At 48.8% G+C, this 251,283-nt stretch overlaps 12 protein-coding genes across 21 annotated transcripts; 4 read left to right on the plus strand and 8 right to left on the minus strand.

Moving 5' to 3' along the window:
- Nucleotides 1-10,237: 10,237 nt before the first annotated feature.
- On the minus strand, nucleotides 10,238-19,848 carry MIIP (migration and invasion inhibitory protein). Of its 6 annotated transcripts, XM_055000980.1 has the most exons (11): nucleotides 19,796-19,848; nucleotides 18,607-18,738; nucleotides 17,862-18,029; nucleotides 16,835-17,296; nucleotides 16,499-16,601; nucleotides 15,921-16,032; nucleotides 14,568-14,632; nucleotides 13,682-13,811; nucleotides 13,308-13,404; nucleotides 11,844-11,951; nucleotides 10,238-10,669 (listed from the first exon to the last, which is right to left on the minus strand). In XM_055000980.1, the coding sequence occupies exons 3-11, from the start codon at nucleotides 18,018-18,020 to the stop codon at nucleotides 10,523-10,525; spliced, it is 1,383 nt and encodes a 460-aa protein (XP_054856955.1). In that variant the 5' UTR covers nucleotides 18,021-18,029; nucleotides 18,607-18,738; nucleotides 19,796-19,848; the 3' UTR covers nucleotides 10,238-10,522. The 6 variants fall into 6 exon arrangements, with proteins under 6 accessions (XP_054856955.1, XP_054856957.1, XP_054856958.1 ...); XM_055000982.1 differs by lacking the exon at nucleotides 19,796-19,848 and having other exon boundaries at nucleotides 16,499-16,598; nucleotides 18,607-19,520; XM_055000983.1 differs by lacking the exon at nucleotides 19,796-19,848 and having other exon boundaries at nucleotides 10,238-10,663; nucleotides 18,607-19,520.
- Nucleotides 19,849-22,703: 2,855 nt separating this feature from the next.
- MFN2 (mitofusin 2) lies at nucleotides 22,704-42,841 on the minus strand. 2 transcript variants are annotated; one of them, XM_055001303.1, is made up of 19 exons: nucleotides 42,729-42,841; nucleotides 41,289-41,399; nucleotides 39,563-39,741; nucleotides 38,843-38,978; nucleotides 37,689-37,851; nucleotides 37,053-37,177; nucleotides 36,392-36,500; nucleotides 35,830-35,937; nucleotides 35,512-35,665; nucleotides 34,679-34,746; nucleotides 34,117-34,238; nucleotides 33,276-33,402; nucleotides 31,912-32,016; nucleotides 30,581-30,683; nucleotides 29,675-29,895; nucleotides 28,068-28,223; nucleotides 27,517-27,713; nucleotides 26,186-26,320; nucleotides 22,704-25,712 (listed from the first exon to the last, which is right to left on the minus strand). In XM_055001303.1, exons 3-19 carry the CDS (start codon nucleotides 39,735-39,737, stop codon nucleotides 25,643-25,645), a joined length of 2,274 nt encoding a protein of 757 aa, XP_054857278.1. In that variant the 5' UTR covers nucleotides 39,738-39,741; nucleotides 41,289-41,399; nucleotides 42,729-42,841; the 3' UTR covers nucleotides 22,704-25,642. The 2 variants fall into 2 exon arrangements, with proteins under 2 accessions (XP_054857278.1, XP_054857279.1); XM_055001304.1 differs by lacking the exon at nucleotides 28,068-28,223.
- A 1,065-nt stretch (nucleotides 42,842-43,906) lies between these two features.
- On the minus strand, nucleotides 43,907-65,159 carry PLOD1 (procollagen-lysine,2-oxoglutarate 5-dioxygenase 1). The gene is made up of 19 exons (XM_055001965.1): nucleotides 65,020-65,159; nucleotides 61,081-61,172; nucleotides 60,112-60,248; nucleotides 59,260-59,423; nucleotides 57,832-57,944; nucleotides 57,246-57,309; nucleotides 55,707-55,804; nucleotides 54,689-54,790; nucleotides 54,079-54,210; nucleotides 53,699-53,820; nucleotides 52,008-52,112; nucleotides 50,994-51,119; nucleotides 49,374-49,515; nucleotides 49,055-49,168; nucleotides 48,608-48,673; nucleotides 48,327-48,431; nucleotides 47,269-47,415; nucleotides 46,305-46,430; nucleotides 43,907-45,581 (listed from the first exon to the last, which is right to left on the minus strand). Exons 1-19 carry the CDS (start codon nucleotides 65,096-65,098, stop codon nucleotides 45,426-45,428), a joined length of 2,190 nt encoding a protein of 729 aa, XP_054857940.1. The 5' UTR covers nucleotides 65,099-65,159; the 3' UTR covers nucleotides 43,907-45,425.
- A 2,008-nt stretch (nucleotides 65,160-67,167) lies between these two features.
- On the plus strand, nucleotides 67,168-73,983 carry KIAA2013 (KIAA2013 ortholog). Its single transcript, XM_055001478.1, has 2 exons — nucleotides 67,168-68,508; nucleotides 70,709-73,983. Exons 1-2 carry the CDS (start codon nucleotides 67,467-67,469, stop codon nucleotides 71,566-71,568), a joined length of 1,902 nt encoding a protein of 633 aa, XP_054857453.1. The 5' UTR covers nucleotides 67,168-67,466; the 3' UTR covers nucleotides 71,569-73,983.
- Nucleotides 73,984-103,656: 29,673 nt separating this feature from the next.
- Nucleotides 103,657-105,316, plus strand: LOC129344432 (C-type natriuretic peptide 1-like). Its single transcript, XM_055001056.1, has 2 exons — nucleotides 103,657-103,749; nucleotides 105,020-105,316. Exons 1-2 carry the CDS (start codon nucleotides 103,657-103,659, stop codon nucleotides 105,314-105,316), a joined length of 390 nt encoding a protein of 129 aa, XP_054857031.1.
- Nucleotides 105,317-124,486: 19,170 nt separating this feature from the next.
- LOC129344849 (natriuretic peptides A-like) lies at nucleotides 124,487-126,400 on the plus strand. The gene is made up of 2 exons (XM_055001754.1): nucleotides 124,487-124,606; nucleotides 126,083-126,400. Exons 1-2 carry the CDS (start codon nucleotides 124,487-124,489, stop codon nucleotides 126,398-126,400), a joined length of 438 nt encoding a protein of 145 aa, XP_054857729.1.
- Nucleotides 126,401-136,982: 10,582 nt separating this feature from the next.
- On the minus strand, nucleotides 136,983-160,177 carry CLCN6 (chloride voltage-gated channel 6). The gene is made up of 23 exons (XM_055002056.1): nucleotides 160,091-160,177; nucleotides 155,706-155,765; nucleotides 155,103-155,168; nucleotides 154,421-154,486; nucleotides 154,002-154,068; nucleotides 153,657-153,763; nucleotides 153,192-153,318; nucleotides 152,979-153,046; nucleotides 151,878-151,936; nucleotides 151,549-151,681; nucleotides 150,835-150,948; nucleotides 150,493-150,659; nucleotides 149,887-150,013; nucleotides 149,196-149,322; nucleotides 148,268-148,421; nucleotides 148,021-148,180; nucleotides 146,651-146,757; nucleotides 146,353-146,539; nucleotides 145,685-145,842; nucleotides 145,332-145,488; nucleotides 140,810-140,917; nucleotides 140,577-140,702; nucleotides 136,983-137,804 (listed from the first exon to the last, which is right to left on the minus strand). Exons 1-23 carry the CDS (start codon nucleotides 160,175-160,177, stop codon nucleotides 137,724-137,726), a joined length of 2,613 nt encoding a protein of 870 aa, XP_054858031.1. The 3' UTR covers nucleotides 136,983-137,723.
- A 2,000-nt stretch (nucleotides 160,178-162,177) lies between these two features.
- Nucleotides 162,178-172,049, minus strand: LOC129344689 (C-type lectin domain family 2 member D-like). The gene is made up of 7 exons (XM_055001522.1): nucleotides 171,749-172,049; nucleotides 167,967-168,104; nucleotides 166,618-166,680; nucleotides 166,130-166,231; nucleotides 165,344-165,516; nucleotides 164,376-164,482; nucleotides 162,178-162,450 (listed from the first exon to the last, which is right to left on the minus strand). The coding sequence occupies exons 2-7, from the start codon at nucleotides 168,079-168,081 to the stop codon at nucleotides 162,309-162,311; spliced, it is 702 nt and encodes a 233-aa protein (XP_054857497.1). The 5' UTR covers nucleotides 168,082-168,104; nucleotides 171,749-172,049; the 3' UTR covers nucleotides 162,178-162,308.
- A 603-nt stretch (nucleotides 172,050-172,652) lies between these two features.
- On the plus strand, nucleotides 172,653-192,964 carry MTHFR (methylenetetrahydrofolate reductase). 4 transcript variants are annotated; one of them, XM_055002006.1, is made up of 13 exons: nucleotides 172,653-172,803; nucleotides 175,859-175,999; nucleotides 178,051-178,320; nucleotides 179,368-179,606; nucleotides 180,562-180,672; nucleotides 182,843-183,036; nucleotides 183,849-184,099; nucleotides 184,932-185,066; nucleotides 185,691-185,871; nucleotides 186,273-186,455; nucleotides 189,867-189,968; nucleotides 191,297-191,416; nucleotides 192,172-192,964. In XM_055002006.1, the coding sequence occupies exons 2-13, from the start codon at nucleotides 175,974-175,976 to the stop codon at nucleotides 192,367-192,369; spliced, it is 2,010 nt and encodes a 669-aa protein (XP_054857981.1). In that variant the 5' UTR covers nucleotides 172,653-172,803; nucleotides 175,859-175,973; the 3' UTR covers nucleotides 192,370-192,964. The 4 variants fall into 4 exon arrangements, with proteins under 4 accessions (XP_054857981.1, XP_054857982.1, XP_054857980.1 ...); XM_055002005.1 differs by lacking the exon at nucleotides 172,653-172,803 and adding an exon at nucleotides 176,817-177,026 and having other exon boundaries at nucleotides 175,983-175,999; XM_055002007.1 differs by lacking the exon at nucleotides 175,859-175,999.
- A 2,391-nt stretch (nucleotides 192,965-195,355) lies between these two features.
- Nucleotides 195,356-219,068, minus strand: C17H1orf167 (chromosome 17 C1orf167 homolog). The gene is made up of 20 exons (XM_055001755.1): nucleotides 218,974-219,068; nucleotides 215,030-215,205; nucleotides 210,616-212,450; nucleotides 209,469-209,512; nucleotides 208,976-209,192; nucleotides 208,363-208,529; nucleotides 207,639-207,736; nucleotides 206,565-206,751; nucleotides 204,930-205,111; nucleotides 203,965-204,133; nucleotides 203,081-203,294; nucleotides 202,282-202,445; nucleotides 201,969-202,101; nucleotides 200,922-201,022; nucleotides 198,256-198,517; nucleotides 197,573-197,681; nucleotides 196,541-196,766; nucleotides 196,231-196,366; nucleotides 195,767-195,877; nucleotides 195,356-195,524 (listed from the first exon to the last, which is right to left on the minus strand). Exons 2-20 carry the CDS (start codon nucleotides 215,106-215,108, stop codon nucleotides 195,411-195,413), a joined length of 4,548 nt encoding a protein of 1,515 aa, XP_054857730.1. The 5' UTR covers nucleotides 215,109-215,205; nucleotides 218,974-219,068; the 3' UTR covers nucleotides 195,356-195,410.
- Nucleotides 219,069-221,191: 2,123 nt separating this feature from the next.
- AGTRAP (angiotensin II receptor associated protein) lies at nucleotides 221,192-233,101 on the minus strand. Its single transcript, XM_055001996.1, has 5 exons — nucleotides 232,973-233,101; nucleotides 225,539-225,573; nucleotides 224,902-225,013; nucleotides 223,090-223,288; nucleotides 221,192-222,036 (listed from the first exon to the last, which is right to left on the minus strand). The coding sequence occupies exons 1-5, from the start codon at nucleotides 232,997-232,999 to the stop codon at nucleotides 221,924-221,926; spliced, it is 486 nt and encodes a 161-aa protein (XP_054857971.1). The 5' UTR covers nucleotides 233,000-233,101; the 3' UTR covers nucleotides 221,192-221,923.
- Nucleotides 233,102-236,926: 3,825 nt separating this feature from the next.
- Nucleotides 236,927-241,107, minus strand: DRAXIN (dorsal inhibitory axon guidance protein). The gene is made up of 5 exons (XM_055002086.1): nucleotides 240,681-241,107; nucleotides 239,679-239,975; nucleotides 238,725-238,808; nucleotides 237,436-237,525; nucleotides 236,927-237,039 (listed from the first exon to the last, which is right to left on the minus strand). Exons 1-5 carry the CDS (start codon nucleotides 241,105-241,107, stop codon nucleotides 236,927-236,929), a joined length of 1,011 nt encoding a protein of 336 aa, XP_054858061.1.
- Nucleotides 241,108-251,283: the final 10,176 nt, after the last annotated feature.

Consider the following 251,283-nt stretch of genomic DNA (forward strand, 5'->3'; position numbering starts at 1 on the left):
GTTTTTTGGTGTCTTAGTTAATGTGGGCAACAGCTGTTGGGAGAAGTAACCTGAACGGCAGAGTACCTTTGGGAAATTTTTCCTTAACAATTTACATGGACCCTCAACCGATTTGAAGAACTTTCTAAATCAGAGACAAAAATCTGGAAAGTCACCAGCTTTGTTCCAGCAGACTTTTGCCATGGGCAGACCACAAATTTAGTTCTACAGGGAGTGGAACTCACCGCCTTTCATGACAGCGAGTGTAACAGTGATGATGAAGAGCGCCAGGACTATTGTCTCTCAGCCCCAAAGCTCAGCGGGTGACCTTTGACCCATCCCTCCCTTAGCCTAACCTACCTCACTGGGTTGTTGTAAAGATTAAAGGGAGAAGAGGAGAAACACTTATTCCTCCCCCAAGCTCCTTCAGTGAAGGCGGGGAATAAAAATGCAGCGGTTACGCACACAACAAAACGGAGGCATTTGTCACATAGGGCTATTCACACGTGGCTTATACGTTGCCACATTGACTTCAAATGCTTTTGGGGGCAGGAAATCGACGCTCTTTTCAGCTGCCTGTCTTTTCTCATTCACTCTGGCCCAAATGACTCAATCCTTAGTATCCTTTTGAGGCTACTGAAACTAGGAATGCTGATTCAGAAAAATCAGTTTGCTAGAAATGAGTGCTGAGCCTAGAAAAGAGATGGGTGGTGGGGCTCCTTTTAAAACTCTGGCTAGCTGCTACAGGAATTTGCTAGCCCAACTGGCACCAAAAAAAAAAAAGCACCTATTGCTTTTCTCATAAAATGATGAAGGCGGAGGGATTTTTCCCACCCTTATTGTTTCAGAAACCAACCAACCACATCTGAGAAACAGGGCCGCTAACTCTGCAGCTATCTAATCGCTTTTACAAGAAAACAGTTAAAAGGAGGGAATTTAAAATTATACACAAGATAAGGACAAGCCTTTGGGGGTTAGTGATTGTCAAGCTGCCTGAGGGTTCAAATGTATTTAAATATCTGTATGCTTTAAAACACCATCACCTAAAGGGACAAAAAACCAAACAGAAGAAAGACTCCCAGAAAATAGCTCTGTTTGACCTCAGTCCTTAAACATGTGGTGTCTAGGACCCTGATCTCAAAGTCAAATTCTTCTAGGAAGGAAGCTGTTCCCGTAACCCTGGGATCACCACCAAAAGGAAGCCCTGCTTTTTTGCCAAGTTGCCTGAACTTTGTGCAATGACAGAACACAGACCGGGGCTCCTGGCAGCAGGCGTAGGCGTGGGAGTGATGGATTGGGACCACAGTTGCAGCCTTGACCAGTGCAGCAGCTTGTGAAGGTGACAGTTCTGGGGAAAAGTATATTCACTTTGCAGTTCACTGCATGCCTAATTGTAAGGGAAGTGGAGGTGTTTGGCAGCTTCAAATGGGAGAGTTGGAGCAGCAAAGATCACAGGTGGGAAAACAAAGCTAAAAGGTTAAAATGGAGTAGACTTTAACAGGAAGGACCAAAGCTCACAACAAATGGATTTGTGGGTTCAAATCCTACTCTGCCATGGAAGCTGGCTGGGTGACTTCGGGCCCATCACCCTCTTTCAGGGATGGGGGGAGGATAAACGGAAGACTTATGTTATAAGCAGCTTTGGGTCCCACTGGGGGAGAAAAGTGGGGCATAAACATGTCAATAAATAAATCTCAACAAGCAAGCAGAATAGTAAAGAGTCCAGTAGCACCTTTAAGACTAAGCAACTTTATTGTGGCATAAGCTTTCAAGAAACACAGCTCTCTTCATCACATGCATCATGCATCTGACGAAGAGAGCTGTGGTTCTCGAAAGCTTATGCTACAATAAAGTTGGCTCATCTTAAAGGTGCTACTGAACACTTTACTGTTTTGCAACTACAGACTAACACAGCGAACTCCTCTGGATCTAGGAAGAAGAGCTCATCTCCCACCTCCACAGTGCTGGAGGGTCTGCTCAGGTTCAGCTGGGCTGTCGAAACCACAGATGTAGATGGGTGTCTGCCACACCCATCAGCAACATCACCATGGCCCTGATCCCAGGCGAGCACTTACTGCCAGCTCAACAGGGGCCGCCTGGCTCAGTTTGGCTCCTGGCTACCAGTGGGTCTTCCCCAGTAAGTAAGTAAGCAGTAGCAGGTTGCTGAAGGGAAGACAGAGACACCCCCCCCCGCCCCGCCCCGCGGCTTCAAATATTAAAAGGGGAGAAAGGATTAGCTTCATCCCACACATTGAACCAGCCTAGAAATCACATCCTTGGCCGTTTCCAGATGGCTTACCTGCACCCAGTACGTCGCGCCACGTTGCGGGGAAAATGCGAAATATCGCGTTTTCTCACGCAAGTTTTGCGCGACGTCGCGTGGAGAAACAATGGCTGCACCGGTATGCAGAAGAAAAGAAAAACCAGGTGCAAAGTGGAAAAATTTGTTCAGGTTTTGTGACACTTGAAATACTTCCTAGAAGATCCCCCGACTAAACTTTTAAGCGAAACGCGTAGGGATCTACAAAACTTGAAAAATATTTTTCCGCTGGCACCTGGTTTTTCTTTTCTTCTATTCCGCAGCAGCACAACCTTCTGGTTCCAGATGTGTGGGTGCGAATGGGGTTACTCCGCTGGGCGCATGCTCAGAAGCCGCACCTGGGTGCTGAAAGCAGGACCCCGGACGGAGGGAGCAGGTCCCAAATTAAAGTCATGCCCCGGGAGAGGCTCCTGTGCTTTTCACAGCTGCGTTCAGGCATTCGTCAGGCGCCGGGCTTTCCTTCCCGTTGCGTCTCCCTCTTGTCTTGAGGAAAGCTTGACACCAAATCCCGTCTCATGCAGCTCTTGAAGGCAAAAGGCGGGGGGAGAGGTGGGAAGCACTTGCTCAAAGAGGCCTCTCCCCCAGGTAAGAGCGAGCGGGGCGCCCCAGCCCAGCCGCCCACCGCACGAGACGGGAGGTCACCGGCACCCCGCAGCGCCCAGAAGGGGGCCGGTGAGGAGCCTCGCTGGGAACCCCCCGAAGACGCTGTCAAGGACGCCTCGAGAGGGGCCAGCCAGGCGGGGCAGGGGGGGAGGCGGCCGCCCCGCCCCGCCCTTCCCAGGTGAGCTTCCAAGAGCAGAGGCAGAACAGAGTCCGACCCGAGGCCCAGCGAGGCCGGAGTCAACGGGAACGGCGGCCCTGCCCTGCCCGGCCTTCACAGGAGAGGCTGCCCAGCGAGGGCGCTTGAGCGCGCAGCCCTCGAAAAGAAACCGGGAAGGGGAATCCGAGCTCGCTCGCAAGGGGCCCGGAAGGTTTTTCCTTTAGACAAGTTTTAAGAGCGAGATTCGGGGTCAGTTGCGCCGGGAAGACCGACTCGGTTGCCAGGGAGACGCTCCTTCGAGCGTCTTCAGAAGGGAGCCCCGACTCTCCGCAGCGCATTCCCTGGCAAGCGAGTTGGTCTTTCCGGCGCGGCGGGACTCGAGTCTTGCTCTCCACCTGCAGAGCAAGGCCAGCCACGCGCCGAGAGGCCTGCCTTTGGCCGCAGGCTGTTCGCCGAAGCCCGCCACTCCTCCCCGCAACCACGGGCGCCCCCGCCCGGCGCCTCCGCGCCCGCGCCCGCGCCCAGGGCGCAAAAGCCGCCGCGGTGCCAAAGGCAGGCGCGCGCGCTACGCCTGCACCTCACCTGGAGGGGCGCCGCCGCGACCCCCTGCAGAAGGCCCAGCGAGAGCAGCAGGAGCGGCGGAGGGCTGCGGCCCCCCATGGCCTACAGCCTCCTCTCCCCGGCCGCCTGCTCCGACCGCGCGGGGAAGGAGGGCTGCGCGCCCCTCTCTCCACGGCGCACGGCAGAGCCGAGCCGAGGCGGAGTGCGGCTGGCGGAGGGCTGCCCGGCGGAGAAACTCTACGCTGGGCAAGGGAGGTCGAGAAGACTCGGCCCCCTCCCGGCCGCGGCCAGCCCCGCAACCGCAGCGCTCCACCCCAAGAGCCGGTGGCGTTCTGAAACCCCAAATACTAAGAACAGAAAAGCTCAGCCTGCCCTGTGGGAAGCGCTTGCTGGAAGCCTCTGAAGTGGCTTCCCCGCCGCATTCCCGTTACCCCCCCTTTCTTTCTATTCTCTGCCTGCGAAAGAGGTCTCGTCGCCCCAACCCCCCCCCCCCGTGTCTTTAAGAGCCGTTTAGGCTGCAGTCGCCAACTGGACGCTGGACTACAAGTCAGGGTTAACTTTCAGCCGAGTTAGTTGGCCATCTGTGCAATGCAGTTGTTTCACAGCTGTCCTTCTCTGCTTAGGTGGGCACACAGCACTGTGATACCTTTAGAAGTGACAAAATAGTAAAGAGTCTAGTAGCACCTTTAAGACTAACCAACTTTATTGTAGCATAAGTTTTCGAGAACCACAGCTCTCTTCGTCAGATGCAACTTTATTGTAGCATAAGCTTTCCAGAACCAAAGCTCTCTTCATCAGACACATCTGACAATGCATCTGACGAATAGAGCTGTGATTCTCGAAAGCTTATGCTGCTATAAAGTTGGTTAGTCTTAAAGATGCTACTGGACTCTTTACTATTTTGCAGCTACAGACTCACACAGCTAACTCTTCTGGATTTAGAAGTGACAGTGATCTTTTCCTTTTTGGAAGCAGGCAAGACTCCACCCCAAGTTCTCTCTCTGAAAGCTTTGGTGCGTCAGATCAAATGCCCATCCAGGCCAACAGCACCCTGATGTTTCTAACTGCTGCTGGCGAGATGCCCTTTGCTTGTCCCACATCAGCTATTCCAAGGCGCACTGCCCCAGAACATGGAGGTTTCATGTTGTAGGGAAAAAATTAAACAGGCATCTTGCGGCACTTTAACAATGGTCAGGTTTTTATTCTAGCAGAAGCTTTTGTGGAAAAAGCTCTAGTTTATGAAAGCTTATGTGAGAATAAAAATGTCTTTAAGGTACCACAAGATTCCTGTTTAGTTTTGCAACAACAGGCGCACTCAGTTATCATGCCATGGAGGGGTCATACTGTGGAGGGGCCTTGACTCAGTATCGACTCACTTGCAGACTCAGTATCGAATCACCTGCTAAAAATACCAAAATGAATGCAGCTAATACTGGAACTGCATTCAGTTCCAATTTAACATAGTCATTAGTTAATGGACTGCAGATGATCCTATACCTTAACACAGCTAGCGAAGTTGTGCGCACCTCTTAAAGAAAACATTTACAGGCAGGATTGTAAACTACACAGGTGCGTGTAGTAGAACACAGCCCTACATTTTGTGACAGCAAACACTGCTTTCTGCAATTGGAATACATGAGTGCAATTTGCATGTATTTTGCATCATATACTTGGGCTTCTCTAGTGCTGAGGAGCTATGCAGAACGTCCTCCCAGACTTCACCCCCACCCTGTTTCTGAGATTCCACAGGCAGGGCTTTTTTCTGGGAAAAGAGGTGGTGGAACTCAGTGGGTTGCCAGCACAGGGGGCAACTCTTGGCGGGAGGTGGTGCCTCTGGTACCACGTGCGTGTGCAATGTGCACGCACGCTTCCAGAACCAATGACGTCACTTTGGGTCAGCTGGAACAAGGAGGGAGTTTTAAATCGCCCTCAGCAAAAATGATCACATGGCTGGTGGCCCTGCCCCATGATCTCCAGACAGAGGGGAGTTTAGATTGCCCTCCGTGCCGCTCAGCAGTGCGGTGGGCAATCTAAACTCCCCTCTGTCTGGAGATCAGGGGGCGGGGCCACCGGCCAGGTGTTCATTTTCAAGAGGTTCCGGAACTCCGTTCCACCACTTTCCACCAAAGCCCTGTCCACAGGTAACAACCACCTGCTTTCCACCTTTTTTCTGTCAGGGCTTCAAGACAGGGATGTTTGCTTGCTGCATTTCCAGGGGCATGGATTGCAGGTATCTCTAAAACAGACTGGGAAACTGTACCCCCAAGCATGCATGCACCACAGAGCCAAAATGGGGTGGGGGCTGGCCCTCTGGGGGAGAACCCCAGCCTCCCTTCATGGATTTCCTCTACTTTTTTAAGAGAAGCAGATCTGTAGCGTCTTCATTGTTTCATTACAAGTAAGGTGGAAACTCTTTGGGATAGTATCCCACCCACCTGGTAACTTAGAAGAAAGCAGTTCCAGGAAAGGTAGTTGTGTTAGTCTTTCACAACAAACATGAGGAGTCTTGGGGCATTTGCCACCTGCTGTACCCACAGTGGTTAAGTAGTTGGGCTGTGAGCCAGCACTCTGCTGGTTCGAATCCCACCGTTGCTATGAGCTCAGCAAGTGGCCTTGGGGAAGCCACGCTTCTCAGCCAAGCTCCCCAGCTGTATTGTGGGGTTATAACAACACTGACTTTATTCGCTGCTCTGAGTGGGGCACTCATCTATCCAGAAGAGCAGTATATAAGCACAGTTGTTATTATTACTATTATTATTTCTAGAAGTCAGCAAGCCACTGAGTTAAGCATGAGGCCTTTACATTTTTTCATGCATTGAATAAAGCCTAAACATTTCAGACTGCCTGTCTTCAGACCAGGTCTAGCTGATACCTGTTCAATCTTACCACCCCCTCTCCCCAGTTTATCCTTAAGCCCTCGCCCTCCTGAACGTTTCTGGCTGCAGGCCTGATGTCCAGTAAATGAAAACCGCAAATGAAAAAGAAACATTGCTCTTTGTTTCAAAGCAAGACCGAAAAAAGCATCAAAAAGAAAAACCAACCGTGAAAAGAATGATTGGGTTGCGATATTTGCTGTGCGTTGAAAGCGGCCGGGTCATTGTTGAAAAATGACTACCTTGAGAGAGTTGACAAAACCCCAGATATCCCAAACTGGCTTCTCTCTCCCCCACCCTCCCAACTGGGCAGAGGGTTTGCCTTATCTAAGGGCAGAGGGTTTGCCTTATCTAAAGCGGCTTCTGAATCAGTTTCCGTTTGCACTCGCAAAGGGTTATCAGCATTCTGAGCTGGCGGTGGCTCTCGTCACTAGTCTGGTTTGCTTATTCTCTGCGGATCACCACATCTGAAGTACTGCACGTCCCATGGAGGCCTCCAAATCATTTTTTAAAAAAACTGGTTACTTCTGCACATCCATGCAGCGGTACTGAATGCGCAAGAGGAAGGGTTGCTAATCAGAAGAGGGGATACTGAGCTAACTGGAGTGGCTGTGAATGGCGCATAGCATGCAGAATAGCCCAAGTTAAACCTGCCAAAGATTTCACCCAACTTTTTATTATTAACCAATTTTATTTTATTGTAGCATAAGCTTTCGAGAATCAAGTTCTCTTCATCAGATGCCTGATCCGAACTGATGAAGAGAACTTGATTCTCGAAAGCTTATGCTACAATAAAATAAAATTGGTTAGTCTTAAAGGTGCTACTGGACTCTTTTTGATTTTGCTACTACAGACTAACACGGCTAACTCCTCTGGATCTTTTTATTATTGTTTGCTTTGGAAAAGGTCTCTGCCATAGTTTCCTAGGATTTTGGATACTTTGGTTTCGTGGGTACAACGGAGGGCTGCAGCAGACCACAGCCTGTTGGCCTGATTGCTGTGCAAGAGGTTCCCTGGAGAATTTTTTGGCTTGCAAGGTGCTGCTTGCGTGTAACCTCTGTTGCAGTTGTTTTGAGTGAACAAAGCACCTGCTCTCTGGTGGTGGCCAGGTGTGTTCTGTCTTGTATCTTTGGGTAGGCAAACAAATGAGTTCTGCTCCGGGCAGAGGAACGTTCTTCTAACCAAAACTTCAGGCTTTCTGGTTATGATACTGTTGATTTTATCTTGACCACTCTCTCCTTTGTCACCTCTCTCGATATGAGAACACTGAAAACACCCTGAATGACCCTGACTGGGATACAGAAAAAGAGCATTTTCTTTAACTTTTATCCATTTTAAAGCTATGGGAGAGACAGTGTGGGGTAGTGGTTAGAATGTTGGACAGAAGAAATTGGCATTCAAATTCCCCAGTCATGAAGACTTACCTTGAGTCTCTCTCAGTGTAAACTCACAGCGTAGTTGTGAGGATAAAAGTGTAGATGTTCTTATTGTACTTAATTCATCCTACCGTACTCTAATAATCCCATTTTCCTTAAAAAGAAATCATAGTTTGATTTGCCCCCCGCTTCCTTTAGCTTATGGCTTCAGTTTTAGACAAGCAGCCATCTCCCCACCACCTCCAATAACACAGATGTCAGTATACTGGCCTGCCTTAAAGGCTTGTTGTAAAAACGTTTGGGTTTCCAGACCCATGTGTGGCATGGGGCAAAACAAATGCTGATAATTACCCGTGCAGCAGACTTTCCTTTTTAAAAGACCGAACGATCGATCGCTGCCCTCCACCTACAGGGGAAGCATTCTCTTCCCTCCTTCTTCTCCGTTGTACCTTTGCATAGGTGTGAGTGTGTGTCAATCACTCACTACTCTTCTACGGGTTCATGCCCCCCACAAATAAACTGGTGCAATTCCTTTTCCCTGCAGAAATCCCATTGGCCAGGATCACAACCTGAACACAGCCAGCAGCCCGTTTGTTTGGGCTGGACTGAGACGGATGGAGCAGCAGCACCAAAGGGTGTGTTTTAATATTCTCAGGGGCATTTTGAGGCAGGGGGTCCATTTGCATGTGGCTGTTAGCTGCAGTTCAGCCCAAGCCTTGGCACCAGGGAAGGTGAGAAACCGAGCCAAATGCAAGCTCCTTCACTGCTGTGCTTTGTAACTTTATTGGCACCTAGATCCGGTTGCTGTGGCGCAGCGGACAAAAGGCCCAGGCCCCGTTCTCCAAGCTAAGCCCTCAGCCACTGGCTCTTTGGCGGGCCCATGGCTGCAGTCCTCTCTGGCTCTCCGACCATGGCTTGGCCCAACTAACGTAGATTGGCAGCGGCAGCAGCAGTTTAGCCAAGAGGCTCCTGGATCACGGCACCGAGCACCGCCTCGGTGGCCTCTCTACTCTTCTCCCATGTCGTCCACCACCGGCAGATTGTCGTATGACTCAGAGTCCAAGCTGAGTGGAAGAGAAATTTCAGAGTCGTGGGGGTTAGCAGACAAGAAACTCTGGGACTGTGGGGTCAAGCCAGACCTCTTGAGGCTGCCGGGACAGTCCTCCGGCATGCAGGTGCTGCAGTCTTGCAAGGCACAGGGCCTCTCTTCCCAAAACTCGCTGTCCTCGAGGCCGAGTGTGACGTTAACAGCCCAAGCCACCACGTGCCGGATGCGGGCCTGCTTGTGCAGATTGCACATGCAGATCCAGGGCTGCCAGCTGCTCCAATGGACAAGCTTGTCCCCTGCAGAGAATAACACACTTGGCAGGGAGCCACGGCCCCAGATCCTAACCTCCTTAGGGGGCAAGAGGAGGGGGGGACTGCACCCCAGGGGCCCAGAGAAGGGGACTGTCCCCCAACTGCTGGGTTCACACCACCATCATGCAGGCGGTCTCTTGAATCAGCCAGTGGTTGAGATGAACATGCCTGGAGGACACCGAGAACTGGCCCTGAGCCAAGACCATTGAGCACAGCTGGGGCTCCTTGGGCGGGCTCTCCAGGATCTTGGGCATCGACGGGGGCCTGGACAGCTGCAGGCCCCTTCCTGAGACTCAAGACCCTCCCCAAAAGCATCACTAGCGGAGTTGAACAAGGTGGGGCAGTAGGTGTACCCCCAATCGGAGGACAGGTCATGGTGACTTAACAAAGCTGGAGGCTTCAGCAGCGGATTGGGTAGAGAATAAACTTAAGCACCGGAAGTGCATCCTCCCTCTTTAGAGGCAGTCTACCTGCAACTGGCCTGTTCTGGGTCCTCTTGCCCTCAAAGAGCGATGCCCCTTTCTTCCCCTGCTGTGAGGGCACACGCCTCATGCAGCAACTGAGTCGGTCCCAGCAGCAGATAAAGGGGAGGGGGGACTTTACCGACATCTATTCGTAAACTGGCAGATCCGACGCGGCCCGAGAGCCAGAGTCTGGAACTCAGTAGCAGCCACATGACCAGCGGTTGCCTCATCTGCTCTGGGACAGAGACCTGTAACTCGGAATCCTGCTGGAGCAACGGAGCTTGCTGCCACGGCAACCTCCCAAGGAAGCAACCAATCAGAAGCGGGCATTCTGGGCAACATTCTCAGCATCCTTTGAAACATCGCTAAGGCCAGGCGCTCCAGTAGTTTGGTGACAGGAGCAGTTATTTCTGAGCATGCCAAGGACTTCAGGGAAAGACTTGACTCCCTTTTAAGATCAAAACTTCCTCAAACATTTGCCTTGGTTCTGCGGAACTTCCTCCCACAGGAAACCCACTGGCATTCAATGTTTAGCCTTCCGGAAGTAAGTAAAACCATTTTTATTGAAAAGTAACAGTTTTAAACTCTCTCCCTGTTCAAGTACCATTTGGAAAAAAAGAACTTTGAAAATTGTTTTAAATTCCCTGGTCTTTGAGGAACAAAGTGTTATTTTTATTTAAAACCCCGTAATTAGTTGAAATGTGTTTTGCGGCAGGAGCCTCTGTGGGCTGTTGAGCTTGCAGGTGGAGAAGAAGCCCCAGTCCTTAACACCAGGCTCCTTGAACGCCCCATTGGTGGTGGTGGTGGTGGTGGAAGGAAGAGGAATCACTTCAACTGGAAGGCACCGTGTAGCTGGGCAACTTCCGGTGACGCCACAGACGAGAGACGTTGCTGAGCTCAAATGCGGTCAGATGGGACAGGTTGAGGAGTTCGTCAGTCCTGGTTCCGCCAGATACTCTAGACACAGAATTCTGGAACTCAGATCAAATATTTGGGTTTAAAAAATGGGTATCATGACCTTGGAGGCAGGGATAGGGTGTACTATACAGGCAATGTAGTGCAGTGGTTATGGTAGGAGACTAGAACTGAGGTAACCCCCAAGTTCAAATTCCAACTCAGTGAATAATTATAACAGTGTGCTTATATACTTGCTCTTCTAGACAGATTAGTGCCCTACCCAGAGCAGTGAACAATGTCAGTGTTGTTGTTATCCCCACATTACAGGAGGTGATGTGGGGCTGAGAAAACTGGCTCACCCAAGGCCACCTGCTGAGCCATGGCAGAAGTGGGATTCAAACTAGCAGCGTGCTGATTCACAGCCCAGCCACTTAGCCACTATGCTACAGCAGCTTTTGGGTGGCTTTGGGCCAGCCTCCTTCTCTCTCTCTCTCTCTCTGCTTTTCCTGGAGTGTGTGTGTACGTAAAGTGCCGTCAAGTCACAACTGACTTATGACGACCCCGGCAAGGGGCTGCCGTTGCCTTCCTCCGCAGCCTTCCTCAGTCGCCTCCCATTCAAGTACTGACCCTGCTTAGCTTCTGATATCTGATGAGATCGGGCAGTGCCATGCCGCCTTCCCCCCAAGCTTTACCTTGTATGACATATCAAATAATTTTTTTTAAAAGTTGCCTTATGTACTATCTGTTGCTTTAAATACACGCTCCTATGTGCAACCGGTGCTTCATATGGTCTAATGTCAGTCCTAGAATTGCTTATGCTCTGTTTCAGCATTTCTTCAACTCTGTATTGGATTCTTGCTAATGCTGTGTCTTTGTAAACTTGCATTTATTTGCCCTATAGCATTGTTTATGGAAATGTCTTTGATATTTACTGTACTAATTTCACACTGTGTAATCTGCCTTGAGTCTCAGCAAGAATGGCAAACTATAAATGACATAAATAATGAAATAAAATAAAAACGTAGCATAAAGATGCAATAAACAATATTGCAATTTAATTGGCACCAAATCTGCCATCTTTTAGGTGCCTGTAAACCCAGCTTGCCCCAACTAACATGCCCCCCAATCAATTTAAAAATCTTCCTTGAAGCAATCCTAGAAACAGTTAAGGAAAACTCAATTTCCGCTACTTGTATAATATCAGGCACATCTGCTTAAGCCCCCCAACCTGCATCACGGATTCTGTGTTCTTACCCCATCCGAATGGCCAGAAGGCTTGGCAGCCAGGGCGCCTTGGAGGTCGAGGCTGCTCAATGCGGGGCTGAAGGCTTGGATGGGGTTCTCCCAGCCGGCCAGGCAGTGCTGTTGGAACAGAAGGGATGGCCTGAGGCAGAGGACGAACCCCCCAAACTGAGGAATCCCTAGAGCTTGCTCAAGCGAACCAAGGTGGATTCACGGAGCCCAGCATCCTGGCTCCAGCAGTGGGCAGCCATTGACTTCTGGGGAACACACAAGCCGGGCCATGAAGATCTCAGCTCCTCCTCCATTGTGGGCCCATCTCGTGAGGTACACTCTCTCTAAACATGGGGGTTCCATTCAGCTGTGATGACTAAGAGCCACTGTGGGCTCCTCTCTCCTCTTCCACCAGCTTTTAAAATCCATTGACTTCTGGGGAACACACAAGCCGGGCCATGAAGATCTCAGCTCCTCCTCCATTGTGGGCCCATCTCGTGAGGTACGCTCTCTCTAAACATGGGGGTTCCATTCAGCTGTGACGACTAAGAGCCACTGTGGGCTCCTCTCTCCTCTTCCACCAGCTTTTAAAATCCACTTTGAAAGTCATGTAAGCCATCCATACATCTTGGGGCAATGAGTTCCACAAGTTTATATGCATGCTGCATACAGGAGGATTTCCTTTTGCCTGTCCTCAGTCTACTCTATTGGGTGCCTCAGAATTGGAGCATGATGGGAAAGCGAGAAAAACATTCGCTCTATCCTGCTCCTCCATGGCCTGCATGATTTTATAAACTATCACTTACCTCCGTTTACATTCTTTTTCCTAAACTAAACAGCCCAAACTGTTTAGCTTTTCCTTAATAGGGAAGGTGTTCCGAACTCTTAATGGTTTTGGACGCCCCCACTTCTGAACCGTTTCCTGTCCTACAGTATCTGTTTGGGAAGGGTACAGAGTCCTCTCTTCCCCTTCAGCTTCTCTCTCTGACCGGCATTCTGGCCTCTGCGCCCAACTCTTTTTGCCAGCAGCTGCCCCTGCCCTTCGGCTCGTGTGAATTTTTCCCTTTAACCAATTTGTCCATGCAGAGCCCTCTCGAACAGAGATTTATCAACAGTCTGTTGCTGACAACCTCCCCTGAGTAGTCGTAACATTCCTGTGATATCACAGCGGCTCACATGGCAGTCGAGCCCCCCTTAGCAGCGAGAGCCAGTTATGAGCATAGATTAGAAATCCCAAGATGATAAAGGCAACAAACCTCAGGACTGGGGCTAAATTGTCCCCCACCCCGTCCTCACATTTTTGTGCGTGTGTGTAACCAATTGCAATTTCCTTTACTGTTCTCTGTAATGTGACCTTATTTGGGTTTGGTGCTGGCCCCAAATGCCAAAGAGGGGGCAGATTTCCAGGGGAAGTCATGGAGGAAATCTCCACGCACCATCCCTTCAGATCAGCTTCTGCCAAAACTTAAGCCAGGAGAAACTCACGGAGGGCAATGCCAGGTCATCTGCTGGCTCGTAGCTTTTCCTGCGATGGATTTTGTGCTTGTAAGCGGGCAGCAGGGTGGACCGCGGGATGCTGACCCTACAAAAAAACAAAACATCCAAGAGTGGCAACCACATTTATGGATGAAGGACTGATGTGTGAAAAGAGGCACTTTTCGATTACATAAGCCAAGAGCGGTTCTTCATTCTGGTGCAGTCTTCTCGATAGTGATTTCCAACACACAAGAGCAACAAAAGGAGTGCTTCAGCATGGTTTTGTGCAGCCCAAGACTGATCCTGTTTGCCCCCTTGGGCACCGCCAGAAACAAACCCTTTCAATTTTGTGCGCTTTGCACGCTTACCAAATTTGGACTCACCTGACAAAGGCTGGTTCCACCAGAGTTTCCGGAGGCCGCCGAGTCCTCGGGGTTTTGCAGACGGGACAGGCAGACGCTGAATCCACCGGCACAGTAAAAAGGCGCTTGTTTAGGCGGTAGCAGAAGATGCCTGCAAGACACACCCAAAACTGCTGCAGGCCAGGTTGGGCGCGCTTCGCACTTCTCCTGGTCTGCTGCGGTCAGAATCTGGTATGATACTGGGGCACAGATTTCCATGTCTTGGGGCCTGAAGGCTTCTGAGTGAAGCTCAAAACCAGAGACCTCTCCCTAGCCTGAGGAAGACAGACCAGAACTTATTTATTTATTTACATTTATATTCCGCCCTCCCCGCACCGGCAGGCTCAGGGCGGATCACATTTGTGTACATTAAAAGTACAACCACGGTTTAAAAACATAATAGATACAGTATAAATATTTTAAAAACCAGCACAAAGCAGTTCATTAATCCATTTCCAACCCTCACTGAAAGAAGGAGGAAATTTCTTTTTTGGAGGTGGATCTTCAATAGGGAGGGCCCCGTTTTACCCTATTTTGGCCAGCGGGGGCCCTACCCAGCATCAAACCAACACCTGGCAGAACAATTCTGCCTTACAGGCCCAGTGGAATGATAGCAAATCCGTCCGGGCCCTGGTATCATTAGACAGAGTGTTCCACCGGGTTGAAGCCAGAACCGAAAAGGCCCTGGCAGCAGGATAGCTACACTGGCAGAGGCCTCTCCCAGCCCCCGGGGAGAAACAATGTCTCATGGCACATAGGCTGTGTCCTTTTGGCACCGAGGGATAGAGACTGAGCCCTCTGGTTCATGCACACATGGAACTCTTTGTGGGCCACAGAGAAAGGATGGGAAGAGGGAGCCTGACCGTACACTGATGAGAAGTGGATTCTCTCTCCGATTCTTGCTCAAGAACCGAGGAGCCCAGAGCCTCTGACCTGTTGGGAAACAAACGGGCAGAGGATCACTCTGAGTCCTGCGGTACTGCTGATGTAAGCGGGTGCTTTCCGTCAGACTCTTGGAAACAAGAACGTGCCAGATCTCCGCTCCCCAAGGAACCAGAGATCAGGGCTGAACATTACGGGGGAAGGAACCAGAGCTGGCCTGCAGAGCAAGAGGAGGGTCAATGCCCAGCATCTCTAGTTAAAGGATCTCGAGAAAAGACCTCTCTCTACCATGGAGAGCCAAGAGACAACGATCCTGAACTAGACAGACCAAAAGTTAACTCCTCGGAAAGCAGCTTTGGATCCCAAACAAAGACAGATGATGCAAGGTAGCAATAATTTTTTTTTAAAAAAAAATTCATTTTGAAAATGCAGAATAAATTGAGAAATAGGCACATTTATATAATATATGCATACGTGAACCCTGCATCTCTGGCCCTCACAAAGGAGATATCAGCCCCTTATCCTAGAGAACCAACTCAATGCAGACCCGTACCCTTAAAACGAAGAACGTCACTGAAGCCAACATGCCCTCCTCTTTCCCATTTATTTCTTTTAAAGTGGCCAAGTTACCCTGAGCCGCAGCTTCCAACATTATCCACAGGGACAAATAAACAAACAAACCAACTCACAACATGGGAACATAAAAGAAAATATACCAAGTCTTAACACGACAAAATAACTCAGTTTTTTAAAACAAAACCAGGAACAGCCAGAGGAAAGAAATTTAAACCATATTAGCTAGATACTGGAAGTATAAAAAAATGCAGTTGTCAAGAGAGAGAAGAGTTCAGTTATGGGCCTACCCCAAAACAAAGATAAGAATGGGGAATTTTACTGGGGATTTCTGGTCTACAGCCTCAACAAATAGAATTAACTCTTTCCCCCCACTCTAGTTGAAACTGGACAACAATTTAAGATGTAGTGTATGCTTCCTTTATATATATGCTTCCTTTAGAATATATTTTGATGTCTTTAAGTTCTTTTTTTGCAGTGTGATAAATTTTAAAGGAATTAGAAGAAAACTTACAAAACTTTGATACACACAAATCAAAATGTTGGTGGAAGCCACCAAGTTTTCACAGTTTAGGAAATTGTGGCACCACCACCGAGAAGACCCCGTCTCTAGTGACAGCTCACTTCACTTCTGAGGATGGGGGTGTGGCTTACTGTACTAGGCCTCCCTCTGGATATCTTAACTTCCAGGAGTTTAGTTTCTCCTTCTGGTCTGGCTACACGAGCTATACACACGGGGCCTTTTGCCTTCGTGCCTCAATCTCACCGTAAGCATCCATCGTAGATGCAAGCATCTTTGTTCACCCGCCGGAAGTCTTGCAGCTCAGAAAAATACTGCTCTGGTTTCTCTGACACTGAAGAGTCCATGTCTAGCAACCCTGGAAAGAGAAGGAAAGGGGTGTCCGAGAGAGCTCAGACCACAAAAATGCCGCTGCCAGGTCAAACCAAAGGTCTACATGCTCCTGTTTCGCCCAGGAGCCAATATGCAGTCATCCTGGCTTGGAACAGGTTCCATTTAGCTATCATGTAGCATCTTCTGGATTCTGGGTTTTCCTGCATTCTGGTATGTCTTGCCTTAGACGTTTTTCAGGTTGCATTGCTTGCCAGTTCTGTAATCCTAGCCCTACTGCATTGTTTATTGGATGTCTTATGCTCTCTGATGGAATTTTTTAAAATATTTTTTTATCTGCTGTGAGTCTCTGGGAGAAAGGCAGGCTATAGTTGATGCAAGCAAGCAAATAAATATCCCCCCAAGACCACTGCAGGATGTAGAAATCAAATTGCATTAGCTCACAGGAGGTGCCCTGGAACCCCTTCTGCTCCAAAAAGGTAAAGCAGCCACACCTGCAATCCAATCATATCCCAGGAAAGGACGAACCGACCATTCGTCTGCAGGGGGAGAGTATTCTTCAGGGTCTGACACAAACGTCACGCGCCCGGCCTCCTTCTGAAAGAGAAAATGCCACCCCATTTGCTAAAGGGCAGGGCCCTCTTCCAAACAAGAGCTCGCAAGTTCTATGCCAAGGGGACTGTGTGTGTCTGCAGAAATCAGTAACTTTGGGGTTGAGGTGAGAAGGGAGAGCATGCTGCAGCAACAAGATCGGGAAGATTCGGTTTAAGGGCTGACAGCTGCCAGCTCTTAAGACAAAGCAGGCAAAGGAGAAAACTGCAAACACCCACCTTCGTTTTCTCTTTGGCTTCTTTGCACTGCGGCGTGAGCAGGATCGATCTGGGAGTCTGCGGCATCCGAGCCGATGCTCTTGGCCCACAGCTGTCTTTGGCTTGCACCTGGTCTGGCTCCGCTCCAGCCCCCCGCCTGTCCCTCTCTGGGGGCCTCTGCATGTAAGCAGGATGCCTTTCAGCTTCTGTTTGGCTCACTGGAATGGATTTCCTGTCTGGGTCTCTGGAAGTGTTTTTTTCAGCGGCTCGGGCAGATTCTCCCACCATCACTCCCTCCTCAGCGCCCTGGGAGTCTGGAGGCAAAGATGCTTGGTGTACTTTTTCTTCCTCCTCTTCCTTGTGGGATGTGGTGGGTTTTGAGGGGGGCCCAAGGCCAGGCCTTGCCACGTGGGGACTTGCCTCCCTTGACACCCTGATCACAACGCTGGTTAAGTTTTCCGGAGCCTGGCCTTGGTTCCCTTTCTGGGATAGGAACAGAAGAAAAAGTATTTCCCAAATATGTATCAGCCTCCTACACTCCCGAAAGAGCCAGTGTGGGGGCAACGTCTAGACTGTTAGACTAGCACTGGGGAGATCCTAGTTCAAATCTCAGCTCTGCTGTGAAGCTTCGGGGTCATTCCTGGGCTGTTCTCTGATTGCACTGGGTAAGTTGCGGCTATAAGCAGCGGGGGATAACTATGCAGCTGCCCTGAGCTCCTTGGAAAAAGAGGAGGATAAAAATGTAATGGACAGGCACAGCCTTTCACCTAGAAAAACAAACTGCAGATTGTCTCCTGGTGTAGAGGATAGACTGTCGGGTTAGGATCTGGGAGACCCGGGTTCAAATCCCCACTCTGCCCTGGAAGCTCTGAGTCACCTTGGGCCAGTCACATACTCTCAGCCTAACCTACCTTATAGGGCTGTTGTGAGGATAAAATACACAAGAATAATGTACGCCATTTCTCCTAGTGGGGAGAAAAGTGGGGTAGAAATGAAGTAAATAACTAACTTAATGAACGTAACCCTGCACAGTTGTCCCTCTGCATACCCCTGTTTGGGGAACTGGGTCATGTCTGCTCTTTCTTTTTGATTGCAGAGGCGGAGGGAGAGATTTGCCAGGGAGACGTTTCCTGAATTCCTCTTGATTTGCCTTTAGTCTCTGCAGGAGATCTTGATTCTTAAGACGCAGTTTCTCCAGCTGTTCCATCTTCTGTCCCTGCTTGGAGAGAGAACAAGACAGGAGGCTGCAAGCAGAGCCCAAAACCCTCTCTTGATTTCCAAAACAACAGATCTGTCTAGGGGACTCATCTTCGGATACGGGACTGGGGTGTGCGTGCGCACACATTTCAGCAGGTGAAATACACTCTGTGCATGTTCAGAGGTGTCTCTCTGTGACTTCACAGATACTAGAGTTGAGCTTTAAGCTAAAATATCAGTCCTTCGTGTTCTTTCTAAAGCTGACGTCACTGAACTTCCAGCTTTAAATTGAACGCTGTTTCTTTTTTATGGACATAGAGGGGATTTTGCTAAGCACCTCCATGGTGAAAACTTTGAAATTTGAGTGGGACCAGGTTTACTGGGTGGGGGACTGTGCTGTCTTCAATCAGAAGGGGTGGGCAAAGAGAATCATGCTTGTTCAGAAGCAAGACGTGGTGCGTTTCCTCAGAACTAGAAACAGCATAAAAAACGTACCCAAGAACACCTCCTCCAGTTGCAGCCCTCCAATGTCAATAAAAGATGGGAGCTAGAGAATATCTTTACTGTGGCCCATACCGTTAACAGCGGGCATTCACCTCTTTGCAGCTGCTTAGCTGTTCCTCCTTCCTCTTTGCACCAGCTGTCAAGGGATTAATCCAGACTTCCGTGGGTGTGCTTTGTGCTGTTGGTTGCCATAGGACCTGAAGGAAACAGCTTTTGCCAGGAACCTCCAAAGAGTACAAACAACTTTACAGTTCATTGCTGATTCGATACAGAAACATCCAGAGAATGCAGTGGGGGAGGGAGAAAACCAGCCCCTAGGTGGTGGCTGTGCATTTATATACTAAATAACATTAGGAGACCATGACTTAAACTGGCTAACTGCAAGACTAACCAAGTGAAGTTTTTACACCGCAACCCTACGGAAAGTTACGCCAGTCTAAGTCCATTGACTTCAATGGGCTTAGACTGGAGTAACTCGCCATATGATGGATGATCGCAGTTAGTTTACTAATCAGAAGCAGGGCTTCACTGCAATTCAGGATCCAACCCCAACCTCTGTTTGCAAATCTTAGACACGCCCCCCCCGCCCCCCCCCAAGAAAGGATAAAAGAGCGCTCCTGAGTAGTGCAAAGTGCCTTTCTCTGCTGAACCAGCTCCGGAAATTCCTTGCCAGGGTCTAGAAGGCAACTAAGCCACTGGCTGAAGGGCAGGGGGGGGGACAAATTCTGATTTGAGGGGCTGAGATTTGTATCTTCTGACGCTATTGTGATCCACTGATCCACAGATATCCTGTTACCTCTCCAGCTAACAAGGCTGTGCTTGGGGGGGGGCAACACCCCCCACCCCAGCAGCTCCTGAATCAAGGTTCAATAGGCAACCCTCGCTCCAGCCCCATAGATCCTTAGCCCCATGGAGTCTCCTCGCACCTCGGGGCAGCCAGAGGCGCCCCCCTGCAAGAACTTCCCTGCTTCAAGGCCCAGGGAACCCTGAGCTGCCCCCAACTGGATAGACCCCCCCTTCCCTCCTCAGCCCCAGAGATGCTTTTCCCTTGCCCAGCAGCCCCACATGGTGCACCAGACTTCACTTTGCACAGAAACTTTCTTTGCAGCCCCCCGACCCCTTTTGCAGCCCCAGGACCCAATGGTGAGACCTCCCGAGCCCCTTGCCAGCCTCCACCCCGCAGCTCAGGCTCAGCCAAGCCCCCTTCTCTGGGCCAAACAACAACCAGCTTTTATCTCCCCCCCTCCAGCCCCCAGCCCGCACCGCCCCCGCCTTCCTCACTCATTCACTTTCTTGTCGGTTTCTTTTACTATGTAGCAACCGGAGAGCTTCCGAACGCGCCCTGATTGGCCAGCCCGGCCCCTTTTACCCGGCATGCAATGCACCAACTGCCCGCCCCCACGTTCCCTTTTAAAGGGACCTCCCCGCCGCCCATCTGTCCATTCGCTGCTCCGCCTGGGCACGGGGCTGGGGGCGCCTGGTAGGGCGCATGCCAGCCCTTGCTCCCCTAAGGGCGTTGCAACTTTCCTGAGCCACACACGTGCACACTAGGGTTGCCAACCTCCAGGTGCGTCCTGGAGAGCTCCCGGAATTACTGCTTTGGAAGGCGGGCTCTGTAGCAATTATATCCTCCCTAAACCCAGGTAGCCCCCCAAAATCTCCAGGAATTTCCCAACCCTAGCACCGCCCCCCCCACAAGGGTTGCCAGCTCCAGGCTGGGAAAGACCTGGAGATTTGGGGAGGGGGCTGGAGCTCAGCAGATTATAATGCTATATAGCCCACCCTGTAAAGCATATATTTTCTCCACGGGAACGGATCTCTATGGCCTGGAGCACAGTTGCATTTGCGGGAGACCGCCAAGCCTCACCCGGAGGTTGGGAACCATACAAAATGCAGAAAGTACAGTGGCAATTATAGCAGACAGGTCAGCGTGCAGGCCCACAGAATGCATAATGTTATATGGTAAAAAGCATGAAGAAAAGCACAAATCCAGTCCAAAATACTCTGCATTGGATTTCTGCTGGTTATAAATCTTTGCAAATTTGCCTGCATAGACCCCGTTACACTGTTTATTGAAATGCCCTTGATACTGACTGCACTGACACTGCGTCATCAGCCTTGAGTCTGTGAGAAAGGTGGGCTAGAAATAACTTAAGTAAATAAAACGATCCGGTCCAAGCACGTGTGAATCATGGTTGTTGTGGGTTTTCCGGGCTGTATTGCCGTGGTCTCTCTGTGACACTGAGAGATCTCTGTCTTTTGGTGCTACACCTCTGACGATGCCAGCCACAGCTGCTGGCGAAACGTCAGGAACTACAATGCCAAGACCACGGCTATACAGCCCGGAAAACCCACAACCACCATCGTTCTCCGGCCGTGAAAGCCTTCGACAATACACGTGTGAATCGCTGCCAACGGTCAACGAACCGGCAAAACGCAATGGATCAAACCAGCCATTGTCAGTGCCCATTCAGCGCAAGTCCAATAGTACCAAACCTCCACTCTGGCTCAGCAGCTGGAGTTTCCCTTCAACGCTTTTCAACTGCAAGAGATTTGCAGTTGGGCCCAATTTAAAAAAGGTATTAGCCTACTTTTGTAGATGGAGTCCTTCCTCTGGAGCAACTTGGGGACTTGCAACCTTCACCTATTCTACAGATTTCTGCTGAAGTATTCCTCTAAACCCCAGAACATATTCTAGCCTTTGGAGTGCCCACTGCAACCGCACGCAAAGCATACACCCACCAGATCTTCCACTGCTCAATGCATTTCACAATGGCCGCTGGAAACAGTGGCACTCCAACATCAGTGGTTTGAGCACATTGCTGGAGCATGAAAAGGAGGGAGGGAGGGAGGCAGGGAGGAGTGGCCGGGATTGCAAGTGGTGGGCAACTGGTTTGTGTGTAGGATTTCCTGAGGAAGTGATGGACAGCCCCTCTAAATGCAACAGCAAATCATAAACTCAACTAGCAAAGTATTGTTAGTGGCTGCTCTTTCCAAGATCTTGCTCCCAGATGCCTTTTGGACCCAAAAGGAGATGTCTGCATGGATGTAAGCCGCCCCCCCCACAAATAAATATGCTGCAAGAAGGGACCTTCTGAATCTCAAAAACTTCTACCCTGAAAGTCTTGCTGGTCTCTAAGGTGCCCCTGGACTCAGATTCTGCTGCTCTAATGCAGACCAACATGGATACCCCCCTGAAACTCTTTAAAGATATGCTGTTGTAAGAATCAAGCGCAAAAAAAGTGGCTGTACCTGTCATAAGTTGTCAATAAATAAGGGACACCACCCACGGGATATCAAACATTAATTTCATATATTAATGAACAATTCCAAATATTTGACAAAATATTCAAAGTGCAAAGTGCTCAAAACTATTTCAGCATATTCATACAAAATTCATCTCTTAGAACAATTCCCTTCAACACCATTTACAAATAACCCCGTAGCCTTTACCGGGACGCATGAATGATTTCTTTCCCTTAGAGTCTATGATTGATGATGTGAAGCTCCTGAAGAAGCAGGCGCGAAATCTGCTCGCAGCCGGCCTCAGATTGGGAACATTCCATCGGAGTACGTCTCAGTATCACAACCTTACCTCAAGGGAGAGACCTTTTTGGCATCACATACTCCATGGGAATTACACCTTTCCATCATGAGAAGAAATTGTGAATATTTATTGTAAAGGGATGTAAAGGAAGAACAAGAGAAGCATTTGGACTTTAAAGAGTTTGGTGGGAATCGTCGTCCTACGGGTTATTTGTAAATGGTGTTGAAGGGAATTGTTCTAAGAGATGAATTTTGTATGAATATGCTGAAATAGTTTTGAGCACTTTGCACGTTGAATATTTTGTCTAATATTTGGAATTGTTCATTAATATATGAAATTAATGTTTGGTATCCTGTGGGTTGTAAGAATCAAAGCAGTACCCTGCTGGATCAGGACCGAAGGTCTATCCAATCCCTGTTCCATACCCCGTAACAAAGGTGACGCTTTCTCTAGATTTTGTCACCTGGCTGCAAGACTCAAATGGCATGGCTGTGTCTCACCGTGGAGATTCCGTGTTGCTTTCACAGCCAAACTGCTTTAAATAACTCTCCCTGCATGGAACAGAGCGCAGCAGAGAGCTTTCAGACCATCCACCAGACAAAGGATCTTCCCCCAAGAAAGCAAGACACAAGAAATCGGGGTATTTCATTTTTTATTTTTGCTATTGTGTCTGATATTAATTATGGGGCCATGGCAATAAAATTAATTCATGCAATAAAAGAGCCCAAACCCACCAAACTGGCCGCCTTTACATACAGCAGAGAGAAAACACCCTGTTGAGAGGATTTTGAAAAGCCCCATAAATTCAGCCAAAGGGGGAAACAAATATTGTGTAGAAATCAACTTAGCAGCAGTAAAAATTTTTTTAAAAAATAAAGTGCATTTGGCTAAAGGACTGTTTTCAAGAAAATATGAGCTCTGTTCAGTAGTTTGTGGCTGATTTGCTATCAGAATACAGCTCTTGGGCCCCAGCAGCTGAAAATGCTGAAATGCTACCTGGCAAAAGAATTCAGCCAAGTTGGGTTTATGGGGAAACCAACGGCGTAGCAACTCTTAAGTGGAGATTCCGGTGGGGGATCAAAAGAGGGCAATCTTGAACGCAGGGGTTCTCTCTCCTTAGTGGCCTCTGCTATCTAAGGGGGCCTTTTCAAAAAGTTCTACAAAGAAGTGACACACAAGCGACATGTGTATTATCCCATCCAGCAGTCGCAGAAAGGAGGTTGGCTACAGTGAACCAACTGAGTACCTGCAACTGGGGCAAGTGTCCCACTATTACCTACATGCAGGTTGCTTCCAGGACGAAAACAGCTCCCAACATAGATTTTTGGAGCATGTCAACCGGCCCTACCAAGTATTACTTAACCCTGTACATTCAACAGATGTAGGATCAAAAAAGCTGACCCCACACACTGCAGAGACTCACCCAACGTGGCCCCAGTGGTTTCCATTCCTGTAATCCAACGTTCCTGGTTACAGGGACAGATCCAGCACTGGGTGCCATGGCATGTTTGAGCAAACATGTATAAGAGGTATGGTGAGGGGAGACAGCGCACTCGCTTGCAAGCGGGGTGGGGCCAAGGTACTTGTTCCTACGTCTCTGCTACATGCACGAAGTCTGCACAAAGATCGGCCGGGTGTTCAGGACTTTTGTCTCCTGCAAGTTAATACAGGAGGAAGAAGATACGGGAAGTCGGAATGCCCATTCCCAACTTATCACCCTGCCCTGCTCTCTTGTCTCCCTTTGCATTATACGGCCTTCTGGGGCCACGCTAAGGAACCCATCAAAATATTTTCTTTCAACAACTCACCTAAGGGCAGTTTCACTTTTTGCAAATTAAAAAAAAAATACAGAAACTGCAAAGGGACCCAAATCCGCTAGTTTGTCACTTCCTACAACCAGGATGGCGCTGCTCTGTGCCTGCTTTTGGGTGCATATGTGTATCGGGGGGTCTTCTTCATACGGCTGCATTCTGGGACCTTCTCTCTGGGCATTTCCCATCCCTCACTCCCACACACTACTATGAACAGCTCAGAGGCTTTTAGGCCCAGGGGACACTCGATATCTAATTCAGCAGTATTTGCAACAGCTCTGCGAACTCCAATGATGAAGAACAGCTGAATTGAAAAACTTTGCTCAAGGGAAAGGGAAGGTGCTGAAGAGCAGGACAGAAAGAGGGAGAAAGGGAGAGCGTTCACCTATCTCGTTCAGTACATTTGTCGATGCAAACCTCTCTCTCTTTTAAGGAAGTAAAAATCAATTCCATTACATACTAGGGCATCCTGCATACATCCAAGGATTCACACCACCCCGCAGCCAGGAAGCACCTTACCCCGCTCACCAAACCAGGCAAACTCAGTTTTGGCTAGGGGCACAACTGGCACGGTGCCTGGATGCACACAGATCTAGAACCCGGGTCAGATGCTGGCAGGGCTAACTGTAGATCTTACAGAACGCCAGGCGAGGTGCCTCTTGGTAGCCCACTCTTCTGCCACGGCCTCTCCCTCCTCCTGCCTGGTCATCCGCTCCTCGTTTAGACAAAGGCTGAAAGCAGGCGGTGGCTGCAGCTGTTGGCTCACACAGCAAGCCAGCCGGGACGGCCACAGAGACTGGCAGCACTCACTGCCAAGAAGAGCTGGCAAAGAAGTGGAAGTCGGGATTAGTCCTTCTAGCTGCTACCATTACTTTTTTCTATGCCCAGACACAGTTGAAGGGGTATGAGAAGGCAATGGCTTGCGGGCAAGAGGGCAAAATCCTACCTCGGCTACATGGCCCCCGATTGCATCAGTGGATGCTGCTCTATCGAGGTGCAGTGGAGTCTTCCTGGGGCTTTGGAGCCTTGGCAGCTGCCACGCCAGGCCGTTTCTCCAACATCAACCCTCAAAACACCACAAACCACCTCCAGCGGTTGGTTATTTCAGCGCGGAGAGGAAGCGTTTGTGGGAGTGTCGTCTCAGAATGGCGTGGCCTGCCAGAAATGGTTCACCTCCTGTTCAAAGCGGGCGCCATCCAGCCAAAATGAAACCACATTTATCGCTCTTGGATTTCAACAGGCTTAAAAGCAGGCTGAAATCCTTTCCATGGAGACCAACACGACTTAAAGGCGTTCCGCTTTGGCTGGATCGTGTCTTTATCACGCAGAACGAAGGACTGATTTACGAACTAAAAGAAATTCATTTTTTTGAGGTCTGGGGGAAGAGGGAGAAGTCCAGAATAAATTTCAATCCAAACACACGGGAAGGGATTTGGACAGGATCTGGTTCTCTCGGCACATTTCACCGGCAACTTGAACAGAAACAGAGAAGGGACCTCCTGACTAACCGGGTAATGCATCAACACAGACATTTCTCCTGCTAAATTCTGAGCTTAAGATCCCTAACCAGGAAGTGACAGGATTCTAAAACAAAGACGAGAAAAGATCATCATGCGGAAGGGAAGTGGAATTCTCTCAGTCCCGTGGCAGAAATGGAGACTGCCCAGCGACTAGCTGCTGCGCGTGCCCACGGGGGCTCTCATCGCCAAGAACGGTTATCACCAGCGAGTGGAACACGGGGTGAGGAACGGCTGCCCCCCTCTTCTCCGTTTATCTGCTCTGTTGCAAATATTGGTGGATGAACATATTCAGCTCGCTGTCCAACCACCCAGCTTTATTCCTGCACAGAGGAAAGAAAAAAGAAGAGTAACGTTAGCTTTTGGCTAGCAGCCATGCACCAAACCCCACCACTGCCCCAGGCATCCCCCACCCAGCCCTGGCCTATGGCAGGAAGGGAATAAGAAACTGGAGAGGAGACGGCAATCTCCTAAAAGCAGCAACAAAAATCATAAAGGGAAAACAAGAGATTAAAACTGGCAGCAGCAGCAGCATCAGAGGAGGGGGGCACTAAACTGTTCAGTGCCAGGCGGCAAGCTGTGGAGAGGGAATTCTAAAGTCAAGGTGCCACCGCAGACGAGGCCCCATGTCTGACCCCCACACTACCTGCCCCCAAAGCAGAGGGCACACAAGGCATGTCCAGTTCTTAAACATTTAAAAAAGAAAAGCAGGATTAAAAAATGAAGAATCTAGCCAGTCTCTTTTAATACCAAGAGAGGAAATGCACCCCACATAACCAGCCAAGAAATTCTAGACCTGAGCAGTTTGGCTTTGCTCTGCAGGGAGTCCAAGACCTCGATTTTCTGATTCAGGGCAGCGATTTCCTTCTCTAGATCGTCCCTCGTGACATCAACCTGCTGGCAGAGCTGAACAAAGGTGCCAGCCAGCTCCCTAGAGAGTTTCAGCAGGAGAAACAAGTTATTAATAATTCCCAAAGTTAATAATAATTTCAAAACCTCAAAACGCAACACAGAACTGCTTCTGAAACCTAGAACGCTGGCTATTTTCTCCACGCTACAAATTCCCAAAGAGCAAGAGAGACCAACCCCCTCCCAAGCGGTAGCCTGCAGCTGGCAGACCGTGGGTTAAAAACAGCCCAGAAAGGATCAGCAGCTGGCCCAGGAACTACACCCAAGGTCTCTGAACAACCAAAAGTGGATTTTTCATCTCCAAAAAGCCCAGTTGCTTCTTGCAGCAATTATCCAAGGACCTTTTGAGTGGCCAGTCACACGCACCTTTGACTCAAGCTCTGCCTCCTCACACAGTTTACAGGCAACAGCCATGACACCTGTACTGGCTTGAAACTAGAGACGGGCACGAACCCAAATATAAACCCAAAAAACCCAGAACCAGCCCGATTCGTGGTTCGTGGAAGCTCATTTCCACAAACTGGTCTACTGGTTCGTATTAAAGGGGGAGTTTAAATGGCCATTTCCCCAGGGAAATGACCATATAAACTTTTCTTGTCACTGCAAGCGGCAGGTCCCTTGAAACTATCAGCTGGCAGGCGGCAGGGCCCTTTAAAAGGCGCAAACTCCAGCCCCCACCCCCACAGCCCCAACCTTACCTTGCCCAGCCACCCTGTGGGCCCGTGACCTCCTCCCCCTCCTCCCGCAAGGGGCAGGAAGGCCGTTTTTGGCCTCTTCCGCCACTGCGTGGGCCTGCAGAGCAGCGAAGGAGGCCAAAAATGACCTTCTTGCCCTTCAAATGGCCACAGCCAAATGGCGGCCATTTGAGGGGTGGGAAGGCTGTTTTCAGCCTCCTCCACCCCATGCGGGCCCACAGGGACCTGCCTGCCAGCTGATAATTTAAAGGGACTTGCCCCTTGTAAGGCAGGAAACAGCCCTTTGAACTGTCAAATGCTCTCTTTCCTGCTGCTGCTAAGCGGCCGGAAAGGGGCATTTAAACCCCACGAACTGGTTCGTGAACTTGCCCCAGTTCGTGCCAATTCATGGTTCCTGGTTCGTGAAACCCCACGAACCTCATGGTTCGGTTGTTTTGTGGTTCGTGCCCAAGTCTACTTGAAACCACCCAGCAGGGCGACATTTTCATCCTCACCAGCTCAGCATAGGAGCAAAGCTACTCACTGCTGGACCTGATGGCTGCAATTGGAGCCCGTGTAGCTGACGATGAGTTGCAGCTTCTCGCTGGCGTACTCCACAAACTGGCGCTTGAAGGCCCTCTCCTTCGCTCTTGCGGTCCAGGTGAGCCGCTCGTAGACATACAGGAGGCCATAGAGGCCCAGGGAAAGAGCGATCAGCCGCCATCCCACTGCCTTCCAGACCTGCAAGAAGGGCAACGCCGGAGAGAAGGGAGAAAAAACTGAGCACAGAAGGTGACACGATGCCCAATCAACAAAAGCAAAAACGGTTGGCACTTGAGGCCTACAAAACACGCACACACAGATGAGATAGTGCGGTGTCACGGAATGTTCACAAATGCTCTGAACTTTCAGATGCTTGTGGCCCACAAAAGCCCTCCCCCTCCCCCACTGTGTGAGTTGCTGCAACACCATGGAAGGTTCATGAATACAGATTCAAGCATCCCACGCGGAGCAGCTTTCCAGAAACCCGCCTGCAGGGTGGGGGCAGCAGCACATGAGCCAGCCCTTCCTCTTCAGCTTCTCTTCCAGACCTACCACTCCGCCAACCACAAGGATGCCCATCGAAGTTCTGGAAGTCAGCGATGCCAACCCAGTCACCATGGAGACCATGAGTTCTTCCTGGGTCAAGGATCCCTGAGGCAGGGGAGGCAGGCTGGGGTTTGCGGGGGTCAAAGGCAAAGGGCGCTGAACCTAAGTAGAGCGGAGGAGGGGAAGGTGCAATAAAAAAGAAAGAACGATTCACACCCTGGAAGTTACGGACTGGCTATTTGCATACCCTAAATCCTGCTTTAGGCCAAGATCAGTTCTCAAAGCAATGAAAACTGATACGAGAGCACCTAGCAACCAAAAACATTAGCCCTCACACACATGCATGTGCGAATGCAGAGAAAAGAATTAAGACACGTGGACCAGGTGAGGAAGAGAGCAGTGGCAGAAAGGGGGCACCTGGGGAGAGTCCTTGTTGCCAGCATCATGCAGAGTAACAATTTCACCGTTTCAGATAACCAAGCCCGGGAGGAGGGCAGGCTGTACTGGATTTCTCCCAGTTTTAAATCTATGCAAATTTGCATTTATAGATTGAATTACATTGTTTACTGAAATGTCTTTGAAATTGACTGCACTGACTCACACGGTGAAATCTGCCCTACCTCTCAGTGAAAAAGGCAGACTATAAATAAGGTAAACAATATAAATAACAAAACCACCAGCCTGCTGCCAAGGGCAAGGGTCTGCAGCCAGCTTCCCAGCTCTCAGCCAGCAGAAGCAGGCATCACGCAAAGATCCACATCAGGCGACTGATCTGCGCCATTGCTAATAAGCCCACAAAGGCCTCCAAGTTGCCTCATCTGTTGAATGCAGCTTGGATTTTGGCTCGTAAGGTATCTAGGGTTAGTTCTGATTTGAAGATGCAATTCTGGGTTGGCTCTTCTTCTGGGGAGAATTCCAAATCCTGCAAACCCCTTATCTTGTCCTCAATTCAGAAGGACATAGGCTAACCTCTCACCCACTTTCTTCTGGGCATAATACTTTCAATAGCGCCAATGCGTCTCGATCTAGCAACCTTGATACCCTCTGATAACTGAATTCTGCTGGTAAGAAGGGATGTTTTATTTTCTCTGTGTCCTTTCCTCCAGTTCCTTCTCTGCCTTAAGGAAAGTAGGCCATAGGTGGCCAAAACCAGCTTGCTGCATCAAATCAGTTTTCTACAAAAGGCTCTCTGGTACTGATTTCTTTTGGAATCTTATAGAATAATATAACATATGCATAATATTTTATAAGTGCAGCTCTAAAAGCAGTATATCAGTTCTTACACAGTTTCAAGTCTTCTTGTTTCAAGTGTCATATTCTTACAGGTTGCATTACAAGTACTACATTGGCTCCTGAGCATAGGAAGAAAGTGCAAGGCATATATGTGTTGTATAAAAGCAATATATAAAATCCTTTTCTTCAATTCTATATCCATCAGCAGCAGGGAAACTTTAAGCAGCAGCCACAATGGAGTTCGCTGAGCCATTATCCTGCACCTCAGAAAGTATCCTGCAGCTTAGAAATTCCTTACAACCTTCCAGACTGAGTACTGTTCGCAAAGATCTCATTCATGCCTACCAGAAAATCAAAAAGGCAAAGCGAGATGACCCCACCTGGTCGCTGTAACCCATCAAGGCCCGGCGGCTGCTCTTGGGTCCCAGGAACCTGTTGACGAGCATCGTCCACCCGAGAGAAAAATGGAACTCGATGTCTTCTTGGAAGTCAGCACAAAGCTTGTCGCAGTTGAGATCGTAGCTCAGCGCAAAGCGCTGCCGGGGAATCAACATGTCTACCTGTCCCCGCATTGAGGCTGGTAGGAGGGGCTTTAAGCCATCTTGCCGGAAGGGAAAGCAAACAACAGGTTAGAACATGCCGGCTTGGCTTCTTGGTTAGTGCTGATAGGGACACGGCTGTGTGCAGAGGCACAGGGGCAAAAGAAATACATCTCCACCCACAAGAGCTTTCACTGTAAATTTCAACAACAGGGCAGAAATAGCAGAGAGAACCAAAAACGAACAGTCGTGTTCAAAGCACGTCACATACTTTCTTACAACGACCCTGAAAGGCAGGACTGTGCAGTCCTCCCCCAGCTGAGGCTCAGAGATAGCGGCTAATCTAAGAACACCCACCAGAACCATGGCTCAGGCTCCCGGCCAGATACATCACAGAAGAACACTGGCCTATTGTCAACAGACCGTTGAGCCCTTCTTGGTTGTGCAGAACATGTCTGAAGCAGCAAAGCCTTGCTTTTGTTCAAAAATGAGAGCTGCGGGTGGCACAGCATGACCAGATGCAACCCTGGGTCTCTGCAATCGCATTTTGCTAACCAACGTGCAATCAGAACATTATGGAGAATTCTAGATTTTTTTTTTAAAAAGTAACATCTAGTTTGGCCTTTCGTGGGTTATGCGAAAAACCTCCCTCCAAGTCCATGGAAAGCCACTACCAGAACTTGACGGTCAGACTCGGTTATAAGGCAGCTCCATGCGCTCCCATGGCCTCTGCTTGCGAGTGCTCACCTATCATTTCTTGCTGCGTGGTGTGCAACGATGTCGTGATAGAGGCGGAGCATCGTTCCGACATCTTCCGACCCAGGCCTTCCTCAATGTGCCGGTGAAGTTCCTGGAAGGCAAGAGACAGCCACATGCAAAAAGGTGCCACACGGACTCCAGCGGTATGAAGAGGCCGCGTTAAGCAAATTGCTGCGATGGAGAAATCAACCCAAATTAAAAGCAGTCCAAAGATTTGAGTTAAACAAATCACGTTCCTTTCTCTTGCCAATAATCATTTTGCTGACATGAAGCCAACCTGCTCCTTCTCCAGGGTCATTTTGGAGGGAAGTTCCAGGCACTGAATGCCGTTTTTACCGTGGCGGTCAGAATTTCAGGGGCCGGACTACTGGGAATGAAGCAATTCGTACATCTTAAATGCTGCTAAGGATACATCCCTTGTGCAGTGAACTCTATGAATACTTGGCAGCAGGGCTTTTTTTCAGCGGAAATGCGGTAGAACAGAGTTCTGGAACCTCTTAAAAATGGACTGGGCTGGTGGCCCCGCCCCCTGATCTCCAGACAGAGGGGAGTTTAGATCGCCCTCCGTGCCGCTGCCATGTGACCATTTTTGCCGAGGGTGATTTAAAAACTCCCCCCTTGTTCCAGCTGACCCAAAATGACATCATTGGTCCTGGGAGCACGCACACACTTTGCACGTGCACATGTGGTACCAGGGGCACCACCTCCTGCCAAGAGTTGCCCCTTGTACTGGCAACCCACTGAATTCCACCACCTCTTTTCCCAGAAAAAAAGCCCTGCTTGGCAGGAAGGACCCTGCCCTCATGTTTTCCTTGTATTATGCATTTCTCAACTCAATGCTTACGTTGAAAAGTTCCGCAAAATACAAGCAGATCTCAAGATTGTTTTTTTCTTGGGTTAATACTTGAACCTGGCAGCCCCCCCCCCTTGTAGGAGTAGAGGATTAAGAAAAAGGTGAAAGTTTGGTAGATTTTTTTTAAAGGTAATCTTAAAAATAGAGGCATTTAGAAATGTCCTTGTAATGTGACAGGCAACATATTTCTTTTGCAGTAAGAGTTTGTGGACAAGTTTTGATTTTTGCTACACTATCTTATTTCGTTTTTATTGACAAGTCTGTTATATTTTTAACTTCTTGCTATCTTCAGGCTACACAGCTCGATTGCTATTATACAAAACACTAAATATCTATGTAAAAATACAAATCTCAGCTGCTAAATGAGAAACACAAATAATGAGTTTGCTGGAAGCTTAAGTGCTAAGAAGATGCTGAAACCCCTATAGAGGGACATTGGATTTCTGGAGCAATCTCTCTTACTCACGTTCTTGTACACTTTTATAACCACTGGAGAGGGATGGAAATCCAGTTGGAAATCATCCACCAACACATAGAGGCGGCGGATCTCCTCGGCCATCGCATTTGACACCTGCAAGTGCAACCATGCATTAGACGGATTGTGGCAAGATTTCATATCATTTGTGCAAGTGTCAACATTTTGCTTTGCTAGAATTTGTGAGCGCTCAACGAAGCTGATGGCCAGATGACACAGAAGGAAAGCACTTCATCACACAGTGCATCGTTAACGTGTGGAACTCACTGCCACAGGATGCAGTGATGATGGTCACCAGCAGAGAGGGCTTTGCAAAGGGATTATATAAACTTGTGGGAGAAGACAGGGCCATTGTGCCTATTAGCCACTATGGCTAAGTGGAGCTTCCATGGTCAAGGGCAGCATACCCTTGAATACCAGCGGGAGAGAAGATGCTGGACTAAACCGTTCTATGGTTTGACCCAGCAATATTCTTGCTATACTCTGCAGAAAGAAGAGCCAAACGGCTGCCAATTCAGTTCTTGCGCATCTTGGTTTAATCCACATCAATTATTCTGTGTCCCACGGGGAAGAGGATGGCTGCCTGCCCATCGCCCTCCTCAGAGCGGAGGCTTTAGGATAGAAAGTAGAGGAGGGGAGAGGTCCGTTAACAGATCCTGGCCCTGGTGACTAAAGGGAGCCTCCACATTCAGAGGCAGTCTACCTCAGAATACCAGTACTAAGAGGGGAAGGTTTTGGCCTCTACATGCTGCCGTTTGCCCTTGAGGGCGACTGGCCGGCTGCTGCGTGAGACGGGATACTGGACTAGATGCATCCAGCAGGGCTCCTCTTACGTCCCTCCACCAGCCACGGCGTTCTCAGTCAAACAGGGGGACAGACAAACAGGCAGGAACAACAGTGAAGACAAGCAGTGGGCTTTTGAGGGTTGAAGGAAGGAACTTTGCCTCTTGAAAGCTCATTTCCTAGAAGTCTAGCTGCTCTTCAAGGTGCTACTGGACCCAAGTCTTGCTCGTCTACTGCAGACCAACTCGGCTGCCCACCTGAAACTCTCTCTCTCTCGAGAGGGTTCTCTGCCCCGAGAACCTTCCCGTCAGAACCAGTGTGGCTCAGTGGTTAGAGTGACGGACTTTGGTTCAAATCCTGCCTTAGCTACAAAGCTCACAGGGTGACCTTGGGGCAGGAACCGTTTCTCAGCCCCATCCACTTCACTGGATTGTTGGGAGGGCAAAAGGCGCCGAACCAGGCGAGCCACCCTGAGCTCTCCAAAGGAAGAGCGGGGCAAGATAAGCCAACAGCGACACGCCGCCGGTTCCAGAACGGAGTGCTGCTGCTTTCTGAGGGGCCGCTGGCCTCACCTGCCTCTCCGCTTCTTCCGTGATCTGTTTTATCTTCAGTTTGTAGTCCTGTGTGAGCAGCTCCAACTGCTTGTCGATGAACCCTAAGCGCTCTTGCCGATCCTCTCGCATCTCCATGCAGTAAACTCTGGCGGGGAGGAGGACAAGGCATCGGTTGGGGAACACGGGCGGGGGGGGGGGGGGGGAAGCACATCCTACCTGCAGGCAGCAGGACGACCGGGTGCCTCTGGCTGCACCAGACAGATCAGGTTGCAAGAAATAGCAAAAGAGACGCGACAGGGAACCTCCTAATGGTTCTGACAGGCCAAAAGAGGACTGCCAAACAGTGACCAGCAACGCTACACTCCTTGCACACCTAAGCACACAGGATGAAATGTGGCACAGCCCTAAAAATCAACCCCATCAGTGCAGAAAAGATTTGGGAGCAAAATCATTTCATTTCGCCTGAGGTCAGCACAAGCATCCAAAAGCTTATTACCAACCCATCCTCTTTGTCTACATCACAATCCGTGGTGGTGGTGTAGTAAATCATATCAAAGTAGGATGTGGGAGACCCAGGTTCGAATCCCCAGTCTGCCATGGCAGCTTCCTGGGTGATCTTGGGCCAGTCCCACACGCTCAGCCTAACCTACCCCACAGGGTTGTTGTAAGGATAAAATGGAGGAGAGAAGAGCAACGCAGGCCACTTTAGTTTCCCATTGCGAGAAAGGTGAGATGTAAATATAATAAAATGAAAATTCTGGGCTCCAGCGTTTTGCATTTTCCTCCACATCTTCTCTAGGAAATCCTAAGCATTCCTCAAGCGTGGCCATCTTCGGGCAAGACATCCACAACCACTCACCTCTGCTCCTGGGCAGCCGTGTGCACGCAGTCCATGATGTGGCGCACTTCCTCCGCGATCTGCTTGGCCCGGACCGTGTGCTGCTCGAATTTTGTTTTCACGGCTGACTGTGAGATGCACTCCTGGGTGAGTGAAGGCAAGAAAAGGGCAGGGCTGTGAAGGCGGCGGAAAGCAGGCAAACATCTCTCCTTTTTTCCCCTTTCCATCCTTTGGTTCAGAAGATCCACCCTCAACCCCAGGAAATCTCTGATTTTTGAGGTTTCACAAAGCATCACTCACCCACTTTCAGGTCTTAAGGGACAGGATCCTTTCTTCTTTAAAAGAAATGTTTAGGATGCTACACCTCACCTCTTATGTTTATCTTGCAAACATCCACAGCATATCAATGCCACAGTCTTCCTTCGTTGCTTAATTTTATTGCAAGGCCTATTAATTTTTTTTAAAGGCCAATTGCAAACATTTCAACAAACATATTATTTTCTCTACGTATTGATGGACCCGCCAAACGAGTCAGCTGGACGGATACGCTTTTGGAGCAGCTTATAAAGCCAACAGCACTCACCTCAAATCTTCTCTCAAAGTTCTGGAATTCAAACATTCTCACTTGGAAGCCTTCTGCCAGGGCACCCCCTAGGAAGAAGAGCAATAGAAATCTCACATACGCCCAGGCTCCAGGTCTCCCCACCACACATACTCTTTATGAAGCCAGATTCCAAAAATTCTGTCACCTGGGAAAAGGCTATACAGATAGGGACAGCACAAAAGAGCAAGAGTCCAGTAGCACCTATAAGACTAACAAAATTTGTGATACAGTATGATCTTCTGTGAGTCACAGCTCAGTTCTTTAGGTATGAGTCACAGCTCACTTCTTCAGGTATCTGAAGACTCTTGCTCTTTTCTACTGCTACAGACAAACACAGCTATCCAGCTTGATCTATCTCCAAGAAAGGGACAGGTTTGATTTTGAATGGCTGCAGTTGCCAGAGGCAGGAACCAGGCACCTTAAGCATATTCCTATGGAGAAAAGTAAACTGGGACCTTCATTCCGGGCACTAGGTGGTCCCGGACAGACTTACAGCAAACTCGAAGGGGCGAGGGAGAAGCAATTTGTTGGGTACATGGATATACTGGTGAGGCAGCCTGGCCAGGTGCCAAACTCAACCCCCAAAGAGATTGAAGATAGGGGGGAATCAGGGATTCACGGGAGGCCAAGTGGTGTCCCGAACTCCAGAGCAAGGGGTGGAGCTACGGTAGCCCATATAGGAAGGTTCAGTGGAGAACAGGCCAGTGGTAATCCAGGGCCGTGGCTGAAGACCGGGCTTCAGAAATGCCAGGGAGGAAGCAACCCCTGTCCCTTTCTCTACTCAAAGGGAGCAACAGACAGGCCTCCCTCACCCCCTTCGGGCATCCCCTGAGCTTTCTGGATCCTGGCGCTCAACACCTCCTTTGCCGAGACAAAGAAGATGCGGTCTCCGGCCTGCGGGCGATCCACCACTCCAAGCTCGTCCACCAGAAAACTGGTGCAGCGCTCCATGTGCTGCCGACGTACCTAAATAGGAGAAAGAACCCCATGCTGATGTGCGGAATCCCGGCTGTTGGGCACGAGAACATCTGTTCCCTGCCTCCCCCTCCCCTGCATTCTATCACAGCTCAGAAAGCAGGCTTGCTTCCATCTAAGGAAGAAGGGCAGTTGATCTCTGCAGAAGCACGCACCTCTTCCATATACTCTGGTTCGGAGGCAGACGCATCCCATCTATTATTCAAGATGAAGATGTTCGGCCGAGACAGGCGGGCATTCACTTTGTGGAAGAACTGCTTCTCCTGCGTGCAAGGACCAAAAACTAGCACGTCAAGGGTGCAAAAGGCGTCAAAGCAGGTCGCAAAGCCAAACCCTATGCCGCATTCCCCAAGTTCCCCCTCCCATTTGTGCTCTGGCACCATCAACAATTTGCTTTCTGTGCATGCAAAAAACCACTCTGCAAATACTGAAAGTTTAAAAACTCCCATCATTTGGCTGTTCTACAGGGGATTTTTCCAAAATGTGGCCAGACTATTCCTATCACCAGGTAGATTCTCTGTGCCAAATCTTGGATGGACAAAACGTCGGGGTTTTACAAGGAAAAGAAGTCTCAGGAAACAGTAAGAGTTATTATTACTACAGCAAATGAAAGCACTGCAAAAAAAATTTACCTCCCAACAGTCTTTTTTATACTTATTGAATTTATTGCTCTGCAAGAGTAACCCAATCGATAGGAGGAGAGAAAACAGGTTGTACCGTTTGCATCAGTGTGGACTCTGAGTTGGCCACCAAGACAAACACATCAGCATCTAAGCAAAACTTGTCAATCCAGCTGTCCAATTCAGTGGTGACATCAATTCCCGGGCTAAATACAAATAGAGGAATAGCAAAAGCCAGTGTTCTTCAAGCAACCAATAGTTCTTCCCTCTAACATTTCTTTTATGAATGAATAGCCCCTTTCAAACTACAACCCCTCCCAAATGTCTCCTAAATTGAAGCCCCTCTCTCAAGGACAGCAACAGCTGTAACCAAAATCATTTTAGGGGATTAATACTTTGCACGAACAATCTGATAATTCGATCTACCCCAGAAGGAAACAAACAACATAGCACCTAACAATAAAGCTTAGCAACTGTGGTGGGGGAAGCACCGATCTAAAAGAGAGAACAGTTTTACAAAGCAACCAGCAGTCCAAGCAATTATCTAAACCTCCTACGGAGCTGACTTAGCTGGCTGCAATTAGCAGGCTGGAGAATCCAGCTTAGAAATTAATTCCTGTTAAATTGCCTGGCCAGACACACCAAGACAGAAAACACAGCCAAGGTCAGCGATGCCCTGCGTACCGCCTACGCAGCCAGACTTGTTTCTGGATGGCTCCCCAGCCAAAGTGCAGTGGGAGAAGGGTGTGGCCTCTCACCTGTCCATCAGAACCAGGTCATCTTTCAAGAGCGGGCACTTGGAATTGGGCCACATGACGCTCACGAGGCTTCCAGCATTCAGGAGTTCATCTTGGTGGAGGGCGTGGGCCAACTGGTTGACCGTCTAGGGAAAATATTTGTTAAAGTGGTAAATTTTGCAGCAGCTGGAAGCATCAATCGCTACCAGCAATTGGCTCATGGCTGCTGAGAGAGAGCCAGCAAGGCAGCCCTGCCACATGGCAGCAGCACATTTGTTCTAAGCAAGCGGCAGCATGAGTTCCTCTGAACGTGGGCCAGAGAGAATCTCGGTATGGGGGCGGCGGTGCAGGGGCTCTCGGCAGCCCTGCATGGATTTACACCAAAATTATTATTATTTATTTACTATAGATTGTGCCTGCAGACCAAGTTGTAACTATCCAGGGTGCACCCTACCAAGCATAGATGGGGTGCCCCCTGCTAACTGAACACCCATTATCAAGTTTCACCCACCCCACACAATGTGGGAGGTGGGAGGTGGCATGTCTTGGGCTAGAGTACGGGCAAGGAAATGATTAAAGAAATATCCAAAGAAAGCAGGCTCAACTTTAGGGAAACCGAGGAAGGGGTGTCTCCGAGCCCCAAAGGCAAACACTCACCTTGACACTCTTCTTCTCCTCGGAGCCCTCTGTGAGCAGGAAGGCGTCGTGGCCGTCCGTCCCCTCCACACGTAGGAAGCAGTTTGTGGTGTGCCCGATGCCTGAGGGGAGGACCTTATCCCACAGCATGGCATTTATCACGGTACTTTTCCCATTGCTTGTTCTGCAACGGATAGAAAATAATTTGCGAAGTGATAGAGGAAGAAGCCAGTTTTGCTATTCCCCTCAATCAGAACTCTAATCATTTGGCAACGCTGGGGAGAAGGGAGAGCCCTTTTTGCCCAAAGGGGGGGACACGGAACCAGCCCTGCCTACGTCTTGCTGAATATTGTTTCCCAATGCACCACTCACAGCTATGGGAAGAGCTACTGCAAGGCTTATTTGTTTTCATTCATTTCATTGTGTTATATATCTGTTTTATTATATGTATTTATATGTTGTTAATCTGCTCTGAACTCGCTTGTGGGGAGAGCGGAACTATAAATAAAATAAAATAATACATTTTGTCACTGGGGACCCACGGCGGAGTACAGTAAAAACTTTCAGTATATCAATGAGCAGACTGCAAGACATGATAACATTTGAATCGAATGGCAAAGATTCCTAGCAAGACAGAATAATGCAGTTGGGCCGAGATTGCAGAATGGGGAAGAAAAGATTGGTCAGTGCCCCAACTCCTTCCCTCTACAGAGGCTAAAGGACCGGTTTTACGAAAGCCAAGCTTGCCTCTGCCACCAATTCACTCAACTGCCTTAAGCAAGCTGCCAGTCCCTGTCACCATATATAAAAAAGGCAATCATAATAGCGGCCTACCCAACAGGGCTGTTGTTAATAGTGATGCAACATGCGAAGTGTTTTGATTGCTGAAAGTACTACAGTTAGATCCTATATAGGATAGGATTTGAACTCAGGCCTCCCTAACCCAAGTCCAAAGCTCCACCTGCTACACGAGAGAGGTTGGCTTTTCCAGCTGAAAATGAACTAGGAGGCTGACTAAATCGGGTGGGTGTTTGCCGGCAGGCGCAGCAACTGCTGGCTGCATTTCTGGGTCAAAGGCACACGGCAGCTGCTGCCCACCACAGACTTCTCTCCCTTCCTCCCCCAGTGCCAAATTCCTTCTCAAGCGGAATGAGCAAGCCGCCCGCCTTACTCACCGGCCAAAGAAGGCCACCTTCATGTGCCGCCGGGCCAGCACCTCACTGATCCCGCTGACCTTGGACAGGTAGCCTTTGACCTCCAGCACCTGCTCTTCTGTGGTGACGGGGTCCAGCTCCACATTCTTGTGCGTTTCTGAAATTGCAAAAGGAAGCCATGGCTGAGCAAAGCACAGGCCTTGGCGTACAGGCTCCATCCAATTAGAATCACAGGGTTGGAAGGGACCTCTAGGGTCAGCTAGTCCCACCCCCTGCACAATGCAAAAAATTCACCAATACCTTCCCTCCCCTACACACCCCCAGTGGCCCTTGCTCCATGCCTAGAAGATGGCAAAACTCCATCAGGATCCCTACCCAAACTGACCTGGGGAAAACTGCTACCTGACCCCCAAGGTGGCGACTGGCCAGTAACAAGATCTCCTCAGGCAGTGGGCCCTGGGAAGGCCCTTCTCTGCTCAGTGAGGTGCTGCCGGTCAGAGAAGTCCGCTGGGCCTGATTAAGGGGAAGTGGCAGCCTTGAGGGGAAGGGAAGGGTCTCAGCACCCCCATACCTGCTTTGCACGCAAAGGGGCCTGGGAATAATCCTTGGGCATCTCCAGCAATCCCAGGGGGCTGGTCCTGGACACGGCTGTTCTCTGAACAAGGCCCGAGAGACCCAGAACAGTAAATACTGAGCTAAAAGGAACAACGGAAGCGGGGTGGGAGGACTCCTGTTCCATACCCTCCAGAAACGTAGCGCTTTCCTGGACGTAGGCACCCAGCTGTTCAAAAATGCCATTGATCTTCTTCTTGGCGGTGACGAAGTGCTTGAGTGGGGAGGCGGTCACGTCTGCCATGTGTCTCTTGTCCTTCTTGCCGGTGATGATGGACTTTGGGCGGGAGAACAAGAGGGACATTGCGCTGGAGGGCAGGGAAGAAAAAGACAGACAGCTAAAGAAAGGATTTGGTATGAGCAAAATGCAAGGCTGGCCTGACCTGGGAAATGGCGTCCTCCATAAACCGGTCTAATTCTTCTTTTCCCTGCTAGCACAGGCTATTAATAGCTATTAACCAGGGTAGCTAAATCGAACCTCCCCAAGCAAGCACAGTCTACCCTTTATGCCAGGGGCAAACAACAGAGAAGAACAGTGATTTTCATTCCTGCCTCTGCGCTTCCCAGTCTGGAAGCAGGATGCTGGAATGGATCCAGAGGGGAAGGTAGGGATGAAACTAGATACTCCAGTTGTACTACTATTAATTTAAACTGCTCCATAATTCATGTGGTGCTTAGTGCTCAGTAGCAAGGGGAGAGAGGACGGATCAAGGAGTCAGGAATCTTAAAGGGGGGGGGGCAGATGGAATTCCAACATTCTCATTGGAATCCCCACATTCTGTTCCCACACCAGCTCAGCATTAAAGAGCTGGATTTCCAAAAAAGGATATGCAAGCTTTATATGAGCAATCACCCCACAACACACAGCGGATGCTCTACCACTCTCACAAGACAACACCTTAACCTGGAATTCAGCTACCCTGATCCATAGCCACAAAGACCAATGATGTCAGCAACTGGCTAGCTTAGGGCTGGAAGAAAAACAGAGCAAGTCGCTTTGGCCAATTCCTTTGACTTTAGCACAGCCTGAGAACGAAATGTGTTGAGTCTGGTGAGATTAGTTGGGATAGATAATTTTAAAATAAATACATTTTAATTAGACACAGATTATTTCATGTAACTGTTCCCATCAAAAAAAGATCCAGAGGAGTTAGCCGCGTTAGTCTGTAGTGGCAAGACTTTATTAAGACTTTATTGTAGCATAAGCTGTCAAGAACCACAGCTCTCTTCATCAGATGCATCTGACGAAGAGAGCTGTGGTTCTTGAAAGCTTATGCCACAGTAAAGTTGCTTAGTCTTAAAGGTGCTACTGGACTTTTTACTATTTTGCATCAAAAAAGAAAGGCAGCATTGCTTAGAGGCAGAGCTCATGTTTCACGTTTCACAAGGGAGCCAGCATTAAAGAAAAAAATCAGAACAGAGCTTATTCCGGCAGCTAGAACTCCGCTGCTGGTGTTTAGGGACCTGCAATCTGGACTCTTCCTTTGTCACCTCTTAAACCCATTAACTTAGAGGTCTCGGTGCCGCAAGAGGCAAGGATGGCCAGCTGCTTAGCTGGCGCTAAAGAGGGATTAGACAGGTTCACAGAGGTAAGTTCTATCAGTGGCTATTCAACAAGATAACTGAAGAGAAATTTCATTTTTACGTAGCTGTTGTCTGGATACAACAAAGGGGGGTGGGCAACAAAGGAAGGCAGCTGGAAAGTACCAAGAGGCTGCTGGAAAAAATTAGGACTATAAGGAGCGTTATTCTGATTCTGCAAAGCAAATGGCAAACAGATCTCTCATCAGTCAACCACAGGACTAAATTAGCAGTCCCCCGCCCCCATCACACTCTGATTAGCCACCCCACTAACTTTTAAGATGCAGGTTGAATTTTCAGAAGCCGAGCATGGTTATCCTGTCCTTTCCCAAGACGTGGAAACAGCACAACAGCTGCTGTACAAGGGCTGAATCCAGTTGTTTTCCTGCAACCACAAACAGTGAAAAACATAACACATTTCAGGCGGGTAGCTGTGTTGGTGTGCAGTAGAAGACCGAGATTTGGGTCCAGCAGCACCTTAAAGACCAACTAGATTTCCAGGGCATGAGCTTTCGAGAGTCAGAGCTCCATTCTGAAGACACATTTAGAAGTGGAAGTAGGTTGGGGTTTTTCCAGACAGGAGCACTGCAACACCAGAATGCTGAAATTGAGTTATTTGCAAATTGGGAACAATGGACCCTGAGACTCCTGTCTTGAGCCCTGCTTTGTTCTGTGCCCACACAACAGTGAGAGTCTCTCTACACAACATCTTACACGGGATGCTCAAGTGTAGGCAGATGCAATGTTCTCCGGGAAGTGTAGTTTAAAGAGCCAGCGGAGATTGTTCCTTAGAGGGTTTGTCAATTTCAACTTTGCCTCCCCAAAGGCTCTTTCAGTTTCACTTCTCCAGTCTAAAACTGTGTGGGATGGCAACCATAGGGCAGTGAGGAAGGGAAATGGGCTGGAGCTGCCTTTCAGAGCCGGGCTTGGACCTGGAGAGGTTATAATGGGCTGAAGTTTACCTTCTGGCATTTCACAGCACACAGCTCCAGTGTATATCAAAACCTTTGCCCTGCCGCCGGCTCTGTCTTTTTAAACTACCCTTCCTGGCTACTATTCCATCTCCTGACACCTGTTCTTCAAGGGTCAGATGTCTTGTGTAGAGACACTCTCAGTCCAACTTGCTCACCTCCCAGGACAAAGCACCCCCCCCTTTCAGGTGCCCCTAGCCTTGGCACATCATGCGCTGACTCACCTGCTTCCTTACACAGTGGTTGCTCATGATGGAAGCAAAGGCAGGTTCTTCACCACCACCCTCCATGCACCTTGCACAGCACACAAACCATCCAAAGCAACTTCCCCCCACGTAAACTCTGTTATCAATGCTCCGCATTTCTCGCGCACATGCTACCCCGCCCTTCCCACAGCCGGGCCCAGCTCGACTTTGTTCCAAGCTCCACCAGCCTCTCGGAACCCTCCGGGCCCTTCCAAGTGGCGCGCGCGACCAATGGAGCAAGCACAAGTTCTGGATAACTCTCTGAAACCACGTTCCTGAACACGCTTCGCACCTACCTGGAGCAGGCTGCCAGGTGCAGGTGCCCAGGGCTGGGGCGTGGCAGGCAACCTGATCCCCACCTGCCACGTGCTTTGCACACGTGCAAGAGCTGCCCTCCAAAACACACCGCCTTGCACGCCTGCTGGAAACTGACACGCCTCGCTCCCCGCTCTCATTACAAAAGGGATCAAGTTCACACGTGCCTGTAGCAACACGCACCTGAGGGGCCGGCTGTATCGTGTGTAACCGCTGGCACGCGTTGCCTTCCCTGCTTGCCCCCCAAAGCGCTTCTCCCCTTTCACCTTCACCTTCTTTCTTTCTGCGCTGCAGCAAGTGAGAACCAAGCCCTGGGCGCCGTCAACAGAGAGCGCCGGGCAGTGATGTCACGCCGTCCGCGACAGCCACGCCCCATTTCTTCATGGGAGTTGTAGTTCCTTCTGGCCTCCCAGTGCTGATGACTGCCAACCGCCAGGTGGCGCTTGCATTCTTCCAGGAATTAATTGCAGCTGGTCTCGGGGCTACAGAAATGGGCTCCCCTGGAGGAAATAGCGGCTTCGGGGAGGGACGCCGTGGCATTGCATCCTTGCCCATCTACATTCCCTCCTCTCTTCCCAGGCACGCCCCCCCCCCAAATCTCCAGGAGTTTCCTACACAAGAGCTGGTAACTCTGGCTAGGCGCAAAGCTTCTTGGGCATCTTCACTCCCTGAAAAGATTGGGAGGGGGGATCCTGGGAGCAAGCAAGAGAAATGTACTCTGCACATGCCCAGAGGTGGAAAAGCTTTAACCTACATGTCAAGCCCCCAAACCCTTGAACAATGTCTCCTACCAAACTAGATGAAAGAGCCTCAGGAGGAATTCTTGTCGGATAATCAGCATAAAGCAAAGGATACAGAATCTTTGATCTGTGCACCAAAGGACCAGTGTGTGCCGAGCTATATACTTTGTGGAAAATGGGAAGGCAACACCTGGAGAGGGGGGCCAACACTGAAAAGAACAGCGAAATAAGTGTATCCTGATACCAACTGCCCAAAGGAAGAATGAACAGAACCAGGGGAAGTCCTACTAAACATCCCAGCAACTCCAAGTGTCTCACCACCAGAAACGCCTGATAGGGTTTCCAGTGTCCAGGTAGTGGCTGGAGATGTCCCAGAATCACGACTGATCTCCAGACAGCAGAGATCCGTTCCCCTGGCGAAAATGGCTGCTTTGGAGGGTGGACTCTGCAGCATTATAGATCTCATTGAGGCCACTCTCCAGGCTCTACTCCGTAATCCCCAGGAATGTTCCAACCTGAAGCTGGCAACTTATGTGAACTGACAGATCATACAAATTCATCCGTAGGAAACTGCCAGCGCACAGGCAAAGAAACAAACAGCCATCAGACATTTGGTCATTTTTGTAAAAGTTTTAATGTAAAAATCTCCAGTCAAAAATCTGTACATCTAGACCTCCTGATTTTTTAAAAATCTAAAAGAAGGGTTGATTCTATTGAATAAATAGGTGCAGCTCTCGGAAAGCTTCTCACCAGCACTGGATTTGAGCAGCCTTGGACCTTGCACCAAAGTGAGGGAAACAGATGAGCATGAAACTGGAGTGCAAGACTTTGTTCCTGGTATAATTGCAATTGGTCCAGCCAAAACCTTCTCCCTCTGCCTAAGTGCTAGCAAGGCCATGTAATTGGGGGGGAGGGGGAGGTTGCTGTCAAGTATTCTTTTTACTTGCATGAGTTAAAAGAAGGGAGATGGCACCCTGCGGAAACAGGGGCACTTGGCACATGCTCAAAGGCACTCTATCCTTACATTGATATTTGCAAAAGCTGTGTTCTGTCAGAAGCGAAACGCCTGTGGCTTATAATCACAAGTGTTTTGGTCTGCGGTCCGTTTTAATGTAAAGAATAAAACCCACTTCTCTTCCTTTCAAAGAGCGGGCACTCTTCACAACCTCAGAAGCATTCCAGATGCCAGAATTTCTGGGGCTGGTTCAACACCTGACGGGTGGTGCTTCGGCCACCGCCCAGCTCCAAGGTTTTAGGGAAGACAGGCTCAGAAGTGGCTCAAGGCAATTTGCCACCTCTGGGGCCCTCCCCCTGCCATGCCAGGTCAAGGGGGGGTCCTGCAGCACAGCAAGTAGGGCTGCAAAATGCCTGGGCCTGGTGTCTCCCCTGCAGAAAGTGGGGCAATGCCAGTTGAAAAGACGGTCTCTTGTCCTGCTGCAGAGAGGTGTGTGGAATGCTTCCAGCTTTGGGAATTATTTCTGAACGACAGGAGTCACTTGTGCATTTGCTTTGGCGTAACTGACTGGAGGGGATCCCCTTCTTTGGCTACAAAGAATTCACAAGCACATTTTACCATGTATTTAGCACCAACGCAGCATGGGGCTGAAGGGTCTTGCAGTCCTTCACAGCTCTCTAACATGCTGTCGCTTCAAGCTTTGTTTCATCCAACAGAAATGTTTTGTGTGTGCGCGCGCGTGTGTGTGTTTTTTTTCAGATTGGAGGAAAAAGCAGAGAAGGAGGAGGTGGCCCAGCCATCTTCAAAACAATGACCGAGTTTCCAATCCAAGATGTTCCCTCCCTATGGCAAAGCAGAAATCCAAATTAAAGGATACTAACAAGAAACAGAAACTCTGGCTGACAAGCTAGGTGGTCCTACCCTTAGGTGAGGGAAGACTGCCTGCTCAGCAGCATATTTTGAGTTGCCATTAAATGTCAAATATTTCGTTTATGACAATATGTTTACTGCTGTAGGAGGCACCAGCTGGATTCCCTGCTACGGGCGGTGTGTGTGAAAGAGAGATTATGTCAGAGATCTATATCCAAGCAAATCCGCTCAGTGAATTTTGGGAGGGTTTTTGTTTTTGGTGCAAAAGCTGGTAAGAAAAGGTATTTCTCTTGCTCCCCTTGGGAAGGTGTACGTCTATGGATCGAGAAAAGACACGGCGATGTAACGAGTCCCTTTGGTGGTGGGGAGGCCTTCGTGGTAATGGGTCAGGCGACCCGGGTGCATAAGAGTCCAGCCTTTGCGAGGCGCTCTGACGGAACAGTTGTACCGCAGGAAACGACAGCCTCCGCCCTGTGGGGTAAGGGAAACAAGAGCCAGTCTTGCATATATCAACAGGAGCCTGCTTTTTATGGTGAAACAGTAAAGGGTGTGGTACCGGTTCAAGGTTTGTATCTGTATGTATTAACAACAACCCCCGGGGCAATTTTCAGGAAATTCACAGAGGAGCCTGTCAGAATTTAAAGTTCAGGGTCTCCAGGGACCTAACAGTGCAATCCTAAGCAAAGTTACTCCAGTCTAAGCCCATTGATTTCAATGGGCTTAGACTGGAGCAGGGCTTTTTTTCAGCAGGAACGCGGTGGAACGGAGTTCCGGAACCTCTTGAAAATGGTCACATGGCCGGTGGCCCCGCCCCCTGATCTCCAGACAGGGGGGAGTTGAGATTGCCCTCCGCGCAGGGCAATCTCAACTCCCCTCTGTCTGGAGATCAGGGGGCGGGGCCACCGGCCATGTGACCATTTTCTCCGCGGGCAACCCACTGAGTTCCACCACCTCTTTTCCCAGAAAAAAAGCCCTGGACTGGAGTAACTCTGTTTAGGATTGCACTATTAATCTGCCTGCAGCCAAATAATCAAGTACTTTTTCCAGAAGGGCTGGAGGGAGGCATAGTAGAGCCACCATGTCTATCTATATCTCCCCCAAACCTACAGCAAGACTACTTCCTCCTTCCGAGTCACGTTGCTCTCCGCCTTGCCAGAAGTCTCTCCTGGCAGAAAGATCTTTGCAAGGACTTACTTCATAATCAATCCCTACATGGTTCAGGGCAATGTTGATGGTGAAAGTGGATGCATCGTGGTGTGGCATCAGCGATGGTTGCTCGTCAGGTTTATACCGCACAACGAAGGCCAGCTCAAACTGGGTCTGCAGGGGAAGAGAGAACACCATAAACACTGTGTGTGTTATGTGCTGTCAAGTCACCTCCGACCTATGGCGACCCTATGAAGGAAAGATCTCCAAAACGTCCCATCATTAACAGACTTGCTCAGATCCTGCAAACTGGAGGACGTGGCTTCCTTGGTTGAGTCCAGCCATCTCGTTTTAGGTCTTCCTCTTTACCTGCTGCCTTCTACCTTTCCTAGCATTATTGACTTTTCCAGAGAATCTTGTCTTCTCATGATGTGACCAAAGTATGATAGCCTCGGTTTTGTCATTTTAGCTTCTAGGGAGAATTCAGGCTTGATTTGATCCTAGAACCCACTTATTTGTCTTTTTGGCTGTCCATGGTATCCACAAAACTCTCCTCCAGCACCACATTTCAAATGAATCAATTTTCTTCCTGTCAGCTTTCATAAACATTCCTGGTTTCTTAATTTAAAAGTACCAATAGTCCATTTTATACAACTAACTTCAGGAAAAGTTGGTTACTTTTCCCTGAATACACTCAAAAATCCTATGCGGTAAATCCCCAAAAGACCTTTGAAACATAGCTCCTCTCTGATGTATTAATTAACCAAATCTTACCTATTTTAAATACTTTAATAGTTCAAATTCTGTATGATGTTATCACATTCTTGCCCACTGATTTAATTATGCCATTCATGGAACACAACTTGCTACTGTTATTGTTTGTTTAATTCTTTATTGTTTTTTAATTCTTGAAATACTGTTCTGTGTTTTTACATCCTGTGATACTGTTGTTGTTGTTGTTGTCATTTATAAATATTGATAATAAAATAAATAGTTTAAAAATGGGGCTTACTTTTGTGTAGTACCCAGGGTACAGCTTCTCTGTGATGGGTGCAATGTAGTCCAGGAGAAATTTGTACCACTCACGCTCAAAGTTGATCTGGTTCATGTGGATGTCAATAGTCGGCACGTTCTCGTACCCCCCCAGGATCCTGCTGTCCTGAAACATTATTATGCAAAAAGTGACTGTCATCCGGGAAGTGGAAAACTGAACAAAAGCCTAGTTTCAAAATCTGTGCCTATACATTTGAATTATGCCAGAACTTCCAGACGCTGCTATGCTTGGACGTTGTGGCTCGATCAGAGTAGAAGGTAATGACCCAACCACTATCAAACCCTACCCACTCCATCTCAGTGGTCTGGGCTGAAGCGTAATTAAACAGTTCGCTGCCCAGTTAAACTTGTAGAACTCACTGCTACTAAAACAGATTACGTTAAAAGAGTGATGGTCAAATTCATGAAGGACAGATCCGTCAGTGATGGCTAAATGGAGCATCAATGACCAGAGGCAGCAGCCGGGACGGCACAGGTGGAGGAGGGCTTTGTGCCCTGCCTGCAAGCCTTCCAGAAGCACCAAGATGGGCACTGTGGAAAACAGGATACTGGACTAGATAGGTTTTGGATCTGGTCCAGCAGAACTTCTGTTCTTATGTTATGTTAACTGTGGTCACTCATAACTAGGGCCTTATTGTTTAACTCTGGTGGTCTCCAAAGAAGAGCTTTGGCATAACTGCCACTTCCCATCGCTAACCTCACTGGTCAAAGAAGTATTGTTCATGATAAAATGGTCGCATGGTCCTTCAGCTCTCATCACACTATCAGCAGTAAATGAGATTTCCTTGGGATGATAACATTTCCTCACCCCAGCCTTGTAAACTGTCACCTGGGGTGAGTCAAACTCCTCCCCAGGTGACCAGGCAAAGAATGTTGTATAAAAGCGGGCAGGGGGGGGACGTGCTACCCTTCTTCAGAACTCTGGCATGCCCCAATGAAAGTCTGCAGTCAGTGAAGTAGCAGAAACATGAAAGAGTGCTAGTATCCTTTGTGGTCTTATCCGCAGGCCTGCCTTACCGTATTATCTCCCTTGGACCACTGGCCAAAGTTCTCCATCTCTTCTACCAGTTCATCGCAAGCGGTGTCAGTGAGCAGAGGAAACCAGTATACATCTGGACAGGGCTAACAAGACAGAGAAGCTGTGGACGCTCAGCCAGTAAAGAGAGGAAGGCAAAGGGAAGAAAATAAGGGCAATTGCCTCCCCTACACTGAGAGGCCCTCAGGGACTGGCCTCCCCGTCACTATATCCCACTAGACCCCAAGTAAACCATACCTAAAATGAAGCTGGGGCTACGTACCGTTTCTATCCCCTTGCCTTTTAAGGCTGCGGTGTAGTTTTCGTGGATGTATTTTTCCTTCCAGTCCTGAGAAAATGAAAAGTTACAAACGCTGTCTTTTCTACCACGGTGATCACCAAGTCTGATCCAACCTCACTGGCTTCAGGTTCGTTTAAGTGATGGTTTTGAACTTTTAAAGCTCTAATTGGTCTGGGGTACCTTAAAGATCACCCTCTCCAAATGACCCCACAGGTACACTGAGACTGTGTAGAGTCTGCTGTATCTACTGACAGAGGCGCAACAGGTGCGGCTGTGATAGGACTGGCATCTCTCTTTGTCTCTGATTAGTTCTGCAGGTCCCCATCTCTGCTTCTTTCCGAGCTGGCCCGTTTAGTTTGCAGAATTTTGGCACTCCTGCTGAACTCGTACGCCTTCGGGGCATCTATGCTGCCATCTGATTTCTCTCACCTCTGGGTTGCTAAAAATCTGCCAAAGGTCATTGTGGAGATGGGTAGTCTGATAATTCTCCAAGGAGAGGATGTGCCCAAAGTGCTGCTGATTCGTCACAAACAGGAAGATGCCCTGCAAAACACAAAGGATAATAATCTAGCGACAGCAAATCAGCGCCCTTTGCAACGAGTGCTGCCGGTAGCGGATCCCCCGAGGGCAGACAAAAGGGATCATTCAGGGCCTCCGTGCTGAAGAGGGAGGATACCACAGAAACAACACAGGGTGCAGCATCTGCCTCCTCGTGCTGCCAGGAAGGGCTTCTTCCTGGCGTGCCCACCTGCTCCCGGATGTTGTGGCAGAAAGCCATGTCCGCATCTAATTTCCCACTGTGGAAAAGGTCAGGTTGAGCGATCTGCGATCTAAGGACACTGCCTTTTATCAGGTAGATGCTAGAGATGTACGGGACATTCCAGAGCCCACTGAGAAAGAGAAAGGAAAGGAGAATTAGGACCAGCGGAGGAAAAATCTTTTACTGGATTATTTTCTTTTAGGAAATGTATTATCATGCTTTTTTCGTTTTGTGCATGCAAAGCGGCACAAAACCATCAAACAAAAAGAGCAGTCAACACCTCGGCTGTCAGCGCCAACAAAACCCCGGAAAAGATTATGATGGCAAGAGAACAGGCTACAGGACTATAAATCCGTTAAAAGGCCTCTGGGATGACACCTTAAACTTCTGGAAGGGAGGGGGCAAAGGTTTTTCACATCACTTACTCCCTCTATTTCTTTTAGCCAGATGGACCAGCGATTGGCCTGAGGACCTTATGCGCGTAGATCAATACCTTGTTTTCCCCCCTTTCCCTGTAACTTAACAGCCTCCAGACCATACGTCAAGTATTTTATAAGTAGTTTATAACTTCATGGATAAATATGGCCAGATCACATGTACATTTTTTTATCTTGCCTGACAGCAAGATCTTTAGTTTCTGTTGTTCAGAAATATTCTGTAGACGTTCAGTCCGGGGAGTAATATATTGATTGCGGAGTAAATTGTAACGGGGGCAGCTAAAAAGGATATGGGCAGCTGAATCGACTTGATCCGTACAATGAATACAATAGTGCATCTCAGGGGAATTCTGCTAAAATGACCCTTCATCTCAGGGGAAGGTAAAAACAAAACAATCATTTTTAAAAAGTTTAAAATGCCAGCTAGTTGGAAGCTGCCTGATAATGATTCAAACCATTGGTCCCTATCAAGGTCAATACTGTCTAATCAAGACTGACAGCACCTCCCCAGAGTCTCAGACGGAGGCCTTTCATATCACCTACCACTTGATCCTCTTAACTGGGAATGCTGGAGATTAAACCTGAAACCTTCTGCATGCCAAACAGGGTCTTCTCCACTAAGCCACAGCCCCTCCCGAGCATGTGCTCTCCGTGCCAGTCTCAAATAGGGTACAAGTAGTACAGCTCCCAAGAGCCCTTGGTGCTTAACAGTGGGGTGGAGAGTGATGAGATGCGTGGCTAGGACAGGGCTGGCACCACGGTCAGCATGGCCGGGCACCCCTGGCAGAAGGACAGTTCTGGCCACAGACGCTAGGATTATCACCTGTCTCACAACTGGCTCTTGGAACATCGCAGCGGCTCCTACTTGCTCTCTGCAGCACAGCTGCAATTGAAAAGGATATCGGGAGCTGCAAATGGCGTGGGAGGGGGGCAGTGAACAGCAGTAGGGTGAAGGAAACTACAATTGAACCCTAAGCCCGAGAGGCAAGCTGACGCTGGGATAAAGCCAGTGCCTGTCCACAATAGCCCATCGCCTGAATCCTGCCCTGGCGAGCAACAAAGGGTGATGAAAAAGCATCCTGCAGCTAAAGAAAAGGGTGTCACCCCCACCTCTTTTGAAAAATGGCACCTGTAGCTGCACGGCATCTTTTGCATTTCTCTTGACACTCACACTCTTCGTCCCTGAACAATATCTATGTAGTCCTCTGAGCGGGCGTAGTATCCGTCAGCACTCAAGGCCCCCCAGAAATTGGACCACAGCTTTCCCAGGCGGTTGACAAGCGGGGCAATCACAAACCTGGCAGGGACAGGGGAGTGGGGAGCACAAAGAAGAGAAGAAGCGGGATTCAGTGACCGAGTGGGAACAAATCCTGAGGAGGAAAATTTAGTTACCAAGAGGGAGCGTTGGCACAAGCAATGACGGGGCATTTCCCAGGGTTGTGAAAAAACAAAACGAAACACTTCTTCCAAAATTCTATGCCAAGAAAAGCACAATTCCATAATGTGTATAGATTATACAAATCATGCATATGTTTGCATCATTTCCCCTCACTTTATTATCTTCTGGAGAGTTACGGAAGCAGGCAGGGCTCTCACTACTGGGTGTTTTATTTAGCCCATGCCTTCTGCAGTTTTCTCAGATAACGCCACACTTTTTCAAACATAACTTTGCAACCATGAAGACAAGAAACGTGGTACATTTTCCCTCTTTTAATTACGATCTGAGATCTTTGGGACGTTGCAATTTGTGTGGAGTACACGTAGCTAAATTATACCCAGCCCTTCATGTCCTCTACCCGGATCAGATGTCATGTTCCTAATCTGAGACATCCAACCAGGGCCGATTCCAGACGACTAACCTGAAGGCGCTGCATGCCGCTATGTTCCGGATCGCGACGGGGAAAACGCGATATTTCGCGTTTTCCCTGTCGCGATCCGGAACATGGCGGCATGCAGCGCCTTCAGGTTAGTCGTCTGGAATCGGCCCAGATGTGTTTTTGCTCAGTTGGGGAAACTAACGTGCAACCATCAGTACATGTTGGTTTCTCCAGAGAGGCAAATAGCGGCTCCCAGGGCTGATTCAGGCCTGCAGAATGGTGCAGGGGAGGTGTGGATTCGGCCCAGGTCTTCTCTTAGGCCTTGCCAAACCCACCGGAGGAAGGAGAAGCCACCCCAAGGAACTCACTTGTTCTGTTCCATCAGGATCCGCAGCGTGTCCGGGTTCTTCACCACCGTTTCGGCATCAAGGCTGAAGTAATATTCACAAACAGGATCCTGTCTGCACAGATCTCTAGAGAAGGACAAAACATAAACGGGTCAAGACACAGCTCACTCACTCACATGTCCATGGCATAGCAAATATCTGCAAGAGTCTGTTTGGGTGGCTTTTAGCCTGAGAGGAACACAATTTTTGCCATTTTTCAGAGCCTTGGAGATGGTCGGCGCAGACTAGAAAAGAAGTCGGGTGTAGCCAAGTGGCTAAGAGACTGAGCTGTAGAGCAGGGAGTCCCTGGTTCAAATCTTACCTCCGCCAAGGGCTTAGTAGGTGGCCTTAGACACATGGCACTGTTTTAGTTCCAGCAATGCAGCAATAACAACACAGTTTACCCTGCATAAAGCTTACAACCAGATAACATACGTAAAGCGCTTTGGGCATTCTAACAACATGCTCTCTCTCCTTCTCTATCACTCAAAGAATTGTTACAGGCACGATCAATGGGGGCTTCTGAATACCCCAGGGATTTTAAGAGATTTTTAAAAATTATCCTGTCATGTCTCTAATCCCCTTCTTGTTCAAAAGATCTCAATATGGCAAACGTGGTAGATAGCCTTTTATTAATTTTTCGAATGGCCTGGGCAAGGTAGCTTGTCTTTGAACATCACTTACAGTCAGTCACTTACTTTTGGACCCAGGGAAGATTTGATCCAGGCTCTCTCATCCTGACTTGAGTCTCTCTTTTGAACAGCAGACAGGCAGATACTATTCTTTATAAAACAATTTTGAACTTCAAAGAAAGTCTGCTGTGAGACAATAAAGCATGGGGGGGGTGCGGTACTTTATAAGGAAACACGTTTTCAGAGCCCTCGAAGTGCACAGATGTTACTATACAATTCTTAGGCTTCACTGTCATTCCACAAGGTTATCCCATACCTAACCTTATCGGAAGGGGTCTTAACAATGAGTCAGACCATTCGTCTACCATAACTGGTGTTAAATCCAGAAGAGTTAGCCGTCTTAGTTTGTAGCAGCAAAATAGGAAAGAGTCCAGCAGCACCTTTAAGACTAACCAGCTTTATGGTAGCATAAGCTTTCAAGAACCACAGCTCTCTTTGTCAGATGCATCTGACGAAGAGAGCTGTGGTTCCCGAAAGCTTATGCTACAATAAAGTTTGTTAGTCTTAAAGGTGCTGCTGGACTCTTTCCTATTTTACATAACTGGTATTGCCTCTTCTGATTAGCCAAAGCTCTCCAGGGTCTCATCCTGAGAGAGGCCTTTCCCTGCACTTCTACTTGAGGATCTAAACAGATGATATGGCAGGAGGTCCATGAATGAAACGTCTGTGATTTAAAAACTTTTGGGTGCACAGATGCCCAGTTTGGACGGAAGCTTTCCCTCTGTGCCAAACAGTGTGGCGTGAGGCTTAATCACACTGTCCCTGCAAACTGCAGTCCCAATCCAAATCAAGGCCCTGCCCTGCACCCTGGAGATTTTTTTAAGTGGCCAAGTCAGGGACTTTCTGAGTGCAAAACAGGCGCCCTAATACAAGCAAAAGCTATCCTCAAAGTTTGTTGATACGGCTTTCCAGATTTTGCTCCTCTCTTGACCGCACGCACCTTAGACCAGTTTCAGTTTCTAGAGAAGGCCAGGTGCTTACATGCCAATATTCCGAGCGTCAGCATTCTCCACGCGATCCTCCGGTCCAATCACTTTGACGGAGCGATATTCTTCTCCGTGCTCATCCACAAAATTGTCCACCTGGGAGAGGTGATGCTCTTCCTAAACACAAAGCAGAAGGATGCCCGTTACACCAGAGCCATAATCACGCTTTCTTGCTGGCTTTACAGATGTCAAGAAAAGGCTACAACCGGCTTCCGCTCCAGGTTTTGCCTCTTCAGGCAGCCCACCACGAAAGCTCGCAGAGTGCCAAAGCTCAGCAAGTCAGGCCCGCATTGTGAGTGCCTGCAGTGCAGAAAGGAGTAGCGCAGACTTCTGGGAAAGGAGCGGCCTCCCCTCCCTAAGGACGACATTACTCACGTGGTTGTGAATAAACAGCTGTATGCGTTTCTGTGGGTAGTGCAGCTTCTGAAGCCTTTGGAAGAAGGAGGCAAGGAACGGGGTGGGCTGCTCAACGAAGATGCCAATCAGAACCACTGGCAGCGCCTCCTCCTGCATTGGGAGCAAAAAGTAACCTGGACCCTGAGAACTTCAGTTCTGCAAGGCGTTTAAAAGATCTCTGGCCAATTCCCCCATCTCCACAAAACTACCAGTCCTAGGGTTCTTTAGGAGGAGGCAATAGAGAAATGGGGGAGCTCAGAGCCAGTCTAGACCACAAAGGCAAGCATGTCTTTAATAACATAACATTCAATTTATATACCGCCCTTCAGGATGACTTAACAGCCACTCAGAGTGGTTTACAAAGTATGTTATTATTATCCTCACAACAATCACCCTGTGAGGTGGGTGGGGCTGAGAGAGCTCTGAGAGAGCTGTGACTCACCCAAGGTCACCCAGCTGGCTTCAAGTGGAGGAGTGAGGAATCAAACCTGGCTCTCCAGATTAGAGTCCTGCTGCTCTTAACCACAACACCAATGGCTGTGGACCTTCAACTGCCTGCCTACAACCCTGATTTCGTGTTGGCTCTTACTTTGAGGCCAGAGAGACTCTTCAAGCCTTCGCTGCAAACCGTGCATCCCGTCTCAAAGGTCCATATCTGTGGGATGTAGTTTCCGATGTAATTTAACTGCAACTTTGAAGAGACACAGAGAGAGAGAATGCTTGAATTCATGAAGGTAAACAGAAAACTCACCCTGTATCTAAGATTACACCAACAAACATACTTTTCTCTCCTTCTTAGGAAAGAGGAACTTAAAGACGCCAGAATGAAAAGGAGGGATACACCTGATCCGTGGCACACACTGCTCTGAGTGTCACAGGTTAATTTACTGGGAGGGGGGAGCAGAGGATATTGAGATGGCCCTCTCTTGTTATTATTATTTTATTATTTATTTATTAGACTTTCTGTCCGCTCTCCCCACAAGGGGGCTCAGAGCGCAGCACAACATGACAGTAAACATAAAGATAAAAACAATGTCATGTAATGTCTCGAGCAACAGTAGTTGGGCCCATGCCAGTTCTCTAGGATCTCTGTGTGTTCTGTGCTCAAGCATGGAATTAAGTAGCAGGTCAAACAAAGCAATGCAGTTTTCTAGCCAACACCGCTGCACTGGCGTGCTGGAATACGAAAGGGAACATCTAGTGAAGCTGCCTTATACCGACCCAAACCGTTGATCCATCTAGCTAAGCACTGCCTGGCCTGTCTCGTAGTACCTCTCCAGACTCTTGGGCAGAGATCTTTTTCCAAGACCCCCGTCGCCCGGGGCTGAATCTGAGACTTTCTACTCTGTTACTCCACTGAGCAACACGAAGCTTCCCCAAAGATCCAGCAGCTAAGCAGTGGAATTGTAACCCCTTGAACCCCAGCTATGCTATGAGAGTGGAAATGAACTATGCAAAACAAGTACATTTCATTTACATGGCCACATAAAAGACTGATTTGAATAATTTATTCCGGGCCCAGAATTCAGATATCTTCAGTGCATAAAGTACTCATCTCTGCCTTGGATTCTGCATCCAGGAAACTTCTCCTTCGAGACCTCATTTACCTTGGTAGGGCCATCGCCATGAATCACAACCGGGAGGGTGTCGAACGCCAGGTTTCGGGCTCTCACTCGGCCATTTTCGAACTTTAGGACCACCTCATCTTTTTTTTAAAAAGGGGGGAAGGGAGGAATCAAATTCATTGCCAACAAGGGTTGCTAGAACATGTGGCTTTGAAAAGAAAGGTTTAAGTACACAGAGGATGTTCATATTTCAAAACACAGAATCTATGTTTGGAAACGGTCTACCTCTCTTAGCCAAGCTAGCAAAATAGATCTTCTGCATTTAGAGGCAATGTACCCCAGAGTACTAAATGCTGGGGACAACTACAGGGTGAAGGTCACAGCCTTCACGCTCTCACTTTCCAAGGGAATCTGTTTGACACAGAGGCTGGTCTAGATAGATCCCTGTATGATCCAGCAAGTAGCTCTTATCCAGTGAGGGGAACAAAGAACGGATAATCTCAACCAGGGCCAGAATTTGGAGGGCCTTGGGCAAAACAACTCGGCTCTGCAATGTCTCATGGGCTTTGGGGGAAATCTGTCATTTTGGGCTGGGAAGAACACGCAAAGGGAAGGAGCCAATTTCAACTCTCTCATCCCATGCATGGAAGTTATACATCTAATCAAATTTCCTCCATATGGTTACCTTGCAAGGCTGCTTCAGGGTGTCAAGGAAAAGGTGCTGAGCAACCCAGGGGCTTGTCTAACCAAGCTCCAGGGAGCTGCTCCACCTAAAAAGCCAAAGGCTCTTTTCTTCTCTGATCCCAATCTTCTGATCACACTAATCTCTGATACTGACCTTGTTCCCATCATATTATATTCGTGAGCCTCCCTTGATACATCTGGCTGGCCAGTCAGAAGACGGAACACAGAATGAGATGTATCACTGGTTTGTCCCCATGTCCAGAGCCCTTTTGGATCTGAGCGCACTCTACGTTGCCTCTAAGCAACCACAAGGATGGAAGCTGGCAAGCAGGCACTTCCCTGTGTGGGCTGCAGACATCTCTTTTCCATCACCCAACCCCACGATGACCTCATTCCACAAAGCACCCAGGGCTTCCCGGTTCCCTTCCCCTGACTGCTACCATTCAGAGACCTGCCAAAGCCTTAGGCACAGATCTTGGTTACAGCTTGCATCTATGCCACTCCCTTCTTCCACACCCAGAGCTGGGTCCCTTCATTGAACCTGTGTTGAGATCAGAGAGGCAAGGCAGGAAAGCAGTGGAGTGGTGCAGCCTGTACTTTGCAAACGGAAGCCAGGCATGTTAGGGTGCTGAGACCCTGGGGCAAGACTGCAAAGGATTCTGGATCTGGCCTAGACTCTCCCATCTCTAGAAAGGGGGTCCAGAATGTATCAGCTTAGGCGCATCTTAAATAGCTGCTTCAAGGACTCTGGGCATGGAGCAGGGGGCCACTGGGGGCGTGTGGGGGGAGGCAGTAGTGAATGTCCTGTATTGTGCAGGGGGTTGGACTAGATGACCCTGGAGGACCCTTCCAACTCTATGATTCTACATGGATGTCGCTCCATTTCCAACTTCTTACCTAGAGCACCATTCAGGTTTTGGAAGATCCGACACCTATGATCTAAAGAGATATTGAGGTTTCCCTGGTAGGAAAAAGAAATAGAATCAGGATTGGAAAGGGACCCAAAAGGCTATCAGTTCTGACCATTTGCCAGCTGCAGAATTATTTACACTGGGAATGTACAGAAGGCAGAAAGCAGACTGTGGGCCACTGGTCAATTTCTGGCGGCTAATTTTCCATATTCATTCATTCTCATGTTCTTATTTCTTCTTTTTACCAGCTAATAATTTTCTGCATGCCCTGAAGAGTATACAGAAACCCGTACCAGGTATGTGGGTTACCCTCTCAGGCTGCCCTACTGATCATCAGGTTTGGTATGAATATTATGACCACATCAGCTTATAGTCAGGCGTTTGGACTTTTCCCATCCCTGTTGAGAGATCTTAAGTGTTTGCTTTCTAATTCAAAGCACGCTGATAGACCATGGGGATTCTCACAACTAAAGACACAGACCATGCAAGCTGGAAATCACTCGGTCACACATTCTCACTGGCTTGAGCTACCAAGGGCACATGGATCACAGCTCTCACTTCATTGTACTCACCCGCTTTTCTGGATCCAAGAAGACATTTGTATAAAAAAGCTGATCGCTGTCACTGTCAAGGCCCTGCCAATCCGCTACAAGCTTGCTGAGATAAGGAGCATAGCCAATGAACCCTGTAGGAAGAGGGAGAAGGGAGGCTGTGACTAGGGTTGTTCAGGGGCTCCGGCCATGGACACTAGAGTGTGGGTCAAAGTGTGGGACACCCTGCTTTGGTCCACTTTGAGGGCTGGTAGGAGGTGGGAATCAACCCTGAATACCCAGCGGGATGGGTATTCCTGGGGTCTCCCACACCCTCATGAGGCTGTCCCGTGTTTGCAGGATGCCCTTATGAGAGGGGGCATGCTACTAGGCTGAAGAGGCAACGTGGAGGGCAGTTCCCGAGGGCAGAGCCCTTGGCTAGGACATGCCTTAAAAGCTGTTTTGAAAAGCAGGGGGTGGCTGAGGAAGGAGGAAGAGACTGAGAGTGAGGAGAATGGCAGTGACTTTGTAATCAGCCTTCCTCCAATTGTATGAAGTTATCAGAAGCAGCCACCATGGTTTGCCGATCTGTGCGGCCAAGTACAGGTATGGACTGGAGTCCCTTGCCCAGCCTGCTACAAACCCCCATGCTTCTCCCAACACAAGGCCCCACAGTGGCATCTGTGCTGGTGACTGCTGCGCCCCAGCCGACAGAGACCACAGAGACCACGTGAGATTTTCTACCACTGTCAACTTCATTTAAAAGAATAAGAAAAATCAGGGGAGAAAAGCTAACGTCTGGCGCTGGCCATCTGCAGCAGGTGCAGAAATTATCAAGATTCTTTATCAGGCAAAAGAGAACAGTAATTTCCTTTTTTTAAAAAAAAAGTTATCAGGCCTCTCCTAAAAGGATCAAAAACATTTGGCTGCATAAACAGCTTTAGCATGCTTTGTGTTTCACTATATAAAGAGTTCTATCTAACTGCAAATTTTATGCGTTTCTATAGATCCGGGAAAATATGTTTATTCAGCAGTTTTGCATACCGGTAGAGTTGTGGCTACCGACTGAAGAACTGAATGTAAGTTCTTTATGGAGGACAAGGTGTCCTCTGCAGAATTGGCAAGGCTCTGCTTCCTTTATTTCAAAAAGAACATGGTTCTAGACCTCACCGGGAAGGAAATCCTAAAAATCCATTGGCATTTTCTGCCATAAAGTGCCAAAACCAGAAGAGATCAGGATGAGGCATCCACAATCCCAGCACCCAAACGTGCTCCTAGCTCATTTCTTTCTTCCCAACGTTACCCTTTTACCCATATCAGAGCTTAACAGTGTCAAGCAAAGCAGAGTTATGTACTTCTAAGCCCATTACATTCAGAGGACTGAGAAAAGCGTAACTCTGTTTAGGACGGCAGTGTAAGTCACCACCTTTCTTTCCAAGCCTCCGTGCCCAAGACGGCCCCCCTTCTCACCTCCAGATCCCAGGAAACGCTTCCCGTCTCGGACCTGAGGGTATTTGGCTTCCAGTCGCCGGTCAGGGTAGATGAGAGTTTCTGATGAGAAGACAACTTTGGACTTAGCCTGCTTGAATTTCTTCAACAGCTCTGTGGGGCCCGATGCAAAGATAACATCATAACTACAATGGGGAAAAGAGAAGGAGGGAAGAGGAATTGATTTGGGTAGAAAAAGAACAAGAAATCACCCCAATTAGCTGAAGGAGGAAGAGGGTGGTTTGTCCTAACACTGTAAGACTTTTCCCCCCTTCCCTAGGATGGGCCACAACAAGGTACAGGATCTTGGGTGGGAAGGGGCTCACGTCTCAATGACAAACACAGCCCCTTGGGAGAGAATGCCTGAGTCCGAATGCATCAGAATTCAGGACCTATTTGTGACATCAGGCAAAACACCTGCCAAAGCACACACTGTGTGAGTAACATGCAAAAAATGAATTAATTCCCTAATTCATAAAATAATTCATTAATTGCCTCAAGCGTTTTTCATTCATTATGATTTATTTGTAACGCACCTAAAAAGGTACATTGACATTGAAAAGCTGGAGCAAGCCCTGGTTGAGAGGGAAACCTTGGCTAGCACTAACTGCAGTTTGCACCAGGGCAGGCTTAACTGAGGCTAAAGACAGCAAAAGGTGGGAAAAGATAATCTGCTCCAGAAAAGGGAAACCGGATAGGGAAGGAGCTCATATTCCAGAGGTCTTGATTTGCAAACTGGGGTGTGCCAGAGTGACGTGTGCACCTGGAGATTCACACACACCTACACGCGATCTCTGGGTTATGGCTCCACAACTCGACCTCCAGTCCCCTCACCTTTCTGTGAAGAGAATGACCAAGTCCTCTTGGACAGCATAGCCTTCCAAGGCCGATTTCAAGAGGCGGATCTTCTGCCCGCCTCCTGCCGTCTTCTTGTCCTCTCCCCCGTGCCACTCTTCATTTAGCCCGAGGACCTAGACAGTTAAGCAGCATTGTAAGGAAGCTGCACTCCCCATCCTTCTTACTTTTTATGTATTTAAAACAAATTTGGTTTCAGTCAAAGACTACAGTCACTATTGTAGAGAATGAAAATCACCGTTGTCAGAGTGGCTGCACAGCCTTCTACAGATTTAAAAAACAGAAGTTAAAAATGCATCTTGAAGAATGCAATCCTATGCACACTTACCTGGGTGTAAGTGCCATCAATCATAATAACAACATTCAATTTATATACTGCTCTTCAGGACAACTCTTTTTAAAAACTTTTTATTTTGCGTTTTTATGTAACTTTTCCCAAAACTTAAAAAAAACACCAAGATACAACAAAAGCATAATACAGAGCATAAGCAATACTTGGAAGAGACGGGTATCTTAATACTTTAATAATAATCTATAATTAACACTAATAACAATGCACTGAGTATAAATAGTTACGTTATAGCAAGGAAGCCCTTCAGGACAACTTAACACCTACTCAGAGCGGTTTACACAGTATGTCATTATTATCCCAACAATCACCTTGTGAGGTGGGTGGAGCTGAGAGAGCTCTGAAAGAGCTGCGACTGACTCAAGGTCACCCAGTTGGCTTCAAGCGGAGGAGTGGGGAATCAAACCTGGCTCTCCAGATTAGAGTCCTGCTGCTCTTAACCACTACAGCAAATTAATGACTTTCTTCTGAACAGACACGTACAGGATTGTGTTGCTAACCATGCCACCCTATTATTTTCTAATCTGGGAAATGTGTTTGGGCAAGATTCATTTCTGTACAATATGCAACACCGCATCCGGACAGCCTGTTGGCATCACCTGGATCTTGTAATTGAAGAACTGAGCTGATCTCTGGAACCGCCTGAATCCTTCCGTCTCCTTGGTGGCCACAGTAAGAACCAATAAATTATCTGTGTGGAAGAGGAAGAACAAGGAGAATTAAAAGGCATGCCTGGTGCTATCGAGACACTTTAATATCACTCAGCGAAAGAGGCCTGCTAGATTCTTTTAAATCCCTCCTTCCTGCCAAAAGCTATGGGTGGGATACCCCCTTCTCTCATCTTCCAGTTGAGTCTCAACGATAACACAGCAAGGGAGACTAGACTGAGAAGAGCTCTTGCTCCAAAGTCCATCTCGTGAATATTGTGGCTCAGCAAAGAACGTGAACCTGTATCTCACCCTAGTCCAATATTCTAAGCATAACAGGACACTGGATTGATTACGACTCTCCTCTGGCTGACACCAGAAGATCCTAACGCTCCCATTGCTCTCAACACCATTCCTTGTTCAGCAGCTTGGAGAAAGCAAGCAAAGAGAAACTACCCTCTCTCAAGACGTTAGAAGGAATACTTTCACAGGTCACATGAAACTGCCTTATACTGAATCAGACCGTTTGTCCATCAAGGTCAGATTGGCCGCACTGGGCACTGAACCAGAGACCTTCTGCGTGCCAAACAGATGCTCTAACACGAAGCCCTGCCTCCAAGGACATTGCTGTTCAAGATGGATATTAAGAAGTATTTCTTCATATACCGTATACTTATGCCATGGAATTCTTGGCCGAAGAACATTGCAATGGCCACCGCTGTAAGGATTGGTCTACCCCAGGCTAACAACTGCATCAGCTGGGAATAGAACCTCCATGTTCAGCAGTAGAATACCTCTGTTTATCAGATGCAGGTGACAAAACACCACCACAGCTTCCAGTTCAAGATGCTGGCTGTCACCTTCAATGCTCTTCCTAACTTGGGCCTGTCTCTCTGTAGGATCACCTCCCACTTTCCGGTTCTGCGTGTTGACCGTGATCCTTCACATTAGTTGCTTTTGATGATACCCTCCGTTTGGAGTGTATGTACATCTTTGGCGTGATCCCAGACCTCTTCAGTGGTAGCCCCAACCTGGAATGGGTTGCCTTGAAGGGGAATGGAGAACACTGTCTCTCTCACCATTCTTCCAAGAACCAGCAGCTGGCTTCTGGTCCACATGACAGGTTAGCTTCTGCAGTTATAGCTACTGATGTTGCATGTTTCAGATCATACATTTTTAGGATTACTGAAGAAGAGGTAGCAAAATCAAAAAGAGTCCAGTAGCACCTTTAAGACTAACCAATTTTATTGTAGCATAAGCTTTCAAGTCCTCTGCATCTATGAAGAAGAGGTATTTCAGAGAATTCTACAATACCGCTATGCAATAGGGCCATTAAGTCTGAAAATGAACCACCCTTTGTACATTTCCAGTTAGCAACAAACCACGTTATTGTTCGAAGTCCAACATTACACAATCTGCTTTAAGGACCTGATGAAGTGGAACATAAATCTAATTTTTAAAAAACCAATAGGTAGTTTATTTAACCCTGCCTTTGTCCACAGAGTCAAGGTAGCTTGAGGACAGACATTGGTCTGGCTTTCAGGTTTCTTCCGTGCCTCCAGGGTGGTGTTGGCCATTTCCTGTGCTACTGAACACACACAAGCCTCCTTCACAAACCATACGGCTCCTGAGTGCACAAATACATCAGTCCTTGTAGGTCCAGAAAATATATCCAGAAGTAACGGCAAACCATCTGGTGCATCAATCAGTGAGACCGGACATGCCGAGTTGGATGCAAGAAAAATGCTGCCGTGCTATATTTTGGGAACTGTATATTCATACATGTGTATGTGTGCACATCCCCATACTTTTTCATCTCTGTAGATGCTGCCTTCCTGCCCGGCTTGATGGGTCTCCAGAAGCAACTGATTTAGTTTAATTATTTAAAATCTTATATACCTGCCTTTCACCTGGGAGTCCCAGGACCCAAGGTAGGTAAAAACTATGTAAAAACTATTTGATAAAAACAAATATTCAAGCAACATATGAAAAAAAAAACTAAAAACAATGGAAGTCCTGACCAACCAGCAGGAAATTCCTCCATTGCCCCCCAAAGCTCTCCAAAACAGCTCTGTCCTGCCAGAAAGCCGGGAGGGTAGGAGCTTTTCCGGGAGGCTGTTCTCGAGCCATGGGGCGTGACTGGCTGATATGGAAATATGTTGGACTAGCTGGACTTTTGATCTGATCCAACAGCCCCCCCCCCCCCGGTTCTCACATCTTTCAGGAGAGATTTCAGCCTCCCGTTTCTCTCCCTCTGCAGCAAGAGAAAGCAGTAAATATTAAGGTAACTTATACAGGTTTATAAGTGGAGGAAGAGCCTAGGCCGGATTAAATTCTGGACCAACCATTGATGCATCACGCAGTGTAACTCTCTGACGTCTGCTAAGCCAGCTGGCAACTCCAGCGGGAGATCAGGGGCCTCTCGAATGGACAGATGGAGGAGTCATATTTCGGAGGCAAGGGGAAGAAAAGAGATCCACTGTGCAGCCTTCCAAAGTTGCTGGAATGTGGAAAAGCTACCAGGCACACCCTGTGCAAAGTCCCTTGTCTTGTTAATTTTTTTAAAAAGTCTTCAAATTCCTGAGTTATGGGAAAAGACACTTGTCAGATGGGAAATGGGAGGGGGCTTTGTACACATATACTCTGAATAAATCTCACTTTATTAAAATACATATAAAATATTCTGATATGGCCTACTTTTTGGTAGTGCCAATTTTTTTTAAAAGGCAAGCCAACATCTCTTCTGAGCGTACGTGCCGCGCGTGATTGCGGCTGGGGGCAGGAAAAGGTGCCCCAGCCTCTGGATTCCTTCTTCTGCACTCGGACTGAGAGCTCCCCCCTAAGAAAGGCCATGAAACTGGAGACTGGCCGCTTCCCCTATTAGACATGTGTGAACAGATTACTTTTAAAGACTGCGGCAAGAATGAAAACTTTTCTGCAGCATGACTGAATTGCAATTTAATTATCTTTTGTTGCTAAATGGCGTCGCTGCAGCCCAGCTGGCAAAACTTCATACACCAAATACTTTAAAAAATATTTTAACAGTTTTAGGAGCAGGCTGTTCTGTGCTCCTTCGCATCACTGATATATTCATGCAGAGAGCGCCTCTGGGGACCCAGCCCCCACACCAAATATTTGCCACTGGAGTGTATTGGCTATGGGAGGCCTGGGTTACAATTTCCACTCAATCACATAAGGATAACTTGGCTGATTAACTCGCTCTCCGCCTTGCAGGGTTGTTAGGAGAAATAAAAAGGGGGTAGAATAATTTACGCCACCCTGAAGTCCTTGAAAGAAGGACAAAGAAATAGGACATTTGCATAAAAGAGAGGTGGAAGGATAAATTTCTACGCCATTTAGAACGATATTCCTATCCGGACTTACTTGCTAGGATGGGTAAAGTTTGGGATTGTAATGTGGGTCAGAGTTTTGTGCTCTACCAAAAATACTTTTAAAATTCTCTCATTCCACTTGGCAACACACATTAAAACATGGCACATAAGGAAAGTTACAAGGGGGTGTGTGAGAGGCAGAGGTAGGGGGAACGCGTCCTCCTGCAGGCCTCCTTCCACTTGTATCACTCTAATGAGGATTAATCCGAAATGTAACCAGGGAGGCTGATTTGCATTAAGAAATCTTAACAACATATCCCGGCACTTCAACTCAAAGGTGCCACCTGGAAAGTGAGTTCCAAAGAACGTTCTTTTAAGTACGTCTGCAACGCTCGCCAGCATCTGCAATGGTCCACAATAACTAGTGAAAAGGTACGATCTTGTCAATGTCTAACCAGGTGGATCTATCTAGGCGTGCAGGGGAGAGGAAGGAGAGAATTCCACTCCCTGAGTTATCAGCCCTGTCTGAATTGCTTTTTCTGGCCAGCCCCAGTCTTACCGTGCTGTTGTTTGGAGGCACAACTTCCCTTGCTTATGAAGAGCAACAGAAGTGGAAGAACCAGGCGGCTGAGGGACATCTTAGGAAGGGCTCCTTGCAACGGATCTTGCACACACAAAAATTTAAGCTTTTGGGAGAAGCGGATGGGATGCAACTCAGCTTTCCACAAGTCCCTCCCAGTCGTCCCAGAGCTGCTATGCCACGCAATAAGCACGCCTCTTGCGGGGGGGGGGGGGGAGGGCTCCTCCTCTTTCCAGACATCCCACCCAGCATTGAGATCCAGAGATCATCCCAAATGCAGGGCGATGGAAGAAGGGAGGAGAAAATAAGAGCCACAGGAGCAGACAAGACAAGCCTCAAAATACAGATGTAAACTGCAGGACCCAAACCACTGGTGTCTTAAAGGGTCTCATTTTGACTCTGGTAGATTTACTCTGGAGCAGACAAGTCAAGGTTTGTGGTGTGTCCATATCCAAAATCTTCTGTGTACTTAGGGTAATTATGCCAGAATTACTGCCTCTGTTCTCAGGTTTTCTCCACAGGACTGCCAAGAAATGAAAGAATCTACAGTTGTTTGCTTTTTAACCAATTCATCATTTCAACTGAAATAAGAACTTTATCTACAATCAAAACTTCACTTTTTGGAGATGTTGAAAGGGTTGTGTACTAATTCACAATTTAAACACAGAGACGTCACTGCCATTGTCATAACAACCCACATCTTGCAGACCCTAATTACAGAAACACACACAAACAAAAAAAATCCTCCAAAATAAACAAGTAAGGCTATCTTGATTGATTGATTGATAGTCCGCCTTTCTCACTGAGACTCAAGGCGGATTACACAGTGCGAAATTAGTACAATCCGTATCAAGTACATTTCCATACAGTATCAAGGACATTTCCGTAAACAATGCCATAGGGTAAATAGACACAAGTTTAAAAAACATAGTATTAGAAGAATCCAATACAAAGTAGATAAAAATACTGAAACAGAACATTTTACTTGATATTTATATTACCTAATGGGGTCTTTGTAATCCTGTATACACAATAAATAAATACAACTAGTACTTTAGTACTAGTACTTTAGCCCCACAACCGTGGGTAGGAAAGCACTTTGCAGATGCTCAGAGGAGCCCAAGAAGGCCAGATTCCGTGCAAAAACCCACAACTCCCTGTAGCTGCTCCATGCATGAGTTCTTGTTCTGTCTGCACTCTGCACATGCTCGGGGGGGGGGATTTTTATCGCAGCCCCTTTTCTAAACTTGGTTCTGCGCAAGAAAGAAGGTACTCTGCGTAAGCTCAAACAGAATCCTTCAAAAAACCTTCCTCTGATGAAGTTAGCAGAGATGGCTAAACTTACAGCTCTGATCAGAGATAAAACATTGTCTACCTTTAATTAGAAACCCCGTATTGACTTTCTGCATGAGATGAGAAAAAACAAACTGATGATTTGTGGATTTGATTTGTAAGAAGATAAATTTGGGGAGGGCAGGGCAGGGCAGTATTGATAAAGTAAGTATAATGTTTGTAAAGATATGACAGGTGTGGTTGAGAAAAACGAAATATGTATTATTTTTCCTTGGGTTTTTTTCCTTTAATTTTTGTTCTTCTCTTTTCTCTCTCTCCTTTTATATTCTTTTTTCTTTATTTTCTCGTTTCTCTGCCCTTTTTATTAGGATTTTAATCTTACCAATAAAATAAAAAGTATTCTTCAAAACAACACCTTCCTCTGCAGATGCTCAGAGGAGCCCAAGAAGGCCACATTCCGTGCAAACCCCCACAACTCCCTGTAGCTGCTCCATGCATGAGTTCTTCTCGTTCTGTCTGCACTCTGCACATGCTCGGGGAAGGGGCATTTTTATCGCAGCCCCTTTTCCAAAGTTGGTTCTGCGCAAGGAAAAAAGGCACTCTGCGTATGCTCAGACAACAGAATCCTTCCCAAAGCGTTCTTCTGCCCTCGTGGAACCCCTTCCTCACCGCTGCCGAGCGCCGCGATCCTAAGCAGAGCCGAGCCAGTCTCCGCCCGTCGGTTTCCAGGGGCGTAGGCCGGCCTAAGTCTGCGTGGGACCGCGCCGCTCGGCACTCTGCACATGCTCGCCAGCCCGCCGCCCTCGGCGCCCTGAGCTCTTCTGCCCTCCCCGCCTCCGCGCCCGGAAACCGAAAGGCGGCCTCCCTCCCCGCGCCGCTCTCCGCCCAGCCCGCCGGGTCGCCGCCTCCGCCGCTCCTCCTCCGTTGTGGCGCAGGAGAGCTCCGCTGCCCGGAAGGCCGAGGCTGCCGCGCCTTCTTTCCGCCTCACCGGCCCGCGCGATGGCGTGAGGCGGCGCGAGGCGAAGGGCGCGACTAGGCCGCGCCGAGCCGGGGACTCGAGTAGCCGCCGTGGCCGGGGTCGGTGAGGGGACGGCCGGGCAGGCGGCGCAGCGGGCCCGCCCGCCTCCTCCTCGATGTGGCTGCAGCAGCGGCTGAAGGGGCTGCCGGGCCTGCTCTCGAGCAGCTGGGCCCGGCGCCTGCTGGCGCTGCTGGTCTTCCTGCTGGTGGCCTGCTGGTACCTCGGCGGGGCCTGGCTGCGCCTCCTGCCCTGGCGGCACGGGCGGCCCGCGGGCGGCGCGGCCGGGCTGTGCCTGCAGGCCGAGACGCAGGCCTGGCAGGCCTTGGCTGAGAGGGGCGACGCCAGGCTGCTGCCGCTGCAGGCCGGGCCGGGAGGCGATGGCGACCAGGGCGCCCTGCTGGGCCTGGTGGGCAACGGGCACCTGCTGCTGGACGTGGCCGCCAACCGCCTCTGGGTGGCCCCGGCCGCGGGCAGAGGCCTGGCAGCCGCCTCCCCAGTTTACGCCACCGAATACCCGGCCTTGGCGCAGCTGCGGGCCCCGGCCACCACCCTGGCCGAAGCCGGGGCAGCCGTGGTCATGCTGAGGGATGGAGTTATCCACAGGGCCCGCTGCGTCCACCCTGGTCCGGCGGGCTCTGACGGGGCGGCCCAGGAGTGCGTGGCCATCCGGGAGGAGGTGCTGACCCACCGGGGGCGGCCGCACCTCTACCTGCAGCGGGTGGCCATCACCAACCCCACCGAGCGCCAGGTGGCCTTTGAGGTGTCCGGCCCACCGTTGAAGGCATCCTCCTTGACCCTCGGCAGCGGCGGTGCCGGTTCCGGCAGCAAGTTTGTCACCACCTTGGAGAAGGCCGGTGACCGGCAGTTCCTGCTGTCCTCGGGCCGCGTGCTGCAACCAGACGGTGCCAAGGTGGTGCTGGTCGTGGTGGCGGCCAAGAAGCTGGTGAGCCGGGTGCAGGTGGCGCCCCGATCGCAGTTCGACGAGACCTTGGTGTCAGTGGTGCAGACCTCGGAGCCCATCGAGGCCTCCCGGCTGGAGGAGACCTTCAGCAAGCTGCGGGAGGCGACCAGGAGGGAGATGTTGGAGGTGCTGAGGATGAGGGTGGAAGACCTGTTGCAGGAGCACCGGAAAGCCTGGGCCGACTTATTCATCTCAGGTGAGGGGCGCACCCACTTGGCCTCAACTCAACACTGCCAGATCCATCGCTTCCCCTGGATTCATGACTTGGCTTGATTGGAGTTGGTTCATGAATGACATTTCTATCCCCCTCTTCTTCCATTGTGGAGCACAAGGTGGCCTACACGGCAGTCCCAAGAGGTCCCTTAGCCTTGCATGGCTTAGCTTCAGGCAGGTCGCTAAAATAAACAGAATTCCTGAGATTTGAGTTCGATGATATCTTAAGACACCAGCAAGATTTTCAGGGTATAAGCTTTCGAGAGTCAGATCTCCCTTTTTCAGACACCAGATCCCTCTGAAGAAGGGAGCTTTGGCTCTCAAAAGTTTATCCCTTAAAAATCTTGTTGGTCTCTGAGGTGCCACTGGACTCCCATCTGCTACACAACTTCAGACTCACGTGGCTACCTACCTGAAACTGTCTTCATGGGAGAAATCCTGGGGCATAAGCTTTAGTGCACTGAAAGCCCACTTCCTCAGGTGCTCTGAGTGAATCCTTGCTTGTGAATGTCATTTTACTTGGAAGGGGGCTGCAACTTGGCTGTAACTTCTGCTTCCCGTAGGGTAGCCCACACATGTTTGGGGGTAAGCTAGAGCTGCAGTGTTTAGACTGGGAAGACCCAGGTTCCTATGACCACTCTTGCTGAGTGACTTTGGGCAGTGATTCTTTCTTGGCCCAACCTGCTGCATAGGAAGGTAACATGGAGGAGGGAGAACCCTATGTGTTCCTTGGAGGGAAGTGCAAGATAAAACTGTAATCAATAGAGGCATATAAACCATAAGAGCCTGTCTATGTTTGTGCAAAAGCAACATTAGTTATTCCTGGTGGAGTTTTGCAGGAGGTATTGTACTTGCTACTGTTTACATACAGGAATCCAGAAAGCTTGTGTTGAGTAAAAGGACTTTGGCATATCCCAGAGTGGTTTGCTTTCCAATCCTCTTTGCTGTGGTGGGTGAAGGCCTTCTGGAAAGAAATTGAGTCGAGTTGCCTCTATTTCTGTAACTTTCATACATTTGTGCTATTCAGTTTTGGTCTTGTATGGAAGAGGTATTCCTACCGCTTTGCAATGACAATGGAAACTGATGCATACGATATGTGAGGTCCATTAGTTCACCCTGTTTCCACAGTGACCTGACAGGTGTATTGAGGAGGCTGAGGAGGGGGATATAAATGCAGGATCTCTTCCCTCTTGTGCCTGTTTTCCAGCCTCTTGGACTGCTTTTGTATGTTTCAGTTAGATTTGGACTGTATGCATTTGTAGTGCAGACCTAAACATATAAAGTTGGCTTGAACAGGGCTCAGTTCTCTTTTTATTTCTCGTTCCACGTTTCATTTCCTACAGCTCATCTGCATACCGAGGTTCAAAGAAGCATAGATCACAGGGTTTAGTTTTTCGGCAATTCAGAAAACCATGACTTTGCATTTTTCCAATTGAGCCTTGCATAATCTATCCAGGACCTGCTCTGTCAAGGGCAAGAGGGGGTTGATCCCCCTCCCCCCCACACACATGTAATCGTCTCCAGAATATTCCATTGGATTAAACATTTTGTGGAGGAAACCAGGCACACTCTTTCTGCCCCTAGGTGGGCTTTTATAGACATTTTGGAGCAAATACATTTTCCCCACCCTGTTTGGTTAGCCTCAGGTTTGACAACCACAAAGGTGCAGCCTCGTAAAACAAATACCTGAAAAGTGTTTCTTCTGTTAAAACCCTCCTGCTGCCGCTTATTCGCTGTTCCTGTGCCCCTCTCCCCAATTTTAGCTAGGAGCACTTCACGTCAGTGCAAATTTGGTGCCAAGCGTACAGAGTGTTTGGGGTGGGGTGAGGGAGGTCCTTAGGTTTTGCTGCATGACCTTTGCAAAGTGCTCTGCCTCGACTGAATTTCCCTCACAAGGTTTTTGAAAAAGGAAGAAAGGCTATTTAGCATTCTACAGGTTCTACAGGTTCAAAACCCTTGGTATATATTTTCAGTAATGCTTACAACAGACCTTCCAGATCAACCAGTTTCATTGCCCATCCACACCCCCCCTCCATGTTGCCACTGTAGCAGTCTATGGAATTCATTCATTGCTGAGTTGAGATTTGCATGATGTTAGATAAAAATGTAATATATCCTGTGGTGAGCTTTTGGCTGACAGAAGAAAGCAGGAAAGAAACCTAAATAACTTCTTTGTGTTGCAGGGGTAGAAATGAGGAAGATCACTGACGCTCACACCCCATCCAGCAAGACTGTCAACATGACACTCTATTACGTCCTCTCTACCATGCCAGCTCCCTTTCTGGATCCTCTCATTAGCAGCGAGGAAAGGGAAAAAATGGAAGCTACACTGAACTATGCCGACCACTGCTTCAGTGGCCATGCCACGATGCATGCAGAGACCCTGTGGCCGGCGCACTTGGTGAGCGTGCCTCAGGTCCTGCAGCTCTCAGATTTGTGGAAGCTGACCCTCCAGAAACGAGGGTGCAAAGGTCTTCTGGCGGCCGGTGCCCACGGCCTCATGCAGGGAATGGTGCTTAGCTTTGGAGGGCTGCAGTTCACCGAGAACCACCTCCAGTTTCAAGCTGACCCCGATGTGCTTCACAACAGCTACTCTTTGCGTGGGATTCATTACAACAAGGACCTGATTAACTTGGCTGTGCTGCTGGATGCAGAAGGGAAACCCTTCCTGCATGTCTCTGTGAAGTTCCAGGAGAAGCCGGTCCAGCTGTACGCTTGCGAGGGGGGCTGCTCGAACGAGCCTGTGGAACTCACTTCGGAGCTGCGTGGCCACACATTCCCCGTCATGGTGACGCAGCCCATCACGCCGCTGCTCTACATCTCGACAGACTTGGTTCACCTGCAGGATCTGAGACACACACTGCACCTGAAAGCCATCCTGGCCCATGAAGAGCACATGGCAAAGCAGTATCCAGGCTTGCCCTTCCTCTTCTGGTTCAGCGTGGCCTCCCTCATCACTCTCTTCCACTTGTTCCTCTTCAAGCTCATTTACAATGAGTACTGCGGACCAGGGGCTAAGCCGCTATTCCGCAGCAAGGTGTAAAGCCAGCCATGCCTGGGGGGGAGATGCCTGACCCTTTGCCAGCAGAGTCATTCTCTTGGATTTCTGAACCTCGGCTCCCCGGCCGGAAAGTAGGGGGCCTGAGTAGCAGCTTGAATGTCCTGTGGACAAGCTCTGGGTGTGCACATGTATGAAGGAGTAACAGTCCACATTCAATTTTCTTTTAAAATTTTGCTCTGGTACAAAATAATTTTTGAGGGTGGGGCGCACTTTTAGCACAGTTTCTATTGTTGGGGACCACAGTTGCCTCTGGAATGAGTGATTGCAGAAAGCAGAACGCCATGGTATGTTCAGGGATTGCAGGAGGGGATCTATTGAAATAAGCCGTACGCTAGTGCGAAGATTACAGAATGAATCTAAAGGAGGGGCGGGGGGTTGCTCTTTACACATTGACCGTTGAGGGGACTCGGGCTTTTTGCTGCCTCTCATGGTGGTTGGAAATATTGTGATAGATTATTATTAGGATCTTCTAGGTGTAGAGTTCACAGGGCCAAGGAAATGTTGAGGCAAAGGAGGCCAAGGAATGGCCTTTCTTCTTTCTGCAGCCCATTCTAGGCCTGAAGGAAAGCTGATGGCTCGGGGCTGTTCGTCCTCCCACTCCTTCCCATGGCAGCATCAAGTGTTGAATTGTGATAGTGGTTACTAAACTCACAAGACAGAGAAGTCAACCGGGGACAGAAAGGCCTTGACTTCAGATTTTCCTCTCTCTCTTTGCTGCCAGAGTGAGGGGGGGGGGGAGTTAGCAGCTGAAATGAAAGGAAACTACAGCCTAGTTATGTTTGGGGTTACAAGTTGGCAAGCCCAGAAAACATGGGGTGTGGAGGTGCTGGGCCAGTGGACATTAGCAGTTGTTTGCAAGTTGAACGTTCTCTGTTGGCTCTGAATATTGGACTTTAGTGTAAAATGTGGGGAAGGAAGATGGCAGATCTGGTCCCCATCAGAGCAAAGGTGTTCTTTCCAGCTATCACTTTGTGTTGCATAAAAAAAAAATTAGAGAGAATTGGCTAGAAATCCCCCTTGCAGAATGTGCATACTACTGGAACCTTGGAACTCACTGAGCTTCTTTTTATTGATTTCTTCCTCTGTGTGTGTTGTGTGTGTGTGTGTTTTTGAAAGATTTAAAGTTCCCATGCCCCGCCCCCTTTGCACCATGCCCTCATTAAACTGTTAAAAAGCAGTTGGTATAACTAGCTGCTGCTATTCCTTCTATATAGAAAATGCATGGCTGCTGTTAAAATCAATGCTCTGGCTCCTTGTTCCTGGAAATGTCTGGAAAATTCCAATGTGTGCCGTCATAACATTATGTTAACTGCCCAGGCAAATAGTGACCAGTGAAGGACAGCTGGGGAGAGCCAGTTATCTTCACGATGCTGTTGCTGCATCATTGTCCATTAAGGCTTACTGAACATTTCCAGGGAAAGGGGAAGAAGAGGATCGGGGGTCCCGGCCTTTGGCAGCAGCCGTATTTTCTCTATATATTGTAGATGCACACCCACTTGCCTTCCTCTACAGAACTATCAGCTTTTATCCAAGGAGAGCATGTGACACTGAGAAAAGACAATTAGAGGTGCTTACCGAGCGCTGAAGTGGTGAGGAGCTGCTGTGTAGGTGCACATATCATTAAAAGATAGCTTAGTAAAAAGACTCCACTTCAGGCGGAAGTGATGTCCTATGGAGTGTCTTTTAACTGCAAGTGAGATGAACAGTGGGATAAAAACCTAGTGCTGATAGCTGAAATGGATGTCTGAGGCAGTGTCACAGCAGCTGGAAGAACAAAGATCTTTCCCCAGCAGCCTGCCCTTTGTGCCTTGTGGAGGAGGGAATGAGAATTGGTGGGACTTCTTCACCATCTCTCTTTTTAACCCCTCTCCCCAAGTGTGTTGGCTTCCATAAGATGTGCTCCCTTTAATAGAGAAGACTTGAAAATTACATTTTCTTTTCCTCTGCTTAATTTCATAGGAAAATAAGCCACCTTCTGTTTTGGTCCCCAGACTTACCTGAATGAGACAGTTCTACTCCCCCCACCCATTCTAATCGAATGTTGTCTCATTTTCTGTGTGTATTTTAATTTATTGTTGGTGGATTTGAGATGTTGAATCATTGCAACTTTGAAAGTGAATAACAGCCAATTAAGAATGTATATATTTATCTCTCGTGCATTAATCCAGCGCTGCAAACGGGTTTCCCGGCCTTTTGTGAACATAGCATACAAAATAGTCAACGTTAATTGAAGGAGGTGATCTATCGGGTTTTCTTGCTCCAAGTGTGTTGCAATGTCCTATTTCAGACTTCCTGATGATTTGAATATGATTGTTTGTTTGATTTTACAAATACCAAAGGTTTTTGTTTTTTAAGGAAATAAATACCATTCAAATATACACTTAGTGGTTTCAGTCATGTGGTACGTTGGTTTGTTTGTTGCTCTTGGGTAGCCCACATCTCTCGCACTGTGCTTCAGTTACCCTAACTGTACAAGGGATCGTCGTAATGAGCTACCAAATATATTATTGAGGTTAAGCAGCCTGGATGACTGAGACTTGGTATCGTGCATGCAGACCCCTTTTAAAATTCTGCCTTCTCAGTGGCTTAGCACAGGTAGGAGAAGGGCCTTGCCACTGCTCTCCATGACTTGCGACCAGCTAACTTTCTTCGCAAATTGCATCTCCTGCCATTAGGACAAGACGAAAGGGCGAGGTAGTCCACCACTCGGTTTCTCCTCCCTGCCCACTCTGAAGGGAGAGTTAATTCTGAATGGTGCATTTTCAAGGGACCAAAAGTACTGTTTCCTGAGCCAATCACACAGACCCTCCCCAGGTTTCCCCTTGCCCATCAGGGGATGTTGGAGCGTCTGGTTGCAGCTCATGCTGCGAGAGGCACCAGCATGCAGACCTGACAGGCTTCCCCTTCACAAAGGCATTTGGAAACTAAAAAGAGGAGGATCCATCTGTGCATTTCCCTACTGAACAAGCTTGGACCCCCAAAGACCCACCTCTGTGGGGCTGGATTGGCAGCAAGGTGCACACTCAGCTACTCCACCCCTCTGTTCCAAAGTGCCACTTTTGAAAAATCTGTATCTTGCCTTTCTTCAGCAGCTGACTGGAGAGAAATAATACAAGATGAATACCACCAAGTAAACAGCCATTAAAACCCATCCCACAGCCCACCCAAATGTAGCTTAAAACTCTAGAACCTTAAAAGCACCATAATATAATAAGAGGATCAGTAACATCAATCAAAGAGTCCAGTAGCACCTTTAAGACTAACCAACTTTATTGTAGCATAAGCTTTCGAGAACCACAGCTCTCTTCGTCAGATGCATGGAAGGTATGAAGAAACATTTCTTCTTGCCCTCCATGCATCTGACGAAGAGAACTGTGATTCTCGAAAGCTTATGCTACAATAAAGTTGGTTAGTCTTAAAGGTGCTACTGGACTCTTTGCAATCTTGCTACTGCAGACTAACTCCTCTGGATCTAAGAGTTCAGTGTTACCCATGTTGGTTTGTTAGACCCAAAATAAATGAGACTCTTCTGGGACCTTAATAATCAAAAGTCCCATTTAAATAAGATAATTTTACAATTCAACTTGCATTATTTGATATTTCTCTTTTTTATCTCCTATAAATCACACTGGATTAAGGAATCTGGAGGAAAAATATCAACCTACCTGATCTCAACAAATGCTGCTCTCCTCCAACGCGTGAGTCGTCGGTACATCGCAGAGCCCCCAGAGCGGGTGGCTCTGCAAGCCTCAGAAATCAAAGTGCTTCTGAGCGGGTTTCTCTGGCCTCTACCAGTGTTGCTCTTTACTGTCTCCTGAGCTGAGAAGGGTTCCGTGGCAGGGGCAGACAGCCATCATTTCTTTACTCCCACCTCTTCTCTCAGAGGGAGAAATCCCACCGGACCCAAGCGTGTAAGGCAGCCTTGATTCCGAAACGTGGAAGCTCTCAAATGGCCTCCTCGACTTGCAAGTAGGTACTGGAAGGGAGAAAGGGACTGGCAGCTGAGTTATCCTGATTTTTTTCTGGAGGAGGTTGGGATGGAGGCTTTCAGGAAGAAACCAATCTAAACAGTTTAGGAAGTGCACAGGTGGGAAAAGATTCTAGATCCAGGAAGCCGAGAGTATAAAATGTTGGAGAGAGACACACTAGGGGAAAGGAGCGACGACAGAAATGGGTCCACCTAGATGATAAAAGAAGCAGCCGTTCAGCCATCCGAAACTAACCCCCATTTGACTGAAAGTGACTCTCATTTCTATAGAAACATTTTTCTTTAGTTTTTAACTTGCTCTTCCCAAGGAACCTGATCTTTGTTATCCAGGAGAAGCAAATTTAACATTACCCAGACTTGGTCACGACGCATGCAAAATTTAATATCCTAAGCTGTACTTGGAGTGTTCAGGGACATTTTTAATAAAAAAAAAATCACCCTTGAAATTCAGTTTCTCACTAGGTTTGCTGAATTACTAAGAAGTTGCACCAAGGGGCTAGATAGACTTATTAGCAATGAGTAGTTTTTGTTTTTATATCCTAAATTTGTTTTTTCCACATTCGCTTCCTGTCCAATAAATATTATGCGGGATAATGTAGGAACATTAAAAAAAGATTAGGAGGAAAGAATGGAGAGAAAATGAAAACTCTATTCAAAGTGAAAATAATTTGGTATTTGAGATGCTCTTTATGTGTAGCTTTAAAGTACATTCTCAGCTTGCACCAAAAAATTCTGCAGTTGAAAACTGAATACCTTGCAGAAAGAAAAATCACTGATAAATCCCCCCATACCAAAACGATTGTGCCTTAAACATTTAGTTTAAAATGGCTTCTGATTTCCCGTTCACGTCAACTAAGCATTTTCTGTGCCAGAACTGATTTATATCATTCTTTACCAGATTTGCAACCTCCATCTTACAGCTGAGTGCTTTTAAGAGTAGGAGAAGATAAACTAATTTAACTGGATAATATATTTAATCACCAGATACAGTGAATTCTCAGGCAATATTGTATGGAATACTCGTGTCATTAAGCAATGTACCCCCCACCATCAAGATACCGGCATCTCTGTTAATAAAGGTCACAAATAAGGAAATGCTGGATTATGACATCGATATGTTCAAGTACAGGAAGGGGCATAAAACCACTGTGAAGTGTGATTTGTGCTTTGAATCTTCAAAAATCTTGATCTATGCAACACTTCATAATTGCATAAAGAGGTTTCTCTAAAATTCACCAAAGCAGACTGGCAAAGTGAACTCCTCAATATCTTTCTGTTTATGGCATTCAAATTCTCCATCACCAGGATATAGCTTTCCTTATGACAATGGTCAACCATTCATCCCATTTTTAGCTCCTGTATTCATTTCGTAAGTCGTTTAATTTGGTCTACGCTGCAAAATTTAAACTATTTTCAAATATCTTTAGCTGTTCAAGAAACTCCAACAAAGAGGCAGCAAACTCATCTCTTTCTTTGTGGGGAGGCCATGCCAGATTAAACCAGTTTTTAGCCAGTACTGGACTTGCCCTTCAAAAGGGCCAGTGTTTAGCAATGGAGGAAAAATACAGCACAGCAAAAGACTAGCGTAATCTTTGAGAAACCTCTTTCCATTGCCGTGAACACAGACTGGTAATAAAAAGGAATCTCTATTTAAAAGACAGGGTTAATCAGCTGTTAGGGAAATTGCTTCCATCTGTCCCTCAATCAGCCACAGTAAACATACTGTAACATTCAAGAAGGGCTCAATGACGCAAAACCTGGAATAAAAATAAAAACTAATAAAATTCCACCTGCAAGATGCACCTGCCCCTCTCCAAACCAATGCTGTTGGGTTTTTTTTTGCTGTCTATATTAATGCAATACAAAGGAGACCATGTGAACAAACAGGAATTGTTACATTTCACATCTGCCTGGCATACGGAGAGTCTGGAAAGCTGGGCAGAAGTGAAAGGAAGAACCAGTGTGTAGGGGAGCAGCCACAGGTGAAAAATACTGGCACGGACTCAGCCCCTGAAAAGGAATGATGATCATTCCTGAGAGCCAGTGTTGTGCAGTGAACATGGTGTTGTGCAGTGTTGTGCCGAAATCGGGAAGACTGTTAGGCTAGCTTGAGAGAGAAAGATGGGCCCAAGGTCACCGATCTCACAGCACTGTTCTCAGGAACCAGGGGGTTTTTTTGCAGAGGGGGAGGACCTATGCGTGTCACCCGGACTTCCTTGGAGGAGGGGGTAAAAATACGGACACAACCGAACTTTTAAAAAAAATGAACATGATAGATGAGTTAATTCTATGATGCTTTTGAAGATCATAAGAGGAGTTTTGTGTATCCTGCACATTGCTCATCATAAACTTTCTTCTCGATGAAGGATTCTGTGAAACCCTGGAAGATTGCATGCTACTAGCCAACTTAAATTGATCCAAGAGAGAGAGAGCGAGGTCGTACTTCCTCTCCTTTGTGGCTAAACATAGCCACGCGGGGTCTCCTCAACACCTACCTTCTCTGTGAAGGCTCAATCTTTTCGCCCCCTCCACTGCTGACCAATTCTCCTCTCCTTCCAGATGTTCTCCTCACTCAATGTGCTGTGCCAGCAAGACGGTGAGACGGGTTTTGGCTGCCTGCGTGATCTCCCTGCTTGCCCTGGTGGGGAACGTCTCTCTTGATTTAAACAGCACCCTGGACTCGTGGAGGAACATTGAGAGGTCCCTGGTGGGCTTGTCTTCATGCCAGACTCTTCTGATGCTCCACCTCGTTGGTTTCCTTCAGGAGGGGAAGCATCCTTGCTGCTGGGGCGAGAAGGCTGGTGAAAGGAAGGGTCAAGAGAACTCCTGGTTGCCAGAGTGGGTGCTGGAGCAGTTTGTTGTTCTCTGCGAAGAGGCCAAAGAGAGAGTCCAGAGCGTTAACGAGCAGTGCAAAGAAGGTTCGGAGTGCAAGGTTTTTATCAACAAGGTAAGAGAGAAGCTAAACAGCACTCAAGCCCCAGAGAAAGTTCTCGTGCATTCCAGGATTATTTCAGAACTCCTGGAGATGTTGGCTAGCCCAGAAGAAGACCTCAAGGCGACAAAGTCGAACCCCAGTTGGGCAGATGTGGCATCTCTCAGGCTTATCCTGAGAATCAAGGGGGCCATCCTGGGTTCTCAAGAAACTTTCCCACTGTCTAAAGATTTCCAAGCGCTGTGGAATCAGATGTCCCCCATCCTCACCTACTATATTTTCACGTCAGAGAATGTTCAGGAATGTTGGGCGGAGAATCCAAACCTCTCCAGCTCTTCCACCCATCTTGAAGGAACGCCCATCTTCACCCCTTCCTTGGGCTTCTCATCCTTCCCGCCTCACAGAAGTTTGCTGAAGGCACTCGAGTCCCTCCAGACCTGCGTGTTGGAACGAAGTCGGAAGACACTCAGCAAGAAATCCAGAGATGTCCTTTCCTTGGTCAGCCTCCAAGTCAGCCTTGTGCTAGTCGCTGGCCTCATCTACCCCGTTTTCTTGGTGTCCTTTAAGGAGATGGTGGACTGGATCCAGAATTATGCCCGCAGCCTCCAGAAACGGACAGAGGATTTGAAACGGGAGAGGCGCTTGGCAGAGGAGCTCCTACACCAGATGCTGCCCAAGTCCGTGGCCAAGCAACTGAGGAAGAACAAGCAGGTGGAGGCAGAGAATTATGACCAGGTGACTCCCTCTGCAAGGGACAGGACGCAGTCGCATCCCCCTGTTTCCAGCATTGGCTCTGCTGAAGCCCACCCCAAACAGGCACCCTAAAACAAGGCCTTTCTCCAAACAGCAACAATGAAAAAGTGAAATTACTATTGATGTCAGATAGCTGATAGAAATAGACCCAGAAGGGGCTGGTAAAGCGGATGGGGGCCCGTGAACCCCCGTGCCTCCCCAGTGCCATTGTGTGCCAACCGCAGTTAGAAACGGCAGCTCCCACCCTGTCCCTCAAGCCAAATGCATTCATACCAGAGTGGCCCGGATTCAGTCCACACACATCCCTCGTCATTATCGGGCATTGGGAGGGGGAACCCCCACCCCCACCCCATGGCAGAATATTTTGCGCTGGACTGGATTGATAGGCACTGTTACCTAAACAAGCCCCTTAATTGGGCAATTAGATATCCCCTGAAACCCAAAGCATCAAAGCCTCGTTTTAACCGAAGGGGGCTGGGGTGGGGGCTCTTACAGAAAACCATCTGGATATAATTATCACAAGCACGGAGAATCTGGAAACCTAAAGAGAGAGAGAGCGTGCGCACACTGAAGGATGGGGCTTCAGTTAGAGGCAGAAACACCATTTTGTATCCAAGTGAGGGTGTGCGTGCCTTATTGCAAAAATTATCCCTTGACTGGGGCTGTCTTCTTCCATGCTCCAAAAACGAGCCCACGCGGCATTGTTACTGAAGTATATTATTAGCGTATACTTATTATATTCCAGCCACCACAAAATCCTCCCATGATCTCAGAACAACTCCCTGCTTTGGGCCAAATCAGAATGGCTGAGGGTGGGGCAGTCTGAGCTCCGTGGGGGTGGAATGACTTGCTTGCATTAGCTGATCGCCAATATATACAAAATCAGTCGGGCCAATAATCAGTTCTGGGTCATCATTACGCTGAAACAGGTCTGAGCCTATGGCTCTTTCCCCAAGGGCCGGGGAGAACCAATAGAGCCAATAAGGCGGGCTGCCTGCAAGAGGCCCAGATCCTGGGGATCAGGCCCAAGAGCAGAGAGGTGGCCAAGGAAAGGGCAGTGGGTGAATTTCGACTGATGGATGTGGAGTGGGTGGTTAGATGAGTTAAGCCCCTTTGCCCCCCTCCCCACAAGAATCAGAACTCTGTGTGAGCAAGAAGGAGATCCAGTTATGGATGCCCCCCCTCCCCGCCCCCCGGCATGTCTCATCCAATGAAAGGCTCAAGATCATTGGCTTGGCTTAATAGCTTTTCTTCTCCTGGTTTTAGAATTTTGTTTGATACTTTATTTGGAAAATTTCTATGCCACCTGTCCAGGGAACCTGCCCGTGGAGGCTTACGAAAGAGAACATAATTTTTAAACATCGTATTCACTGATATTGCGTAAACTGCCTTGAGTCTCAGTGAGAAAGGCAGACTATAAATAACATAAATCAAAAATCAAAAAAGGCATTAAAACTCAGCCAAGCATAAAATGGTGTAAAATTTGTTCAGCTTAAAATGGGGTTTAAATATTTCTCAGGCTAAAACCAGACTATTAAATGATTTTTTTAAAACCCATTAATTAAAAACTTGGGTAAACAGAAATGTTTGGGGTTGGCTGCTTAAAGAAAGTAACAAAGATGCTAGGCAGGCCTCAAACGGAAGGGCATTCCGCAGGACTATTTTATTTCTCATATGTGGTTGCATTTTAATTGGTTTCACTATCACAAGCCATTTTGAAGGTTCTTGTAATCAAAAATTGGGGGCATAAATAATAACCTGCCAATCGTGGCAGTGCGAGGAGAGGGGAGCCAATGGGCCTGTCTGAATGGCTGGCATCTCCGCCTGGTAGGTGACCATCTTCTTCTCCGATGTGGTGGGCTTTACAAGTATCGCCGCCTCCTGCACACCATTGCAAGTTGTCGAGATGCTCAACAACCTATACGTCTGCTTTGACACCAGGATCGAGTCGTATGATGTTTATAAGGTGAGCAACATTCCTCACAGGCTGGCTGGTTGCTTGTGAAAGAGCACAGGGGGAATCAGTTTGGGCCAAGGACAACACCTGAATCTTAAAGAGCAAGCAAAATTACCAAGAGGGCAAAACACCAACGCGTTGGGGACGGGAGGGGGGTCGTTTAGAAGAAAGAGAGCTAAAATCTGAAGGGGAGATATAACAGAGGTTTATAAAATTATCCATGGAGTGGAAAAAGTGGGGAAAGAACTTTGCATTCCTCTCCCCAAATACTAGAACTCGGGGACACACAATTAATCTAACTGCAGGACAAACAAAAGATGATGCACCGTGCATAACTTGTGGAACTCACAGCCACAGGATGTAGTGATGGCCACTCACTTGGGGGATTAGACAAATTAATGGAACAGGAGGTGTCCATCAATGGATCCTTTCTGTGATAGCTGGATGGAACTTCCAGGTTCAGAGGCAGTATACCCCTGAATATCACTGGCAAGTGGGCAACAGGAGGGAAACTTCAACCTAACTTTGGAGGCCTTTAGCTGGCCACTGTGGGAAGCAGGATGCTGGAATAGGACCCACATTGGGCTGATCGAGCAGGCCTCCTTTTATTACAATCTAAAACTTTCTATTCTAGCTTTTTTAAAAGCAAACATCCTCGGGTAAACACTGAGTATTGGGTATTGTTTTCTTATAGAGGAGGGTATTTTTGTAATATTTTGGTTCCTCTCTGGAGAAAGAAAAGACTGATAATTCAGAACTCCACAATTCGGTGAGGAATTTTGGACCGGTAGAATTTTAGAAGCAGTCCTTGATCCGACATGCATCCCTTTTCCCAGGTGGAAACAATTGGAGATGCCTACATGGTCGTCAGCGGCTTGCCTGAGAGGAATGGGACAAAGCATGCGGACGAGATTGCCAAAATGTCGCTGGATTTGGTGGCTGCCGTCCGGCAGGTTGTGATACCCCACATGCCGACCGTCAAGCTGCAGCTACGGGCAGGGATTCACACAGGTGGGCAAAGGGCAGGAACGTGATGGGGAAGAGGCATGGCGAGATGGCCGTGGGGGAGTGGAGGCAGGCGTTGAGTAGACCTGACCTTGCGAGTTATCTTCATACCATCAAGCGATGGCTCAGCCATACCATCCAGTTCCACAAGTTCTGCCACTTCTCTGACATGCACTCTTCACAGGTCCTTGTGTAGCTGGAGTCGTTGGACACAAAATGCCTCGGTATTGCCTCTTTGGAGACACTGTGAACACGGCCTCGCGGATGGAGTCCACCAGTTTGCGTGAGTGCCTCCAGGGTCCACCCCCCTCAAGGCCACATGTGCTGGGGGGCTGAGGAAATAAGACAGCGAAACATACAAACCCTTCTGCTCCCTCCCATTTGATTCTAGGCTTGCTAGAACAGTGCCCCTGAGCATGGACAAAGCACCTTTCCCTTATTTGAATTTAACCTGCTGCCTACACATTTGAGGTTGGTAGGAAGGTGTTGGCCACTCTTAGTCAAAGATCCAGAGGAGTTAGCCGTGTTAGTCTGTAGTAGCAAAATCGAAAAGAGTCCAGTAGCACCTTGAAGACTAACCAACTTTACTGTAGCATAAGCTTTCGAGAATCGCAGTTCTCTTTGTCAGATACGTGTCTGACAAAGAGGACGCATCTGATGAAGAGAGCTGTGATTCTCGAAAGCTTATGCTACAGTAAAGTTGGTTAGTCTTAAAGGTGCTACTGGACTCTTTTCGATTTGACTCTTAGTCAAGGGTGCAGGAGTGTCTTGAGCGGCAGGCAGGATGGCTGAAGTTCAGTGGACTGGTGGCATGGAGGGAGTACCTGATTGCCTTCTCTTGGTTGCCTCAACTGAGGGAAGGTGGCCAATTTGGCAGTCTTTATAACCATCGGTGTCTCCCAAACACAAGGATTCTAGGTTGGGACGTGAATCTCCCAGCCTGCTGCTCCTTCCTTGGACCACCAACCCTGGAAGTCTGTGCCTGATTGGCAGGTTCTTCTTTCAAACCTTGTGAAGCTTAACCACCGGATTTTGGGGATGGAAAGGTGACCTTGCCAAGAGGCTCAAGCTCCCACACTTCTGGGATTAGTTAACTGGAACTGTGCATTGACTGAATAATCCCGTAACCCATTTCCAGCTCAGAAGATACACATCAGTTCAGCCACGTACCTCGCTCTCTTTGAAGATGATACCTACGACATAGAACTGAGAGGGGAGATTGAAGTGAAGGTTGTTGTTATTATTACTAATACTACTGTTACTATTATTATTATTATTGCCATTATAATTTTATATAGCACTGTCAGTGTGTGAGGCACAGCACAGAACATACCGGTGTTTCCTAGCCTTTTTTCCATGGAGGAATGCCTAAATTAATTTTTGAAATCCCAAGGGATCCCTATGAAAATGTTCACTAGCCAGAAAAACTTGATGGCAGGCAGTGCAATTTATTTCTAAAGGGCTGCTCTATATCAGCTTACATTGTAAGAAAAAAGTGAAGCTTTTCCTGTCTTTTTTGATTATCCAATCTTTTTTTTCAAGTATCAAAGTATCAAATCAAAATAAAGCTTGCTTCAACATCAAAATACAGTCCACATCCAAAGTCAATATAAGGTTGACTTTCAGTGTGATATTTGGGCTTGTTTGTTTTTGCACAAAGGTTGAATTCTTGGCTGAATATGGATATTTGGAATTTTTTGTGGTATTTCAAAATTCTTATTTAATTCCACGATATCTTGTGGAACCCCTGACTGTGTCCTGTGAAACCACAGGGTTCCCCTAAACCCTGGTTGGGAAACTCTGGAATAGACACAAAACATTGGAACTTCTTGCCTCAAGAAACTTTCATTTGAAATTTGACAAGAAAGGAATAGAGGTGGGGGCGGAGAGGCAGATGACAGGTGGGGAGGCATTTTATAGTTTGCTGTACCATCGAAAGGGTTCAGATTAAAGCTGCCAGTTTAATTGATTAGTTGATCAAATTGATCAACAGTTTAATGGATTTAATTGATCAAATAATGAATCAGCCGATTCTCTGAAAAGGCGTTACTTGCATTTTGATAGACTGAATGTTTACATTGTACTTGTAATTCACCTTCAGTTCCAGTGAGAAAGGTGGACTGTAAATGGAAATAAATAAATAAATGGGCAAAAGAATTTTAGTGTCATAAAAGCGGCAAATGGCAAGGGCCAACCTAAAAGACTGTCTGGAGCAATCTTAGAAGAGGACTCCACTTGACCTCCCTTGGGGAATGCCTCTTCTAAGACAATGCCTGCCAAGATGTAGAGGCTATCATTTAACCGCCAAGGAAGTCTTCTTTTTTGCTTCACAATTACTTCCACCTTTGCGAGTCTGAATCGATAAATCGATCTGCTATCGCTTGCAATATTAATCAAACTGAAACTCCTTTCATGATGAGTCAGTCATGGGGGAAAGTCACATATTTAAAATCACAGCCCTAAAGAATTAGATTTTCCCTCTTCTCTGATGGTTATGAAATCCACTGCTATCACTGCTATGTGGAGTTCACTAGGACAGAACTGCTGTGCTTTTAGTGACCACAGCACAGGCAGAGATTCAACCTGTGCAGCTTGGGTCATCACAGCATCTCCATCCTGGAAAAAGGTGAACATCTGCCTGTCGGGCAACCATTCATAACACTGGAGGGCCCCCACATACCAAAGATGACAACTATTGTGGATACCCCTACACATCACTTTGGTAATGTTGGCAGTACTGCAAATATCCTCTCTGCTTCTCTGCCAGGGCAAAGGAAAAATGAACACCTACTGGCTGCTCGGGAACAAGAACTACAGTGTCCAAAACGACAGCCTGGTTTGCCACTGGAATCCAGGGATGCCCCGGAAAAAGACGACGGGGAGCAGCACCTTCTCCAGCCAGCAAGTATGTCTGGGAAAGCTCTAGAGGGTTGGTTAAGAGGAGGGCTTAGAGGTGGGTTACTAAGGGGCAATGGTTCTTTGTGACAATGAATGCACTTTTGGAAAGGAAATAGATTTATTTAAGTAATCTATAGAAGTTTATAGAGAACCTCTCGATGGGTGAACTTCAGTTCAGGCACTGCATAACTGGCAAGAACAAGGGGTCCATCCATTGTCGTTTCCTGGAGTTCCCAACAGCAGTATAAGGCCATAAGTATATTCTCTATTCTGTATTTTTTACTTTCTTTCCTGTGAATTATCAGAGGGATTTAATAAATCTATTTTACTTCAACACTTACGTGCTTATTGTCTTCAAATCCAAATGAACCACTGCCTCTTGGCGTCACAGGAGGGTAGTGTGTTGACATTGTCTTCCGTGAATCTTTCAACAGCTGCAAGATCTTTGATAGCCAGTGAGTGAAATAACTAGATCAGCGAAAACTGCGCCACTAGCAGATCTGTGTAGGATCCAATCCACCGACTCCCTTCAGCTAAGTTCTTCCATACTGGAAGAACCTGCAGGCAGACTTCATTGGATTCAACCCCTTATGTCTTTAAAAATTACCCAAAGGGGGATATTTACCTGGACATCATAGTCTGTAGTATTTGCCAGTTCCTCTCTAAAGCTGACACCACACAAGATCAGATTGCTGCTATTTGGAAACATTCCGTGTCTGCCTGCACCTGTTTTGAATCCTATTCTGTTTGGCAGTCCACCACAGGCACTCTGGGAACACCAGTCAGCAAGGAAACTGCCGTTGCTACTGACAAGCAAATAGGCTCCACTGGCCACTTTGGAGCGAGGCCTTCCTTAATTGGCAGTGCCACCAGTGATCGGGACCAGCAGAGGGGCTCTGGGCCTGACTTCCGAGACAGACTCAAGACGAGTGATCTCTTTGCTTCTGGACCCCCAAGTCCTCAACTGGGGAAGAAAGGCCCCGACTTACTGGATCATCAACATCATCATTCAGACAGTGGGCGGCCATCACTGGACAAGCTGGGGCTCCTACCGGGATCGGTGGACATTGCGTGATCTGTCTGTCTGTCTGTCTGTCTTCCTTCCTTCTGTGTCTGTCAAGGATTTTAGCTTCTGGTTCGTTCCAAAAAAGTTTCCCGCTTTCTATAAATGTGGGAAGTTGGACTCAAGGGAAACAGCCTTTCCCCACTCAAGACGTACTAGAAACCACTGAGTTTCATTAAACGTTACAGAGAAAACAAGGATTTGGAACAGGTTAGATCAAGACGGGTAGCCAACCGTGTTAGTCTTTCTGTAGCAGTAGAAAAGAGCAAGAGTCCAGTAGCACTTATAAAACTAACAACATTTGGGGTAGGGTAGGAGCTTTCGTGAGTCACAGCTCACTCCGTCGGGTAAACTGGACCTATAAGTTAGTGTTATAGGTGCTACTGGACTCTTGCTCTTTTCTGCTTGGAATGGGTTAGAAAGCCACTTACACACAGTGACCACTAGATGTCAGTAGATGAATTTACATTCTTGCCAAGGGACTATTTGAAAGTTAGCTGGAATGTCACTCCCCGTTTCCTTTTGCTAGCAAGAACGTGCTTAAGCGGACTGGAGAAGGGGAAATGATCTCCCGGAGCATGGCTCAGTCGTGTTATTGGAGTCCTTTGCTTCTGGGCCTTCTCCATCAGTTGAGAGCTAGGAAAAGTTGCCTGCCTTCTTTCCTGGCAGGGTTTCCGCACCTTTCACAGCTGCACAGCAGGCGGAGAATCAGTCAGATCTTTCTCACCTCTGCATCTCCCTGCCAGGGAAAACTGCAGTCGTTAAAGTTTTGGCCCACCGAAGGCCCAGGAGTCCTTGTAGGGAAAAAACGGGCCCCTGCTTTTTTGCTTGTGAAATATTTTAATGGTTGGGCAAGACGGAAAGGAAATAATATGGAAATGTTCTTGTGATGATACAAAAAAAGGGATAATGGAGCAAACCCCGCTTTGTTTGCATCATAATTTGTGAGCAGCATCCTAGTACACGAGGGGGGGGGGGTCCTGCTTTTTAAAATGACTGCTCAAAAGTGTACAAAACTGCGTTGCAAAAGTCGTGTGCATTTGTTTTCGCCTTGCTTTCCAGAGGCAGTTCTTGCTCTCCCGCCCTCATCTGCTGAGCAGGAAAAACAATGATAAGAAGTGCTTTCCATGACCTTGCTATGGTGGGTTGTTTTGTGTGTGTGTGTGGGGGGGGGTGGATTTTCTTTTGTATTTCTTTTGTGTTTTAGCCCTGCCGAGCTTGCCTGCCTGACTCCCAACGCTTAACACATTCCTGCAAACAAGATCAAAACTGGATCGACATTCTTGTGCTGCCACCTACGAAGTGTAGTTCGATCCAGAAAGTTCCAAACATGCACCAACATGCTCAGTGCTGCTCTGGGAGGTCCAAAAGCGGACGATACGTTGGAAGTGCATCCGCTGTGACAACAAGCTTGCCTGTAAAGATCCTGTGGAAAACGCCACCCAAGCAAGCCAAAGAATTGTGCGTAGGTGCCAACAACTCCCAACTGTCTGCCATGCAGAATGGCGCCACTGCACAGCGGCGGAACAAATCAAAATAGTTGCTGGTCTTGAACGGCAAATGGCTCATGGCCTGCAGGGCGCTTGAGACAAAATGGGCATTGCAAACAAAGGGAGTTTAGGTTACAAACACTTAATTTGCAAAATGCAGCTCATCCCTGAAAAGAAGAGCCCCCCCCCCCATTTAGGAGGGGGGGGAGAGACCTGGAAAAAATTAGGACAGTTGATCTGCTGTGCTCCTTCACAATTAAAACTTTCCTTGCAATCAACATTTCCTTGTGTGTCACTCTGAAAATGAACCAAGTGAACCAGGGCCTCATCCCGCTGCTCACCCCGATCAAGTGGTCTGGGTGAAAGTCCCATGCCCACAATTTCTTCCTCACCCCATTTGTGCCCCCAGGTTAACAGGGAGCACGCGATACCCCTTGGAGGTAGGCCTGCAGCTGCTAGGACCGCTAGTCACGGACTCCTCCCACAGGCGTCTCTTTCAGGGTGGCTCACGGGGCTACGGGGTGGATACTGGGACAGGGTTGCCAGCTCTGGGTTGGGAAATTCCTGGAGGGTAGAGCTTGAGGAGGGCGGAGTTTGGGGAGGGACTCCATGAGGGCATCATGCCATGGAGTCCATTTGCCGAAGTAGCCATTTTCTTCAGGGGAACTGGTCTCTGTCATCTGGAAATTAGTTGTAATTCTGGGAGATGCCTCGATGGGGGAGGCCCCTCTTTTCTGAGGAAGGCGCAGAGAAACCTAATAACACAGAAACCCGACAATGACCATCGCTTTCTTTGTGTGAAATGCATCTCTCCCACTCAGAGAAACAACGCTCAGGACAGCGAACAAACGACAATCACTGAAATGACAGACGCATTGTCCGCAGTGAAAATTTAGAAACAACAACTTTTAGAAAGCCATCGGAGAAAAAACAATAAAAAGTTGAGCAACAGTGAGCATCCATAAAGTCAACAGCATAAATTAAGTTCTAGAAATGCAGATTCACACGTAGAAATCACCAAGACTCTGCATCATCTGTTTATTTGGTACATAGCTCTCCTCCATTTTATCCTCACAACAATCCAGTGAGGTAGGTTAGGCTAAAAAGAGAGTGATGGGGCCCAAGGTCACCCAGCAAGCTTCATGTCTGAGTGAAGACTTGAACCTGGGTCTCCCAGATCCCAGTTGGCCGCGAATCAGTGGAGTAGTGGTTAAGAGCGCGGGACTCTAATCTGGAGAGCCGGGTTTGATTCCCCACTCCTCCACTTGAAGCCAGCTGGGTGACCTTGGGTCAGTCACAGCTCTTTCAGAGCTCTCTCAGCCCCACCCACCTCACAGGGTGTTTTGTTGTTGTGGGGATAATGATAACATACTTGTAAACTGCTCTAAGTGGGCATTAAGTTGTCCTGAATGGTGATATATAAATCAAATGTTGTTATTATTACTGGTTTCAATCCCACTACTGCCATGAGCTTAGTAGGTGGCCTTGGGTAAGTCACTCCTCCCAGCCCGGCTCCCCAGCTGTACAGTGGGGATAACAACAACCCTGACTTTGTTCACCGCTTTGAGTGTGGCACTATTCTGTCTAGAGGGGCAGTATATAAGCACAATTATTGTTATACAGAGCTGCTGCAGTTAAGTGGTTGGGTTGCGAATCAGCACTCTGCTGGTTCGACTCCAACTCCTGCCATGAGCTCAGCAGGGGGCCTTGGAGAAGCCCCTCCTCTCAGCCTAGCTGAATTCTGGGGATATAAGAACACTTGTTCACCGATTTGGGTGAGGCACTCATCTGTCTAGAAGAGTGGTATATAAGCACAGTTGTTGTTGTTGTTATTAACCTCTATGCTATGCTGATTCTTATGTTGTAGCATTATCTTTTTCTCATAAGCAGGTGCGTGTTGCGTCTCCACCAATTTCCACTTCAATTGTGCTTCGTGTAGCTGATGTCCAGCCGAGCCGTGCCAGGGGAGGGCTCTGTTCCCTGCCTCCAGGGGCTCCTGCCATCCATTAGCTAGCTGGACAGGAATTTAGGCTTGTTTGGACACAAACGTCTCCTGCTCTTATGCCCAATAAGGTCCCAAATGAGCCAAGGCCGGAGGGGAGGGCTGGAGAACATGTCACCACTTTTTCACGTCAGGTGACAACGCAGCAAGGCTGGGGGTGAGGAAGTGGCCCATGCTGCTGATCATCTGGCTCTCTGTGCGGATCTAGGCACGTCCACCAAGCTGGTGTTAACACTGGACATGCTCAAGGATGGAGAGGAAGAGAAATAAGGCATGAAATGGTCCAGGGCACGGGTGGGCGGGCAGGAGAGGCTGTGTGCAGGGAATTTAGCAGCTCCGTTGCTTCACCTTTTCAAGCGCCCACCCTCTCGGGACTGGCAGGAACAGTTAACACAGCCTTCTCAGGATCCATTTTCCTATAGAAGCTGGCAGGTATTCCAGGCACTTGTGGAGCATACGTAAGACCTCTTCACACCTGGGAGAACTGCAGCAGGTCTCTGGTACCCACGAAGCTGCCTTACCTCAGGTTGGACCCATGGTCTGTCTACCTGAGCATGGTCTTCGGTGCCAATCAGAAGAAGGTCCTCCCCAAGTCCGACAATCCAAATCTCTTTAACGGGAGATGCTGAGGAGGGATCTATGCTGTAGCAAAGTGGTTAAGTGGTTGGGTTGTGAATCAGCCCTCTGCTGGCTCAAATCCCACTACTGCCATGAGCTCGGCCGGTGGCCTTGGGGAAGCCACTCCTCTCAGCCCCGTATTGTGGGGATAATAATAATACTGACCTTGTTCACAGCTTTGAGCAGGGCACTGATCTGTCTAGAAGAGCAGTACATAATCACAATTATAGCATAGTGAGTGGTTGGGCTGCGAATCAGCACTCTGCTGGTTCGAATCCCACGACTGCCACGAACTCAGGTAACGGCCTTGGGGCAGCCCCTCCTCTCAGCCCCAGCTCCCCAGCTGTATTGTGGGGATAATAATGATGCTGACCTTGTTCACCGTTGTGAGTGGGGCACTCATTTGTCTAGAAGAGCGGTATATAAGCGCAGTTATTACTCATAGTTATTTTTATTATAACCGAAGACTTTCCACTTTCCCTAAAATTGCTCCAGCGAGCTCCCTCTGATTTGTAGAGGTCTTGCCAGATGGGACCTTCAGCTCGAGCGGAACTTCTCCCTGGATTGACCCTTGCAGAGGTTGATTCCCACAGCGTCCAATGACGCTGCTTTCATTCTCCTTGGGAAATCTCAGCCTCCCCGTGAAACATTCGGGCAGCAAGTGCATCCATCCACTAAAAACATGGGCCTTCTCAAGAGGGTTTAAGGTGCTGATCTGCCTCCATACCCGTCTTACGTAAGAAGGTTGACATGTTTGGCCTTTGTCCACAAGAGGACTGTTTACCGCTCTGGTGCCCTGTTGGGACCACACCATATAGACCCAGATACCCTGGTGAGAGCGAATCAAAAACTCCACCCGAGGCTGTTGTTCTCAGGGATAATTAAAGCAGGGGCTTGCGCAGGTGTCGACGCTTGGCCCAGCTGGGCTGCAGAGGCCCTTTTTGCCCGTTGCTATTTGTGTTCTGAGCTGCAGCATATTGGGCCAGCAGGCAACCCATTAGCTGGCCGAGCCCACTCTGGAAACAAGGGTTGGGTTCATTGTCAGCAGGCTGAGCTTGCTAGCGTGGAAGCTTATGAATTGAAAGGGTATCCAGACAACATTGCCTTAAGAAATACATTCTGTTCTGGTTTAATTAGCAAAATGGAACCTTTCCCAATAGAGACCCTCAAGCATGGCTAATTAAAGTTACTGCTCAAGAGCGCTGCTGGATTGGACCAAAAGTCCATCTAGTCGGCCATTCTGTTCCCTGCAGTGGCTGACAAGATGCCCCCACAAGACCCACAAACAGGTAAAAGGCCAAAGCACCCCCCTCTCTAAAAACCCCCCTGGTATACAGAAGTAGATTGTCTCTGATCATCGAGGTTCAGGGCTAAGAGCTGCTGATAAGATCTACCATGAAGATCGGTCTCAGGTCGGTAGCCGTGTTGGTCTGCAGTAGAAAAGCAAGACTTGGGTCCAGTAGCACCTTAAAGACCAACGAGATTTCCAGGGGTTGAGCTTTTGAAGTTGAGGAAGAGAGCTTTGGCTCTTGAAAGGTCACACCCTGAAAATCTAGTTGGTCTCTAAGGTGCTTGCTCTTCCGATAACTCCTAGGCTCTGTGATTCCCCTTTAAAACCTACTTAGGACTGGACTAAGGAGCTGATAGCATCCTGAAGAGGCAGGGAGTGTATTACACCGGGTAGGGGGAATTCCATTTTTTGAATGCTCCTCTCTGTAAAATAATTTCATGCGAGTAGCTGATCCTGGCAGAAGCCGGGTTCAGGTAGCCGGCTCAAGGGTGACTCAGCCTTCCATCCTTCCGAGGTCGGTAAAATGAGTACCCAGTTTCCTGGGGGTAAAGTGTAGATGACTGGGGAAGGCAATGGCTAACCACCCCGTAACAAAACGTCTGCCAAGAAACTGTTGTGATGCAACGTCCCCACATGGGTCAGTAATGACTCGGTGCTTGCACAGGGGACTACCTTTACCTTTAATATAACAAAGCAAAAGGGAGAAAGACTAACCTGCTTTTTGCTGTGCTCGTCTTGTAGTTGCATGGAGATTTTCACATAGGCAAGGTAAAGGTAGTGCAAACACCAAGTTATTACTGACCCACGGAGGGGACGTCGCATCACAATGTTTTCTTGGCAGACTTTTTGTTATGGGGTGGTTTGCCATGGCCTTCCCCGGTCATCTACACTTTACCCCCAGGAAACTGGGTACTCATTTTACCAACCTTGGAAGGATGGAAGGCTGAGTCAACCTTGAGCCGGTTATTTGAACCCGGCTTCCGCCAGGATTGAACTTAGGCTGTGAAAAGAGCTTGGGCTGCAGTACTGCAGGTTACCACTCTGCACCACGGGGCTCTCTATCATTGCATTAAAAGTGCATTCAAAATATGAATCCCCCCACCATGCCCTTTAGGGTCCATTCCTTGGGACTCTACCCCCTCATTCTACTGTATGTGTAGACTGGGCCACAGACAGCAGCCAACTCCATATACTGCGGCAGGGTACTCCATAAGTTAACAAGGTGTCACACGAAGTCATTGCAACAATCTAGGGCTCTTTCCATTTCCTGGATTTCACACTAACTGTTTTAGACACCCGGACTCCAGCTCTGGCCCAATTTATGGGAATTGCAAGAGGGGGGCTTGAGCCTTACTCATGAGAGAGAGCGATAGGCATGTCGAGAGCAGAGTCAGAGTCTATTTCAAGAAGGTGTTGGTTGGTTTTAGCAGAAGGGAGGCTAAAATTAGATCCTCCATGGTTGCTTTTGAAAACACCTTGGGGAGACGAGCCCTTGACGCTTCGGCGAGAGGCCCTTCGGGCAGAGCATGTGGCACTAGAAAGACTTATATGGCCAATGAGGATGATGTCATCATTGAGGCCGGCCAATCGGGGCTGGCCAAAGGGGAGGAGTCACAGGAAATGCCAGCAGGCAGAACTCGAACGCGGTCCAAGCACTGTGTATCGGCAGGCGGCTGGATGAGTGTGGAGCGAGGTGTGAGGTCGGCATGTCGACAGGCCGACTTCTTACTTCAGCCAGATAAGGGAAACCTCCACCACAGGCTGCCAGAACAAATTGCTTTCTATTAGCGATGATACAGTCTTGATACCATCCCACTGCTGCTGCTCCAGACATTAAAATAAGTCTACACATTGACTAGGCCACCCATTGCCAAGCATATTCTTTCCTAGTCATCCATGCCTGGGGTTCCCAGGAGAGTGGAGACGCGGCACTCACCAGAACAATCTTCCCAGCACCAACACAATGATGTCACTTCCTCAAGTGATGTCATCATGCTGGCAGCGGGTGTGCTTCTAGGATTTGCGCAGGGCCAATTCTGCCCACTTGGGGCCAAAAGCATGAGAGCTTGCCCGCCAGCAGCTCACTGATGTCTAGGGTTGCCAGCTTCAAGTTGGGAAATTCCTAGCGATCTGGGGGGCGTGAAACCTGGAGAAAGTGGGGTTTGGGGAGGGAACGGACCTTGGCATGGCATAATTCCATAGAGTCCACCCCCCAAAGTATCCATTTTCTCCAGGTGAACTGATCTCTGTGGCCTGGAGACCAGTTGTAATTCCGGGAGATCTCCAGCCACTACCTGGAGGCTGGTAACCCTAGTGATGTCACTTGAGGAAGTGACATCGTCGTGCCTCGCCAGAAGTGCACCTGCTGCGTGCTTGCCTGAGTTGCTTGCCAGTGGCGGGTGATCACCACCAGGCACTTTGCCACCTCCTGCCCATCGCCATCCATCAGCAGGCAGTGGGGCAAACCCCCCGGAGATTCCCCTGGGGATCCTATCCTTGGCCATTGGGAAAGCCCATGTGATAAAATTTTCCACACTTGGTGATCATTGCAACTTGTCCCGATGTGTCTGGCTCTGTTCCCTTTCTGCCATTTAGGGCTGTGGATTCAACGCTGAAATTCAGTTTCAAAGACCTGCACAGACCAACCCCCAATACTGCACTTAGGAAATCTGACATCTGCAGTCGACAATAAACGATGTAAATATTTTAGGTTGGTTGCCATGTTGGTCTGCGGCGGAACAGCAGGATTTGAGTCCAGTGGCATCTTAGAGACCAACAAGATTTCCAGGGCATAAGCTTTTGAGAGTCAGAGCTCTCTTCTGAAGAATCTCAAATCCTGCAGATGTAGATGTCTACACAACTGCTTACTTTGCTTAGTAAAGTCCCAGAACCCACAAAAGCTGAGGCAGGCTGAACCCGGAGGGGCTAGAAACATGTTTCTTAAAAAGAATAAAGAAGAAGAAAAGCTTTTCTGGATGCTCAAATGGTTGTGCAAGTTGGGAGCAGAAGCCAGCAGTGTGCAGCACCGACTGGACGACAGCCGTGTCGCAATCAAGAAATCTGGGAATTGAAGAGAGAACAATCGCTGATTCTCAGCACATGGCTTCCCCGGGAAACAAGGCACAGTTATTCACAACTCCGAAGTCGCAGGGAGAACTTTGGAAGAGCGCGTCCGCAGAATGCCGTGCATTCCACAGATGAGCATTATTTGGAATGTTTCCCGACACTAAAGATAGGAAGGAAGTTGATACCTTTTGAGGTTCCTTCTACTGTTTGCTCCTCCATTCTCATGACAACCCAGACATGCTGGCCGTTCTTGGCCACTTCCTGGTCTACTCAGGCTTCAGGCGGATGATGTCATGGGCTTGCACCGATCGCCACACTTCAACACCAAGCCCAAAGGCGCTGCCATTGATGGAAGATGACACAGTGAAGAAAGCCCTCTTGGGCCACTAAGACAGCAGCTATGCGAGGAATTCCAGGAGGGCAACCAAGAATCTCAGACAGTCATTTGCCTCTGGATCTTTCCCACTTCCTTCCTCCAGTCTTTTTACAGCTAAAAGACAAAGCCGAGGAGAGAGGCGTGAGCAGGCAGGGTAAGGCCATCTCCTGTAGCCACATATCGGTTGGCAAAGTTAGATGGATCCAATTTGGGACAATCTTACAGAGTATTTACTGTGGTGAAAGACAGAGGAAAGGATATCTCCTCACTCTTCTTCCCGTACCCTTTTTGCCTACAACAGAGCAGTAAATATCGTACACCTTTCCATTTCATTTGCAAAATCTGTGAGGTAGTTTAGGCTAGGGGTGAGTGCACAGCTGGGCTGAGGTCTCCTAAGGACGAGGGGTTTGAACCCATCCAGCCAAGAAGTCCCCTCCTCCTCAACGTCATTCCAGAGGGACAGATCCAGAGGAGTTAGCTGTGTTAGTCTGTAGTCGCAAAATAGTAGAGTCCGGTAGCACCTTTAAGACTAACCAACTTTATTGTAGCATAAGTTTTCGAGAACCGCAGCTCTTTTTGTCAGATGCATGGAGGGTATGAAGAAACTGGCCAGAGATATATAGGTGGGGAGGGGAGAGGGGAGTACATAGGACAAACTAGCCAACTTCTGCGCAAAAAGAATAAATGGACACAAATCTGACATTAAAAATGGCAACATCCAGAAATCAGTAGGAGAACACTTCAATCTACCAGGACACTCCATCAAGGACTTAAAGGTCACCATAGTTGAACAGAAACATTTCAAAAGCAGAATCCAAGGGGAAGCTGCTGAACTGGAATTCATATGTAAATTTGACTCAGTCGGACTTGGATTGAATAGAGACCCTGGATGGTTATCTCATTATCAGAAGTAACTGCCCTTCAGGCACTCCATTCAGATTCAGCTATGGAGGGGAGGGGTCACACCTTGCCTGGATTGTGCACTCCACCTCTTTCATGAACTTATTTACATTTACACGACCCTTGCTCCCTGCACCCTCTCCCCCCTCTCCTCATCACCTATATATCTCTGGCCAGTTTCTTCATACCTTCCATGTATCTGACGAAGAGAGCTGTGGTTCTCGAAAGCTTATGCTGCAATAAAGTTGGTTTGTCTTAAAGGTGCTCTTTACTATTCCAGAGGGAGAAGAGGCAGCAACCAGGCATCTTTCCATAATGGCTGGACATGAGTCCTGGGACAGCCTCCTTCCCTCCCTCCATCTTCCATCAATGAAGCCATTGGAGGCTTTCACTACCACCACTACTGCCTGTGTGTGGTGTCTGGGCTCTTTTGCTCCTCCTGCACCAACCATTGGGGGGACCTGTGCCTGCAGTCTTGTATGCCTCCGTAGGGTTCGGCTGTGATGATTCTGGCTTCCGTGGAAGCACACAGACCTTCCTACTGAGCCCATGTGTGTGGGGGTTCTGAATACTGTTGGAAGGACGTATTCAATACTGTGGAAGCTGGGGGGGGGTCATGTGCACAGAATGAACATGAGTCTGAATGGTATGTGTGAGCAGCATATGTATTCCACTGTGTAGCCCTCGTGCACGTGAACAAGGAAGGGTGTGAGAGTGGAGAGTCCCACCCCAAACTGCAACAAAACCTCCGCCACCAGTTCTTCATCCTTCCCTCTGAGCCATGCTGACCCTCTGGCTCTGGGCAGGTAAAGACTCTTTTTTTTAGAGTCTGCAAGACAAATCAGCCAGGAAGAATGGGGATGTTCCATACAAATTGTCAAAATGACCCTACATCGAAGCTCCAGCTACTTGAGACAAGAGCAGTCGAGGAGGCATAAGATGATGGAGGTGGGAGGAGATGTTTCTTAGCAACCCGTGCAAGGCCCGGCAACCCCAGGTTATGCGGCAAAAGGGCCGGCTGCAAGGAACAGTCAATAGCTGCTCGGAACCCTGGCATTCTCTTGTGGGATCTGCGGTGGTAGAGGCCGGACAAGGTCGCCTCACAACATCTGTGAGTCTTCCGGAGTCATCTGGCAATCCACTGAGAGGTACAGGAGGCTGAACTAGATGTACCTGGATTGTCTGATCCAGCCAGGTCACCCCCAGGAAATGGAAGTTTTGTGTAACCTTTCTAATCCACAGTGGACAATTTGGTGCCCTCATGCAGGGCATAAAGCCCAAGGCCTCGCCCTGAAACAGGTATTCAGAGGTATACTGCCTCTAAACATGGAAGCCCTATTTAGCTATCATGGCAAATGGCTTTCCATGGATCAATCTGCTGTGAGTTTCCCCTTTAAAGCCTGCAGCCGTCCCTAGATCTTGTGGTGGCGAGTCCCACAAGTTTATTGTCTGTTGTGTGAAGAAGTGCTTTCTTTTATTTGCCTGTCAGCTTCAGTATTTTGGTCATGTCATGAGAAGACAAGATTCTCTGGAAAAGTCAATAATGCTAGGAAAAGAGGAAGGCCTAAAACGAGATGGTTGGACTCAGTCAAAGAAGCCACGTCCTCCAGTTTGCAGGATCTGAGCAAGTCTGTTAATGATAGGACATTATGGAGGTCTTTCATTCATAGGGTCACCATAGGTCAGAGGCAACTTGACAGCACATAACACACATTGGGTGGCCCTGCATTCTGTTGGCGGGGGTGGGGAGGTAGTCGTGAATTTCCTGCATTGTGGAGGGGGTTGGACTAGATGACCCTAGAGATCCCTTCCAACTCTATGATTCTATGATTTTGAGGGAGAAACAGTTTTTTCCATCCCATGTGTAATTGCATAAGCTGCTAACGTGCCTCTGCCCCAATCATCTCATTTCTAAATGAAAAAAAGATCTTAAATTATTCAGCGTCTTATAGTAGGGGACGTAAATCCTATAAGTCTGCAATGTAGGAAGGCTTCGGCTACATGTTTGGTAGCTGAAGCTGAATAAATGTTTTTTTGGGTGGGGGGGGGGGGGTTGAGAGTTAGCAGGACTGAAGAGGTGTGAACAGCAACCATATCTGCAGCCTGAGTTCAGGCTCCATTGGTGAGCCTCTTATCTGCCCATTCGAAGTGTGAGGTTTCGAAACTCCCTCCTAATCTGCCGGTGTTGACAGGCGACAGTTAAAATACCCTCCCTGCTCATTATCCCCCAAACCTCCGGCGTAGAAGGCCCTCTCTTTTGCCAGGCGCTGGGCACAACTTCTGGAGGACTTTCTGGAAAAGGCGAGGCTGCTGTGCCACCCAAGTACATTATTGCAACCAGCAGTTTTCAGGAAAACATTACAGGCGTCAAGACCTTTGATTGGAGTGAGACAGCAGCTGTGATTGGGGCAGACATGCAAATAAAACTGGGGTTTGGGAAGAATCCGTTTTCCAAAGCAAGCCACCTCAGCCATATTTATTTATTGCCTTCATTTATACCCTGGCCTTACTCGCCGATGGGGACCTGAAGTGGTTGACAGCGTTTGCCTCTCTTCCATTTTATCCACACAACAACCCTGTGAGGTAGGTTAGGCAGTGAGTGTGTTACTTACCCAAGGTCACCCAGTAGGATGCTGTGGCAGAGTGGGGATTCGAACCGGAGTTTCCCAGATCGGAGTCTGACACTGCAACCACTACACCACACAGCCTTGTGCCCAGGGCTACCAAGTGACCACTGGAGACACTGCGAGAAGTGCTGATACACTGCAGGGGTTCAGCTAGCTCCCAGCCATCAGTGGCAGGAGATGGGGCTGGCACCCCCTCCTGGGCCCTCGTCCTTAAAAGACTGGGTTGGACCCCACCAGCAGGCCAGGAAGAAGGTGGTTGCACCTTCCTTGGGGCAACAGAATATCTAGTGCCATGCCCAAAGGGAGGCAGATTTTGGACACAGGGAGACCCAACGTTACTGGCCACCCTCCCCTCTGCAGGGCCCTCTTTGCAGGGGGGAGGGGGTGGCAGGGGGCTCAGGCCAGCCTGGCTGTGCACAGGGTTTAATTCTCAGCAGAACAGCCTCCTCGATCTCTGGCTCTGACCGCCTCCAAGGGCCTTCCCTGCCAACCATCTCCCTGCTGGGCTTCATTAGCGTCAGCTAAAGGAGACAAATGGGCCTGACAAACCAAAGCCGTTCGCCACCCAAGCCCAGCACTCCAGAACAACCTCTGCCCTGGTATTAAGCTCCAAAGCACAGCCATATCCAGCCAGCAAAAGGAAGGAAGGAATAGGGTTTTTTGCCTTTGGTGAGGTAGAAGCAGACCATTCACTGCAATGGGGGGGGTATATACAGACACCCCCCCCCCAGGGCAAGGCACGCCAAGGACTAGCCATGATCCCCAGAGCCCCTTTCTCCAGCCGTTGGTGAGCCACAGGCCATTATTTAAATAATTAAAGGCACCCTGAGCTCCAAAGCACCCCCCACAAGAGTCAGCCTATTGTGTCTCTGCATGCTGTGCTGAACAGATGAGGTCTGCTGTAGAAACAGGACAGAAGTCATCTTCCAGCAGCATCTACAGTTCTGCTCTGTTTTTACATCAGAATCACCAGTTGGCCGTGCTGCAAAGATGTGGGGAAATGGCCCCTCCTCCAAGGAGGCTGCAAGTCAATCTTTGCCTGAGTTATAATGGTAGAAAAAAGCAAGAGTCTGGTAGGGTAGGGGAGGAGCTTTTGTGAACCACAGCTCACTTCTCCAGACACAGAGCTGTGACTCACGAAAGCTCTTACCCTACCACAAATTGTGTTAGTCTTGTAGGTGCTGCTGGACTCTTGCTCTTTTCTATTGCTACAGACAGACCAGCACAGCTACTCATCTGGGGTTATACTGTTAGGCTTCCCCTGAGGCGGCACTCCTGACCGTGCACAGAAATACAGGTGGTGGGCTCTCCTGATGCTAATCCTTACTTTATTCCAAAAGTCTGACTCTAGCCACCTCTGGGTTCGCTCCAGAAAGCCTGGTTTGGGCAGCAGCAATCTGAGAAACAGGCCTACCCCGCCAGCCGTCTGCACCTTTCTTGGCTGGACTGGGGCCCATTTGTCACCATTAGAGAGCGGCATTCCACTTCCCAGTCCCTCCAGGTACCTCATCCTGCCAGCCCGAGTCATTCTTTCCAACACGGGCATAGGCAGGAGGGGTCTCTCTCCTTGCAAGCCCTGGCCATCACCCCTGGCTCAGCTCTTTTGTTATCCACCCTTAATTCAGTGACCCCTTTTAAGTCTCCCCTTCCAGCCCCTTCTTCGGTCTTGCATGACTTGTCACCCCTTCAAAGGACAGTGACGCCACCGCCAGGCTGTCGTCAAGGCAGGATCTCCGGCTCACCCCAGGAGCTGGCACCAGGCCGCCCCAGCCCTTATTATGGCACATTAACATTTTTGCTCAGGTGCCCGGAGAGTCACCCATCTGCCCACCAGAGCCACTGGGAGACAGGGCCGCCCACTCCAAGGGTCAGCGCTCAGCGTCATGCACCCGTCTTTCCCTGCTAATCACCTGCTGAAGTCACTCGCGGGACCTCACTGGCCTGCTGTTAAGGCACGGTGGCACGGTGCCAGCAGACGGGGCTGGCTCATAGCCTGAACAGAAGCAAAAAAAAAAGGGGGGGGAACCGGATCTCTTCTTGGTGCAACTCAAAGCGGAAAGAGCTCCAGCCGTTTCTGGGGGCGTCGTCTGGAAAGGCTCCGGCTGATTCTAATCACTGACTCCACTCTCTGGAACTCTGCCAAGCACACAACGTCTTTTGAGGGTGCTAAATTAATTAATAATGCCAGCACCAAAATAAGAAGTGAAAGCACCCAAGCAGCCAGACAGATGCATTCTCACACCCCATTTCTATAATCACCAACGTCCTCTTTTCTCCACACCACTTCTGAACATTTATTTAGAATCACAGGACCATAGAGTTGGAAGGGATCTCGGGGGTCATCTAGTCCAACCCCCTGCACAATGCAGGAGATGCCCAACTACCTCCTCCAGCCACACCTCCATGCCCAGAAAACGGCAAAAAACCTCCAGGATCCTTGGCCAAAGTGGCCTGGGGAAAATTGCTTCCTGATCCCGAGGTGGAGATCGACATTACCCTGGGCGTGTAAGAAGGGGCCACAAGAACCAAGCACTGATGCAGCCCTTCCTGCCCTCCCTCTCACGATCTGCCCAGGTTCACAGAAACAGCCATCTAGCCTCTGCTTAAAAACCTCCAAAGAAAGAGAGCCCACCCTTCATACATTATATAAATTGTATACATTTATAGACATCGTTTACATCACCTTTCTCTCCAATGGTAAACCTAAACAGCTTGCATCATTCGCCTGTCCTCCGTTTATCCTTACAACAGCCCTGTGGGGTAGGTCAGGCTGAGAGAGGAGGTGACTGGTCATCCAGCAAGCTTTCATGGCAGAGTAGGGAACTGAACCCAGGTCTCTCAGATCCTAGTCGGACGCTCTAAACGCTGCTCCACGCTGACTCTGCACAGGGCCAGCATCAACACGGGAGCCACCCAACCATAGTCAGGCAAAAAATGGCATCTGAATTTACAAAGCAGGTTTTCAAATCTCAAAGCCAGGCTTCTTGTTCCCAAGGGACAGGGATTGGGCAACAGAGCCTCAGAGCTTCAGTAGGGGACCCACCTCCCAGGGGTGGCCTCCTGAGCTATTGTGAAAAATTAATCGACAGGTTTCTGATGCACATGCCAGGTCTCCGCATCCGTGCCTAATTAGTCGGCACAGCGTCCACCCCCTGCTAGACATGCTGGTTTCCTGGGGTGCACGGAGTTATATTCAGGGCTGCATGTAATGCCACGATTCTCAGGGAATGCAGGAAAAGGGCAAGATGTGACCACGGAGAATCTTTGTTGCCATTTTGTAAAAAGCAGGCACCCAGCCCGAATGGCTGCAAAGATATACCCGAACGCATTTTATTCGTTTGCTTGTTTAAAATACTTCTAAACTGCCTCTCAGCTGAAGTTCCCGAGGCAGTTCACAAGAAGCTATCGTAGCCTTTTTCCAGAGAGTGAAAGATAGTTCTTCCTTTCTCCATTTTATACTCACAACAACCCTGCGAGGCAGGTTAGGCACAGGCAGTTCTGGGTAGGGAAATTCGTGGAGATTTTGGGGGGTGGAGCCTGGGGAAGGTTTAACTACACAGTAAAAATGAAGAACGATCAATGAGCAACAACATAGAAGTTAAAACAGCACAAGTAGCTGTTAAAGGGAGATTTTGAAGTCTGCAAAAATACTGGTCAGCACAAAGATCAGGGACTTCCCTCTTCTTCTCCTATTAGACAAGCAGCAGCCCCTGAAGGCAATAGATTCAAGATGGACAAAAGGAAGCTTTCTTCACTCAATGAGGAATTATCTTGTGGAATTCACTGCCACTAGAGGTCAAGAGCACAGATAGTTTTAAAAGGGGATTAGACAAAGGTCTGTCCATCAAGCGCTGCTCACCATGACGACGGAAGGGAACCTCCCTGTTCAGAGGCAGTCTACTCTGAATAGCAGTGCTGGGGGAGGATTTGGCCTCCCCTCCCTGTTTGTAGGCCCTTCTGGGAGCATCCTGTTGGCCAATGCATGAAACAGGATATTAGATTAGGGGGACCATTTGTCTGCTCTCACGTCCTCTTATGAGCCACCCATAGAACACCAACCAAATGCCCGGAAGGCCAAAAATACCTTCTCCAGCACCTAAAACTTAACAGAGCTGACAACAGGCAAACTGCCTCACAGGTGCCTCTGCAAGCCTATTGCTGAGAGCGGCACTCCAAGAGTGCCACGCGGAATTAGCGGAGTCCCACTTGAGTGCTGGTGGGAAACGCCTGGCAAATTCCACGAGGGTGGCTGACTGGCCTCGGAAACAGACAGGACTCTTGGGGCACCTCAAAGGCCGCCTCTCCCAGCGGCTTGAGCCCACTTCGTCCAATGCACGAAGTGAACTCTGTTCCTCCGGAAAGCGCCACATAATCTAATTGCTGGCCCTAGAGAAATAAATCCTACAACACCTTTCTTATATTGTCGAAGACAATATATATTGTCAGTGAAGAAGACACCTTTCTTCTTCATCATTTCCCTTCCTCACTTGTCTTTCTGCTTAGGAAGCCAACCGCCCCGGGCTCCCCCACACTTATAGCCGGTCCGTTTGAGATTTGCCACTACAGAGAAGCCGGGAGCCTATTTTCTTCCTTTCTCCCATTGCAATATTTCTCTGTGGGTTCTGGTTCCCCCCACCCCTCCCCATCCAGATGCATTTTGCAAGCTGACCCCTACAGGGAGCATCAGGCGAGCCAGTGGCGGCACTTTCCAGAGCACAAGCATGAAAAAGATTGCAGGCATCTGCCAAGACGAAACTGCTCTTTTCATGCCCAGCTAAAGCCAAGCAGGAAAAAAATTCCACCTGCAGAGAGAGAGAGAGAGAGAGAGAGAGAGAGAGAGAGAGAGAGAGAGAGAGAGAGAATATGAATGTTAGCAGAGATGTGCAATTAATTCCTCCTCCTTCCCAACAAGAGATGAGACCCCTTGAGCCAATCCTTAGGCATCCTCCAGGAGCTTGTAGGTGGACTTGGGAGGGGCCGAGGGAGATATAAAAATCCGGGAGGAGAAACAGTCCATTCACCTTGCCGGAGAAGAGGCTCGGAAAAGCATCACTGAGTCCCCCACTATCACCCCGGCTAGCACCACCCCGGAGGTGCCGCAAAGATGAGCTCCAAACTTATCTGCTCCAGCTGGTTTCTGCTGATTCTGCTTCTCACACATGGCCAAGGAAGGGCCAAACCTGTGGCCAACGTACAGGTAAGAGACCCCATCAGGCTGATTTCCCCAGAGAGGATGGAGGCACTTTTGGAAGGCAGAGTTGCCTTCTTACATTATTACAGAGAGGAGGAAGGGGGCTTGGAGGTCATCTAGTCCAACCCCCTGCTCAAGGCAAGAATGTGCAATTAGACAGCCTCTGCTTCACAACGTCCTTTGCAGAAGGTCTCTGCCCCTCCTGAGGCAGGTTGTTCCTCTGCTGGACTGCTCTTCCCTTCAGGAAGGTGCCCTGAATATTCAGCCCAAACCCACTCCCTTGTAATTGCACCATTCCTTCTAGTCCAGCCCTCTAAGGCGAGAGAGAACAAATCTTCTTATCGAGATAGCAGAGGACCAATTTCTTTGTTTTAAGACTTAGAAGCCAGGCAGATCCTGCAGATACACCTTCTTCCCATGCAAGCAGGAGGGGAGGAGCGCGCCACCACTGTTATCTAGGAGGGCTCAATGAAGCCTCCATGTTCAGAGGCAGTATACCTCCGAACACCAATTGCCAAGGGAAGGCAACTGCAGGGCCATAGCCTTGTTTGTGATTGGCCGTTGTGGGAGCCAGGGGGGTGGCCTTGAAGGTCCTTCGGGCTGTCTGCACAGAGCTCTTCTGACAGCTTGATTTTCCGGGTAATTCTTCCTCCAGGGATTGGCTATCATTCGGGAAAATGGAAGGGAGGAGGTGGCAATTAAGGGACTGAATACACGGCTTAGGACGCCACTGGATAGCAGTCTGGGCACCTAAATGTTCTCCCCCCTCTTGGTCCCAGACGGGCTGGGCCATCTGCCTTGAGGCTGTGCCCCTTCACAGCCTCAGCAGTGAAGAGCAGGCAAGGACGGGATCAGATACAGCCACCAGCAGATTTGGCAGAGGAAGAGAAAACTGCGAATCCTGCAGACAGAGTGCTCCATTTGTGGGGTTGTTCGCCTCAGTTTCCCCCTCTGTAAAATGGACTCCTCACACAGGAGTTCCCGCACCCCAGTCCTTAGGGATCTGGTTATAAAATTGGCTTCAGGGGATTCTTTTCACTTTTCAAAATCTTGATCGATCTTTTTAGAGAGTAAACACTTTTCAGCAGAGTCTTGGTACATCGCTTAGTTGTTTGAGATGCTTATTTATTACTTTTACTAATAATCACATTAACAATAGTCATCATCACTGCCCATTGCCCCAAGAGAAACAGAATTCCATCGTCGCCAAAAATTGGCGTGCCGTGATGGAAATTAACCCAGTGGGCGTTCCTCCCTCCGCCTCTCTCCCTTTCAGGCCCTGTCTAAATTGTTAGAAGAGGACCTTGAGCACCCAGTGGGGTCAGAGGAACTGGAACAGGAGCAAGACGAGACCCTCCTCACAGGGGCCGTGGAACAGCAGGATGCCCCCCTCCCCTGGTCCAGAAACCCCCGGGAAGGGGCTTCCATTTCCGAAAGTGCTTTCCAGCGCCTCTTCAGCGACCTTCTGGGTTCCTCCAGGAGCTACAGGGGCAGAAGCAAGAAGGGCCTCTCAAGGGGATGCTTTGGCGTCAAGCTGGACCGAATTGGAGCCCTCAGTGGACTGGGATGCTAAATGGTCGAGATGACGGTAAGGCAGAGGCACACAGGGTGCCCTCCGTGCATGCGACCCGATATGATGGTGCTTTGCGCAAATGTGAAGTTTAATCAGTTTAATGGTGCAAAGCCCCTCTGCTGAAAACAGTCTTGTGCTAGAGGAGAAACAGGCAATAGGAAAGTTCGCCACCCAGCAGTAATGTCTTAAACGATGTGCTGCAAGAAAAATGCTGCTGAGCCACATAAATAAAGGCTCCTATGAGCCCAGAGTGAGCAGGCTGCCTACTGTGTCTCTGCATGAGTCCCTGGTGGACTCTGACTCATTAGCATCTGCGGTGGTAGGATGGGGACGGGCAATTCTGTTATGCGACAGCACCAAGTGATCCAACCACTCCAGTAGATCACCTGTTTTCAGGGAGGCTGCCCGTTTTATCTCTGTGCCTGTGGCCGGAACAGCGATTCCTGCAGAACCACAAAGGATGGGCTCTCGAGTGGGTGATTAATTCTCACCCAGATGCACCGTAAAATAAGCCTTTCCAGGTGCAAGAGTGGAACGTGCCTCATAATTCAGCTCTAGCAAAACCCTGATCTAAAGCGATTGCCTTGTGCTGGTACGTTCATGCATGGTTTCATCTCTTAATTCAGAGTTGTGATTTTTAATCTTGTCTTGTGAGGTGGTATTAGAAAGTGGGATGTGGGGGGGGGGGAGGATACAGCCAATGAGGGGTGAAGAAAGTGTCCATAAACCAGCCTTGTCTTGAACCCGAATGTTCACCCAGCTCGAGTTCCATGGAAGTGAAAGGGACTTCAGTCAGCCCCAGCTCACTCAGTCCCATTCATTTCAACGGAACTTTATCAGAATTTGCTGTCTTTGGACTGGGACCCACAAAGGCCTTTTAAAAAGAGCTATTAAGGAAATGTCAGCCGATTCTTTATTATGTTTTCATATTGACCATTATGTTGTGACAGCTAGGTCCGAGTTCAAATCCCTAGTCAACCATGAAACTCGCTGGTAACTTTGGACCATTCAGCCACCTCACAGGGTTGTTGTGAGGAGAAAATGAAGGTGGGGAGTGCCATGGACAGCTCCCTGAGCTACCTGGAAGAAAGACGGAATAGCAAAGTATTAATAAAATGAAAAATAAATCTGCCTACAAGCCAAGCCCATAGTTTGGACGACAGGGGCCCTTCTCTTTGGGATTCAGTGGGGTGTCTCCTGGGTGACTGGGTCCCTCTCCTAGCTTGTCACTTGCCATCTGTTTTAAAAATCTGCAACCTAATTAACCAGGATCACCGTTCTTAGTTTACCAAAACACTCCCCCCCCCAGTTAATCTAACAGGTCAGCTCATGAAATGTGGCAGCCCTGCCTGGCTTTGCTCCCGTAACCATTCCAAGGGAAGGTTTTAGAGAAGTGGTGGGTTAATTTTGCTTTGCTTCCCCTTACAGGCTCTGGCACCCCTGTGAGACCTTCAACCCCTTTCCCTCCAGGCTTCTCCTTCAACTGCCAGCAGACAATGCCCTGTCAAACTTCTCGCAGTCCTGACTCGAACCACAGCCCAAATATTGTTGACCTCCAAGGGCTCATTCCCACGTGCCTGCTAAATAAAAAACAGAAGCCCCTTTTATACCCATAGACGGAATTCAGAACAGGAGAGTGATGGCTTCTTACTTAAACGAGAAGTGGGCAAATTCATGGAAAAAAGGCTCAAGAGAGCCTCCAGGTACAGAGGCAGTATACCTCTGAATGTGGGATACTGGGAGTGGACAATAGCAATAAGGCTATTTCCACCTCTCTTTCTCCTTACAAGCTTCTCAGGAGTATCTGGGGGCCAGTTTGGGGTGTAGAGTGCTGGATTAGGTCAACATTGGTGTAATCAAATCTTTTTTTAAAAAGTAGCAACTTGCACGTGTGAATGAGCAACACAGATTACAGGGGGGAAAAGCCCGTTCCTGACACCTCAACTATACTCAGCAAACTCCGTTCGGCACCAGACATCAAATGCTGAGCAACCCAGAGGAAACGAGAGAAGTGTGTGCATGCAGCGACTTATTCTATGAAACAGGCTGTGGATTTCTCCCGCTTTCCTTTCTTTTTTGTACTGATGTATTAATTTATGAGAAAACTGTATTCATTTTCATTCTGTGCCCCGTTTACGTGCAATGAATATTTGTGCAAGTCACTCCATGCTAAAGATTATGCAATAAATTGGTTTTCATAATGTGTCCAATTAATTTTCAGATTCCTACTGTGCTTGGGGTTGGGGTGGGTGGGGGAAATAGCCTTGTCTCTCTCCCGTTTTTTAAAAATCCCATCTACTGCTAGGACACGCTTCAAACAAACTGAAGAAAACATTGACAAAATATCAACCCGTGATTTTAAAAAGCTTTCTTGACTCAGCATTCAAACATAAACAGAGGATGAGTCGAATACGAGAATGATATTCCTTTCTGGGATCAACAGGAAGCCCGAAGAGCTCTCTGATGCAGACAGACAGGGGTCTTTGCTGTTATAGACGTTCAGGAAGACGTTCAGTTGTTCCATTTTATATTTGGCCTTTCTTTCTTAGAACTCAACAAGGTAGATGGGAGCGTATACAGCAGGTCTCCTCAGTAGGTTCAGCCCTGCTAGGCTTCAGGCCACCAGCTTGCCAACCCCAGAATCAGGTTTAAAAGTAAACATAGGAGAAAAAAACAGCAATAATGAAAGGCAGCAAAAAGCCCCATTAAAACCAACACAGTAGCAATTAAAACCTGCAGCATGTAAAAGGGGTTATTCAAAAGGCAACGAAGTCACATGCAAAATAAATCCATGATAACTCAACCCCAAACAACCAGGTCTCCACCCTGTGCTTAAAACATTGGAAGAAAAGGCACAAGGCACATTTCAAGGGGGAGGGAGTTACACAGATATGGTGCTGCCACTGGGAAGGCCCTGATTTCAGGTGAGAAACCATGTCAGTCTGTAATATTAGAACCAAGTGAAATAATCATTTTAAAAGGCAGCAAAATGCAGAAGCAAAGCCATTAAAACAATAAAAGCAGCACGAAGAACCTCAGCCATAAACAGTCAGAACCACAGGTTAAAAGCAAGCCAACATATATAGAGGTACCGGATAAGTCGGGATCATATCCTTTCCATCCCTTTCCGGAGGGAGGGGGGTGGCCAGACGTATCTCCTGGGCCAACAAACTACACTGTGGGGCCGCAGCTGAAAAAAATCCCACCCTGGTTAGGTTAGCCTGGAGTGGAGAAGGCAAAGCTCTCCTCCTGAGCTGGGAGGGGCAGGGTCTTGAACACAGGCTTGTCAGGGCCTTCCAACTCCACCACCTGGAGAAAATGGGCTTTCAGTACCAAAAAGCTGACAGACAAAATGACAAAAAGCCTTCAGCAAAACAGAAATCGGCAAAGACGGTGGAGGACGTGAAACTGCCTGATGCAAAATCTGACATCTGGTCGGTTGCCAGGTCCAGGTGGGGAAATTCCTGGAGATGTGGGGCGGGGGGAGCCTGGAGAGGGTGGGGTTTGGAGACGGGAAGGGCCTCAGCAGGGTATAATGCCGAGTCCACTCTCCAAAGCAGCCATTTTCTCCAGGAGAACTGATCTCTATGGTTTGGAGATGCTTTCAGGAAGATTTCCAACCACCGCCAGGAGGCTGGCAACCTTAAGCCGGGCCTAGTCTCCTTCGGCTGGAAACGGCTCTCCAGGGTTTCCGGCAGAGAAACTCCCCTTCCCCCGCTTACCTTTCCAAGTGGAGAGGCCCAAAATTAAACTGGGGACCGTGGGCAAGCCAAGGGTGGATGCACGGCCTGTTCCTTGAAATTAAACTGTGCCCCAACAAAGGTGGAGTGCAGAAGTTCGCTGTGGTATGAGACAAAAGTCAGGATGGCTCTTTGGGCCTGCCGAAACAGACTGTGCTGTGAAAAAGATGAAGAAAAACAGATTCTGACAGGAGAACGTCCCCTGCGATGCTGTGTGGGTTCTCTTACTACCAACGTAGCTGAAATATTGTCTCTTCATATGTCAGTCAAGCCAGAGAGTGTGTTAATGCAGCAAGAGAACTGCCACACAGATTTCCGTCAACCCCACCAGGCTAGCGAAGCTGAAGTCTGCAGGGACGGCTGCTCGACACACCAACAGAGAAGGTTTGACACCCACACTAGTCCAGAATGTCTCAGAGATGCTCAAAAAGCTTGCAAACTGGTCAAAGGCAGAGAGTTCCCTAGCTGTAGAAAGGAGGAAGGGAAATCATATACGACAGGGGCTGCTCCCAAGTGATACAGCGTAGACTGTTGGCTTGTTCTGCACTTTAATGATCTGTTGCTTTTAATTGGCAAAGTCTCTGCAATTAATGTTCGGTTTCACCCTCATAACCACCCTGAAAAGTCTTGCCAGCCACCCCAAAGCTCTCTGCAGGAAGGGCAAACAAAATAACGGAGGAAAGTCAATAATAATTATAGTTTTAGGCAGGGCTTTTTTTCAGCTGGAACGCAGTGGAATGGAGTTCCGGCACCTCTTGAAAACAGTCACATGACTGGTGGCCCCGCCCCCTGATCTCCAGACAGAGGGGAGTTTAGATTGCCCTCCATGCCATGCGGTGTGGAGGGCAATCTAAACTCCCCTCTGTCTGGAGATCAGAGGGTGGGGCTACCGGCCATGTGACCATTTTCACCGAGGGCGACTTAAACTTTAAAAAACTCCCCCCTTGTTCCAGCTGACCCAAAGTGACATCATTGTGCAGTCCTGGGAGCGTGCGCACACTTTGCTCGCGTGTGCATGTGGTACCAGGGGCACTACCTCCCACCAGGAGTTGCCCCCTGGGCTGGCAACCCCCTGAGTTCCACCACCTCTTTTCCCAGAAAAAAAAGCCCTGGTTTTAGGTAAGTAGCCAGGTTGGTCTGCAATAGAACAGCAGGGTTTAGTTCTGCGGCATCTTAGAGACCAGCAAGATTTTCAGGGCAGAAGCTTTCGAGAGTCAAAGCTCCCTTCTTCAGATACCAAAGAAGCAGCTATACCCTTGAAAATCTTGTTGGTCTCTAAGGTGCCACTGGACTTAGATCCTGCAATAATAACATAGGGAAGACAAATTCTTCCCATTTGACAGATTTGGAAGTTGCTGAGGACTAGCAACTCATCTGAGGTAATGCACAGTACTTGAAGCACAACGCAAATAAATCAACCGAGTGTTTAAATTATGGATACCATGGCCTATGGAAACAAACGAAAACATGAAGAAAATCTACAGGCATTTCCCAGTTTTGCACAATTAATTTCTGCTTTTTGTAACCCTCAAGGGCTGTGCAGAACTTCTAGTTACCAATGACTGGGAAATAAATTCCGCCCTGCTAAAGCTGCTGAGAATTCAGCAGCACCGTCCACACAATTTAAAATTTATCTTTGCCGCCATGAGGGCTAGAATCTGGTGGGATTTTTAAAAATGGAAAACTAATATTTCAGAAAGCTGAATCCTGCCCCGATACAAATCTCCAGATTTTCCAGAACCAGCCAATTGTCCCAAACAATGCGCTCAACTTTATCACCAGGTAGTTGGTGTAGAAATTATGTACACACATACCTATGTACACACATTCTGTACACACATACCTACCAAGTCTCTCGCCCTCTTCCTTGATCTCACGAAGTGGCCGGAAGTCTCTAAAAGTGCATACTACCATGCTAGGAGCCAAAGAGATGTTACCAAATTTGGAGGACGCTCTTGATTCAAAAATCTCAGGTTCTGACACTGGGACTTTAGCAACATCACTCCAGCACCAGACTGGGCAAAAGAAATCCACCTATGAAAAGAAACCCCTGCCAGAAACTATTCTCTCTCCTGTACAGCACCCCTCTTAATTAAAACAGGAGAAAGGACATATTTCCCCGCACATAAAAGGTCCTCCTAATTAATTGCTACCTACTCCAGCCCTGGATACTTTGTTTATTCTAATTAGCATATAAACGATGAAAGGCAGCCTTTGAAGGCAGTCTGGGTGGGAGTTGGAGAACATAGGCGAGGGGGGGGGCTCTCCCCCATTGGTGAGAGCAGGTGGAGGAAAACAGCGGGCACCGATTTGTCTACGGAAGGCAACATCGGAGTCCAGCGGGACCAGAAAGGTTCTTTTCTATCTCACTGTCTTGCTAACAGCGCCAGATCCTTCAAATGGCTGCTGAATGAAAGAAAATTGCTATGAATTTTCAGTGCCTGGATATGTAAAATAATAATAGCAATAAGGATCCCCTCAGACCATGGGAAGAGTGTCGTTCACTACTACTTTATCTCAGGCTTCTGGGACTTTTTGGAAGGACTGAACCCGGGCAGAATTCTGTGTATTCATTAACACCTTATGCAGAATTCGAAGCGGAGGGATCCCTCTCGATGGAGCAGGGCGGGGTGGGGTGAGAAGAACATAAGAACATAAAGAGAGCCCTGCTGGATCAAACCAGTGGTCCGTCTAGTGCAGCGTCTTTTCCCACACAGCAGCCTACTCGTTATTCCGGAGGGCCAACAACAGGGCAGAGAGGCCACGGCCTTCCCTTGGTGTTGCTAGTGAGTTTCAAAGGTTGACTGCCTCTGGACATGGAGGGTCCCCCTTTGTTCACCAGAGCCATTGATGGACCTCTCTCCATGAATCTGTCTCATCTCCTAGCCATCACTGTGCCCTCTGGCAGTCAATCCCACAGTTTAATTTCTCATTGAGTTTGTCCGTTCCAGATCGATTGCCCATAGATCCCATTGTGTGCCCCTGCAGTTGGGCAAAAGCAACAGCCGCCCACACAAGCGCTTTCTCTGTGGTGGCCCCCACCTTCTGGAACGGCCTGCCCGAAGAGGTCAGGATAGGAAAGCGCCCACTCTCCTGGCTTTCCACAAACTATGTAAAACTGAATTATATTCAGAAGGGCTTTTTACCCAGATTATAGGGCTGTGTCATAAGAAATTGCTCAGAGACATGCTTTGGTAGGGACAGGGACTATATTCTACGCTACTGGGTACTGTCTACTGATGCAGATATGAACCACTAGGGAGTTTCCACATGGCTTAACATGCCATATAAATTAGCTACGTGTTGTTTCAGAAAGATTTCATCTCTATGCTCAACTTTGTTTTTTTCCAAATTTTCTGCTACCATGCCCTGTTGTATCTGCTCTCTGAACGTCCTGTTGTACATTCTTGTACTTGTTCCACGAATGTCCTGGCTGTCGATTATATTGTATTTCATTTGCACTCGGTAATCCACCTTGAATCTCAGTGAAAAAGGTAGACTATAAATAAATTTTAAAAAATATTATGGGAGAGGGAGAAAAAGCCTCCTCTACCCACTTTCTCCACCCCCTGTATGATTTTACAAACCTCTGTCGTGTCTCTCTTTAGCCATCTTCTTTCTAGACTGAAAAGTCCCAACCTCTCTAGCCTTTCTGGAGGAAAGGAAGAATGGGTTGGGCCCCTTGGCTTGCTGTGCCAGTGCGTAGCCTCTTGCCTGCTTTCTCACCAGGCTGGCGGCAAGCGCCCTGCCCGAGTGCTCAATTGCCCCTCCTTGCTTAGGCCCAGGGCAGCACTGGTGGGGGGCAGCAGCCATGAGTCGGGGGACCCATTCTGGACTTTTGACCCAGAACCACGCTGCATTGGCCTGTGAGCCAAGGAGGAAGAAAATTGGCCAGGTCTGGAGTCCAGACCCTGGCAGGGCATTTATGTCTCCTGCCTGTTCAACTGCCGTTAGAGATCTGAAGGGGCCAGAAAGGGGTAAAAGGCAGCACGAATTTGGCTGTGTAGATTTCTTCTCTAAAAAGTTCTTTTTTCTCAATTACTTTGCCGGAACATTCACAGTAAATTTTTAAGTCTTTTGCAATTTTTATCTTCTACTTTAATTCAGTTCTTTTACCGATTTTCTTCTCAAAAAGAGAGATAGCAATCTTTACCTTATTAGTCCTTCTTTGAGGGCTGTAATCGCTGTTTCAGTAATTAAAATAGTCCAGTTTTCCCAATTTGGTGCTGAAGCTTAGATACGGAGGTCTTAAGCCAAAAGCTTGACTCCAGAGCTGCTGCAGAGATCTTTGCCACCCGTCTACGAGCGGGACCTCAAGGCTGGGTGGGTTATCGTTGCGTAGATCCCCCCCCCCCGAGATCAGCCGAGATCAACTCACCCTCGGGGTCTTAAGCGTACTTGCCTGTTCTCCACCCGAGAACAGGGGGCTGCGGGCGATCTGCACCCCACTAGCCCTCACAAACAGCAACACGGACAGCTCAGCTCCCCGAGCTGCATCAGCCCTCCATGATCCCCAAGCCGGAAGTCTTGGCCGTGTAGATTTGAGCGCACGAGACAACACTTCTGACTGCTGCCTTAGGCTCATTTTAATTTAACTTCCGTTGATTCTAGCTTTAATTTTAGTAACTGCAATTAATCCCCCCCAATATAAAGGGCTTGAGGATTTTGTGGGGGGCAGCTTCTATTGCAAAATGGGATTCTGGACTAGATGATGCTACGTTCTGATCCAACATGGCTCTGGTTAGCTGTGAAAATTAGGGAGGGAGTTTCCATGTTTAGCGGCTGTCTCTCTCTGCACAAAAGCTACGGAAGAACCACCACAAGGGAAAGGTCAGAATGTTTCTATCTTGCTTGTGACCCCTCTTGGGGGCATCTAGTTGGTCACTGTTGGAAATAGGACGCTGGTCATTATGGGCCTTTGCCCAGATCCTGCAAAGCTCTTCTGACGGCCTTTGAGAGCTCGTCCTGCAGCTATTATCCAAGATCGCTAATAAACTGAACCTCCACATGCCAAGGCAGAGTGTCTCTCTGAGGATGAAAAAGTGGCGATATTTCTGGTGGAGCTTGCTGCTTCTCTGGCCTGCTTGCGGGCTTCTTGAGAGCATCCCAGATCGCCACTTGGTCTCTGCGATGCTAAAACAGCACATCACAAGAAGTCTGGCTTTGCAACACGCCACGAACGCCAGCCAGACCAAAAGCAAAAGCTACCTGCCATGTAGAATCAGAGCCAAGAACCTCAGAAGGACAAAGGAGAGAGAGAGACATTTTGCTGAGCTGCCAGTATCCTAGGACCATCGCATTTTACATGACACCCCTCCCAAGGAGAAATCAACGCCCCAGAGCTTGAGGCCAGCTGCCTGCCTCCCTCCCTGAAGTGTGTCTGCAATGGCTGAGCATTTGGAGGAGCTGCTTCCCCCACTGTAGGGCTGCAGCGCAATCCATCAAAGCTCGCCTAATGGTGATAGAAAGTCCCACACAAGAGGCTTCTCATCTGTACACGTCTTCGAGCTTGAAACATATAGAGAAGCAGAGGTGGGGGCAAGGGAGGGCTGCTTTTTTTTAAAAAAAAAATCTTGCATTGCTGGCTCATGGCTGTTCTATCTAATGGAGTCCAAACAGCCAGAAAAAAATAGAGAGCGAGACTATAATTGCTTCTTTAAAAGCGTGCGAGGTTGGGGGGGGGACATTTTCAGAAGCCTAAACTCTTCATGCTACTAGTTGAAACCAGTTTTCTTATCAGGGCTAAGTGGGCAGACTTGGCTTACTGGGGTCTGGCTGGCTTGGAGCAGCAAGAAAGCTTCCTCGGAGGGGGCTATAAAGGAAGCCCTCTCTGCCTGCAGAGAGGCTGAAGGCGAGAGGCACAGGCCAGAGGAGAAGCAGGCAAGATGAACGGCGTCACCCTGGGCGGCGGCTGGTGCCCTCTGCTCCTGCTCTGCCTCCAAACCATGCTGGGCTCAGCTCATCCAGTGACTTGGAGTCCCTCTAGCCAAGAGCTACAATCCCTGCAGGTAAGAAGGAGATGGCAGTCAATTAAGAGTAGCTTGGTTTGACACAGCAACGTGGCAAAGGATGCTGCCCTTCCCCCTTGGCACGCCATCAGGCAAGAAGCAGGGGGGCTGCTTAAGCCTCCAGCGGTCCATCAGTTGCCCCTCGATGGACAGACAAGGGCAGAGCTGGATTCTGAGACTTGGAGGGGCTGATCTTCTTGGGTGCCCTAAGTGATGGTACCTTTGGGCACCTTTGATGCCCTGGCATGCTTTTCCTAGGAGAATAATGCAGGGGGGCAGACATACTGGTTTAGACATCTTTGCCCTCGAACGGGAAGAAGGAAAGAAGCAAACAGGAAATTCATTTTTGAGGTCTTGTGGAACCTCTCAAACAAATTTTCCCCAATCAGGATTTCCATTCAAAGATTCCTAGCTGCCATCATTACAAAAAATAAAAATCCATATTCCCAGCTACAGAAATTGTTGGGGTTTGGACAGAAAATGGGTTTCGTCCAAACTCAGTTTCTGAAGTTGGGAATATGATTTTTTTTTTGTAATGTAATATGAAAAATGCCACATTTTGGCAATAATAATAATTAAACACAGTTGCTGGAAAATCTGTGAATTGCTTTAAATAAGTAGGTTTCAAGGTCAAAATCCCCCTACCCTCAGGGAAAAGTCAAAATTTGAATGCTGAAATTGTACCATATCTGCAAAATTTTATGCAAGATTTAATTTCAACATTGGCAAGAAAGTACCCATTTTCTGAAGATCTTTAGAGCACATTTATGAAGAACCGTCAAATTTTTAAGCGTTCTGCAAAGAGATTGCCTTATGGCATCCTTAAAGATGAACACATTTATAGTGGCAGGCAGTCTTGCAAGACGGAGCACTCTTGTGTCCAAGCACAAAGGGTGACAGTCAAGGCCCAGCTAGGCTAAACGAAGATGGAGGGGCTCCCAAAGCCTTTTAAATGCAAATTTCAGGTAAGCACAGGGAAGGAAGAAAGGGCTTAAGTCCTTCCACTGGTCACCACCCAGCATGCTACTGGATCTATGTTTTCTGTCATACTGTTAGCTTTAGATAGGGAAAAAAAGAAGGGCCCTTGTCTTTTTCCATGGGAGGGCAAACATGTACGTTTTGATCACTGAAACCACACAGACTGAGGAAGAGTTAAAGCCCCTCTTCCTCTTTGCATGGTCCCAGTATGAATCAGGCCTCTGCCATGGATCCTATCAGCATTTTTAAAACCTTCAGAAGATCTGATCACATATCCTACAATAGTTTCATCTGTTTCCACCCATATTCGACAGAGAACAAGGGAGGCAAAGAGAAGATGACAGAAATACAATCATGTGCCCCCACATACGCACATAAGTTGCTAGCTACTGAATGCTATAAAAGCCAATTAATTTGAGAAAGCTTCTGCCACAATAAGTCAGTTAGCCTTGAAGGTACCACAAAACCGTCTGTAGTTCTGACTGCAACAGGCCAGCACCTGGAATTCAATATACAGATAGCAGCCATCCCAATATACAGTTTCTCCGTCCTGTTATCAGAAAAGATAACTCTTTGGTCGATTGATTTATAAACTTATCTCACAATCTATTGGCCCCTTTTTTCTAATGCTTGACTTCTAATTGTAATGTTTGTTAAAGATTCAAAGTTAATAAAGTTATTATTTTTTAAAAGATAACTCTCACTTACCTTCTCTCCATTTTTTAGGACCTTCTCGAGCGGCTGAAGGAGAAATTTCCACAAGGAGACAGGGACTCTCTGGAGCTGGCGCCCTTCGACTATGGGGAAGGCCTTGGAGAGGATGGTGCCGACGTTGATCTCGCTGCCTCCGAGGCCCTGCCACCCAGTCTGCTCAGTTTGCAGGGTCCCCTTCAGCAGGCCGAGGTGGAGGAGCAGTGGAGAAGATTCCTGGCATCGCCAAAGCGGAGGCGGCATTTCTCCGGATGCTTCGGGACCAGACTGGAGCGGATCGGATCCCAGACGGGACTTGGGTGCAACTTCTTCAAAGCCCGTAGGTCTTTTAAATTTTTTCCCATGTGTATGCATGCGCACATCCATTCCACACGCTAGCGAGCAAGTTAGCTTGCCACTGAATTGCATGTGGAGGGTAAGCCACACACAGCCCTAGTGCTGGGATAAGGGTACACCAGTGTTCCCAAGTATCTGTTTGTCACAGACCCACATGACATTTTTAGGCGTACGCTTCAGCATTGAATGTAGGAAACAATATTTGATTTGTTCAAGGGTCAGCACTAAAACTTACCATTTGATCTATCAGTTGCTAGAAGATAGAAGTTTCTCTTCCACCAACTCCTTATTGGACAAGATTTAAATAGGGGTGAACAAGGTGAAAAGAATTATGTGTAATATATCTGATATCTTGTTTATTTTTCATTCAGCTGCAGGAAGTGCTCTGGAAAAGCCCAGGGCTTGCATATTCTTAACACCTGTCTTGGGGAACAGCATCTTTTTATTTATTTAAAATATTTATATACCCACCTTTCTTTCAAGCATCCTGATATCTGAAATAGTAGAGAGTCCAGTAGCACCTGCATGCAGCTGACGAAGAGAGCTGTGGATCTCAAAAGCTTATGCTACAAATAAGTTGGTCTTAAAGGTGCTACTGGATTCTCTACTATTTTGCAGCTACAGACTAACACAGCTAACTCCTCTGGACCTGACATCTGAGACTGGTAACAACAACATAAAAACAGTCCAATAAAATACCACATTAAAAACAATAAATAAGACACTGTACTGTGAGAAAAGCATGCAAAGGCCTCAGGCTCAGTTCCCAAGATTTCCGGTAGGAAGTCTTGGAGAAGACCCAATCAGAGTAGACAATACTGGGCTAAATGGGCCAAATGTCTGACTCACTGTAGACAAGGTAGAAAGGTTGCAGCGACATCTACTGGGGCCAAATCTGATTTGGTTCTGACATTCTGGTTCTATGAGCTTGCTTGCCCAAGCAGTGCAAGATGAGAGCCACAAGATTGTAGCTATACTGAAGAGCCAGTTTGGTGTCGTTAAGAGCGATGGGACTCTAATCTGGAGAGCCGGGTTTGATTCCCCACTCCTCCACTTGAAGCCAGCTGGGTGACCTTGGGTCAGTCACAACTCTTTCAGAGCTCTCTCAGCCCCACCCACCTCACAGGGTGATTGTCATGAGGATAATAATAACACACTTTGTAACCCGCTCTGAGTGGTTGTTAAGTTGTCCCGAAGGGTGGTCTATAAATCAAATATTATTATTATTACTTGCACAAATTGCAAGTTTCTTCTGTACGGAAGTGGAGATCTGATTTCACGTTCACCTTTGCTACAATGAACCTACTTAGGCAAGCAGCGAGTCAGTTATAGCAACGTACTGAAATTGAATCCTTGTTGCAAGAACAGAGCCGAGGTGCGAGTCTGGATCATGTTCCATTTAGTAAACTGGGAACCCCCCCTAAGGCAAAGTATCCTCATGGCCCCTCTTCCTTTCTGTTTTAGGTTCTCGGAGGAAACCCAGGAGTTGAAATCAGAAGAGAGTCGACCTCCCGGCTTCCCAAAGATCTTAACCACCTCTTGCACCTTTGATATGACCCCTGAATGTGCTGAAAGCGACTCAGATCCACAAAAACATGTTCCTTTTGATGCTGTATAAAATCTGTATTCTCGTGTTCTGTGTGTGTGTTATGTGCTGTCAAGTCGTCTCCGACCTATGGCGACCCTATGAATGAAAGACCTCCAAAACATTCTATCTTTCACAGACTTGCCCAGTTCCTGCAAACTGGAGGACGTGGCTTCTTTTATTGAGTCTGAATGAATTTATTTGTGGTCAGAGACCATAAGAATGACAATACATCCTTATCAGTCAATAAAATAATTAAATCCAGCGTAAAAATGGTTTTATTGAGTCTCCTGTTCTATGCATTGCTATATCTGATATCACTGAAATCTCAGCCTACTGCAATGGAGTCTTGGGGTATATATCAATAAAGCTTTTGTAGAAATTGAGTGGTTTGCTTTGAGGGTGTGTGTGGGAAAAGCAAAAAACATATTGGAGGAGTTACAGTAGGCAGGTGCATAAGATTAGACCTCATTTATGAAGTTGAGTCCCGGCATGTGCTGCTACAGAAAGCCGTGCACGTATTTTTAAAGGAGCAACCATATCACAGGTATTTAAATTTACTATCAGTTTCTAAATTAATGCATTAAGTAATTCCTTACATAAACACCTCGCTTCTACTCCCAGGAGCTCATATGCAGTGGATGCCACTTCCCCCTCCTTCACAACAACCTTGTGAGGAAGGTTAGGCTGAGAAAGAGTTATCGAGTGAGTTTTATGCCCCAATATTTCCATCCATGTCTTTCCAGTGCAAGGCCAACCTCTAACAACTATAGAACACTACCTCTATGCATTATGACCTTGAACATTCTATGTCCTTGGAGACCCATGCCTCATGTCAGCTGACTCTAAAAGTTCATTTCCAGTCTCTTTCACTACCTTCCAAAGCTTCTAACCAACCACTGTCATCCTATGCCCAGCAGGCTTGGTATATCTAGTAGCCAACAGCCATCAAAGGCCAATATAGAAACATCATCAGCTATTAGTTAGGCATTAGGTTTGCACCCATTACCATGTCATCCAATTAAGTCTGTGACATTTCCTGTCTCCAAACTGCAGAGAGATGCTGGGCTTCTCCTTCATGGCTCAATTTGTCCCCCTTGCTCCTTTGAGTGCATGTTTAATAGCCAACCTGATGAACTCAAAGCTTGTGCTCTCTACAGTGGCTTGTTCCAATACCAAAGTTTGACAAAAGGTTGTTAATGGCTCTCTTGTCGCACTCCCCTAATGACATTTCTTTAATCTCCAGCAATCAGCAACCACAGCAAAATCCGCCTAGAGAACTCTCAATCTATGTTGAATGGGCAAAAGATGAGAGGGGGGCAGAAGCCAGGATTTGTCAGAAGAGTAGAGGGGCTAACAAAGACAAGTATTAGGGATGTCTTTGCTGGAGAAGGGAGTCATGAGAAAGGGCTAGGAGGGAGGAGAATGGCTTGACAAAGCACAGAAAGAAGCGCCCCCATCTCATGCAACTGCAAAATCATACCTTTGGATTAGGGCTGCCCCACGGCTAAGGGCCAATTAGACACAGAAGCTTTGCTGGATTTGTAAATTCCCTGTATGTACCCTGGAGAATGCTCCGATCAGCTGGAAAACATCTGCTGGTGGTTCCTGGACCCAGGGAGCCTCGGTTGGCCTCAACCAGGGCCAGGGCCTTTTCGGTCCTGGCCCCAACCTGGTGGAACTCTCTGTCTGAGGACACCTGGGCCTGTCAGGATCTTGTATCATTTGGGCAGGCCTGTAAGACGGAGATGTTCCACCAGGATGGTGAGGCCAGCATAAGATCCTCACTGAGCCTCCAACCAGCCTCCCACTAAGTGTGGGGATATACAGCATCCAACGGCCAGCTGCCCAACGTATGGGTACAGCATGGGGCTATGTAGTGCCCATTCGTTAGCTGACCCACATATGGGTTGCAGTATGTTATCTGTCTGCTTCCCTCCTCCTGTTATGTTGATGGGTAGGAACCTGGAATTGACCCCGTCTTGGGACAGTTAATATCTGTTTAATTGTTGATTTTATGATATGAACTGTTTTTATAAATTGTATTGTATTTTTATAAATGTTGTACCCTGAGCCCACTTGTGGGAAGGGCGCGTTACAAAAATAGACACTCAGATCATATCCACTGATGCTTCCCCAGCACTCTTAAAAGTAGTCTTCCCTCTCCAGTGAGAGGTGGACTCCTGGGTTAAGGGGAGGAGGAGACCTTTTTGAGGGAGACCCTCCACCCACAGTTTGGAAGCACTTTCCAGAACAGACCCAGTTGACTTTTTGGCCTGTTGTTTTGGGGCATATTTCTGCTGCTTATTAATGTTATGCCAGGCTTGACCGGCTACTTTTTATTACTGGCTGACACTTTGCTGCTCTGAATTGATTATTGCATTTTCTTTTTTTAAATTATGTGAGTCACCCTGAGTGCTTTTTTGGGTAGAAGAGCAGATTAAAAAAAAAGTCTAAATAAATACCCAATTTAAAAACACTCGCTCCCCAATTAAACCTGGGGCACTTTCTCCATCAAACAAAAGGGTTCTGATCAGTTAACCTAACCAATTCACTACTAAATGTTAATTAGAATAACTAAATGCCAGTGGCATGTTATGGGCCTAATTCTGTGGTTTAATTAATCCATAATAGCCAATCCCTTCCCATGATCTCTCTCCCCCACATTCTGTCCCCATGAGTACAAAGGTGGATGAAATCTGAAGTTTGGCACATCAGTGCCAGGTGGAGGTGAAAGAGCCTTGTCTCTACCCATGCAAAAGGAAGATTGTGAAATACTCTAAGCAAGCAAGCAAGCAAACTGGAGGTGAAAGTGAATTAAGGGGTACCCAAGCCATGTTAACACACACTGACTGAAACATCACCTTTTCTTTTAGGCACTTGAATAATTGCATGCTTCTGTGCTGTCCCCTCACTTTGTTTGCCATTTTATGTATAGTGCCTTGCTATAAAAAAGGGTTGCATAAATGTTTTTCTTAAAATCAATAATTATAATCAATCTGGAGTGACTGAATTAAACTGCAACTCCCATAGCCAGAAGCAGCAAAATACATAAACACCTCCAACATTTGGGCTGCATGTGGAGAGATGAAAATATCTTCCAACAGCAGCAGGAGGAGGGGGAGAGAAGCCTTTTGTTTGTCCTTTCTTGGGCACCAAAATAATCCAGTTTGTGGTAGTCTTGCAACAGAAACGAATTCCATTGACTTTAGAAAGGGATCTGTGGTTAAACTGCTCCACCTAAGTATGGGGAGAGGGTGGCAGTTGCCGATTCAGCACCTTGGACAGCAGCCAGCAGTCCTGCCGCGCCTCTCCTACCAGGAGGTCTCGCCCATGTTGTGTCCGCCCCCCGTCCCTGCTTTCTCCCCTAAGGAATGTTGTAGTAGGAAATCTGTCCCACAACCCCTTGAGAATTATCCTTTGTGAAGGTCAACTAACTACCCAAACAAAAATATGGACGGGAGAGAGCGGTTTTCTACTCTCTTTAGATAATCATACCTTCGAACAGAAAAAGGGGCTGGCACCTGTTACGAAAGCAGAAAAACCATGCCACAGCCAGACACGACAGGTATTTCCCAGGTACGTAGGAAAAAACAGGCCTTCGTAAATTAACTGAAAGAAAAAAAGAATCCCCCCCAAATGGCTTGATAAGGATAGGGTACGCAACCAGAGCTTCTGGAACGTCAAGAGCAGCTGAGAATCTGCTAAAGGGGAAAAGGGCAAGAGAAAACCTCCCTCCTTGTGCCCCTGAATGCTCACACAACCCTAAAAGGTGAGATTTTTGGATTGGAAGAGAATGTCCAAATCGCTCACTCCCTTTTGCAGTTTCTTAGGGGCCCCTTTCTTGCAGTTCTTACAACTCTATGAGATAGGTTAGCATAATTATGGCATTCATACTCCACCTTTCTTCCCTCATGGGGGTGTACATGGGGGTGTATGTCCCAAAAGGCCCTGTCTAACGCAGATCTGCAAAGCTTCAGCAAGGTTGCCACATCAGGCCCTCCAAATATCTCATATTGCAAATTGGGGTGAGGGGTGTTGAGGCCAAGAGAGTGCCTTATCTAAGACTGCCTTGTGAGATGGTGGCACGAGGTTTGAAATGATCACTTCAGGAACTGTAGTTCAACGGTTAAAGACCATCAACACTTTCAGGGTATAAACATTCGAGAGCCAAAGCAGGGAATGATTCTCAGAGGAAGAGCCACGTCTACTGCCCAAGAATGGCATTCGAGAATGTTATGTGTGAATTCTCGGGGGCTGTGATGAGATTAAGGGACGTGAGAAGAACATTCTTTTCCTGGGTCAGAACAAAAGTCCTAATATCAAAGGTGGTTCTTGTTCTGTGGGACGGCTCAACAGCAGAGTAGAATGAAGGAAGCCATTCTCTGCTTCTCTGTTCCCACCACCTGGAATTGACGTTCATTCAATTCAAGTAGATAAAAGAAACTCCCCCACCCCACCATAAAAGGTGTGATAATCTCTTCCACAAGATACAGGAATGGCCATAAACTTAGCTGGTTTAAAAAGGGAGGAAAGACAGGGCTGTTGACAGCTATTAAGCCATAAATGCTCAATGGAACCTCTCTGTTTAGAAGAAATATACCTCTGAAGACCAATTGTTGAGCAGGGGAATACATCAGCCGAAGGCATTTCAGCAACCTCTGGTTGGCCATTGTAGGAAACTAGTCGCTGGAAAAAACAGACCTTTGCCTAGTCTAGCAAGACACTTCTCACATTTGCATCGCAGTGAGAGGTATTCTGCTCCAGGCCAAAGAGGCTCCATTATGGCATATACAAGAGAGGGGGCAGTCTTATTTCTGATTCTGGGCAAGTTTGGAATGACCAGAGAGAGACCTGGGAACACTGCAAAATTCTGAGCTTCTTGGGAAAGGGGCAAACAAACAGATTGGCAATCAGTGAGCAGTTTAGGGGCAAAAGACCAAGCCCTCCCCTGGACTCACAGAAGTTCCAAAACCTGACTGCCAAAGGCCCTGTTGCAATACAAAACGAAACCCGAGGCTTTTAAAAAGGGCAACAGCTTTGGTCTAATTAGAACTCCGTCTCAGCCCCAAACACTGTTCCATGTCTAAGAACATCAGAGAAGTGCTGCCTTTGAGCATGGGCAGAGAGATTTAAGCACAGGTTGCAACAGCACGCGGAGGATTAGAAGCTAGTGTGTCTTTGTCAACACAGCATGACTGCTAGGTCGGTTTAAGGGCTGGGCTCTTTGGGGCTCAGAGATCATGCAGTGTGATGAATGCAAATCAAATATTTTGGCAGAACCAGCACCCTCAATCGTTCTTGTAAGGGACTGGCCCTTTGCACAGTGTCCAGGTACTCTGTGTCCCAGTGTCCGTCTCTGCTCTCAGAGCCTGTCACCATTCCTATACAAGGTGATCTTCTCTACTCCTCTGCATTTTGGGACAGTTTCAGGGCCCTCCAACTCACCAACAACCTGGGAAACTCTTGAAGGAAAGAATTTCCGGGGGGGGGGCGTGTAATCTCCGCACCCGGTATCAGTGGAGAGGGCAGGCAGCATGAAATCATTGACTTGTGACTCGCATGCCTCGGGAGCAGCCGCTAATGACACCTAATAAAGGGAATCTTCTCTCCAAGGAGCCGCATGCCAGCGCTGGGACTGGAATGTGCCCCAGATAACCCAAGGAACCGGGATTCACACCTAAAGCGTATATAAGACTGGCCAGGGGAAAAGGGGAGAGCACAGGACAGGGAAACGAAGAGTCAGAGACTCATCCGAAAGGACAGCTGCTGCAAAGAACCTGCTCTCTCTCTCCCCAGAGAACCCAACAGGATGGACACGAAAGGAGCTGTGTTTCTCAGCTGCTGCCTGCTGCTTCTCTTTGGCTTCCAGCACTCCACAGCCCACCCCGTCGACAGCCTCAGCCCTGCCAAGGAACTAGCCAGCATGGAGGTAAGGCTCTGGGGGCTGTAGACGCCAGCTTAGCAGCAGGCACTTACTGGCAGGATAATTAATGCGTGCAATTCATCACCCCGACATGGGGCCGTGGATTTTTTTTTTTAAAGGATTGGTCTTTCAGTATCTATTAGCCAGGATCACTAAGTGGAACCTCCATGTTCAGAGGCAGTCTGCCTTCGAATAGCAGTTGCTGTGACAAAAACAGAGGGGAATCGCTGCCCTTCTTGTGGGATTCCACAGAAGCATTTGGCTAAGCACTGCTGGAAACAGGGAGCTAGATTAGATGGACCTGTGGCCCAGTCCACAGTTCTTCTGTTCTTAGTTATGGTTGGTCTAAGCTATCTTTTTTCACTTTATTAGCTAATAAATTCCTTGACATGGGATACAACAGAACTTAGTGTAGGAGATTTTTTAAAAAGAGGATTAAATAAATGCATAGATCCTCCATGAAGACAGTATAGCGGGGCCAGGAGAGGGCCAGCTGTCTAACCACACTTAGAGGCAGGATGACGGACTGGACAGACTCTTTGAGCCGACACGGCACTGCAGCTCTTCGCAGATACTCAGTGGGGGAGTCTTTCTGGTTTTTAAGCCGCAGCTCTTATCTTCGGGAGAAACAGAGACAGACAAAGGGACGCACCCTAGAAGCAGAAGCTGGAGAGAGGTTTTTTGTACTGTGTCTTAGAAAAGGGAAAAGTGGATTTTGTCCCCCTAAAATAAAAACCTGGGGGAGAGCAGCAGGGCAGCAGGGACACTGCTGCACTGGGGTGCTAACTTGGGGCATCAAGGAAAGGAAATCTCACAACCACATTTCCACTGCTCAGAGACACTGAAGTGTTGGAAGGAGGTCAGCCAAGACAGATTTCGGAGCAGAGTTTGAGAAGATGGTCAGCCACGCAGTATTCTTTGTCTCTCCGATATATAAATGCTATCACTGTACATGGCCCTGGACAGGGAGAAATGTCTCTCCCGCACCTTGAAAAATTTGCAGGTTGAAACTGGACTTCTGGGAAGCAGCAAAGGGGAGGGAGCAGGGAAGATGCAAGAGGACTTGCACATTTAATCCCATTTACCCCTCCCTCCCTCTTGCCTTTGACTATTTTTTATCTTTTCCTCACTGGTTTTAGTTTTGCTGGTTTTATTGGAGTGTATTTATCACCGATTGCCATTTTAGTTGATCACTTGGCTGTGCCAGCTTGGGAGCACTGATGCCTGTGAATGCAGCATGTAAACATTTTAAACGGAGCAAATCTAGATTGTTTCAGCAGGGCAGGAGCATGTTACAGTGGAGAAATTCACTGCCTGTGGTTTTCCTGCTATCACCGGATTTCCATGCCAGGGGAAAATGCGCCCTCTGAGCTTTGCAAAAGCACGGCAGAAAACCATTGAAACGGGGAACCCTTGGGAAAGAACGAGGGTTGGAGGAAACCCACGGAAGAATGGAATTTACAGACTTTCTTTAACATTCAGGCACTTTTGGAGAGGCTGGAAGAAAAAGTCGCCCTGATGGAGGATCTGCAGAGCGACCGGGACTCTGAGGAGCCCCAAGGCCAGATGGAGAGCCAGGTAGCAGACTCCGAGGACAGCAGCGACCAGCAGCCAGAAACCAGGGCGGACTCCGCTCCCCTCCCTTCCTACAGGAGCTCCTGGCTCAAACACATGAGAGGGCTGCAGGCCCCAAAGAGCCTGCGAGAGTCCGGCTGTTTTGGAAGAAGACTGGACAGGATTGGGTCCATGAGCAGCTTGGGATGTAAAGGTAAGCCCCCTCGGCATCTAACAGACCTCTGATAGCTGGGCAAGATTCATTGCTCTGAATTAAAACTGGGAGGATGGGAGAATAACCCTCCCAGTGGAAACAATCCCTTCCAGTTCTGTTGTTTCTGAGCAACTCTGTGCCTGACGTGCCCCTTTATTGACTGTAAACACCATCCTGAGCTGCTTAGAGGGCAGGGGGAGTAAAAACATGAGAGCTCAACTTCTCCCTCCACACCATGCATAATTTTACAAATCTCTCTCACAAGTCCTGTGTTGTCCCTCCTAAACTCGAAAGGCCTGCTGAAACTTAGGAAAAGAATGTGCAACTAACTCTCAGCCTGACCCCTCCCCCCTGCACAGTACATTGGAGTCGAGACTGCAAGCTCCTTGGGGCAGAGGCCTTTCCTCATGCCCTCTATACAGTGCCAGGCCCCTTGATCGTCTGGTCCAAATGAGAAAGAATCCTCTTTTGGTAGCAGTAAGGGAAGGAAGAAGGGTGTCTGATCACTCACAGATGGTCCCCAGTCCATGCAAATGACCTTTTCTCCTGAATTGCAATTTCTTTAGACAACTGTTCTGTTTTAAAGACCGCGTGTTTATTCATTGGTCAAGCAAGGAGCTACTTTATTGTGAAAGTGCTAACCACAGAATGATTAGTGTGAGGAGGGGAGAGAGACTCCCTCAGCCTTTTCCGCTAACTTGGGTTTCTTTCATTGTCTGCCTGCAGGAACCAGAAGGAATTGAAACTGGCCTCCAATTCACCCGTTAAAAAAACGGGATTCCACATTCTACAACATGCAGATTTGTAAAGACGCTCCGATCAACGTGTGTTTGCTAAACCTCTGGAATGTTCTGCCTATTTATTTATTTATTCTTAATTTATTTATTTGACCTCTTTCATCTGGCTGGGCGTTTTGTTCCCCCCCGCCCTTTTCTAAGAACCTTTCTTACTTGTAGCACTACGCTTGAAATAAAAAACACATCTGCTCTTTTCCTCGTGTCCGGTTCATTCTCACCGTCCTCCCCCTCCTCGCTACTTTCGGTTGGATTAAAAGAAATCTGGCTTATTCTTTTCCTGAGGCCAAAACGGTTGCTTCTGCGGAGGGTGTTTTGCACCGCTCCCCTTCACACAGCCCAAGCAAGTTTCTAGCTCACAGTGCAAGGTTTCTCTCGGGCACGGGTCTAATCTCATTTGGACAGAAAGAACAGAGCACAATTTAGTGTTGCTTAGGGAAGTCCTGGGGAGGGAAGGGAACCCAGCTGGGATGTAATACCAAAGAATCCACTTTCTGAAACTGCCAAGGCGACACGGTCTCTGTAGTCTGGAGATTGGCTGTAATCCGGAGAGAACTCCCGATCAGGGCTAGTGACCTCCATCTGCATTCTATTCTCATGCTTGTAAATAAAGCAGTCAGTACAGGTATCTTAACGTTTAGGGTTCACTTTCTTCTCAGAGATACTCCAGCAAGGCAAAATCTGCTGCCCTATATCAGATCCCCGCCCCCCGAGAGAAAGATTCTGCACCCCAGTTCACAGCTGCCGCTTCTCAAAATTAGAAACTTCAATTTCTTCTCACGCATATCACACACACACAAATACACAAACATACTCGCCTGTCCTCTCATTTGTCAATTTGTAGAGGTCACTTTCTCCGAGTCCCAAGAATGTTATGCAGCCTGCAGCCCGACTCTGTCAATTAGCTCCCACTGAGGGAACTTCCATATTTTATTTATTTATTTGTGGCATTTATAGTCCACCTTTCTCACTGAGACTCAAGGTGGATGACGCAGTATGAGATTAGTACAATCAGTATCAAGGACATTTCAATACTTGCTTTTTCCAAAGGCCTCAGCTCTCCTTATTGATCACTTTCTGTCAACACGCAACAAGAGATCCAATTTTGTACTCCTCGACTACTAAGAAGCAAATTCCGGTGTCAAGTACTGTGCCTGGAAAGTTTACCTTTTGCATGGGAGCTCAACCTTTAAAGATCTTGAAACATTTTCCATTTTAAAAACAAAAATGGCACAGAAAGAGAGAAGGAAGTACACTATCAGCCCACATGGCTGGGAGACAATAAGATTTGGGAGTGGCTGGACAAGGAATAAATATTAGCAGCTTGGGTCTTCTGTTCATTTAATAGGCAAGAACAGACAACCCCCCCCCTGCTCCTGTATTCAAGGCCTCCTCCCTCAAAGTCACTTCCAGGGACTCGAGGTTGGTGAACAGACCTGCTAGTCTCCCGTGGCCTGGTCTACCCATGATACATTCCGTCCTCTTGCTGCCAGAGCACTCTGCTCAGTCAACGAAAATGCGCTGCCATCCAGCATACAAGCGTCGCTCCTTTCCTTTTCAAATCCAGGCAGATGCAAATTCCTTGACAAGGGGGGCTTCAAGAGAAAAATATGGCCACTGCTGGAGTGATCACGCAAGCCTCCTCAGACAGCAGGGCTGAAAACTGCACAGTGTGAAAAGGGTCACGGCCAACCTGCATGGTCACCACTTAGGCAGAGATAATGAGCATTATTGATAAAGTCACCTATTCGCACAGGTCTCCCCCATCCAGCTTTGCCTTCGGATTGGAAGAAAGCAAGCACAGAGCAGTGACTCGTGCAGAGATGCAATGTCTCTGGGCCTAATATAAAATTATAAGCACAGGACAGCCAACCCGAACATTTAATCTCACAATTTTGGGGAAAGGATGGAGTTGTTGGAATGTCATAAACAGACCATTATGGCCTTAAAACTCAAGCCTGAACCCCCAAAACCTCGGGGCCCAGGCAAAGTCGACAAAGTTTTCAACAAAGTAAGCCTTGGTCCACTCAGACCTGATGCAGAGGCACAACAAAATTGCTCACCACCAGCCAAGGGGAAGCTGCGGCAGTCTTATTATTTGATGTTTTGCAACAGCAGAGTAACACATTTATCGAGCCCTAAGATTTCACTGGAGACAACTTTGTCAGATGCCCAAAGCAAATCCGTAGTCGGTAGAAACACACACAACACAGAGGTAGTGTTGGGAATTGGGAAACACTCGTGGGGGAACAATGGCACGCAACACAAAGAGATCGAGTCTGCAACATTTCTAACCAAAAGCTGAAAGCGTACAAGTTGGCACAGTGAACATCACAAGGGAGATGCTACAATGAAGATGCTTAACTTAGGCAGACTTCCTAACAGGGATGTTGTAAAGATAATTTCCAAGAAGTAATTTTAAAACCTTGAAAGTCCTTCTGAAGTTCTAAAGGTCACTAGGATTTGAATCATCTAAATAAACAAACAGTGTGCACAAGTTGAAGACCTGGAAATGTGAAGAGCTGACTGCTGCTGAAAAATAAAGAGCGAGGAGAAGGGAGGGATTGTTCTGGAGTTTCTCTCGCACCTTGGAAGAGTGAATACTCTCCACAGGAGACCACAGGGACACAAACCTGAACGGGAAGAAAGGGAAGCAAGCTGCAGCCAAGCGTTTAACAAACCAAACAAAATGGTGGGCAATTCTGACCAATCTTTTGCTTCTGGGGATGGTGAATACACAAGGCCCCCCCCCCCAGACGAAGTCACCTTTGGCACAAGCAACTTGCAGCCAACCAAAAACAAATCAGGAAGATGCTTCTGCCCAGGTTGTTTTGGCCTTAAATGAGACAGAACTGGGTCCATGAATGGTCTGGGCTGCAAATGAAGCCAGGTAAGAACCAGAGAGTGTTGGGAGGGTAAGAGAGAGCCAGTTGTGGGAGAGGGGGAAGAAGAGAGGGAAAGGACATCAAATGCCTTTCCATCCCATAATGTTTACTTGCGGGCCGACCTGGCATGCTCAGTTTGCAAAGCTGCTGTCCCACAAACAGATGCTTGGCTCGAGCAGGCAGCCGACACTCCAAGCAACACTTTTGTGATCAACATGGCTCACCCCTTCTCTCCCTCTTTGCAGAACTGAGGCTAAGCCTGAAGATGTCAGAAATTCTGCCCCCCCCCCGAAACAATCAACTTCAAGCCTCCTGAAGTGAGTTAAGGTCCTTAGCTCTGCCAGAGGTGACATTAAACTCCACAACTCCACTGACAGGCAAATAATGGATGGGTGCATTGCTTGACATCAGGAAGATAAATGGCTCAGGTGGGGAGGGTTCCAAGTTGGGAAATTCCTGGAGATCTTGGGGGTGAAACCTGGAGAAAGTGGGGTTTGGGGAGGGAACAGACCTTGGCATAGCATAATTCCATAGAGTCCACCCTCCAAAGCAGCCATCTTCTCCAGGTGAACTGATCTCTGTGGCCTGGAGACCAGTTGTAATTCCAGATCTCCAGCCACTACCTGGAGCCTGGCAACCCTACAGGTGGGAGAGGAGTCGGATAGCCTCCCTCAAACAAACAAACACACAAACACACACAAACCTGAAGTCAAATGTGGTAACTGGAAGACAGAGGGTGGTTTCCTCAACTGCACAGTGAGAAGCCTCCATTTTGGAGTGCCTTACTCGCAAGAAGGTTCAGTGCCAGAGACAGAGGCTAGGACTGCCAATCAAGCCTCCTTTGGGGTCAGCCTCCCCTGCTTCCTCCTCGAAGTGTTGGCACCCAAGAAAAGAGGTGCTCGGCCACTTTCTCACTGGTGTTTTTCCGTCGAGAGCAGGTGGGGATAGGCGAAGCAAGAGGACTTGTACAGAATCGAGGCACTTGAGAGATCAATACAGTGAACGGATCTTGCTCCCGCGCCTGCTTTGCCTCCTGGGGTGGGTGGGTAAGGACTTGCAGCTGAGTGGCAGCTCTAAGGCACGGATCCCCCAGAGCTCCAGGCCACCATGTTTTTGAATAAAGAGCCGGTGTGATTTTTGTTGTGCTGGTGGCTCTAAAGCACGGTTGGAACTCACAGGCTGGAACTCACAGGTGACAACATGGTGGCAGACACCCCTTCCTGCAGCAGCCCCCCTCTCCGTCATACTACATGGGGAGTGCAGGAGAGAAAGCGGAGGCTGCTTTCACAAGGTATTGTGCCACAAGTGCCACAATTTCAGAGTTTAAAGAAACAGGGCGCACCTTTCCCTAGCTTTCCTCTCTGCTCTTTTATCTGCACTGGTCCATTGAAGGCCAGACACAATTGTGTGTTTTTGTGTGTGTGGGGGGGAATAGTTAGGCAGCCATTTAGTCCTCCTGCTGCAGAGGGACCCGTGTCAGGATTACATGTATGTAGGCTAACCCTGCCTCATGCTCACATAACCAATTCACCGCCTATAGAAATCCAGCTCATTAAAAAAACACACCTAACCTTCAAAATCACAGCTATATGGCTTGCTGTGAAATCCATGGAGTGAATGAATGTTCAGTTGTCACTAGCTCTCCAACCACCACCCCTCCCCACGGTTCCTCTTCAGAAGCTGAATAGATGAAAAAAAAAACCTCTTTATTTTGTTCAGAATTCTAAAAAAGCCCATATTCAGCTCAGACCACATAACTCCTCCTTTCTTGGCTCTGCTCCTGTGCCTGGAATGAGACGGCATGCAGACATTCAGAGGCAGAAACCTTTCTAGGTGTGAAGACCGAAGGATGCTCTAGGTTTCTGCAGGGCAGGCCAGGCTGGTGGCTGAGGGACGGGAGCGAGGCCCGGGAGCAGACGACGTGCCGGAGGCGCCCCAACCGCCTCTGCTTTAAGGAGTTCAGTAAAACCGACCCAAAGCAGCATGAAAGAAAAATCCTACAAAGAGATTCTGATTTATAAACAAAACACCTCGTTTCACAAATGGAGCTGGGGAAAAAGGTGCGGAAGAGAGCTTTTTTAGTTCAGAAAAGAGACGACCCGGGGCTGATTAAACCACAATGCCAGGGAGACAAATAGCTTCCCCGCATGGGGATAGATATTGCGCAAACTATGCTGTAGCCCATATGCATACACGTGCAGTGAGTTCACCAGCATAGGATTCATAAGGGCTCTGGATCTTGATTGTGCGAACTTAAGCATGTGTGGAGGTGGAGAGTGCCCTAAAGTCATAGCTGACTTATGGCGACCCCTGGTGGGGTTTTCATGGCACAAGACTAACAAAGGTGGTTGGCCATTGCCTGCGTCTGCAACCTTGGTCTTCATTGGAGGTCTCCCATCCAATTCCTAGCCAAGGGCTGACCCTGCTTAGCTTTGGAGGTCTGATGAGATCCGGCACACCTGGGCTATCCTGGTCAGGGGCATGCGTAGCTGCCCCGTTTACAGGAGCTACAGAGGAAAGTTCTTTGCCTCATATTTAAATTGTGCCAGAGAAGGAGATATGCTAGAGATTTATTACACATTATGTTGTGGAGAAAACAGGTGGGCGTTTTTGAGTTTAATAATACTGGGATCAATAGGATCAAGACCCTGCGCAGAGGATAGCTCCACGTCTATTCGCCAGGGCAGCTAAAGAAAACCCCCATGTTCAGAAGCAGTAGGCCTCTAAATGCTACGGGGCGGGCGGGGGGAGGGAAGAGCTCCTGAGCAACCTCTGACCAGCCACAGATCGGATCCAGCAGAGCTCTTCAGATGTTGACTTACACACACTTGAAAATAAATGAGGCTCAGGCTAGAAGAACCTGATCTGAGCCGCTGAAGTGTAGACGGATTTGGGGAAGGGAAAACCACCACCACGCCATGAAGACAGCCAAGAATTTATTTTTAAGACAGGTGACAGTTACACAGCTCAGGTACTGACATACAGATGAAATCCTTACACAGGATGAAAAAGAAATGGATGGACACAGAATTAGCTTCCTCAACATGGTGATATTAAAAAAAAGTCTGAAAATGAGTGCGATCTAAACAAAAACAGGATTGAACAGGCAAAAAGAACCGTGAGGTGGTTGTAATTGGAACGGTTTGTGGAGAGGGCGGAGTGCGGGGGGTTTGTCTGGGCCAAAACTGTTCACACTGTACAAGACACCGAAGGACACAAGCAAGCCCTCCACCTGCCCCCCCGCCCCCACCCATGCACCTCACTGCTGAGATGAACACTGACCTTAAGACGGAGCGCACTTTACCTTTTGACACCTGCTGGTGGAAAAGAAAACCAGAGACATTCTGGTATGGTCAGAAGCAAGGCAGGGAGACTAGTGGCAGAAATTTCAAGGGGCAATGGAAGGCAACAAGTAGCCAAAGGATGTCCCACGCTTGCGTTGTGCAGGCAAAGAAGCAATCCTTGATATGCTAGTATCTTGGGGATTTAAGACATCCATGCCAGCCGCCCACCCCCACCCCCACCTATCACTTTGACCATCTCAAAAACACAGGTGGGGAACAAAGACTGCCCCCTCCCCGGACAAGCAACCAGTGAGCCAGCTGAGTTCTTCCAGCTGCGCAGACTTCTCATGGGTGCCCCTCCTCCTCCTCCTAGAAGGCCCCACCAAATGCCCTTGCAAGACAGCCCCTGCCACAGGAACTGCCACGGTGGAGCTCTACCTTTAGATTTGCAGGGAACAGTTGAGGACAAGACAACCGAAGAAAACATACCGATGACGCAGCTTCTGCCTCCCAACTAACAAGCAAGAGAGGAAACGTTTCTCATCTTCAGAGGAAAGTAGCAAGCTGACATTTTGCTTTTAATAAAGGAGAACTGCTTGATCGACGGATGCCCAAAGTGTCGGCACTCAAATGTTTTCTCAAAAACTCCAGCTTGGCAGGGGGTGGAGGAAAGGGAGCCAGACCCGTAATTGGATCCACAAATCACAGAAATGGGTCTTCTTGACACTTTCCTGCTTGCTTTCACCAAGGAGCAAATGTGTGAGAGGATCCAAGGCCCTGCGGCTGGAACTGGCAGCCCCCCCCCCCCCGCCCTGTATATGAGCTTCCCAGGTAAAAATGAATTCAAACAGGATACAGGTGGACATTCACTCCCTGCACACCTACACAACAGGATGGGGAAAAGACGTCAATACGCAAAACACACTTCCCATTGTACAGCCCCAAGCAGCAACCTGTGCCATTTCGAGGATTTCCCTCCTTGCTGATACAGATCAGGGAGGAAAGAGAAAGTTAAACTCCAAATACCCCAGCCAGGTTCAAAGACGGCAGGTCAAGGAGGCATGCAAAGCTGACACGTTACCTGCTGCAACCAGAAATGTCCAGGGTTCAGCTTTAAAGCGTTAACACCTTGCCAAGCTTTCTCCCTTCCTTGTTTGGGAGGGGGGAGGTCAAGAAGTCATGTGAGGGGGGGGGAGAGAGAGAAATGGCAGCAGTCTGAAAGAGAGGGAGAATTAGAAAGCAGGGAGGGGGCCTTTCCTTAAAAAAACCTCAATAGAGAAGAGAGGGGCTTGTCAAAAGCGCTCCTGCCACAAGCAGATGCCAATCCTCTGCCTGGCAATCCCCTTGCTCCTGTCTGCCCCCCCCCAACCTGTACCACTAATATTACTGAAAGACACCAAACAAGCAAATACATCTGTGAACTAACTGGCAACTCAACCAGTGGCTGCTCCTTTGTGCTGGGCTCAAGTTGCAGAGCAGTGCATTCCATGCTTGTGTCGGTGTGTGGGGAGGGGGGAGACCGCTCAGCCTTGATTCTCTCCCACCCTGCCCTGAAACACCACTTTGCCCTTCACAAGATCACAACAGCCTCACGTTTTGCTTGTTTCCAATTTCCCCAGCAATTCTGCAGCACACGTGCCCGGGGACCAGTTTCAACCAGTGCTCACTTCCACATTCTGCTCCCTGGCCAAGAGGGCCCAGGCCTGGAGCCACACCTCCTGCTAGAAGGGTTCAAGTCAGGTAGCCTTGGCGTTGGCATGGAGCCCAGAGGAGGTACACAATCCAGCCACCCAGAGTTTCTCTAAAGGAGCCCTAACATCCACGGCCTCTTGGATGGAGAAATTATTCAGGCAGGCTTTTCTCCTCAAATGACCCAGGCCACTAACCGGTTGTGAGGACTAGCTTGGATCTTCACCAGTCTGAACCAGGAATAAGGAACCTCAGAAGACTGATCTGCCTGGCTCCACTGTGGGTAACCGACTGCTGACGTGTGGCTCTCCCGCTTATGCCTGCGTTCTAGAAGGAACTCTGGGGCACGCAGTCTTGCAAACGGGCCAACGTACTGGCATACAGTACCAACAAAGAAAATGAAGCTCCCGCCAGTCGTGTTAACATCTGCACTGGACCCAACTGGGTAAAGTGATCCAATCTCATTTCTGTGGCAACTTCTAAACTTTTTAATTCAGCCCCAGCAGTGCGCATCGTGTGCTCTGAGTGTACAAAGCGGCTCTCTGCCCCTCCCCTCCAGCATGACACGGGCCAAGTGGTGGACTCCCACCGGGGCTGCAGCCGGGGCTCCCTTTCCCCTGGGCTGCATTTCCTCGGTTGCTCAGCCTAGTCCTCGAGAGAGAAATCGACACTGTGCTTTATCAAGCCCATCAGAGCTGTGGCCCCCACCCCTCCTGAGGCATGAAGCAGACTTCTCCAGAGAAGAGATTTATGCGAAAGCAGAAACCCACCAAGGCAGGCGCTCGCGGGAACAACAAGGGCCGGCCAGGATGGGACCTGTTAGGAGCACCAAACTGGCTGCAGCTGGCCTGGGCCTCCAGGCTCTTCGCAGCAATCACACCAGCGCTCCCGGAGCCAATGGACACCATTTTCCTGCTGCCCCCCACCCAACTATTCCAGTCCTACCTGGGTGTCGTTTGCAACTTTTAAATTATTCTTCCCATCCCTGGGGGCATGTCAAGTTTGATGTGTTGCTCCACGCCTTTCTATGAAAACTAGCTTTCCGAGACAGAGTTTGAAACAGCAACAGCCTCATGCTTCAAGACAGACAGGATGCGAGCAGGGGGGCGGGATAAGGGGGCAGAGAAGAAAAGGGGCTCATGCTGGTGACCCCCCCCCACCCCCGAGATCTGGCATTAAGACGATGGATGCCCCTTTGCCCCACCAGTCTTGCAAGCACTCTCATTCCCTTTGCGGACTCAGGACGGAGGAAGGGAAGAACGGCACGGCTGAGAGAGACAGGCAGGGAGCAACTGTGCTGGCATGGCACCCCCACAAGCCCACCTGAGAGTGCGGGAGGAAGAAAAGCCAGGCTCATCAGACTTCTAAAAGACACCCCCCCACCCCCCCACAGGAAAGGCTAAGTCCAGAAGGCCCAGCAAACCCCACTGCTAACCGACCTCTGCCCTAACTGTGCCCTAAGAGCCAAGTGGGACACCGGTCCTGATTATCGCAGCCACTCAGCACAGGGCAGGTATCTGAAACTCCCACCAACCTCAACACCCACGCAGGATGAAGCCTTTTGCACACCCTTGGCAAGCAACCAGAAGTGCCTGGCGAACAAGGTGACAATGTTTTGAACGCCAGGGCAACAGGACCCAATGACCACAGGCCAAGGGCTCCCCCAGGATAGAGCCGAGACCGTCTCTGCTCAAGGCTGGAACTTGTGCGAAGCTCCACTTGGAGAGGGATCTGCAACTGCCCCCCGGGCAAGCTGGGCGTTCAGAGTCGGTCCCATCACGATGGCTCTAGAGCCTCTTGTGCGTCAGATCCAGTCTACTCCACTGTTGCAAGTCAAAACAAAACTGTGTTTATGAGCCCACATACATATCTACTCAAACCCATTTTGGACTCTAAACGGCAATTTTTAGCATCTTAGACAAGACTGACAGGTTCCTCTCCCAAGGAATGATGCACACATACTGTGGTCCAAAAATTGTTCATTTCTCTCTCCGACACATAATTTTTGCCATGTAAAACTCAAAAAGATGCTTGGCCTGGAAATGTACCAGCTGCGAGGGTCCTGTGGAAGGCTTCCACAAAAACTGAATTATAAAGTGGAATGGGGAAAATGTATATACACACACACACGCGCGCAAACATACACACGTGCAAGATTCAAGAAATTCCAGAATCTCCCATAAAGGAAAAAAAACCCCAGTGTGTCCCCTTTCTCACCCTTCCCAAGAGTGCTAGTGCTGCTCCGAGGAACAACTGGCTAAGTTTGGAATAAAGAAAAAAATGTGGAATCAGTTCTGAAGTCCTTGGGCCAATGAAACCTGGTTTGTGGTAAGGCAACAGATGCAGGCAAGTCAAGGGGGAAACAGAAGGACAGGCCTCCTTCTGCCCGGGTCATGGCATAGGTATGACTGTTTTCAAAATATGTCCACAAAACAAGCAAGGGAAAAATTCCAGCCACCTCATTCCAAAGCCATGTTGGAAGCGGTCGTCAGCTGCTTCAAAAAGCAGCCAGTGAGACCCTGAGCACCAGCCAGTGCGGGTAGAATCCTCTGCAGCTCCTTTGCTTCCTGGCTGGCGAGATGGCTGCAGGCCTCCCACTAGAAACCAAAGTCTGTCCATTGTACACTGCACAAAACCAGCCTGGGGGACCACTGGAAAAGGAAGCAGCAGGGGGTGAGGGGCAGGGAGAGGCGTCAGAAGCAGTCAGATGGTCTGGTAGTGCTGCCGCAACCTTGCTTGCAGGTATTCGTGCGTCAGGTTGTGCCGGGTAATGATGCCCACAATCTAGAAAGCAGCAGAGAAGGAGGAAATGTAAAACTGATTGGCTTAGACACGGGGCAGAAGAAAGATGGAAAGGAATGCAAGAGTTCGAACCCAGGTGCTGCTGCAGGTGGGATGCTGGAAAGCTGGCGCATTCAATGCTGCCATCAACAAAGCTGGTTGAGGTTTCATACCCCCATCAGCCATTTTCAGATGCAGTGAACCAAACCCTCCCACAGACGCTCCCATCAGACCTCTTTGGGGCTTTAGGCTACCCGGCTTAGGCCCAATATCCTACACACAACATCCCAATCGGACACATTAATGATTGCAAATTATCTCCGTTGAAAAGGACAGAATGCACAGAACTAGCCTTGCAGAAGAGGACTCTACCTGGCTTCTGTAAAGAGAAGTCCAGTCTCACCCACCTCTTTGAATTCTCCCAGAGTGTCCAAGAGCACGCTGATGCGATCAAATCTGTCTACCTGACTTTTCCGAAACTGTCTGGTGGTGGAAAGTGCTGTCAAGTCATAGCTGACTTATGGTAAGCCCTGCTGGGGTTTTCATGGCAAGAGACTAACAGAGGTGGTTTGCCATTGCCTGCCTCTGCAACCCTCGTCTTCACTGGAGGTCTCTGCTTAACTTCTGGGATTAGGCGTGCCTGGGCTATCCAGACCAAGAAAAAATGATAAGGTGCCTAAATCCAAGGCCTCTTAAAAATATAAGAGAATGTGTCAGGGACTGGTCACTGGTTAAATAAGAGAAAGCAAGCGCTCCTAAATACAGGGGGTAGAGATGGACACGAACCAAAATACGAACCAAAGTTCGGCATGAACCAGGCAGGTTCGTGGTTCGCAAACCGGTTCATCAGAGCCCATTTCTGATGAACCGCCACGAACTTTAGGCTGGTTCGTTTGGTTCATCTTTTGGTTCATCATTGCAGACAGCCTGGCACTGATCAATCAGTTTTCTAGGCAACAGGGGATGGACTTCCTGCAGAACTTTTGCTGAAGTGGCCTTCTGCTGGCCTGGAAGTGACCTTCTGCTGACCCAGAAGTGACGGTTTGCTGACCTGGATGTGACATTTTCACGAACCAAATGAACCAGCTCGCGAACCAGGGCGGGTTTGTGAAAATTCGTGGTTTGGGAAATGGGATAAACCGCACGGTTCATTTTTTTCCCGGTTCGTGCCCATCTCTTGCAAGGGGCATTTAGGGGGCCAGGCCAGGGGCCAGGGAAAAGGCCCCTGCCCCCAACTCCATTAGTTTCCTTCCTCCATTAGCTTTGACAGCATCTCTTCTGTCTGTGCCAATGAAGCACTTAGGGAGGAGTCGGTTGACAGGCAGGCATGCTCAGAGGCAAACATCCCGAAGCAGAAACTACATTTTCGCACCCCTTTTGGCCTTCATCCATCTGGCATCTCTCAGGCCTTAACAACGCAGCTAGCCTCCCAGAAGCTCCATCCAGCGCTGGCAAATCCACCCCCTCCAGCTTTGCTTTGGGCATTCTTGCAGGAGTCCAGTGACACTTGGTGGCCACTACTGGCTAAGCAGGTTGGCTTCAGGTCCTGGCTCTTCCAAAGGAAATTATGAAAAGCCAAAGGCCACAGAATACTGGTATGAAAACAGGTGGGAAGTTGTGAGCTAGGTTAGGCTGACTATGCACAGCTGGCTCAAGGCCACCCCCGTGAGCTTCAGGGTAGGGTGGAGATGGGCCTCCCACACCCTAGCCTGACACTCTAAGCGTCACATGGACTTGATGTCCCGTGATCATTCTTCTTTACTCTCCATATGGCTCAAGATACCTGAATTTGACTGTGTGGAAACACAGCTAAAGAAAAAGACAGCAAGGGAATTGGGGGGGGGGGCAGTCCTAACCGGGAGGCAGTCCTAACCGCACATCTTTTTGTGGCTTAAAATCACACTCTCAAACATGCTACAGGGCCTGCTTCCATCATTTTGAGCTCAGCTCCTAGCCTGCCTAAACAAATCCAACCAGCGGCCTCTCGTTTTCTCCTCCTGCCACTGACCTCCCCCTTCGTTTCTACGGAAAAGCCTCTTATTGACACTACGCTTCTTGAATGCCGTGGGATTCTGCCCGATCAAAGCGCATCAGGAGAGAGGACCGAGCAGCCGACAGACATACATCTGCACACACCGTATTAATTTAGGCAAGTCACTGCACACCACAAGGTGACACGGCGGCTGCTAATTTAGACAGCCTTAAGAGCAGCCAGATACACTGGCGAATAAGGCAGCTGTTGCTGCCATGGCGAAAAGGACCCTCCCGTGTTTTGTGCTGAAGTATCTCGAAGGGTCCGGGACGTACAATACGGGAAGGCCTCTGTGGCTTGGGCCTTCCAAGAGGCCTTTGGAGGGCTGCAATTGGCCACGGGGTACTGGACTAGGCGGTCCTCAGGCTCAGCAGGGACCGCTGCATAAACAAGGGTTGGGAGGGGAGGGAGCAGTGCCCAGACACGTCAGAACAAGCAGCAGAGCAGCAGGACAGAGACATGGGGTGACCAACCTCCAGCGGCTTTAGTTGACCTTGGTTCTACAGCATTTTAACTCCGCAGAAGGAGAGCCTTGCTCTTTTTATCACCCTGTGAACAGAAGGCAGGACTGACCATGCTCCTGCCCCTGGGAAAGTTTCCTTCCGTGCACCTAGGAAACGCTGCAGAAGACTGCAACTCCTCCCCCCTCTCCCATGTAATCCACTGTCAAAGAAACTTAATCGAAAGGGTGTGTGGTCAGCCTCCCTTGAATTCCTCCCCAGAAAGCACATGCACGGACTTACCTCCCCGACGGCGTTGACGACGGGCAAATGCCTGAGCCCCATCGTCCTGAAGAGGTTGAAGACTTGTGAGACGTGAGTGTTGGGCGAGACGGTGAATGGAGACGGGTTCATATAGGGGGTCACATCCTGTCAAAAGCAGCAAGAGTTCCGGAAAGGTTATCGTCCTCAGCGTTTACACAACACCAGACAGTTCCGGTTGCTCCGCAGGCACTTTATCCTGCTATGGCCCTTACCACAATCATCCTGGGATTCAGTAGTGTGAGATCCAGGTCATGAATGTCGGGGTAGCGAGGGTAATCCTCGGCCATCTCCGCATACGAGAGACGAGGCTGGCTGGCACTCTGAGAGAGACAAATGCAGACTTGGTGTTTTATTTTTTACAAAAATGTTACCCTGTCTTTCTGCCCTCATAGGTTCACCAAAGCGGCTAATTACAACATACACAATAAACACTTATGTAAAAACTATTAAAACCAATAAATACACACATCATTACAACAATTAAAGCCAGAGCTAAAACAAATACAAAACATAGAAACAACAATTAAAACACTGGGGAGGAAGGAGGCATTATCAACTGAAATGAAAATAGTTTCCCTCTGTGGGTGAAAGATGGGAATAGAGTAGGGATGTGCGTTTCGGCATTCAGAATGCCGAAAGAATGCCGAAACAAAAGTGTTTCGGCTTCTTTCAGGGAATGCCGAAACGTTTCGGGGAATCCCGAAACGTTTCGGGTAGCCGAAAGAAAAAAGCCGAAACGTTTCGGGATTCTTTCGTCTTTCATTCGGCTTTTCAATGGGAAAATGCCTCCGTCTTCCCGGACGTCTGGGGGAGGCATCTTCCCACCGAATAAGCCCAAAATTGGTGGGGACCTTCCTCTAACCCTTCTCTAACAACCACCCAAGTTTCAGACAGATTGGACTTTGGGGGGCCATGTTATGGCCCCCCAAAGCAGGTCCCCCCATCCTCCCATAAAGGAGCATCTTCTTCATTATTTCCTATGGGGAAAAAATGAAGAAGCAGGCTTCCTTTGCCAGGGGTGGCATTTTGCATGCAAAATGCCCCCTTACCCTCAGGGGCCCTTCTCCCACCCCTCCTCCCACCCCCCACCAAGGCTCAGCCTGCTCCCACTTGGGGGGGGCCATTTCATGGCCTCCCCAAGTAGGTGCTCTAATCTCTACCACTGACAGCTGGGGGAGGCTTGTGTTGCCAGGGGTGGCATTTTGCATGCAAAATGCCCCCCAACCCTCTGGGGCCCTTCTCCCACCCCTCCTCCCACCCCCCACCAAGGCTCAGCCTGCTCCCACTTGGGGGGGCCATTTCATGGCCTCCCCAAGTAGGTCCTCTCAGCCCCTAAATTCCACCCCTTACAGCTCCACACAAACCCAATTCCCCCCAGCTGCCACACACAGACCCAAATCCCCACATTAGCCCCTCACAGACCCAAATCCACCCCCACCTGCCCCACACCCATAACCCCAGGAACAGGCTGGCAAAGGCCAGCCCTCTCCCTTTGTTCCCTATGCTGGGAACTTCTAAACTCTCTTTCCCTGGGCAATTCTGCACAGCCCAGGGGTGCCACAATGGTGGGCACACTTCTGAGTGCCAGCTGGTCCCTGTGAAAGAACACCTGAACCACAGACACCCTCCCTCAAATTCCCCCACCACCTACAGAGATGGCTGGCCAGCCAGCCCCATTGTTCCCTATGATGGGAACCAACTGCACAACAAAGAATAAAACAAGAACAACACAAAATAAAGTTTTTTAAAAATTATTTTCTCCCTTCCAAAGTACAAGTAGGCAAAGCATTATGACACATAACACCAGCAGTCCCCCACACAGAAAAATAACACAACTCACTTAACATCAGAGAATCACAAAGCACGATTCCTGTCAAAAACACTTTATTTCTTGAACAGCTTTAGGCTACACAGCAGGGGGGGAACACCAAAGGGCATGGCAGCAGTATCTTACACAAAAATAACACAACTCACTTAACATCAGAGAATCACAAAAACACAATTCCTGGCAAAAACACTTTATTTCTTGAACAGCTTTAGGCTACACAGCAGGGGGGGAACACCAAAGGGCATGGAAGCAGTATCTTACACAAAAATAACACAACTCACTTAACATCAGAGAATCACAAAAACACAATTCCTGGCAAAAACACTTTATTTCTTGAACAGCTTTAGGTTACACAGTAGGAGGGCACAAAAGGGCATGATAGCAATGTACTACAAAAAATAATACAACCCACTTCACCGTTTTTGACAGCAATTGTGTTTGTGTGATTCTCTGATGTGAAGTGAGTTGTGTTATTTTTGTGTAGTACACTGCTTTCCTGCTCTGTGGTGCCTTCCTACTGTGTAACCTAAAGCAGTTACAGAAATAAAGTGCTTTTGACAGCAATTTTTTGGGGTGATTCTTTAATGTGAAGTGAGTTGTGTTATTTTTGTGTAAGATACTGCTTCCATGCCCTTTGGTGTCCCCCCCCTGCTGTGTAGCCTAAAGCTGTTCAAGAAATAAAGTGTTTTTGACAGGAATTGTGCTTTTGTGATTCTCTGATGTTAAGTGAGTTGTGTTATTTTTGTGTAAGATACTGCTGCCAAGCCCTTTGGTGTTCCCCCCTGCTGTGTAACCTAAAGCTGTTCAAGAAATAAAGTGTTTTTGACAGGAATCGTGCTTTGTGATTCTCTGATGTTAAGTGAGTTGTGTTATTTTTCTGTGTGGGGGACTGCTGGTGTAATGTGTCATAATGCTTTGCCTACTTGTACTTTGGAAGGGAGAAAATAATTTTTTAAAAACTTTATTTTGTGTTGTTCTTGTTTTATTCTTTGTTGTGCAGTTGGTTCCCATCATAGGGAACAATGGGGCTGGCTGGCCAGCTATCTCTGTAGGTGGTGGGGGAATTTGAGGGAGGGTGTCTGTGGTTCAGGTGTTCTTTCACAGGGACCAGCTGGCACTCAGAAGTGTGCCCACCATTGTGGCACCCCTGGGCTGTGCAGAATTGCCCAGGGAAAGAGAGTTTAGAAGTTCCCAGCATAGGGAACAAAGGGAGAGGGCTGGCCTTTGCCAGCCTGTTCCTGGGGTTATGGGTGTGGGGCAGGTGGGGGTGGATTTGGGTCTGTGAGGGGCTAATGTGGGGATTTGGGTCTGTGTGCGGCAGCTGGGGGGGAATTGGGTTTGTGTGGGGCTGTAAGGGGTGGACTTTAGGGGCTGAGAGGACCTACTTGGGGAGGCCATGAAATGGCCCCCCCAAGTGGGAGCAGTCTGAGCCTTGGTGTGGGGTGGGAGGAAGGGTGGGAGAAGGGCCCCAGAGGGCTGGGGGGCATTTTGCATGCAAAATGCCACCCCTGGCAACACAAGCCTCCCCCAGCTGTCAGTGGCAGAGATTAGAGCACCTACTTGGGGAGGCCATGAAATGGCCCCCCCAAGTGGGAGCAGGCTGAGCCTTGGTGGGGGGGTGGGAGGAGGGGTGGGAGAAGGGCCCCAGAGGGTTGGGGGGCATTTTGCATGCAAAATGCCACCCCTGGCAACACAAGCCTCCCCCAGCTGTCAGTGGTAGAGATTAGAGCACCTACTTGGGGAGGCCATGAAATGGCCCCCCCAAGTGGGAGCAGGCTGAGCCTTGGTGGGGGGTGGGAGGAGGGGTGGGAGAAGGGCCCCAGAGGGTTGGGGGGCATTTTGCATGCAAAATGCCACCCCTGGCAACACAAGCCTCCCCCAGCTGTCAGTGGTAGAGATTAGAGCACCTACTTGGGGAGGCCATGAAATGGCCCCCCCAAGTGGGAGCAGGCTGAGCCTTGGTGGGGGGTGGGAGGAGGGGTGGGAGAAGGGCCCCTGAGGGTAAGGGGGCATTTTGCATGCAAAATGCCACCCCTGGCAAAGGAAGCCTGCTTCTTCATTTTTTCCCCATAGGAAATAATGAAGAAGATGCTCCTTTATGGGAGGATGGGGGGACCTGCTTTGGGGGGCCATAACATGGCCCCCCAAAGTCCAATCTGTCTGAAACTTGGGTGGTTGTTAGAGAAGGGTTAGAGGAAGGTCCCCACCAATTTTGGGCTTATTCGGTGGGAAAATGCCTCCTCCAGGCGTCCTGGAAGACGGAGGCATTTTCCCATAGAAAAAAGCCGAAAGAATGCCGAAATAATGCCGAAAGAATCCCGAATCCCGAATCCCGAAAGAGATTCTTGTTTCGGCTTTCAGCTTTAACGATAGAGAATTTTCTTTCGGCTTTCTACTTTCGGCTATAGCCGAAAATTTTTGGCTTGCACACCCCTAGAATAGAGTATGGGAAGAGATCTGTGACAGCCCCCAAAGAGGTTGACTTTCTGTCCCTCTCTAGGGAAGAAGGGCATCTAGCACTGGAAAGACTCCTCCTGCTCTAAGACACAGAAGAGAATTTCCTGTCTTGAACCACAGAAGGCAGCTTGTGTTTCTAGGTGTCACCCAAAACAGAGATGTGGATACCTCTCTCCTGTGGGAAGGTATGCACGTCCCCCAAAGTGGGGAAGGATGACTCCAAGCTGGGGGAAACAGACATCACCTCCTCTGGGAAGAAACCTGAGAACAGCAAGGCAGAAAAGGCATTCCCCTCTTGCTTTCTCCCTTGTCAGTTTATGAACACCCAAAGCAGGAAATCGACAATCCGTGAATCCTTTGGATCACCACTGCACCTTCCATTTCAGCTGCAGCAAGAGATGACCACTTAGAATCCTGCATGGATGAGTGATCAGTCAACAGAAACTCACCGACTGACTCTCTGAGTAACAGACGCCTCGCACAAGCAAAGTGACCAGCTGTGAGCGCAAGATCAGCCCGTGGAAAGTCAGAGGCCGGAAACGTTCTTCCATGGTCCACTCTTCACTGGGCGATTGGTCCGGGTAAAGGTTAGGATAGGGAGTGTACCTGGGGGGAATGGAGTAACCCTTGTTTTATGGACCAAAGAAGAGGTCTGTGGGAGCTGGTAAGAACTCTGGACCAAGACCAGCGGCCCTCCCCGCTCAGCGCTCTAGCTCACAAACACAGCCCCTTGAATGTCCCAGGCCAAGTGTCCATGCACTAGGCAAGCTTGTCCTCCCAAGCCCGGATACTCTGCGCTCACCTTCGCTCCAGCATCTGCTGCAACATGTCTTCTGTCTCTGGCGGTTCTTCCGTCACGATGTGGTCCTCGCACATGTTGCGCAGTTCGCTCGATGGGTAGGATTTCATGGACTGGCTGCGTTTGCGCTGCTCCCCAGCCCTGGTCAGGATGCTGGATTTCTGATATGTGGAAGGAGAAAGGAGAACTCGTTTGAATCAAGAAACAAACAGCCCTTAAACACACATGATCACATATGGTGGTGGAAATCTGATGAGATCGGGCTAGCCTGGGCTATCCATGTCAGGGCGTTATCGCCTATAGCGCTTCTAGAATGTATAGAGTGCTCTTCAATACTTTGGCCCAAACAACTGCACAATGAGGAGGCTTATTAACAATTGTTGCACATTTCTCAATACTACTTTTCCTCTATAATTTCTACCAAGAAACGTCCCGACGCTTTTTCCCTAATTTGCTCCAAGAACTGTCCTTTTAATTAAACTTTAGCGTATTGAACTAATTTTGTAACTAACTCTGCTTTTACCAACCGAAAGGCAAGGATGCCATTCTTTACGTGAACTTACTCCTCCTTCCCCCGCCCCTAGTCAGAATTACACCACCTAGAAACAAAGCTCTGTGTCTCATTGACAAAAAAAATTGCCTTTCTTGTCAGCAACGGGGCATAATCTCACCTTGAATTTGATGTTGTTGCTGATAAGCTGGTCCCACTTCATGAACTCCCTCTCATAGGCCCTGTTTTCTGTGACCACGGGAAATGCGTGATGGACCGTTGTGCGCAGAATGCTCACCAGGGACTGGATCCGGGTGTGTGGATAAACATACATCAGGTTGGGCTCCATGATATCACCGGCTCTCAGCCTGGGGTGCCAGGAAGAAAGATAAAACTGTTGTCTGCTGCACCAGGGATCAAGTTTCAACCTCTGATGAAAACAAATGGCAGCAGGGGGCCTTAAAGATCGACCGACTCACTTGTCCATTTCTGCCTCAGTTTCCCATTCCAGAAGGGGCACCCCTCGCAAGTCCACATGGATGTCATAGATGCCCTTGTTAAAGAAGTCCCCGGTCCACTTGGCTACCTGGAAGGGAGAGGGAACGTTTTCCACCAAGCTTCTCCCTGCACACACATACTTTTTACTCCACCAGAATCCTTTGGAAACTGTTCCCCCACGAGGGGGAAAGCCCCATTACGCCTGAATCAGAAATTCATTAGGACTCTACAGGAAAGATCTTAGGCAGAGGGCAGTGTTCTCCACAGGGAGATAACCCACGGAGCGACTTTGGGAATATATATATATATATTTACAGATTTTCATATTAGCAGGAATCACTGAGTACTACAAGTTTAACATTTTAAAAAATCATCTTAAAAGTTTGTATTGAAAAGTAGCCAGGATTGTAATCTAGACTGCTAGCCTTTGGAGAAGGCTCCTGATGGGTGTTTGATGCATTGATTTGCTTATTTATTAGATTTGTGTCCTGCCCTCCCCGTAAGAGGGCTCAGGGCGGGTCACAGTATCATGAATAACAATAAATACAGCAATATATAAAACAGCACTGAAACTATAAAATACAGAATAAGACGGTATAAAACAATAAAACACAAGTCCGGGTTGTTGTGGGTTTTCCGGGCTGTATTGCCGTGGTCTTGGCATTGTAGTTCCTGACGTTTCGCCAGCAGCTGTGGCTGGCATCTTCAGAGGTGTAGCACCAAAAGACAGTGACACTGAGAGACCTCGGTCTTTTGGTGCTACACCTCTGAAGATGCCAGCCACAGCTGCTGGCGAAACGTCAGGAACTACAATGCCAAGACCACGGCAGTACAGCCCGGAAAACCCCCAACAACCATCGTTCTCCGGCCGTGAAAGCCTTCGACAATACACAAGTCCGGGTGTTTGTGATGCTTTCTGTATGCCCCAATTGGGAAGGGATAAGCTCCCAACTTGAATAAATGAATGTACAGGGAATAATATGAGGGTCAGTAGAACCAATGACTTCTTTAAAAAAACTTATTGGAATGGGCCAGGATGACTGAACACATCTGCAACCAGCCAAAAGGGTCTCTGAAAACGTAACGAGAACTTCCGACTACAGTGTATGTCCACCCTATGCTCTGGGCCAAATCAGCTAGAAGGCAGCTACCTTTGCTGCAGACTCAGTTGGGGGGGGGGGGGGTCTCAGGCACGCGAGTCTTCTTGCAGACCCTGGTGCAATACAAGGATAACACGAATCTGCTCTACAGACACACTGGCAAGATGACTGAAAGGCGGCACAGAAAGCTCTCTGGATGCTCTCTCAAGTGACATCAGCACCGTCACCACTCGATTCTTCGGGTGACTCACCATGAGAGTTACCATGATGGGGAGCCCGTAGCTGATCTCATTCGTGGACTCGATCAAGATAACGGTGAGACTGATGGTCATGCGGACCACCCCGCCCAGGAAGGCCGCGGCTCCGATCAGCGCAAAGGTCCCCGAGTAGATGTGGTCCAAACCGATGTAGCTGGGAGGAGCAGAGACAAGAGGGGGCCGTCAGGACCAGGAGGCAGAGGCTCCGCCCCACGACGTGAACCCAAAGCAAAGGAGGCACCTTTTGAGGAGGTTGGCGACCAGGCGTCCAAAGGCGGCCCCGCAAAGCAGCGATGGCACAAAGAGGCCGCTGGGCACAGAAATCCCATAGGTCCAGCAGGAGAGTAAGAAATAGAGAAGGAAGAACAGGGAAAGGGTGACTGGGCTGAAAGTACCTGCAAGACAACAGGGAGAAGGAGGGCTCAGCAGCGGCCCACAGAAGCGCTGCCCTGAAATAAGAGGCCGTGCCCCTTCAGGAAAGCTCTCAATTTACAGGAGCCCCAAAAGCGCAGAAGTTGTCAGATCAAATACAAAGTAGATGGTGCAAGAAGCACAAATTACTTTTTGTAAAGGAAAAAAAAACCCCAGCAGATATGGATTTACAGGGAAGCAGGTATGGATTCACAAGCAACTGGGAATCTCCAAGAAATGGGAGTTTGTACTGCTCCCCTCAAAACACTTCTGCCCAAAAGACGTTTTTCCACATTAACTTTACAGTTTCAATCAAACCAGAAGTTGATGAAAATCCCAGACACAGTTCATTATTCTTTACCCCATTTTGGTAAGTTTGTGTTGACCTTGAGCGGCTAGATAACAGGAGATGTGTGCACAAGACACTCTTTCCCATTCCGTCTTTCCTGGGATCCCTCAATTAGTCTCTATTCGTTTTCTGCATCTAGCCACGATCCTACGCAATCTGAGGCTTTGATGACACAGTCAAGTTCCCCATGACTACCCCTGCCATCTTTGTTTTCTACAACAGGTATGAGGGCATCCTCCTGTTGACTGCTGCCCCAAGAAAACCTGCATTTGCCCATCAGCGAGGTCTGTTCCATTCCACCTCCAGACAAGATCCCCAATAAACCCTGACCCAGAGCAAGACGCTACACCAGCCACCAGCCACGCTCTCCTCTTCATTACCGCTTCAGCCCACGCAAACATGTACTCACCTTCCTGGTGAAAGAGCTGCAAGATGGCCGACTCTTGCGGGTTAAAGAAAAGCGTTGCCATGTCATTGTAAGTATCGTTGGGACAGAAAAAAGTCTTGATGCTCGAATTCACTTCATCAGAGGAGTCCTAAAAACAGCAGTCCGTTGTTGCACTGGGTATACTGGGCTGAGCGGAGCTGGACCACTAGAAGGCAGGCCAATCAGGACTACACAACACCCCCAGGAATGGTCGTAGAGCCAGAGGAGCCGGCCGTGCTAGTCTCTAGTTGCAAAATAGCAAAGAGTCCAGTAGCACCTTTAAGACTAACCCACTTGATTGTGGCATAAGCTTTCGAGAACCACAGCTCTCTTCGTCAGATGCGTCTGGACTCCTTACTACCCACCAATGGTGTTTGCTTAGATTTTGGACAGCACACGCACCCTTTCCACGCAGTGACAGATGAGCCTGCCCGCCCATATCTGGCAGTCAGCATCAGGAAATGTTGGAAGGGCAAAGCTGACCAACAGGGAAAAGGCTAGAGCTTGGTGAGAAAGCTGGACAAGGGGCCTGCTTGCCAACTGAGGCACGGGGCAAGAGAAGCAGGCGCAGATTCCGCCTGCTAGGCAGTGGGGCTTGCGGCACGCAGCAAACAACTTGCCAAGCTCCCGCGGCCTCTCGGGTGCACTGGGGGCTCGCAGCACACTCAGTTACCTGCAGGCCAACAGAGGCGTTGTCCCAGTGGCTGGCAGAAGACATCGGGCGGCATTCCCCTAGAACCATGGAAGCGACAAACACCACAAGGGTGGTCGTTAGACACACCAAGAGGCTCTCCAAGACTCTGCAAGCAAGAAAGACAGAAACCATGCAGGGGACACCCACGGCTTCCAGCTGCCTGCTGTGGCCTGGCCCTCCTGAGAAAAGGCTGGGGAAGCGTGTGTTGGGGGGATCCTTTAGTGGCTGGGGTGAGGCAATCTTAAAGAGCCTTTTCCCTTGGAACACTATGCAGGCACAGGTCCCGAGACTCTAGGACGTTTGTAGGCCAGCTGCCCCCACCCCGGTCACTGGTGTCAAAGAAAAGGGTATGACGAGCAAAACAATGCTGCCAGTCTTTACCACCACTTGGAGGGGTGGGGAAAGAATCAACTTGGGGAATATCTGTCTGTTCGCCTACAGCCAACCACTACTTGAGTCACTGCCAAAATGCACCTCTGAGACTGGTGACCCCAAGCAAGTTCTGTTCTCACACACACACAGACGGGCCAAAAAAAAAAAAAAAATCAGATCACAGCAGAATGGACAGGAGAAGCATCTGGGTACCTGACCAGCTTGGGCTTGGGGTGCACATTCCGCATGCGGTACTTTGCCAGCCTCTTGTTGATGCAGTTGAAGGTGGCCCCCAAAAGGCCCCCCACGACCCCCATCAGGATAAAGAAGCCCAAGTCCACGATGGTCCACAGGTGGCATTTCTTATCGGATTCAGAGCACTGGAAGTGGAAGGACACCAGCAAGGATGGAAAGCGGAAGTGGGTGGGTGGGGAATCAATATCACGCTCAACACAGTCAAGGCGCTCCACTGTGTCCTCTCTGCATTATCACTGGCGCATAATGTTTTTCAAATGCTAAAATTGGCCAGAGAGAGAAAATTTAAGCGCCACACACCTTAAACTCCCCAAAATTCAGCAAACCCGGGAGCTGGAAGGAGCCCCAGCTTCCAAACTGAATTCCGGAACGGAAGAAGTTCAGGGTGAAGGTGGCTGCCATGGAGCAGAAGAGCTGGAAGAAAGGGGGGAGAGAAACCAATCAGAGAGGCGGCTCTTTACTCACTGATGCCACTTCTGTTAATGGCACATAGCGGGAGGGGGGGGGAAACAACGAGTTACTACAAGGACTCTCATCTGGAAAGCAGGGTTTGATTCCCCACTCCTCCGCTTGGAGCCAGCTGGGTGACCTTGGGACAGTCATGGCTCTTTCAGAGCTCTCTCAGCCCCACCCGCCTCACAGGGTGTTTTGTTGTGGGGATAATAACAACACACTTGGTAAACCGCTCTGAGTGGACTTTAAGTCGTCCTGAAGGGTCGTATATAAATAGAATTGTTATTATTCTAATAACATTTGATTTATATAACGCCCTTCAGGACGACTTAGCACCCACTCAGAGCGGTTTACAAAGTATGTCATTGTTATCCCCATAACAACAAACACCCTGTTATTATTATTACTATTAACACAGACAAAGGAACTCCACTGCTCTAGGGAGAAGCACCCATTTCACATGCAAAAGATCGGAGGTTCAATCCCCAGCACACAGGGTCAGGAAAGGCCTTTCTGTGTCTGACCAGACTGTGTCTGGGTGCCTCTCCATTCGGTCCTCACCACTTTCCACGTCAGCCCCTGGTTCCAGAAGGAGGAGCCCTCTTCTAAGCTGAACAGCGTGCCCCCAATCGGGGCGCCGAAAGCTGCAGCCACCCCGGCAGCGGCTCCTGCAGACACAAAGTCCCTTTTGTCCCTGATCAGAAAGAACAAACAATCAGGAGGCCTTTCTAAATGGAAGCAAGACGGTTCGGGGGCAGTGGGTGGAAGCCATGCATGTGCCCCATAGTCCTCCAAGCACAGTGAGAGGAGAAAATTCATTCTGGGGATTTGCTGAGCCTGGCTGCTGTTCAGCCTCCTGGCTGCCCCCCCTCTCCGAGATGGTACTCTACCTGTCGCTTCGGAAATAGGGAAAGTTAAACCGGATCTTCTTTAAGGAGATGCTCTGAAACTGGAGAGAGGGGAGAAAAAGGATGGAGAGAATCTAAGCAGCCAAACCCTAACAAAAAGGACCCTCCCCTCATTACAGAGAGGGCCATCTCCATGCCCAAGGGTTAAAAACCTGCAGGACGTGGAACTGGGCACAATATTCAGATTCCTTTTACCTCTCTTTTAAGCTTGCAGTTTGCAGACCTCACGGCAGCAAACTGAAGCTTGGAAGCATTTGTGCAGTGCCAGAGCAGAGGTGGGCTAAGACTGATGGGGAGGGCAGCGCTGTAATTAGGGCTTGGTCACTCCCTCAGGACTAGCAAAACCAGCACAGATTAGGCGATGGTACAAATTAAGATCAGTTATGCAAACCTGTATTATTAGTGTAGATGGAAGAATTAAAGAGTTTTGTCCAGTAATAAATATTACTTTTTTTGCCAAGCAGACTGGCAAAAATCTGTAATAAAACTGACGGGAAGTGCAAACAGGGAAGTGTGATATGGGCTCTTATCACTTTATTACGAAGTAATGGTTCTAAGGAGGTCACAGGAACTTGTGTTGAATTCTGTAACGACCATGTGTTTTGTTTTTTGCACAGAAAATGCACTTGATCCCACAAGAGGGAACGGATAGAACGATTCAAGGATTTCTTTCCTGGGATTAGCCGGAAAAACCCTCATGCAATGAAGAAGCCTGAAAAGCTTAGACAGTGATAAAAGTTATGATTCAATATAGGGAAAATAGTTCACTAAAGTGCTTCAAATATTTGACTTGCATTGTTAATTTTTGGGTGATGGCTTGTGGTTCATTTGGCTCCTTTCTTTTCCTCACAATCTGTATTTATAATTTGTAGTTTAAAAAAAACCCTGAAATTTCCTAGATCACTGCTCATTCCGTCAGCCATAAGCTTGGGGTAGAATTTGGATTAATTTGCTTCAGAAAAACATTTTTGAACCACAGCCCTACCACAAAAGCAGCCATTTTTGCAGACCAGTGAAAAGCATTTCAGGGAGCATGGCCGGCTGTGCTGGCAAGGGAGAACGGGTGACTGCTCCGGCACTCACCTGAGGCAAGCCAGCCCCTACCACGGCGCCACTGTGGATCATGGGCCCTTCCTTGCCTACGAAGAGACCTGGAGACAAGAAAAGAAAAGAATGCCCAAGACTCACTTTGTCTGTCACTTACAAAGATCACCGAAGCTGGAAGGAAAAGAGACATCACAAAACATCTCCCGCCAACCAAGAGGGAGAAGCCACAGGGCTTCTGGCTTCTTTTACCTCCAGCTACGCTGAAGAGCACGCCGAGAGCTTTGCACACCAGAGTCCGGAGCCGGACGATTCCTGGTATCTTCACCCCATTCAGGTAGCATTTGATCTCTGGGATTCCGGAGCCAGCGGCGGCAGGCTGCAACGAGAACACATGTATGCACTGGGATGGGTTAAGGGAAAGAGTACATTGAAAGGTCTATGGATCGGAGGGATGCAATTTTTGAATAAAAAGGAGGACAGCACGGAAACAAATAACAAATAAGGGATTTCCAGAGTGTGCTTGGGCCAAGCAGGGGGCCACCTGCCTGGCTGCCCGCTGCCAATGAGAATCAATGGCTGGTGGTGTGGCCAGAAATCTTTCCTAGAATCGGTGAGAGAGATTTGCTGCACCTCCCTCGCAGCTGGCCAGCATCCCACAAACTACTCTGGAAAAACTTCCAAGGGGGTTAACTTCAGAGAACTGCCCAGCACTACCTGAATCAAGACAAGGATGCTAGCCAGGAAGATGAAGGTCAGGTTAATTCCCAGCAGCTCCAGCAGGGATACGGCCAGGCAGCCTTTCTCGCTGCACTCCTCCACCGCTGTAGGAGAAGAGTCAAGGAAACAGGCCCAGCTGACCCGCCAAACCTTTGCACAGACCAGACTTCTACCTCCCTGATCCCAGCCACCCCGCACGCCCAGCAAAGACAGAAGCTCCTGTATTCTGCCCAGTCGGGCAAGGCCGGCTGCACAGCTGGAGCCCCTCAGAGCTCGGAAGGCTGGCGAAGCTGCTCCCTTAGGCTCCAAAACCTGTTAAGCTCCAAAACACACAGAGGATACAGCTCTGCACCACCCGGAACTTGAGCTGGGAGAAGAGCCGGACAAAGAAGTCCACAAAGAGGCCCACCTGCCAACGAGAAAGGGAGGGCTCCTGAGAATGGCCTTGCAAGTGCCCAGGCGACGGTTCTGTTCACACAAGACATTTCTGCCAGTGGAACAGAACGGCCCTGCCCCCCTCGCCCTGGCTGCAGCCCAGGGGCCTCCTGAAGCGGCTGCTCCGAGGGGACAGGGGGTCCTCCAGAACAGCAAGAATCTGGTGTCTGCAGCTAGAAGGGGGGAACTGGAGGAAATCACCCCACCCTTCCCATTAGTTGAAGTCTTAATCTGGATCCAACCCAAACCCCCACCTCCCAGTACGTCTTGTGTAAAGACGTACACAGATTGTAACCCTTTGACAGAGAAGAAACGAAGCACCTTACCAGCCCTGTGCAAACGCCAATGGCAAAGACCACCACCCACTTCACGGCTTCGTATCGCCGGACTTTCTGTGAGGAGGAGGGAGGGAGCACACGCATGTTGGAAATGGCATAACATTATCACAGGAGGGTTTGTTTCAGTATAACCCGTGCATTTCATCTACATAGGGAAAGCCTGCACAAACCTGAGAGAAAGCTCTCAGAGGCTCAGTGAATTTCCTTTCCTTTTTAAAATTAAGCCTCTAGACCTGATGGTGTGGCACTGCATGGCCCATTTTTTCCACCAAAGTTTCCAGTATTCCTGCTGTCCAGCATCTGCCCCGGTGCGCGTTTTCAATCCCATGGTTCACCCCCAGCGACTGGGAACTGAGAAGAGCTCCTGAGCCTACACGGAGAGCCTTTCCCTTCGTCTACCCTTGCAGCAAGCACAAGTGGGACTCATCGACAGCACCAGTGCCTCAGAATATCTGTTTCAGAATTAAATTCTGTTTCGTGCTCAGCTCGGCTACTGGCATGCTGCCCTCACATGACTTGTACCTCACTATTCATACCCCCCCCCCACGCGGCACTGGCTGAACGGGCATCCTTCCCTGACAGCCGGCAGCTCCCAACCCAAACGGCAAAGCATTATTCCTACAACTTCCTCCTCCGAATCATTCGAATGGAAGGCAGCAATGAGTCCTACCCGCTTATCTAGACTTTCCAGCACTTCCAAAAAGGGTTCGTTGATGCAGCGGTCGTAGTCCAAGCTCTGGAAGAAGGCAAAACAACAACAAACCCGCCATGAAACCACCACACTCAAGTCAGAGGAGAGATATCCAAGTGGGTGAGAATGGACGGGCTGACTTGCAAACAGAAATCGTTCACCCTCAGGTACATTGGGGCAGTCACGCGCTTCTTCTCTCGTAAGACAAAAAGAATGGACTGGAGCAGGAGACGCTCGAGAGCAGAACTTCTTCACAAAAGCACCTGAACAGGTGCTTTCACTGGAGCAAGTAAAAGCGACCGATAGATGGCCAAAGGAAGGGTTCATACACCAGAAAAGAGTCTGTCTATGTTGGGGGGGGAGTCTCTGAAACCTCCAAATGAGGCACAAATGAACTGCACGTAAGCAAACAAATATTAAATGGCACGCGACCAACTTTCCCGGGCTCCTTGTCAAAGCGCTCTGCGTGTCTGCTGTCGACTCCCGACTAATGAAGCCTGTAAAAGAAGACACAGAGTGCAACACGCGCCCCCCACCCCACCCCACCCCACGGTATCCGTTCAGCACTGCAGACCCCCTCACCTCGTAGTCCTTACGTGGGAGAATCTCGTCATCTTCATCCCGAGTTTCTCCAAGGATGGTCTAGAAAGGAAATTCAAGAATTATAGCCACGCTAAATCAAATTACGCCAGAAACAAAAAGTTGCTCATTGCTAATCCGGACAGGTGGTCAATTGCAGGGGGGCCTGGGTCATTAACACCATGGCTTTGAAGCATTTAATCTTCAGGGTACCCGTTCCACCACCACATGTCAGCTGAAGAACTCCTGCATGCCTCCCATCAGGCACCAGTGCATAGTCAAGAGCACAGACAGAGTTTGAAGCATGGCTCACTGATCGAGCACCTGTTGGCCACATAAAAAGTCCCAGATTTGTTTCTTGGCATCTCAGGCAACCTGCCTAAGATTATACTCAGCTAGATGGCCCTAGGGTCTCTAGTGTGTGTATGGGTGTGAGGGGTGTGTGTGTGTGTAAGCAGTCAGGATAGACAATGCACACCTGAAGCAAAGGTCTAACTCAGTAGCAGGTAACTTGGTATGTGCACACGAAGCAATATGCAAGCAGAGACCATGCCCTATGCCACCCCCAGCACTCCCATGGGGTTGTACGTCACAAGGACAGTCAACTGTGCTTGGCAAACAGTCTTTTATTATTATTTATGTCATTTATAGTGCAACTTTCTCACGGAGACTCAAGGAAGATTACACAGTGTGAGATTAGTACAGGCAATAACATTTCCATAAACAATGTCATAGGGTAAATAGATACAAGTTCACAAAGACATGGCAGTAGCATGAATCCAATACAACATAGTGGTGAAGTCTATGGTTCCTAACTCATTAGCGGATCATCTGAGACCCCCTCCCTACAATACCGCCCACCTATCTGAGTAAAAAAGCCTTTTTGAATAATTCGGTTTTGCATCATTTACGGAAAACCAGGAGGGTGGGGGCTCTCCTGACCTCCTCAGGCAGGCCGTTCCACAGGGTAGGGGCCACCACAGAGAAAGCGCGTGTACGGGCTGCCATTGATTTCGTCGCTGTGCAGGGTGACCTAGGATGTTTACAGAGCATCCCATTGAGAAACATTTGGCAAATCTGCAAGCAAAACAAGGGTCTGAAAAACAACTGCATTAACCCTTGCAACCCAGGAAACAAGCATCCACGGGGGCAAGAGGAGCTGGCGGAGCTGGCTCTCACATGCCCTTCGCATAGGGAAGCTAAATAAGGGACTGACTGTATCACAAGCAGAGCCCTGTGGGATCAGACCAGCAGTCCATCGAGCGTGAGCTCCGGTCTCTCACAGAGGGCAATCAGGATGCAGAGGCCAAGAACTTACACAAATGCTGCCTCCTAGCACAGGTATTCAGACTTTGCTGCCTCTATATGCAAAGGATCCCTTCATTCACTATGGTGAGAAGCCACTGATACACCTTTCCTCTGTGAACCTGCCTAACCCCCATTTAAAGTCACCTACGCACATAGCCATCGCTACCTCGACAAGGTAATTACTTACTGAGAGAAGAAACACTTATTTTTGTCCATCCGGAATCAACCGGCCACCAGCTTCACCAGGTGCCCAAGTATTACAGGAGAGGGAGGGAAAGTTCTCTCTATCCTTTCTCCACCCATGGGTAATTTTAGAAACCTCCATCATGTGACTCCTTTATCATCTTTGTTCCTAAATGAAAGCTCCAAAGTCTTCAGCTTTTCTGTATTCATCTTGATTGCCCCTTCTGCACTGTTTCTAGTTTTGCAATACCTGCTCTATTTTTACAACAGGTAGGAAGGAGAAGCTGAAGAGATAAGACTAAAGGAGGGCACTTCGACTCGTGAAAGCTTACGCTGCTGGTCTCTAAGGTGCCACTGGACTAAAATTCCGCTGTTCTGCTGCAGACTAACACAGCTACCTACCTGAAACTCCGTTTTTTACTAGATCCAGAACAGTTAGCCGTGTTAGTCTGTAGTTGCAAAATAGTAAAGAGTCCAGTAGCACCTTTAAGACTAACCAACTTTGTAGTAGCATAAGCTTTCGAGAACCACAGCTCTCTTCATCAGATGCATCTGATGAAGAGAGCTGTGGTTCTCGAAAGCTTATGCTACTATAAAGTTGGTCAGTCTTAAAGGTGCTACTGGATTCTTTTCGTTTGTTACTGGCAAGAGTAAGAATGCAAGGATCGTCCCCCTTCACCTCATACTGCCGCTCTGAGGAAGTCCTTGGAACTTACAAACACCTGAAGCTGCCTGATACTAAGTCAGACCATTACTCTATCCTGCCCAGCCCCACCCTCTTGAACCAGAAATGTCTTCTATGGTCTTAAGCAAAGACAGAGCTTCCCATTGCTGTCCAATAACTTTTTCATTGTAGATGCTGTGGATGGGACCAATCACAAGCAAAACGTGCTCAGCACAGGGGCTTCCCCCCAAACCACCAGTGAGTGACACACAATAAAAAGCCAGCGAAACCGCGCAGGAGCTAAGACGCCACGCTATCGTAAGTGGAGAAAACCAGAGATCTGAAGGGAAGTGGCTCCACTGTAACTCGATAATGGAGATGCCCAGGAAAGGGAGAAGCTGCTAGGAAACAGGCACAATGAGGAAGAACTCAGCCGACCCACGCCTGCCTGCCAAGGAAACGGAGCATGCACACAGTGTTGATCCTGCCTGCATTTTAACAAAGAGCCGCTACTATGGCGGCATGGGCTGCCAAAGCTCTTGCTGTACCCTCATCCATCCCACGCCCTGGCCAAAAGCCACTGCTGCCAGCTCAGAAAAGCCACACCTCATACTGCAACCTAATTTATAGCTCGTTCCCCTATGCTGGGGCTCCCCTCCGGCTTCCTCTCCCTGTCAATCTCCCAAATGCTAAAAACATTTGAAGGTGGCACCCAACATAGGCTACATTGTTTAATTTCTATAAAGGCAGGCACTGAGCTCAGGCTGCCTTAAAATGGCACACTTTTCTCTTAATGGGTTACCGATATATTTGTAGTTTATAACAGAGGTCAAAGACTTGGTGAATGTTGACATTTACCAAGCATGTGCAAGAGGCAGAGTAGGCAAAAGCAGAAAGTTTGCCTCCTGACATGGTATCATAAGCAACGGACATTAGGACAGCATTTAATGAAAGCACTCAACTGGCTTCGAGATTTACTGGCAAACATATCTCCCCCCCCCCCGGCTAGAATATTATGATTTATCTATTCTGCAGTCACCACATTTCTGTTAGCAGTTATGTTGTGTGTATATTGCATAGGCAGCTATTTTGCTGCATTGAGGGAGGGGCTGAACTGAGCAGGTACAGTCAATCACAAATAAGCACACATACTTGCCTGAAAAGCTCAATAACTAGCAAGACTAAGAGATGCTTAAAATACATTAAATATTTCCATCCCCCCGCCCCCACAACACACTTTTACATGTGAGTATCTAAAATATAACCCATTATTTACAAAAGGACTGCAGACGAGTGTTAGGGGTGGGGTGGGGGGCAGAAGAGGGGATGGTTGCAGCTACCCACTGGAGGGGCTAGAAAAGCATTCTGCCTATGCTCAAAACACCCTTCCCTCTCCATCACTGCCTCCCCAGTTTACCAAAACACCAACTGCTGCTTTCTGTTGGAGCTCAATCCTGCAAGACAGGCGCACGTGAAGACTCCCAATCCAGTCCAAAGTCTCCCGTCCCCTTAAAATCTATTCACTTGAACACAGGTGTCCACCATGCATGCCTAATGCACCCATGCAAACTGGAGATTTTGTACACCCAGAAGAAAGGGCAGTTACAGAGGGACAGAAGGGGCCTTCTGCACGTGCTCTGAAGCATCCCCCCATTCGACAATGTGTGTGTTGTATTCAGTACATAAGCGAAGTCATTATCATCATCCTACTATTATTATTACTACTACTACTACTACTACTACTACTCAACCTCAGTGAGAAATGCAGGCTAAACATGAACAACAAAAAGAACAACAATAACCACCACTACCTCTGGGGGAGGGGCTTAAAACGAAGCACCCTCCCTCAAAAAACCGCAGCCCCATAACTGGCCCTACAGAAAGCAGCTTGAAGTGATCTGCCTTGAGTGCCAGTGCGAAAGGCATACTATAAATGACATCAATAATGATGATGATGACGATGTTATTGGTATTTATTTTTATTTACGATGATTATGATTACGGTTAAATATTATTATTAAAGTTATTTTCATTTTTATTGTCGCTACTTTAAGCTCCCCCGTGTGCCCGTTTGATGGGGGGGGGGGGAGAGGATGGCAGCAGTTCTTCCCTGACCGGCATAGGCACTCTGCACATGCTCAGAGCCACCTGCCTGCCTCCCTATGACTGGGAGAGGGGGAGGAAACGGGCCCCCATGCCTCCCAGGTGCCCTCCCGGCCCCCTCCCGCCTTACCAGCTCCTCCGGGGTGCGGCTCTCCCTCTCCCCGCAGCAGCAGCAGCAGCAGCCGCCGCAACACCCCGCCCCGCACCCGGCCGCCATCTTCCGCCGCTCCTCCTCCCCTCAGATGCTCCGAGCCAGACATCCCCGAGTACGCATGCGCGCCACGTGACCCTCCCACTTTCCCTCCATTTCCCCCTCCCTTTCAGATCCTCTATGATCCAGCATGGGGGGTAGAGAAGACAGGGCCGGGAATTACAGGAAACAGAGTGGTTTCCCCGGCAACGGCGCCCCGCTAAGCGAAACAAGGGCGGAAGCTGGAAAAAAGCCTGTCGTTGCCATCTTAAAAATGGGCAACGTGCCGGGGAACCAATTAGGACCATAGTTTCAGAGGAGTTAGCTGTATTACTCTGTAGTAGCAAAACAGTAGAGTCCAGTAGCGCCTTTAAGACTCACCACCTTTATCGTAGCATAAGTTTTTGAGAGCCACAGCTCTCTTCATCTGACAAAGAGAGCTGTGGTTCTTGAAAGCTCATGCTACAATAAAGTTGGTTAGTATTAAAGGCGCAACTGGACTCTTTACAATTATGACCATGTGAATCTGCCTCATCCAGTTGAGATCTTTGGTCCATCAAGCTCTGAAACAAACACATAAGACCAGTTCTTTTAATTCAGCACTTAAATCCTGAGCTCCATTTTTAATGGCGATGTCAGGAATTGAACCTGGATCTTCTACAAGCAAAGCACATCTATCTAAAATATATGTGCTTCTCACAGAGCTATGGCCTTTCTGCAGTAGGATGAGATGCAGGGCTTTTTTTCAGCTGGAACATGGTGGAGTTCCAGCACCTCTTGAAAATGGTCACATGGCTGGTGGCCCCATCCCTGATCTCCAGACAGAGGGGAGTTGAGATTGCCCTCCATGCCACTGGAGCAGCACGGCGGGCAATCTAAACTCCCCTCTGTCTGGAGATCAGGGACAGGGCCACCAGCCATGTGACCATTTTTGCCAAGGGCGATTTAAATGTTAAAAAAACTCCCTTGTTCCAGCTGACTCAAAGTGACGTCATTGTGCGGTCCTGAGTTCCACCACTGAGTTCCACCACCTCTTTTCCCAGAAAAAAGCCCTGATGAGATGTATTTATTTGATTTTTATCCTATGCTCCCTCCAGAGCTCAGAATGGCATGGAGGATGCCCCATCCATATATGCTCACATCAACCCTGTGATGTAGGTTGACCTGAGAGTGAGATTGATCCAGGGTCGTCCAGTAAACATCACCGCAGAATGGAGATTTGCATAGTGGTCTTTCCAGCCATAGTTCAACTGCTGTCCCACACTGGTATTATATGATGCTTTATAACAAGTCAAACCATTAGGCAATCCAGCCCACTCTGACTAGTCACGGCAGAGAAAGGTGGGAAGAGGCGTGGCTCAGTGGCACAGCATCCGCTTGGAACCCAGGAGGCTCCAGATTCAATCCCTGGCATCTACTGCTAAAGGATTTAGCAACAGGTGATGGGAAAGACCTCTGCCTCAGACCCTGGAGAGCTGCTGCCAGACACAGCAGGTAAGGTTGTGTTTGTTATCCTGACAGTCTTGCGTCAGTACAAGACAACTCTATAGGTCTGCATGCACTTTTACATATATTTCTATTATTCTTTTTGATGGCAGAAGAGTTGCCTACAAGAACAGACACTGGAATCCAGCTTTGGAGCAAGGCATGCCCTTCCTTGATGGACACTCTGTGATGGGCGACGCTGGTGGCCAGCCTGTGTTCTGTCTTCTGAAGAACACAGAGGCAGAGATGCATCAGCTGAGGGCCACCAAACGGCCATGCATGGTGGAAAGCAGGATCTCCAATACACAGTAATTCCTGCATATAAATGCTACTGTGAATTTTTTCTTATCGAGTTTTGTGGCTGGTAATGTACAGGGCACACACCTGTCAATCACAAAGTTTATATTCTGGCAGGGCCAATTGTATCCTAATGGCAGAACAGCAAGGAGGATCAGGCAATACAGGCGCCGTTTCCCCTCCATGTCCCCTTTTGAGGAAATTACTAAATTTGTGGTGTAATAAAACAAGAGACCAGGGGCACCTCAAAGACTAACAGAATTTATTCCAGCATGAGCTTGTTCTGAATGTTTGTGGTTGGGGAAATACACAGGAATCCAATCTTTCTAAAAAGAAGGGGGATCCCACTAAAGGATTCCACAAAGCCCCCCCTTCCTTACACGACATCTTCTGAACTTCTTGGAAGAGAAGCACCAACCAGTCTGCTGCAGATCCATCGCTGGCTGTTGACGCACCGCGTAGAGCTGACCTCTTTGCTACTCAGGTAGGCACAAAGACCTTCGCCTCCTATTGGAAACCTACAACACAATCACCCCAAGATCATCAATATCGGGCTATGCTGTGATCCAGAGAGTCCAAACAGCCCTTAGAGGATGGAGTCCCCCCCCCACCTCCGCTCCCTCTTCACTGACACACTTAAGTCTCACCCGTCCTTCCGACCCTTCCTAAGAGCCCTTTCCTGCTTCCTTGTTGTGGCATTTCCACCTGCCCTCTGTCTCTCTCTGCTTTTTCGCAGTCCCCAGCCACTGGACCCCTTCGACCCTTTTTGCTTCCCTTTCTGCCCGACAACCTCTCATAGCAAAAGCTTCCCCTCTCCAGGGAAAGTCTCACTTAAGGGCAAAGACGCACCCATTCATCACACCCTCCCTAAAGGGGAAACACAAATATGACAAGGCGATTCCGAGAAAGAAACGTGAAAGGCATCCTGTAAACCCCCATCATCAATTTCCCTGACCAAGGCAGGCCTCTGAATGGCCACTGGCGCCCCAATTCCGCGTCAAAGGGTGGAGGAAACCTTTCAGCTTCCTTCCTGGCCCTTACACTGGAGGCCAAGTTCAAGGGCTCATCCTCAATCTACTCAGAGTACCAGCCAAGCCGACTTTGGAGCCCAGCACGGACAGACGAAGCTGCCTTATAGTCACATGAGCCATGGTCCCATTCGGCTCTACAGCCTGATAAGTCACTGATATCCCAAAGCCTGCTGTTACCCCAGATTCTTTAACCGGAGATGTCAGGGATTGAGCCTGGGCCCTACTGCATGTCCAATGTGTGATCCAGCGCTGAACCACAGCTCTTCCGAGAGGCACTAAGACGAATCCCTTCCCTCTGGCTGGGCATGGAAAGGGAAGGGCTGTATTGGGTGAGCAATGCTTTCAGGGGAGGTCACCCACCAATTCAGGCTTCCTAAACTAAGGAACCGTCAGAAGCTTGCAAGCGACCAGAGCAGCAAAATCTAGACTGAAAAATCTACATGGGGGATTTTGTGCCTGAAGACCTTGAACTGACCTCACTAACAGTATACATATAAACATGAAATAACAAACATGAAATAACAAGCAGCTAAAAATAATACAGTTTAGAAGAATAAAAAAAGACAAAAACTAAACTACAAACTGAGTTCCGATTTTCTCTGCAACAAATATGTATCGTTTTCAAAGTCTCACTTATTCTATGTTAAAAACAAGAGCCCTCTTTTTTCTATTGTTCATGATTCTTTATCCATAAATCCAGATATCATCAAATCATTATTATCTATTTCATATCAAAAGTCTATACACGGCTCCCATTCAGCCACAAATTCAGACAATGTCTTTTCTCTAATCAGTGAAGTAAGTTTTGCCATTGATACAAACTCCAAAACGTTTATCCACCATTCCTCCATTGTAGGCAATGTTGGTGTTTTCCATTTTTGTGCCTAGAGTACTCGTGCTGCCGTGATCATATAGAGAAACAATGTTCCAAAACTTCTTTCCATCTGGCAGTCCATTTTTTAGATTTGAGATGTCATGTGGGTTTTTTAAATCTTTTATGTTTATTGTTTATAATTTAAATAAATAAAATTTATAAATGATGTGAAAAGATCTTAACTGACGCAAAATGTGGATGTTGACTACTTTTCATGAAGTTTAAAAAAAACCCAGAAGACTAGATGACCTTAACGCCACTATGTTTTGATTGTTTCAGTGCCAGGGCACCCAAAATGCGCTGGATCATCTGCAAGGAAAAATGCATTGCATAGGGAATACCGAGATTTTTGTCAAGAATACCGAGATTCTTTGTCAAGAATACTGAGATTCCCTATTGCATAGGGAATACCGAGATTTTTTGTCAAGAATTCTTGCAGTAAAAATTTCCCTAAAAACTGCCAGCCAGAAGTAGGCCTTCCTTACAGGTGATTCCCTTTAAACCCACCCTCCACTGCCCCAAAGTTCACAAGACTTACCAGTCGCTAAAGAGGGACCCATTGGGCTGTTTCCAGGGCTGTCCGACTTCCTCTCTCCGGAGGCCAATCCAATAATCAGTCAAGTCTTCAGAGCGCATTACAAAATCCTTTCAAAAATTGAGACATCTTCTCTTTTACAATAAACTATTTAATAAGCCATGTACATAAATGAATTCTACACTCCCCATCACCTGTTCTGAGCCAGTGGACAGAAGGAATCTACTCCCCTTCCTTCACGATATGGCCCAATTAGCCTGCTGAACCTCCGGTTGCGAGACTGTGAAGCTCAATGTTACCATTTCTTTTTAAAGGGTCAAACAAATTAATGGAGAAAAAGGCACAACACCCTAGAACTGGGCACAAGCAAGGAAAATAAGTAATTGCTGGCTGTGTCCCACGCTGAGCTATTTCCCGTCATTACTTATTTGATGGGGGTGGGAGTTCTCAGGCTGAATTCAAAGGCTGAACCAGAGGGAGGTGGTAGTCTTTGTTGTTCAGTGCTTCTCGTTTGCTAAAATCTGCAGCAGTCACAAGCAGACCCCGGTTGAGGAGGAAAGGGTGCCCACACGCTGAACCAGGATGGCTCCACTAGGTAGCCAGGAGGTCTTAAGGCAGTTAAGCAGTTAAGCCAAACGCAGATGACACAGCCTTGGGACCAAACAGCAGATTAAAAGTACCCCTTGCCATTTCAGGAAACTAGATGTCCAGGGACAGTGACAGATCCAGAGAATCTCAAGGCTACGGAGTTGAAGAGACCACGGGGGACGCAGGAAGAACCCGTTTGGATTCTTCTTCGGCTGCTTTGCCCACATGCAGATCCTTAACCCAGCCATACAAAGAACAAACACAGAAGACTGCGATGGAGGCTTCCGTCCACCCGCCCCCCCCCCACAAGCCTCACCCAGGAACCCCTAATAAGCACACACTTGTGCCCGATACACGCCACAAAACGCAACCTGCTCTCTCACCCTTTCCTGCGGAGTGTCCATCAGTACCAGGGAGCCTCCGTAGGAAAAGCAATGACTCTGACCAGCATCCCAGGTCTGTTCGGTATCAGAGAAAAAGTAGCACCTGCCTTCACTCCTGACCCAGCCACGGGGGCATGAATTGCTCAGAGCAGCTTGCAAACGCTGGCGCTTGGCTATTGAAGGGAAGACAAGAAGAAAAGCCATGAGAGCCATCGGCATCTCTACCTGCTGTTTCGGAGGAACTGTGGCCCAGCTAGATGATCACAGCAGACCGACACTGTTGAGAGAGCCAAGAGAAGAGCTTCCTACGGGAGTCCAGCACCTACCACAATCCGACCTCCAAACAAAGTTGCAGGATTTTGCAGGAGACTCGACCTGCTCTATGTCGCTTCCTGACTGTAGGATGAGTCAATTCAAATGCTAAAAGTAGCCAAGAAAGGAAGAGATCCACCACTGGAATGGACGTGTCATGAGAACAGCTGCATGCTCACCTGGACATCTCTGCCTGAAAAGGAAGCGGCTTAACATTTATAATGTATCTGCACTGAGGTGCTTTATTTCAGTCTCCAGTTCCTGTAGCTTTCGTCTGTGGGTTCCCAGTCTGAGTAGAGAGGTTGTGGGAACGACAGAGGAGCCAGGTGGGAGAGGAAAGGTGTGGGGCCCCGGGGCCAGTGGAGCTGCACGCTGGGGCCAGCGCAGTGGAAGGAATCCGGTTTGTGTCCAGAGAGGAGGTGGGCAGCAAAGCTGCAGCATCTGGGCAGGAGCTGGAGGGCATTAAGAACTCACCAGCCAGATAAATATTGAAAGCGATGGAGATCAACAACAGCACAGCCAAGGTAACAAGGAAGGCAATATCTTTCTTGGTGACTTCTGAATCACTTCTGTCAGCTGAAAGAGAAACACACACACACACAAAATGTATCGGAGCTTTTGATGTTGATGTTCTTGCAAACAGAAAAGTCGCAAGGTTCCAGAAACAAGAGTTTTGTGGCCCATTGCAGCTGGGCAGACAGATTGCAGCGTCCTAAAAGTTACTGATGGCAGGTACTTTCCATTTATACTCCAGCAGTGTAGAAGTGCCCCGATGGGGACAGCTGGAAAGTATTCCATGGCAGGGATATTTGATCACAGAAAAGAAGGCATAGAAAGACAGAGATGGGGGAGGACGGGATGTCTTTTGCTTGGCTATCTGGGACCACAGCAATTTCCTCTTATTTTCTGCTCAAGATTATGGGCTTCCTGCTAGAACAACTCAGAGGCCAACAGGCACTTACCAAGGCTTTGTACGGATCCCTTGCACCGATTTAGAACCACTTTCAATGTCCGTTTAGTTTCCACTTGTAAAACAGAAATTAAAGAAGACATCAAAGGGAAACTGTTAATAGAAATGAAGCTCAGCAGCCCATAACAGTGCACAAATATGAACAAAAAGATTCAATACAATGTCTCTCTGTCAACATCCCAAAATGGATCAACCTCATAAGGTCTGCCTGGAGCCTAGAAAGCCCCTCTTGGGGCGGGGGATCTTTTGAAACTCTCTTTGTGCCACTTTGATGTTCTTTTGGACATTTAATTAAAACTTGCCTATTTGTCATATATACCTGTCTGCATATGTGCCATGAATGTATTCTGTGTTATGTACTGGCCCTCTGAGGACATGAGAAGTTTCTTATTAATGTTAAGACAGCAAGTTATCTCACAAGTATTTACTTTCTCTTTCCCGGTGCCTCCAGCAAGTGTCCTTGAAGGCTGGCTGTGGCCAGCTCGAAATGTATCCTTCTTGGGAACTGAGATGATTTCGTTCTTTGTTCTGTCTAGCCTAAACCTAGCTTCTCCCTTTCACCTCCCCCTGGCTCTTGCACGTCCAAAACTGTAACGGTCCTTATCCTGATGGCGGGAACTTTCCCTATAACTAACATCACCAACCCCATTTACGTCACTTCTGCCAATTCAGCTGTCTGAGCACCTTGTACTTGATGGATCTCTAATAAAGTTACTTCAACCAGCACACCTGTGTGTTCGCTGTGGAGAACTTGGGGATTCTACCTGCCAGGGACTGGCATTTTTCCTTGGGGCTAGCTGCCTGCTTTGGTTTGCGCCTTACTCGTGCTGCAGAGTTAAGATGCGTTTTTTTCTTTTGCATTGTTTTAATTTGTGTAGGGGCTTGCATATTATTAGTCCATGTTTCTATGCGCAGAGGAACAAAGCGTACGCACAGATTTCCTTACAACCACATCAACAAAACTCTCAAAGGCAGGCTGCAGAGGGGGCCCTCTCTTCCCATCTCACTACTGAAACGTCAGAAGCCATCCATTTACTGTCAAAACTAGTAACACGTTATTTTTCGGCAAAATAGTGCAAAACATCCACAGAAGACTTTGCTTTGAGGAGGCCGTTCTGCACCCTTGTAATGCAAAAACCTTTGTGTCATTAACTCTGGTGAGCAACAGAAGTTCTGAGCAGCCACGTTTCTTACAAGCACATCACACAGTGCTCTGCAGCAGTAACGGGGGTGGGCAGGGGGGGGGATTACTGGGCTGCTTCCGGCTCTGCACCAGTTTGGCTCCCCTCCATTCAAAGGCCAAGATCTCAGCCCTGCAGAGCAGAAAAGAAGTTAACTTACCAAGAGATTTTCTGGTCCTTGAGTATCCATTGAGGAATAGAATTGCTTGATCAGAAACTACATTTTTGGGTCCATTTTCTAGATTTCCTTGAAGTGGATTCAGAGATCCCTTCATTTCTATTCGCTCAGACGATGGCTCTGCAATCCAATAGAACAATACTAGTAGTAACAGGGTCCATAAAGCATACAATGTACCTCTCTGAGATTCAGAGGTTACTACATAAACTCACTTTATTTAGTGTAATAATGAAAAATAGATTTAGGGTGGAGTATAGCACAGCCCTGTAGTGACTCCAGAGGACGTCCTGTTCAGGGGCTGGCTTGCTCGTGAGCTACAGCTGTACGTGATTTTGGAGATAGGCGTGGAAATGACAGCTATAGAAAGAGGAGAGACCCCTATAAAAGGAAATAATCATGCAGTGAGAAACCGATGTGGGTGGCTTAGTCAGAAGGAAACATCTGTGTGAGCTAAAAATAAGACACATTATTCATGATTAATTGTAATAATTGGTGTTAAGAATCAATATTATTATGCGTAATCATAATACTAATAGTCTGCCTTTTTCATTGAGATCTAAGGTGGATTACACAGTGCAAGTCAAAACACAATATAATCAACAACTGTAGTCAAACCAGAGAAACATACGGTCCATGGAAGGTGTTTCTGTTTTCAGATGGAGGCTGCCCCTTTGGTCCTTCTTCATCCTGCCAAACTGGAGCACTTTGAATGCAGCCCCACCTAAACTACTAGAGTCTGCAGCACACCTTGCTCAAGAGGAAGCCAAGAAGCCTTAAGATCAGGGGCCTGAAACATCCCATTTCTTCTGTCTTTTGTTTTATTGCTTTTCAGCAACATTACACAAAAATGCCCTTCTGCCCTTACCCAGATTCTTCAGAGCAAACAGAGGAGGCAGACAAGCGCTTCTTTTCAATGATTTTATTGAATATTGCAATATGGGTACCCAGCTTTCAAAGGCGCCGTGAGTACCAAAGAACATAAAGCTTACAAGCAGTTTTAGAGACATTTTTCTCAGTACAAAAGGAACTACCTGCTGAACAATTTGCGATTGGTCCTTTACATACATTTGATCTCTATAGTTATTTTGATTGGCTACTACTCCGTTCTCTTAGCTAGTCTCGTGAGCAATGTAACCTTTTCATTCCCCTTATTTGGTCACTATCCTTTGCTGACTCTGAATTTCTCACTTCTTGCTGACTTCCAAACCTTAGAATCAAAAGTTATAGATATAGGGAGTGAATGTGCTCTTCTTGTATCCTTTTCTTCCTTCTCATGAGACAATAGCCTAAAGAATGTGGCCTTATCTTAAGTTTCCTAAGCAACTGAGAAAAGAGAAACATTTTCGGCCGGAGTTATGCTGTTCTGAAGCAACTTTCTGCAAAGATGGAACAGTGAAAGAGAGAAGGGGGTGGGCGGGTTGCAAGCACTATTAATTCATTCTAAGAATATGTATATGAAAGTATGAAAGATTATAAACCCTTATGTAAAAGGAATATTAAAAATCTTCTCAACTCTACAAATCCCCCCTTAGTTTCTCTCGAAATTTATCACAAGTGAAACTTCTAATGAAACGTTTAAGTAAGCTTATAAAATAGCAGCAACAAGCCTCGTGAAGAACGCTGGAGAACTCAAAAACCTGCACTGTGCCCCTTCGAAGGCACTGCGTGGCACGGGGCTTTTTGGCTTTTTGTGAAAAGTCATTCTAATAAGTGGCTGATGACATCCTGCCAGCTCGCCCCTTGGTAGCATAACAGGAAAACCCCAAAGAGTACCAAAGGGAAAGTGGCATGATTCATGTGTGTCTTTTTCCAGCTCAATGGGAAAACCTTGTGTTGGCCATTGGCTGCTTGCAAGCACAGAGGTAGAACAAGACCGGCTGACACACAGCCTGGATTTCTGCAACAAATGGACAGCCGCTTCTGGCTGCCATTCTCTTTGGGCTCGGCGTCACTGCCACTTGGCATCTCCATAACCCTGTAGAAACCCAGTCCGTTTTTGAGCGGAATCCAGTTGCTCCCCCTTTGCAGAAAAATTGCAGAAGGAGCCTCGCAGACTAAGACCACAAACCACATGGAAGCTTGCCGTTTGGCCGTCTATCCCACATTGCAAAGCGCACAGTAGCTTGCAGCTCAGTAACTCTCATTCAGAAACCTCACAAGTACGTTTAAAAGTGCCTGTTTTTCACATATGCACACACCCGGGTGGAAAAACTCTTTGTGCAAAAGCTTTAGCAAGCAAAAAGCCCAATTCTATGCATATTTACACAGTTGTAAGCCCCACTGTATTCCACAGAGCTTACGCCTGGATAAATGAGCGCACTTCCTTAGGAGCAAGTTCTATTTATGAAAGTGGAACTTGCGACAGAGTAAGCGCACATAGGATCAGATGTCTTCTCTTTTGAAAGAGTCCCTTTACTCCCCCACCCCCATAAGCTAAGGCCTTAGAACAGGTTCATATGTTACAGCTAACATGTTAACTCAGTTGCTCAGATAAGTGATTGGTCTCCTCATGTGAGAATACAGTACCCCTCCTACCCTCTGCCTGGATTATAAAGACTCCCCTCTCTTTCCCCTCCTCGTATCTGAAGAAGGGAGCTCTGACTCTAGAAAGCTCTCCCCCTGCAAATCTAGTTGCTCTTTAAAGTGCCACTGGACCTGATTCTTGCTCTTGGGCTACAGACCAACATGCTACGTCCCTGAAACTATCTTCATGTGGGAAGAGTTATGCCTGAGCTTGGGAGACACAAAGATCACACAGTTGCTATCCTATTACAAAACATTTTTTTTCTCTTTCCACGTGGCAACAACCAGATCTTCCACATGTTTGGACTTTAGATAATACATCTATGCATAGAAAGCAAAAGAGAACCAAAAATAGAATACGGAAAACGAGGCACCCCCTTTGCTGCCTGCTCATTAACCAAAACAAACCAGAAAAGGTTTATTTATATTCAGCCTCCTCTTTCCTACATTGACCAACAATGAATGAATGAACTGACTCTCTTTTAAGATTCTGGGAACATTTATTCATTTTCACACTATTTTAATGTTTCTCTTCAGCTTATAGTTTATCGTATGTTTTGAGATTTTCAAAAACCTGTAAGGGATTTTTCCTAACATCTTTGTAACTACAAAAATGGCACTTCAATCTAAACTTCTGACCACACTTTCTGGACTTTGACTTTTCCTCTTCTAGTGGCTGGCCAGAATCTCTGTGGAAGCCCATCAGGAGAGAATGAACTCAGCAGCCTTTACCTAATGCTTGGCATTTAGAGATAGACTGCTTGTGGCCATGGAGGCTCCATTCTTCTCATGGTTATAGATCCAAAGGAGTTAGCATTATGTCTGCAGTAGCAAAATAGCAGAGTCCAGTAGCACTTTTAAGACTAACGAACTTTATTGTAGCGCAAACTTTCGATAGCCACAGCTCTCTTCGTCAGATGCATCTGGCCAATGCTGTGGTTCTCGAAAGCTTGTGCTACAGTAAAGTTTGTTAGTCTTAAAGGTGCTACCGGACTCTTTGCTATTTTCCTTTTTCTCGGTTCCTAGGAGCCCGTTAGATCTCCCCTCGCTCCACGAGCCGTTTAACCCCCTTTCAAGGCCATCGCGGGCCAGCGGCCACCTCGTGCGCTCCACGTGCGCGGAAAAGAAGCTTCCTTTTGCGCGTCCCGGATCTCCCGGCCGTCGACCCCCCGCCCGTCGTCTCCCTATTGAAACCCCTGGCGGGGGCCTCCTCCAAGCCCCAGTCTAAGCCTCTCCCTCACCTTGTCTCGGGCAGTTCCTTTTCTTGCCCCACAACCAGGATCACAGAACCGAAAGAGAAACTGAGCGCACGCCCCAGTCCGCTTCTCTCCGCCCATCGCAACTGAGAAGGCGCGGCCCTTCTCGGGGAGCCTAGCCGGGGCTCCTACCGGGGTCCGGGGGAGTCAGAGGACACTTCCCCGGGGAGCTCCAGGCATGCCACCGACTCTCCCAGCTCGACGGTCCGATTATGCTCTGCGGGCTCCAGCTATGGTTGCCAGCTCCAGCGTGCGAAATTCCTGGAGATTTGGGGGGTGGAGCCTGGAGAGGGCAGAATTTGGGGAGAGGAGAGGCGGGACCTCAGCAGAGCATAATGCCAAAGAGTTCCCCCTGCAAAGCAGCCAATTTCTCCAGGAGATCCCAGTCGGGTGGCCTGGAGATCAGTTGTAATGCCAGGCGATCTCCAGCCGTCACCTGGAGGTTGGCAAACCTAGAGCGCCATCGAAGCGCCGAGCTTTGCAGACCGGCCAGTTTGTATCTAGACCTGTCGGGCTTGGCAATGCAGATAGGCGTGAGCTGAAAAGATGATGACGCGCTCGCTGACTGTCCCCGCGCCGACTTCTGGCAGGGAACCCGTTTGAGAAAAGGGAGAGGAAAGGGGCTGGGGCAGAGGAGTCACTTTGTTTCCTGCTTGCGCCTCCCGGGGCATTTGCAGCGCGGGAAACTTGGCAGGGAGGGGGGACAATGGTAGCGTGTGTGGGGGGGATCTCACGGTATCCAGGCAACGGCGAAGCAGGAACAGGAAGGGAGAACGGCTTTGGGGCAAGACGTCGGCTTCGCCTCCATTTTGGAAGCTGGCGGGAGCGCGAACACAAAAGACGTGAGCAGGGCGTCCCCGCAAAAAATAAAAAAACGGGGCGGGGGAGAATGAGAGGAGAGCGAGAGGACTTGAAGGTGTGCGCGCCCGCCCGCGTCCTTTCTTGCTTTCCCTTCCGTCGCTGCCGGACGGAGCTCGCGCCGCGGGCGGGCGGGCAGGTTAAAACGTCAGGAGAAGAGCGGCGGGAATGCCCGAAGAAAGGTGAGTGAGTTTGAGGACGGGGGCGAGTGCGCGCACGGACACGCGCGGAAAGGTCCAACCGTTACGGCCGGCCGGGGGGGGGGAGTTAGAAGAGACCATTTTGGAAACCGCGGGGGGGGGAGAGCTCATTTTTAACCCTTTGTGGCCGGGGGGGGAGAAAACCGATTGTCCCCTCACAACTTCCCAATGGGGCACTAGAATAAATGAAGAAATAAATATATTTAAAATTCAAACATATACTTAAAATGTATCATCTGTATAATATATAGATTCACTATAAATATATATCTAAAATTATATATATTTCATATCAATTTGAATATATATTTAAAATTTAAATATATATATAATTTAATTTTTTTAAAAAAAATCTCCACACCCAACAGCCTGCCCAATAAAATATTATTTCCACCGCTGCCCCTTATGATTCTGCCTCATGGCCATTAATTAATAAGGATAATTAAACTTTAATCAATTAATAAGGATAAGTATACATGCAGAGAGAGAGAGAGAGAGAGGCGCACCCAAATAACTGAGAGAGGAATGCACTTTGCCTGCCTGTTTGTTCCCCTCAAAATTATCCCCTCCATGAGCATTCCTCCCTCTTTTAATAGCATTTTTCCTTCAGCGCTCCATTCTTCCTAAAGATAATTAATAACTTGAGTCCTAGGTTGGGGTTAGGGAGAAAATATTTTATTACGTTCATAAATTGCCCTCCAGAATCCCTCCACATTTCCCTTCAATTTCTTCTCTTTTCTTCCTTCCACACTCCTTTGCTTTTTAGATGCATTTTCCCTCTTGAAAGTCATGCCCCTCCATGGTAGCCCACTTCATCACACACACACACACCCCCATAAATATTCCTCTCCCTTTTACGAAAAGAATTGTTTCCCCTCTGCAGGGATGGCCTGGCCAATACCCGTCCCGCAGGCACCCCCTCTTTCAGTTACGCCAGCCTCCTTTATCTTCTGTCTGACCTCACTTGATCTGTGCTCTGCTTCCTGCCAAAGTGCTTTGGGGTGCTTTGAGATTTAAAATCATGGCTCAGAGGCAGGATGCCAAAGGGAAGGGCAGAGGAAAATTGGCAGCTTGCAGGCAGGTAAAGGTAAAAGGTGCCAACTTTTAAATGATGTTTTATAACAAAGTTACACAATGTAATTGCAAAAAGTCATATCTAATCCTCTTCTCCATGATTACTTTCTTTGACATTTCTTTTATTTCTGCCCTCTGCAAATATTGTTCCCTCAATGCCAACACTAAATTGTAAATAAGCAATGCTTAAACTACATAATAATATTCTGTATAGAGATACTATTTTCTCTATGCGCAATTCTACTTTAAAATTGTTTTCCCCATCATAATTCTCCCCCCCTTTAAATTTCATCCCCATCTTTTCCTCCACCTTAAACCTTTTTCCAGATGAATATTTCCGTTTCACAATCCCTGAAGTATTCCCCACCCTATGACTCTCCTCCAGTCACCCGTGCGGTGCTAAAAATATGCCTTCTCCCTCTTCCAAACTATTTCACACCTTATATGGTGGGTTGGAAGAAGGAGGGCAGCAAGAGAAGCCTATTTGGGGGTGGCCCCTCTGTGCACATCGAGGTCAAGGAAGGAGGATCTGTAAAGGTTGTTCTCCTAGTTTGAAGGAAACTCTGTCTTCCAGTTTGTGGAAGAAACAAAAAATGTTAGATTCTCAATGGGGCAAAGAGCAGATCTTACCTATCTGGCAGATAGCGTAATGCTTAAAAGATGAATTTGCTCTTTTAGGTGCTGGTGGAGAGGAGATGTGATCCAACAATGCAGTTAAAGGAAGGCCGCCCTCATATCATCCTTCCATGGTGTCAGTCACTGTTTCTTAATCTGGTGCATAAGAAAATTATATCCCCCTCCTCAGATATCAGTTTAAAAGGCTTTTCTCCTGTTGAGGAGGGGTTCACTATATGGGAACTGGCTGAAAAGGTGGGCGTCATGCACCCTAGTTTGTTTCAGTTGTATAATGCACCACTGCCATTTGGGGAGATCCGTGAAGAGGGTGGGTTGGAAAGGTACCCAAAGTTCAAGGCGATGCAGGCAGACTTACTTTGCTAACTGAGTGGGGAGGTGTGGAGGGATTGCATCTGGAAAATAAAAAGAGCGATGAGAGGCTCATTCTATTGCCCACAGGGCTGTGTCTGCATGGGCATGAAAGCTAGTCCAGGCAGGCGTTCTTTAAGCAGAGAGAAACTGGAACATATTGGTGCTTCCCATCTACCTCAAGCACCTTGTGTGGGAAATCAGCACCTTGGAAAGTGCAGGGCGTTCGTTCCATTATACGGATCGGGGTCAGTGAGGCTGCCAACTTATTAAGCAAGAGCAAGCCGCTTCTTTCGAGAAACCAACAGGACAGGACTAGCTGTGCGCTGAATAATGAGGAAATAACCTCGGAGGTTGCAAACATGCTTTATGGCAGGCCTGCTGATGGAAACTGGGTCGGCTCTTGCAAATTCACGTTAACCAGACAGGAAGATCATGAGAAAATGCTATTTATTTTGTTCTGTTCATAGGTTTCATCTGAAGCTCAGGGCAGATTTTAAAAAATATTATTTAATTATAAGGAGCATCTTCCCCTCTCCTCGTGGCATTGACCTCATCCCTTTTCCTGACCACCAAATGGCAGTTTGAACTTCTGCACAATTTCCAGAAGAATGGGCTAGCTTCCAGGAGAAAGGGATTCCAGAATAGGTCTGACAGTAGCTCTAAATGGAGCATCCATGTCCAGAGGCAGGATACCTCTGAATTTGGGGACAAAGGACAAGGAAGGGGCACTTCCCAGAGGCCAGCTGCAGTTTGAAGTGCGATTAAATAGCTGCTTGATCTGCTCCCGCAAAGAAGTTCTAAGGAACAAAGGCACCACTTTGCATAATAGTGATTTCTTGTAGGACTGGATCCGATTTTGAGATCCACATCTTCTTTTTCTTCTGCGGTAACAGAGTTAGCTTGTTAAGTCTCAAGGCCACAACTGGGTTTCTGCTCCAGTTGTAATTGTTCTAAATTCCTTTCTCCATTTGTCCAGGAGAGATCTGAGCCGAGTTAACTTTTCCAGGACTGCTGCCAACTGGAGAGAGCGCTGGTCAGGGGTACAAGATCAGCCTACACAAGCTTAATCTTGAGCCAAAGTGAACGCTCCCATGGGAACAGACTCCAATTGCCAGAGGTTAGCATAGGCAACAGGATTAAACAGTCTGTCTCTCCACTACATCCCTTTACTATGTCTGAAGACAGCTTTAGTAGCTCATAGAAAAGGTTTCCAAAACAGTCACGTAAGTACTGTTTTATTAGGAACAACCAAATATCACAAAATAGTGAGCAAGGTTTTGAGTTCTACAAGGGGAAGGGAGAGGTTTTGGGGGGCACGGTGAAGAATCCCCAAGTCTTCAGCTTGTAGTTAATTGCATTGGTCAGGAATATAGGATCAGTCTGTACTGGATTTGGGTCCAAAACAGATGCGCTACTGGACCAGAGTAGCAAAAATAAAAATGCATCTGATAAAGTGAGGTTCTGATAATGAGTCTCTTTTTAAGGTGTCTTAGAACTGTGTTATAGTTTTAAAAATGATATTGTGCAGCATCTCCCTTTTTTGGTACTGAGCTTGCACAGCAAGGGGGGAAGAAAGTATTTTTGCAGCTCAGGTGGAAAACCCACTGGAGAATAATCTCTCAGAGCCAGCCCTGAAGAGCTAATCAGTTGCAGCTTTTGTGTCTGCTAAGCAAGCAAAGCAGGGAGAGCTCTGGGGCTGGCTTTTCCACTGGGAAGGGTGCTGGCCATTGGTGGACAGAGATCAAATCTTGCCTTTGATTGGAGGGGGTGCCAGGGCTAGCGTCCGATTGGCAAGCCAGGCAGGGTATCTACAGGTAAAGGCTGGCCTCTGATTGGAGGAGACCTGGCTTGGTGTATGCACCTAGAGGGCTGGCTTTGTGCATGCAAACCCATGTGGGACCCTTGGGCATTGCTGTTTGCATTTGGTTGTGAAGGCAGAGGCCATTGGACGGGGTCCATTTTGGAGACGGAGAGTGAATGAGGGAGAGAAGCGGTGGCCAACTCAGTCAAAGGTCGGGTGAGGCTGAGCCTCGCTGGAGACGTACGTGGGCAGCTGGAATAAATAAACTGGAGGGCACGAGCAAGTCCAGTGAGCAGAACTCCAGGCTCCAGTGGACAATGGCCAGAAAGAATCACTACACCAGGCAAGTGACGGGTGTCTTGTTTTGCTGTCCCCTTGGGAATAACCCCTGTTAACTTCCTGTGCCGGCACCCAGCTGGAGAGTTTGACCGGCAACCTTGGAAAAGGCAGGCAGTTTCTCCCCCTCTTCCCTGTTTTCCCATTAAGGAGCCTGCAGAGCAGAGTGGGCAGTTTGTCAGCTGCGTGAACAGATACGAGAGCAGATTAGGTGAAAATCCCCTGGGTGCTGCCGTGACTGAATTCGCTCGGGAAGTTGCAGGAGGCCGGTTGAAGAAAGCGTGCATGTAGATGTGAAACTCCTCGGGAGTGTATTTTATTAGGAGATACCGTTTGCGTCTGTTGATGAAACGTTCCTGATGAAGACAACCGAAGTGCATCAGGAGTCATAGACTAAATTCCATGTTATCACCCTTGCCTCTTGCTTCTCTCCTGTTTTGGGCGTGGCCCCCTTTTTGTTTGCTGAACAGCCCGTGGGGCATTTAATGCAATCAGCCTCCTTTTGTCAGGCACATGTCCTCCCGGCTTTGGTCTTGGATGTGGGTTGTAATCTCAGCTCTGCAATAAATTCTCCTTGAGTCGCTTTGGGCAATCTCTGCTCCCCTGATCTGCAAAATGTAAGCTCCCTCTGAGAGTCCTCCCTCACAGGGGTGTTGACAAAAGATAAACAATGAAAAGGAGGAGGGAGGGCTAAATCCAGTGCCCCTTTATCATCACTGCTGCTGATACGAGACAATCAGCGGCCTCCTTTCCAGTTTTCAGCATCTTTATTCGCAGCCTTGGTAGTGACTTCTTGCTGCTTTTCGGTGCAGTGCTGGCTTGCTCAGGAAACTGGAACTTACAAAGAAGACCCGATAGAACCACTGCATGCCCCAAAGTGCTAGAGACGAGACAGAGCACAGCATTGCGAAACCGCCTGGGTCAAATCACAGCTGCTCACTTTATATGAAAATATTTGCACTAGACCCGCCCCAAAAATAAACAGAGAGAGGAGCCAACGCAGCTCACCTTCCTCCCCCTTATACTTCCAGGTCCCTCACCATGGTCAACGAGTCTTGTAGTGCCAGCAATGGGATCATTGGCTCCAGCAACGGGATGACCAGCTTACGGTCTGACGGGAACAGCAGCGGCAGCGAGAGCTCCAAGGACAGCTCGCGGTGCTCCACCCCCGTCCTTGACGCCGAGCGGCACGATCGCCTGTGCGAAAAGATGCGCCGGAGGCAGGAGTCCGGGGACAAGTGGTTCTCCCTGGAGTTCTTCCCCCCACGGACAGCCAACGGGGCTGTCAACCTCATCTCCAGGTGACAGGGCAGTTGCAGAGGGGTGGGAAGGGAGGCGATGGACAGAGGAGGGTTACATTCGAAGTTGCAGTCAAAGTTCCCTGTTTTCCAGAGTGCAGTGGGCATGAAAGTGAGACAGCGGGCCAAGCAGGGCAAGACCTCTTCTGTTATGCCCCCTCCTGGGCTGGTATTACGGCCTCTATGCATTGGGAAAAAGAAATCCTGCCCTCAAGTCATAGCTGACTTATGGCCACCCTCGGTGGGGTTTTCCTAGCAAGAGACTAAGAGAGGTGGTTTGCCATTGCCTGCCTCTGTAACCCTGAACGTTAGTGGTGAATAATTCAACCCAACCCTCTTTAGGCCTTTGTCATCTTGCTCTCTCTGGGTCTGTGTCACACAGGTTGTCACTGACCTCAGACGGCAAATAATTCTTGGCTTCTCGAGTTTGCTTTATGCTCGGTTGTAGTAGGGTTGGGACGCTGATTGATCATCTAGTCAAGCGTCAGTTGACTGCTTGTTCCTTGACTGCAGTCAAACATTGGCAAATGCTGCTTGGAGTCAAGAACGGCACCCAGTAAGGAGCTGCCCCCCCCTTTCATTTTGGGGTCATTTGTTAGCAAGCGCAGGGATGAGAACTGATGGCCTGCCGCATTGGCGGGCAAGCTTAGCACGGAGCAAAGCTTCTCCTGGTAAAGCTGCAGGTCTTTCCAGACAGGAAGAGCTTGCCCACCGAACACGGAGTACATACTTTAAAAACTGGCTTTTGTTTATTAATAGTTGCTTTCTTTCATTTTGTATGCTATTGCCTTTTTAAAAACAGCTTTGAACCTGTAGCCAACAACAACAGTGAATTGTCCATGTTTTACATGCATTGTTAAAATGTTTTTTAGAAGTTACTTTTTTATGATGACTTTTTCAATTTGCACAAGTATCAAACCTGAGTATGATGAAAGTATCTCACCTTTTTATGCTTTGAAAATATTTGAGCTATCAGCTGAACGGATCTCTTCTGACTGCTCAAGTGGCCGTCTTTGCAATCCAGTATCTTTGCCTGGGTAAAATTGGCAGGTTCGACCGCATGGGGGCAGGGGGCCCACTCTTCATCGACGTCACCTGGCACCCGGCTGGGGACCCCGGCTCTGATAAAGAAACCTCTTCCATGGTGATCGCCAGCACAGCGCTCAACTATTGTGGCCTGGAGACCATTCTGCACATGACGTGTTGCAACCAGACGAAGGAGACGATCAGCGCGCACCTGCACAAGGCCAAGCGCTTGGGCCTCAAAAACATCATGGCATTGCGCGGGGGTGAGTGGCTGTTATGCGCCTGTATGGAATTAGGGGCAAGGGTGGTCAGGTGATGCCGGAGCGAGGCAGGAGCGGATTGACCCTGTGGCTTACTGGGAAAGTTCCAGGCGTCTCTTGCAGGGACTGTCGCAGCCACGCCCCCACCCCTGTGCAGGTGCCACTCAGTTTGGACTCAGCTGGCCACAGCAATGATGACATAGATCTCACCTGTCAGCTCAGTCCAGAGCTTCTTGGTTGGGACCTGGGCAACAGTGCCAGGGGAGGACACAATAGACCAGCTTTTGCCTGTTGTTGCCATTGGTCATGTCCAGGCTTGGCTCTCCATGCTCCAGGGCCATTTTGAACATCCACCTGGCTTCTACCTGAGCCAGGGCCTTCTCAGTTCTTGCTCCGACCTGGTGGAACTCTCTATCTGAAACTAAGGCCCGGCAGGATTTGTTATCTTTCCGCCGGGCTTGCAAGACGGAGATGTTCCACCGGGCATTTGGTGGGGGCTGGGCTGTCCTCTCGCTGGCCATACCACTGAAGACCCACCACCACCCATGCAGGACAATGCTGCATTGTAATATTTAATATTCTACACCCACCAATTTTAATGTTTTTTTATACGATGTTTTAATGTTTTTATAATGTTTTTACTGTTTTTAATTTGTTATCAAACCGCCCTGAGCCCGTCTGATGGGGAGGGCGGTCTAAAAATGTAATTAAATAAATAAATAAATAGATAGATAAAATCCCATTCTGCCGTAGAGCCAGGCTCTCTTGAACATCGACCCGAGATGGGTCTTTTCAGGCTGGTAGAAGAAACTGTTCTGTGGACTTCTCTGCTCTCAAAGTGTGGCTTTAAGGCTGGAAAAAAGAATACGGAGAGTGCGCATGAAGTGAAGCCTGCACTACAGAGGACTGCGTTTGCTAGAAGGGAGACGGTGCTCAGACTCTCTCTCTCCTTGCTCAGATCCAATAGGCGAGGAGTGGCAAGAAGAAGTGGATGGCTTCAACTATGCCACAGACTTGGTGAAGCACATCCGTTCTGAGTTCGAAGATTTTTTTGATATCTGTGTGGCAGGTAAGGAGCCTGGACTTTTCTGTGTGCTGGAAAACTTCCATTATCCATCTTGTTTTTGCCCTTAGGCTTCAAAGGGTAACCCCAGTGCTAATCTGAGTGGGAAATGAAATTAGGCTGCAAACCAACAGAAGCAGGGTTTTTTTGGATATAATATTAATAAGAGTCTGTCACAAAGGGAGCCTCCTTTACGGTTTTCATGGAAAAGCACAGGGCAGAAATGCTTAAGCCGGCGTTCCAGGGTGCTGAAAATGATTGCGAGTCCAGTCTGTATTCTCTTTGGGTCTTTGTGTGTTTATGGATTAACGTTTAGTTGTTTGGAATTGTGCTTTATTATCAGCTGCTTTGTGAAGGATAAAAGTGGGGTAAAAGTTTTTAAAAAATAAATAAATGAAGCAGCAGGAAGGCTGGTGCTCCCAAGCAGCCACACCTGAGAGCAGAAAGGTAAACTCTGAGGTCCTTTACAGGCATGAGCTGAGAAATGCAACAACTGGCGGACCGGAGGTGACCGTTCATCCCTTTCTGTCAGTAGCCTGCCATGAATTGCCCTGTGCAAAGTGACAGCCCCCCTTTCTTAAATGCTCCATACATTGTAGAGCATGGAAAGGGAGGGTCATCTCACTCCATGCCAGGTGGGAGAGACAGGCTACACCCTTTCCTTTCCTCTGGTGCACACAAGATGGGTTGGTCTCATTTTTCTCTGAGCTTCGAAGATACCTCTCTCGCTGCTTCTAAGTGCCACAAAGCCTAGCATAAGTTCATCATATACCAGCCTGGACTCTGTTCAGCCAGAGGGCTCAGAGGAGGAGCAGGGTTGGTAGGGACCACAAAGAATGGTTGGCTGCTAAGGCCAGTCAAAGTCTTGCTTGTGGGTATAGATTGATGGAGATGAGAGAGCAGAAGAGAACTTACTTGGGTCAAAGAAAAATAGTAAAGAGTCCAGTAGCACCTTTAAGATTAACCAACTTTATTGTAGCATAAGCATTCGAGAACCCCAGCTCTCTTCGTCAGATGCAACTTTATTGTAGCATAAGCTTTCGAGAACCCCAGCTCTCTTCGTCAGATGCAACTTTATTGTAGCATAAGCTTTCGAGAACCCCAGCTCTCTTCGTCAGATGCAACTTTATTGTAGCATAAGCTTTCGAGAACCCCAGCTCTCTTCGTCAGATGCAACTTTATTGTAGCATAAGCTTTCGAGAACCCCAGCACTCTTCATCAGATGCAACTTTATTGTAGCATAAGCTTTCGAGAACCCCAGCTCTCTTCGTCAGATGCAACTTTATTGTAGCATAAGCATTCGAGAACCCCAGCTCTCTTCGTCAGATGCAACTTTATTGTAGCATAAGCTTTCGAGAACCCCAGCACTCTTCATCAGATGCAACTTTATTGTAGCATAAGCTTTCGAGTACCCCAGCACTCTTCATCAGATGCAACTTTATTGTAGCATAAGCTTTCGAGAACCCCAGCTCTCTTCGTCAGATGCAACTTTATTGTAGCATAAGCATTCGAGAACCCCAGCACTCTTCATCAGATGCAACTTTATTGTAGCATAAGCTTTCGAGAACCCCAGCTCTCTTCATCAGATGCAACTTTATTGTAGCATAAGCTTTCGAGAACCCCAGCTCTCTTCATCAGATGCAACTTTATTGTAGCATAAGCATTCGAGAACCCCAGCTCTCTTCGTCAGATGCAACTTTATTGTAGCATAAGCTTTCGAGAACCCCAGCACTCTTCATCAGATGCAACTTTATTGTAGCATAAGCTTTCGAGAACCCCAGCTCTCTTCGTCAGATGCAACTTTATTGTAGCATAAGCATTCAAGAACCCCAGCACTCTTCATCAGATGCAACTGATGAAGAGAGCTATGGTTCTCGAAAGCTTCTGCTACAATCAAGTTGGTTAGTCTTAAAGGTGCTACTGGACTCTTTACTATTTTGCTACCACAGACGAATATGGCTAACTCCTCTTGGATCAAAGAAAGATTCCCAAACGAGGAGAGTTCACAAAATCCAATGCTTTTAAGTTCCTGTAGGGGAGAGATGCAGGTTATAGGATGGTTGATTATCATTGTGGAGAAGTTGGAATGCCTTGGTATTTTGCAAAGGACAGATATTTTGTAACATTTAGTAATAGAGAGGGAAACAACCCCATGTCTTCCCATTGACCACAACAGGCTACCCCAAAGGCCACCCGGAGGCAGAGAGCTACATGGACGACCTGAAGCACCTGAAGGAGAAAGTCTCAGCAGGAGCCGACTTCATCATTACGCAGCTCTTCTTCAGGTCAGAGACATTCCTCACGTTTCTGGAGGATTGCCAGGCCATCGGCATCACTTGCCCCATCTTGCCTGGGATATTTCCCATACAGGTGAGACCACTTTGGGTGGAGCAGGAAGGTTTCCCAGCAGATGCCAAAGTCATGGCTTCTAGCATCTGAGCAAAAACGCCTTAATATGGTTAAATTATTTGTTGCTATCGATTTGTATAAGTACTTACCTTTAAAAGGGATCAAAGTTCAAGTGCAGTAGCACCTTAAAGATTAAAAAAAAATCCAGAGTATGCAACAGAGATACCTGACGAAGTGCGCTTTGACGCGTGAAAATTTTAAAATTTTGTTCATCTGCAAGGTGCTACTGAACTCGAATTTGGTCTTACTACTACTACAGATAAACACTTTAAAAGGTGAAATAGCTGGGTCACCATTGGTGACCACTGGTTATTCACAGCATCTGCTGAGTGACTGAGCAGAGAAACGGCACAAAAAATAATGGGGGTCTTGTGACGCTCTAAAGCCTGTTGGTTTTCTGTCCTTGCTTAAGCACTTGTGGCCTAGTGTGAATTTTAACATGAACCTCAAAGAAACTCATGTTAGAATAAAAAGGAGAATGAAGAGGTAGTCTATAGTACTTTAGGAATGCAGGGGCAGATATTATTGTCAGTGTTCTCTCCTCTTCCCCCTTTAAATCCCTGATCTACTGGGGAGAAAGATTTCCAGACGGTTCTGTACTAGCTTTCTACTCTCAGGATTATTTTACACAATCAAAAAAACCCGTTATTTCCATCCCACCACATGCTGTTTGAATCTGGTCTACCCTCTGAGGACTAGCAGACTCGGCCGTGATCAGCAATACATGATTGGTTAACTATTTTTGAGTGGAAATCTTTGTTCCTCCAATTCAGGGTTATCATTCTCTGCGCCAGCTTGTGAAACTGTCTAAGCTGGAGGTGCCTCAGGAGATCAAGGACGTCATCGAGCCCATCAAGGACAACGATGCAGCCATACGAAATTATGGCATTGATCTGGCAGTGACCATGTGCCGGGAGCTACTGGACAGCGGCTTGGTGCACGGCCTCCATTTTTACACTCTCAACCGGGAAGTGGCCACCATGGAGGTGCTTAGGCGCCTGGGCCTCCGGAAGGAGGACCCCAGGTAGGCAGTACAGGATAAGCCTCTCAGGAGCAGCTCCACTGGGGTAGCAGCAGGCACATTGACCGAAGGAGGACTCAAGGGATGGGTGTACTTCCTGAAAGTGCTCAGGAAGCAAATTGGTAGCGGTCCTTTGGCTTCCCATAACACGCACGAGAGACCAATAATACAGGCCTATTAACAAAAGGGGGGAGGGTAATATTAGAATTTGGGGGGCCCTCAATGACATTCATGGCAGTAGATACAGGACAGACCGGAAAAAAAAGTGTAATGCATATTTAACTTACGGAACTCTCTGCCACAAGATGATGTGATGGTTACTTAAATGGCTTCAGCAGGGAGGAGGAGAGGTCTGTTCACAGCAGTGGTAGCTAAATGGAACTTCCATTGTCCAGTTTGGTGCAGTTGATAAGAGCTGGAGATAGAACAGGGAAACCTGGGTTCAAATCCCATCTCAGTGGTGAAAGTCACCGGCAGTGTAGTCCTGTACAAGGTTACTCCTGTCTAAGCCTACTGAAATCAACGGACTTAGACTGGAGTAACTCTGGATAGGATTGCGCTGTGGGTGTCCCAGAGCCAGTTGGCGCCTATCAGCTTAACCAACCTCACAAGGTTATAATGGGGTAAAAGAAGGGGGAGAATTGCCCTGAGCTCCTTAGAGGCCTGGCCAAGGCAGTATATCTTTGAAGATCAGCTGCTGGGTGGCTATCAAAAGCCAGCCTTTGGGGGCATAAGAGTAAAGCATGCGTCCAGTTTGAATTCAGAGGAAAAGAGGAAATTGAACTGGATGCAAGAAACAAATATTCATGCGGCTGTTTTATTCCTACCCACGCAGGCGGCCCTTGCCATGGGCCATCAGTGCTAACCCCAAGCGGCGAGTTGAAGACGTCCGGCCCATTTTCTGGGCTTCCAGGCCCAAAAGTTACATCTACCGAACTCAGGAATGGGATGAGTTTCCCAACGGCCGCTGGTGAGTGCCTGATGGTGGGACTGTAGAAGAATTGGGTTGGGCTGGGAAACGGTGATGAGATGAGGCCGGCAGTGGCCTTGCAGAACTAGGGGGTGATAATGACTTTCTTCCTTATATGCTCGTTTCTTGTAAAATCCAGAGCGTTGCACAATAAAAATGGGGAAAACCCTAATGTCCAAATTAATTAAAAGTGACACTAAAATAAGTAGTCCTCATTAATCTTAGATCCGTGTGAGTCTGTAGTTGCAAAATAGTAGAGTCCAGTAGCACCTTTAAGACTAACCAACTTTATTGTAGCATAAGCTTTTGAGATTCACAGCTCTCTTTGTCAGATGCATCGTCAGCTTTCGAGAACCACAGCTCTGATCTGATGAAGAGAGCTGTAGTTCTCGAAAGCTGGCGATGCATCTGACGAAGAGAGCTGTGGTTAGTCTTAAAGGTGCTACTGGACTCTTCACTCCTCAGTCTTGTTTTCTGTTGCCTAGCAACATCCACGGGGAGCCCATTTGTGCATGGACGCTCTGCATGGACAGTGATCTCTCTCTGCATGCCGCCTCTCGTCCTTCAGGGTGGGGTTTCCCCCTTCTCCCTCCACTAACCTGCCCCTCTCCCCCAAACCCTCAGGGGTAATTCATCCTCTCCAGCCTTTGGGGAGCTCAAGGACTATTACCTCTTCTACTTGAAGAGCAAGTCACCTCGGGAGGAGCTCCTGAAGATGTGGGGTGAGGAGCTGACCAGCGAGGAGAGCGTCTTTGAGGTGTTCAGGTGCTACATCGCCGGAGAGGCCAACAAGGACGGCCAGAAGGTGAGGGCTTTTTGCTGCCGAGAAGCATGAGAGATCCCACATGGAGAAAGAGCGTGCTTCAGGGTCTGGGGTGGGGAGTGGTTGGAGGGTGGTAGCAGTGGAAGGATTATTACAAACTTAACTGCCGCTGCTCATCCTGTTTTTTAAAATAAAAAAGCCTTGCTAGGTCAAAATCACACTTGCTTTGCCTCACCCCCCTTTGGAGCAGGAAGCAAGAATGCTGATCTGAAAGAATGGCACTAGAAATGATGTCTGGCTTCCAGGCCCATTGGTGGATTCCTGGCTAAAAGGCAGGGTGCTTCCCTCCGTTCCTGCCCCTCGGCTGTGGGGCTGAGAAAATGGCTTTGGGTGCACCCTCTCCCTCCCCCCTGCTATTTATCAACTCTGTGGCCTCTCTGTAGGTGACCTGCCTGCCCTGGAATGACGACCCCCTAGCTCCCGAGACCAACCTGCTGAAGGAGGAGCTGGCCAAGGTGAACAAAAGAGGGATCCTGACCATCAATTCCCAGCCGAACATCAACGGCAAGCCGTCCACCGACCCCATCGTGGGCTGGGGGCCTAGCGGGGGCTACGTCTTTCAGAAGGTATTGGCTCTGTCCGTGTGTCTCTTCCCTCCTCCCTTCGGAATCTTGGTTTTCCATATAGCAGCAGGGGAGGGGTGTTAGGGCACCGTGTCCACGTGCCTGCTTTGCGTGGAGAGAGTTCAGTCCTGGAACCACCACTCAAAGGATCTCAGATGAAAAGTGCTACAAGAAGACCTCTCTCTGCCTGTCCCTCTGGAAATCCACTGCGAGTCCGAGAAGACTGTTTGGAGGAGCTGGTGGATGTGAGGCAGCTTCGGAGGCCCATTTCTTCCCCTTTTAAATACCCTTAGCCATCCTGAGTACCCAGGGTGGAGCGGGATGGATAAAAACAAATGGCTTTTCTTAAACTACGAAAGGTTTGTTTTTGGTCGGCTGTTTTAAAAAGTTTACCTGATGGTGTTTTCTAATCTAACACAATGCAAGTCTGCATCAGAGATCTACGCTTAAGCCTTTTAAAAACACAGTCCATTATCTTCTGTCAAACACAATGAGTTTAAAGCCAGCTTTTCTAGATAACAGAAAATTTGACCCCAGTGGCATCTTAAAATTCACCAAAATTTTCCAAAATAGTAAAGAGTCCAGTAGCACCATTAAGACTAACCAACTTTATTGTAGCACAAGCTTTCGAGAACCACAGCTCTCTTTGTCAGATGCAAAATTTTCCAGGATATAAGCTTTGGTGAGTCAAAGCTCACTTTGTCACAAAACTGAGTAAAGAATCCAGTAATAGTAGAGTCCAGTAGCACCTTTAAGACTAACCAACTTTATTGTAGCAGCCCTACTCATGAGCACAAGAGTGGCTCTGCCTAGCTGCAAGCCATTAATTGATTAATTGTTGTTAATTGTTACAGCAGCTCTTCTCTGTGTCCATTTGGGTTAAACAATGTTTGAATTACAAAAGGAGGACCTTGCTTTAAATCTGCAATTTAAATTGATCTTTGGTGCAGGGAACAAATTTCATGAACCAACTGGCCTGGGCACTACAGTTGTTCACTTTTCTCAGAGGGGCGCTCGAGACAGAAGGGCACCGAACTTCTCCTCCCGTGTTCGGTAACAAAACAGCATTGCGGGAAGGTGTCAGGGCACCTTGTTTGCAACCACAGAAGAAACTTGTTACAAGATAAGGAGTGGGCACTGCTCTGGCATACTTATGCACCCGGGCACCTCCCTTCTCCTTTGTGTGAGGGCAGACCTCTGCATTATGGCTGTAGAACCCTGCTGGAGAACGCAGGTTGGCGGAACAGCTGTGTGGCAGCAGGGCAGGGTGAAGCCCAGCTCTGTTGGGCCTGCAGGTGCTGCAAGTGGTTGAGGGAAAGAAAGGTCACACACACACACACACACCCTTAGGACAGGAGGTGGGGATATTTCAAGTGGGGAATAATGAATGAGAAATTGGGGAGGGGGCGCCAGGGTCTGTGATCTCCCGGGCCAGCCAGTTGCACAGCAGAGGGGCCAAGAGATTAAGGGGTCTTAGCAAGTCTGCGTGTGCTGCGATTAACACAAAAGGAACACAAAAGGAGCTCGGCTGTGAAGGTCAAAGCCCTCGTTAAGAGCCCATCAGGACCCGCTGTGGGTAGCCCCCTTACAATTCACCCCCCACACAGTGAAATGGTCCCCCAGTACAAAATTAGGCCTCTTGCTTGCCTGGCTTTTAACACACCCTCTTGATCTTTGCTGTTCCTTTCTTATGAAATGTTAAATACCAGGAAATAATGAACAAAAAAGTGGCTTGTCTTAGCACATTGTTCCCATTCCCGTCAGTACGATCCAATTTCATACAAATGTGTCAAAGGCTTTCACGGCTGGAGAACGATGGTTGTTGTGGGTTTTCCGGGCTGTATTGCCGTGGTCTTGGCATTGTAGTTCCTGACGTTTCGCCAGCAGCTGTGGCTGGCATCTTCAGAGGTGTAGCACCAAAAGACAGAGATCTCTGAGTGTCACACTGAGAGGACATGTGTCTGTGACACTGAGAGATCTCTGTCTTTTGGTGCTACACCTCTGAAGATGCCAGCCACAGCTGCTGGCGAAACGTCAGGAACTACAATGCCAAGACCACGGCAATACAGCCCGGAAAACCCACAACAACCTTCATACAAATGTGTTGTCCTGCTCTCTTCTCTGTCTGTGGCTGTCTGTGGCTAATACCAGTCTGTGGCTGGGTGGAGACAGACGGCCTCTTTGCCAGGAAGAGGCAACACAACGTTTTAGCTGCAGCTCACAGCTCAGCAGAATCCTAAGTAGCTGTTCTCCATGTGGTGGCAGAAAGAGCCAGGAATTTTCATTATATAGCTAGAGATGGGGAACATCCCATTATGTCTTGAATTATTTTTAGAAGCGTTGCCCAGGAAGATCAAGGTCAAGCTAGACAAGCCCCTGGATGACACCGGAACAGTTTTCCAATAATGTGTCTGTCTCTGTGTGTGACACACACACACAGATTTTGATTGGGGCCACAGCTTGGGCTTAAGCGGGGGGGGGGGTGATCCTCCCCCTTGGCTGTTTTCCTGGCTTCAGAGGGCGCCAGGAAGCTGCTGTTTGCCCCATTGGAGGAATTACCCAGGTTGTCTGTAGTTTTGTGATCAATTGATGCCAATAAAATTTGCTTTGGCAATACATAGACTTAAATTGGAACAAGTGAAAGTAAAACTGAGGATGGGGGGGGCACTTTTGCTTCTCCAACAGGAACAGCCGTCTTTTGTGTCCTCTTGTATGAAACAAGAATCCAGTCTGGACTGCCAGCGCCATTGATGGGCAGCGTGGTGGTGGAGGGGGGAAGGAGATTTCCCTATTTCAGACCGCAATCGGGAGAGACTGCATTTCTGGGCAACACGCTAGGCCTACGTTATTATTTTTTAACACTGAAACGGGCCTGCATGCTAATTGTGCATGCCCAAAGGCATAATAAATCCCTTTGCTATAAGGAGAAAGAAACCAAAAGCAGGTGAGACGGGTCAAGCCTTCAGCCAGCACCAACGCTGCCAAGTGACGTTTTTGCAATTTAATCCTGGATAAATCCAGGTGTGGGCCTTTGACCCCTGCCAGAACTTGGGCCTCCATTTCAGTGGTTCTTGTCTGGCTTGCCTTGAATCAGAGCTGAAAGGAACAGGAGGCAGCGAATGCTAGTTTGGCCAGAGAGCTGCTTGAGAGGAGAGAGGGCTCGATCACACAGCAGACCGCCTACTTTGCAGGTGAATGGGTGATGCAGAGAGCATCCGCCTCTTCATGTGGGTATTTGGGGACTCATCGGGACCTTTCTTTCTTGCATCGTCCTAGCAGATGTGGTGCAGGAACATGCCAGGGGCCACCGTCTGGGAATTAACGGGTACCACAGGTGCACCAAACTTGAAAGGAGATCATTACTGTTACTGCTTTTGTTCCCCCACCATAATGTTTCCTTTTGACTGCTTGCAGGCTTACCTGGAGTTCTTCACCTCCAGCGAGAACGTCACAGCTCTCCAGACGGTCCTGAAGAAATATGGGCAGCGAGTGAATTACCACATCGTCAATGTCAAGGTGTGCCCTGGTGGCCATTTCTCAGATTGCTGGTGCACAAATGTTACTATAGAAACTTGGCAAACAAAGATGGGTGGACTTGGGCTCGAGAGCAGGAGAAAAGCCGTGAGTGGTATTCAGAAGGCAAGCCTTGGTGTTGAGGCGCAGGCAGGCAGGGACTGAAGTGCAAACCCCACCGAGGTCAGGGCTGCACTGGGCACACAAGTGGGTTGTCTGCTAGGAGGCAGCCTCCACTGCAGACCGTGGTCCAAACTGAGAACCCACCAGAAGCAGGCAGGGAGTCGAGGAGATGGGGAAAAGGAGCCGACCAGGCAGCAGAAGAGAAGGCGGCACCGTGCAGGAGGCAGACTACCAAGGCGTAGCAAACGTAGAGTCTGGCTACTGACCCAGTACCATTTATAGCCAGGCCAGGTCAGGAGGGACCAAGGGGTAGAGTGAGACGTGGCTGGAGGGTCCACCACCTCTTCCTCTCCTTTGCATCCTTTAGTGGCACTTGACATGTGCACAGATCAAAGGGCTCCTGATTCGAATCTCAGCTGATTCTTCCAGCAAGGCTGCGTGGAGTTCTTTTCCCCTTGGGACGAAGAGCCAGTTTCCCGGACATCTTTGCATAACAGAATGTGAGGCTCTGTCCCAAATTAAAGGCCAGCTTTCCTTCTGCTTTTCAGCTGGGCAGTAGCGTAGATTCACCGATGAAGGCTTCACCCAGTCGTCTTCCTTTCCGTGTTTGAGCTTTAGAGAACGTTTGTTAAACCCTTGCACAGACAGTTGGATGGCAGAGATTAATGTGGAGGGCGGGGCTCCTCTTCCAGGCCAGCTCCTTTTGGAAGCCTGGCTCCTACTGGCCACAGAGGGAGAGCAGCCAAGCATCTGGATCAAACCCACCCAGGCAGAAGGAGAAAGGGTTTGTTCTTTGGGGCATTAAATACGAGAGTCCTCAAGTTGGAAGAGGCCTTATAGCTATCTAATCCAACCCTGGCAGGCAATTCAAAGCTAGAGAATCCAGAGCAGAAGGCTGCCTAGGAAACCTCAAGTGTGGGAGAGACCCCCTCCTCCCTCTATAATTGGGTCCTAGGTGACACCGCTCTTTCCCTTCGTAATGTTCAACTGGAACCTCCCCTGCAACTTAGGCCCCCCCCAAGGATCTGGCCTTACTCTCTGGAGCAGCAAAGAAGTGGTCATGCCCTCTTCGCCATTCAGGTAGTTGAAGAGAGCAATCATTTGAAGATGGAGAGGGTAAAATCTGCAATGATTAAAGGACGGGACCTCGGGAAGAAACGAGCCCTGGCTGCTTCCGCTTTCTAACCTTTCCCCCTTCCTGTTGGCAGGGTGAAAACATCACCAATGCCCACGACCTGCAGCCGAATGCCGTGACATGGGGCATCTTCCCCGGCAGGGAGATCGTTCAGCCGACAGTAGTGGATCCGGTTAGCTTCATGTACTGGAAGGTGAGAGGTCCCCATGAACAAAGATGGATGCATCCAGACCTGCCCTGCAAACATTTAGGAATGAGCGCTCTTACCTCCATGCTCCCTCCCACGCGTTTTAACATACCAGCACACAATACCTGCTCATGTTCAGGGGTGGCACTAGGGGGCATTCAAAGCCCCTCCCCCCTATCCTCATAAGCTACAGGAATTTAGTTGGGGGAGCCTAGGAGCTTCCTTCTGGAAGACAGCTCCCTCTCCTCCAGCAAGGAGGAAAAGGCTCTCTCTGTGCAGAGCAAAGGGACACTGTACCTGCGGCAGCTGGTCGGCCACTCCTCTCCCTCTGCCTCTCAGCCCTGCTTGCCGGCCCCCAGCCTGCCAAGGGACAGCCTGGCAGGCTCTGCTGCTGCTCTTAAAAACCTTCCTCCGGTTTGGTGGAAATTGAACCCGCACACCAGAAATGTTGTCACAGACTCAAAGGGTAAAGGATTTGGTGCATGGGCTGCCCTTTGAGCATTTTGTAGGGCTTTGTGCCCCATGAGATCGAGATATAAATGTACAGCAAGGATTTGTTAAACTGGGGGGGGGGGAATTGTTCTTTTTGTGGCCCCGAGGACAGGTTTGAACCTGTCTGAACTCCCCAAACATTCCTGCAGTTTGCAGTCTTGAGTCCACTGTCCTGCAAGTTAAATTGCCAGAGATGACCCATTTTTAGCACATGCACACACACCACAGTAACCCATCTCTCTCTCTCTCTCTCTGCTCTTCTTGGACAGGATGAGGCCTTTGCTCTGTGGATCGAGCAGTGGGCCAAGCTGTACGAAGAGGAGTCTCCCTCCCGCATGATCATCCAGTACATTCACGACAACTACTATTTGGTGAACCTGGTGGACAATGAGTTCCCCCTCGACAACTGCCTCTGGCAGGTAGTGGAGGACACTTTTGAATTGTTGAACTGTCCAGCCCGCCAATGAACAAGGTCCCCCAGGTGATCCGGCCGGAAGCACGCTCAGACTCGGGTTGCAAGATGGAGCTGCAGCGTCCCCCAACACTCCTCCAGAGAGTGCCTCTGGCTATGCTTCCCCCTTCCTCTTCCTCTAGTTGGTGACCACTTACCGTGCACAAGGGTGTTCGTCCTCCCATCTGATCCAGTTTTAAAACTTACCTTCTGGTTTTAAATCTTACCCTTTTTTTTTTAACCTCAGTCACAAGACTAAGGGCAGCTTGAAACCTTACTGGCCTCCCCCTGACCTCGCCCTTCTCAACGCCAACACGCACGTTCTTGGGTTGCACTCTAAAAAAAAAGTTCTGAGCCATTTCCACAGTGCGATGCCTTTTAATTGGCTATTAAGCTGATTGACGGTTCTATAGTCTCCAGTCCAGAACAACATATGCTGGGACTTCTGACCCAGCAGACCTCCACAAACCTTGGGGATTTGGTTAGCTATTTATTTTGGTTTATTTTCTAAGATGCAGAATGAAGGACTCTTTCTAGGTCCCTTTTTTAACCTACTGGGTGAACTTGTCAGATATTTAAATGTGTAAAAAAAAATAAATGTACATAATTGATGCGTCCATAAGTTGTGTTCTGGAATGGTCAGAGAATCTAGGAAAACTCCCTTTTACTGTCCATAGATTGATATTGTCAGGGTTGTAGTTGTTCACCCCTGAATCTAGAGCTGCCATGTGTGACATGCAAACCTTGAATTTAAGAGTTTGAAATTCAAGAGGCTGGAAGCTCTACTGTCTTAGCCAGGCTCATAGAATTTATCCCTGGCCTGGCAGCTTCGTAATGCCTGCCAGTTCCAAGGACCAGTGTTACATACACTTACTGCTGCACTCGATACCTGGGTAGGCCAAGTTCCAGAGTACATGCATAGTCCTTGATATCTGGGTAGGCTAAGTACCAGGCCCCTGCTGGGTGGTGTCCAGTTTGAGCCTTGGTCCCTAAGGGGCATTTTCCAACCTTAGCAAAGCCTGAACTTCCTCCTAATTCTTTCCCTGATTCTGCATAAGAACCTGCACCCTTCTCATGTTTCACAACAGCCAATCAGAAAACCTTTGGGCATGTTTCTGCAAACTTGTAGGAACATTGAAACGGGGGGGCATCCAAGCCCTGGGATTCTCTCTGTTCAGTTTGTTGTGCAACCGAATACAGCCATTCTTGTCTGAGGCTGCCAATGTTTATTGTTCTGTTGCCCCATGTGGCAAGGAGGGTAGGTGACCAGTAACAGGGAAAGGAGTTTAGCAGCCCTCTCCAACTCTTTCCGGCAAGGTAAGCTGCTCAGTACCACAGCGTGACCTCACAGATAAACCGTCCACAAAGCTATGGCCTGTTCCCATCTAGAAAAGGGATATTCAGTTTGGACTGGCGAGACCATTGTGTGGTAATTGCAGGTTTGCAAAAGCGCAGAATCCAGAGGTAGATTTCAGCTTCCCAAGACTGAGATTTTCAGGAATCTAGTTATTTCTTTCAAAAGGTAACTCCCTACTTCTCATCTCTGTAACTCTAGATTTAGCAGATGAGAAATGCCAAATAAATCTCACAAACCACAGCAGTGGCTGGAATAGATTTCCAGGATATTGTGAAGGTTTCACAGAGCTCCAGAACCCTTCGTCCAATTAACGAAAAATCCAGAATAAAAGATCTAGAGGAATTAGCCATGTTAAGTCTGTTTCTGTAAAGAGTCCAGTAGCACCTTTTAAGACTAAAAATTTTATTGTAGCATAAGCTTTCGAGAACCACAGCTCTCTTCATCAGATGCAATAAAATGCTACAATAAAATGTATTGGAATAAAAGATAAAAGAGAGAGAGAGATGCAAAATGTGCTCACGTTTCCATAATTTATACATTTGCAAGATTCGCCTTTTCAGGGCGCAGATTTTGGCCAACCATCGCAAAGTTTGTGTTGCACACAGGTCTGATGAAAGGCTAATCCAAATCCGCCCTATAACCTCTGGACATTTTGCTCAGCTGTTCTCCCCTTTCCTGAGGCATGGCACACATTCTGTTGACAATCCCTCTGCAGTCCTGCGGAGCAGAAACTTGAGAAAGAAATCGGGAAGGTTTTTTCCTGCATCTTGAGCCACATTCTGTTCTGGGTCTTTATTGCCCCCAGCAGAACTGGATCATACAAACAGGCCTTGTTCTTCAAGGCAAGATTCGGACCAGGCCTGGAAATGTTTAACATGGTAAATGTCTGAATCATTTCCATCCCCAGTTTAGAGAACACCCTGTCCCTGAGCTGAATCTGTCCGTCGGGAGATGAGAGGGTAATCCCAGCCCCTCCATTGTACCGCGAGCTAATGAGTGCGGAAGGACTCCAGCAAGAAATCTCTTGGGAACGGGGTGGGGGGCAGCTTTGACAGGGGCATCAGCTGCCCGCAGCAGGTTCCTTTATCAGCAGCCTAATCAGCAGAAGCAAGAAAATCAAGGAAGGAGGCAAAAGAAGGAGAGAGCAAGAGGGGTGGGGGGGGGGCACTTGCCTGCTTAGCTGAGCATTTAATAGGCAGTGATGGATGCGAACACATGCCGGGAGTGGGTGGCTGAGAAATTCCAGCTGTGACAGGCTGGTTTAGAAATACAGCCTCATGTTCCAGGAAGACGAGGATGGCCCTGGCAAAGGGAGGGGGGGGGGAGGAAGCAGAAGGGTGAGTTGTTCCGCTACAAATGGAGTTTCCTGGGTCAGGAATGGCATTTGGGGACGAATCTGTTGAGGCTTTGTACACTGAAGAGCAATGACCCTCGGGTCACAGGTGGTTCCGTCAGGCTCTTTTCACAGCGGGCCACATCTCCCGGTTGCCACCGTGCCCCCCACCCAAAGGCTTAAATGCAGTCTGCGCTGATGGGAGAGGCACCCTCCCCCCTGTGGTAAAATCAGGGCTTAGTGCACTTCTAATTTGCACAGGCGTACACTTTTAAAAAAAAACACTCAGGAAGCTTTGAATGGTTGGTTTTTGCATGTTATTGGAGAGAAATCGCCTGGCTGTATCCATGTCCTTGGGCATCTAGTTTCATGCCCTGGTTAAATCTGCCACCTTGTTGTGTGAAACAGGCTTGGAGATTTCAAAGCTCCCTTGGGGCTGGTCGTTGGCTTTTGCTGCCAGGTGCCGCCACCTTCCAAAAGCCTAAAGGAAGGAGACAGGAATTATCAGAGGCGGTGGATGCTGCTTCCAAAGTGGAGAAGAAGCAGAGTTACTGTCCCAGCCCAACCAAGGGCGGCCAGGCCAGACCAGTCAATCGCACAGAAATGCAGTTAACGGCCTACTCTGGAAAAGGCGAGTTCCCAGGAGATGGACTTGAATTACTTTCTGTCTCCTGGTGTAGCTGAAGGTGCCCCTCGTAATGATTTCAGGAATGACGCCCCTACCCTATTGAGTAGGCTCCTGTTCTGGGCCTCCAGGAAATGCTCAGCCACCCACGCCTGCAGGCAACGCCGTCTCCACGCCTTCCAGCCCCACTGGGCCAGCCTCTGCCATGCCTGTAGAAGGGAGAGAGCATCAGGGGCTGATTTAAGAGCAGCAGCCATGGCGCAGAGCAAGAAGCAACTGGGCACATTCCAAGCTTTCCATCAACGTGACCCGGCACAGCTGGAGAGAAGGAAAGAGTTATTTCTTCACTCATGCGGCAGGCTCACAGCTGCGATATGGACAGAGGACTTCCCAGCTCACGCTTAACAACCATGCCACATCTCTGTGTTTGCAAACTTCAGCACTGCCATATGGACTAGAAGCCTGACTGTCCTTTCTGTACCAAGGCCACCAGGCTCAGCAGATCAAAAACGCAGGGGTAACATTCTCTCCCCCTCCCCCTCCAATTGCTGTAGGCACTCACCAAAGCTTGTATCACCCACTCGGTCCTGCAGGCATCCTTCCAGAGTAGCCACGCCCTCACCAGGAGGCGCATCCTCCGAGCATCCTGGAAACGACGCAGGAGAACGTTGCGCCTCCAGAGTCTTAGGTATTTCCTCCTGGAGTTGGATCAAAAAGGGGTGGGTGGGAATTCACTGGCAATTACAGCATTATGCTAATTCCCAGCCCATCCTAGCCCGTGGAATGATTATTGCAGCAGTTGCTAGGATTCAGAGGCCTTGTCACTTCACAGAGCACACGCCACAGACACAATGGTGGGTGAGGGTCCTTACCAAAGCCACCTCGTTGAATCCGTTTCAGCGCTGCTGTCCTGGATCTGGACAGGTTTCCTTCTCCCTTCTGTTCTGCCTGGACTCTCCAGGGGCCCCTGTTGAGAAGGCCCCGCCGTCCTGTTTTGCCATCTGTAGAGCATCAGCCAGACGTGGAAAGAGCTGCCGTTCAGCCTGGCGCAGACAGCTAAACTGGAAGGGAGTCCCTCCTCTCTGCTCCTTCTCCGCTCTTGAAAATGAGAATCCACATTAATGTGCAACGGGGTTATCTCTTGCTTCAGTCTTTTGTTCTGCAGCTGCACCTTTCTACTCTTCTTTTTGCAGGGGCAGGGGGAGAACAGTGCCTTGCATTGCTCTGGGCCCCTCCCCAAAACTCTACCTAATTTTATGAGCCTGCTTGTGCAAAGAAAAAAACACCACCATGTCTACAAGTTATATAAGTGTGCATTTCCCCCCAAAATAGCATTTGTTTTCAAGAGGCAAGAAGGTAACATGACATCTCTCCTTGGATTCTCTTGCGTAATATCTTGTCTGTGTCAAAGCATACCATCAACATGGAGGGCAGGGTGTGTGTGACTGAAAGCATAAACAGACATGCGAGTGCGAAAATGTCCCTGCGAAGGGAAATCTAGCAAAGACTAGTCTAGGTCCCCTCTTCCCCAGTCAGTTAACGTGGATTAGCAGGGATTTTTTGGGAGTGGGGGAACATTTCCTCAGGCAACCCCATATGAATATGCCAAACAGCCATATATTCACAGTAATGCCTCCGTAGCTTCACAGTGACGCCTCTTTTGACAGGGAGGGGCTCTCTAGGATCCCAGAAAGAGAGGGGTCTTTCCCACCACCTCCCCCCTGAGATCCTTTGAACAAGAAATGCTGTGGATTGAACCTGCAGAAGTTGGGCCCTTCTGGGTTGCAGCCCCAAGAAGGTTCTGTGGAACGTATAGGCCTGGTTCCCACAACTCTACACAGTCTTCCCCCCTTGCTGGTTTCCAGCACATGCCCCAGAAACAAAGCAAGAGCTGGGTTTCTTACGGCTTGGCCAGGAGAGGGAAATCTTCATGAATTTGGAGGCTCCGACGAGGCTGCTCCGCTGTCGCAGGCACAGGGACATGGCAGCTGCTTTTGTCCAGTAACTGCCGCTCTGGAAAAAGGAACGGCCAAACCTTTCAAACCACCAGCCTCATCTCTGTGGCAAAAGAGTGGGTGTAGTATTCCCAACAGGGGCACCCGCATAACGGGAGAGCACTCAAAAGGAAGCTACCCAGCAGCAGACTCAGGAAAAAAAGGAAGCATTTCTTCTGACAATGCATAATTAACTTATGGAACTCTCTGCCACAGGATCCAGTGATGATTACTAAATTATCTAATCTAGTTTTAAAGGGGGGTTCGCTGTTCACGGAGGAGGAGAGGCATCTGCAGCTGTTAGCCAGGATGGCTCAATGGAACCTTCTCACGTGGTTTAAGTTTTAGACTGAGGACTTACTGGGTTAAAAGAGTTTTAGGTGTATTTTACACCTAAAATAAAAATATTCAAATAAATAAAATAACTCCCCCCCTCTTCTCTGCATATTCTTCTCCATGCCAGTTGCAAGGGGGCAGGAACAGGACAGGGCTGCAGCTTCCATGCTCCTGGGGAGGGGCTTGTGGGGGTATGCTGGACTAGATGGGCTGCCGGTCCAATCCTGCAAGTGCCCTTCTGATGTTCTTTCCCCCACCTGCTGCACTGTGGTCCCCGCATTCAGCCGCAGGGCCTGGCAACCCCTGACCGCTTTCCTCCAGCGCCACGTGGTTTTGCACCCAGCAGGGCTCCTTGGCAGGTTTTTCTCTTCCTTTTGCTGTTTGGTTCTCAAGACCTCGTCCTTCCACTTCCCAAAGCAGGAGGCCAAAAGATGTTGCTGCCGGGTGCTCTCCAACCAGACCTGGGCCTTACGCTGCACAGAACTACGCGCTGTGGCAACAGTCCAGGAAATAAAAGCCCTGGGTGGAGGGAACAAAGGAAAAAAGGATTGCCTTGAATTTTTTTCATATTCTGGCGCAATGGAGGACTTCCAACAGAATAATCAAGATGGGTAGCTGTGTTAAGTCTGTCTGTAGCAGTAGAAAAGAGCAAGAGTCCAGTAGCACTGATAAGACTAACAAAATTTGTGGCAGGGTATGATGAACTTTTGTGAGCCACAGCTCGCTTCACTTCTTTTCTACTTCTACAGAACAATGTTAGTGATTTTCAAGCTTTAATTTTTTTTTTAAGAAAAAGCTACATTTCTAGTCCCTTTGACAGTCATCTTAAAGAAGAGTGCAGGAAGGTATTCTCTTCAATTGCTCAGAAAAAAGTCTACACCACATCGTGCCCAGTGAGTATAAAGGCAAGTCTTCGTTTGTAAAAAGAATAACATATTTTATGAATATTTGATGCCATTAAGTACATTCAATGTATTATACTAGGAGTTTAGGGTCTGGCTGTGCTCCATCGATTCTTGCTCACTGTTCACAATCTTTAGACCGCCTCCTCCCTCATCCTAAAATGTCTGGCTGTGGGCCAGCTTTGCAGAGAGAGAAAAATCAGGGCGCGGAGCAGAAACTGGAGTTCACTGAAGCTCCACCTTCAAAAGACGGCGGGCAGGAAAGGGAAGTAGAAGAAGGCCAGTGGGTGGGACGGCATGGGCGCTGGGTCAATCGGCTGCTCAGTAAGCAACCAGGGAGGAAATTAGATGAGGCATTTCCAAGCTAACCTCCAGAATCATCGGGGCCAGAAGCTCAATGTTTATATGAATAAACATACGCAGGATGGGGTGAAAGCTGGCTCTCTGCCATCACGGCTAAATGGAACCTCCATGTTCAGAGGCACTGTAGCTGTGAATACCCATTGCTGGCGTGGGGAGAGACAAAAGGGTAGGCTGTGGCTTCCGTGCTGCTGCTTGTGGCCCTGCTGGGGCATCCCATGACGATCTGGGGTAGAAGCGGGTGCCTTGCTGAGCACCCTTTCCTTCTCCTAGGGCGGGCCGCCTGCTCTAACAGTCCCTTTCCATTAGGATTTTAAGTACTAGCTGGGAAGGGTGGGGGGGAGGCACAAGACCCGCTTCCAACCTGCATCTCCCACCTTGGATCTTCTCCCTGCAGGAGGCTCAGACGGAAGCACCAGAGCCCGGGGGGGGGGGGGGAGTGCTGGGCGGAGCTCCCCACACCTCTCGCCAATTCTGCCTGCCAGCCACAAGGCCTCGGGCTCATTATTCTCCCCCCACTGCTAAGTGGATTCTTCACTCGGTCCAGGGATCCTGCTGGGCTATTGTTCCCTTCTTGGGGACCGGCTGCTGTGCCCTGGGGGTGGGGTGGGGGAGCTAATTTCCGTGCATGACGAGAGGGGGGGGGGACCCCTGCCTGCTCACTGCCATCAAAAAGATCCACGCTCAGATTTGCCATATGGAAGGGGTTCATTACGAAGAATCCAGCTGGCCTGCAGCAGGCCAATTAACCTTTCTGAACGCCAGAGGGCCCCGGGGCTGCCGATCGATGGGATCCTGCTTGCACGGGGGAGCCTGGTGCTGCTCGCCTGCGATTTCTAGAACGAGAGGCAGAAGGGTGTGTCTCTTGACCCCACATTTGAGCGGGGGGGGGAGGGGAGCCCTTGCCATTACAACGGGGGCTGGTTAAGGTTACTAAATTGCAATGCAAAATTTGGACCCAAAAGCACCTTAAAGACCAACGAGATATCCAGGGTCTGTGTTTGCAGTTGCAATATGGAACAGCAGGATTTGGGTCCCACGGCACCTTAGAGACCAACAAGATTTTCAGGGGAGAAGCTTTCGAGAGTCACAGCTCCCTTCTTCAGCCATAATGGGAATGCCCTCCGCACACATTTGGAGGAAATTTTCACTGCTATGCCAGGGATTCTTTTCTGCTCTCCCCCTGCCCCAACACACTGAATTCAATCTGAAGACATATTTTAGCCTTGCACACTCGCCCCCACCCCCCAAAAGTTTAATTTTAAAGTATGCAAGAGGAAGAATGAACACCCTTGCGGAAGCACCTTCCCTCTGTTTCTTCCTAGCAATTAACATTGTTTAAAATACTTGCTAGCCACTGCTCTGTAAAAATGCCACTGTAAGCAAGGAAAAATTTCATACGAAAAATGATGATACAAGCAAACCACAGATGCAGCAGTACTCTTGAGGGCCGTATCATGAGAATTACTTGCACTACATATTGCAATGAACATCTAATATTATGACTGCGCTGGGCAGAATTCCCTGTATTTGGCAGGTCTCCTTGGACTGGCATTATACATGCACTCAATGTTGTCACGGAAGCGTGACATCGGGTACCTGGGGGTGTTTCTCCTGCCCCAGCATCTAGAGGACGGCAAACTGGTTCTTCTGCAGCTTACCAAGAGAGGAGGGTGCGCCTGCGAAACTCTTTGCCTTTCAAGTTCTGCAGAGTCTGAGATGACCAGCACGCAAAGCATCTTTCCAGGAGCTGCCTCTGATTCTGGAGTGAAAAGGGAGAATGACAAGTTCACACATGCAGGGACGTCCCTGGATTTCTTTGCACACAAAACAGCTGAAGAGGGATCTCCAGCCACAACAGAATGAGCGGGTAGGAAAAGCTGAACTAATTCAGGCTGCAGGAAGGAGATTCCGGTTTTAATGCTCCCTCGTGTTAAAAAAAAAATCCCTGCAAGTAGAGATGCAGGACAGTTCCCACCCATCCCTCTCCCTGATGTACTGGTTTTCTGTGCGTAGGGATTCTACCACCAAACTTTGCTGGAGATGGTAGATTTTATTGAAAGCACTGCATGTAGGAGGGAATAAATACGACAGGAAGGCACATTCTATCTATAACATCACATGCACATATATGGGTCGTGCCTGGACATTTTGGCCATGAAGGTATGAAGAAGCTCGCCAAGAGTGTGGGAATTTAGCAAGTGTTTTCATTCCAGTCATGAAAGAGTTAAACTGTTTGTGTTACCTACTTAATTAGTAAACATACTTTGAATGTAACCATTAGAGCTTCGAATACGATTCCCGCCATAGAAAGGGGAATCACTAAGCATAATGAAGTAAGACTAGGATTTTCTATTGGGCAGTTTGTTTATTGGGGGCAATTAATTGATGCTATATACTGAAGTGTTATTGCTCTTTGTTCACTCTTACTCTTACTACTACTCTCCTCTCACTCTCACTCTTACTTACTTCTTATCTAGCAAGATGTAGTCAGCTTAGCAATTTATTATTTTCTCCAAATGTAACCCTAATCTTTATCCTTTAGTAAAGCAATTTTACAGAGCTACACTGGAGTGTGTGTGTGAATCTATTCTCATTACTTCCAATGCGCAATCTTTGCACAAACTCTGCTATATTTTCCTACAAAGAGCACCCCAAAATCACATTCATAATGCAATTAAGTACAAGATTGCCGTGACATCTCCAACCTCAAAAAGGTCCTTTTCATCCCCTCCAGATCTTTCTGATTCCCATGAGGAGGACACGGTGATGGAGTGAACTTCGCAGTCGGGGCCAAGAACCCCCCAGGACTGGAAGGGACCTCTCACGAAGTCTTCTTTCCTGCCAGACAGAAATGCAACTATCCAAGGAGAAAAAACACTCTAGGCCTTGTTCGGGGGCAATCTTCGGGGTAAAGATGGGAATGCAAACCCTCCAGCACCAACGGTTAAAACCCCTCAGCGACCCCCTTTGCAGTTCAAAATCAAAACACCACCAGAGCGAAAAGAGAAACCGACTTACCCGATGTTTTGATTTTGAATGCAAGGCTCCACAGCTTCCTGCCCGAGGTCTTCCCAGCCAAGGGAAGGGGTCGGAGATGAGACGAGGTGCGGAAGCTGCCTGGAATCTGTGATGGTCACCAAGGAGGAGAAGCTGCCAGGGCTGCTGTCCATCAGACTGCTCTCCTGTTCTTGGCCACAAGAAAGACACGAGTATCAATTCCCTGCTTCTGAATGCCACCCATGACCGAGCCAACCGGACTGTTGAAACTCGGAGATTAAACTGATATGGAGCGACCCTGCCAGGTGGATGTGCTGCCTGTCAGGAATGCTCTTGACTGCAATCCACACAACGCGGCCTCATCTAGTGATAAACTGCTATTAATGGTCCCTGGCCCCACGGAGGCCCACCTAGTGTCAACCAGAGCCAGGGCCTTTTCGGTCCTGGCTCCAACCTGGTGGAACGCTCTGTCAAATGAGACCAGGGCCCGGCAGGATTTGTTATCATTCCGCCGGGCCTGTAAGACAGACAGCCAAACAGCTGTTCCGCTAGGTGTTTGGCTGATGCTGGGCAGGGCCCCCACCAGCCTCATCTATTCCAGGCCTCAGGTGTTTTCCAAAGGGCATTAAAAATAACCGGTTCGCTCTGAGGCCAATTGAAGTGCATTGTCTGGTGGCTTCCTTCAATGACAGCCAGATGGAGCTATTCTCCTCCCCAAGGAGAACCTCTGCTAAACTGGAAACCGGCACTGCTGTCTTCCCCCTGGGATGTTCCCCTCTCCATGGGGTCACCAAGTGTCCTGTGGAGGACATTTTCTTACCCTGTCCAATGAGTCACTGGAGACCGGCAGGGCAGGGGTGTTGCTGTGGAAGCCGGAGGACTGCGAGAACTCATCCGAATCCAGCGAGGCAAGGAACGGGTCCTCAGCAAGATCCCTGGGGCAGCGTCTGAGAGGAGTCCGAGAGAGGGCCTTCCAGCGCCAATGGCCCAGAGCCCTCCTGAGCTGCCTTCGCTCCAGAGCACGACGGACGGCACTGAAAATAAGAATGTAGGAGGCTTCAAACATGAGGAGAGCCTGCATTCTATTTAACTACCAGGTTTCAAGAGAATAAGTGCTGTAAATGTGATTGTAAATATGACTAAACTCTTGCCAGAGCGTATCTTTTAATGCATCAGATGGTGTGTGCACGCGATGTGTGTGTGTGTGGGGAAGTCTAAATGTTCCACTCTAAGAGGAAAAACTCCCTGCAAGTAGAAAACTAGCACATCAGGGTGAAGAGCTCCAGCATAGGCTGAGAGATCAAAGGTTTTTTTTTAAAAAAATCATCTTAATAATTAATAAATTGCCAGGAACAAGATTACTCCACGCTAAGGGGAGTGTGGAATTAAAATTCTACACCCGAATTCTGTACCAAAACAACACTCGCTGATCTCAATCAATTATGCAAACATGTCCAATTTCTCTACTTTGTTCTGAAGTTGTTCGTGTTATATACAATTTGTTCTGGATCTGTCAGTCACAATGCGCCAACACCAACAATCTCCCACTTTTCAGCAATTTCACACTCTCATGCATATCTTTGCAGCCATGAGGTCTAGAAACTTGCTCTTTTTAAAAAAAAAAAAAAAAGAACACTGGGGTCTCCTGAAAGCTGAATTCTGCACTGGCCATTGCCTCATCCTTGTCAGTGGCCAAAGACTTACTCAGCCTGTTGCTGTTGTTGCCATCTTGTTTTCCAAACATAAAACATTTTCTGTAACACCAACGCAACGAAGAGGCCATCCAGGGTGTCGGGTCCGTTCCTTTGAGACTCCCTTACAGTGTTCAGATGTGGTTGTGTCTTGGGAGCATTAACAGCAAAACCAAACCTTTCTACACCAACAGGCCATCCAATGTGAAAGAAGAGGGGAAAAATGTATTAAAATCCCCCATGTGCAAATGCGCCACGGACAAGAGGGGGCGATGCAGTTTCTCAAGATATAATGCGAAGATTGTTGCGCTTTCTTGCAAAGCCTCACAGAGAATCATTTCGAGAGATTTCTCTTGACCTTCTCAGCATGTCAGTAACATTTATCTATTACAGTTAGTTCTAGACTGCATTCCCAACCAAGAGATTCCCACCCTGCTTTACAAAAAAAAAAAGATTTTTAGCACAATATCAAACAATTTTGAAATACCGGCATTAAAATATACTTAAGCGATTAAAACAATGGCCGTGATAAAAAGACTTTTAGAAAGTTGTCTTAAAAACCCATAGCAACAAATAATTTAGAAGATAATAATACGCACTCTCTGTTACTGTACGCGTAGTTCAGCTATGAAATTTCTGCATTGTTTAACATGTCGTATGGATTCTTACACTTTTTTCAGATTTTAATCCTATTACATTGCTAATTGGGCCTCCCACGCTATTGATTGCATGGGCTTACGCTTTGTATTCCGCCTTGAGCCTCAGTGAGAAAGGTGGACTAAAAAAATGTAAATAAATAAAAGAAAAGAAAGTAAGTCTAATAAATAAGTAGCTGTAAATGAGAACCGTACAATATCAAAGGGTTTGGAAGCAAACCAAGAGAAAAGCGATTCAGGTGGGAGGGGGAGGTTTGAAGGCGGCCCACCCACCCAAACCCATCTGGGTTCACTAATGGCTCCAGGGCCCTCTGCTCCTCACCATAGGCAGTCCTCCGTCTCAGGGCCAACAGCTCCCGCAGCGTCTTTCTGGCCTGTTCCCGGACCTGCACCATCAGGGCCCACTGCTGGAAGCACAGCCTCAGGGCTCCGACCCGCTGGCGGTCCCGGCAGCATCTGGCACAAGCCTCCCTTTCAGCAAAGCCCTTCCAGGTGTTGAAGCACCTGTAGAGACAAGGAGAACAAGCTGCCCCCTGTTAGTGTCCAGATTTCCCTGCTTATCTTTCCCCCCAAATCCCCTTTGCAAGCATTCACGCGAGCAGCCTCGAGGGCTTACTTCTGTGCTGCCCACGCATTTCTTGGGACCCAGGGCTGCCCTCCTCTCCACCCCCAAAGGAGGCTCGTGTTCAGGAAAGTCCTCTCAAAACATCCCAGAACCCTCTTTTATCGTGCTTTCCAGAGGGTGGGCAAAAGCACCCGGGAGGGAGGGGGTGGGGGCCCCTACTCTGGTGGATTCGCAGGCAACAAGAAGACCCAAAGATCCCCCCCCACCCTTCTGCACCTCTGCTCTGAGCCTTGCAAAGGGGCATGTTGACCATTTCCTCCTCTGCCTCTTTCAAATCTGTACCTGAGCGGGGATTCTTCCCCGGTGCTACATCCACCCACCCACCATGCTCCCCCCCTCTTGCCCCTTTTCCTTACATGCATCCCTCCCTGTCCTTGCAAACCACTGCCTCTGAAGAGCTGCAGCACAAACAGCAGCCCCCCCCCCCATCACACCTGGAAACCCCACAGCTTTTTCTCCAACTGTTGGTCACCGTTCAGTTGGCTGCAGAGAATCCGCAGTCCTGCCGGATGCTTGCATCTGCCATCTGGTGCCGGGCTGATCTTTCCTTCACTCCACCCCTTCAAGCTTTGTACAGGGATAAATGGGGGGGGTCCCTCTCAATGTGCTTCAACTTGTTTTTCCAATTTTCTGCTACCCTACCCTCTTGTATCTCTTTCCCTGCATGTCCTAACTGCCGTTGACTATTGCACTTTGCTCAGGGAATGGCCCACCTGTTGATTATATTGTATTATATCGCACGGCCTTGGCTCTCAGTGAGAAAGATGGACTATAAATAAATAAATAATAATAGTAATAACAACAACAACAACAACAACAACTTCTTGCGAAGTCAGAGCAGAACAGAGCCAGTATATTAAAGCCACAGCCTCCCCCCGCCATCTCTATTCTCAGCGGCAGAGCAGTGATCTTCGCACAGAAAGCCCCCAGTTCGATCCCCGGCACCTCCAATTAAAACCTCTCGGGTGGCAGACGTGTAGTGATTCCGCACACATTGGATAATGCACTTCCAATCCTCTTTATAGATCATTTGGAACGGATTTTTTCCTGTGCGGAACAAAAAATCCACCTCAAATGAGTGATAAAGTGCATTGAAAGTGCATTATCCAACGTGTGCGGAATCAGCGTGGAGAAAGCCACTTTCTCTGCCTGAGATCCAGGAAAGCAGCCGGTCTGCCAAGGCAATGCCGAGCTCAGTGGACCAAAGTTCTGACAGCTGCATAAGGCAAAAGCACGGCCTGCATCAAAGGGTTGGAGTGCAGACCCCTGAGTGGTGAAGTTTTTTCCCAGTGCAAAAAGTGTTCCATACAAACAGGATTGCGCTCCTCTCACCGGCTGACCAGCCTTCGTTGGATCTGAGCCATCAGTGGCAAAATCCTCTTGGTCGCCCTGCAACAGGACTGCCACGTCCTGAACACGTTCCTCAACCTCTTTTTCTCCAGGAGGGCGCAAGCTTCTTGGGCACGGGATTGCTCCTTATCCAGATGCTCCTTCTGTAGGCGCCATAATCTGAATGCTGCTGCATCATATCGCAAGACCAGGAGGGAAAGAAAGAGACGTCGGCTTCAGGAGCGGAAAGAGTTTAGGGGGCAGCACATTCTAAGGTTTCTGGACTGACTAACATTTTTGCCAGGGATCTGGTATATGCAGCAGTGTAAAATACACAAGTTCCACCCCCTCCTTTAGCCACACCCATTCAGCAACCACACCCACCTCTGGCCACACCCCTTTTAAAAAGAAATAGACATGAATTAATATTATTCTTTCTCTTTATATTGTGGTAAGATCAGGGCTTTTTTCTGGGGAAAGAGGTGGTGGAACTCAGTGGGTTGCCCTCGGAGAAAATGGTCACATGGCTGGTGGCCCCGCCCCCCCGATCTCCAGACAGAGGGGAGTTGAGATGGCCCTCCGCACCACTTGGTGGCATGGAGGGCAATCTAAACTCCCCTCTGCCTGGAGATCAGGGGGTGGGGCCACCAGCCATGTGACCATTTTCAAGAGGTTCCGGAACTCCATTCCACCATGTTCCCGTTGAAAAAAAGCCCTGGATAAGATAGTTTTGAACCAGTGTTTGAAACCAAAGCCAACAGCATCATAAATAAGAATGAAGCAAGATGTCCATTTTCCCATTCCGCTTTTGCTTTTAGAGGTCTTTGTTGCGAGCTTTTTCATTTTGGGGTTTTCAGCACCATTTGCGTGATTGTTTTAAAGGCATTTTAATGTCATTTCTGCACAGCAGAAACTTTAAAAATCACGTAAGCTGAATAGGGAAGGTGTGGGGCCAGGAAGCATAAAAAGGTCAAAACATAAAGATTTCTAATTGTGAGGTTGGGGATGAGAGATTTTTGAGTTGAAACAGTCGGCATGCAAGATTCGGCAGCGTCCTTAGCTAGAACGAGTGCTCACCAGCCAGACGCCGCATGTCCCGGACTGCCTGGGCCGTTCTGCACAGCTTGTCTACTCCCTGGTTGTGGTGAATCTGCAGCCACAGGTTTCCTTCTGCCCTGAAAAAAGCCACAGTATTCTATTTATCCCAGAGAGACGGGATGTACAGTTTTGAAACAGACCAGGAAAACACTAATCCGAATCCCCATCCTCCAGGAACCTAATTAGGGTGTGCCTAGCCTACCCTGCAGGGTTGTCACAAAAACAAATTCACACAATAATCTCAAATAAGCGGACCTAGTTTCTTTATGGTGCAGATCTGCAGTAAAGATGCCGTGGCAACCTCGGGATAATAAAGAAGAACCAAGTGCCCTGTTCTGGTTATTTGCACAATGCATTCAAAATACTATGTGCACACAAACAAGTTATATGTTCATGGGCTGCATATATTAGGCACATCGGTATACTTTCCCTTTGTCTGCATAATTTATTCAGCTCCTAATGATCGCAGGGTGAAGCCAGCCACTATGCAAGCCACAGAAGCTCCACTCCCAAGTGGCAATGCCCCTTTTTAACTTCTTCCAGTGGGCTAGAAATGTGTGTTTCGGTTTTCATTGGCAGCAGCCAAAATTCTTGGGAAACTCGAAACAGTGCCCAGGTCTACAGACTAGGGCAGGGGAGATTTTGAGTCTACAAGGGAAAAGAATTCCCACTGCCAGATGGATGAAATCTTGGCTCTGCTAACTTGCTGTACTGGGTGGCTGCTTCCAGGCACTCTGCGGGCAGCTGGCGAAATATGGGGCCCTTGGCGATTTTCTCTCCTAGCAGGGATGTCGGAAAATCTCTGCCATGGGTCTCCATCTCTGTGCATGAAGCTTGCTCCTTCCGCTTCTTCTCCATGGCACGCTGCCACTGAAATAGAACCAGACAGCTAAAGGGTCTCTTTTTGACGCCACAGGATACTCCCCCTGCCCATAATATGGGAGTGGAAAGGTAGAAGTGTTATATTTTGAATATGTTAGGAGTTCTCATTTTGACCGCCTGTTGCTCTCCAAAGAGCTCAGGCATTTCCTACCCCACCTCCCCAAGATCTGCCCTCCAACTAGAGTTGACTGAAGCACTTTCCTCCCGTTCATGTACTGGTTGTACACGAAGCCAGGCCGCCTGGCTTGGTGGGGTGAACTCTGATGGTTTTTCCCAACCCCTGCACCCCGTGACCCTTGAACTGGGAATGCCTGGAACTAAACCCGGGACCTTCGGCATGCAAAGCAAATGCCCCACTGCTGAGCTGCAGCCTGCCCCTGCCCCCCGCCCCAACCTTTGCTCGCTTCTTCTGCTGCTTCCCTGAGCAAACTTACTTTGCAGAAGCTGGTGGCCAGCAGGGTCAAATTGTGTCTCCGCTGGGCGATGCCAACTTGGACATCCCGCAGCTCCACTGCCCACTTCAGGGCCCCGAGTCCTTTGCGCAGCAACTGCCGTTCGTACAGAGCCTGAGCGGCAGCCCTTCTGCCAAAGACTCGGTTGCGCCACGCTGCAAAGCATTTCGCTAGCAGCAGGGTGCTCCTTGGAGAATCCCTAAAACAAGAAGGGGAAGAAGGGATCGAACGGAGCCTGCATTACCCTCTGCCAGACCTTTTGTTCACTATGGCTCCTGAATCCAGGGCAGAAGAGCAACAAAAGTACCACTAATATTATTATTAATAACACCATTTCCTTATGGGAAGGGAGGAGGCAAGGATCTGCAGGTTTGCATACATTAAAATCCTTGTAATAATGATATCCGCCTCTTTGGACCCTGGTGTATATTTCTAAGGCATTCCCTCTGCCTTCCCAGCTTTATCATTCCATTACCTGTTTTTCCCTCCAGCCATCGACTCATTGTTTCTTCCCAGAGCCTATAAAAGAAAGAGAAGGAAGACAGTCCCCGTCAGAGTGTCAGCCACCCTCCCTTCCCTACCGGAATCTCTGGGTTTTGTGCACTCCTTACTCAAAAATTCCAGATTCCACACCACAAGAACCTAAACTAGGAGAGACACTGAATTCTGAGAATGGAATAAAGCAGAGGTGCCCACACTTTTTGATCCTGTGAGCATCTTTGGAATTCTGACACAAGGTGGTGGGCGCAACCACAAAATGGCCACCATGGGTGGCAGAGTCAGTCACAAAATGGCCACCACGGGAGGCGGAGCCAACCACAAAATGGCACCATGGTAGGTGGAGCCAACAAAAAATGGCCACCACGGGAGGTGGAGCCAGCAGCTACACACAGAGAAGAAGCCCAAGTGTAGGAAAAAAGAGGAGGAACTTTGAAAAAATCTACTAGGAAAGAGACAATAAAGAGACTGGGAATACACTGGGAAAGGAAAGAGACAATATAACCAACACTGTGGGGGCAGCTGCCACTAAAATCATTTTTTTAATCTACACAGCCAATTAGAGCCCCAGTGGCCAATCAAACATCTGCTGGGTAGAAGTCCCACTCGGCCCTGACCACTTTCTAAAAGCACTTAGCAGGTGCCAGGAAAGATACCAGCAGGCACCCACTGGAGCCATCTCAGGGACCTCTGAAATAAAGGATTAGACAAAATCGTCACAGATAGGTCTTCGATCTCACCCCTCAATGTTTGTCTGATGTTCTGCTAACCTTAGGAGGGTTTTTAGTGCCGGCTCTGCACAGTGCAATGCAGTGGTGTGGGTTTGTATCTATACAGGTCACACAAGGGGGTGGGCCCTGCTTGGCTTACTGTTTCAAGCACAAAGCAGAGAATCGCAGTTGTACAATGCTACTGCTACAAAGACACTTGGAAGCATAAATTGGCCTCCATTCTCCACCGGTCAATCAAGCTAATCTTTTGGGGACAAGTCAAGTAGTCAGCCTTATTGCAAAGTACGTCTCTGGTCTCACTCACCAGACTCTTTCCAGATTTTTTCTATCGGCCGCTGTTTGCAGCATGCTCCCAAATGCAACCTCTGTAATGAACAATCAGGTCACACTCACCTCCTTCCGCACAGCGTCCACCCCATGACGGCTCTCCTCACAGCGTGGAAGCGTGGAACTCTCGGCATTCTTTTCTGCAGGGAGCTCTTCACCGTGCCCCTGTTCCGCATCAGGCCAACAGTCCCTGGTGCTGAAATTCTTGGAACCAGGGGCACTTCCTCCAAAGACGGTCGGGCCCTTACCATCCATGGCAGCTGACGAATGCTCTCCAAAGCTTTTTCCAGCTATCTCCTCCAAGGAGTTGTGAGCAGGCAGAGGCAGAGCATCTTCATCTAGGACACGCATGGTCGGTGGGTCCCCGTCAGCCCCTCCTGGTTCATCTTGAAGTTGACACATGTCTACATATTCAGAACCTTTCCCAAACTGGCCGACTTCAGGAGAACAGTATGTCAGATGCCCTTCGCTTTGGGTGCCGTACATGGTCACCCCTGGGTTCACTGGGGGCCTGACATGCAATGTCTCCAAGGGTACCTCCAAACCATCAAAGGAAGGAAGACCCAGTGGAGTGTCCCCGTGCTCCACTTCAGAACAGTGGAAGAATCTGGAGGAAAGTTCTTCTGGATCACGTGTCTTTTGGTGATAATGGGTTTTTAGAGGACAGCTGGTACCCTTTCTTTCCAGAACCTGCTGCGTTCCGGAGCAACATCTGTGGTAGCAAAATGAAGGGTTAGAGCAACTTTCTTCTCCTTGACATACCCAGGAGGCTGAACCAACTCCGTTACAGAAGGCCGGTAGCCGGAGTTGGTCTGAGGCCTCCACTGGGTGTGTGTACAGTCCTGCATTTTTGCACTTGTAGCCAGCAGGGTGAGGTTCTGCATATTCCAAAGCACCTGGGGTGGAACCAAGTCCCCACTCTCTAGCAAAGGAGGTGCGCCATTTCATGCTGGCTTGCCTGGCACAACTGTCTTCTCTAGCAAGCTGCTCTGCGGCGCACAGCCTGCCTGAACCAGAGACCCGAGGATCCACATGCGAAGGGTGAGGTCGCGGAAAAGGCTTGGACTCCCAGGGGAACGAACCATGTGCCCCCATTGAAGCTGCTTCTTTCTTAAGCTGCTGGATGGAGCCGTGCAGATCAGCGGACACTTGGGAAGAACATAAGAGGACCTGCAACGTCGCCGTGGTTGGGTGGCTCCCAATGGAGGTGGAGGAGCTCAGGTGCTCCAAGGTGAGGGCAGGTCCAGGAGGTGAGGAACTCGAACTCCTGCTGGGGCTCACTGGACACAAACGCGGGTCATGGAGAAACGAGGAGGCAGAGGACCTCTCAGACAACTCAGGTGGGCAGAAGCAATCTCCAGCAGTCCCACGAGTCGTTTCCAACAAAGAGAAACCACCCCTCGGTTGTTTTAACACATGCTGGTCTTTGTTTCCAGTCCTCCCTTTGGAGACATCATTGGAGGAGAGCCTGAGTCCATCCCTCGGTGTCTGACTCCTGCCTGAGAAGTCATTTTTAGGGCCTCTTTTCAAACCAACTGGATCCAAGCAAGAACAGTTTGGACCAAGATCTACGGCGGAATGCCAGGGAGGGTCACCGACACAGGCCGCGTTTTCCCATCTGCAACACCGCAGCTTGTTCTCAAGGTTGCTTTGCTGCTGGGAAGAGCCACCGGAGAACCCACTGGGGCTGTGCCAGAGAGGCTGGTGAGGGCATGAGAGGTTGGTCTGAACCAGAACGCGTCCTGTTGGTTTGGCACCTTGGACAGATGCTACTCGCGACTTTCCATGGGAAGCAGCTCTGCTTGGGATGGGAGGCCCAGACCTGTGACGGGAAACGGCAGCGCAGCTGAAGGAGTCCGAGAACAAATTAACGTTGATGTTCTTCTGAACATTTCTTTGCTCTGGAGGGGGCGGGGGGGGGGGAAGAGGGGAGAAACATAAAGCTGTTACCGTTTGGAAGACCCTTCCAATATAATTTCCACTGACTGCAGGAGCCGGTCTTCAATGCTGGTTGCATGGTGGACCCTCCTCTCTCGACTCTTAGGACTGTGAACATTCCGTGACATCAGAGATGCAAAGCCAATGGGAGAGGTGGAAAACTGACGTGTGTTGAAAGAATTACACAGACAAGAACCTGGTGACAATAATTCACTGTAATACACTTTTAATAGAAGTGTCTTCTGGTTACAAACTTCAGACACTATTTGTTTATTAAAAAGAGAAAAAAACTTCGTTGAAACGAATGAGACGTGCATAGTTTTGGCATGCCGCACTTCTGCATGTTTCAGTGGAGCTTGTAGTCAATGTAGGCTCACCCTGCCGCCCCCCAGCATTTTCCAACAGGAAACCCTCAAGTCCAGAGGTAATGCCATGGCCCCAGCACGTTCCCTGTAGGCCAGGCCAACACTGCACTCTTCTACCCAAGAACAAAACCAGACCCCTCTTCTTACGCAGATGCCTGGCTCAGAGTCTGACAACACAGACACCGCACAATAAAGACACAACTCATTTTTATTTTATTCTCATCATTTATGCCTACTTTTCTCCCCCATGGAGACTCAAAGCAACTTCCATAGCTCCCCTCTCCTCCATTTTCTCTCCACAACAGCCTAGTAAGACAGGTTAGGCTGAGCGTGTGTGACTGGCCCCAGGTCACCGAGAGAGTTTCCATGGCAGAGCAGGGGATTCTAACCTGGCTCTCTCAGACTGGACTCTAGCGCTCTAACCACTATACCACACTGGTTCTCCATCGTCCCTTGGGAGCCCCTCTGAGCAGCTTTCCAGCTGCAGCGAGAAACAAGATGTGGGAAAGATTCTAGGTCATCAAAGACTAGAGTGGGAAAAAATCCAACTTCACTTTTGCCAGTTGTGTTTATATGCAAAAGATACAGAAGCAAGCATACTTTGCATTGACAAATAGTAAAAAGAAACCCAACTGTAGACCAAGGTGAGCTACATTCTAGAGCTGGATCCTGCACGAGCGTTTGCGTCTTTGGAAAGACTGTTCTCCCACACACATGTAGTGCTTCTCAAGTGAGATTTCACTAAACGTTCTCCACATATTTTCAATATTTATATTTGCCATCACAAAAATTTATATTTGCCATCAAACAAACTAATGAAAACTGAAAGGACACTACGAGAGCTGCCTCTTCCGGACGATAGAGGGGGCATGCAATCGGCCAGTCAGGAAGCTGCAAGATCCTGCAACACTTTACAAGCTGCCACGATAAACAGTGAAATCCTAAGCAGAGTTACTCCATTCTAAGCCTATTGAAATCACCGGGCTTAGACTGGAGTAACTCTGCTTAGGATTTCACTGTAAAGAGAGTTTTAACTCTGGCTTCTCACCTCCTGTCTGCCAGGAAGCGAAACTGAAGACAGTGTGATCCCCCTCCCCCTGGCATGAGGAGCTGTACGTGGCCGAGCCAGAACCTGAGCGGAACAGATCCTCTGGTGCATTGCAAGCAAATGTTACAACCCGCCTCCAGGGATAAACCACCTCTCTACCACCTGAGTCCTTACTTACTTCCATCACCACTGAGGGGCATTCCCCTCGCACTGCCCGGAAGCCCAGGAGTGCAGACAGACCCCTCTTTGTGTTCACTCCTCCGATCTCGATGGGGGAACCCGCTGCTTCGCAATCCCCTAGTAGCGGACACATGCTGGACACTGACAATCCCCAGCAAGGGAGCGCTGAGCCAGCTGAATCGCTCTAAGCGGCTTAAAGCCCACGATTAAAGATGTCGTGGTGACTCCAGATGTCTGGGGGAAGGAGAAGCTTTGATCTGCATCTAATTAGATCCGCCATGCTCAAGATGGGCTACGCAAATTAGCTCCGAACGAGGCAGTCATGTTTGCCATCAAAAATGTGGCAGGAAGATGTTCAACCTGCGTTTTAAACACCCCTTTGCAGCACACCTCTAAATGCAAGTTACTGGAAGGGGGAGCTAAATACGAGGTTGTTGCCTTCATCCATTTCTGGCGGGGCTTCCAGAGACTGCAGAGGGGTTGTAACTCGGCCGTTGAGCATCCGCTTTGCATGAGGCGGGTCTCAGGTTCAATTCCCAGCAGCTCCAGTTAAAAGGGTCAGGTAGGAATTGAGGGGAAAGATCTCCACCTGAGACCCTGGGGAACTGTTGCCAGTCAGAACAGGCAGGGCTGACCTCGATGGCAGCTTTATGTGTCATGCGTTACTGGACGGCCACTTGCTGGAAATGGGATGCTGGATTTTGAAGGGCTAGCGGGGCCACATTGAGAGTTTTTAGAACTAATACATGGAGGATGGACGACGACTGGTCAGTAGAACAGCCATGTTTAGAGGGAGTCTCCTTTTAAGAGTCGGGAAATGAACAGGCGAGAGAGCCCCTAAACGGCCCCTGACGCTGGACTAGATGCCCTTTTGGCCTGATCTAGCAAAGATGGACAGAGCGCACATGCCCAGTGCAAAATAACCACCCCACTAACAAAGCCGGCTTACCTGGCGTGGTGTTGCTGCTTAAACGAGGTGGTACGTTTTCTTTCCTTCTGCCTCTCGTGACCTTGTTTGGGTTCTCCATGCCTACACCATACAACCTTCAACACTTTGGGCTAGAGGAAAGCCATTCTGGCACCGGCAAGACAGGACCCTGCACCAAATACCTGTTAGAAGGAGAGCTGGAGGATACAACAAAGATCCCCAAAGAGGAATCAATGGAAATGTTCTTTGTCCCCCCCCACCCCCAACCTTTTCTATCTGTTGGTGCATTTCTATTCCACCCTTCCTCCCAAAAGCTCCAGGCAGGCACACCTGGTTCTCCTTCCCCATTTCATTCTCACGATAAGTAGCGAAGGCTGAAAGAGCAGGGCTGGCCCTCGTCACCTAGCAAGCTCCATAGAGAAGCAGGGACTGAGTTACTAAGCAGTAACTTAGTCCAACACTCTAACCACTACACAACACAGGCGCTTGCCGTTGCTCTCGCACCCCATTCAATCCACGCTCCAGGATCACTCTTCTTGCAGCTCTGTTTTTTCCCCCATTTTTCTTTCTGTGCTGTTTTTTGATGGTCTGTTTGATCACCAAGAACATAAGAAGAGCCATGTTGGATCAGAACAAAAGCCCAGTTAGTCCGGCATTCAGTTCGCACAGTAGCCCACCAGCCCACATGCAGGACGGCTGCAACGGCATTCTCCCACCTCTTCTCTCCAGCGACTGATACAAAGAGGCACCACTGCCTCTGGTACTGGAGGGAACAGATATCAAGACTAGTAGCCACTGATAGCCCCGTCCTTCATGAATTTGTCCACTCCCCTTTTAAAGCCTTCCAGGTTGGCAGCCATCACCACATCATGTGGCTGTGAGTTCCGCAGTTTAATTGTGCTATGTGAAGAAGTACTTCCTTTTGTCTGTCCTGAAACGTCCACCCCTCAGCTTCAGTGAATGACCCAGGGTTCTAGTATGATGAGATTTTTTTTCTCCCTGTCTGCTTTCTCCATACCATGCTTAATTTTATAGACTTCTGTCATGTCTCCCTCATTCACCTTTTTTCCAAGCTAAAAAGCCGTAAGCGTTTTCATTTATTCTCATAGTTGCTCTAGCTCCCTGATCTTTTTGGTTATGGTCCATTGTTTCAAACTCTAGAATATCCTTGCTTGAGTTTGGAGACCAGAACTGTACACAGAATTCCAAGTGTGGTCTTACCATACATTTGTATACGGGAACCGTGACAGTACCAGTTCTGTTCTACATTCCTTGCCTAATTACGATGAGCAGGGAATTTGCCTTTTTCATAGCAGCTGCAAACTGGGTCGACATTTTTATCGAGCTATCTACTACCACCCCAAGATCCCTGAGTCCGTGGATGCCAGCTCAGATCCCATCAGGGTCTATGAGAAGCTGGGATTTAGCCCCAACATCCCTATGTTTTTTTATGTTTTAAATTACACAATCTTGATGTTTCTACTGCTGGCTTTCTTGATCGTGTTTTTATTAGAACACTTGATAATGTTTTTATGATGGAGAGTAGAATCCAGGGCTTTTTTTCAGCCGGAACGTGGCGGAACGGAGTTCCGGAACCTCTTGAAAATGGTCACATGACTGGTGGCCCCGCCCCCTGATCTCCAGGCAGAGGGGAGTTGAGATTGCCCTCCGCGCCGTGGATTGTCCTCAACTCCCCTCTGCCTGGAGATCAGGGGGCGGGGCCACCAGCCATGTGACCATTTTCACGGAGGGCAATTTAAACTTTTAAAAACTCCCCCCTTGTTCCAGCTGACCCAAAGTGATGTCATTGGCCCTGGGAGCATGCATGCACTTTGCACGCGCACATGTGGTACCAGGGGCACCACCTCCCGCCAAGAGTTGCCCCCTGTGCTAGCAACCCACTGAGTTCCACCACCTCTTTTCCCAGAAAAAACGCCCTGGTAGAATCAAAACAATTTGTGTATTTCAAATAAATAAACACGAGAGCCAGGAGGAGTAGACAAGTGGCTGGGGAGAAGTGGATTCAAAAACTTGCCTAAGCAAGACTGCATGAAGCACCTGGAGGGCAAATTGCTATTTCTCAGCCTTGGTTTACTACCTGTAAAATGGCTACAAAAGCTTTCGGGCCCAACTTGGGGGAGCTAACAGCATTCAACACTGTGAGGCAAGGCACCAATTTTCACACCTTGGGCACAGGCAATTGTACTCATCCTTCCAGGACTTGCCCAGGCTGTTTAGATTTTGGCCAGTTGAGGCACATTCACTTTTAAGGTGGTCTCAAGCAGCAGGAACTTGCTTTTTAAAAAATAAAAATGGAGCGTTCTAGTTGGCACTTCGTGGCCAATATATTTGGACCGCAGATAAATTGGACCAAGTATCTATCTAAGCCACTATCTTGTCTTTCACAGAGGCCAAAAAAATGCGAGAGAAGACTTACACAGGCAGGGCACCAAGGCCTCCCTCGGCCATTGTGCCCTGCAACTGGTACACTGCCTCTCAACATGGAGGTTCCATTCAGCCATCACAGCTAACAGCCCCTCCGAACCCCCTTTAAAGCGATCATTACACCATGGAGGATGGAGGTCCGCACGCCAATTATGCCCAGCTTTCCAGGTTCCTTTCATCCATCAAATTGTGAATTGATTCTCCAGTTGTTGCTTTTTAAATCTGGGAACAGAGCTGCTTGTTTATCCCTCCCCCACAAGCCTAGCTATATAATTTCACCAGCTGTTTAAAGGGAGGGGGGATCTATTTATTTTTTTAAAATAACACCAGTAGATGATACTGCAGCCCAGGAGTTGGTACCTGGGCCAACCCCTAGAAATCCCTTGCAAATATAGCCAGTCTCCAAGCCACCCCCCATGCTTGGGCCTGCCCCTGGCTATTTTATTTATTTACGTTATTTATAGTCTGCCTTTCTCACTGAGACTCCAGGCAGATTATACAATGTGAGTCAGTACAGTCCATTTCAGAGACGTTTCAATAAACGATATAATGGGAGTACAGAAATGCAAACACCTCACAGGGTGTTTGTTGTGGGGATAATTATGACATACTTTGTAAACCGCTCTGAGTGGGCATTAAGTTGTCCTGAAGGGCGGTGTATAAATTGAATGTTGTTGTTGTTGTTGTTGTTAAATCTGCAAAGGTTTCAAAACTGCAGAAATCCAATACAGAGTTGCAGAAATGCTCAAACAGAGCACAAGTAATTCTAAGGAGCTACCCATGAGGACCTTACTTAAAGCGACAGATAGTACCTAGTAGCACGTAGTAGTAGAGTGTATAGTTCCTAGCCCTTTACTGATGCATCTCTTTGAGGTCTCCTCCTTACAGGACAGCCCTCCTGTCTGAGCAAAAAGCCCTCTTACATTCCTTTGCAAACTGACACAAAAGTGTGGGATCGACTACAAACTGATATAATTTTATGTTTCTATCATGATTACGATGAACCAGTTATGCAAAACACCGTCTTTGCTCAGAACTCGATGGGGTTTTCCAAGTGAAAAAGTTATTAATAAACAATTTTATTAGCAAATTATTAACAGCACCGCCTTTGCTCAGAACTCGGGTTTCGCAAGCGCTGCTTCCTTCCTTAGAAACCCTGCCTTTTGTCAATTCTTGCAGGATCGATTATGCAATCCTATGGAGAGTTACTCTGGTCTAAATCCATTGACTTCAGTGGGCTTGGACTGGAGTAACTCTCCAGAGGAGTTAGACATGTTAGTCTGTAGTTGCAAAGTAGTAAAAAGTCCAGTAGCACCTTTAAGACTAACCAACTTTCTTGTAGCATAAGCTTTCGAGAACCACAGCTGTCTTCGTCAGATGCAGAAAGCTTCTGCTACAAGAAAGTTGGTTAGTCTTAAAGGTGCTACTGGACTCTACTATTCTTCATAGGATTGCACTGTAAGAGGCCATTGCCGACTTCCCGGCTGTGCTGGGGGGCTGGCGGGGGGCAGGGATCTTACCTCCGTCTGCGGGCGCTAAATCGGTGCTGGGGAGGCGAAGGGGCTGCACCGGGGAAGGGAGCGGGAGCAGCTCCCGGAGGAAAGGGGAGCCTCGCTCGCAAACGGCCCAGGCCGGGGAGGAAGGGCGGCTTCCGTTGCGCTCCCTTCCGCGCGTCTCGGTTCGAACCGTCGGGAGTGCAGCGGGGGGCAGCCAGGGGGGAAGCGGCGGCCGCGGCCGCGCAGCAATCCCCGGGGCCCGGCAGGGAGCCTTCGAGGGACGACGCGCGGGAGGGACTTCTGCAGCAGCCTTGCCTGGCCCCTCCTGCTGCAGGCGCCTGGAATTCGTGAGAGGCAGTGTTGCGTAACGGTTGGAGTATCATACCACAAGCTGGAAGACTCCGGTTCGAGTCTCCGCTCTGCCATGGAAGCTCGCTGGGTGTGGTTGCCAGCTTCCGAGAGATTTGAGGGTGGATCCTGCGGGAGGGTTGGGTTAGGGCCTCAGCAAGGTATAATGCCACACAGTCCATCTTCCAAAGCAACCTTTTGCTCCAGGCCCCGGGGAACTGAAATCGATGGACCAAAAAAAAACCCCAGCTGTGATTCCGGGAGATCTTCAGGCCCCACCGGGAGATTGGCATTCCTATTAATGATGGGTGACCTTGGGCCAATAACACACTCTCCGCCTAACCTAGCTCAGAGGGTTGTGGTGAGGATAAAGTGGAGGAGGAAATCAAGTAAAGGGAGTCATAAATTCCGTCCTTTGACTGCCAGTGGGTCTCCCAAACGGTGTGATTTGCTCAGTGAATGTCCCAGCTGTTGCTTATATTGTATTTCACTTGCACTGTATAATCCGCCTCGGGTCTATGTAACAAAGGCGGCCTATAAAATAAACCATAATTCCCAGCCCCTGCTCCCACCGTTTTAAGTAGCGACGTTGGCAGCTGAACTCAGAATCTCACGCTCGCAAAAGAGGGAGCTCTTGCCATTGAGCCATGGCGGAAGCTGCATTCTCCACCCTGGCCATTTCCCACAGCATCCTTCCTGCTGAAACAGAAGGCAAGTGAGCAGCCAGCATCTTCAAACCCTCATCCCACATGTGCCTCCTCCCCAGCAGGAGCCCAAATCTGCTAACTTGCCGCACTGCCCAAAGGGAAAATCCTCCACTCTGGGCATGCCTGCTGCTCTCTTAGAGCCAAGCTACAAGTGATGCCTGACACAGGTTGGACACTTGTCAGCTTCCCTCAAGTTTTGATGGGAAATGTAGGCGTCCTGGTCTTGCAGCTGTAATGGAGAGCCAAGCTGTAAAACCAAGACGCCTACATTTCCCACCAAAACTTGAGGGAAGCTGACAAGTGTCCAACCTGTCAGGCATCACTTGTAGCTTGGCTCTTAGAGGCAGTGGGTGAAGGAGATGGGAGCTGGTGGCCCTGGGAGTTGGGCGTGGCACAAGGGCTTCAGCTGGTGCTTGATGAGGCCAACCCAGTGCTACCCAAGTGGCAACTCTGGATGGATATACGAAAAAGAGGCGGCTGGGAAGAAGGGGGAAAGACCGCATCATCAGAAGCTCAACCTTGTCAATAACATCATAAAGGCCACGATGAGGGCAGGCTTTTGTCCACATTTCACAGCCGGTGGCTAAAGCCACGCTGGGCATCTCTGCGCAAAGGAGTTAGGAGGACTTCTTGGTCAAGGCACTAACTTCTGTGCCAAGCAGCAGGCTGCAGAAGAAGAGGAAATGAAGCAAGAGTCAAACATTTCCTAGTTTTTCAGTAACAGACTGGAGGGAGCATGCAAGGGCAATCGCAGCTCTGGGCTTTTCCTCTTCTGACGTATTTAGCAGTACCAGGATTTACGGACCTGTTAATAACCAAATGCACCAGCCCTGTGGCACAGAGTGGTAACCTGCAGTACTGCAGCCCAAGCTCTGCTCATGACCTGAGTTCGATCCTGGTGGAAGCCGGGTTCCAGTATCCGTCTCAAGGTTGACTCAGCCTTCCATCCTTCCGAGGTCAGTAAAATGAGTACCCAGTTTCCTGCAGAGGACTGGGGAAGGCAATGGCAAACCACCCCATAAAGAGTCTGCCAAGAAAACATCGTGATGCGATGTCCCCCCATGGGTCAGTAATGACTCGGTGCTTGCACAGGGGACCACCTTGACCTAATAACCAAGTGACTGCACAGGCCAAGGAAGCCTGGCCTCGCTGCTTCTTGTGCAGAAATCACCAGAGAAATGTTTTATTCAAAAAATCTTTTAATTCTCTTTAGAAATCCATGTGCAAAATAAAGGAAGGGGGGAGGCAGGGCTGTGGCATCAGGCACAACCATCTGTAACCGGTCAATCAATCCCCCCCCACCCTTCCCAGACATCAGAAAATGCATAATTCATCATTCCAAAGTGACGCAGGCTTAGGTGGGGGGGGCAGGGGGGGCTGTCCCTTCAGCTCCTCAAAGCCAGTTAATGTTGCTTTGACAGGCCCTCAGGGTCCTCCTCTCATTGGAATGGCACGTCTCTTGCAAGCCCACAATCGAACAAAGGTGATTGTGTAATAACAGACTTTTCTCAGTCACTGAAGAGCACTCCTTAGATGGGCTATCGCCACACTTATGGGGGCTGGTTGGCAACAATGCAACTGAAGCGAGCCTCAGCACGCCACGGCAGGGGCGCACAGGTGGCGCATGGAGCGGCATGCAGGACACCCAGCTGAAGAGCTGAAAGGGTCCAGCAGTCTTCCAGACGGGCAGTGGCTCAGGATACGTGGCAGGAAGGCAAAAAAGATCTGAGCCCCCCCCTCCCGAACTGGACCAGGAGGAGAAAGGAAACGTAAGGAAGTCAGTAGACAGTCGTATTTCCTCAAGAGGAGAACTGTGGGGAGGGGGGAAGAAGAGGGTGAAAGTTTAGTCCCAAACGCAGCAAGTAAAGGGCACAGGAAGGGAAATAACGCCAGACGGGGACCCAACAGAGGAGAACGTCTCAGTAGGGGCGTGGTGGAACCATCTTGCTGGACACATCTGGATAGGTTGGCGGTGGCACCGGATGGTCAATGGACTGGTACGAGCTGGGATCCTGCCCCACGCCAAGAAAACCTACATGCAGGAAAGGAGAGGAGAAGAGAGGGGTAAAGCTGTAGGATTGGGTGCAAAAGGGATAACCGACTTCTGTCTCCCGAGCCAAGAAGGGATTGCCCAGGTGAGCCTGATCTCATCAGATCTCAGAAGTGAAGCAGGGTCGGCCTTGGTTAGTCACTGGATGGGAGATTTCTAACGAAGACCCGGGTTGCAGAGGCAGGCAATGGCGAACCACCTCTGTGAGTCTCTTGCCATGAAAACCCCGCCAGGGGTCGCCATAAGTCAGCTGTGACTTGACCACCACCACCGATACAGTATTCACAGGCAGACCAAAAACAGCAAGTTATAGAAAAAAGGATTTTAATCCCTTAACTGCCTGTTCCCCTTTGCCCCGCCATATGATTATGCAACCTCAATCTTCCCCTCTCCTCTGTGAGAGAAGTTTCTCCTTCTTCCATACAAAGAAACCAAACCAACAACCAAGACCACCCCCCAACACACACTTGCAATTTCAGAGGATGTTTATATTGCAAGTTGAAACCGGTTTATATGCATATTCTGGCTACCACTCAAGGAACTGTGGTCTGGTAGAGCCTGCTATGGCTGTCTACAGAAGGGGTTAAAATCTCCTAAAACTACAATTCCCCGTGATCCTTAAGGGCCAGAAAGGCCACAATGGTGAGATAGCAATATCCTTCTATGAAGGAAGCTGGCGGTTGGGCTGGGGGCGAAGAAACAGGAGCGTCTGCAAAACGGCGGAGGGAGGCAGCTAAAGGAGAAGGAAGTGAGCTCAGTAACGCTGAACGAATGGTATAGCAGAGTCAATACCGTCGCATTTAAAACCGCTGTCTGAAGACGACTCCAGGTCTGCAAGGGACGAGAAACCAAAAAGAGAGAGAGAGAGAACATGAACACAGACAGAGACGCAACGGACAAACGACGGAAGGCTGGAGGGTGGGCAAAAGAGACAGTGAGATTGCACCAGAGCGCACAAAGCAGTATTAGGAGATGCACAAATGCTGAAGGAAGCCCGGCGCCAGGGTGAGACTGTACCGGGCAGTAGCAGCCTACCTAAATTGAAGGCGTACTCTCCCCCACGCTCCCGGTACATCTGGTAGGCGAAGAAGCAGGACAGCGGCTTGAGGAGGAGGCTGAAGATCGCCATGCCGCTGCTGAAGCGCATGGTGTCCGTGAGGGTTTTCTGCGTTGGGTAATACAGGCTGATGTGCACGATGTCCGTAAGGATGGTCAGGAGCAGACCGGTAAGGAACTAGAGGGGAGACACAAGCCAAAAGAACACGAGCCGTTAGCCTGCGGAACTCTGTGGCTTAGCCATTTTCTGTATTGTTATTAGGGCAGCCAACTTACAGACATCTTGGCAGATCAATTAAAATCAGCATGAAATTGAATAAGAATAAAGGGGGGAAACTTTGAAAGGGGAAGAATATACTTTTTGATTACACGTTGCATCTCTGTGAAGAGTTAACAGTGGCAGAGGCGTTTCACTCCTCTAAAGACGGAAGTGGGGAATGCCTCTTCTAAGATAGCACTTGCCAGTGGCAGTATACAGACCATGTATAGTTAAAATTTAAAAAATTGTATGGGGGGGGGTCTTGCAAATTGATTAAAAGTCTTTTAATGGATTACTCTATCAGGGGGTTAGCAGAGATGGCTAAACTCACAGCTCTGATCAGAGATAAAACATTGTCTACTTTTATGGTTAACTGGAAACTCCTGATTGACTTTCTGCCCCCGAGACAAGGAAAAACGAACTGATGATTTGTGGCTTTGATTTCTAAGAAGACAAATTTGGGAAAAACAAATAGAAGGGGGCAGTATTGAAATGGTAAATTTTGGAGATATCAAACCTACAAGTATAATGTCTGAAAAGATATGATAGGTGCTTTAGAGGAAAATGGAAAACAAAATATGTATTTTTTCTTTAATTTTTGTTCTTTTCTTTTTCTCCTTTTCTCTCTCTCCTTTTTTATTTCTTTTTCTTTTCTTCCTCTTTTCTCTGCCCTTTTTATTGGGCTGTTAATCTTATCAATAAAATAAAAAATATTCCTTAAAAAAATGGATTACTCTATCGGGTTAAAATTCACAGCCCTAACCTAAAGGGAGGCAACTGCATGTAATACGTTATGGATTCTAACGGTTGCACCACTGAGGCTCAAAGTGTCTTCCAGAGTAGTGACAATGGCTAATAAAGAGAGAGAGAGGGCCGCCTCCAGAAGGGTTCCCAGTCCTAAAATTGAGGGGGAGAAGGAACAGGAGTGGAAGAGAGAGCAACCAGGAGGATTCGGTTATGCCTTCGTGGAGAACTGGTAGTTTGTGTACAAAGCATAACTGTGTTTTAGATTTGTAGAAACGCACATGCAGGAACGACGTCCCCCAAATAAAATACCCCATCCTGACACATGCATGAATTGCTGGTACCTACTTGACATATTGCTATTGGTTAGGGCTAACCTGCAATTTACACTTAAAAAATACATGTACGCCGTCACCTGCTGGGTGTTGCATTCCGTTTGGCTGTCTCTCTCTCCCCCCCACCATCCCTACTAAGTGTCTACAACAGAATATTCACAAACAGCGCAGCTTCTGTGAAAGAGGATTTGCTTGGGGTGGAGAAACTCTGGCACGTCCCAAGGACAAAAGGCTGCTCGTCTTCTGCTGTAGGGAGGGTGGAGTGCTGTGGACAGACAAGGATACTTTCACAGCGGAGGGAGAGTAAGAACAAGGAAGCCACAGAAGTTGGGGGCTGGTGCGGGGGGAGAAAAGAATTATCTCGGGAGAGTTTGAAGCCACAGTGTAAAGGAACAGATCGGAATGACTAGCAGAAACGAAGCCAAACAAGAAAACAATGTTTCTGGAACAAACCATGAGGATGGCATCGACAGAATCTCTCTGGGCCACGGCCCAGACCCCCACGGCCAGAATGGTGAAATTCCCCCACGCATAGGATGGTGGCAACCACGATACCATGCAGCCCCTGAATGGGAGATTGGGGGAAAAAAATACAAGTTGGCTTCTGCCATTTGGAAGACACCTGAAGTCATACACTGATCTGGACAGACCCAATTGAACGCACCAGCCCCTGTTCTCCACCCACCCACCCTTCCTTACGGGAGTCTAAGAGAAAAGGGGGGATCATCTAGGGAGTATCTTTACCGATAGGCTTCATCTGCAAGCCAGCAGGAAGAAGAACTTGGCCCATTTCTCTTGGCCAGAATGCTGAGCCTCCTGCCCCACAGAACCCCTTCTCATTACTTGTGGCACAAATAGAGATGAGTCCCCCCTCCCGCCCCCCAAACGAAGCGTGGCAGCTAAACTATTCCTAATGTGGGCCTTTCTTCCCCCTCTCTGACTCGGCATTGGTAAGCTAGAGTTGTTGCACGCCCTCATTTGTATGGCAATTTAAGGAGACTGCCCTGCGCCAGCACAGACACGAACTCACGGCATCTCTGCCCAACTTCTGGCCCCAAGACCTTCCTGGAGCGGCGCCAAAGTTACTCACCACGTCGTAAGCAGCCAATGTGCCAGGACGATGGCCTGCAAACAGAAAGAGGTCAAGGCATACGGTGTTTTGTAGAGCAGCCAAGGCAAAAATAAAGAAGTGCCTGCCCCGAGGAACTTGCAAGGTAGAATTCTGACCACAGCAGGAGACACCAGGAAAGCGAAAGGGAACCGAGAGGCAGGACGGTGTGGCTGCTGGAGCTCCAGATCAGGGTGACCCAAACTGAAACTCCCACCCAGCCACGCAGCCAACCTGAGCAAATCACAGGCTCTTTCTAGCCTACCTTGCAGGGTTGTTGTGATGGTGAACGGGAGGTAGGAAACAACTGTCTAGGCCACTCTGAGCTCCTTGGAACAAGCAGTATAACTCTTTCGTTTAGACAATATAGGTATCTGATGAAGGGAGCTCTAAGTCTCAAAAGCTCACACCTTGGAAATCTCTGGCTTTTACAGTTGCTCATCCTCCAATGTGATATATGCCCTCATGTGCCAACAATGCACCTCTGCTCTGCACATAGGACAAACCAGCCAACCTCTGCGCAAAAGAATAAATGGACACAATACTGACATCCAGAAACCAGTAGGAGAACACTTCAATCTACCAGGACACTCCATCAAGGACTTAAAGGTCACCATAGTTCAACAGAAACATTTCAAAAACAGAATCCAAGGGGAAGCTGCTGAATTGGAATGCCTATGTAAATTTGACTCAGTCGGACTTGGATTGAATAGAGATCCTGGATGGTTATCTCATTATCAGAAGTAACTGCCTTTCAGGCATTCCATTCAGATTCAGCTATGGAGGGGAGGGGGTCACACCCAGCCTGGATTGCGCACTCCACCTCTTTCACGACTTTTGCAACTGATCTACTCCCCCCTCCCCTCCCCACCTATATATCTCTGGCCAGTTTCTTCATACCCTCCATGTATCTGATGAAGAGAGCTGTGGTTCTCAAAAGCTTCTGCTACAATAAAGTTGGTTAGTCTTAAAGGTGCTACTGGACTCTCTACTATTTTGCAACTACAAACTAACACGTCTAACTCCTCTGGATCTATGACCCTGGAAATCTAGTTGGTCTCTAAGGAGCCACTAGACCCAAATCTTGCTCTTCTATACAGACCAACACAGCTGCCCACCTGAAACTAGATTGTTTAGATGGTAATTCTAGAGGAGCAGCTGTTTGAAGGCTGTTGCAGCAATAACAGAACCAGAGCCTCTTGGCACTTTAGAGGACTGGCTATCTCTTCTTCCAAAGAAGCAGGCTCCAGTCCGAAAAATATTCTGCTGGAGTAAAATCTTGCTAGTCTTTCAGAGGTCCCAAGACTCCTGTTTCTTGTTTAGACCATTAATCAAACAGACTCAAGGCCTCTTGACCACAGCTTTTCAAATCAGACTGATAGTGAAAAATGTAAATATTTGCAAGTCCAGAGATGGCATCCGCCAAGAAGAGGCCTGCTGCAGGCCTCATGTAAAAAGAACAGGGGCTTCCTTTCAAAATCGAGGGTCTATGTGCAAATGCAGGAAATTTAATCAAATGAAACATGCATGATTAACGCGGATTTTTTAAAATGTGAACAGCCACATGAACAAATGCAAGCGCACACATACGCGCATGTACATTTAGACAAAGTTTTGATTGTGGATGCCAGTGAAAGGTGCCCACCCCCCCTGGATCCCTCAACCTCTTCTCGCGACAATTGGTTCTTCTGGTAGCAGCTTCCAGGGTGGGCACCTGTCTGAATTAGCACCCATTTGCCTAAATGGAAAAGGCAAATGCATTCTCTCCACATTCAGTTTACCCACCGCCAAGACTCTCCAAACACCAGCCTGACCTCAGTATCCCCTTCCTCAACCAAAGGACAGATTCTAGTCAAGGCTGCTCCCTGGGGAGCTAGTTTTCTGCCAGCAGGGAATTTTGTTTTTAAAAATTACAAAATGAGCATTCAGAAAGGGAACTGCCCAGCCACAATCCAAAATGGTAGAGTTCCACCAAGACAAGGAAAGCTGATATATTCTCTCAGGCCATCAATCTTCACATCGCCCTCTCCATGCAGCAGGAGTTCTTCAAAGGGGACAAGCCTCTCCTAAGACCTGTAGCCCGAGACCATCCTGTTGCCTTTCCCATGTGCTGCCCCCAGCCCCACCTGCAGAACTGACTCGTGGAACCCCTTTGAGGATGCACACAAAGACCGGCACAGGCTATTCTTCAAGTGCAACACTGTAGTGCAAGCCAAGCCCCGAACAGAAGTGCTTCCTGTGCAGAAATTTCACAAGCGATCCTAAACACAAATCCTGATCCTGTTTTTCTTCCTCCTTCCTCATGTGGTGCAACCTGAAAACCAAAATTGCTGAAACCGAAAGCAAAAACAAAGAACTGGGTCAAGAAGAACCAGGAGGCCGCTTGTGTAAGAACAACGTGTCACTCTTGACCCGCAACAAGGGGGTGAGCAGCAGAATCCAGATCTGGAAATATTGATACATCTGGATTGACCTGCTTGGCTGGGAACCTGCACACAGAACGAGCCCATTTGCTTGGTTTTCTGCAGAGTTTTCCAACTACAAGATCTTTTATAACAACAACAACATTCGATTTATATACCACCCTTCAGGACAACGTAACACCCACTCAAAGCAGTTTACAAAGTGTGTTATTATTATCCTCACAACAAACACCCTGTGAGGTGGGTGGGGCTGAGAGAGCTCTGAGAGAGCTGCGACTGACCCAAGGTGTGACACTGTGACACTGAGAGATCTCTGTCTTTTGGTGCTACACCTCTCTGTCTTTTGGTGCTACACCTCTGAAGATGCCAGCCACAGCTGCTGGCGAAACGTCAGGAACTACAATGCCAAGACCACGGCAATACAGCCCGGAAAACCCCCAACAACCATCATTCTCCGGCCGTGAAAGCCTTCGACAATACATTGTCTTCTTTGTTTAAAAAAAACAAATCCAGGCAGCACAACTGGCCAATGCCTCTAAGGGTATCTCTGAGAATTGCCAATTTCCTAAAGCTCTCATAGGAGACAGCTTCGTGATAGATTTCCTTTATAAAACTGTAAGCAAGAAGGGTGGGGGGGGGGAGAAGTTTCCTTATTTTAACACATTTATCATCTATGTTGACAACTTTTTTAAAAAAATGACCGGCTTAATTATATTAGCCGGCGAGGCTTCACGGGGTCTGCTGTGTATGTAACATTCATTAGAGGAAACCCAGCTAATTAAGACTTGTTTCCCACTGGCCACCTTCGAGGCTGCAAGACCCTCTAAAGACCCAACACAATTAACACTGTGTGTCCCGTGCAAGCACATCGCACACGCAGCACACTTAATTGCTCCCAGGAGACTTCTAGGAAAATAGAAAGGAAGGTGCCGAAGAAGAGATGGAGGACAAAACAAACAGTCACCTTTAGTGCCCATTTAATATTCACACCCAGATTTTAATTAATATTTATTCATTTTAAAAGGTGCAAGATGGTTCTGGGGATACGGGAGGTAGCTGGGCATTTGCAAATTCCTCAAAGCCTTCTGAAATTTCTCCCTCGCCTGAAATCCCGCACAGACGTTTGACGGCCATTTCCGAATTACTGCCACATTCCAGAAGGACAAGACTGGCTTCAGAAGGCAGAAAGGGAGGGTCATTGGTGCTGGGGGGGGGGGGGGGGCAGGGAGGGATCACCTTCCAAGGCACATGCTCCTTGACTTAAGTTGGGATGTGGCTGCTCTTAGCAGAAAGAAACAGATGCTAGATCTATCTAGGCATAGTGGACGACTCCCAAAGCGACTGGACTTGACTTGCTAGCTTGCACCGCCTGCTCCAAAAACCCCAGCGTGCTTGGTGGGCCTGCAAACTGCACCCTTTTTTGTCTCTTGCTGATTCAAGGGGCCAAGGAGGGACCAAGCCCTCCAAAACCCCCAGTGGCCCCAATTAAACAGCCAGTGTCACCTGACCATGGTTCATGATGTCCACCCAGAAGTTCTGTAACAGTTCAAACAACCTGCACCAATAAGGCATCATTGGAAAGCTTGCACCACCTAGGTAATGTGTGCAGGGTTTCCTTTCAGCAAAAAAGCACTCTTTGCTCTTGCGACTTACAGGGTCTGTGATAGCTGCTCTACCTCTCTGTGACATCAAGGCAAGTAAGCCAATGGCAGCCAGAGGGGCTTGCCTGCCACATCCCACTGCAATTATCAGGTTAACCACGGGCTGCCTGCTGGTTGCAAACACAAGTCTCCTAACACGAAGCTAACTATGCTCTGCAGCCTGAAGAGTTCTATGAAACCTTAAAGCCTGCCAATTTAAGTTGCTTCAATAAAAGCTATTTGACTTGGTTTCTTCTGTTCTGTTCTCTGGGACCCACAAAGTGCTGAACACAGAAGAAACTTGGCTTGGACTGAGAAAGAAGACAAACTTAAGAAGCCCTGTGGGGAAATCTTTCCTGTGCACAACTTCTAGATGCTGCATGCTATTCACTCTTAGACTGTAACGTCAGAGAAGCACTAAAAACCAGGTACACCCTGTGCTCGAGGAATTAAAAACTGGAGGTTTGGCGATAGGACAAGGAACAAAATGTGGCTTGACCAGTTCTATATCATTTAATTCTGTATCCTTCCTAAAAGGCAGTCTTCGAAACAATTTTGGTGATGTAAAAACTGGGCTGTGGCAAGAATGGCAAAAAATGAAGAACGGGAAGATCCATGAAACAGAGTCATTTGTCAGGTCACAGGTAAAAAGAGAGTCACTTGGGGTTGCTTCCCCCTGTAGGTAGCCACAACACCAGGCAGCAGGAATTCAACCGAGAACAATATCCTCCCCCCCACCCCCCAACCTGCCTCTCTGTTGTTGACTAAGACAAAAGTCACCACTGATTTTTCCTTGTTCCTTCTTTCCTGGCACAATTTGGCTACACGGTTACATTTGCAACAATGAGCAGAGCTAAATGTCCAGATCTGTGGGAAAAGCTTCCTACCCAAGGACATGTTTAGCCCCTGTATCAAAGACTGCCAGGGATACAACTCCTCTTCCCGACAGTTAGACCACGGAAAGAACCGGAGCCCCTTTATCTAGCCCTGAAAAATCCTTGGCTCTCAGCTGATAAGCTCTCTTACGCAGCACAGAAGAACTGTATTCAAGCTATCTGTTTCTATCTCAGCAGTTGGCCAGATGCTTCCAGGAAGGCACAGTATAATCAGCACCCCCCCCCCATCCTGATGTTTGACCCAAACAGCTGACAGTGAGACGAGTCTTTGTTTCGTGATGAAAAGAGATACGAAGCAACACGGCAACTCCCTTCCTAATGAGCCTTGCTTGCTGGAAGCACCAAATTAAAATTAATGGATGAAGGGAACAAATTTTAATCTGCAAACTAAACTCCAGTGGATTCCTAAGGCCTACTGATTTATCATAACCTTCCCCCCATTTACACTCAGCTTCGAATGCTCCTTTGCAGAAAACGATCTGTGCAAATGGAATAATAACAACAACTGAGCTTATATACTGCTCTTCTAGATAGATTAGTGCCTCACAAGTTAGTGTTGTTATTATCCCCACAATGCAGCTGGGGCTGAGAGGAGTGGCTTACCTAAGGCCACCTACTGAGCTCATGGCCCTAGTGGGATTCAAACCAGTAGAGTGCTGATTTGCAGCCAAACCACTTAACCACTGTGCTACAGAAAGCTTGTAAACCTCCCTCCCATCCCACCACACGTGCTGTGCTGATTTTTGACTTGCAGGGAGGCGAAATGTGATCCTCCGCCAGCAGTAGAGAAGAGCAAGAGTCCAGTAGCGCCTATAAGACTAACACAATTTGTGGTAGGGTAGGAGCTTTCATGAGCCACAGCTCACTTCATCAGAACTGTGACTCAAAAAAGCTCCTACCCTACCACAAGTTGTGTTAGTCTTATAGGAGCTACTGGACTCTTGCTCTTTTCTACTGCTACAGACAGACTAATACGGCTACCCATCTTGACCTCCCTCTGCCATCAGTCTGAGTTCTACCACATTATTTTCCTGCATGTGTGAACCAGGCTTTCAGAAGAGACGGGGAGGGTTGGAGTACAGAGTCCATTTACACTGCATAATCCAGTGAGAAAGGTGGACTATAAATACTGTAAATAAAGAAGTTAGCAGCAACAGCTTGCAAGGGCTCTTCTGAATGCAAGCAGGAAGACGGACTGTTGCTGGGGAGAGGAGCTCTTGGCTGCCTTGTGGGTCCAAGCTTATGGGGCACAACTGAGGGCCAGCTAGGCCCAGGGGGTTGAGCGGGAGGAGGAAACACCCCTGTCCCCCTAACTGGTTTTAGAAATCCCCCCCTCAGAACTGGAGATTGAGAAGTTCAAAGAGAAAGTAGAAGCAAAGCCTACTATTGAGAAACACACCTTGGGAAACTGGCACGCTTCCCCACGTATGGCGGAAAATGTTTCGGCAGAAAGGAAATGTTGCGAGGTTACTTGGTTGCGTCAGGAATGTGCAAACGAACCGTGGCAGATTGTCGAGGTGGGTGCTGGGGACGGAGTTCCAGGGCCAAACCTCTCCATGCTCTGGACATTGCGAGGGGGGAGGTGCTGGAAACAGCTTTGGAAAAACTGGGCCCTCCATTGTGCGGCAAGGAGATTCATTCCCCCTCTCTTGCCCATGTCTTGCATGCCAGCCCCCTTGCCCACTAGTCTCCCTTACCCCCTTCTGAACACTCACCACATTTTCCCCCCTATGCCCGCCCGCTCCTTCCAGGGAACTCAAAGCGGCCCCCACACCCAGCTCATCCTTACGACACCCCTGTGAGGGAGCACCCGGCAGGCCCGAGGTCCCCACAGAGTTTCCTGGCTGAGCCCAGCAGGGTGTGTGTCCTGGCACCTTAGGGAGGAGTTTCAGGTTTTGGACACTCGAAGCTCCTTTTGTCAGATATTGGGTGCCGGGGACCCCCCTATATCTGAAGAAGGGAGCTCTCTCTCTCTCCAAAGCCTGAAGCTCTTGTTGGTCTCTAAGGCGCCACGACACGCCCCCTGCTGCTCTGCTACAGACCAAATGGCTGACCCAGGTTTCCCCCGACCCCACCCGGCACTCTGCCCACTGCACAGCACTGCCTTTCGTGCTGGCACTTTCAACAGGCCGGTTCCAAGTTTTGTGTCGCGCATGGTTTGGAATCAGGTAAGGAAGGGCTGCTCTCGGCGCACGCCTGGGGTCCTCTGGTGCCTGCAAGCTCGGAGCCAGGCAGGACCAGCCACGGGGCATTCCTCTATTATCAGCCCCCCCACCCATCCCGCCCTTGGTCTACCTTACGGGGCTTCCAGCAGCCAGCAGCGCCCCCGCCTCCCTTCCAGCCCCTTCCCCGTTCCTGCTCTGCCCCGCCTAGCTGGCCTTGCGCCTACCCCCAGGCACGGTGCCCCCCGCCCCTGGCACACTGAGGGCGCCCCTGGCCCGCCCCCGGTCCCCGCACCTTGAGGTTCACCGCCGGCACCTCCATGCCTCCCGGCCCACGCAAGCTGCTCCGCCTCTCGCCGTCAGGCCGACTGGCTCCGGCTGTGCGCAGCTCCTTCCCGTCCAGCCCCGTCCAGCCCTGCTCGGACCCGTGACTCCTTCCCCCGAGGAGACTCCTCCTCCTCCTCCTCTCCTCCTCCCCAGGGGCCCGCGAAAAGGACGGCCGGAAAACCCGGGCAAGCCCCCAGGGAGCGGAGCGAGTGCGCAGCGACCTGGCTCGCAACAGGCGCGCGGCTGAATCGCAGCCAAAGCGCCGCAAGAGCCGCCGGAGGTTCCTCTGAGCGCGAGCAGAAGGCCGTTTACTCGTCCGGCAGGGGCTCAGGAGAAACTTAAAAGCGCTGTGGCATCCTCAGGAGGAGCAAAAGAAATCATGGAAGTCACTGACCTGCTGAATAATGCCCGACTGTCACTCAGGAGGAGAAACTCTGAGCATGTGCAGAGTGCCTTTATTCCCCCTCCTCAGCCTTTCGGTTTTTTAAAGGGACTGCCATCCAAGGGCTTCCGATCGTACGCCGAACGACTTGAGTGGAACAGCAACACACCCTCCCCCAGAACTAAAGCTCTCCTGCTCATGTGCAGAGTGCCTTTTCCCCAGTGGAAAACGGCAAAGCGCCTCTGAGCACGTGCCGCGCGCCCTTGCCTTCGGATAGAAGCAGCATTTGAAAAAATTCAATGGAAAAACAGTTCCCGTGGAGCGGAGCTGAGAGCCAAGCTACAAGTGACTCCTGACACAGGTTGGACACTTGTCAGCTTCCCTCAAGTTTCATGGGAAATGTAGGCATCCTAGTCTTGCAGCTGTAATGGAGAGAGAAGCTGTAAAACCAGGACGCCGACATTTCCCATCAAAACTTGAGGGAAGCTGACAAGTGTCCAACCTGTGTAAGGCGTCACTTGTAGCTTAGCTCTCAGTTATTTAAGAAAAGAGAGTCACCCAGCAGGCTGCTTGGCGCGCGCGCGCGCGCACGCACGCACACACGCACTCACGCACACACACACACACACGGCCCTTGCTCAGTGGTTACTCTCAGTTGCAAGAGACGTGCATTTCAGCCCGCACTTGCAAACAGATGCCGGGGTAAAACCTGACCCCAATTCAGAGCCCATCTCCAGGCAAGGGGGGGTGGGGGTGGCCTCAAGGCCAAGGAGGCATTTGCATCTACTGCCATTGGCTACGATGCTTCGTTGCGCAACACTCTGCGGCTCAAGATTAGTGTTGCCAGCTTCAGATCGGGAAATTCCTGGAGATTTTGGAGGTGGAGCCTTGGGAGGGCGGGGTTTGAGGAGAGAAGGGAAACAGCAGATAATTCCATAGACTCCACCCTCCAAGCAGCCATTGCCTCCAGGGGAACTGATTCCAGTAATCTGGAGATCAGTTATAATTCCAGATCTCCAGGCTCCACCTGGAGGTTGGCAACCCTAATTAGCACAGAATGGCCACCCCAGTCCAGAAATCGGATTCAAACGTATGTAAAACAGCCTTTCAGTTTTCCACCCAGGCACAAAGGGAGGCTCGGACTGCTTGTTCGACAGGCTTGTAGCCTTGAGAAGTGCACAGGGCCCTTCTCCTCTGTTTCACCTGTGCACCCCAATGCAGAGGAAAAGCTGAGGGCCAAGCTACACATGACGAATGACACTTGAACAGCAAGTGTATTTCTCCCTGTTCACTTGCCCTCCACTCAATCCACTTGCCATTCAAGTGTCATTTGTCATGTGTAGCTTGGCCCCGAGATGCATCTTGAGGGGCAGGTGTGTATTCGGCCCACTTTGGCCAGCAAGGAAGCAGAGACACCTCAAGGCCTGAGATTTGCGTTCAGTCCGTTTGGTTTCCAAAGTCTGGTACTGGGAGGAAATGGCCCTGGAATATTGTCTTTGGGCCAGATGCTGCCAGGGATTAAGTGGCTCTCCATGATACAGGCTGTAAACAGAATTGGTGATGTATAATTTCTGCCAGGGCTTTTTTTCTGGGAAAAGATGTGGTAGAACTCAGTGGGTTGCCAGCTCAGGGGGCAACTTCTGGCGGGAGGTGGTGCCGCTGATACCACATGTGCACGCACAAAGTGCATACACACTTCCAGGACCACGCAATGACGTCACTTTGGGTCAGCTGGAACAGGGGGGGGGAGTTTTTTAAAGTTTAAATCGCCCTCAGTGAAAATGGTCACATGGCCAGGGGCCCCGCCTCCTGATCTCCAGACAGAGGGGAGTTTAGATCGCCCTGCCCTCCGTGCAGAGGGAGGCGGGGCCACCAGCCATGTGACCATTTTCAAGAGGTGCCAGAACTCCGTTCCACCACATTCCAGCTTTTAAAAAAGCCCTGATTTTAGCTATTGTCTGTGCATCTTCTCTGTTTTTATATGATTTTGCTCCAGCTAAAAGAGAAGCTGAAGAAATTACAAGTATCCACAAAGAGTTTAAAAACAGCGGCTGAGGGGAAAAGTCACGCTGGGTTATAGACAGGCCAAGAAGGGGCTTCTTGGTGGGGCCGGAGGCTGAGCGGGGTATGCAGACTGCACCTTAGACAGGGCTTGAAATTTTTTAAAGTGAAAATGTCCTCCAGTTGCTCCCCCCCCCCAAAAGGAAGTAGGGAGACCGTCCTTGCGAAGGATAACTATATCTTTATTTACAGCTCATCAAAATATAAACATGCAACCACATCACAGCATTTACTAACTTCTGTTACCAGCAACATTCTTTCCCTCTTAATCTGGAAAATAACCCCCACTCCAAATCTTCTAAAATAATGATAAAACGATTGGAAAGAGAAGGGGGAACTGAACAACTTCGCTGCTGTACATGGGCAGAAAAACTCTCTGATTCCAACACAGATAACTCTAACACAGATAATTCCCTGACAGAGAGAGAGGAAGGAAGCCAGTGACAGCCCTGGACACCGAAAGCAAAATGTCCTGCGCTAGGCACCGAATTCAGTCCCTTTAGGATCTCAAGAGGCTAGTCCTCATGAATGTGATAAAGAAAAACTTAACACTGGGTTGCTGTAAAGGACTTCAAGTATTCTGTGTGGCTCCCCACCCCCACCTTCCAGCTAACATAATAAGATATGCAAGATTCAAGTCCAGTAGCACCTTAGAGACCAACTAGATTTCCAGGGTATGAGTTTTCGAGGGTCAAAGATTATTCATTCAAAATACGTAAAATGTAGAGAAATTTGTTTCTTATTGCATAACCCGTTCAGGTTACGGAATTTAGATTTCCTGGCATATCACCTGAGTGACCATGGTGCCCCTTCACGTTCTGCCTGGGTCCTGCCCATACAGTCCTTTGCAGAGGTTCGCTGGCATAACTCTGCCAGTACCTGGCCTGGATTGGGTTCTGGCATCTACACACTAGGTATCCCTTTGTCCCATGTACTGACCAGCATGCCCAATCATACCTGAGCTAGAGCCTCAGCGCAATATTTCACAGGATTGGGCCACAAGCCTCAGAAGTTGCCACATTGTGTGCCAGGCTGTACGGGCTTGCCACAAGAGAATTGCCTGCTGCCTCTCTGGATGCATCACTGATCTAGCCTCACATCCTTCCCATCTGCCTCCAGCAGCTAACTCTGCCCTGTATCTGGGTATGTGTGTTGAATTCAATCATGCCTGATACAACAGAATGACCCAGCATAGGAAATGTATTCAGAGCAGAGACTCACACAGAGATGCAGCAGACAATGGGTAATGTATACTCATATAATAAAAGTCAGAGTGAAAACTGACTCCAACTTTTATTTGGAGAGGAGGGAAGTGAAAGTCAGCTAGCAGAAGTTTCAGGAAACCTGTATGAGATTCACAGTTGCTCAGTCGCGGCTCAGCCAAGGGCACCAAAGCCATTCGGTTGCCCATCCCCCTTCCATTTCCACAGCTAATTATAAATTAACGCCTCCAACCTAGAAAAACTTCCCAGTATCTTTCTAGACATTAATAAACGATCCTTGATCTCCATCCGCAGACTCTGGCTCTACACAGCGGCCTTTTCGCCGGGTCACCCTCCGGTTGCGGTGGAATTTGGCATAACAGCGCAGACCTAAAGCAGCAGAGAGAATTTGGGGGATATGTGAGAAAGAATCCTGGGACAGACAGAATAAATTCCACCTTGAGAGCATTTTCCCCCCTTACTGGGCTTACATTTTTTTAAATTTAAAATTTCGTCTTTTGCCCCTACCTTCTGTCCAATTGTACACTGAACAGGGCTATCGCCTAGCCAGTGAGCTGCCGAGCTCCTTCTGTGTGTCTCATTGCTGAGTTAAGCCCCTCTGGAAGCCCAGTTTCCTAGTTTGCCTGCCTCTGTTGGCTGTTCTGGCCTTGCCCTAGAATATTCAGACCCGGCTTGGACTCTAACTACAATATCCACCGCGGAAATTGTTCCCCCAGTTCTGTGGCCCCCAGGGCATGGACAGCCTGGAAAGAGATCAGTTCTCACCTTCTGCGCACATGCAGTCGTCATAACACTTGTTGTTCAGGCCACGATTGTGAGGTTTGCAGAAGTGCTCCCGCAAATCGCAACAGCAGCCTGCGATATCAAGAAGGATCTGTCAGTGCCCAGCTTTATTATTTATTTACTCCATGTATACCCCATCTTTCCCACCCAATGGGGCCCAAAGCTGTTACATCATTCTCCCCCCACAACAACCCTTCAAGGTAGGGTAGGCTGAGAGTGTGTGATTGGCCCAAGGTCACCCAACTGAGCTTACATGGCAGAGTGGGGACCTGAACCTCAGATTCTAGCCTGATACTCTAACCACTACACCACACTGTCTCTCCAGTGGCAATGCAATCTTTCACCCTAGCTCAGAGAGGCAGATCTGTCCAGCCTGCACATTAATATCATCCTCACAAATCCTGCCCTCTATGCCTCTCCCACAGAGGAACGGTCGGCAGAGACTAGAAGCAAGGCTTCCTCAGTGGTGCCCCCTTTTAGAAAACCCTCTCCTACGAGTCTTGCCTGATGCCTGCTTTGAAGTCTTTCGGGGGCAGGTCAAGGACTTTCTGTTCATCCAAGCTTTTAACTGAAGTTATGCTCTGAGAGTCTCTCTACATGTCACTCCTTTTACAAGTTCTGCACAGTGACAACTCATGCTCTGTGCAGACAGACACACAGCATCTTGGGGACTGGCCTCTCTATTCTTTTTTTAAAACATGCAAAAGGGCTTAGAAAGCTGCTGCCAGAGAAGGAAAAGCGCCTGCCTCTCTCCCAAGCTTTTTCCCCTGTGCAAAAACAGAAGGAGAGTTTTCCCCTTTCTGCTGCCGCACAGGCACACAATACCTCCACGTGGAGCAGCAGAAATGGGAAAATATCTCCCTTCTGCACTGTTTTTGCACAAGGAAAAAAACTTGGGAGAATGGCAGCTTTCTGTCACCCATCTGCAGCTTTCTGAGCCCATTTGCATGCTGCTTTTTAAAACAGAAGCCAATTCCTGAGATGACGTGTGTCTGCACAGAGCACAGGCTGGCTCCGTGCAGAACTTGTAAAAGAAGTAACGTGTAGGCTTCTGGCTTTTTGCATGTAGATAGTTTTACCGCTCTTAATTTACTGAATTTGTAAAACATTTTTACTGATTTACTATTTCAATTGGTATTTTTTCATTAGGCATATCTGAAGAGGCAACATAGAAATGTCTAATAAATGATTGGTCGTTCAGAGACCTTCCCCATATTCTCTCGGATGCACCACACCTATCGGTGCTAGCTTGTGTGAAAACTGCTACCCACCTGGGAGGCAATCCAGGTGATGGTCACAGGGCTCTCCTTCAGCCAGTGTGGTTTCATTCCCACTGGTCTTACTCCGCTGTTTCTCTGGGGGTGGGGAGAAGGGGAACAAATAGAAAAACAGTTACTCTATAAAACGAACAATTGGTGGTGGAGAGTGCCCTCAAGTCATAGCTGACTTTTGGTGACCCTTGGTGGGGTTTTCATGGCAAGAGACTAACAGAGGTGGTTTGCCATTGCCTGCCTCTGCAACACCGGTCTTTGTTAGATGTCTCCCATCCAAATAAATAACCAAGGCCAACCCTGCTTAGCTTCTGAAATCTGATGAAATCAGGCTCACCTGGGCCATCCAGGTCAGGGCACACTTAAAGAGGAAACAATGCAAAATAGATTCTTTATTGCAAGCTGGGGTTAAGGCGGAATGAACTGAAGCATGATCCTGCCTGGCTGTAACCCCATCAATGCCCAGTTCTCATAAACAGCAGATAAACCTGTTCGGAGTGCAGCGGGTGGGGGCTTACCATACTGAATGACCCTCCAGACACAAGAAAAATCCCTGCCAAGGGGAAATTGGCACGCCAGAGAACATCCCATCATGCTAGTTTTCTATGCATATTGGGATTCTTTTTTTACACGGAGGCGAGCATTGCGTCACACGACTCCTCTTGCAGCCATCTGCTGTCAGTGAGAGAAGAAAACGGAGTCCTAGAAAGGTTTCTGGATCCCTAATGGAGTATCTGCCCTGACCTGGATAGCCCAGGAGAGCCTGACCTCGTCGGATCTCAGAAGCTAAGCAGGGTCAGCCTTGGCTAGGAATTGGATGGGAGACCTCCAACCAAGACCCGGGTTGCAGAGGCATAAGTCAGCTATAACTTGAGGGCACTCTACCCTCTGGCCTTGTTTTGGAATCAGATGCCTCTGGTCATGTCACCGGGGGCGGGGGTGGGTGGGTGGTACCTTTCTTCCGGGACAAGGACCACATATCTAGCCGGAGGTCTTCGTAATCCGTCCAGTCGAAGAGAGTCATGTCCAGTGTGGGCATCACATCCCCCGCTTGCCTGACACGGGCCCGAGGCCGAGGGGACGTTGCTTGGAGAGTCGGTGGCTCCTCGGTGGATGCCTTTGGCGTGGAGCCAAGAAGAGAAGTGGGAGCCATTCCCATAGGAGTATCTTCTGCTTGGAGCATCTGAAATTGCTCCTCAAAGTTTTCAGGCTTTTTGTACAGCGCGCTTGGCCCCTGATCAAGACCTTTGCCTGGAAGACATAAAAACATGCATGTAGCTTCACCAGACCTGTGGCCCCTCTAGCCCTGCACCCTGTTTCGTGTAGTGGCCGAGCAGATGCACCCAGAAGACCCACAAGCAAGGCACAAAGCCTCCCCCCTGTAGTTGTTATTCAGAGATACACTGCCTCCAAACATGGAGGTTCCATTAGCTAACGATACCTGTTGGAACTTCTCCTCCTCCAGTTTATCTAATCCTCTTTTAAAATAGGGTTGCCAGCTCCAGGTTGGGAAATTCCTGGAGATTTGGGGTGTAGGGGGTAGGTGGAGCCTGAAGAGGGGAGGGTTTGAAGAAGGGTGGCCATAGAGTCCACCCGCCAGTGAATCCATTGTCTCCAGGGGAACTGATCTCTGTGGCCTGGAGATCAATTGTAATACTAGGAGACTTCCAGCCACCACCTGGAATTCGGCAACCCTATTTTAAAGCCATCTAAGTGAGTGTTCCTCAGTGTATCTTGTGGCAGTGAGTCCCACAAGTTAACTACGTGCTGGGTGAAGCAGTGCTATGTTTTGCCTGTCTGGAATCTATTGCCTGTCAGGTCCCCCTAGATGCCCCTGCGTTCTAGTTGTCTCTGGAGCTGAGCCTCAGGTGACTTTGCAACCCCTCTGCAAGCAGCCAAGCAAGCTGTAGGCCAGCAGTGCCCTGCCCTTCCCCACCCCGCACCAGTTCCCGGTACCGCGGTGCTGTTTCAGCCTGTCCCTGCGGCTGTGCCGTCGGAGCTCGCGGTTCTGCTTCTTCCCTCTTTCGGATCCCAGGGCGTGGTTCTCCTGCTCAGGATACGGAAATGCAAAACCCAAGAAAATGTCCTTTTGCCGGAGGCTGGCAGGCTGTTCCCCCAACGCAGATCTGCCCAGGAGCCGCAGGCTGCCCTCCCCGGAACCTCGGGCCCGGGCCAGCGCTCCGTGGTGGGCCCACTCCTGCTTTTGAAGGCTGTGTCTGCGGTGCTGTGTCACTGCTCGTGGCTGGGGGACCCGCAGATCCTGGGTCTGGAAGCTGTTGGTGACCTCTGGGAGGCTGGAGGCCGGTTCTACGGAGTCCGTGGGGCTGAGCGTCAGCAGGCAGAAGACCAAGACGGGGGAGAAAGAGGCAGGGGGAGAGGCCATCTTCCTGAAAGCTGGGCCTCACCTGTAAGAAAACCACCCAAGTCAGCCCTGAGCCCCTAGGATACCGGTGGCATTTTATTATTGGTGGTGATATTATTATTAATAGGAATTTGAGCATGACAAACCCCCAAAGAAGTAGTAGCAGTAAGTTTATTTGCAATTAGCTGTTAGCTGTAGACAATTTACAATTAACAAATAAAATATACAACTGATATTGATACCATAAACTCCAAGGACTACAAACTATCTATACAACTACAGCAAATAATACCCTAGGACCATAAGATAAAGAAATATCTATCCAGATTCCCTGCTAGTTGCCACAGATGCTCTTATCTTTCTTGCGACAAACCCCTGAAGAAGGAAAACCACATCAAGGAAGACACTGGCCATGTGCAGAACATGCTAAATTTCTGGTGGGTCCAAGAAGCCAGTCCTGACAGGTCCTAAGAGCACGGAGAGCCCCCCTCCCTTCCCACCTGGTCTGGTCTTTAGTTCCAGCATCCGGGAGTCATGTGCAAAGCAGGAGAGGAGGCTGCGGTGGTTTCATGTGCAAATGACGGCCATTAATCAGCCAGCAACATCTCTCTGACCCTTGACCCGCTCCAGCTGAGGACCTCCCTCCCCCTCCCGCCAGTGTGGAGCCACACGGCAGCTGCGGCGGGAGTCCCCGGTGCCAGGTCTACTTGGCATTCCGGACCCTGTCTCCTGTCTCCACCTTGCAGCGGGTTGGCCTTCACTGAAGTCCTCCCGAGGCAGGAGGAGGAAGGGGGGGCTCAGTGAAAGGGGCTCCTTGGGGGACCCTGCATGGGTATCATCCTCCCCAAGGCATAGGCTGAGCCCAACAGTTCTGGAAGTCCTTCTACCAGAAGGACTCCATTTACTTCAAGGACAAGTAAATGTTCCTTAGCTAAGCTGGTTCATGATACGAGGCCTGGATTTTTGGAGAAGTGGTTTTGGGGGTGGAAAAGCCTTACTGACAAGTCCACCCAACTAGCCTGTGACAACGTTTTCTAGCCCACCTGCTCCCATATACTTTTGTTATTTATTTGTGGCTCATTTGGCAGCCTGAAAGAGGGGTGGGGGGAGAACCAAACATATTTCCAATTTACAAGATGTTTTCCTGCCTGGTCACTGGGAATTGCTCCTCCACGCTCTTAGGCAATCAGGGGAGCTTTTCACAATCACACAATTTCCCCAGGCCAGTTCGGCTAGAGATCCTGACAGTGTTTTTCCATCTTCTGGGCATGGAGTGGGGGTCACTGATCCATGCCCAGAAGGGGAGGTAGTTGTGAATTTCCTGCACTGTGCAGGAGGTTGGACTAGATGACCTTGGCGGTGCCTTCCAACCCTATGATTCTATGATTCTACTTGGTTCAGCTTGCTCCAGGGCTTGTAAATGTCCCACTTGGAGACTGACCTGCCTGCCTGATTCTCCATACAAAGACATTCCTCTCTCCATATAAAGCCAGGACATCTGGAAGAAGGCTTCTAATAAACTTCTCCTCCCCCCTGACATGCTAGATTTCTATGCGTAAGGAATTTGTTTCGTATGGAGAATTCTTCACCCCACCTGCAGCCTGAACACAAGTTTATTACCTCAATGAAAACTGGGGGGGGGCTTTGCTTTCCACACTGGAAATACTAGTGACCCCCCCACCCCCGGGAGCAGTTTAGAGGTGACAGGGCACCTATGGTTGCAGGATTTAGTCATGGAGAAGTAAATGTTCCTTAGCTAAGCTGGGTCATGATACGAGGCCTGGATTTTTGGAGAAGTGGTTTTGGGTGTGGAAAAGCCTTACTGACAAGTCCACCCAACTAGTCCGTGACAACGTTTTCTAGCCCACCTGCTCCCATATACTTTTGTTATTTATTTGTGGCTCATTTGGCAGCCTGAAAGAGGGGTGGGGGGAGAACCAAACATATTTCCAATTTACAAGATGTTTTCCTGCCTGGTCACTGGGAATTGCTCCTCCACGCTCTTAGGCAATCAGGGGAGCTTTTCACAATCACACGCCCCTGTTAGGCTTCTCTGGAAAATCAGAAAGGGGGGGGATCACTTTGCAAAAACAGAAGCCTCCCCACTCTTCATGTAAGCCCCCCTCCCAACCTAGCATCTGAGCAGTTAATGCTGAAAATGAACATGCAACGTTCCAAGATTTCTTGCTCTTTCAAAGCAATGCGGGGAGGAAACCAGATTGCCAGCTGTTGCAAAGCGCACAGACACAGAGGGACATTGTTGAGCAAAGAAGCAATTGATCTCTCTTAAGAACTGGATTTCTCCTTGATCCTCTACCAAAGCTCCTCACTTGATGTAGAATCCTTTCTGTCCTGGTGCTCACAAACTCCTGAGTCAATCGGTACCTTCCTCCTCTCTGATGATGAGCTACAATTTCCCTTGGACCCTAGCAATATAAATTGGGTGCAATCGACGGGAGAGGTTTTCACAAACATGTACAGATCAAGGTGCTACCTTCAAAGGAGGGCCCGGGAAACTCCCTTCCTAGTTAGAGATGCTTTGAGATTGGCTATAGTCAGTGTGAATGGAAACACTCCAAATGTCCCTATATCCTGCTACCTGTCCCAGGTTCAGGTCTGGTCCTCTTGGGGAAAATATTGAGGGTGCTTCTTCTTTTTAAAGGATGCATTCATTTCCCTTCCATTGCATTAGCAAACCAAAGGTAAACAGAAACACAGACTCAAGTTTACTCTCTGCTCCCCTCTCCCACCTCTAAGATTCCCCAGAGCGGACAGGATAGTCAATACAGTCTTGGGGGAGTTCTGGGGTAGGCAGTGGACCCTACGGCCTTTAACAGCAACCGGCTCTGCAGCTTTGAGATGGAAGCGTTCAGCACCAAACCCTGAACTTCTCCTGCCGATGGCAGCCCATCCAGTTGTGGTTAAACGCACAGCAATAAGTGCTAGTTGACAAGTTGGCAACCATGCAGGTCACAGACGGAGATCAGCTGGTAATAGTGGGAGGGAGGGTGAATAAGCCATCCTTCGGAAAGTTAATATTTTCATCAGTGAAATGCAGGTGGGTATGAGAAAGCACCATATGGGAATGGGTGGCACCAAAACTGTGAAATGCCCACCCCTGTGTCACCCAGATCCTAATCTGACACCCTATGACTGGCATCACGCTGGCCCCTTGCCGGAAGAGCGGAGTGAACATGTGGCAGAGAGATTGCAGTGTATTTTATCGGTATTTGGGCCCTTAGGTAGCTTTTGCAAGCCACTTTGGGAGTGCAGAAAGCACATTATCACCATTTTAACACACGGTTGCTATCTTTTCTTTCTCTCTCCCTCTCCCTCTGTTTCGTTGCCTAAATGTGAAGACCTAATTTCAGAGTATCTCATAAACCTCTGATTCATAATTTTTGCAGAGCGACAACAGATCTAAGCAAATCTTTGCAAAGCTGTTCCACCTGGCGTGCCATCAAGAACATTTCTGCAAGCTAAAGAAATCCGTGGGAGGGGGCTGTGTGCTTGCGCTGCTTCCCATCCATTTCCATGCAGCTTGTGCATGGGAGACCTCTCTCTCCCCCTCCTTTGGCTTGCCCTCAAAGAGATTTTGCCGTCTTTCCCTGGAAGTTCATAGGCTGGCACTGTGGCCCTGGGCAAGCCTACGTGCACGTGTCAGAGGTGGCCAGCGACGCAGCCGAGCCTCCCGTGCCAAAGAGGCCGGTCAATAGCAGCTTGGCAGGGGGGCATGGATGATGTATGAGGCTCTCGGAAATGCACGGTGCCGGCCAAGCTGCGCACGCCAGCAGCCATGCGGCGAGTGAGCGGGAAGCGGGAAAGCAGCATTGTGCTGGCAAATGAGGTTTCTCTGTCCCGCTGGGCCAGTCTCCATCTGCTTTCTGAATCCCAAAGGCACACGGTTGCGCCAGGAAGGCCGAGGAGATTCAGGCATGCTTCGACAGTTCCCTGTGGCCATGGACGAGGCCATCTCCCCCACCCCAAGCCGCACAGACACACTACCCACAGTCACAAGAGATGCCCCCCACCTCGCCTCTAGAAAACACCCCCTAAGGACTCCTTTCAAGGCTCCCTTCCCTAGGAGACATTCTCTCCCACCGCTTCCTGGGCATTCAGCAGAGTTTGTAAAGCCACTTATTTTATTTTTATTTTTGCCTGACCTGGTTTTGGTGCCAACGTCTTTGGAGAAACAGCCCACCCCAGCCTCACAGCCCCATCCCTTCCAGCCTGCCCCTTCCCCTTTTAACCTGCCCCCCATTCATCAGAGCATGCCTGGTTCCCCCCTCCCCTTCTGCAACGGGACAGCGCCAGGCGCACGGCTGGGGGCATTCTTAGTTTTGTCACCGTCTGGCTCTTCTACAACCGCCATTGAAAATGTATTCGGAGCCCAGGCAGCGAGGGGCGTAGGCCCTGATGGGACGCCACGCTTTCATCGGTGCTGTGCCCCAGCAGTTGTTTAAATACCATTGCTTGCCTGAAACACAGAGAGCGGCAACAAAGAAGCGCAGGGGCCAAACATCCTTTCTCTGGGCCTGGGACAAATTCACAACGCAGGCCTGTTCACACTTGCCATAGGGAGAGGAAGTGTCTGTTTTATCTATGAAATAACATCCATAGACCACAGCATGGAAAAGGGCTGGAAGCCAACTCCCCCCGCCCCCAGCCAGTAAAATGCATCCATTTTCTTCTTTTCTGTGTTTAGGCCCCAAAGAGGAGACTTAAGGAAGGACAAAGTGCCTTTTTTGATCATAGAGGAAACATATCTAAGTATAATACAAATAATCTGGTTTTAATGACAGATTTGCTAGTAACAGTGAAAAACAAACACGAAAAAGCAGAAAAGTTAAGAGAGAAACTTGGAGGCAGTGTGATGTAGTAGTTAGAGCATTGGACTCATACTGGAGAGACCAGAAGTCAAATATTGGGGTCCAAAATTTTTCTCTTGATTTTTCCCCCCTATTCATTTTGGGAGATCAAAGTTATCTCTTGCAAAGCGTTATATTTAATTTTTTTAAAAAATCAGCCAGATGAATAAGCGTGCTTTCAGCTGGGCTGGGTGTGATAGGAACGTGACTAAAATGCAAAGCAATTTTTGTCCAAACTGGTACAGTAATGAAAGGGAAGCCGGAGGGATGGTTGTGTCAAATAAATCCCCTCTGATGAATTACCAGCTGTTAATAGTCCATTAGTTAGCTGATGCCCAAATTGATTTCATTCAAAACCTGCCAGTCCATTTTCTCCCAGAGCAAAAGGAGCAGGTGACGAAGAGGCTGGGAGTTGTGCGAAGAGAGCCGATGCGCCACTTGCGATTCCAGAGAGGGTAGCGAGAGACCTAGCCCACACCTTTGTAACAGAAGAGCAGGTGATGCGAACCTTTGTAAAGAGCCCCCGTCTTTTTCTTTGTGCAAAAAATGACTGCAACTAGTCTCACAACGACACAGTCTAGGGTTGCTAACAGACCTGGAGGAATATGTCTTGTCCCTTTAACAAAGGATTAATTTGGGGAGATGGGCAAGGAAGCTTTTCACGACATAGAGGTAAACAGCATCACCTGGCACAGGTAACATCTCATTGAGCCTCTGTTAAAGAGGCAGGTTGTTTCTTTCTCCAGGAAGTTGGCAACTCTAATGAAATCTGTTCTTTTACTACTATAACTCTGGATTATGCAAAGTAATAAGAAAAAAGAGTGCCATTTCTTCAGTCCATCCCCTCACAAGGTTGAAGCACCGGGTTTCCAGGGTAAACATGGTATGCATCTAGGGTTGCCAGGTCCAGGTTGGGAAGTTCCTGGAGATTTGGGGGTGGAACCTGGAGAGGGCAGCAGGTATGTGGAGGTGAGGGGCCTCAGAATGGTACAATACCATATAGTCCACCCTCCAAAGCAGCCATTTTCTCCAGGGGAACTGATCTCTATCACCTGGAGATCGGTTGTAATTCCAGGAGATCTCCAGCTACCACCTGGAGGCTGGCAACCCTATATGCATCCCTTCTTCTCTTTCTTTCAAAAATTAAGTATCAAAACACGCCCCTGACCGCATATTACATGAAAGTGTCCTAAAAGCAGACAATTTTACCAGACTTAACTTGCATGGTGACAATGGGTGCAAAAATTAATCTTTAATGATGCAAGCTGGCATTTACTTTCCAAGAACAAACGAGCCTTCAGGGAGAGCCAGTTTGGTGTGGTGGTTAAGAGCGGCAGGACTCTAATCTGGAGAACAGAGTTTAATTCCCTGCTCCTCCGCTTGAAGCCAGCTGGGTGACCTTGGGTCAGTCACAGCTCTCTTAGAGCTCTCTCAGCCCCACTCACCTCACAGGGTGATTGTTGTTGTGGGGATAATAGTAACATACTTTGTAAACTGCTCTGAGTGGGTGTTAAATCATCCTGAAGGGCGGTATATAAATTGAATGTTGTTGTTATTCTGTCCTGCATGATGCAAATAGCATCGATCACCACTCAAGGTTATGTTTATACGAAGATTCACCAGTGAACACCTTGTGGTGACTTTTCCACATTCAAAAATTTAATCCAGAGTCGCTGAAGAATTCATGCACATTTCTCATTTGAATGGCCGTGTTGTGCAGGTCCCTGGTGAAATCATTACGTGAAAGGATTAAGAAACTCTTACCCATCGTCCTTTCCCGAGCCTGAACAGAACATGGATTTCATAACAACAACAATAATTTTTATATACCACTCTTCTGGACAGATTAGTGTCAGAGCAGTGAATGAAGTCAGTGTAATATTATCTCCGCAAAACACCTGGGGAGCTGGGCTGAGAGGCGTGGCTTACCCAAAGCCACCTGCTGAGCTCATGGCAGGAGTGGGATTCAAACCAGCAGAGTGCTGCATTGCAGCCCAACCATTTAACCAGTATGCTACACTATTTGCACTATTTGCAGATTTGCACCTGTGGCCATTTTTAAACAGGCTATTAGGACAATATTGGCTCTAGCTAAAGATCAGGGAAGGGAGGGGCTCTCCTGAATTTATCCATCGTGCCCCAGAGCCCTCTGGCTTTCTATTTTACACAAACAGATTTCGAATAGGGGGAGAGATGGAGGGTCACAAAGAGGAAGAGGCAATAGGAGGACAGATTTAAATAATTTAAGAGGTACAAAAATAACACCAATTAAATATGGTCCCTGTGAAGCAAATCAAGGACCAGGGTTTCTGGAAAAAGCGAAGATCTCCTTTCTAGACCACATAAAGTGAACACAGGCGAATATACATGTCTTTAAGCTTGGACTGGGCAGAATGCTGCTGGACCACTGGCCAATTGATGGTGGAAGAACTAGCCCTACTGGGTAGGGGGACTCTTGCCAAGAACGCTGCCCTAGGTAGACCCCAACCAGTCCCAGCTACAATTGCATATCCAGAACCACAGAGCACCCTTTCGTAAGGTCAACATTCAAACCACACATGGCCCTAGGAGACTGTGAACGGCTCTCCCACTTTTTGGCATTTTATTTTAAATTGCAACTGTGCAGGGCCCCGATTCAGTCTATCCTGTACATGCACTCTTGATTTATAAAACTGATAACTCTTGGTGGATCCAAGGTAAAACATTTTTTTTTTTTAAAAAAAGGCCCTGCAGGGCTGCCATCAGCCCGGTCTCGCTGGAGCAGAGCTCCGTTCACATCTCTGTTTGAAATCTGGACCTCTCAAGGAAAAAAACGCTCCAAGAACATTTTGAATGCAATTCATGTATCTTCACTTTTCCTGTGTTTCGTAAGGAGAAACGAGGGAACTGGGACACGGAAGGGCTCCAAAACTATTCAAGGTTCACAGAGGATCCCTGTGGATATCCACTTTTTATTTGGGTGGTTTTAAATTTGTAGGGGGGGAGGGGGGAATGGGACAGGCTGGTCTGGGGGTGAGGCTGGCAGAATATTCCTATGGGCAGCTGCAAACCAGCCAGTGTAGCACAGCAGCCCGACTACAAAGAAGCAATAAAATTGCTGATCCAACTGTCTCCGTAAGAGAGGAGGGGCTTAGCCCAGGCAGAGGCAAAGCAAGAAGAAGCAGGTAAAAAGGAACCGACCCCAGGTAGATGGAGCAGAGGGAGGGGGCCAGGAGACCCCCACGGACTGAGAGCCATTCTTACCGGCTCCATTCTGCAACATTTCCACCCCCTCCCCCAAACTCCGTCCTGAGCAACCTCCAGTTTGGGAGACTCTCTGAATAAACTCCAGCAACTTTGTCATATTTCTCCTGAGCAGTCAAAATCATTTGGGTTTTGCGGAAGAGAAAGAGCTCCTACCCCCCCCCCCTCCACAGAAGCTCTGTTCCGTTTCTTTGTCTCCCTCTGCCAAATGGGGTGGGGGGACTCCTGACGGAGAGGGTGGGGCATGTTGCTCTCAATATGAAAAGGGGACATGGGTGCTATTTTTTTCCTTTGATCGTTCAGATTTCTGTCCTGCAGAAGTTCTCCTGCGCATGCCACATGGAGGTGCTTCCCATGGCAGAGAACTTCCCGCTGGGACTTCTGTCCCGGATGCAGCATCAGAACTGGTGGTTCCATTTTCCCGACCGCTGCTTCCAGTTCTTAGAAAAGCGGCACAGACATTTGCCAAGTCCCTCGACTGCTGCCGCCCATCTCATTAATCTCAATCATTGGAATATTATTAAAGAGTCAAGAGAATAATGCCCGGAGCTGGATGGCCCAGGCCAGCCCGATCTCAGAAGCTAAGCGGGGTCAGCCCTGGTCAGAATTTGAATGGGGGGCCACCTGGAAAGGCTTTAGGCAGAGGCAGGCAATGGCCAAGCCCCTCTTGCCTCCGAAAGCCCAGCAGGATCTTTGCGCTCACTTGGCTATTCCAAGTCAGATACGGGAAGCGAAGCAGGGTCGCCCCTGGTTAGGACTAGGCTGGGAGCCACCAGGGAAGTTGAGGGTCACCAGGCAGAGGCAGGCACCTCGTCTGCCGCTTGCCTCGGGGATGGCCATAAGCCGGCTGCGGCTCAAAGGCACCTTCTAGGCTCCTGACCTTTACCGGGCGCCTCTCTTCCCTCTTTGCCGGGGCAAACACAAGAGACTGGAGAATCCCAGGCTCTCTCTAGCCCGGACCCCGGACCTCGCATCATCACAAGCCCTCCGGGGCGGGCATTTTATTAACCAAAACTGGCACAGACGAGCAAGATTCGGGTCCAGTAGCATCTCCAAGACCAACTAGATTTCCAGGACATGAGAGCCAAATTGGCAACACCCCACCCACCCTCCACCTGGATTATAAAGAGTCACTCCTTTTGCCACTCCTTGTACCTGGGGAAGGGGGCTCTGCCTCTGGAAAGCGCATCCCCTGCAACGCTAGTTGGTCTCCAGGGTGCTGCTGGACCCGAACCCCCCTCTTCCACTGCAGACCCCCAGCTCCCTATGGCACAGTGCCCTTTCCGCTTCCAAAAGAACTCCTGGCGCTCTCCCCCTGCCCAGTGCTGGGAGCCCCTCCGGCCCCGGCGGCGCCCCTCTCTCCCACCTGCAGGCGTACCTGGAAAGAAGCCGCCTCTGCTCGGAGGCGCCCCGATGTGCGGCCGAGGGGCTCACCTGCCGGCGCGGCGCTCCGGAGCCCCAGCCGCCCTTCCAGCCAAGCGCGGCGCCGAGGAGGGGCTGGGCAGGGGGCGGCGAAGGGCATCCTCGGCGGGCAGGAGGGGTGTGGCTTGCACGCGGGGGGAGACCCAGGCGGGGGGAATCGCACACAGGGGAGGCGCGTGCACGGGCCAGGCGCGCCCCCGAGGGCCGCCAGCGGAACAAAGGGGACAAAAGGCGGCGGGCGCCTGACCCGCCGAGGCTCGCCGAGGCTGCGCCGGGAAAGAGGAGGCGCCTTGGGCGGCTCTGCGGGGGAGAGCAGGGGCGGGGCACGGGGGGGCCGGGGGGGTCCTGCCCCTCCTCCCCACCTCCCACCTCCGATGGGGGGGGTCGGCTTCTTCCTTACCTCTTTGGCCCCGGTGGATTGTGGGAAACTCCCCAAAGGTAACGATGGGGAGTGATGATGGGAAGCAGCAGCGAGCCGACCGAGGACCCGCTGAGCCGGTCAAAGCGGCTCCCCTCACCCCCCCCCCCAGCCCACCTAGAGGCAGGAGGGACACGGGGAGGGGCAGCCCACCTGGGGGCCTGATGAGGCTCCATTCTCCTCAAGCGGGACGGGACACGCGCGGCTGGGAGGGGTCGGCCGGCTGGTTTCGGAGGGACCCCCAGC

Source organism: Eublepharis macularius, chromosome 17 (assembly GCF_028583425.1).
Source record: "Eublepharis macularius isolate TG4126 chromosome 17, MPM_Emac_v1.0, whole genome shotgun sequence".
Classification (NCBI taxonomy): Eukaryota; Metazoa; Chordata; class Lepidosauria; order Squamata; family Eublepharidae; genus Eublepharis; species Eublepharis macularius.

What these genes read in the sequence shown, in the direction of transcription:
- MIIP (XM_055000980.1), bottom strand. Translation starts at nt 18,020, where the DNA reads ATGGAACAGCTGGAGAAACTGCGTCTTAAGAATCAAGATCTCCTGCAG. An exon ending in ACCCAGTTCCCCAAACAGGG is followed by an intron (nt 17,297 to 17,861) that starts GTATGCAGAGGG and finishes TTCCTATCCCAG; the next exon opens with AAAGGGAACCAAGGCCAGGC. An exon ending in CTTCTGGCCATTCGGATGGG is followed by an intron (nt 10,670 to 11,843) that starts GTAAGAACACAG and finishes ATTTGATCTGAG; the next exon opens with TTCCAGAATTCTGTGTCTAG.
- MFN2 (XM_055001303.1), bottom strand. Translation starts at nt 39,737, where the DNA reads ATGTCCCTCTTGTTCTCCCGCCCAAAGTCCATCATCACCGGCAAGAAG. An exon ending in AGGAGAAGAAGAGTGTCAAG is followed by an intron (nt 37,178 to 37,688) that starts GTGAGTGTTTGC and finishes TATTTTCCCTAG; the next exon opens with ACGGTCAACCAGTTGGCCCA. An exon ending in TTATAAAAGTGTACAAGAAC is followed by an intron (nt 30,684 to 31,911) that starts GTGAGTAAGAGA and finishes CTTGCCTTCCAG; the next exon opens with GAACTTCACCGGCACATTGA.
- PLOD1 (XM_055001965.1), bottom strand. Translation starts at nt 65,098, where the DNA reads ATGTCCCTCAGCCGCCTGGTTCTTCCACTTCTGTTGCTCTTCATAAGC. An exon ending in ATGGCGATGGCCCTACCAAG is followed by an intron (nt 54,791 to 55,706) that starts GTAAATGAGGTC and finishes GTCTCTTCAAAG; the next exon opens with TTGCAGTTAAATTACATCGG. An exon ending in AAGGCAAGGGGATAGAAACG is followed by an intron (nt 48,432 to 48,607) that starts GTACGTAGCCCC and finishes CTGTCTTGTTAG; the next exon opens with CCCTGTCCAGATGTATACTG.
- KIAA2013 (XM_055001478.1), top strand. Translation starts at nt 67,467, where the DNA reads ATGTGGCTGCAGCAGCGGCTGAAGGGGCTGCCGGGCCTGCTCTCGAGC. An exon ending in GGCCGACTTATTCATCTCAG is followed by an intron (nt 68,509 to 70,708) that starts GTGAGGGGCGCA and finishes TTTGTGTTGCAG; the next exon opens with GGGTAGAAATGAGGAAGATC.
- LOC129344432 (XM_055001056.1), top strand. Translation starts at nt 103,657, where the DNA reads ATGAGCTCCAAACTTATCTGCTCCAGCTGGTTTCTGCTGATTCTGCTT. An exon ending in AACCTGTGGCCAACGTACAG is followed by an intron (nt 103,750 to 105,019) that starts GTAAGAGACCCC and finishes TCTCCCTTTCAG; the next exon opens with GCCCTGTCTAAATTGTTAGA.
- LOC129344849 (XM_055001754.1), top strand. Translation starts at nt 124,487, where the DNA reads ATGGACACGAAAGGAGCTGTGTTTCTCAGCTGCTGCCTGCTGCTTCTC. An exon ending in AGGAACTAGCCAGCATGGAG is followed by an intron (nt 124,607 to 126,082) that starts GTAAGGCTCTGG and finishes TTTAACATTCAG; the next exon opens with GCACTTTTGGAGAGGCTGGA.
- CLCN6 (XM_055002056.1), bottom strand. Translation starts at nt 160,177, where the DNA reads ATGGCGGCCGGGTGCGGGGCGGGGTGTTGCGGCGGCTGCTGCTGCTGC. An exon ending in TGGAAAGTCTAGATAAGCGG is followed by an intron (nt 154,487 to 155,102) that starts GTAGGACTCATT and finishes TCCTCCTCACAG; the next exon opens with AAAGTCCGGCGATACGAAGC. An exon ending in CCATCATGGTAACTCTCATG is followed by an intron (nt 146,758 to 148,020) that starts GTGAGTCACCCG and finishes TCTCCCTTCCAG; the next exon opens with GTAGCCAAGTGGACCGGGGA.
- LOC129344689 (XM_055001522.1), bottom strand. Translation starts at nt 168,081, where the DNA reads ATGAAGGGATCTCTGAATCCACTTCAAGGAAATCTAGAAAATGGACCC. An exon ending in TTTCAATATTTATCTGGCTG is followed by an intron (nt 165,517 to 166,129) that starts GTGAGTTCTTAA and finishes TCCCTTCAATAG; the next exon opens with CCAAGCGCCAGCGTTTGCAA. An exon ending in TGGACACTCCGCAGGAAAGG is followed by an intron (nt 164,483 to 165,343) that starts GTGAGAGAGCAG and finishes AATTTTTGAAAG; the next exon opens with GATTTTGTAATGCGCTCTGA.
- MTHFR (XM_055002005.1), top strand. Translation starts at nt 176,860, where the DNA reads ATGAGGGAGAGAAGCGGTGGCCAACTCAGTCAAAGGTCGGGTGAGGCT. An exon ending in GCTGTCAACCTCATCTCCAG is followed by an intron (nt 178,321 to 179,367) that starts GTGACAGGGCAG and finishes TAAAATTGGCAG; the next exon opens with GTTCGACCGCATGGGGGCAG. An exon ending in GGGGCTACGTCTTTCAGAAG is followed by an intron (nt 186,456 to 189,866) that starts GTATTGGCTCTG and finishes GACTGCTTGCAG; the next exon opens with GCTTACCTGGAGTTCTTCAC.
- C17H1orf167 (XM_055001755.1), bottom strand. Translation starts at nt 215,108, where the DNA reads ATGGAGAACCCAAACAAGGTCACGAGAGGCAGAAGGAAAGAAAACGTA. An exon ending in TGGACGCTGTGCGGAAGGAG is followed by an intron (nt 209,513 to 210,615) that starts GTGAGTGTGACC and finishes TTTCTTTTATAG; the next exon opens with GCTCTGGGAAGAAACAATGA. An exon ending in ATGGCTGGAGGGAAAAACAG is followed by an intron (nt 209,193 to 209,468) that starts GTAATGGAATGA and finishes TTCTTGTTTTAG; the next exon opens with GGATTCTCCAAGGAGCACCC.
- AGTRAP (XM_055001996.1), bottom strand. Translation starts at nt 232,999, where the DNA reads ATGGAGGTGCCGGCGGTGAACCTCAAG. An exon ending in CATTGGCTGCTTACGACGTG is followed by an intron (nt 225,014 to 225,538) that starts GTGAGTAACTTT and finishes TCTCCCATTCAG; the next exon opens with GGGCTGCATGGTATCGTGGT. An exon ending in AGAGTACGCCTTCAATTTAG is followed by an intron (nt 222,037 to 223,089) that starts GTAGGCTGCTAC and finishes TCCTGCATGTAG; the next exon opens with GTTTTCTTGGCGTGGGGCAG.
- DRAXIN (XM_055002086.1), bottom strand. Translation starts at nt 241,107, where the DNA reads ATGGCCTCTCCCCCTGCCTCTTTCTCCCCCGTCTTGGTCTTCTGCCTG. An exon ending in CAGGCTGAAACAGCACCGCG is followed by an intron (nt 239,976 to 240,680) that starts GTACCGGGAACT and finishes TATGTCTTCCAG; the next exon opens with GCAAAGGTCTTGATCAGGGG. An exon ending in CGACTGCATGTGCGCAGAAG is followed by an intron (nt 237,040 to 237,435) that starts GTGAGAACTGAT and finishes CTGCTGCTTTAG; the next exon opens with GTCTGCGCTGTTATGCCAAA.